The sequence below is a fragment of the Nipponia nippon genome, unplaced genomic scaffold (genome assembly GCF_047370975.1).
Source record: "Nipponia nippon isolate SJK-2023a ecotype South Korea unplaced genomic scaffold, ASM4737097v1 scaffold_12, whole genome shotgun sequence".
Classification (NCBI taxonomy): Eukaryota; Metazoa; Chordata; class Aves; order Pelecaniformes; family Threskiornithidae; genus Nipponia; species Nipponia nippon.
In genome coordinates, this window is record NW_028262313.1 from 17,494,417 (window position 1) to 17,782,774 (window position 288,358).

Genomic DNA, 288,358 nt, shown 5'->3' on the forward strand with positions numbered 1-288,358 from the left:
GACATTTCTTGGTGGAAGGTGAACAACGGAAAATACCGAGCACAATTATTAGTTTGCATTTCACATACAATTATTCCTCCATATTAACACAGTCGTGACTATTTGAGAAAACAAATCGTTAAGCTTGTACATGTGAAGATGCACAGGACATATTTTAAATTCAGTTTCCATGAGCTCTTTTGAATTGAGTTCAAATATTATTCAAGTTAGACTCATCTTATTGGCAACAGAAACAATGCCACGTGACTTATTATTTTACATTTCTGTATCTAATCAGTGCAGCTGGAAAAGTGAATATTGAATTAACAATTGATCATTAATTCATGACAAATGGTGCTGAATAAATCCACAGAGAAAACAACTGTGAACACTCACTCTTCTGGCAAGTGAACACTCACTCTTCTATCCATCAGCCGATAGGGCCAAAATCTGCCTCATAAATTTCAGACTATATATTCAGCTCTAAGTTGCAGATTAATACTGCCAAAGTGGAATTTCATTTTGACATTTCATTTTCAGTGGGATGGACTGAGAAACTGTTTTGTAGGTTCCAGAACACAGATCTCAAGAGATCTTTTAAACATGGAGTACCTGATGCTACACAAGGAAACAAAATTTCTTTTCAGTTCACTTAATTCCATCAGCTTTGATTAACATTTCAGGATATTGCTCTTTCCTGTCTGAAGAGGCACAGTTTAGTACTGCTGTACATGTGCTAAGCTGTCCTGCTGAAACCCACTCCTGCCTGCCACTGTGATGGCTGAGATGGCAGCCACCCCTAAACACTCAACCCCACCCCTCTAACAGTCGTTATTTTGCCTTCAATTTGCAAGTTTAAATTAAATTACAATTTAAAATGCTTTTGCTAATTGAACTTATTTTAATAAAACTCATTAGAAAACAAAGAGTAGAGAAGAGAAATCAGAGGGGGCAACACAATAGCAATAGGGAGCTGAGGGCTGACACTGGGTGCTAACTTCTTTAGCTAGAAAAGCTGCAGCTGGGAGAGAACATTGAAGTCAACCTTTAATGTTATAGCTATAACACTTATTTTGGTATAAGATGGCCCTTTTCTAGTTAGGTCACATTTATTCCTGATTAAAAGCATCCACATGGGAAATTATACACAGGACTGTAACAGTAAAGCTGTACCAATACAGCTATATTGATAAATCACTTCATTTAGACAAGCTGTACATTTTTTTCTCCATATATAATTCTGCTAAAATCAATGTATTATCAAATTTACTTCAGGGGAGAGTTACCTCTCCCCTGAAGAGACTAATTGGCAATTGAAGAGACTGTCTAAGCTAAAACACTACAAGCATGGTACACTTTGCCAAAAAGGAGGCGTCTAGGGAACTTTTCCTCCGAAGTAGTTCTGAAACAGCACATCCTATTGCTACAATACAGAGAGAGCCTGGGGAAGGAAAAAAGTGAACACACAGTTGTACACACAGACACAAAAAGATATCTGGAATCCATCATTCTCCTCCTAATTGACAGCTAGTTAAAGCCAAATGCTCTCTGATCCAGTTACATTTGTAGTTTTTGGATGTCTTTATTGGCAGAAGACCTACAAACACCAGCCGGTCATAATTAGAAGCATGTGAACTGGATGAAATTCAGTTTGCCATTAACTTTCAGACACTTGCATTCAGCTAGCATAATGGCTTAGTGACTTAATCATGTATCCCACAGCATGGAGCTGTGGAATTACAGCCTTTCTTAAACCAGCGGAGCATTCTACACTAAATAGAGATGCAAGTGTCTGGGCTTTGGTCTGGCCTCAAGGCAAAAAACAAAGCAAAGATACTGGAACTTTCTCAAACCTATACTAGTAAACCATAAAAACCCCAAGTGGAGGAATGTTTTTGTTTGGTGAAATCTGTAACTCAGATACCCAATAAACATTAGCTCAGAGGATATACGTGAATTAGGTCAAACTGGCAAAAATGATGTCAAGCCACAAGATCATGAGAGAGTACAGAGTTTTGCAACTGGCTCAACCTGTTTGCTCAGTCTTTGGCTAATAGGTAACATGAGCCTCCCTTATGTTGCTCATCATCACAGAAACCACCATTGCTCTTCCTGTCAACTCAGACTGTAACGAAGTACAATACTGCCCTTGAGGATGTTATTTTCCTGGTGTATCGCCCATGGAGACAATAGCTATTTACCCATCCTCTGCCTCTCCCTGTTCTATGAGAGAGAGTCTGAAACTTCTGCATCTTGAGGAAAACTGGCTCCTCTACTAGAGGACAAAAGGAATACATCTCCTGTGTATAAATGCATTGTACCCTTACAAATTACAGCAGCTAACTTTACTGGGCTTTTTTTTTTTTTTTTAAATACAAGTTGAGCAAAGAATTCTGAGCATTAATCCAGCATTCGTTTAAAAAAAAAAATAAAGAAAAAAATATTTCAGAGTGAGCTGCATTTCAAGGCTCCTAGGCACAGGCAGCATCCCATTGTTGTGGCAGCTTCACCCCTCCCCTGCCAATGGCACTTCTGCACAGTTGACCACAGCTTTCAAACAACTGATGCAAAGCTGACCGTTGCAGATTCTATCCTTGAGTTTATACATGAGCTGTTGGGAGCATTTTAATTCAAATAGTCTTATTTCCTTTCAGAAATAAAAAAGAGAAACACAATACAACTGCAGCTAAGCTGGCTGCACTCATCAAAGCCACCTACCATTTATTCTGAATAGAACAGTCTTCAAACCAAATCTTGCTCTCATGTACACACTGAAAAAGCTTTACTGAAATGGTAAATGGGGGCATTGGTGCAAAACTCCAAAAGAAGTTAGACGCTGATACTCACTTAGGTAAGAACTGCACAGGCATATCTGGAAGTAAGAACCCAACCGCTAAAAAAAGATTACAAGCCCCTACAAAAGACATTACAGAACACTACTTGTATTAGCAATCGGTGTTGCACTAACTGTTGAAAATCAGGAAATCATGCTACCTCTATACCCTGCCACTGGCACAAGTGAAAACTCACAAGCATAGACAGGCATAATATATGACTTGCTAAGAAAAAAAAAGATTATTACTTATTAATTGTTTAACAGTAGCTTTTATGTTAATTGTTACGACTGAGTAATAAATAATTATTCTTATTACTACATCTTGATAAAGCTGAAAACAAGCCACGCAGACTTAAAACATGGAATTTCACAATTCTAATGCAGTTTAAGGATTCTGAAAAAAAATGGGACATACATATTCCAGAATATGACTGTATTTCTCCCAAGTAGGATTACCATTTTGCTCCATCTACAGTAAGAGTCTCACTGACTTCAGCAGGAGAACGGCACAAACGTTGACTGCTTCTGAAAAGTCAATGCTTTTTATTTACAGAGTTTTCTGCACCGGGTACCTAGGAGATTTGCACATGAAGGGAAGCAGCATGTGCCTGCTTTTCTATCCTATATTGAAGGAAAACACCCGAGTTCACTCCCGTAGAAGGGCAAGTAAGGGAAATTAAACCAAGTAAGACAGAAACCAAAACCAGTGGCTTCAAAAACCAGACTTACTAAGGGGTTAAGCATAGTGATGTTCTCACTATACAAGGTATCATTGTGTACAGCTGTAGCTACATTAGCAACCAGCACAATGCAATAGTGATGGATCTGTAAAGTAGGACAGGTAATGATGTGCACCTGACAGTTGCACTTCACACCTTTTGAGTCTGATCAAATGGACCAAGCACCCACTCACAGCTGGAACACTTCCAGTGCATTTCTGGGTTGTCTTACACACCCTGGGCTCAGCCTTCTCCAAGAGCAAATAGTATTTTCTCTCCTGGACTTGTGCTAGTGGCTTACCTGCCCCCAAGTTCCAGAAAGCTGCCCAGAGAAATCAGGGTGTAATTACCAATAGCAGTTTGTGTTTAGATTTGTAGAAATACATAAATAACACGTATCTGCTTACAGTAGAACAACTCAAGAGACATGAAGGAAGAGTATTATACAAGTATGCAGACTTTTCAGGTAGAAGTTTATACTGTATTAAGTTTAGTGAACATTAACAGATTATAAAGAGGCCCAGATGAGTGAATGCTGTGAAGAACCACACAAATACCAGCAGCAATGTCATATAATTTACTGTTGCCTGACCTCAAGAACTAACCCTATTTGCTTGTAGGAATGTTAGGTTATAATGCTCCACAAAGTGCTGGAGAGGGACACATTTTATATTCAACCTGTCTGATTCACAATAACAGATTATATATTCTGCTTTCTGTGAGAAATGAGAACATATTATGATGAAAGTTAGCTGATTCCACCACTATATTCAGGAAAAAAAATACTTTAAAGAAGCACAGAAGCAACCAAGACAAATCACATGGAGGCATCATGATCTAATGAGCAGGGCACTGGCATGTTCCTGGAGATCTGAATTCTTTTCTCGATTAAACAGTAGGAGTGGACTGTTTTGCAAATATTTAATTTTCAAGCTTCTAATTACAGTGGCTGAGTTTTTCCTCCTGAGAAAACAGGTGTTGACACAAGATCTGACAGATCCTAGCAACTGGCATTTGCTGGTCCCTTTCTCAGTTTTACAAACATACGTGGAAAAAAGGAAAAAAGGAAAAAGCATGATCTAACCTAAGAGACAAATATTTGGGCTGTGCATCAAGAATTTTTTTGATCTGTGTTTGCATGGTGAGCTGTTCATAATCTGGCTCAGTTCTTCCAGAGATGGAAGTTTCAGCATGCCCCATTTTGAAATGGCATTATCCTGGCTGAGAGAACCTTCACACATGGGTCAGTTAATAGGAAGTAATTAAATACATCCACAATGAAATCCTTTCAGTGAGTGGGATTTAATCTTGTCATCTTCCCTAGACACATCAAAAAGGGAAATAAAAGGCATAGAAGAAAATATAAAGAGGATATTTGTTGTACTTCAAAAAAAACCCTGAAAACCTGTGATGCTTCCAGTTCAGATTTAAACTACAAATGTGAGTAAAGTCAAATTTACAGTTTAAAGTATATCCTAGTTCATTTGCATGCTCTAACACTGATAAAATTTTAATGCATTTGATGGAAGCAGGATAACCAGGAAAAATGCTACCTATTGTACATTGTTTTGCTGCACTGCCTACAAGTAGCTAATTACAGCCTCCCTGCCTTCACTCTAAAATCTCTTGCTTTTGTGGTTTTTATTCATTGTCCTTAATGTTGTTTCAATGTAGGGGTTTGTCTGAATTACCATTTTATTGTAGTATTAAACTTGAGTTGAGACACATTAATAGCACTGTGTTATCACATGTCAGTCAGTTCAGTCATTAATATATGTAACCACTGTATTTAGTTTATTTCTGTGTCATGTCCCCATGTCCCCATCCCATCTCCCCCTCCCTCCCCCCCAAAAATATTATTTGCTTATCCACTGGAACTGCTGTAGTCTATCAGCTAAATAGATGCATTCTTTTGTTTGAGTACTAATTTGGAAATGCCCAGTACTTACCCATTGTAGTAGCCTATTGTTTATATTCCTACTGAGATGTTTTTGAAAGAGCATTTTTGGCACAAAGCACTAAAAGCTCTATGGGCTGGCTACTGTATGCACACACTAAATCCATCCTTTGTTCATGCTTCTGCTGCAATGACATAAAAATCAGCTAAGTATATTTTATGCTACTAATACACTCAACGACGGATGAACCTTCCTTGCCTCACTTTTTTTCCAATGTTCAAATATTATTATCCATTACCCCTCCATTCCCCTCATTACATCAAGAAGACTCTATTAATATAATCTAGATGCTTTGATATCCTCATCAAATGAAAGATGATAGTTCTTGACATCAGTGTCTCACGTCTGCATCACACAATCTTAAACAGAGGTAAGCCCACCCAGCCAGTGTACTCTGCAACTGAAAGCTGACCAGCTCAGATGGAGGCCATGCTGTCCCACAAGTATATCGCTTCAGGGATCTGAGCTTATATCCTTGTAGATATTTCTTGAAACTAGCTATTTCAGAGCTATCTGAAGGAGTTCAAAATGGCACTGAGCCATATGGCATATGTATTAAAGAAGGGGTTTTTTTCATCTTGTTCAAACCTATTCTCTTTTATATTGAATTCCTTGCTATGTAAATAAGAAATCAGTTCAAGGTCTGTTAGATTATTTGTTACTTCCACATCATTCAAAAGCATGCCAAACTCAGAGATGAATTCAGCCAGAAGGGACTTTTGAAAACGTCTGGCCTGACCTCTCATGTAACACAGAATCCAAAATACAAGGGCACAGAAGTTAATGTCTTTACAACAGGGATGGATCCAGATGATTCGGCCTGAACTGCACGAAATGCATCCATTTTTAGCACTGCCAAGTGATGTAAGTCACACAGAACTATTCAGGTCCCTGTGGTGCATTAACAGGGTTGATCTTTCCAGGTTTTACAGAATCTAAGCCTTCACAGAACAACATGCTACATCATGTGTTTTGTTTGCTTTTCTATGCATTTCAGGTTGTTAAATTTTGTCTAGCCCACCATCTTCAGTAATGCAGAATATTTCAGTCCTAAATTTACCAAAATGTGCACAATAGGGTGCAGAACGTTGGAGAGACCAAGGCTTGAGCCTGCGCAGTAGAAATGGTCCCAACAGATGGAATATACCCACGTTGCAGAAAAAGACAAAAATCCCCACAAGGTCCAATAATCAGAAAATAGTGGAAGAAAATGGATTCCAATCCAAATCTGGTAGTCAGTCTGCACTAAGCATATGAATATGATATAAAAAGAGAACCTGCTCAGGAACATGCTCGCGATGTCCAGCCACTGGTCTATCTTCTTCATATCCCATCTCCACCTCTTTTTCTTATCCACTTCCATACAACAGCCGTGTGGTTTCTCAGCCTCTTAAATTAAATGAATGATAAACTGAATGTAAACTTCCCCTCCAATCCCAGGAACATTTCTAACCCATTTAAAAACTCTGCTCAGTATTTCTGTATCCCTTGAAGCTCCGACACCAGAACAAGGCACAAAAATTCTAGTGACAATCTTGGTAAAGCCGTACCCAGAAGCAAGATCACTTTCTCACTAACATTTTAAACACTTTCTACATTTATCTAAAAGATCTTGTTTCCTTTCAGCCACAGCACTGTACTGAGAGCTCATGTTTAGGGGCTTTCTTACAGCAGCCCCCTTGAAGCTCACCTCAGTATGTTCGAAAAATTCAGGTCCATGGAGTCTGTGCTTATTGCTCCCACGCAGGTTACTTTGCATTAGTTTTATCAAGGACAGCCCGTTGCAATTGTGATCAACGGACTAACAAACTGATAACTCAATAAAAACAACTTGTCTTCTCTTTTATTACTACTCCACTGATATTTGCAAAGCCTGCAAGCTTTGTAAAAAAATTACATTGACAATTAAAATCACTGATAATAATATTAAATGTTAGACCACAACTCAGTCTCTTACTGGCCCTACAAAGAGTACTGCTCACTGATCTCTCTTCACAACTATCTTTTGAAATCTACCAATGACTCAGTTTTTAAAAGACACCCAGCTAAATCCAAGCTTTTAAATCAAAATGTCATGCAGTATTAAGTTCTGAAGTTCAAGCACACAATGTCAATTAATTTGTCTTTAGCAACCTGCCCATAATCCACTAAAAAAAAAAAAAAAAAAAAAAAGAAAAATCCTAAGTGTCTGTCTGACAAGGTCTGTATTTCCAAATAACTATGCTAGTATTAATTAAATTTTTAGCTGCCAAGCCTTGCTGATGAAGTCCTGAATCAAGTGTTTTGTTATTTTACATAGAATCAATATCAGGCCAATTTGCCTGTAGCTTCCTGGTCATTCTTTACCTCTTTTAAGCAAGAAACAATATACACATTTTCTCAAATCTGTGACATTTCTCTGGTTTCCAACATTGTTTACCTAGTCATTCGGAAAGGTTCTTATCTTTTTAAAATGATTCTAGGATATGAAATTTGTCACATTTTGCCCACATTCTCCTTTTTTAGATATGGCACACCTTCTATTTCAGCTACAGCCACAATATACAGAATGGATAACTCCATCTGCTTCATCCCAAATACTGAGCAGATATGTCAAGTGAACATCTCACTTTTTTGGTTCTTCGTTGGTTATGATATTCCAGCAATCACCCTTATTTCAAACCGTATCATTTAATGAAGGGCTGGTTAGCTATTTCATTACTTTCTAGCAGCGAATACTATCTCACAACAGATGAGATGGAATCAAAGCTGGTACCACCAAGTCTATGGTGAAAAAAATACCACAAAGATTAATTCAATTTTGGAGCTAAAACACAGCAACCACACTAGATTTCTGCTTTCAGTGGAATCCCCCCTCTCAAGGAGGGAAGCACACTGACTATCTGAGACCTGCCAAGATCATCTCAGCTCACCTGTGAAAAAGTCAGGTTTGTGACAGGCAGGAGTGAACAGATAATCAATAAGAAAGCAGACACTGTTCAGGGAGGGAGGCTATTTGCCCTGACAACAGACTGAAGGAGAAAGACAGACAACTGGTGTCTAGAGACAGAGAAGAGCAAAAGAATTATACCTTTACTAACGTGGTAATAATGAGTTTATATGAATTAAGGAAATACAAACTTTTCAGATGCCTGAAACAACTAAATCTAGGAATATTTTAAAACCTAACGGGCATGGATAGTACAACAGGATAAAGAGTCCCCTTTGTAACCAAGCTCTGCACCACTTAAAAATGCACAAACAACGTCAGACTGCATGGAGGAAACAAAAATGCTCTTGGTCTCTCCAGAGAGGTTGTTCATGTTCTGGCACACACCTAAAAGGAAAGAACTACCCTCACAGTCACCTTGACACAGAATTTCTGTCTCTCAAGTTCATACTACTGTCCCTTTTTCTAATCAATCTCTCTGCAGAGTAGGAAAAATATCTGAGCTTTGCTGGTTGGTTTCTCTGGGAGAATGAAGTTCATGACACAGAGGCTGCAAATACTCTTGTACACAAAAGTCCCCCAAACAGTCCCATCTTCTGGGATTTTCAGCTCACAGTCAGCTCTCACTTCCCGAGGAGCAACTCCACACCCAGGACAGAGCTTAATTTGAGTTGGGGCAGACTCTTTTGCCTAACTCCTTTTATCCAGAATCTTGTATAGCCAAAAGTTAATGGATTCTTTCTAGCAGGACTAAAAATTTACCAGTACACCAATAAGAAGAAACTAAAAAGGTCTGTGCATCAGCACTGCTTGGCAACACCTTCTGTATCACACGTATGAGACTGTCAGTACTTCACTACTCCACATCACTCAGGCAAGCTCTTTGTACCATAGGGCTGAGCTCTTTCATCACAGACCCATCTAGAGGAAAGGTTTTATCAGAGGGGTCTAAGTAACAGCTGATGTTAATGATTTTTAAATAAAACAAAAATAGAAAGTTTTGACTATTTTGTGTTGGTATATTTTCAATGGCCACTGCTGTTTTGTAAAACTAATAAAATATAAAACCAACAAAAAATCCAGAATCAGAATTACAAAATTTAAAAAGTCAAAATTAAGCTAATTTTTATCCCAGAAATTAAAATTTCTGAGGAATCCCAACAATATAGTCCACTGCTTGAAAATGGAAATGTTTCTGAACTATCAAAAACCCCACAATACACAAACCCTGAATTTCAGCCAGCTTCAGTAAACAGTTTATCAACACTCATTACTCACAGTCAGTGTACCACTGCACGCAGCCTTAACATATGCTGCCTGACACCCAGCCTCCCAGGAAAAAGAGCGACTGCGCTAAAGATCTGGTTACTTAAGCTTGAGAGCTAAGAGACATAAAGGAGATGAATCTGTAATTATAGCCCAGTTACTACGCAAATACTTCAGCACACTATCTTGGTAAGAAATCTAGGTCTTCCCTTTCAGAACAGTTTCATTATTAGAAACGATTATTGCCTTTATTCCACCACTGTGATATTTCATGCATCTTATATAGCACAGATAAGGAGCAAACAAGAACAAACAGCTTTTACCTCTGCAATCCTCACTGGCAGCATCAAAATCACAGCCCTGAAAGGACCAGAGATGAGAAATACCCAGGGATTTTAAATCTGTGGTTAGCAGAAAGCCTGAATAATAAGTTGCATCTCATATCTTAAGACTGCAGGTACTTTTAACGAGTTCATGAGGTTGTAGGCAGCTGAACCCGTACAAGTCAGACACACCGTGATTCCTTGTGTCATGCAGGTGGTGGAGTCTATAACGGATCGTTAACATGTTGTCCTGGCTGTGAACAGGCTTTTTTTTTTAAGTCTGTTTTCTTCTGCTGGTGTTCTTGACTGTGTTTGTGTGATAGAATTAAGACAGGAATTTCACTGAGGAGTACATATTAAAAAGGGTGGTACTGTATGAAGACTGCTCGCAGTTCTACCCCCAGTAGGCACGGCAGTAGGGAGCAGGCAGCTAGTGTCGCCAGGAATGCACTGATACAGACTCTGCTGTTCTACACGATTATTGCTGACAGGCACCAAGGCTGACACTGGATGTGCTAGGACAAATGCTATGCGGACACAACTAGGGTAAGCATACTGTACTGGATAAGCACATCAGACCTAGCTACGCATAGCATGGTTTTATCTGTACCGTAGGCAAGCTGCTTTAAAGCAGCTTGGCTGAAACATAATTCAGAAAGGAGAAAAATCCACAGGCAAAGACTTGCCATTGAAAATGTCCTGCACCTTAGCCACAACTTCATTATCTCACATTCACTGGACTACTTCAAACATCCAACATGTTATTCACAGCCACACAGTTTTCACAGAATCAGCAGAGGAAGGAAAAAAGATGCTTAAAAAGAACTTTCTGCTCAAAGAAGTGAAAAAGCAAGCTGTCCTGTGTACTTCATCTAGTCCCTCACATTTATTAAGGGTAAAATAATTTCTCTCTCCTCACATAAATGGAGCAGATACAGTATCTCTCCCCAGACCACCAGAAGCCGCAAGGGCAGGCTAGATTAGGCTTACAGGACTGATGCAACCTTGTGTGAGGCATTACTTCATGAAGTGCTGAGTTAGCAACATGTTCTTTGCAAAATATTTCATTTGCGTCTTCTGTCGTGCAAACAAATGCAGTAATTGTGGGAAGATCTGTTTTGATTTTTCTGTGCTGCTGCCTCATCTTTAGATGTAAGCACCGTGTCAGGCAATTCACAAATGACACCTCATCCTGCAAACGAACATTATGGTTGATCATTAAAGATTGCTATAATATTTGCAAAAAGGATAATACAGACCTGGACAAAACATGAATAATATCTGATACATGGCAACAGATGTTTTTATGGAGTGCTGGATAAATTCACTGTAATTTTTTGCATTTCCCTGCTTGCTATCTTTTCTCATTTGAAGGACAGATCTGTATTAGTTTCCAAAGAGAGAGCATATTGTTCCACATGTTCTACAGCTCCTGAATCACACTAATTTGTATTACTACATTTTTAATTTAATGATTGATATGTTGGCTTTGCAAACTGACTGTCAGAATAATTCATATAGTATTAAAAAACCCAAGCGTACAGTAGTTTTATTAATGCACCCTTAAAGAATAATGAAACCTTCAGCCTCGCTCTAATGAATTCTGGTGAAACACTTATGAATGATACTATTCATATATGCCTGTCCCTCAGGTGGGGAGGAGGGTGAGGGAAGGAACAAGGAACAAAACCAGCAAAAATTTCTAGTGATAAAATGGAAACGTTTTCTGAAATAACCTTCAGATATTAAGTCCTGGTAGGAGAAATGGCAGCTTCAAACATCCACTTATTTATTCCCCTGCACCGCAGGATTATGAAGGATTGTTTCTTGTTTTGTTTCATTTAAAAACCCCGGCACAGCTGTTCCAGGGTCTCTAACAGTACCAAGGCAAGATCTATATACCTAAGGTCAAGTCCTGAAGCCCTAAATCAGCTTTTCAATGGATGTTTTTCTTCAGGGGCAAATACTGTTCTCAGCCCATATCCATGGCTCCAGAGACTCATCAGCACACTATGAATGTGATGCATGTGAGTACAGGAAGGTTTGAAGCCCTGTGTACAAGAAAAGTACACACAATCCACGTGTAGGACTTGTTTTCAGATAGTCTAGCTATGTATGACCAAGAGAGGGAAGGAATCAGATTAACTGCCAGCCATTGCGAGGCTCCTTTTTATATTTCTGCCTAAGGATACTGTAGTACAACTTCTGATATTGCACCGCAAAATATCAGTACATTGTGACTGAAGCACTTTCCCCCAAATATCTGAAGTTTAATAACTTTCACTAAGTCCGAGACAGAGTTACAAAGCACATACCTAGATTCCTACCTGCTGTTAGCATGTCAGGAAGTATTATGCAGAAAGTGGAATGCAGTTATAGCGTCCAGGCTAGTTGAAGGACAGACTCAATCAATAAAGTTACAAGAACAGATGGATGACAATACCCCTTCTGAGAATACTTTGCTTCCGGCAACCTGCATAGGAATTCAGAATAAAATCAAAACTCCACAACAGACACTTAAAGTGAGAAGTGTTGTGTTTCAAAAACACCCAACCCAAACAAAACAAAACAAGATGAAAAACCCAACCTCCAAGAAGTTACACTGAACTAGTAGAGAGCAGATCTGTAAATCCTGTTTGATGACCGTAGGAAAGGAAGGATTCAGCCAGTAGCTTTGAGAAGGGCTGACTTCTTGCAACGTGTCTAGGCCCCATCCTGTTCATGATGGTGTGCAACACAACCTTCAGTACCAAAGCACCATGGCCTCTTCCCTTTCTTTCATAACATTTTATCTTCCTCTCGGGGTAAGAGGAGGCAGAGTTTCATTCCCTTTGGAAGACAGTGAAGAAGAATGTAAGAATGAGGAACTGGACTTTGGTTACCTGTCACATCCTAGTCTCCAGAAACTCACTCCTTCGGGGACCTTTGGATTTCTGAGATGGACAGCACATTAAGACCCAGAAGTGAAAATTGCCTGAAGATTGTTGGGGCTCCTGCATAGAAAACTCTCCTGCATAGAAAACAGAAGCTGACAGCACTGGAAGGGAGCTGTAATAAAGCTGATGAGGCTCTGAGGAAATGTCCAAGCCAGGAGTAACAAATTAGTTGACTGGCCATGCAAGCAGGACAAGATTTCCCCCACCCAGATTATGCTTTACAAACATGGTGGGTGTATTGTGTTTTAAATTTTATTGTTTAGGCTCCTCACATGTTCAATATTCTTTCACTCAGTTGTTGACAAGAAGGCAACTGTGCAAGCCTGAAGGTCTCAGTCCACAAAGGACAAGGCAATGAAAACAAAAATCTCTTTCTCAGGAACATCCTGAGATGAGATGAAACTTCCAGACCTGGTTCCAACCCTGATGTTTTTCTCTCCAAAAAGAAACTGGATGGTGGAGTATACAAGGGTTACGCTGGGTTACACCAGAGCAACCCAGCACAAAGGGTAGCTGATTGACTTCCCAGAAGACAACTGATACAACTTTTTCTGTGCCTGCAGTGGATATGTAAGGGATATGCTACTGCCCTGATCAATACAGGCTATGCCATCAGAGACAATCTGACCACTCAACTTTGCCAGAGTTTACACAGTTATGTTTAAAACAACATAAAACTACCCAGATGTTCCAAAAACCACATTCTAAAAAGAAAAGAGATAAATGGAAGGAAGCATAAATCACAGAGGCTGCGTGCTGCAGAACACATCCCTTTGGTGGCCAACAGTCTAGTTCAGGCATGTTGTTGCGAGGGTTGGAAAATTGCAGTGCACTTCCATACTTCATTTGTGTGGCACATACATGGAGGATGGTAGCACCCACTGCTTGGGTGAAAACATCTTTGGTTTCAATTCAGCTGTATTGTACATCTAAAGTAGGAACAATCACTGGCAGCAGCTGAAATCTTGTTTACTAGCTGGCTCTAGTCAGTAAATGCTAGCTTCTGACCAATATGCTGTCTGATGCCATGCAGGTCATTTTACTTTCCTCTTTTATAATAGGCACAAAACATAAGGGATATCTTACACAACTTAATTATGTAAGATGTACAAGGAACAGAATTAAGGAAATAACTGAATGTTTGCCCCATGAGAAATTCTAGCATTTCAGTACTTGACTACTTTTCACCATCAATGTTCTGAAACATAGTATTTAGAGAAGGTGAAACATTAAAATTTCAATATTTTAGGTAAAAAAGTGGTGCAATCTTGAAGCAAAATACTTTGTACTGAATCAGTTCAACATTAAGCCACCTTCTCCCCTGCAGTACACTGCCTTGCAGAAATTGTTCACTGAACTTCTTGATGTCCATATTCTTCATGGGACAAGCCCACTGCTTAGATCACCCCTCTTGAAATAGTGTTTCCACCCAACATCTGGACCCCACCATGCCACTCTATGGAGCAACACTGTGCTGCACCATGGAAACGGGGGCAGGAAGCACACCTCCTAGCAGAGTACAGTCACTAACTACAGCTCCTCTGAATCAGAATGCCACAATAAAGAAAACTAAATATGTTATGACAGTTCATTTAACCAAAATATTGCATGCAATTCAGACACAACAGGTCCAACAGCCAGATCTACTTGTGTTGTTAACCTTTCAAATCACTTACCTGTGAAAACTCCATCTCTCTCTCTAAATTAACAACCATCTTGGAAACTAAAACCTGTCTGAATCCTTTACTGATGAGTAAAGGATGTTGTTTTCATTCTGCAGCTCCTGACTATCAGAGTAAAGCCAAATTTGCATTTGCAAATAGTGGTGAATTGCTACTGATTCCAGCACTTGGACCTAAAAAAGGAAAAGTGTTTTCAAAGAAATCAGGAGAGAACAGAATAGGTCCTGGGAGTACATTTTAACAGTAACAAAGTTCAGTGCAATTGACTGAAGTCCAGCAGAGTTTTCCCAAACACTAAGTAATTTCTACAATATTTCAGCTGCAGACGAGGAATAAGAAAAATCTCTCAGAAAAAGATGCCCTTAAAGGCAACTTAAACCTTTACTCAATTTTTATGTCAGCCGTGTGCCAGGATGGTTTCTCATCTAGTTTTGTCTGCTTTCTTCCAGTTGGTAAAATAAAATTTTACCAGGAAAAACATATTTCTCTGCCCTTAAGAGTACATGAGTACACAACACAGAAACAGATCATGAATACTGTTATAAGGGTATGCCAGCCAAAGCTAAAGACCTGAAATGGGAACCATATCCAGCAAAGTGCCATGCTCCTCATAATATTAATGGCACATGAGGACACAGATGATTTTTGCAAATTGTCTAGAAAAATCCCAGCAATTACAAAAAAAGATCACTTGCTGCCCTTTTGGGGTGGCGGAGCAGGGGGGTTGGAGGAACAACGAGGAATGGCTCAGGTTTTCTTGTAATTGTCCTGACATACTCCATCAATATAAAAACACTTGGGTCGTGTGTGACACAGTACTGCCAGATAAGAGACGTGTTTACTGGCTCTTACAAAATTTTTGTGACGTTACTAGTAAGAATTATTCAAGACTGTAATCCTGATCTATAAGACAAAGCCCAGTGCAGTCAAAACAAAACAGCAACAAAACCCCCTCTGCAATGAAGCTGACAAGCAAGCCAAAGCCAGCGGCTCAGAAGTCCCGGTACACAGTCCCTCGTATACATGACAGGAAGGGGATGACGGGAGGCCACAGAAAGTGCAAGGAGATACCAGCTACTGCACTTGTCTCGGAAGCATCTTATTAAGTGTAACCAAACCAACGGCTAGAAGTCCTTTCCAGATCTCACGTGTTTCTCTTCTGACTGCTATGAAATAGGTTCTATTTTAGTATAGTAAAGCAACAAGCTGTACTGAGTCAATGCCATACAGAAACTTTAGAACAGAGCCATGGTATGCTACAGGTACATTTTTCTCAGACCTTGCCAACACATCTGATGCATTCTGCATCCTCCACAGAAAATCAGATGTCACTTACTTTTCTCAATCTCTCATAGAGTATCTGCATCGTGCCACAAAATTTCCAGTGGAAAAGAAAGTAAAGCCAGTAAAAAAAAATCCGGCTTATCTTGAAAAAAGATTATCAGATATTGGTAAGAAATAAAGTAAACAGTCCCGCTTTTAACTCTTGTTGGTATTTACTAGTTCAGGAACTGGAAAAAAATCCTGAAAGATATGTTTATGTGCAACCATGAACAAGTACTAACTGTACAGCAGAACTCAGAATCATTTTAGAAACTACCTCAGTTGCTCATCAGAATATTTTTAGCAGCAAACCTTCTTAGTATATAAAAAAGAAACCCTTTCCAATGCTAGTAGCCCTATCATTTCCTGATTTAGACCACCTGAACAAAATAGGTTGCTTACCCATGTCTCGGGTATAAAGTGGTTACTGGCAGAAGCTTTCCCACTGCCATGCCTAGCCCTGTTCATAAGGATATTCTCTGAAGGTGAGCAACGAGTTTATTCTTCATGATCTATGCAATTGCTTCTTTATCACTGTCAAACAGCATTAGTCAATTTGTGGTTTTGTGGCAGGGGCACTTTTCTATTAGAAAGAATTAGATGAACCACTTCCTGCACCTCCGGCTGAATAATTGTAAAATAATGACAGTTTCTGAGAACATGAGGATGATTTAAAATGGTATTTTAGAGGTTCCAAATTTTACAAACAGGCCATAGTGAATGCCATACAATGTTTCGGTCCTCACCCAAAACATGAACGTATTGGCTTCATCTAGGTAGATACTAGCAGCCCCATACATTCACTTGAACCCTGCTGAAGAGCAGTATATATTCTCATTTTCTGTTTGTTGATACCCATTTTACACTGTAAGTTTACAACAAAAGAGGAAGGAGATTCACGCTATTTTCGTAGAAACACAGGACTTCTGAGCTATAAAAAACTGCCCCTGCCCCCAGACTTTCAGAAGGTACACAGTTTGAATCCATTAAATAATCTAGACCAGTTACTACCCTATTAGAACTCTGTTCATTAAAGTGATTTTCAGCAAATGCCTTTTGGTAATCCAGCAGTGCCAAACAAAAAACTAATTAACATTTTAAAAAACTAACCAATACGAAAGAGAACAAAAAAATGTTTCTAGAAAATTTCATTCTAACTCCACTTATCTATTCACTGAAAAAGTGACAAGTGTCACCACATCACAGCATCTATAATGTGTGTACTGTATCTTTACACAACAACTCTTGTCTTTAACCAGAAAAAGAACAAAGGAAGAAAAGATAAATGTAATATTAGTGCTGGATTTATGTGCTGCAGTAGAAATAAGATGAATATACAACTATCAGGCTTGTCAAAGACATATTTGGGTAGTGGCAAACACTCACATTTCAGAAAATGGGCTACAGTCTCTTGTCTGTCAGATGAAGTGCAGATACAAGTTCAACATTAAAACAAAAAAAGACAAATCCAAGATGAAAGTAAAAATGTGAAAAAAAAATCCAAAAACTCCAAACACTTTCAGGGAAATTCATCGCTTTCTAAACAGAACAATCAGCTCCAAGCACCACTGTCTATTTTGCAGCACATTCAGACAGATCTAGTCTAGCAGTAGCACACTACAAATACTTCCAGAGCTTCACTAGCCCCATGCTTCTCAGTTTGGGTTTTTGGGGGTTTTTTTTTGAACACGGAAGTTTAAGGTTGATTCAGTTCTTCTCTGCAAAACCTTTTATTTGCGAAGGTTGTATAGTTGGATTTACAGTGGCTGGTTATTGCAAGGAGAAGGAGAGGGAGGGGGGTGTAATCCTACAAGCCTAGGAAAATTGCAAGAATAAATCATGATGGAGACTTTTTCTTTTATTACATTTACTTTTAGAAAAACAGTATAAATAAAAGACTGCAAACAAGAATGAACCAGAAACCAGGAAACAGGAATAATCCTTTCTTCTATTCCTTTCTTATTCCTTCTAAAGCTTTTTCTGTCTTTACTCTAGAAACACAGCACTCTAAAAATCTATTAATATTCCTCATTTTCCCTAGCTAACTGTCATTATTACGGAAAGTGAGAAATGGCTGTCAAGCTCAAACGCAAAACCAAGCACATTCTAAATCCCCTGCAGCCACACTTGTTCCATATAAGGACATTGCTGCTATTATGGCAGTGAGCAGAGTAAATAATTTAAAAAAATAATTAAAAATGTTAATAATTAACAATCCCAAAGCAACCTGTTTTTTTTCCCACACAGTTTGTTCTCCAAACGGAAGCAGGGATCTTTTATTCCACACAGTGCTTAACAATGCCCAGGTCACAGGAGACTAGGAATTTTAGATCACATACAATGTACTATATTAGTGGGGGAACACGTTTAAACAAGACAAAAATCTATACCCAGATGGAAAGATCAGCATGGATTCATCAAAATGGAAGGTTGTACTCTGAGAGACTTCTATGTGCTTCCATCCTAAGCACTCAGAGGACAAAGCACAATCTGTCAGTGTTCAAGAACTTCACCCTTCTTGGCTCCAGAGAGCAACCAGGAGAGAAGAAATATGAATGTCTTCTCACGAGAAGCAGACTTAAATACAGTCTGGAATTAGTTCATTAGTTTATATTCCAACCGTAGGGTCAGACTTTAATGACGAGGCCAATATAAGCCAATAACTTCCAGTCATAATCACAAATTCAGTGCTGTGCAGACATGGCTAGAAATAAAACAGGCTATTTCACTACTCCCAGCTTTCCGGGAAATCTACTTTTAATCTGTCCAGCTGAAAGACATTTCAAGACATTTAGGGCTGATAATTCTTAGTGTAGCTCAGATTTAGGTCTGGTCAGGTTTTAAAGTGCTCTGAACACTCAACTGAGGCTGGACTTCCAATAATACCACTGTTTCAGCTCCTTGACAGTTTTTCCGAATGGACTGGCACCCAAAATGCAGAACACTTCTGAAAATCTGGTCCTTCTTCTCTGCCCATCATGCTGAAGTTAAACCTTCTACCCAAAGACCTTGGAAGAAACCCCTTTACACTTCACCTTTCCCTATGTTCTTACTCAAGGCAGGACCTCCACTGTCTTTGCTGGGAACTGGCTTTTCTAAACATCATGATTGTGACCAGACTATTGAGTCAGCCTGCGATAATTGTTTTAATGACAATTAAAAAGCCTTATTTTTGATCATTTAAAAGTACATTAAAATTCAGCCCTAAGGCAATGAACAACTGGCAAAAGAGTAGCAGTCCCAATGAGATCTAGGATTTCCTTGTCTCTTGTCTTTTTTTTTTTTTTCTTTCTTCTTCCAAGTAACCTCAGAGAAGCACGGTTTGTGAGGAGAGGTAATGTACTTCATTAAACCAAACGATGCAGCTGGGAGAAGCAGGCAAGCTTTCAGACATACAGTTCGGGTCAAATATCATCATAAAATAAAGTAAATAAAATAAAATAATTTTCAAAATATTGCAGAAGTGTACTTATCTCCAAAGACAGCAAATGTGCTTTTGAGCTTTACCACTACTTATTAAAGCCTTAACATTTTGGTTTGGGAATGGACACAAGCTCTGCACAGCACTGGAGCAGGGGACTTCACTTTTACTAGTTTACATATTAGAAAGACCATAGACTCTAAAAAAAAAATCCCTGGTCTGTGCAGCAAATGCCCAATGCAAATATTTTCCCCGCCAGTGTTTCAAAATATTTTCTTGGAAGTCATTGAATTCCTCCCAGGATGTTTTAATTTTAATTTTTCTTAATGCATAAAGAAACCATACGTGGAAACATCTTCTCCAGACTCATGCCTCAGCCTTTCATTATTGTCATCATCTTTCCAGTCACTTTAGGAAGATCCTTGTGAAAATCCTACATCAGACCTTACTTCTGCACTTGTTACTATTCTTTGTCATTCTGGACCTACTTCTGGTCTGTTAAGTCACTTGATTGTGAACAGAACCACTTGCCGTCTTGGTCAGTAAGAGCAAGGGGAGGAAGGCTCTGCTCACCTCCCGCATGAGACCCCTCATGGGAGCTTCACTCCTCAGCAGGGAAGCGGCTGCTCTGCCCCAGCACCTGCAGGCTGAGCCCCAGCAAGAGCTCAGACCCAGCAAAATGCAGCAGTCGAAGTACTGGGACATGGGAGAGGCTTGATGTTGAGCCAAGCCTCAGAGGTGGAGGAAAGCCTCCCCTCTCCCAGGGAGCCACGAGCCTGTGCCTGTGGCACTCAGCAGGACAGGGAAAGTTGCCGGACTAGAAAGCAAGCCTGGAGGACATCCTGTCTTGAGAGATATGGAGTATGTTTGCTTTTTAGCTTTTCATTTCATTCATTCATTTTCATTCTCACAAAATCTGTGTTTTCTCCTTCTAGAGAGTTGCTTTATTAGTCTGTGTTATAATGAAACATAGCTGAAGAAATTACAAGTCTTTGGTCTCTTTTTGGCATATTCACTCTGAAAAAGGAGAAGAGAAGTTCAAGTGATCGTTTGAAGGACATGAGGTCTAATCACACTTTCCGTCTTCCCCCCAGGTTTCACCACACTTTGAGGGTATTTTGGAAGGCAGAAAGTGTGTCTGACTGTGCTTTGTGATTTTGGGTGCAGCATTTCAACAGCTATTGCCACTTTTCTTAGAGAGAGAACAAAGATGCTACTAAATTCTGATTTTCTCAACTCCCTGAGGCTCTGTTATGAAGTATTTAGTAAGCGATAGCGATCTCATTTGTGACATTCTTTTTTCTAAGTTAGTACTGATAATCCCACATGGTGTTAAAAGCGGCTCTGACATACCAAAGGCTCTGTCTTTTAGGCAAAATACAAAAATTACACCCTTTTGCTCTCAGGAATTACAAGTTCCTACACAACCCAGTTGTTAAGGTTGGTGTCCTGACCAAATTCCAGCCTAAGCACTGTGATCCTTTCTCCTCATTCCTCCCTGAGTCTTCCTTCTTCTACGCAAGGGAAGATTAGGCAGTAAAAACCCAACTCACAAGTGCACCCTGTCCCAAAGGTATGGGACACTGGGCTCAGGGACCCCCATGATATTTACACCATGCCAAATCCAGGAAAATAAAAGCTGTGACCTACACAAATCATTAAATCCTTATTTGGAAGCATTATAGGACTAAAAATACCATATATATGGTACAATGAAGTATAAATACATAACTCCACTGAATATAAAATATATAAAATGTATATGAACATTGTAGTTCACGATTAAATAAGACCCATGACTGATTTCAAGTACATCTGCACACACAACAGCTGTGGTTTTGCAGGCCGGCTAGACTTGTGTACATGTAAATAAATAGTTTTTGTGTATTTGTTAACATTCACACAGCAGACAAATGGATGGCTTCTAAGTAACTGAAAAGACATAGTATTCTTCAAAAAGTTACACTTAATATTTTAACCTCAAAAACCAAACAGCTCAAAAAAATAGCTAGCACACAGAATTAAAGAAATGTTAAAAATTATTGTCAAGAACTTAAAAAACAAACTGACCAAACATTTGAAATTTCGCAGTTCTAAGAGGTGATTTTAGGTACTACCACTTTTATGGCTTTAATATTAATTACTGAATCAACATAAATTTAAAAATAGCACTCATGGTAGCCTAGTGACCTTGTACTGCACTGTAGCAAAGAACTATGAAGAGAATCCTATTGCTCTGTTTTTAAAAATAACAGTCAGCAAAACTGCCCAAGAGATAACATCAACCAACCAAAAATCACATCCTGGGAATAATCACGAGCACCTGAAATCTCCAGTGATTTATGTGCTCAGGTATGTTTTAATCTGGACCACAGTGCAAAGCACTGCAATCTTCGCATAAACACACAGAAACAAACAAGAAAACCCAACAAAAGCCCAGACAAACCTGTCTTCCCCAAACCTTTGCATATTGGGGGGTGAAGGGAAAGGGAGTAGAGCGCAATTCCTACATATACTGGATGTGCACCATTGAAGCTCTAGGCGAGAAACATGTATCTTCCTGCAGCGAATCACCAGAAAGCTTGCAGCATAGCCAGCTGAGTCATGAATACGTTTAAGCCCATTTTTTTGCCTTGCTGAGCCCTCTGAAGCCAAGAGGCTGAAACTACTTGTGAGCAGTCAGTAACCTGAAAAAGGAGTCCCCATGTAACAGTGGCTTCAGATGTCGAAGGTGGCAGCAGTGTGACAACATACACCAATATACTCATTCAGTTAGCATTAGGCTTAGTGTAAACCTTTGATAAATGTATAACAGCTGATGAAAGCAATTTGTGTGCACCCTGGTAACACAGTCACTTTAATCCAGCATAAATGCGTGGTTGCCAACAGCAGTGCCAAATTGCTCAGCCCCGCTGGCTGTCCTGTGCCAGCAAGAGCACTCTGGTTTAATGTGGTAACCTGGATTAGACAATGGAACTAGCTGAAAACAACTCTCCTCTTTCTTTTGTTGGGTCTGGTTTTCGCCAGATCAGTTGACCGAAGGCAGCTCACCCCACAGATATACAGATGTTAATGCCAGGACAAGGCAAGCGGCAGGATGAGGGGTAGCCACACCACCAGCCCTTGAGGAAGCAGCTCAGGCTTCTGCCACTGACTGCAGATTCACAGAAACCTAAGAGACAGAGCTGCTGTTTGCTGAATTCACACAGCAGTCACTTTGTATGTGATTTGTGCTTTTCTGCAAGCTCTTCAAGATTTGCTTTAGTCTTCTCTCAACATTGGCTCAGTAACTAGTCAAAAGAAACCACTGTCTGATCACCCACTGGCACATCTGTAATAGCGGTGCATCTGACTGATACAGGTTTGCCAGGGTGGCCTCAGTCTTAATTTGAGGAACTGAGGAGCATCCTCTTTACTGCAGAATTCTTTTATTCCTCCTTGAGCGTATGAGTTAGTATTTTTGTACAACTGAATTGTATCCTAACTTTATTACCCTACATCTCAAAGTCATTAAATTCTTCTCATATAACACACTAATCTTCCTTTTTACTGACTATGCCACCTAAACTTGTGTAAAAGACAAATTTCATTAGCACACTTTTGATTTTTCATAAAGTTCCCTAGTGAAAATGTTAAATATGATCAGGCCCAAGCCCAAGCAAGCAGAATTTCAGATGCAACTTCCCCCGTGGTTTTGGATATGAAACCTGAGACTAAGCCAAAGCTAACGTAGTAAACCAAAGGTAATCTATTCAAATAACCTGTGCAATGCCCTGTACACCTAGGGCACCAAAATTTAAGGCAGGAAATAGCAAAAACATGGGTTTGTTCCATGTACTAATTTGCAGTTGCTGTTGTGGGTTTTTCCCCCCCCCGGTAAATAAGTATAGGCTCCAACAAGTTGATAGGCCTTTTCTCATATTTAGAGCATTCATCTAGAGACTGACTGTAGAGATTTGTCTATCAATCGTTCACACTTGGTGCTGCCCTGAACTGATCACCCCTTTAATTAACCATGTTAAACTAGCTCCCTGAAGCTTATGATGCTTCTGTCACTCGCCTGTGGGTTTCCTCTTCACTACAAGCCCGAGTGCTTCCATTAAGTTTACAGTGAGAAGAAACCAATAGAGGAAATGATGAAGGATATCCCTGGGCTCCATTTGAAAGAACTGTTAAAGAAAGGCTTCACAGCAAAAGAGAATTTAATAAAATAGCACTTTTTTTTCTTTGATGCCTAGGGAAAAGAAAACAGAAAGAATATATTTTTGCTGTATTTAAAACGTCTTTTGTAAGAGCAAAACAAAAATTACCAAGCAATAGCAGACCACCACAGAGGACACAGTGTATTCACCAGTTGTAATATTGTAGTCCCCTGACCTGGTGTATCCATGGTTTCATCTTTGAAAACGTGAATATTAACTGCATTTGGGAAGAAGTTGGAAACAAAGAAAGGTTTACTTGGATTGTAAATAGATGGACTGTATCCTTATAGAATCTTCTGAAAAGTCTCACCTAAATATTAAGAATCCAGTGGCCACCTTAGAGATCTACAAAAGTTTGTCAGGTCAATATTTGTGGCATCACCATTATCTCCTTTAATGAGTATTGTAAATGATGAAGTGTCAAACAATTAACACATTTCTCCTAGTCTTGCACTTAGGATAACACATATTTCCCAAGAGTGGGAAAGAATTTATTTGGCTTGCTTTCAATTTGTGCAACAAGGGTACAAATCTAGCCTCAAGAGCAGCAAGTCTGGTATATCATTACCACTTTCTGCAGGTATACATTTAAAAGTTAGGAAGGCTTCTGCCTGAGCTCACAAAATTAATAATGATGAAGCAAATATGACTGTTGGCAAATATGCATTTTGCAAAATGAGTTAAGTATTTTAGCACCTTGAAAAAGTAATGGCAATGATTTGAAAATATGCTTCCTCCTTGCCTTCCTCTGAACAAGGACAAAAATCACAAACCTTAATAGCTCTAGGTGAATTTATATATTTTTCAGTGGTTAATTCTATATGCAGCCATCATCTTTTTTGGCCGAACATTTTTTTTTTTTTTTTTACCATCTATGATACAGAATAAGTAATATGTGGGTGATTTAGAGCTAGAACAGATAGATACAAGCAAGGACCTCTGCAAATTCAGTGAAACCAGTTTACTGGAGCCATGTTCCCGTTCTGTGTGTACAACTCCTCTGGGCAAATCAGCGAGTAATTCAGCTCCCTCTAATAAAGTCTCCATTTGTGCAACAAACACAACCTGAAGCAAATTGCAACATCCTAGTTTCTCTCATTGAAAAAAAGAGAGTTTGGCCTGCCAGCAAATGCAAACTTGAATGCAATGTGCCAGATCTGAACAGCTGTATATATCCCACTTCTCCTGAGGCTCCATCACATGCTTCATGCCAGTCACCATAATTAGTGAGAGTTAGAAGGAAAACTCACAGTACAGTTAGGAAATGTACAGCATTATACATAAATAAAAGATTACTGCTCCCCAGCGCAGTCTCTTCTAATTCCTGTTTTTTTCTCCCCACAGACCAATAGCAGTGTTGAATTCTGATGAAGCAAAGTGTGGTTCAACCTCAGGCATTCTGTGAGGCAGAGAGCAATTAATTGGTGTTAAGGCAATACATAACAACACATACTTTTCTGGCAGGGAAATTGCCAACTAAAGAGTTAACTTTGGCATTACCAACAAACTTTAACGACAGACTTAAAACCTTACTTTATTTATCTTTCCCCAATGTGAAGTAACTGCTGCCCAATTCATCTAAGCATTTAAATATGGTTTTAACTCTAATCTGCCCATACAGTCTAAGGAAGTTGAAATAATGTGCCTAGTATTAAATACATTCTTAAATATTCGCTGAATAGAGCTTGGATGAATTACAGGCTGGGTGATAAGTCTTGATAGGAGAAAATACAGTAAAATTTTAATCCTTGGCTCTCCAGACTACAGAATGAAACAGGAGCAGTTGCATTGCAGTGCCCCCTGTAAGAACAAATGAACTCTAACACAGTTGCTAATTTGTCTTTTGTTTCCTGGAAACCCAGACAGACCCAGAAAAGGGAAACAATAAAGGGGAGATACGGATCCAAATTCTACCCTTCCTCACATCCCAGAGCCACCACTCACAGAAGGATTCTTCTGTTTTACCTTTGAAGAAATCATTATTTTTATTATGCTTCCTTATGCAGATGGCAGGATTGGCATACTTAGCAAAGAATGAAGGACGTTTAACATTTTTCTGGTTTTATTTTCAAAGGATGCATGGTCGACAGAACATATGAGGCACAGTAAGATGGACAGCGTGCCTAGATCTTTCAAGTTTACAACTGTCAAAATTGTTAAACTATGCTATTTTTAGCGAAATTACAATTTGGAACTGGCATGTTGATTCCACACAGCTGGAGCCTGCTTCAATGCCAGTGAACATACTTTGATTTATTGCTCTTTTATTCAGGTCAGGAACCATAACCTCAGGAGCAGTCAATTCATTGGTCTTAGTGCTCTAGAGAAGACGTGAATGTGGCCTTCAGAATTAAAACTGTTTATGCTATGAAGGAGAAGACAATCTTCAAAGTGCTGAAACAAGTTTTCTCTAATTAGCTATAACCAAATTTGACTGCAACCTACTGAAACAGACAACAGGGTAGGAAAATAGAATTGTTCAACATGTTTAAGGGAAATGAAATCTGGAAATTGGGAATAAGGTTGAGTGTAAAAAAAGAAAAAACCTCAAAGAGAAACATTAAAGAAAAAAATTAAAAGCTGAAAGATGATTAATTTTAAGCACAAATTACTCCTTGGATAAATGGGGAATGGCAGAATTTTGAGATGGTGCCAGTGGAAACATCCTAAACTTCTTGAAATTGAAATAGAAAACAGTAAGCTTCTGACAACAGTTAATTTCTCTCGTCCATACACACTCAGTTCAAATGTTACTTGCGCATTCTCTATGCTTTGATTAATAATGTACCAGTACCTGAAGTACAAGCAGCAGCATCCGTACGCAAAGAAAAAAAAAACAAACCAAACCCACCCTGTAGAGTTGAGGGAGGTACTAAGTAGTCCACTGGAGAACAGAAATGGTTCTCTAAATGCCCTTTCTCAAAATTAAAGTAAGGAAATTGGGAGTCACAGAAGGAAAATTAGTAATACAAGCAACCATTGGTTGTAACAAAACCAACACAATTAATTCAAGTCTTCCTGATGACCTGTGTAATAACAGGTGGCATTTACTGCAGTGCGCCAAGTAAAAGAATTGTCTTGATTAGTGCTGCTAGGAGAGAATGAAAAGAAACTTGGTCTTTGTGGCAACCTGACAATTCACTAACAATTCCCCTCAGACTGATGGTGGCTAAGTTTGAAAAACCTAATGTTATGACAGGTGTCAAAGAGAAGCGTATAAAAAAAAAAAAGACAATTTTAAAACCAAATCCATGAAAATGTAATAAACCTTTAAACCTGGCACCATTCCTTTAAAGCGAAAACAATTAAGCACCATTTTAAGCAAAGTAGCTAAGGGGAACAACAGAAATCAAACATTTTTATTTCCAGATTAAGTAACATTAAGAGAAGAAAAACACAAAACACAAAGAATAAAAAGGATCGGTTCTGCATTGCTAAACCATAAGGGACAAAAAACAGTGTTGGCATAACATTTTTCATTAACTACAGCAAAAGCAAAATGTACATATCAGTGTTACACATCCTTTTCTTGCCTAAGGCTCTGATTAAGTTCCCCAAACTTCCTTTGCTCTACAGCTTTTAATGCACCACCACATATTTTTCTGCTATCATTGAACATGTCAGAGAAATATCTCTGCAGCACACTAAATCTAGGTTAAGAATCACGGAGACAAAGAATTCTTTGTTCTTACTTGGGATATTAAAATGGCCATGGTAAGGGATTATTTTCTAGTCAACTACATCCATATCTGTGAAATAACAATTTTGGTTTTGTTACAGCATCAGCCACAAGTACTCAGGTGACTCAGAGTAATTATTATTTGATTGATAATGGCCACTGGAGAATTTCTGTTGCATAAGAAACTATCCCGATATGAATCTGATACAATTGGCATGGTCTCCTCCCATATAAACTCCTTTCATTTTCTGGTGTATACCATATGTGGTTAAGGAAATACAGCAGAGGAAAATGTGGCCTGTGGGATTTTACAGAAGCACATAAGAAAGAATAGTTCCTTAATTTTTCATCTCACTGCATCTCCAAACTGTAAAATGTTTCCTTGACAGAATTCCCTTTCCTTTACAAAAGGCCATAACACTTACAATCCATAATAACTGCTGTATTGTAAATCAGTCTTTCCAAAGACAGGAAAATACTACTCCTGACACAGACATCCAGACTGTTAAGGGCTGAATAGTTACTGGTACACATATCTGGATAACAATGTACATACATTCAGGTGTTTATAACTTCTCCTTGAGTAGTTCTAAAAAACACTTTTCCCTCCATTTTGTTAAGGGTCCAGGCAGAAGAAGAGAAATATGTGTAATAGCATGCATTATAGTGTACACAGAAATAATATAGTGCATACAGATAATACAGGTGTAATAAGTGAAGAAAAATTGTTAACAAACTTTCCTTTGCAAGTATGATTTCCATTGTGCAACACACAATTAGAATTGTGTCTACTCCAACTCTCTCCAACCTCATGAATTTTTGGGAAGTGGGATAATATTTCAATATCAATAAAACAAGACCAGCTGTTAAACTAGTATAGGAAACATCTTTGGCCACTAGCAAGTGAAATTTTCCCTACGGCATAAAGGAATTTTTATCAGTTTCAGAATGATGTTATGTGCACCTGACTCGCACACATAGTCCCTTCACAAAGACGCATGCTCCCTAACAGAGGGACAAATTGCATCTAAAGCTTTCTGATCCTCCTCCACAGGATATTACAGAACAGCTGCAAAATTGGGATTTCTCGTGTCCACATACAGACGGCCATGTTGGAGGAGAGAGAGCACGTGGATTTCTCCTATCCTCCATTGCGTATTCCGGGAGGTTGCCTGCGGTACTCTGACAGCCGCAGTTCTACCAGCCCCTAGGTGGGCATTTGGTGAATGATTCACGCCTAAAGGTGAAACTGATGGAAAAATAGGGGTGATTTGCATTTCTCACCACACCAAAGCTGGGGGGGGGGAGGGGAAGACGAGCATCAACTACTGAATGCTGGAATCTGCTAACCGCACTTCAAATTGTACCTTTTAACTGACATTTCTGCAAACACTTCAGTAAGCCAATTGTATAAGGCAGGTGAGAAAATTTAGAATTATTTTAGGCTTTTGTGGCAAAGTTTGTTCTGAAGGCATTGGATGTACATTGGTATGGAGATCAAGAATACTGAGCCATACACTTCATTCTATATTTCAAACCTTGACTGACTTTTTCAGGCACCATTAAAATCTCATTTATGCACTGAATTTAGCATGAAGCAAATGTACAGTTTGCGTACACTGTCAAGCTTAGTGCCACTAAGATAATGTCTTAAGATAGAAGCCCACAGACACGTGGTCTTGTCACACCTACCAGGAAAAAAAAAAAAAAAAAATTGTTTGTTCCAGTGAACAGAAGTTCCACTGTGCCCCTCCCCGCAGAATCAAAGGATAAAGTACGATGGCATTTATGCATTTATAATGACTAAAAAGTAATACAGATATCTCTCATTATTTAGGAGTGTCACAGTGAATTTTATACTATTAAATATATCATCCTCAAAAGAATAGCCTGAGGTTTAGGCAACCCAATTAGTATTTGAGTGTGTGCCTAAGCAATTCACGTATAGTCCAAGTTAATGCGTGGTCCAAGTAACGCATGGTCCAATATAACTGTTTTGACATCTAGGCCAGAACTCCAGAACTAAACATTTACATTGCATTACTGATGTCAGGTCCCCACCAGGCCTTCTGGAATCTGCAAAGTATTATGTTGTTTTCTTTTTCTCCCTTATTTTATTTTTCTACACATCTCTGTGTTGCCAAAATCTGCCTGGAAACAGAATACAGGGAACTAATGTAACAGGGAAAGTCAGTGTTTCAGAACAATTTAGAAGTCAAAACTATTAATATAACAGGGTTTTTGAGGAGGTCAACATCAGGAGACTTTCAGCAAACTTCTGAACACTAAGGAGGTTCAGTCTGGCTTAGAAGGGTAAGTCAAAACAAAATACAAAAACTTTTGTTGCACATATATCACAATTACTGTTAACATACTGCATTTGATTTAATTCCAGTTTCACATTTCCACTGACAGTCCCCATAAAATCAGTGAAAATTCAGTTACTGGATTTCTCATGCCAATCTCCCAAGTGTGGAGAAACTTTTAGACTCTGTCTAGAAAAAGATCATTCAATATTCCCAGTAAAACATCTCATGCAGAAGCCAGTAAATAAAACAGTTTCTCCTGTCTAATTCTAATGCAGTATATAATGTGTGAAATCTTTCCTTGGCAGGGAAGCTGGAGGAAACAGGGGGTTGTTTTCTGTCTTTCTTGCTCTGTCTCCTTCCTTTGGTAATTTCTCAATTGTGTATGGTCCCAGAAACACCAAAAATTACTCAAGTCTCTTACTTGATAAAAAAGTCAGTCCTTTATCTATCTTTATCTCCTAGAGCAAGAAATTAAAAGCCAGTTATTTTTCTTTACACATCACAAAGGATTGTCTAGCTTGAACTATTATACTTCACAAAAATATTTTCAGTCATCTTCTGTCAGTGAAAATAGATCATTATTACTATTGCTAAAAATTTTGTGACGTTAGCAATTGGAAGCTGCTGACAAGGGCAAGGAACCCAGTAGAGCAGTCTATCACAAGGCATTACGTGACATCAGCATGGTGTGAGGGTGGAAACAGCAAATATAATCTTCAACAAATATCCTCATTTATAATATCTGGAAACTGGATGTAGTTCTCATCACTTGTGTTCCAGAAAGATTAATTTGCCGTGGAATAGGCATGGTGCAAGACTACTGGGATGGTGAGAAGAACGGGGAGGCTATCTGAGCCTGATGTTGTTTAGCTTTCCAAAATGAAAGCTGCAAACTGTTACGATTGCTATCCATAAATATACCCAGAGAACATATATTCAAGCTGAAAAATAACATTGATAGAGGCATAAGCAAACATAAAGTGGCCATGATTAAGTTGCAGCTGAAAAATCACATGAAGGATTACTGCCTGTGGTGTAATGGGATTCTAAAACTCTTGCCTCCCATTAACAATTGGACAAAATGTTTGACTTATTTGAGGAGGGAACTTCATCAATTTATGTCATGACTTTACATCATGACTCCAGAAGTCTGGAGTAATGATTGATGTGACTTTGTGATGGCATCTTCTATCTGGTCCAAGACACAGCTGTTTGTGCAGGTCTACCCTGATGCCAGACCAACCATTTCATGTTCTCAGTTCCAGAAAAAATTTTCTTTACAAAGCATATATACTTTTCTTTTTAACTGAGTTAACTTAAGGCACTACAGGGACAGGTTTAACATTACAGGGAGCAATGTATGGTGAATTCCACCTTAGGCTGGAAATCCAAAACTGCTGGAAGAAAAATATCCTTTTCAGACTCAAGCCTTGCAAAACATCCAAAGTTTTTCTCTCTTCATTTCCAGATGTCTCCTTTCCATCTTGATTCGCTTTTAACTAGCTTTAATATCACAGTCACAGACAGTTTGTGTGTCTACACCACACTGGCAGACATTATATTCTCAATATTTTATTACAGCTATTAAAAGCCATCACAGGATTGGTTTGTTTCTAAGTTTCCATCATTTCCTATTTTAATTATGAATTGTTTAGCTGAACAAAGCCATATTAAATGAAAAGCACAGTGCAGAAGTAGAGAAAGAACTTTACAATCATAGTTGACAGCTTAGCTATTTATGCTGTAAATGCATCATAAATAATTTCTGAGGTCTTCATACATTTCTGTACATGGTCTGTAGCAGACTCATAAATAGATTGATAGACCTTTATTAACCAGTGATATCCAAACCTTGAAGAAAGCAATGCCACAGCCTTCTCTCAAAAGTGCAACGCTAGTTATACTCTCTGCAGACCAGCTCTTCACAAGCAGACACAATGAATATAGGAAACAGTTTCAAAATGAGAAATATCAGATTGATTTTTTCACTAAGGTTCTCAAACACATGAGAAGAATCAAATTTCCAGAGACCTTCAACACAGCCAAAAGCACACAAAATTTCAGCTTTCCTAGGACTCTCTCCTGTTGCTATTCCATCTAGCTTCCATTTACCCATCTTTTCCACCCTGCTACTGACCTTGTGTCCATTCCTTCCTTGCTGTACTACTTTTCCTGTCTTTGTTATCAACTTTTGCTAATGAGCCCTCTTTTCCTTTTGTTGTGCTGACCCCTAGCCCTTAGAAATCCTTTAGCTTTTCTCCAGGTCCTCACCTCTTATTCTAACACCTTGCTTTCCCTCTCCTCCAACCTATGCCTGCATCTATTCCTCTTTTCATTTGCGTCAGGCTGCTTTTCCGTCAGACCCTGGTCCTGTGCCTCCTGATCTCAACCGTTTTGGCCTGCTAATTGTTCTCCTACCTACAGTATAGTTACACAGCTTCTTCATCCTCTAGCACTCAGGATATACAGGGTTTTGGTTTCCTTCTGGTGACGCGCAACTTCTAACAACCTGAAGGACTAAGTACATGAAACTCCTCCTCAACTCCTTCGCATCTGCAATGGAACATACTTAATTCCTCTGCAAAGATGGTATACACTGAGCTATATTTCCCTATATGATAAAGGGACAACACTTTTTCATTAAAAAGTTACTGTAAAAGATAATATGTTCTGCTTAGAAAAGTTTTTCTAGAGATTTCTTTTTCTACTATTCCAGCAGCAAAAAAGAGAATAAGAAGAAAATAAAGGAACAATAAAAATTTGCTAAGAACATTGGAATTTACAAACGTAGGTATTTCTACAAAAACAGAGTAATTTACTAACATAAAACAATGTACAAGGCTTAGAAGTGACAGACATTTATGGAAGAAAAAAATCCATCAAGAGTTATAAATACAAACATACTACCTGCCAACCCAAAAAATTAAAAAAAAAAAAAAAATCACAGATACACAAACTGCAAAGTACTTTCTCATCAAGTTCTTCTGTAGGTGTCTGTTATTTGACAACTGCTGGATACTGAACAATGCAGACCTTTGGTCTGACCCTGTACGGCTGTTCTTACACAGCTCTGTTACTTCATCCACCTTGCCTTCCACTCTGCACCTTCCCCTCCTGCATATTCCTGTCCCACAAGCCAGCCTGCAGTCTCTGAAATATTCCCGTACATTCCTAGAGCAGGGACCTGCAAACTGGGTACATCAGATAACTTAGATTCATTAAGGTCTGCCTCAATTTTTTTAATTACTCCTGACAGACAACCCAGCCTAAAGAGTTACCTGGACAGCTCCACCACAACACAGTAACAACAAACATTGAACACAAAAGGTAAAAAACAGTTTTTATTTAAAGTCTCAAAATATTCAGTACTTTCCAGGCCAAGTTTTTATTCAATTGCTCAGAAATGATAATTTAATTCTGCTGCTGAATCCTCACTGCCCCCCTCTGTACATAATATGCCTAACTGTACTGCTTAGCAACACACACTCGTGTATTGTTAGATTGGGCTGGGAGCTCGACCACAGGCTCTCTAGGCAGAGAAGTGATGATAGCTTCATGCAGCATAAGATTTCTCAGCTATGTCCCCTCTGCACAGAGACTGAGAAAACTCAAGTATGTTCACTTCATATCCTAGGGTTAAAGCAGGGGAGACTACCAACACATTCAGCAATATAGTCCTCTTTAGCAAAAACGTTGCTGAGGATGCAGACTCTGTAAGGCAACTTTGTGAATCCTTCAACGACACCTCTTCAGTACTATCTTATACAGTCTTTGAAAGGTGAAGTATGCGAAAGAGGTGAACCTTGGCATATACAGTACCTAATTTTGTTCTGGCCCCTGAGAACTTGAGTAATTATAAAATATTCAGCTTCTGCTTCTACCTGGCAAAAGACACGCAAGATGAAACAACCAGCATTTACACACACTTAAGGTTTTCAAAGTGCTTTACAAATAGTAACGAACTGCCACGTTGCAAGTGAAAATGTATAGGAACCCAAAATAAGTAGATCAGTAAACATGAAAAATGTGTCCTGCTTTGAATCTTTTCTTTAAAAGCTACAAGAGGTGGAAGGGGTTAGCAAGTAAATGAACAGTGGAGGAGACACAAAGAAATTCAGAGGTAATAAAGGTGATCTGGTCCAATGTAGTGGAGGATCTAACTGGTGTTAACCAGAAAAGGAAAAAAAAAAAAAAGTATATTAAAACAAGGATCCTGGGCAAATGATCCTCTCAAATGAGGACAGCTTCACAGAGAACATGAATCAGAGATAATCGTAACTTGACAGAATAGCAATAGTTACGTGTTTCACAAGTATTAAAAGATACAAAATGGTTGTAGAGTAGCCTTATGTAATAATTACGTGAAGAAATAGGAAAAGAACAGGAAAGATGGTGTAGAACATTTTGTGATCAAAATCACTTTAGAAAAACATAATAAAAGAATACTAAAGTCCATTAAAGACATCCACAATCAGACTTGGGTTCAGCTAATGATCTTAATGTTCTTGTAAAGGTAAATTCTGTCAAAAATATTTATATAAACTTCACAGAAAAAGAAAGAAAATGGTAGTAGGGAAATGTCACCTGGGGGTGATTACTGTGTTTCTGGGACTCCGCAGAAATAAGAACTAGGAATCTTCAGCCATTCTCCCTGTACAATCTCATCACAGAATATCTTTGAGATATTCTTTTTGACAGCCATATTATTAAAATAATGATATAGGAGACTTACAATAACATCTCATTATTTGGAAACATAGAGGAAAAAATTTGGATCTAATGTCCAATCACGGAAAGATCACAAGCCTGTAATATAATACAGCTATGACAGGTTAAATCAGGAAAGGTATTTAAACAGTACCAGTGAGGCCTCATCTGGAATAATGTATACAATTCCACCCAAGGAAAATAAATTCAATATGCATTAGTATTATGTTTGAGGGAATTAAAACTTATTTTAAAGAAGAAACTCTTGGTTTGCATAACCTCACAAAATGAAATTTGAGAAGGATTTTATCTATTTTCCACTCTTTCTTCTCATAGAACTAACCAGCAGCAAGGGAGAAGAACCATTTTACATAAAGGTTGATGCTGGCACAAGAACAAACAAGATAAATTGGCCATAAACACATGTAGGTTAGAAACTACAGTATAACTGTCTAGTAAGCAAGGGGAAAAAAAGGGAATAGAAACAGCAAGTGCAAAAACCCCACAACTAGTTAGGACAATCAATAAACAAAAATGATTATATAAACCTGGCTGCATGAGGCTGGATTCGATGATGGACAAGGTTTCTGCTTGTCTATATGCCTGTTTCCCCAATTATATCAGTCAGACTTTCTCTAACTCAGGTCTCTGCTTCCGTGGATCAGATGGAGCAAGAAGTGCCTGCAGTGTTAGAGGAAGCCAAGGAACCACATATGCCTACCCTGCAAGAGAGTCTTACTTATTCGCACTGTCAGAAGGATCCATTGTGAATTACCGAGTCATGTGAATTAGGGATTGAAAAACCAGGCTTGCCAGATGTGCTTTTTTCACATATTTTGACAATTATAGTTCAGCTTAATCATTTATGATAATACTTCATAATGTTCTAACAAATGCTCTGGAGTATACTTTGTAAAAAGTAATGAAGTCTTAAGTAACAAGGCAATTCACTCAGCTTTTAAATCTTTGCTGAGAAGCAGGAGGAAACAGCCAGTGTTTTGTGCAGATTATGGAGAATTATTGTAGTAAAATTAGGAACACTTACATTATTGCTTCCCCATCAGTTTCTTAAGCATTAACTACTGTAAGATCACCATGGTTATACAGCAACAAGACACCCACAAATAAGATCAAATAAGACCATAGTTTCACCACTTTAAAGGAAGTGATACTATTAAATAGTAACATGGGGTTATACAAAAGAAACCATAGGAAAGAAAAGGACTAATAATTTCTGTGTCTACGTTCAATTCAGTACCCTAATTCTCATAGAAAGTCAGCTGTCAAGTCCTACGTAACTTAACCTTCTACTCCCTTGCTTATCTTGGCTTTGCTCAGCAATTCAGCTAGCTGCAAACTATCACAAAAATGCTTCTTTCACTTTAAAAAACAATTAAAAAAATCATTCTGATAGAAATTTTCCATCTGACTCCTTTATCACAACTTCTGGACAGGATTGGATAAGCACCAAGACTAGTCATGTGATCTGGCAGAGCTCATTTACAGAATACACAGAAGTGATATAAGCAGTTAAGCATCTTGTGTCAGTAACACTGACACTATGTCAGTTTTGGAAAACGTCAACAATTGAACAGTGCCTGTACTTAATTTCAAGGAAATTAAGGAAGCCTGTGGCATTCACAGAAATTTGCTATTTCCAAACTTCCTTGTTTTGCTGATTGGCAGCAGTTGCCATTATAACATAAGGTGGAAAATAGGAACAACTTGCACAGATCTATCATATGTTTCACATTCTGTGAGTGTTTAGGTGGGAAAGAGTTATTGTTCCAAAGCTCAAAAAGAGGTAACAGAGTATTCACTGCAGATGCAAGTCTGAGGCACTCTCCATTTCATAAAATCAGAATCCTTCCAAATGTTGTGCCAATGGAGACAGTAAACTGACAAGAAATGTAGATCAATGTTCTTTAAACATTTCAGCTTTTCTGATAAGCAAACATTTCAGTCTATGTAATATTGTCAAACTACAGCTGCAAAGAATTTTGAAGAGGCTCCTATGTACGCTTTAAATATTCCTATTCCTTTCTACCAGAAAATGTTCTCAAGAGAGCATAACGCCAACACAATCCTGTTCACATTGCAGTCAGTTCCCTGTATTGATTGTGGCAGAGGGAACGGGCAAAACCTCAACAAAAGCTTGGAATTTGATGTCATTGCCTGACTAAGGTACTTCACAAGTTGAACCAGTGCAAATGGTAAGATAATTTGCCCCTAGATTTGTGCATGGAAAACATAACTGACATTTCAGAGAGAGACGATTTGGCAAAGCAGGCAGAAGGCTACAGGCATTACACTGCCATTAAATTAGCATTTAATCTTTCCTTCACAAGATGCAGCATTTTCCTGAGAAATGTGATCTTTGCAAGATACCAGACTCTGGGATCTGTGAAATAATCAAAAAGCTGATTTCCTGGCACAGAAAAAATCTTCCCATGAAATAAGACTTTTTGAATGACATATGGAGAAATTACAGGAAGGGAGTGAGAACTTCTTGGTTGATGGGAGGAAAAATTATAAAGAGCTCACACTAAGAGGCAAAAAGAATTTTTAATATTAAGATTTTGTATACATATGAAGGGATCTATATAAAATTTAGATTCCATCATTAAAATTGAGTCCAAAAAGTCCCGGGAAATAAACAGAGTAATGCACCTAAGTCCCAATGGCCTCAGGAAACTTTGTCTTGTGTCATGATAGAGGAATAGCAATTTGCACACTTAGGTCCATGTTCTGCATGCGCAGACTAACACACACAAATTTAAAAGGCAGGAAGCAACTCTGCAAATGAGTTGTATTTTCTAGTGTTCTTTCCACATGAACCAGAAAGTTCTCGAATTGTTCTCCTTCCATTGCTCACAGTTAGGAAAACAAGAAAATAGTCTGTAAAAATAAATGATGATTCAGTATCCACTCTAAATTATTTTCTTTGTACATTTTCCCTTTCTTTTTACTTTCGTTATCAAATCCTAGAATAAAGTACAAAAAGTCTGTCTTAGGCCAGTATGGAAACATTCAAGCTGGCACTTCTGGATGCAACAGCAATGACTATTTGCTTTCCAATGTACACTATTTAATAGATCTGTTTTGATGATAAAAAAAATCTGTATGCTTGCGAGACAACAAGTAGGGGTGTTCTCCAGATGGCAGAGACTTCCTATACTTAGGAGATCAAACAGAAAAAAAAACAAGTAACAAGAACATTATTAAACTTGTCACAAGCCAGAAAACAGTAACATGGCTTGCTAATCACTTTGCAATGCCTATCAATATTTTAGCTATGGCTTTCCCGAATAAAAAATTAACCCAGATAGTTCACCGTTACTCTTTACAATAGCCAAGATTCATCATATAAAGTAAAGGCAGGAATAAGAGTAGCAACTAGAAAACTGAATTTTCATGTCATATTTCAAAGAGATTGAGCTCTGCAGGTTTCACGAAGACTTCAAGGGAATTTGAGTTACAGTATTTGAGCTCATTACAAGAGCTCAAAATCGAAGAAGATCAGAAACGCCAAGAAAAAACAAAAGGTACGTCTAGCATTTTCCAGAATATCAACTTGTGTCTATGATTTTACATCAACATATAAAATGATAGTAACAACGGAGTCAAACACCTTTGCATCAAGTTGGTTCTAAAAAGTGACATTAAAATATTGCATATTTGTGTGCTTTTATAAAAGCATAGAGCCTCCATATCGATAGAAAAGCTCAGCTATGCAGCCTTTCAACCTTACGGAACAACAAATTTAACACCACTGCTTTAAAGGAACCTGATGTCTATAAATTTCAAAGAATTTTTAATGTCATTATTTTAATGACCTTTCTCCTGACCATCTTGTCCCTTTTGATACACTGCATGGCCGTTTTGCACTTCCCCTTCTCTTTTGCTTTTCTCTCTGACTGTCGCTTTTAAAGGCAACCCCAGTTTGCCTCTCATCCTTCAGCTGCTCTGCACTATAGGAGCACCAAAGATGGGTGGCTGCTGGTGCAAACTTCCAGTCTCAATCTTACAATTGAGAAAATAGATACCTATAGAAAAGCTATGAAGAAGATACTAGCTCAATACATTAACATGCTAACACTTCATGTGTATGCTTGTTTAACATTATTTACCACTGAACAGTAACATTTCAGAGGCATGTACAATGAACATAGACATATGACTAAATCAATGCCAAAGGCTCATTAACGCAAAGGACCATTTTGTAATTTGACTGCTATGGTCTATTGACCCCTTGTTGTGTAACAGAGTTCCTGGTACAACTTTATGCTCTAGTACAGCCACAGGTTGCCATGGAAAGCAGTGGAGGAAGGCAGCATGTATACCAAGGTGTAAAATGATACAGGCTTATCCAATAGTTCAACATGAGAAAAAAGGCCTCTGAGGTCTTATCTTGTATTGATTCAGCTCTTCATACAGCAGTTAAAGCAAAAATCTCTCTTCCTCTCTGGACAAAAATAAAATGAATAAAAATCAAGCAATCTTACAGCATAGAGATTTTTTTTGTTCAAGACAGTATTTACTTCTCTACAGGATTAAGCAGGCACCTATTCTCAAGGAGCAGAGAAGATAACCTGGATTAAGTTTGTTGCTTCTCCTAGTGAGAAATAACTTGTTTGCCAAATACTTTTGAAGTAACTGAGCCATCCAGAAAGTCTACTTGAATTTGGAAAGTAGAGAAAAGTGGTAGTAAACAAAAAGGCTTAGAAAACAAACATACCATCAAGAAAAATAATGTACTGAATGGCTATATGGCAAATACTTATTCGTATATATCTATCTGACTTCCTCCGCAAAAACACACTAGGGGCCCATAGATGGGTAGAAGGAAAAACAACATCTGGCAGAACAATAAGAGATACCGAAGGAAGCATATATAATAGAGTTATAAACACTTAGCAAGATATTGACAACTGCTTTCTTGAAACTTAGCTCCTAGATTGGCAATGTGAAAGATTTCAAGCAACGTGAAATCCATGCGTTTTGTTGCTCTGATTCAGACATTATTGGGAACTGGCTATCCATGATATTACAATTCCTTACATTCATCTAAGGATGTTCTTTAGTAAATGTTTGAGTGTCTAACACCTGCAAAAAACATAGTAACTCCCAGTTAGGAACAGAAGGTTTTTACCCAAGCTGGTGAAGGAGGAAACGAAGACATACCTACACTCCGATATTAGGGTGACAACACAGAGAGTGAACAAACTTTTTCACCAGGCCAGTCCAGAACAGACAAGCTGTAAGCAAACCAATTTGCGGTTATGCAAGCAAACCTACTGACGTGATAACATAGAAGAAAGAAATCAAACCCTTCAGAAAACATTTAAGTTGGTGGAAGCACTGAAGGACCTGTGTGCTCCGCAGATGGCATCCAGAACTGGCTAAAAAGAGGCGTGATCTATTGTTTGTTCAATACCTGTCCTGTATACTCTGAAGATCTGTTTCATAAAAGCAAGCTCCAATGAAAGCTGACAGTCTGGTATAAAAGACAAATTCAAAAGTCTGTCTCTGCAAGAAGATTATTATCTTATGAGAATATTCTAGTGAGGCACAGGTAGAGATCTTTGAGATATGGATAGGATGAAGTGGCCACAGAAGATGTGTCATATTCTCCAGGAAGGCAGCTCATGTCCACAATCAGAAGCCTGCAAATTTCTAGCAACATGTTCACTTCAGTAAATCACAAAAGGAAGAAATATATAAATACTGAAAAACATTGTCTTGCATTTCTTCTTTGATGCAAAGATGAAAACAACAACTATTAAACCTACACATTTGTTCTTCTCTTGTCTATAATGTTCAGAAAGGTGACAACATTTAGGTAATGGGAAGTACCCAATAGTAACAGTAACTGACCCCCTCCCTCCCTGACAGATGGACAAATCTGTGTTACCAGAAATGCTTTGTTCTTCCAATGAAAAGGCAAACTAGACACAGCAGCAGACAACATGGTAATAGCATGAGCAGCACTCTAACTTCCTCACTGCTGAGCATTCTTGGGAAACTATTTATTAGTTAGAAAGTTTAAATAGGCACCTTCCACTGGTTTCTTTATGAAACTGCTATTCATCTCAATTAAGTGGAACTCCACAGAATGGCTGTAGGGAGTTCAGAATAACACCTACTTTTTCAGAAGAATCTTTCTTATTTCACTGCTTTCTCTTCTTTTGTTAATTGCCTAATTCCACCTTTTCCTGACTGCACACCCCTTGGGAGGTAAAGACCACTTAGCTGTTTATTCACACAAGTAAAGGGGCTTTGAAAAAAAGATTGTGTTCTCATTTTCAGACATCTGACAAATGAGACCAATTCATTAGTAATTAAAAAGTATAGCTTTCTAATAGCTCATTTTATTGGCATACTAGAAGGCAGAGGGAAGAAAACAGAAACGCTTTGGAGAATGAGGTTGTCAAACATGCATATGTTTGCTCACATGAGAAAGGTGAAATTCTCACATGGTTCATCCTTCCCATTTCTCTGTCCTGCCAGCTTCATCTGTAATGACTGATTAAACCTCCCAAAGCACTCTCATGGGACTATCAGTTCATGTCTGATGATAGTCAGAAGGATAATTCAGTCTGCATCTGCTACCATTTCTGAAAAGTCAGAGTACCTGGGAGTTTATCATCTAAACATTACCCTTGTAGCTATAAAGAGAGATATAGGTGCAGGTGTCATGGTTTAACCCTAGCCAGTAACTAAGCACCACACAGCCGCTCGCTCACTCCCCCCACCCCAGTGGGATGGGGGAGAGAATTGCAAGGGTGAAAGTCAGAAAACTCGTGGGTTGAGATAAGAACAGTTTAATAATTGAAGTAAAATGAAATAGAATGGTAGTAGTAGTAATAATAATAATATACAAAGCAAGTGATACACTACACAATTGGCTCACCACCCACCAACCAATGCCCAGCACGTCCCCGAGCAGCGATTGCTGCCCCCCGGCCAACTGTCCCCAGTTTATATACTGAGCATGATGCCACATGGTATGGAATAGCCCTTTGGCAGTCTGGGCCAGCTGTCCTGGCTGTGCTCCCTCCCAGCTTCTTGTGCGCCACGCAGAGCATGGGAAGCTGAAAAGTCCTTGACTGGTGTAAGCACTGCTTAGCAACAACTAAAACATCAGTGTGTTATCAACATTATTCTCATACTAAACCCAAAACACAGCACTATACCAGCTACTAGGAAGAAAAATCAATGCTATCCCAGCTGAAACCAGGACAGCAGGTTACATTGTTGGTACCAGTTTTTGGATAGGAAACTAGCACTCACCTGTTTTAATAGAGTACTTGCATTCTAACTTTTAATGTAAAGACCTATCTCAAAACTACACCTATACAAGAAAAAAAAAAATTGTTGCAGGATGCTCTGCCCTACTGACTTTCAGTATAACCTGTCACAGCCCATGAAATAATAGCAATACTTTTAAAGCCCCAGCTTCTGGAGTTGGGTTGTTTTAGGTTTTGGGGTTTATTTTTGGTATTGGGTTTTTTTTGTTGTTTTTGTTTGTTTGGTTGGTTGGTTTTTTTAAGTAATCACTTCTTTCACAGCTGTAAAAGAAAGTTAGAAAAGTTTTAACTCTACAACAAGTAACATGCTTACAAACTTGAAACAGATTTCTGTAAAAAAATAACACATTGATCTTATTATTATTTGCAGTTGGTAACTCTGCATTTCATTTGATTTGGATTTAAAATAGCTGACTTCGCCTTCAGTCCTTTCTCTCATGTTCAGGATTTTCCTATCTCAGAATGTACTGCAATGTTGTTTAATTTGGATTTCCCATGCTGGATTTGCATTCCCACTAATACTGTGCTTTCAACTTTCCTTTTTAATGTAGCATTTTTGTATTTACTGACGGAAGCAAGAATTAACTTATGCCAGTTCTTCCAAGGAAGAAAGGGTCAATCAGAAAAGTTTCAGTCTTAACTGGAAATAGAGGTGCTGTATTAGGCCACAGTCAAAAAGAATTCCTTTCGGGTAGTACTATTTAAAACTTATCCAAAAAAAGTATTTTGATGTAAACAATTTCCAACCTTCTGAGTATACCACGCAGAAGTTTTTGTTCATTAACAACATTCTTAGTTACCTATCTAAAGATTTCCAATAACTGATTCCTAGTTTATTAACGTCTTGCAAAGATTCAGGCTTCTGATTTAGTAATTAAATTTCTTTTTCCTCCCAGAATACTTTCTGCTGTTTTAATGCAATAAATACTATCTCCAAATATTTAAATAAATAAATAATGCATAGAGAATGTTAAGCTGCATATTTTCACCCACCCTTTCAGATAAAGTGCTCAGAACTGGGCATGTGCCCAGATGACTGAGAGGCATTCAGCCAACCCAGCAGTGTCCCTTGCCTTTTACCTCTTACTCACATCACATGATTTGCTCTGCTCCTTTTGAGCTACCCTGGGACTTTGGTGACCACAATGGCTTTGGGTTCTCTCACCCAGAGACCTATTCAATCACTCAGTCAATAACACAGCTGATTAAGAGCAATGGCCTTTTTATAATCTTCATCTCTACAACTTCATACTCCTGCAAAATAGACCAGAACACAAGGAGGTATTTCATCAACTTCAAAAGCACGAGTCACTTTAAGGTTCATTAAAAACATATATTCTGCTGTGCTTTAAGTGTAAAACCTCTGACTCTAAAGTGTATCAACAAGATGAAAGCCAGCAAAAACTATACATCCAAGTTTGTTGGGTTTTCCAGGTTTAGGACCAACTTTACTGGCATGTAAATGCCTAACACAATGCAGTTTGTAATATTTTCCGATAGTCCTCCTTAAAAAAGAGACATCTAAAAACCTCTAAGAAACGGTGAAGCTGGCACAGTAAATAGTAGTATGAGGTACACAGAGTCAGTTTGAATGTTTGCCCCCTGTTTCAGTTGGAAGATTCATCCATCATCGAAGCCTTTCCTCCCTCTGCCCTACAAAAAGTTTCTAAGTACTGCTTGGGCCTCTCACAATTATGACATTTTATAGCTTGTAAAAACTTTGTCTGCTTAGGAAGGGCTAATTAACCCCATTTTGTTAAAGTTGTGCACAGACTTGGCTGTACTCAGATTTGGGAAACACTTTGATGACTATTCAGCTACAGGTCACCTTGTTAAAAATACCTAATTTTCTCAAAAATGTAGATATGCCAGTCAATGGGATAAAATACATTTAAGCTTGAATACTTATTGTGATGTGAGTTCATAAAAATGGTTAAATATATCCACATCATTACAGTGCTCAGTTCAACCGCAAGCAAGGTAAGTTCCAGCAATAGCTTAGAAAGACCCCATTGAACATGAATGAGTAATTTAAAAAGCATGAAGCATTTAATCACAAGCACCAACTGGAAACATGTTTACATCATAATATTGAGTCTGGATGGGATTATTATTGATAATTTTGCCAGTAGTACACAAACAGAATACCTTTTGATTATGGTGTTAAGTTCATTATTAACCATGCAAATCTAAACTCAACAAAAAACTTTTTTTAAATTATTAATTAGTAAATGACACCATAAGTGGCTTTGTATTGAGTATACACCCCTAGAATCAATGAAGCTGTTTTACATGAAAGAAACTGTTGTATTATCTTAAACACTTGAATAGTGTCAGAAGACTTGCATCAACATTAATCCCAGGCAGAAAACATATTCAAAAATGCAGCTCTCATTGGGTACAAAACCCATTAATATTTTGCAAGAAATATTATTTGCTGAGACAAGCATCCAAGATCACCAGTTTTTAGTCTTTGTTGAATTCTTCTCAGCTATAATTAACTCGGTAGTGAACTTGGGCACCTCTAGGACAGAGCTCTGTGAACTCTGTGCTTCAACCTTGAGTGCAAGCGCTGGCTGGGCAAAGAGGATATTATCACATTAAGTCTGAAAACATCAATTATTGGGGATTGATCCTGAAATTGGCTAAATTTCTTAAGGAGATGGACAGAATGGGGTCAGTTGATGCTGCTTATTTGTGTATGACAGGCATATCAAGCACTGAAGACACTATGACAATCCAACACTGATCAATTCTGCAATAAACTGCTGTTTTACTGGGCTTGGAGACTTGAAAATTTAAGAGGAATGAAACATTGACCAGCAATCACATTCCCCCAAAACAACTGGCTTCAAACATTGTTTAAGTACAGAATCATTAAAAAGGGCTGTACTGTGTTAGAAACAGCAGTGGTTTTGCTTCTCTGAGTCAGATGATGATCTGTGTGTCAAGACAAGTTGAGAGGAATTTGTATTGTAAAGTCACTTCCTCCAGTATAGTCTGGAACATCTTAAAAGCAAATCATGTTCTGACTCAGCATCTAAGCCATTTCCTAAAAAACACATCAAACTGGATGAAGTATCACTGTTGCCATATGTTCCCTCCTTTTCTTATCAGGCCCAGAAAAGCAAAAACACATCAGTAACATGGGAGCCATCCTACACAGGTGCAAAATAGAAACATGGTTATGAAATAACCATCAGGCCCGCATCAGTTGTGGCAACCCTTATGAAAATAAAATGCATGTGAAAGACTCTGCAAAACAAGAGATGGAGCCTTGCAGTAGAGTCAGGGGCCGAAATCAGAATCTGAATGCAATGTCAGAGAACCACAATCTACCCCAACATTACTTAAAATGCCTTAAACTATAAACAAAACCTAGTTCTCAGAGAGGTTTTACTCTTCCTATTATGAATTCCATCAAAGGAAATTAAAAGCTTCCAAATGCTTTTTCCATATTCCGAAGAAATATTTAATTGTTGATAGGAGGAAGTAGTTTTGCATTGAAATAATAGCTGACATAAAATAATTCAAGTCAGAAATGGCAACAGGATCTTCCTGGGGAAAAGTCTGTACCTTTGGAGTATACTTCCCTTCAGCACAACAAAAGCCCAGATGTGGGACCTTCAAATACAACATATTATCTCAGGGCAAATGGCAAATTTATTCATAGATTATCTGTTTTTTTGTTAACTGAATACAAAACTACTTCTCCACTTTGACCTCAGATTTCTTGTGTTTACTGCATATTCTTCTGGCTGTTGTTTTGAATATTTTTATTACTCTGAGTAATTGCATGCTGACATTTTTCATAATCACTAGTTGCACTAGATGACTCTCGTGATCAGAAACAAAGTGTTCGGGAGGGATTAAATGAATGGAACTGTCCTCAGAATCAATAACTATGCTGAAGTCTTCCTACATACAGATAAATCTTTTTTTGTGCACAAAATAACTTATCTACTATTTTCATCTTCATTGTTGATGCAGGAGCTTTGATAAATATGAAAACGTTGCAACTTTTTTGGTCTTTCTGGAATTTAGCATTATGTCAGCTTTCTTATTGTCTCTAATATACAACAGTTTGAACTGGCACGTAAAATTATTCATTAGTGTTGGTTCCAACCCTATGGATGGAAACTTATAAAATAATTAATGGAATTAAATAAAAACAGTATACAGAAAAAAATTAAAAGGACAACAAAACCAATTTTTTGGGGGTTTGGTGGTTTTGAAACAATTCATAATTCAATTAGTATAGATCACAACTTTGTTGATTTGCTAAAGAGAGCTCTCCAGGACATAAAAATATTTATACCATGACTGGAACAGCAAATAAAATCCACAAACAAAAATCATTTAAATTATAACTGAAAATTTATTAACCTTTAAAGTATAAATTGGAAATGTCAGGAGAAGAATCCCTTAAAGAAACATTTCCAGTCAAAACAAAAACTACAACCCAACCAACCTGAGCTTTCTGTTATTAAAATGCCCCAATTACAACTTCTTATTCTCAAGTATTTTTGCTGTGCATACTACAGAGTAAATGTCCTGCTTTTATAATTCTGACTCCTGATGCCCCTAGTTCAGTTCCAAAACTCAGCTGGACATTCATGGCCACAGGAAACTGTTGAAATTGTTTTTTCGTTTTTCCCTGATTTCTAATAGAGGGGTCCAAGATTAACCACAAATGCCGCTGCCTTTCAATACAGCGGCCACTCCACAGCAATACACCACTAGGGAGGGAAATGCAGAGTCCTGTCTTCAAATAAAGTGTGCAGGCATGGAAATGGGACTGGCTTGTTCATTCCCACAACTTTACAACATAAATGAAGAAACAATTAGAAATACTAAGTATTTTATCATGTGTTCAGTGTTCTTTCTGATCTAAGTGACTACAAACTGATGGACATCCCAGACATTTCTTAAAGGGACCTAGAGTAACTAAAGACAACAAAGAATAAAGGTCTTTGTTTTACGTGTCCTCCTTAACATGAGCTATTGTAGCAGCACTGCAGTCTCCAGAGCAAGTACCAATTCAAAAGAACATGGGTCACCTGCTGAGTTACTAAGACCTCTTCCAGCTACAACAGGATTGAATTTGAAGGTTTTCACAAACATGTGGGCTCTACGAAAGTTGTGTTAAGGTGGGAGAGGGAACTGCTGCCGTAGTCCATTAGTCCTACACTGGAGGAAGTACAAATATAGCAAGTACTGAGAATAATATCTTGAAATAGCACTGCAAAGAACAAGGTGTTACCTTACTGACATTAGTCCTGCAGCTTGCTAGTGGTTGATTAATGTAAGTGTGCTTGGTTTCATAGAACACAAAGGAGTAATTTCATACAGAGCTCTCCTCGTTGACTCAGAAGATACCTCAAAGTTGTTTCTGCTGCTTTAATGGAAAAACATAGCAAAACCCTTATAAAAAATAGTGTCTGATCTCCAGGCATTTTTATAAACCAGCTTAAACCAGAAACTACAGAGATGCAACCTATCACATCCAGCCTAACACTGGAGCGAGGCTTTGACCATGCTGATGTCTACATAAACTTGAATAGGAAGATTAGGGCTTAGGTTAGGTAATACGCAGCTTAGTCTTTGTTGTATTTATTTCTTCGTAGACAATGCCCTGTACTGAGAAATAAATAATACTTCTGTTTTGCACACGTTTCTCTGTTTTATATTGATCACAAATTGTGAAGAAATGTCTGCTGAAGAGGAGAAAAGTTAACTGGACCTGAAGAGAACCTGTTGCAACAGAGCAGAGCAACAAGGAACCAGCCTTTGTGATAAATCATGAGATCCCACCTTGAAAGAAGAAATACCAACTCAATACAAACTGCGCATGCAAAGACACTAAGCAATGGGTCAAAGGAACACCTTAACCTAAATGAGCATATCTGAGTGGAACAGAAAAGCAACACTGAGACCAAATTCCATATACACTGCATAGCATAACTATTTTCAAAGCCAGCATCCTGGGGAGAAGTAATCTCCATTAACTCCAACAACAAAAGTGCCTTAGCATCAAAAGGTGAACGTAGTCACTGGCTTTTGATCAGCACAAGCTAATGAGAGCTAAAGAAAAGTTAATTTTGACACATACTGTTAAAAGTTTTATCACATTACAGAGTTAATTCTTTCTAAAGAAAGAGATGTGACCTTTCTTGTTCTTTCAGAGGAGTATTCTAGTCCCTGTATGTTTGTGGCAAATTATGTCCTCTTACACTCTTGTATGAAATATTAAATTAAGGGTCTTGCAAACAAATTATAAGGAATCATGTTCTTATTTATCAAAGTCTTAACAATTCGAAGCTGCCTGTATCATTAACTTATTCAAATTCAACAGTAACTGGGAAGCAAAATTTACAGTGCTGCAAAATAGGTTAAGGTCTACAGAATTACACAGTTGGTACTGAGGGCCCAAGGTCCACAATATACATATTGCTGAGAGCAGAGCTATTTAGCGCTAGGAGTGGTATGGTTCCAGGGACAATACTCGCATTAACAGGTAGATGCTCTCCTGGAGTGCATCTACTCATCTGAAAAAAATCCAGTTAGCATGCTCCAAGACTGCTTCATGATGCATATGAAAGCATGATTACCTGGAGGCAATCAGGACATTTACTTCAAATATACACTCCTGATCCAAATCAAAATGCTAATGTAAACTCACTCATTGTACCGTACAGAACTATAAACATCCACAAAATTCACTAGCTGTAGCATCAATGATCTGCAATTAAAAAATGAGAACAGCAAAATCATTTTCTCCCATGTATTTATGTGCAAGTTTCACTGTACCACAGAACCTAACCTTATCACAAAAGGTCTAGATATTTCATCATGGTATATTTAGTGACACGAACAAAATATAAACATGAAATTTAATATTATATAAATTAAATGATAATGACATGCTCCTCCTCAGTAGTCTGATCTGAATTTGGAAGAAGCTTAAGCTCCTATTAACTACAAAATTAAATGATCAGTTTCAAGATGTGTTCAGCAGCTAACAGCTTCCGTTTGGATAGCAAAATACCTGCCACAAATAAATAAGTGTACAATTTCCAGAGTTCCCAATATACTGAGCTCTTCTAGAAATCTGCCTCTGATTTCAATTACAATGTTCTTTTGACACATTTAGCTTCAGCCATTCAACCTAACTATGACTTCTGCAGAGGTCTAGGAATTACACCAGTTATCTAGTGCAATAATGAAAATAGAAATTAAGTAAAAAAACTTTCAGAGTTAGGTAGAGACAGACTGGAACTTATAAGCAAATGATTAGAAATGATTAAACAATGAAGCTTAGCTTTAAATGGTGTGAAATTACTTCAGTACCAGTGGAACTTCATTACTTTTTCTGTTTGCGTATAATGGATTTTTTGGAGTGTAATTTCTCTCTTGAAAAGCTCCAAGATATTAAAATATGTTTGATTAACTAGTCAAGAAGCAGAGTAAGCAACGGCCATTTTTATATACTAGTATCCAAATAACTCAGGAGAATAACTGAATACAATGAAAACTAAACAGAGACAGAAATACATTGTAAATATTACAGTAGATGCTTCCGCCAAAATATTGTCAACTAGTACAGATTTCACAGTGGCATAATTATAGTAGATGACAAAATTATTATAAATTAACAGTTTGTAGTACAAAGTCATACATTATATATTTTTACCAGGTAGCTACACAAGCATATGAAATGAAGAACTGTGAAATAGTGTAAAAGTGATTAAATCGATCTAAACTTTGTATACAATACACACAAATTACAGGCTCATTTTTCACAAGGTTTAAACTCAATGCATCTGTTATTAAGCAAGATCGTTGGAATTGGGGAGAAAAGTCTTGAGGCCTAATATTCCATTTCCATTTAAAATAAATCTATGGATATAAATTTGAATCCCAGGCAAAAGAATTTTGAATCAAAAGTTTAAAAAGCAGTAAGAGTGAAGGATGACTTCATAAACGACAAGACCCTCTGATATGCTGCAAAGAGCTTCTAAACTCTCTCTCATATGTCACCTAGCACTAGTAAAGGTTACAAAGATCAATATATTTTTGATATGACAGGAATTGGTATCTTTCAACTGCACGAGTCTTGCATTTTCTTTTTAGTATTTCTAACAGAAAATAAAGTGCAATGTTGATCAAAATAAGCAGAAACTAATAGCCCTTTAATAAAACATGAAAAATGTTTAGCTGAAACTTAGAGTAAATTGTATGGACTCTTTTGACATAGGACAGGATTCCTTCATCGTTACCTGGATACCTGTCTCTGAATCTCAATATCATTTTAATCACATGATTCCATCACAAGTATAACCTCAACAAATTTTCATAAAAGTAATTATTTACTGTTTCAGTTTTATATGATAACCCCCACTTTTCCTCAATTATGAGGGCCTGACATCTAATTCGGACTATGGATCTTCTCTATTTCGTAAGTGCAGACATAAATGCTATACTAGATTTTCTGTCAATGCGATGAATTGTATCTTATCTGTATCTGTGTGAGTGTGAATATTTATTTTTAGGCTGTCTGAAACATATTATTGTTTAATACATTTAGCAAATATTTTTCATTGACTTTATAGACAGATTAGTTCACTGCTGTTAAATTCCTTGTAAACAGTAGTTCCCATTCTGTGTTTTATTTATTTAGAGAGACATGCCAATATCCTACTGCAGAAAGTCATATAGTGACCGTAAGCAACAGCCCTATTTTCCATTTTACATATTGGGGAAGTAAGACTTATTTACTGTAGGTTAACATATATATGTAACATACGTATGTATACACATGACAAGTATATTTGCATACATCTGTGACTCTCGGAGATTAAATTGACCTTAGCTTTAGCAACCATTTTTAAACTCGGTTTTCCATATTTGTTGTCACTTCTGCAAACCATGGCAGGACCAGATGATGCTTTAGAGATGCATTAAGAACTCCGTGTTTCAAGCATCGAACCTTTGTCCAGCAGAGGTACGTTTAGGAATGGACTGGGCTGTATTTCTCCTTTGTCTGAGCTGACAGTGTCTTGTAAGAAAGATTTTACACCAAGAAAGACACTGCTTTCCTTTAGAGTATCTCTGCATTTTGGCAATGCTTGATAACATATTTTGGCTCAAGCTAAGAAACAACAAAAACACTTGTTCATTTTACAGTTTAAGTCTATTCTCTACTCGAAATATTCACCATTTCTGAAGTCAACCTCATTTCTAAAGATAACTTTGCTTTGACTGAATTCAGTTACAGTGAATAAAATCCAGTCTCTGATTAGTCTATTAAAGATATTATTAATATAACTGATTTATTACATATAAATACATCTGTTATATATCAGCCAGTGACTTCATCTAACAGAAGTTATCTTGCAAAGAAAATGTGCTTTCCCCGAGGAGCACTCTTGCACAGCCACAGTAGTTGTTAAATTTAGGAAACAAATGTGTCTGTGACTTGCCATTTCCTTCCTGCTTCAATCTGGTTTATTAAGGATTAAAGCTGGTCTTGTATGTTATAGTATATATGCACGGCAAGAACTGCACAGAGCTCGCGATATACCATATCTGTAAAAGCATATACCTGTAAAAACCAACAGCAGGACATATCCCATGCACACTGTGAACCATAGGAATCTGATCAAAGACTAAAAAAAAAAAAAACTCATCAGCATCAAGAGTTAAATGCAGACTACTCAAAGTTTTGAAGTGCTGCAATCACCTGTTGTGTATTTTGTCACCCATGCCCAAGAAGGTTTTGCTTCAATTCGGCTAAACATCAAGTCTATTCTTGCAGAGAATAGATAAATGAACAATAACAGTAGATGATGTATATCAAGTCAGACAACCAGCGAAAACAGAGTTAACAGGCCAGCTATATCCTGGCTCCTGTCATAAGACATAACTCCAGTTTACAGAACGTTTTACCATAATCCTATTCCACTGATAAACAACCATAGTCAATTAATCTAAAGAAACATGATGGATAGAATACTGATTTCATCTATAAGAAAGGAAAACTGCTAGCTCATTTTCATGGAACATTACATTCTATTCTTTTTTGTTTGATTGGTTGGTTTTGGGTTTGTTTTTTTTTTTTTTTTTTTTGTGGTGAAGAATTAGTGGCACAAAACAGTTTAGAGAACTGAAGATCAGATTACACAGCTCCTACTACACAAAAATATTCATGCAGACAAGTCTCTGAAGATTTATGTCCACCTACAATCATAATTTACAGAACACAAGTACAGAAAAAACATCAGAAAAACATTTTCCATTTCAACTCAAACTTCCTTTTTTTTTTTTTTAAGGTGCTTGCATTTCTCTAGATCATCCTTTCCAGTCAAATAGTAACTTAAAAATCGTATGCTTAAAAAAAAAAAAAAAAATCTAAAAGTTTTACACCTCTATTTTACCAAATAGTTCTACAAAAGATCTTTGGCAGAGTACATACAAAAGTACTCAGCTATCTGTGTTTTAATCCTTTCAAAAGGTACTCATGCTGAAATACCAAGATAAGAGTTCCTTCTAATTGAGGATCTATGTAAGCTGGCCTCTATTGTGACCATTTAAAAACCACCTGAAGTTCAGGGTTGTTATTGCTCCATTCCAGCTCTTGCCCATCTCTAATATTGGGGAGACCAGACAAACTTTCATCTCAAGGAAAATCTCCTACGAGCAGGCTTTAGTAAGCAAATCCAGTCTCCAGGCCCTGTGATTTACTCTGCCTGCAGAGCTTAGTACTCTTGGAACTGGCATCATAACCACTTGTCAGTTAATTTCCCTGAACGGAGTAGGATAATTTACACCTGTGAAATGTCAAGAAGAAAGAGGAGGGGAAAAACACCCAACACTAAAACAAAGGATAGTTTTTGTGTGGTAGTTCTAATACTGGCAGGTAAAGTACAGCTAGCAATCCTATGAACTGATTGTCAAAAACAAAAATATGAGAAACTGAAATTGAAGGGATACTAAGAAGTTCTCCGGTCTGTGAAAAAACTTAGCTACCATTTTCTTTTTCTGACATTTTCTTAGTATTTGATTTATTTTCTAATGACAGTGTAATGCACATTGACACCTTTTCATTTCCACATCATCAAAATTTCTCTAAAGGCTTACACTGAAATCTCACTGCTATAATCACAGTGGTACCAAATTAGCATCCTAATGAATTCTCCATGGATTTGTGCCCTCGTGTATTTTCCCCATTCTAATCTCCTATCATAATAGCACCATAACTGGGTCCCTACAGATTCCTACCAAAATCATTATGAAAGAGTTAGCATCATAGACACACTACATTAAACTGAACAGAAAGTAAGAAACATTGTAAAAGAACAGATTCTGAAAAGTAATTACTAGATACAGTTATGATATCTGTTTTGGTTTTTTTTTTTTTTCTCCCCATAATTTTCCCAAAGGAGTCAGTGTCAGTGAAAAAAGCTAGCTGCCAGCCCCCAAAAAATTCTTAATATGGAAAATATTCAACTAGGAAATTTTCAAGCCAGGCAGCACAAAAACATGTTAGCTGTTAACTAGACCAAGGTTAACTAGACCAAGGTCAAGTAAGTGAACAACTGGAACTTAGAGCACAACCTTATGAACATATACACACTAGTATACATTTACACATGAGCAACCACTGTGTAATGGGTTTCAGGATGAAACTGACACAGAGGAACAGAATCAGTGCTATGAGCAGCACAGAGTTGTAAAACACATGCTTATAATAAGCATGTTTATTGTATGGCAGTTTAGACACAAATGACAAAAGGAAAAAATAAAACATTAATTTCTCCTTTTATAGAGCTCTTGTCTAATAAGAGGCACCAAAATATTTGGTGTCTGTATCAGAGGCACTGAATCCCAGTACCTAATCAGTTCCTCAAAGAGCAACTGCAAACAGCAGAAGTCTAAAAAGTCTCACCCTTCATTAGGGTGTCTAACTCAACAGTGGTGTTCTTTCAAACCTAAACAAACTTACCTGTTTTTCCAAATTATACACAATATTTGGGGTTAGGGGAGAAATCTGTGTTTCAACTAGTATTTATTAAAAGGGGAAAAGACACTTTTACAATTAGAACTGTCCATTTCTTTTGTGGTTCATGATGACTAAATTACTGATGTCCGTAACGTGCTAGGACATAAGCTGCGGTATTGAACAAGATGCATGTAGAACTCTGCAATGGCAAGAGACTGACAAGTCTCTAAAACTCCATTTTACTGTAAAACTTTTTTTTAGTGCTGGTAAAGACACACATACCAGGATGAACTGTATTCTAAATTATTTTTCTTTTAATGTAAAAGGACACTCAACAATGCAGCTCAGTCAGGTCTGCCCAAAATAACACATGCACTGAACATCAGGTGCAGAAATGGAATTGCAGAACTCATGACTTCCAATAAGGAGTGCACAACAGATTTTACCATGAAATGTAAATTATTGGAGATAAGATTCATTCTGTCTCTGGGGAAAAAAAAATATGCTTTTTGTGGTCCTCAGTTGTGATTCCCATTTGAAATAACTGTATGCATTTTTACCTCCCAGTAGCGGTATGTCACATAGAGCACTGAAGAGAAGCTGTACGTCTTTCCTGTAGTATAGCAAAAATATGGAGAGAAATCCCAGGGGAACAGCTGAAGTAATTTTCATGGGGAAGTGGGAAGACCAATAAGATGCAGTCCCATTAATTCCTATGAACATCCTACATCTCCATCTCACTTCTATCTGAATTGGCAGTGGATTAATTTCTGAGGTCTATCATCTTTTTACAATCTGAAGGAAAAAAAAAATGACAAAACTTTGACGGTACTTATATTAGGAACAGAACAGAGTATAATAATTAAAAATAGATGACAAACTTGGGCATGACAGAGTGTTACTCAAAGAAAGGTTTAGTCACTAAAAAAAATTAGCTTATTAAATTTCTCAAGTACCACGAGTTGCAGTAGTAATGGATAGCATTAATGACAGCTTGCCATAAGACAGAACACTCTGACAGTCTTTTTGCCATAAAGACTCTCGTATAAAAGGATTTTACAAATACTTTTCAAATATATCTGTGTTGAGGGCTTAGCTAGCAAGTTAAGAATAGATGGAGATGAAAGTGGTGTACAGCTTACATCTGGAGAATACAGTCGTACAACAGCTAACACTGGAAGGATGAAAGGATGAAGTAAATTCAGCCAGTTGACAGTGTTCAGCCTTCCTTTTGTAGGTACAACGTGAAGTACTCGGGCTAGAACGCAGAATTACTCTTCACATAATCAGGCAGGAGACTGATCTTGAAGGTCTGAAGAACAATGGTGTTCAGAGTAATGATGCAAAATCAAGGCTGTTGTCTGAACTGACTTGAAACATCTTCAGGCATCCTGATCAAAAAAGGATATTGAGCTTCCTCAAACTTTCTTCTGGTTTTATTGCTTTCACGTGGTTGACCTAAATTAATTTCATTAACTACACTTTTTTTTATTATAACCTACAATGCCTTGAAAAATGGTCAGTAAAATTAAAGGTATTTAGACATTGAGCATTTCTGGTATTTTTCTTTGTTAAAAATACACTTTAAAAATATTCTCCTTTTAGCTTCCAAACTCTAAAATACAATATAGGTAAGCTAAGCTTTCTAAGCTTTTGCATTTCTCATATTCAAAAAAAGTTATAGAACTTTCAAAGATCTCTGGCTGAACACAGAATTGATCTACAGCTATTTCTGTCCACTTTGCCATGAGATAGCACTTAAGATTCTCTTATGTGAAAATACTCCATAAATAACAGTGGCATGGTTATACAAGAAACCTTGAAGTAAAATGATCTCCAAGTGCAATAAAATCTTTGGAGATATGTTCACTTTCTCCTCCAAAACAGCTTCATCTCATCAACAGAAAAAAATGTTTTGCTGCAGATATTGTCAAGTTATAAATTTAAAGCAATCTTGATAAACAGGTTAATAGCTTAATTTCAGTTTTGTAAAAACAGAAATTTACAAAGTGTGATTGAATGATGATCTGAAGTTATTTTTCTGATTTTTTTGTTACCATGTTGGGGACTCAATTCGCACAGTCTTACAGTAGTTATTTTTATCTTAGCCTTATCATGACAAGAACAACAAAACATAAAAAGAAACATCCCTCATAATGACAAAGGAGGAGGATACATATGGGCCACTGAAGCCTAGTTAGAAACCCAATTGACAACTCATTTGTCAGTGCACTGGCAATAAATTGACCAAGTTAGTGTTGTTGTTCACCTTATACAAAGAAAACAAACCTAATTGATAGGAAAAAAAAAACCCACCACTTTTAAAAATACTACAACCATTGAACACCTGAACTGTTATTAGTAGTCTAGCAAAGGTATGAAGAAAAAAAAAAATCTGCCACTGTCTTGCCGGTGTTCCCTTGAAGGCAGAAATTACCATCATGTTCTTGTAATACTCAGTGAAAGCATTCCCTCTGAAAGAATGTGATAACTATTTGTAGCTACAGAACACTGTCTGCTTCAATTCTAATTTAGTGTGTGGCTCACCTAGCCTCCACATCATTAGTACTTACATAGATAACATTCCATATAAAAAGCTAACTGGTTCTTCAAAAAGACAACAAGGAAATTGCTGTGTAAGTGTCAGCTGAAGAGAAAGGCAATAGTGTGCTATTCTCAGAGATTTTCACCAGTGCACATAGCACAGGAGGTGAAGGCACTTTTTCTGGGGCTCTTATCTTACCTACATGCTTCACACACTTAAATGACATATGCTAGAGAGTCAGCAATGTATGAATTTTCCTGGCAACTCGAAACGGAAACAAACTGCGTAGCCTTGACATTACTTCATGCTGTGCTGCCCGAGATACAAACTCAATTAACTTTTCACAAAGTTCAATAGAGATTCTTAGGGGTTGCTATGATCACTAGGATCAAGATGCTCCTCCGTCTTCTGTGGAAGCACAGCAACGTATCACCACAGCACAATCTACAAACAACTAAATGGGCTATAGAGACATTTTAAAATAACATATGCCACAGCTCTAAGAAGAGTCTATTTCAACAATATCAGGAAGCTGTAAAACATTTTGCAAATCTTTCTTATCATTTAAACATTTATATATAGCTCCTGCTATTGCCTTTTAAATATTCCTCTTAAATTCTATCATGTAAAAATTATGAACCTAGGAACACATTTTAAGAAAATATAGTAGCATGTACCTAAGCAGGCAAAGAAAAAAACACAGCATCAAGCCATTTGTGAATAAAAAGAGTTATTGAATGGAGTTTTATGTCCTGAAACATGAAGACCTGTTAGCTTTTTACACTTCCAGAATATGGTAATATTTTATGCGCTGTTAAGATGTAGCATATGAATAAGAAACAGCACCTCTTCTACTTTGATAAGCATTCCTCCACACAAAAGCTCACAAACGTTTCCCTCATATCTATCCAGGAATCATTATTTTAAAAAGTAATAATAATAAATTGGCACTCTCCCCTCAAAATATTTTTAAAGGAAAAAAAATGTATAAAGCAGTATCTTTTGCAGACCATAGCAGTTTTACTGAATCGCAAATACTCATTCTTATGCACTGATATGCAGAAGATATTACTGACAATTCCCAGAGATTTCCCTTTTTCATAAACAGACTGTTGATGGCTGATGCATAATCCATCCGAGCTGTGCAATAAAAGGAAAAATATCACAAAATGTACACAGGGCAGCCCAAAACCTAGGTGCCAAAACTGCTACAGATAGTAGACAATACATTTTCTTGACTACACACAATTCTCATAGTCAGTGGCATTATTTGTGAAGAAATGTAAACTCTTACACCTCGTCAGTAGATTTCTGTGTTTTCAGAGACTTCTCAAGCATTACTGTAAAGAGCATTTAACTTAATTTAATACAGTATTAAAACTAAAAAACCTATACTGGTATGATACTGACAAAATTCTTACGTTTTAGTTCCTTGCAGCACATGGGATAACACCCAAAAAAATACGTCTGTATATGATAAATCTACTGAACTCCTGCCTAGACAGTCCAAGTCAAAACACACCAAATCCTATGGAACATGAATGTAACAGCAAATCATCAAATGGGATGATGCTTTTTGGCCCCAAGTAGTATTTGTAGAGAAGTTCTTCATATAAATATTTTATTTTACTGTCTATACACACAGCTTCTAGCATACTGGTTGTCTTAATGTCAACTTAGGCCTCTAGGTGCTTTTGTAATACAAATCACAGATGTAATGAGAGCTGGAGAAGTATTTATTATGAATAATTTGTGGTAAGTTTTAGGATTTGTTTTGAAACCAACTGTTCACAAAGACTTGCAATTCGGAACAGTTTGACAAATGGCTAAATAATATCAGTGAATAAATCACTAGACATTATTCCAGTGTAAGCCTGCAGCCAAAGCTGTCCCTGAGTGCTCCTGCAGTCAACGAGGCTGGCTACGCTCGCTGGAAAGCTGGAGCAGTGCACTGAAGCCCAGGCAAACCCCAGAAGCTCTTTGAGGCCTTTTCCCTACCTTGCTCTCTTTCACAAAAGGCAAGCCTCCATTCGGGTACTCAGCGCATCGCCAGTTCTGACAAGGGCTGCAGGTGGGTATCATGTGGCATTAATTTTTTTTCCACAAAGACTGAAAACATTTCTAGGGCTGCTGAGAGCAAGGGTCTGGCAAAGCAAAGACGAGAAAGAGCAGAGCTGCAGCCAGCGTGCTGGCAGAGAGCACCGAGCAGCTGGCACAGCCACGCGGGCATTCTGTCGCGAGTATGGGGAGCAAGAACCACTGACACTGAACCCAGTTAGGCAGGGACTGGCGGGAACAGCTAGAAGTGAACAGATCCAGTAGGAGCAGTTGGTAACAAAGACAAGCAGGGACACCTGCTCCTGGCCACTAAAGTTGTGAAGATCAGCAATGTAGATGACCAACTCTAACAAGACTTAATTATGTAACGGAAGAACCACGGCTAAGGGGGCTTTGCTTAGGGCCCAGGAAACTCAGTGCCCAGTTTAGCAGCAATAATTGATGCACTTGGGCAGCCCTTGGCTGACTCGGCAAGACCCTCTTCCCCAGCAGCTCTTGTGTTTTCCCAGATGTTTTGAGGAAGAGGATAAGAAGAGCGAGGAAAAGGAAAGTTCAGGAAAGCCAGCCAGAAAACTATCTCAGAAAAATGAGTTTTCTGTATTTTTATGTTGTTAGAGGTGATGGTTGCTGTAGGATTGGGACATCTGCCACAAGATCCTCATTCTCCGGACTTCCTAATTCCATCTTCAGCAACAGTAACAGGGGTAGCAGTTATCTGTGTTGGCAGGAAGGCTTTAGGCTAGTCTGGCTCCTTGTTCTGAGGCACCAGGAAACCTGACAGCCTATTTCCTTGCACCCTGTTGTGTGACAGTGACATATACCTACCTGCTTAAACTTCGAGTTGACACTCGTTGGTTTCCTGTAACCATGAACAACAAATTCTGGGTGGGATCCAATAACTGAGCATAACAATTAGCCCATCTTAGTAATTCCATTCTTAATGGTAGGAAAAGGATTTAGTTGGGATGATAGCCAATTTGGAGAGTGGTTGGGGTAGAGAACAGGAGGTGAGGAAAGTAATTCTACCTGCTTTTGGTGCAACAGATTTTTCAAACTGATCTGTTACCACACTTACTTTCTCCTCCTTTCCCCCCCTTTTTGTTTCCTTAAAAAAACTCCTTTCTTCTCTCTTCCACCATGTGTGTATAATATAAAAGCAACCCTTTAATGTGACAGTCCTTCAAATCTTTCAAACCAAAACCAGTGAAAGTGTTAAAAGGTGTTAAGGGTTCATTCACCTTTAACTTCATGAGTCAAGAAGCTTAATTATTACAGGTAATATGACTCTTGGTCTAAACTTACTTCTGCTTTATATTCCCGTTACTATATTTTCGATACAAGTCCTTTATGATGACATTCAGATATCTTGCTGCCTTTTGCTCCTTAAATACAAAATATAATCCTTGTTTGTGACACACCAACTAATATTGTGCAGCTGTAATTATACGAGTGGGAGGTGATTAGGATGTCACTAACACAATTTTATCCGTTCAAGTGAAGCGTAAACAAAGAAAAATGATAGAACACAGATAGGAAACTGCTATAATTTTTGTATTTTACAAACTTTTCATTATATATTTGTTATTTCTTTTTGGTTACAATTTTAAAAGAAGTGTGAGAACATTACTATCCACAGGCTTACTGCGATATGAAACTTTCCTCTGTGAAATTTGTTGCTATGCCACAGTAACTGAACTATGCTGAAATGTCAGCAACATATTGCCATTATTAATAAAATGTCTGAATTGAATCAGATTTGCAACTGGAAAAGAAAGAACGCCTATTTCCAGCCTTGGAACATTCGCTATGCTGTCACTGCTGCTAATGCTGTCTATGTCCCCTTTATTAAAACAAAATTTGTTTGTTTGTTTAATGGACATATGGGAATTTAATTATAACAAAGTAGATACACAAAAAAAAATTGCAAAGCATTAAATATACAGTAAGAAGTATACTCAGCCTCAGCTTTTACAGTTCTGCATACAATGACATCAGATAAATTTGTATCCCGTTTCTAAACTCAGACATATGCACCACAATTTCTTCTAATCAAGATATATAAAGGTTACAACCATCTACTTCCCAGACTGCCTTCCTAAGTTACAAGACAAACTGAAGTTTTGAATTTTCATTGCATTTAAGAGGTTGATTTATTGATATTTGCAAAAAAAAAAACCAAACAAACCACAAAACACAAAAAACAAAGGTCAAATCTATAGCTAAAAACAGTTGTAGCAGTGTTTTGTGGTGGGTAGACATGGTAAGTGAAAAAACGACTGATAAGGTCATAAAGTTCAGTACTTGAATATGTTTGTTTCACCTATATTCTTGAAAAGGCTATAATCTTTGTCATCCTATGTAAATGGCATAGCAGTGCTCTTAAACTTACTAAGATCCAATACAGAAAACCAAAAGAAAGTAAAGAAAGAAGTTTTCAACAAAAATAAAAAGATTAAAATGAAAACCCTTCTCTGAAGCCACAGTTAAAAGGAGTATAAATTGATGTAGATCATTAACCGGGGGTCATGCAGCATCAGCTTTCTTAATAAAAGTCGCAATTAAAAGGATAGAAAAATGTCACAAGAAAGGCTACCTGTATTCTTCCCTTTGAAATCTGTTTCCATGATTTTTTTTTTTTTTTTTAAGAATAATTACATAATGGGACCATATGCTGTATGGAATGCAATTGGATCTTGAACTTGCTTTGGATTTCTGATTGCTGGCATAGTTAATACTGGCAGCCTCAATGATTAAAATATTCTTCAGTGAGACATACACACAAATGCGTACTTTTTTTTAAGTAACACATTTTGTTTCTAATTATTTGCCTTATGTCGGTTGATAATTTAGGATATACATAGGACACATTTCCCAATTAATCTCTCAAAACCCTGAAGCAAGAATTTCTTTTGTATATAAACAGCTGGCATTTTCCGATACATAAGTCCAGAGCTGGAGTTCCAAAACCCTCCAAGATACCTTGAAAACAGTTTTTGTAATACTGCAAACCAGAAAATGCTGTTATTAAAAAAATCAAATAATTTCCAGCCTAAATAATGCAATTTTAGATTAATGAAAGCAACAGGCCAACAGAGAATGAACACTTGCTTCTCAAGAAGAGTGCAGTGTGTGCTTTTATGGTATCAGAACACAGATGCTAGAGTGCTTTACAAACTAGGAAGATTTCCAGCTAAAACATGGGCACAATACACAATGGTCAGTGATAACTTTTTAAAAGCCCTAAGTAGTCACACCTCTAAAAAGTTGTTACTTTTGGTATTTGCTGTTAAAACTGATGAACAGGGATGACAACAACGATAGCATATGAATAGGCTTTATACAGCCTTCTCTAAGTAAAACTCAGCCAATTTCCTTGTCTGTAAATAGCACTTTTTGTAAGATCTAGTTAGGTTTTGCCTGGCAAGTGTCAATCTAATGAAGTCAAGCTGAAAATGGTTCTTATCAGCTTCATAATAGAATTTCTAGTCATGACCAGAAAGATGCACAGACATGGTCACTTACTCCAGATCAGCCTAAAATACTGACTTTCAAATTTTGCCTCTCTTTATTCCAGGCCAACGCCATGATTCTCAATTTTCTACGTCTCCCTTCAGTAGCATAAAGCTACCGGCTGTTTTGAAGATGGTTTCTCAACCTTTCCTGCTGGAACTCGACTACTTCCCACAAGTAAACCACAGAGTAGAATGAGGCACACCTGTACAAACCATGTGGTTAGTGCTTGTCATGGGATATGGAACATAGCAAATCCAGGATATGATGAGAGCATCCTAATTCTCTAGGTCACTATGCTGAGCTATTTTGAGTCTTGCTTTTATCATTACAATGCTGATATTTTTCCCCTTTTGACAGGCAGAAGAATAGTTGTGAAAAGACATTTACACAGCCATGATTCCATGAGACAACATTTCCCTGCCTTAATTTACACCTCAGAATCTAAATTTGAGATTCAAATACACTACATGTGCCTCAGCAACTTCAAATGCAATCCATCCTATGGGGGGAGTTACAAGCTCCTAAATTTCAGGAGACAGAAAATTATGTTTTATCACAGATTAGTTGCTAGTTTCCCATCTCCTGTTTTAAAGTCTGGCAATCTGCCTGGGGTTTTTTTAATTAATTTATTCTGTTGCTATGGTGACAGTTCATCTGTGTCAATCAGCAGCAAAAGGCCAAGGCACACCTCTCTGTAAACAATTACAGAAAGGCAGTATTCTGTAGACACAACAATTAAAAAATTGCATTAGTTTTGAGGAAATTGATATATACCCTCACAGTAAGAAGTCCAAATCATGTTTATCTCCCTACAACATTTATTTTTGTCATTAGAGTGCATGGGGGTAAAAAAATGCAATCACCTGAACCAAGCATTTGGATGAACGTGCTACCCAAAGCCTGGGGAGAGGAGGCTGCTGCGGTGAAGATGGGACAAAACAGATAAAATTTTAAATTACTTTTTCTCCACTCATATCCCATTTTAGTAGGTATGTAACAGTGGAATGCCTGTGACTTTAATAAAATAGTAGGATGGGTATTAAATTGAGAAAACTGTGCATTCGATTTAGAAATGTTTTCATACTGTATACTAAATGCCTCCATTCATAAAGTGGCTTCAGAGTAAGCCTGAATTGAAAACGCCGTGCTTGCCCCCAGAAAACGTGGCAGCCCCACTAAGGGCAGAGCTTTGGCTAGAAGTTTATATTGTTATGGTGCAGACTCAAATCTCTCTGTCCTGCCCGACACTTCACTTCATTATACTGCTATCCATTCTTTTGACTTCATTATTTTAGATCAGGAGAAGGCATACACAAGACCATTTAACTTGGCCAACAGCTTTCAATGCTTCAGCAGATGCTCCCTACCGGATCACTTATTTTTAGTGTTTACCATTAAATGTAATCTAGAAAAGTACTGAATAAAAGTTTAATACTTTTTTTGTATTTCAACACTCTTTGGAGTTTTGCACTTCTCTCATGATCTTAGATTTCATGTATTTTTCTTTATAATTATACATTTTACCATGCTTATTCTTGCAAATATTTTGAAGAAATCATCTATTGTTTGAACTAGTCTTTATGCTCACCAGTTAATATTTTCATTTGCTTTATTAATTCAATTTAATTAAACTTAGTTACAACATCACTGCTGCTAACAATTTCTTAAATGTTTCAAATTTCTCTATTAAATGATTCGCTATATGGTACATAGATACTTAAATTCCTTAGGGCATTTTAATATTCCCTCAACATCAGCTGCTTCACAACCAAACTTTTGTTTCTTTACTTATTCTTAAAGTATATGTTCAGATAATGCTGTGATCATTAGTTCCTACATGCTCTTTTTTTTATTAATTAGACTTGTCGTCTTCACAGGATTGGCTCCCAAATAGCCTTTGACTACATGGATTGTTCCACAAATTGTCTCACTAAGCAATGCAGTATTATCGTCAAAAAATATACTTTGTATAATATAGTTATCACAATCAAAATCTCAAGAATTAAAATCCTCCATGATCAAAGTTCTGGCTCTCTTGCAGACTTTTTTCTTCTAAATCAGCAATACATTTTATTATCTGCTTTTTTTAACTGCCCTCAAGGGTTATAATAACTGGATTACTTTATTGTCCATATCTGTTAAAGCCTTCTGATGTATCAGCCAACATACATACTTATGACTCTGCAACAGCCCAACACCATCTCACGTCAATAGAATCAAAACATTCCTTTGCTTTTTCTTGTTCATCCTACAGTAAATTTTGTGGTTTTCAATGTTAAATTGTCAGTGATTTTCCTTCCTGGAGAAGCTCTGATTTCTGTTTAGTAGACTGCATTGGGTATGGTCCTGACATTTATTCTAGAGAAAAAGAGTGTGGTGGTTTTTCTTTTCACATTTTCATTATTTCTTATAGGTTAAGCATTAATGGGGCCTACAGCTGGACTTTTTCTTCATTTTTCCCCCTTTTTCTTCCTATCTAGTCTAGCAGTGCGTGCTGCATAATTTAAGTCAACTTGTTTTCTCCATACAGGATGCCTGTGTGGCTTTGAACAGTAGTTTTACCAGTGTCACTGTTCCACATGCATGCAAAATCACTCAAAAACCTGACTGTACACCTGTATTACCAGCAGTTCCTATCACAGAAGGATCATCCTTATACTGTGTCACCAGAGAAAGAACTAAAGATAGAGACAGAAATGAAGATGATATTGCTGAGGAGGTAAAAAAGCACTGCTGGGCAACTCTGTTAACAACTACATATATCTGAGTCAGATGGAGGGAAATAAAAGGGCCGCAACTGTTACGGGATATACATCCAAGGAACAACGGCCCTTTTATTACACTACATAGTGAATAAAGGATTTACTATGTCATGAGTTGATGGAGACACAAGACAAATGTCGATATTTCCACCTGATATTTTAGTTCCCAACACACACAAAACAAATTATCTTAGAACAGTGAATATACCACAGCTCCAGATGTTAGAGGTCTACATTTCTTGGTTTTAATCACAAAATGTGTGTCCGTTAAAGTCTTCTTTGAGGTAAGGAAAATCCCTTGGTGCTTCTGATAGCATCCCTCCACTCAGCGAACAGTTACTTTTGAACAATTATAACACAGCATGTATAAGGTGCCAACCAGTCAGTTGCGCATTGTCCCCACTAAATCCTGTTTATGATTCATCTTCATCAATAACATCAACATACTAGCAAAGACAAATTCCATTCTAAGTACTTTGGATTACTATAAAGCAGCATACTGCTGCAATATGCTTCAATTGTAAGGAGACAAGAACTTCTGTACCCAAAGTACACTAATTTTTTAAAATATGCCTGAGGGATGGCAGGATTTGGGTTTGTTTTGTTTTGAAAAACAGCTATGCTGGAAAATCCAAGACCAAAAGCTTGAAGATGAATATCCAGAGACTACATCACCTATATTACAGTGGAAGAAACCAAGCAAGGACAGCAGATAGTGCCTTTCTGTTGACTCACAGTGTGAAGAATCAACTTTTTCATCTTATCTGCTATGAAATTAATCAGATTTTCACATTACAGTAGTACAAAGAGCTACCACCTGTGTAATTTCCTGAACTCACTATTTTCTTTTGTCTGGCACCTTCTGTGCTGCCCAGTGTCATTCCCATTTTGTTCATAGGCTTTGACAGTGTGAGTGCATTTTCTCTCCAAAGCAGACAACCCTCAGCTGTGGCTTTCCACATTGTGAAGCTGACACCACACAAATCAAGATGTGCCTTAAACTTGTCCTTGAAGCGTTTCGCTTGTGTACTGACCTCTCAGCTATTCACTACAATTTTATAACAAACAAAAAAGGGGGAACTTCTAGCACTTTTCCAGTATATACATCCCATAACTGAACCAAAACATATGAATCTACAGGAGGACCACTACAATACTATTTAATTGCACCCTCAGAATTCAGCTTTTGAAATCTTTTTCCACAAATATTCACGTATGTAAGGATAGCAAATATGGAAATAGCTGAGACCTTGATGCAATAACTATATATTTGTCAAAATTTTGCAACTGCATGAAGCAGCAGTAACAACAGATGGCTTTGTAAAAATTTACTTCTGTTTGAAGTTCATTGATTCTCATTCTAGACACTTTTATTTTGCCAGACAGTAGTTTTTGAGTGGTTTTACTATTGATCATCATGTTCTGATGCAGCAGGCTGCTGAGGAAAAAGTTAAACTAACTAGAACTAATGAGCAGTAAAACTTGCTAGCACAGGTACAGCAGTGGTCAAGTGGCGGCAAGCACAGGACATGAAGAAGAATGTGTCCAGTATCTCAGACTGATTTTTTTTTTTAAATGTTTAGAAAGATCCATTCAGGTTCATTATCCAGACAATATTACATTAAATGGATAAAAAGATAGATTTTAACACAATATTAAAATGCATATATATTATATGAATTAATTCAGGAGAGAACAAAATAAGAAATGAAAATTGTGCAAAAGAGCCCCATTGTAACTTGATATACTTTTCTTCTCTTCATCAACAGTAAATGTAATACCCTCCTCCTTTAGACAAAATTAGCAATGCCTGTATTAACTTAGCCTTTTACAACCAATTGAATGCACTGATGACTGTTTCCATATACTTCCAATCTGTGTGAAACTGTTCCCAAATTGAAGCTCATTTTCCTTTTTTTTTGTACTTTACTCCCTAGTTCTTCAACATTTCATGTGTTTGTCAAATGCTTTTTGGATCTTATCATTTCCTTCCTTTCCAATGAAAATGTAATTAATTCCTGAAGGACTCAATTAAGATTTTGAGCGAAAATCATGCTGCAGGAGTGGGACAAGAAGGGCTGGTGTAATGCCCAACTAGCAATGATTAGCAATGTTACTGTTGCATCTCTGAAACCACAAATCATCCCAATCCCTGCAGAGAAGAACGAGTATTTTAAAAGTCTATTATCCATTTATTACAATGCATGCAATAAAATACTTTTGCTGAGTAGATATAAACAAAGCCTTGTTATGATGCCTCTGTGCTGTTTTGAGAGCATACTACTGCCACATAGTTGCCTTGTGACCTCAATGAATAAGATTGCCTTGGTATAACCAAATTTGTACTGGAACACGCTTAACATTAGCACAGCTATAACTTGGCTTGACTTTTTCACTTACTGACATCCTTAAACGTCCTGGGTGTCATAACATGCAAGCGTTACAAAGCAAAAACATCCACTTATGTAGGTGACTGCATACCAACTTTACTTATTACCACTTCAGGTGAACACCAGAAATTGCATTTTCAATAGCATCATTTGTAGTTTGCCCCTCTGCTTAGGCTACCAACTAACTACCTTTTTTGTTTTTTTCACAGATTAGGTAATTTTAAAAGATATTTATCTAGAAAGACTGGAAGGTTCCTTACATCAGGCCATAGAGCGCCACAGTTAGTAACTTACTTTTTCCCATTGCACAGTAATGAAACTTACAGAAATCTATCAAAATACATAGGTAAATAAATATGACTAAGTATTACAACATTAATATTACACAGATGTACATTTTGAGACTTTATAGCATCAAAATATTGGAAGAGACAATATCCATCTTCTGAGAATGAGCTAATAAGCAGCAGAGTGCTGTTAGAAGCATTCCTAGGATTTTTTTTTTCCTGTAGATTTTAAGGAAAGCAATGGTGTCAAAGAGAGCTTGAGCTTCTGAAGAGCTTGAGAAGTGCAAAATAAGAAGAATATAAAATGGAAAGAAAAAAATATTTTACTTTTTGAAAGCTGAGGAAAAGCCTGAATACACAAGTCTAATGAAAGCAGATAAAATCTTACAGACCAATGTAGAAATATTTGAGAACTAGATCCAAGATGAAATCCTCAGGCTACATGGGCTCCCATACGATCTGGGTAAGAAAGAGCTGGTTAATTTTCTTGAAAATTGGATTGCAAAAGCTTAACAGCTCGCAGTTGAAGATGACCCACTTTGTGTTGAAAAGGCATACAGAAAACATTTAAGAAAAGAAAAGAAAAAAAAGAAACAAAAAGAAATCCTCAGTAGGAGGCAGCATTATGCTTGGCCTCTCAGATCAGAGATATAAGGGAAGGATCCTCCTGAAGGCAGCATATAGGGATAGTAAACTAATCTAACATACTTCATGTTTTCTTTTTTTTTTTCTTCTGTCTCAAGTGTTATCACTACATCAAATAAAAGATTCAAATTAGCCCTGCCGAAGAAGACAAGTGAGGTGGTCATTTCTGCTTCTATTTCAACAGGGAACAGGTTTCACATTTCATTTCCAAAAAAAGATTGGGAAGGACAGGATATGCATACCTGTTATAGCATTCTCTGTTGTTTCAAAGACATGCATTCCACACATTCAGAGCTCTACAGCTTTGAAAAAATCCCTATAGCCAAACAGAAAAGCATAACCTAATAGATCATAGTATTAATGAGACTTCACAATTGAGTTTTAAATCTTTTTTGGAAGAACATTCCATGTACAGCACCACAGGAGACTTTGACAAAAAAAATTCCAGTTAGCTCCAGGTTTTGATCGTTACCACTGAATATCAAATGGTACCAAATAACAAGCAACAAACATTTCATTTCCAAACTGCTTATGACCACAAATGGACTGATTTCTACAAATTTTGCACTTGTTCAGCACCTCTGAAAGCAAGATCTGAGATATCAAGTCACCCGTAAGAAAACTAAAATTAGTGAATCACTTTGACCTTTCTTTCATTATAGGATGCTGTTCAGCAGCTCACAGTCTGGGTTTTTTTTCCCTCCTCTTTTTAATTCAAAATTCCATAACAGTCCTGTCAAATCCTATAAAACCCCCAAACCTACAAACTTTCAACAGCTTTATCAAAAAAGCTCTCCCACATTTAACACCTACTGGAATGATCCAAACAAACCTTTGGATAACAGCATGTTAAATTAAAATGCCATACAGACATAGTATTATTACCTGACTTTCTACTGCTGCTAGGAAACACCAAAAGACAGAACTGTAACTTTTTAAACATAACGGTAGGAATTTCATACTTCAAGCGTTACTAATTTTATTACTTGTTTCCACTTATATAAATGAACACGGGATTATACAAGATCCCATTTACGTTACATGTCATAGTTGAACAGCTGCCTCAAAACCTTAATTAAAAGCATTCCAAATATTGTTAGTTTTCAAGCTTTCCAAGAACATTTTATTTACCTATAGTTTGTTGATCTGCTCTAGCTGCCATTCTTGATCATGATTTGTAGATAATTTTTCTCCCAAATACCAAGATGTTCCATTCCTTCCTTCAGATATTTATTGACATTGTCTATTTAAATCACTATTTATCTCATGTATTCAGCTGTAAGATATATAATGGACCTACAGCTGAAACAGTCAATGCTCAAATTTCTTTGAAAGTCCTGTACAAATATACAGTCTGATTTACTGCATTTAGATCTTTATTTAAATGAAACATGTTTCTTACTGAGGTTCTGTGAATGTAATGAAGGAAAAAAAGAAGCTAGTTCAGTTTTGCATACATAATTAGAAAGCTACCTAAACACATTTTTTAAAGATTTGCAGAATTATTTCGGGGTGGTTTTTTTGTTTCTTTTTTAAACACTTTTAAAGATTTTTGAAATGGTTAGTTGGAGAACATTGGCCTGCATTCAAAAATATAAAGTGGAGTGCATAATCTAAGGAACATAACCTTTGTGGTAATTATTTGATTTTTTTTTTTTTAGATTGCCAAATCAAGCGTGTTTTAAACTAGTCTCTTGTAGTAAAAAAATTCTACTTCAGCAAATAATTTTTCAGGTGATTTGCTTGCAGCAAAACAAAATACTCAGCTAAAAAGCTGACAGAAAATATAATGTGTTATTTCCTTTTTTTTTTTTTTTGAAATGGCTATTCTTATGGTTAGAAACTAGTGATTTCTTTATCCGCGACTGAAAAACCATGATGGTGTTATGCTTCTTCCTGTTAAGATAATTCTGCATCAGGAACCTTCTGTAATATTTCTACTTAATTGCATAATTATCAGCATTAGCATCCTAGACTTCTACCTAATTATTTTCTTCTACTTCTAGATTACCGTTCCCACTCCACAAACAAGCAAGAACCTTGACTCCATCTACAGTGTATTAGAGATAAAGAATTCAATACCTTTTAAAACTGAGTAAAACATTCATTCACTTCTCGGCTGCCTCAGTTCTTGAAAGTGCAACATACTCTGTGATACAAATTTCAGTCTAGTTCACTAAGAACTCGTCACTCTTCATGTCTACTTTTCATATTATGAGATTTTCTTTTCTAAACATTTGACTGCATTAATTTCTGGATCATGTTTGGGTCTCAACTATAGGGTTACATATCTTTTTGTCCCTACCTCAATTTCTGCTCAGATATAAGTATATTCTGCTGTACCAACACCTTCACAATTCTCTCTGAACTCCACTAGCAAAGTTGTTCTTCCTTTCCACCCTCTTTCATAAAGTGTACTTTTGGTTCCAGGCATTTAAAACTAGTTCCTTCAGTTCAATTTAAGCCATCTCACTCACTCTTCAAGTTGTTTTTTGGTCCTTTCCACAGAAACAGAAAAATAGTTCTGAACTGTATGGCTTCAAGAAGTCCTGTCTGTTGACATACTGAGACTATAATCACATGGATTTTGGCCTGGGAGGAGGGGAACAACAGATTTAAGAAGGCAGGCAGATGTCTGATACGTGCTCTTAGTCTAGTGATCCCCTGGACTAGGGGATGGGCTGCCTGGGGAGCAGCATGTATAGGCAGTTTTATAACAAAGCAGACAGCTGTTCTTGTTGTTCCTTTGATATGTTATCAACCAAGACACAGAGCACTATTAGAGAGAAAACTGGAGGCACTTTTATGGCTCCTGGTATGCCATTTCCTTCTTCCCATCTCCACACGATTCACCTCAACATCAGCATTTGTCCTCTCACAACACTATGTTTACTACTGAAGCATCTCAGATATTCCTGAAATGATACAATATGTGCATTTTAAACAAACAAAAACTAAAAAACAAACAAACCCCAAAGCAAATAAGGCCTGTAGTTCTAAGCACTCACCAGCAACACAACTAAGAAAAATTGTTGGTACTCTGTGCAACACACACACACATGCTCCAATTTCACTTTGTTTCCTTTCAATGATTGCTGTACATATTTTAAGCCATGCTATTTGGACACAAAAAATAGACAATAATGAATTACCTAAAAGTGAATTTTTGAAAAATACAAAGGGGGTTTTTTTGTAAGTTTCTGCTTAAACTCTAAGACTAGTATGATGAAGGAGCATCAACAACCCAGAGTTACCCACTGTCCTACACCACAAAGGACAAACCGAGACACATTGTGAAAACCGGAAGTACCACACTGACACAACGGGAAAAATTTTCCATAGAATTTAAAACATTATTTTCTCATTAAAGTAAAAATACAAGAATATAATTTCACAAGAAGAGTACAGAGCCTTCTAAGCAGTGGAACATAAGGCAAAAATTGAATCCAAAACAGCAAAATAAGCTCATTAGCATTAATTTATGTCCTTCAAGTCTTACCTTCTCTTCCTATATCTTGATTGTGAAGCTACATCAGTGCCCTTTATACCTGGACTGGAAAAGAGGGGAGAGCAATGCTTAGTACAAACAAACTATTACAATTGATAAATAAGAGCTGTCAGCAACAGCTTCATTTCAATTTAACAGTTAAACATTTCAATTCTGTATCAGTAACACAACTAAAATTTAACTCTAAGGGGAAAATTATTTTTCTACCTATATAGCGTAGGAGAAAAAGGTGTTAAACTCATTCTGGTATATTAAAACTATTGTTATAACAGTTTCGTGTTTCATATATTTTCAAAATTTCAAAGTTGACAAGACTTTTCCCAAACAGAAAAGGATGACTCCTGTGCCTATATACAACAAAGCAGCCAAGGTTTCACTTCAAATAAGACAATGGTGTTTGTAAGGACAATGCAGAAAAGGTCAGGACAAAAAAACCCGTCACAGTACTTCATTTCTTGTGCAATCATTTGCATCCAAACAAAATGAACATAAGCTCCTATCAAGACAAGAGGGATCAACTTTAAACAAATACTGTTAGGCACAACTTGCACCTACTTTGCAAACTGAGGAAGCCACACTACATTACAGGGAAGTCAAGTTAACGTATTAAGCACAATGAATAATTATCTTATTAATAAACATGCTTAAGCCTATCAGGACCATCAAAATATAACAATTTCCAGATCATCTAGAAAGCTTCCTCCTTTGTCTACAAACCATTCCACTACTGCATCAACAATAAACACAAACTACTGCTATTTCTATTCATGCTAAATTAAAATTCACCTGAAAACATGCATCTATCAATTCAGAGGATTATTCAAATAAAAGCATAAAAAAAAATATAAGTAGCATAAGAAGTGAAATCCAGAGCTTAATAATTACAGATACAGCTCACTTTATTTTGACCAATCAGCTCTTAATAGTTTAGCCTAGTAAGACAAAAGTCAATTAGTACTTCTTTAATAGACTAATCATTTTGCATTTAATTGTCATATCAATAATACTGGCATATCCCTACAGCAAAGTCAATAGTTATTACATCAACTAATTAAAATCTGAGTTAAAAAGTAACTCACTGAGTGCTCTATTCAGAAAACGCAAATTCTTAGAACTAAAAAAACCTCTTCATGGCAGGGGGGTAGGGGAGGTTCATTTTCTTCTGTGACTCAACCAAAAATGTTGTGTGGCTCTCTCATACTATTAGAAGTGGCTTTTTGATTGGCATAATGAGAAGAACAGAAAAACAGATGGGACTCCTCTGAAGTTGCACAAGATTCCCACTGGACAATATAAAATGCTGACAGATAACAAAAGAATTCCACATTTGTTATTCACTGCAGATTAAAATTTAAACATCATCTGAGCAAGCCAAGCATTTGAACAAATTTTCTTAGCTTGGCGTTACAAAATACAATAAACTGAAACAGGAATTAATTGTTTAAGACCACGGGTCTATTAATGACGCCAGGAAAAATATCCCTGTATACCATAATAAGACTAGAAATGCTACAAAGTTGCTATACATTCTTCTGCTTTTCATGAATTTGGAACAGCTTTTGTAGGAGCATTGCTCTTAAGACAGTCTGGGGAATTATGTGTAAGAGTATTACATGTATTACTTGCTGAAAAGAGTAGTCAAAGCAGACACAAAGAAAGATCAAATATTGTACCATGTTGGACTCTTTTAGAATGACACTATTGAACAAGTTGTTTTATGTATTAAAAAAAAAAAAAACCCACAAACAAAAAAACGCAAACAAACTAGGAGAGTATGGAGTTTGATATGAATGTTGGTCAAAATTGCTGCTGTTTTTTTTGTTTCTGTTTTCCTAGCAGAGAAATAAAAAGAAATAAGATCTAGGACATCTAAAACCCAATGATTTATGGTTGAACTCAAAATCTATTGTAAAACTGAAAAAGGAGAAGAGACAAAACAGATAGAAACCTTATTTTTAAAAAGAGGGAAAACAAACTAATCAAAGTATATTTAAATGAATCTACAAAAAACAAAAAGTGGGAGAGGAAAAAGCCACAAACATTGTAACAAGAGGAACAATGCCATGAGATAATTTTAGAGATGGATGATCAACGATGTTTCTCAGAACACAGTAGTTTGTGGAGATTAAAGGACATTTTGAAGTGCCTGAGCTAAATAAGCCTGTATTTCAGGCTGAATAACATCCCAGATAACAGCAGAAAAGCAGACATTCTTCTCTGACTGCAACTGTCATCCAAAAAATAGACAATATTTTCACAGGTCCATTTATAATTAAATTATATAAATAATTGTATTGTGAGATCATATACACTGTCCACAGATTCATTCACTGTGTATTCATAGCAAATATACCTCAAGCTGCAATTCTAGCCTGATCAGTATTTAAATAAATATTTCTATAATTAGTTAGGAGTTAAAACACAAAATTGACCTTGAATAACATAAACCAGCCTCTAAATACAGTTTGCACATAGGAGAAAAAAACAATACCATTAGCACACACCTTCAAACATGAATATTCTATGTGAAATATTTTTATATACAGTTTAACACCGATATTTAACATTAAATACAATTCTATTGTATTTATAGAATATAATTCTGGTCTGATAAAACCAACTAGATAAAAGTAAAACAAAACCATTGAGAAGTTGAGATGAAGGGGGGGCAGAAGAACAAAAACACGTCATAAATGTCAGATCCTTAATGCTCTACATTACCACTAAGTGTTATATCATCTCTAACGGTGAAGAAGAGAGATGTGCAAACGAGCAAGTTCAAACTTGCAAAAAGGATTGCTTTGAATAGAATATCCATATTCCTAGTCCTTCAGCTTCAGGAATATAAATCTCTAACAATTTTTAACAGGATTTTTCTAAATGACGTTGATGGCGTTACGGTCTTCATGTTTACGTATATATACGTGTGTTCAAACACACACACACACGTAAGAAGTACTGATAAGTCCTGGTTTTATGGTTTACCATAACAATAAGTGGAGAGAAAAACAATATTTGTGCTCACTAGGAAAAAAATATCTTCAATGTTTCTCATGCAAAAGCTACCATTTTTCTTCTTGCAAGGTATCATATTGTTTTTATGGTTAGAAGAGCTAAAAATGAAGCCTAAAAAATTACATTATTGCAGCCCTGGAACAGATTGCTTACAGAAGGTGTGAAGTTACTATCATTAGAGATCTTTTAGGATAAGTTCTGCCAGCATCTACTTGTGCTTGGATTCCATCTTGCATCAGGAGACAGACCAGACAGTCTCCCGAGGTCCCTTCCAATGCAATCTTTCTGTAGATCCACTTTTCTTGTTCATACTATGAATGCATAAGAGAAATCAGAGAAAGTGCAATGGGATTTTTATTAATAGCAGATAATACTTATGAAAATAGAATGTAGAAGGCCTATCATTCTGTGATTTGACTACTAAACCACATTATTTCAAAGCATGTAACCTCTTCCCTCATGACCTAGTAATGTATTCAGAAAAAACTGCAAGAGCCAGAGATTTATTCCACTTCCCAGACATGTGGTTTGTTGTATGAACCAACTAATGCACAATATATATTAGAATTAAACCCTGTCCACCTCTCCTGAAACTACTTCAGGAAATTCATATCAAATCTGTCTGCTGCAGTTAGTTTTTATGACAGAACTATTACAGAGAAATAAACAGTGTCACTGGTGAAAGGAATGTCAAGCTGCTTTGAATTGGCTAAACAGCATCTGATGTCCTCAAGGATTATAGTGCATTATGACCCTGCCCTGCCAATCTGTTTAGCTTCTGACGCTTCACCATATGGGGTCAGAGCAGTGATTTCTCATATAATGCTAAATGACCTAGAAAAGCCTGTAGCATTTACATTGCAAACACTTGCTAACATTGCAAAGACTTAAGCACAGATGAAAAAGCTTTAACATATGTATTTTGATAGAGTCTTGTTATATCACTAAATTTGACTATCCTTCTTCCTTAGTGGCTAGGATAATGAAATAAACACCCACCTATGTGAGTTTCACATCTTTTTACTTCTTTTTCTTTTCACTTCTTTTAACCGACCTCTGTTAGGAAATGCATGCAATGTTTCTGATATCACCTTAAGACTTGGACAGTGTCATTTTTCACTGATCATGGCATTTCATGGAAAATATCATGGCTTGGTAGGCCAGCAATGCTCTTGGGGAAAACAAAGATGAGGTGATAAAAGAAGAAACGCCTGTTCAAGTTTAAGAAAAGCACTCCGAGCAAATAGCACAGTGAAATGGTCATTAAAAGTAAATAAAAATAATCTTCTGATGAGATGTAGTTTAGCCAAGCAAACAGCAAGGTACTTATTCCAAGTCAACAAATTGTTCTTTTTTTTTGCACAAACTCTGCTGTTACAACACTGCAACAATTATATCTCTGAAGACAGAAAAAAGTATGCTAAGTTGAGCAAAAGAGAAAAAAGCTTCCATCAAGTTTGCTGTATGAGCAGATGCAAAGCAATTGGAACAATATAGGAGCAAAGATGATCTCAATAAAGATGTATTCATGCATTCTTTAAACATTCAAAACTCATGGTTTCAATGGGAGTACTGGTCTAAAAATATTCAGGCTGCAGAACCATACATAAACAACGAACAGAAGGAGCTTTGAAAGTTAGAAGGTTTTATCAAGATTTTATTTCCTTTTTTTCATAAGATAAATTGGTCTGTTTTCATGACTAACATTCATAAACGTGTATGCTAAACCAACAGAAACAATACAATCAAACATTACATTCCTTACAAACAAATGACGATGTTACTACTACAAAACACTATAAACCTCCACATAAAAAACTCTTTTAGAATATACGTATGATTTCATCTGGAAGACTAACATTAACATGAGAGCTACGGATAATGAGAAAGCATAGAAGAGAAATGGGAGGGGAAAAGCAATGTAGGCTGTGGTGGGTTGACCCTGGCTGGACACCGGGTGCCCACCAAGCTGCTCATCACTCCCTCTCCTCAGCTGGACAGGGGAGAGAAAATATAACAAAAGACTCATGAGTTGAGGTAAGGACAGGGAAAGAATATTCACCAATTACCATCACAGGCAAAACAGACTCAACTTGGGGAAATCAGCTTAATTTATTAACAATCAAATCAGAGGAGGGTAACGGGAAATAAAACCAAATCTTAAAAACCCCTTCCCCCCACCCCTCCCTTCTTCCCAGGCTCAACTTCACTCCCGATTTCTCTACCTCCTCCCCCACCAGCGGCGCAGGGGGACAGGGAATGGGGGTTGCGGTCAGTTCGCCACACGTTGTCTCTGCCGCTCTTTCCTCCTGACGGGGAGGACTCCTCACACTCTTCCCCTGCTCCAGCAAGGGGTCCCTCCCACGGGAGACAGTCCTCCACGAACTTCTCCAACATAAGTCCTTCCCATGGGCTACAGTTCTTCACGAACTGCTTCAGCATGGGTCCCTTCCCTGGGGTGCAGTCCTTCAGGAACAGACTGCTCCAGCTTGGGTCCCCCACAGGGTCACAAGTCCTGTCAGCAAACCTGCTCCAGTGTGGGCTCCTCTCTCCACGGGTCCACAGGTCCTCCCAGAAGCCTGCTCCAGCGCTGGCTTCCCACGGTGTCACAGCCTCCTTTGGGCATCCACTTGCTCTGACATGGGGTCCTCCACAGGCTGCAGGTGGATATCTGCTCCACCATTAACCTCCATGGGCTGCAGGGGGACAGCCTACCTCACCATGGTCTTCAGCACGGACTGCAGGGGAATCTCTGCTCTGGTGCCTGGAGCACCTCCTCCCTCTCCTTCTTCACTGATCTTGCTGTCTGCAGAGTTGTTCCTCTCACATAATCTCATTCCTCTCTCTGGCTGCAATTGCAAAAGTTTCTCCCCCCCCCCGCCCCCCCCCTTCTTAAATATTTAATCCCAGAGGTGCTACCACCATCACAGATGGGCTTGGCCTTGGCCAGCAGTGGGTCCATCTTGGAGCTGGCTGGTATTGACTCTATCGGACACAAGGGAAGCTTCTAGTAGCTTCTCACAGAAGCCACCCCTGTAGCCCCCTGCACTACCAAACCCTTGCCACGCAAACCCAATACACAGGGGAAGGGGTAACAGATCAATAGGTTAACCATCTTCAGTAGTTATTTCCCAGCGCAACATGCTAGAACATCTTAAATTAGCAGAAATGGCTCAAAGGATACAAAGGGTTATGTACTAAGCATCCAAAAAAGCAATTCTGATGTGTTTACAGGACTGTCAGAGGGAGCAATGTCAAATAATAAAGTGGATATGATTTGATTTTATAGACAATTATGGGTGAACGTTGAGTGCTGTGTTCAGGAGCAGAGACCCAACCTCCATTATTGTTAATGGGAGCACTGACTCCAGCTACAATTGTAACTGTGCTAGGACTGTAATTGTTTGGCCTCCAAATACCAAAGTGCTGCTAAAACAAAAAATGTATTGAGGACTTCTCAGATGTGGAAGCACTAGAAAGGCTACACCAGATGACTAAGACACTTCAGCAGGGAAAGAAATTCTCAGTTCCTATTAGAGTATTTCTTATTTGAGGATTATTCCTCTTGCTAAGCAACAATTACCTGCTTCTCTTTGTTCTCACTCTTACATTTTCCCTGCCCCTCCTACATCAAAAATTGTAATAAAATTGAATTTATTTCCCAGTTTATAAACTTGCTCTACCGGACATTCACTGAGCCTCACCATCAAACCATTACTTATCATCCATGAGTTTCCTTTCCTACTTTTTTTTTTGCTTAAGGGAAAAATTGACTAGAAAACAGGAATTCAATTTAATGAGAAACAAAGAGCCTGATAGCTTAGAAATGTTTTGCAAAACAGGCACCACTCTTACATCCCACACAAACAGACAGTAAGTCTTGTAGATAGGGCTCTCGCCTGCAATATGGCAGACTCATGTTCATATCACTGTTCTTCCCAATTAACACACAAAGAACGTAAGAACAGCCATACTGACCTATTTAGCTCACTGTTGCCTCACTGACAATGTTATATATTAGATGCCTTCACCTATAATACAACAAGCTGCAGCTCAGGAGCTTCTTAAATATTTCTGTATTTAGCAGACCATAATGATTTGTTTTTCTTCTAAGAATTAGTCCAGTTCTCTCTGAACCTATCTAAACTCTTCACATCTAGAGCATCCCATGGCAAGGAGTTCCAAAGCTTTTACTGAAAAAGCCACCCAGCTGTATGCCTCAGGTCCACTCTCCAGCTCATTATTTTCAATGTAGGGCCAAATATCTCAAGCTGACTATTTGACTTAGCGGCAGTGCGCCTTAAGCCCCAAGCTAAAGGCCTCTTATTCTCTTTAGGAGGCATTCTACTTAGTGTAATTACTAACACTTTCCCTAAGGCAGACCATGAAAGACTAGCTTTGGTTCAGTGATTAAAGCACTTACCAAGGATCTGGAAGATCCTCGGAAGTGGCATTTTTCCAATAGAAAATATGTTTCATTGAACAATTTGCGTCCGGCTATGTTAAAGAGCAAACTTGCTTTCCAGCAGCTGGGAAAGAGTAATGACCTTGCCCTCATCTTGAGGAAAATTCCACCTTTAAATTCCACCTCCATTAGAAACTGTACATACTGCCCCTGCTAATGGGAAATAAAAAGACAAACCACAGAGGCCAGAAGTTACAAAATATTCCTGTGTTTGAAAGTGTGAAAGAGACAGATGTTTCTTAATCCTCATGTTCTCAAAACAGACTAAATACTGAATGGACTGAACCAACACACAGCTGGAAACTTGCTACAAGAACAGAAGATAGATAACAACATTTATAGTATCATCAATAAGTCCAACCAAAACAGTAAAATCAGCAATATACTCCTTGCTGTTTGGTTCCTTTGAAGCAATGGGACAGGCCTATCAGGCAATGCTTGCAATTCTTAAAAGGTTTAAATCAGTTGTTAGCTCAGCAGTTGATCCCTCTTTGAGAAAAAAAATTACCTAATACAATTCAGAGTTTACTGCTCAGGGAACACGATGAAAACAGTGATATAAAAGTCTTCTGCCCATTTGAGCTTTCAATGCAATATTAACAGTGGAGTAAGGGAGACCTACAGACTCCAAGACCAGTTGGTAAAGAATAAATGAGAAAGGCATTCACAATACTGTCACAAAAACTCCTTAGCTCTGTTTTTCTTTTTACTCCAAATACAACAGTGTTAAATATCTACTCATCATTCATTTAACACTGATAAACAGAAAAAAATTAAATCCTGGACTATTACATTCTAGACCAAAAGGGAACAGACGGACAAGTATATTTTCCTAACACTCACTTGTTCTGTTGATGAGACAAACATTTCCCTATGAACAAGTCTTCCTGTAGTACAAGCATCAATGTTTTTTTTTTTTTGGGGGGGGGGGATAAAATAAAACTTCATACAGAGCCACTTTTGTATTAACTAAAAATTTTTTTAGTGTAATGAAGAATTCTACTAGCCAAAGACACATTTATAAACAATATCTTGCCTTCCTTACTTCACATAACAACGCTGTACGCTAGAAAAGCAACTCACAGAAGTTCAAAATACTCAGTTGCATTCCCAAATATTCAATATACAAATTCCGCTTGAATATAAGCTTGCACCATGAAAAACGGTCAAAATTTTAAGTGAGGTCATAGAATCATAAAGGTTGGAGAAGACCCTTAATATCATCGAGTCCAACCGTTAACCTATCACTGCCAAGTCCACCACTAAACCATGTCCTCAAGCACCATGTCTACTTGTCTTTTAAATACCTCCAGGGATGGAGACTCAACCACTTCCCTGGGCAGCCTGTGCCAGGGCCTGACTACTCTTTCGGTGAAGAAGTTTTTCCTAATATCCAACCTAAATTTCCCCTGGCGCAGCTTGAGGCCGTTTCCTCTCATCCTGTCACTTGTTACTAGGGAGAAGAGACTGACCCCCACCTGGCTACAACCTCCTTTCAGGGAGTTGTAGAGAGCAGCATGGTCTCCCCTCAGCCTCTTCTCCAGACTAAACAACCCCAGCTCCCTCAGCTGCTCCTCACAAGACTTGTGCTCCAGACCCTTCACCAACTTCATTGCCCTTCTTTGGACACGCTCCAGCACCTCGATGTCCTCCTTGTAGTGAGGGGCCCAAAACTGAACACAGTACTCGAAGTGCGGCCTCACCAGGTCAGTTCAGGTGACAAGAAAACACACACATGTACACAATATCCATCCAGTTTTGTTTATGTTTTATGCATTTGAATATACAAATGCACATACAAAACCACAATTTTTGCGAGTCTAATTTGTTTAGTCCTATAATTCCAGAAAAATATCAGCAAGCATAAATTGCATTTAAAATAGCAATATTCACTGAAAGCATACATAAACAAGTCAGCACCCATTATAATGACAGGAGCTCAAACTGGTCGGAGCTTTGACAAAAATCTGTCTAGACCTGTTCTTGAAAACAAGCACATCTAAAAAGATCAGAATGGCTTTTAAGCTCAAATGCCAGTTTTTTTGAAAATACACAACAGAACAAGTAATTTGGGGTATGGAAAGAATTGAGAATGACTGAGAGAGATCAGAAATAAAGAAGGTTTGTAAACAAATGTCTTCCTATTTTATCCTTGCAGGGTTTCCCCTTACTCTCAAGGCTTGATCTCAATCAAGCTATTCTTCAGGGCTTCTTAGGCTGCAGTAAACTGCAACATACACTTTGTTGTATTTCCAGGTAAAACGTTTCATGTGCTTCCTCAGAAGTCTCAGTCCCTGCTGCACTGCAGGTTTCCTGCATGCTCACTTCTATTTTCTTCTTACCCCAGACTGCACACCAGGAGTTTATTTCTTCTTGAATATGTCCATGAGAAGGAGCAATCTAGTGCCAGGCGGCTCCATCTGACCCTAAGTCAGGACAGGACAAACAAGAGTTTTCTCTCTGCCCAGCCACAGCCTTTTAAAGAATGCTAGAACATGCAAAGTAATAAAACAGACTCTGTCCATAATAATTGTACCACATACCTCTTCTATTAGTAATTCAGCTGGCAGGTTTTGACAGCAAAATAATATCATAGGATTATAGGATCTAGTTTTAAAGGTAAGAGTGTTCTAGAAACTGATGCTTAGACAAGTCAGGAGAAGTTTTCAGATTACACAGTTGAACAGAAGGCCAGAGTAGGTGCCAAAAGGCAGAACTTAAAAATTGGACAAAAACAGTATTAAGTACAATATCCATATTTTATGAACAAATCAATAGGACAGTTGTGCAGTTAGGTGAGACATCAACTTTGAGTTTCTTTCTATCTCTGATGAGTTGTTTTGAAAGCTTCTTAATACAGGTTAATTCTATAAAAATAAATAAATAAAAACAACCCAAAACAAAACTCAAAAAACCCCCACCCAAGCAAAACCTTCCATTCAGAATTCTAGAATTATAGTATAGTAACCATTCTTCCCCACTGTTGCTTACTTAAAATAATTATTCTTCTGCAAAATACAGTTCACATGCACAGAAATAGGCAATATAAATTGCGGATCAAGTTATCCAGTATGTAATGGTATTCCTTCCACTTAAAAAGGGCCATCTGATCTATTTACACTACATTTTTTACTACAGCATAGATCACATAAACCCACTGGACATTCTTATACCTTTGCCTCTAACAGTGAGGCACTTCTGTAAACAAAAGTTGGCTTTAGCCCAGGACAAGCCTCCACAGACCTGACAAGCCCAATTTTCCTAGGACTATCCCGCATTCCAGGAGGGTAACAGAGAGCCACATCCATTACAGAAAGAACAGCAAACAAACTACCACGTAACAACAAACATGAGCAATAAACCTGACAGGACGTGAAACTTTTCCTTTAGCAAAAGAAAGCAGAATGCATTTCATCCTCTAGTTACTCTTTACTGATGACAACGGTAGACCATAATATTGCTATCTGGAAACACAATTTGAGATCAGCTTGAGAAAGTCATCCAACTCCACCTGGCCCAGTTGACATGCATTTAAATTATATCCACTTAAGATGTTCTCAAGGAGCACTAGCTTCACGGAACAGATTTTGCTATAATCTTGAGATTCCTTCCTTTTCCTGAATCGCATACAAGCTGAAACAGTTAGAATCGTACAATGGGCAAGCCTGTTCAAATACATTTAATTTTTTTTTTCATCTACTGATAGGAGCAAGTTAGTAACTGTCTTGATCATTATTTTTATTTTCTGTCTTGTTACTTGTTTCGTCTCTTTCCCTTCCCTCCCATCTTAGAATTTTCCACTGATTTTATTTGCCTGAAGTTTGCACAGGCTATGGGAAGTGCACCAGCAATAGAATATTTACACACTACATTTGCTTTTTCAAGCTCTCACACTGTTAATGATAGAAGAATCTTACCTCAAACTTTTTTTAGCATACTGCTTAGAAACATTTTGAGGAGCTAGAAGCAAAACCACATTGCAACAAAATTATGTTCCAAAAGACTGTAACTTTGAGTTAAATAGTGAAGATGTTTTGTTAATATTGGTAAACATAATCTGACCCTGCTAGAGGTCACAGAGATGGCTACGAATAGGACAAGTCATTTCAGATAGCAAATGAAAACTTCAGAGTAGGCATGTTGGCAATTTGAACTCAAAATTCCACGTACTCTGGCTTGTTTTAAGGTCACCAGAAATGCTCACCGCAATCCTAGCTGGGGCTGGCTGACAGGAAAGGCAGCAAAGTTAATCACAGAGTGTAGAAGACACAGCCATTTTGAATCAACTGCACTAATCTGCCGTCATGTCTTGGGGCTTGATAGTTGGAAGTTCTGAAGGTATTCCTTTAAAAACTAACGGCGTGCTTTAAAAATTATAGCGCCTTAGGTATTTGGTCCTTTAGGCCTGGTTTGTCATGATGCCCAGTCTTTCCAAGGATATTCTCAGCTTTCACAGACCCGCTTTTGCTGGGAGGAGCAGGCCTTCAAATGCCGCTCCAAGTTGTTTCCCTTGTCCATAGGAATTACCGTATCAATGGTTAAAATTTTGACGTGATTTTCTTAAATCTCTCCCGGAAAATATATTTTATTTTATTCCCTCACTACTTTAATGTTTATCTTTGTCCCTTACTTTTTTTCAGCACTATACTGGGTGTCTGTGCCCGGTGTTGGCAGCAGGGGGCTGCAGAGGCTGCTGTGAGGTGAGGCTGGGGCTGCCCTGAGCTGGTTCCTGCCAGTTCCCGCCAGTTCTGGCTGGTTCGAGGTGGTTCCCCAACAGCCCCACTGCAGGGCACAGCCGAGCCCAGCAGCAACACTGGTGGTGCCTCTGGGAAAGCGTGTTGGAGACAGGGAAAAACGCTGCCCGGCAGGGAGGAGTGAGGGGAAACGTGTGAGAAACAGCCCTGGGAGCACCAGGGCCAGTGAAGGAGGAGGGGAGGAGGTGCTCCAGGCCGCTGAGCGGGGATTCCCCTGCAGCCCATGGGGAGACCACGGGGGAGCAGGCGGGTATTTCCTGAGGGAACTATGGACTGTGGAGGAGCCCAGGTAGGAGCAGGTTCTCCTAACAGGACCTGCGGCTCGTGAAGGACCCACGCAGGAGCAGGATTATGCTGAAGGACTGCAGTCTGTAGGGTCTGCAACCCCCCATTTCCTAGAGCCCCAGCCAAGGTCAACCCACCACAAGAAGCTACACTCCAGAGAATTACATGCTTTGTTTCTTCTGTCTGCTGTAGTCCAGTGAGAAAAGGCAGCGAATTAAATTGTAGATGGTCATATCAGCGTGTCAGTAGTGCATTATGAAATGAGGTCTCTTTTTCTTCATAGGCCAATGGAGACAAGGCTTTTTACAGGTTTTACAAAATACACAAAGAGCATTCGTACTGCGGCTGCTCTACAAGACAATGGGAAATTTGCACCATATTCATCACTATGTCATAACTATAATATCCATCGAGTGATCTAGCACTCGAAGTTCTAGAAGTTCTAGCACTTCTATTCGTGAGTGCCTTGGTGTTATTCTTTGACACCCAAGAAAAATGCAAGAACGCACTTTAATCCCTTTTTTGTTCTTCAAAGACCTGTCCAACAAGAGGGCTGAATCACACATTTTCATCTCAGTATGTTCAGTTTCTCCATTTTCTAACCAGAAGTTCTGTTCTATTTTGTTGGAAATATGTTTTCATTTTCCTGGAATTTTCAGACATTAAGCAAACAGTAGTTCTAAAGGAAAACTCAAACATATGGAAGTCCCAAGCCAGCAGTTACAAAGGTGTATGTAAGACTAAGCACATGAACACTATGTCTGCTTATGTCCTGCATTTGATGTGTGTGCACTTCAGGGATTTTTGCCCTCCTAGCTATTGTCCAGGGAGTCCTGATAAGGATATACAAGCTCTGTCCTCACTGAAGAAGATAAATATGAACAAGAGCAAAAAGGAATTGAACCAGAATCCTCAAGTACTTCTGGGACTTCCTGACCCAAGCATGAAATAACCTGACAACTAAAAGAGTTGTGCTCCTGATGTTGATATTAACCTCTAAAGTTCAAAAGAAAGAGGGCATTTCAGTGCAAGACTCTGATGCAGATTTAAGCTTTTGACAACACAGTACATAATCAGGGTCGTCTTATCTGAAATGAAACCAATTCTAAGAGGATGATTAAGTATCTGGAGACTGACCTGCTCTGCAGGTGCATCTTTTCAGAATGAGTATTGTCCTGCTCTGTTTACAAGGACAGGGTGCCTTAAAGAGGAAGCCCCTCAGCTCATCCAACTTGGTAACAGTCTCCATTCTTATGTGCACCATTAGCCCTTTATATTATGAAGGCCACCTTGTGAAAAGCTAGCTAGGATAAAGAAAGTATTTTTGAGGTCGGTTTTGGAGTCTGGCACCAATCAGACTATTAGAGTTTTGATGCCAATGTCTGTTACAATACCCAATATTGATACTCTTTCCTTGGACTTCCTTACATTTATGAGCTTTTAAGTTCCTATTCTATAAGCAAACTGCATGATTGGTGATGGTGGGGTTTTATCTGTTATCTCATTCCTAATTCTGTTCTGTTCCATTATTTTATTCTTTTTTACCCTGTTATGCAATTCCTGTTCAAATGGGACCTAACACAGAAGGACCATGGTCTATCACCGACATTCTTAATGCCAGGAAAACACCAACAGCAAAAACTGAACAGCAACTCATCTCCCAGACAGGTGCAAGATGATGCTTTCAAATCACAAATAAGAAGGGTATGCTTTCTCTCTTCAATCAATATTTGTATTTCATGAAGAGCAGCTATTTAATACTTTACCTTTTTTTTTTCAGTGAAAGAAAGATAGAGACAGAGAAGACATAAAAATTATGGATAAGTAGTTTAATGTCTCAGCAAAATATGCCGATTATGATTCTTGGCCTGGTAACTTGGACAGTGAATACTAATGAATCTGGAATCCTTATTTGCAGATTCCAGCTTAATCAATTTTTCTCTAAAGATAAATAAAATTAGAAGTACTATTTCTAAACCTATGAGAAAGTTGCCACCATGGGAGAAATCTCCTGGGAAGCTGACTTTTGCATGTGATTTGATATGCAATTGTGAAAAGATGCGCAAAGATTTTTCCAGTTATTCTTTACGCTGAAGCTTGAGTATATCTGTAACTTAAAGGTCTGGTATATTTTAAGGTAAGCTCTTCAGATTGTTGAGGGTTTTTTGTTGGTGGGTGTTTTTTTTTTTTTTAATTGGTTGTGGGTTTTTTTTGGTTTTGTTTGTCTCATTTGGGCTTTTTTTTTTGGGGGGTGGGGGTGGGTGGATGTTTACAATGTGGTAAATAGTTTGTACAAATTATTTTGCTAGCCTAGATAATAATTGAAGAAATCCATTCCCCTGTGGCAAACATGTCAACTTCAGAATTATTATAATTTATCATCTAGCAGCATTTTAGAAAGTGGGTTTTAATATTCAAATGTCTGATATGTGAACATTTGTGCATCTACTTCTAAGACTTAGAAGTTATATTCCACTCTAATTTATGACTGACACAAGGAAACTGTTTCTCCAAAATTAGAACAAGCATTCTAGAAAAATATGAACTGACTGAAAACTAACTCAACAGCTGCAATGAACTGACTAGACAATATGGATTCTTATATTTCCAGAGCACTTTCGAGACACTAACATCAGGGGAAAGTGATAGTAGACCTGAAAGTAAACATGACTTATGAAAATCAATAGATTAATATTTTTATTGAAACCAGTAGTTTCTAATCTAAAAAGAGAAAAATAAAAAGTCTGAGAATCTAAGAACTTTCATTTGAATTCATGGTTTCATTTTGATAATCATCTTTAAACATCAGAATTGGGCCCTCTAAACAAAACTCAAGAAGGCACATAGGGTACTTTCGGATATAATTTAAACCTGCTAGAAATAACTGACAATTTTACAGCTCAGGAAAAAACAGACAGCAACAATGAAATTTACTGAGAGATTGTTTCTATTCGGCATAAAAATGCACTAAAGAAATTGCATATAATTGAGAAGATTTGATGTAAATTCAGAAGTTACGCTTGTTTTGAAAGAGGATTTGGAGTATTTTCTCACTTTCTATATGGATAGGCAGAAATGGCAAAGTTTAGACCTTCCAGCAGCTTATTATTTTACACTATATAGAAACAATTCAGCCAACAAGTCCTTCAGAAAGCTAAAGACTGCCAAAATGGGAACCTGGGAAATACCTCAGCACTTAATAGCAGAGTAAGTGTAAGGCCCCATAAGAAATTTCAAATTAGCTGTAAATGGAGTTAAACACATCTGAATCACTTGTTAGCAGTTTGACATAAGATTCCTTCCCTTTCTAATAAGCTCTTATCAATTAATGTTTATTATTTTACTTCTTGTTATCAATCATTTGTCACAATTGCAAGCTCCAACAGAAATTTATCATTCAACACCACCTAAAAGCACTTTAATGGGGAGTGCAAGCAATCCAGATTTCTCTGGCCCATTTGTACAGTACAGGCCTGCTGTGCTCTGTCTAGGGCACAAAGAGTGCTTGTCTGGAAGCATCTGGAGAAATAGAACATTAATGTTTACTGAGTGTAATTACCAGTTGTGCATAGTTCAACAGAACTCATCTTCTCTTGACTTTCGAAGTAGGTATCACATCACCAGCACAAACTGTTGTTAGCTAATTATTCAAAAGAACGTGCTGTAAAAGCAGCTGCCATTTTTGAGCAGCATAGCGTGCAGTTTTATAACCGATTCTCTCTGGTACAGGTACCATTACCCCACTTGGGTTTAAGTCTGCAGTGGGTGCAGACACTGACTTTAGAACACAATAATAAACACGTCACCCTCCAGGCATGTTATCACAATTTCTAAAATCAGGTACTGGATATAACAGACAATACTTCTGTGACTTTGAGGATGGTTTAATCTTATCCTTTCAAAAAAAGCAAGGCCAATTGTGTGGAAATAGCATGCAAGGACTCTAAAGAGAGTAGTAGATATGACAAGTTGTAAGAGCAAAACTTTTCTAATAACATGAGAGATGAAAAGAACATTAAGAAAAAAAAATCAGTGCATTCCTTTGATTTTAAAAACAAACAAGAGTTTCATTTTGTAACAATTATAGAGATTCACCGCTATAGCACCAAGCCTGCTCCTCATATACTCCCCATACATACGCACACAACTTATGCCAGAGAAATGAACCATTACTTCTTGACTTTTGGCTTCACCCCAAATTGCCTTCATTTGGCCCTGTTTGCTTACAGTAAGACTAGCGAGTAGTCCATCTGCACACATAGATACCATAAAACATTTAACAGAGCCAAAAATTCACTTACAATCAATTAGCATACTTTCCATGGGAAAAACAAATCCTTTTTCAAATAGCAAAGTTTTCTCAACATTCAGATGATTTAGCTTAATTTGTTTTGAACCAATGATTAGCTAAGGTTTTTTTCTAAATCCTTCTTCCACCCATGATGACTTCAATAAAATTCAAAGTTGTGCAGATATTTTCCAGAAATATCTAGTGGAACTGTATTAAAATAGGTGCAGATAACATTATACTTTATCGGCAGGCTACCAGGAAGAAAAAATTATAGCCAGAACATTGTTATCATCTCAACTACTGTGAATATAACTGGTCTAAAGTCAAACGACCTTCACATATGTCCTCTTCATCAATCCGAAACACTACATTATTCTGTGTAACAACATCTGCTTGATACCTGGCCTGGACCTCTGAGCTCAGGTTGACAGGGAAAACCTATTCCCATCACCTCAAATCCATATTCATAGCTCAAAATACTGTCAAGTCCTCCCGTCGGATCTAATCCTTCAGTGGATTCCAGAAATACAAGAATTTTAAAAATGGACCTCTTCTTAGGGAAGAACATGCTACATGTGCAGGTTCTATACTGGAGACCTACCTACTGCCTCCTGATTTTTCTCTGCTTATGTGCTGCATGCTGTGCAAAAGTTTCCCTGTGCTTATTTTTCAAGTGGCTTCTTAGAGCAGAGTAGATATTCCCTTGAGTGTATTTTCTTTCTTTACCATCACTCTTTTCTATACAAACAACAGATTGCTCTGCTGCTGCCCTTTACATTTAGAGAAGAAAAATCCCACACCACAGATGTCTGGTGACGGGAGGAGGGTTGCTTCTTCCACAAACTTACTGGAGAGTCAGATAACTCCAGTCTTTCTCATTGTCCCTCTTCAGAGGATACAGGCCTTGAATTTTCCTCTTATCCTGATGATGGTTCTCAGGCTATAATTTACAGACCATTGTTAGAATGCAAGATAGTCCTAAACACTCCTGAGCTAGTCTGCAAATTTTCCTATACTATTTTTAATAACAATACAGTGATAATATTGCATAATTGTCTAGAAAGATTGAGAATTACTGGGGTTGAGCTTCCCAGGGAATTGTACCAGTTGCTTAGGAAAATGATGATAGACTAATAAGAGTAGTTTCAGTGCATACGCCACAAATTGCATTGTCTAGACTTAGTTTCATTATTCATTTTTTGTTAAAATATCTACTGTTTAAGAGAAGCAGAATTGTCATCTAAGCAAGTAAAATTAAGAGTAAGGTCACTTACATCCCTCACAAGAACATGAAGAATGAAATGCTCAGAGATTTAGTAAAGCTGAACCATAAGAGAACTTCTAATAAGGCTATGGAAGCCATATACTATCTAAAACTCTCTAACTTCTACTGCCATTTCAAAATGGTAACAAAGAAGGAAAAAAGAAAAATCCTTAGAAGAAGCACCTAAAAAAGTTTGTTCACACAGGAAACTTCCACCATTGTAGGCTGGAGCAAAAAATTAAAATGTTATAGTTATGCTACTTCCACAGTGACATAAAATAAACTGGAAAATAAATTACTTCATAAATGTCAGTACTGCTGATTAGACTGGTTCAGGATGTGTGTACACATACATAGTACCCTAAATAAAAGTATCCTCAAGGAGCAGCTTAAGCATACTAATACATAACAGAAGATGCAGACACACAAGTGTCTACAACGAAATAAAATTAGTAAAGGGAATGATGAGGAGGAATCTGTTTTTATTACTGAGATGATAAACATTTTTTCAGTGTTACTCAACAAGCATGGATAAATAGACAGTAGTTCTGCACAACACAATGAGCCACACCATTGAGCAACCAACTAAAAAAAAAAAAAAAAAAGGCACACATTCCCAGAATTTAGTTGGGTACTTCCCCCCACCACCACAATCTGATGTGTTTTTCTGTTCAGTTTTTGAAAAGTTTTCAGGAGCAACTTTTCTGTCCTAAGTAAACCTCTCTCTTGCTTCCTCCCACAACCCTCCTCAACAGAATTTAATAATAATAATAACAAACAACAACAACAACAACAATAATAATAATTAGAAGTATTATAATAGTAACATAATAATAATAGGCAATAAAAACAAGAAAGAAAATGAGGTCGATCTTTTAAAATATTCTGCATTATTTCCACAATTTCTATTTAAATCAAATAAAATTAGATCCTGGATTACAAATATTTTTAATTTTACATTTCCAAAATAAGTTCTTTCAACCATTTCAAGGCTGGGTGTTTTTTTGTTTGTTTGTTTCTGGATTTACAACTATGCTAAAAATCAATAATTTCCTAAAGATTTTGGTAAAACTAAAAACAAATACCCTCCCCCCTCCCCCAAATCTGTTGCATGGAGAGTCATAAGGGTTTAAAGATGTAATAAAGCAACAGATAGAAAATAATCTGATGACTAGCAGTAGAGGAAAGGGGCAGCACAGAAATGAAATTGTCACTATTAAAAATAATAATACATATATCCGAGAACTAGAATGTAGTTCAATTACATGGGCCGATAGTTATGCGTATAGAGAAGTCTAGAGGCTCATGAGAAATTAGGTGGGATTAAACAACCTAGGTATAATGCTGTAACATATGGTGACATATGTCACCATATCAATGATCTGATTGAATTTCAAAGATCCATTAACTGGCAAAAAATCAACATTAAAATTACCTCCACTAACAGAAATCTAGAAATCTGCAAAACACACATGGCTTTTCCTGTGGCTTCTCTTCAGATTTAAAACAATCTCTCTCGAATTCACTTTTGATGCTGTGTCTGTTGAGCAAATATTTCTTATTTCTTTCCTATAACAATTCTGAACAACTTCTGAAAGGATACATCCTCTACAGAAAAGTAGTTTTTGACACATCATAGAAAAAAGGATATATACTTGCATACCTCTATTCACCTCAACCCTCTTTTGGGGTTCAGGAGAAAGCACATTATGTGAGAAATATAAACTATCAGGTTTTTGTCGGTTGACATAGGACTTCTATGACTTTTGCCCAGTAGTCCATCCAAAAGCATTTTATACAGACAGAGCTCAAGGCTTAGTTCAAAGAGGCTATATAAACAAAAACACCTTCTGTCACAGGAGCATCTGTTACTAAAGATGAAATCTGAGATTTGCAGAGAACGCTAATAGTATGATATGTGTTTGTTTCAAACATATGCAAAGGGACATTTTTAGCTGCAGATTCCTCAGAATCATGTTAACCATAACTTAATTGTCGGGGTTTTTTGTCTGAACCACGCTAGTCCTCCCCACACTAGAACTCCCAGTCATCTTTCTCCCCATCTGAGTTAACCTGCTGTAAAAGTTCACTCCTCCTAAATGTGCAGATTAAAATTCAGTGTAACAAATACAGGCCACAGAGAAGAAATCCGCAAGAAGTGACAGAATAGCCTGGAGAGCCAGCTGCCTCTTGAAAATCCCAGAATTGAGAAGAATTCTCTCAAGCTGCAGAATTTCTCACTGATGTCAGTTTTTCTGTCCCTCCAAAGTCCAAAGATTACATGTTTTCAGGGTGAGATACGAAGCAGACATTCTCCTACTTGTCAAGTCACCTTCCAGACAACATAGTTGTCTGTGTGCAGAGGCACTAGCATCTTGAGAAGGAAGGATGACTCAGATCTACAGATATCATTAACCAGTGTCCAGCAAACAAGAAAAGTCAAGCAAACAAAAACCTATCCCACAGTCTTGAACAACATTTTTTTTTTCTGGCGTATTCTCCTTTAAATTCTTTGAATTTGTTTCTATCATAATCTATTCTTTAAGAACACATTTTGATATTTGCCGATGTGCAGAGATGCACAGTTTAGTAGTCAAGAAAAATGCAAGATTGACTGTTCTGGAGATATAACTTCTCCAGCCACAAAATAGATGGTAAAAATGTCAGAAGGATGAATCTCCTGATTATTTTGCCAGAGAACATTAAAGCTGTTCCAATATAAGATCCTCGAGCAGTGAAAACAAGCCATATTTCAGTTGCTAATACTATTTAGTTATTAGTTTCCCCTCAAAGACAAAAATGTAAAAACATTAATTTATGCCAAACATAACAATTCTACTTTGTGACCTGAAACTTTAAGACCGAAGAAAACATCAGTTGACACCATCTATGAAACACGGATGGCTTCGGCCATCTTAAACACATACACCCAGAGCCAAGTCCTTTAGCGTCTAATAATCTTATGTGAGTCCTCTTAATTTAATATACCTTCATGTGATTTAAATCAGTTTCTCAGAAAAATAATTTCTCTTTGCTTACTTCCCCTTCCCACTCCCCCTCCCCCCATGTTTTTACATGTGATTCCAGCTTTATGGAGGAAGATGACTGAATAACTTAACATACATATTGCTGTGCATTGCAGGACATCAAGCATCCCTTTGTTACAAAAATACTACATGTGTCTTGCCCAGATTTTTTTTACCCTAAAATACCTCATAAACAGTTAATCCAATAAAATAGTAGTGCAATACTGAAAGATTTGATTGTTTCCAGAAGTTTCAACTATTTCACTGCCAATATATTTCTGCTTTGGTTCATCAAAAGTACTGAGTAGCCTGCCAGAGACAGCTGTGAATTTGACAGGAAGGAGATGCTCCAGGAAGACTGTTTCAAATCCCCAAAAGAAGGGAGTAAGCAGTTTCATTTTGGAGTTATTTTCCTCCGGTTCTAAAACTAGTCTTCCTGTTTTTCAGAGAATTTTTCATAATGCCTTTCCTTCTCTAGAAGAAGTCAATGGCTTAGTCGATTTCCAATTTCAACACCCTTAACAGCCATTGACTTTTTTCAAAAACAAAAGCTTATTTAAACCTCTGGCTATGATTTCTCAAACTACTAAAACCGTGGTCAGCAGCCCACACCACAAAAATAGCTTTTCTGCTTCCTTACCCTCTAACCACTTGGTGATCACAAGTCTGCCGACCTTGCTATCTTCCTTTGCCTCTCTGTTCTCAGAGAAATGTTGGGTCAGGAAGTTAAAAAAATATAAGAATTTTCTTTTTTATCATCAGTCATTGTATACCTCTGGGATTTAAGGGACGTTAGCTACAAGCCATACTTTCACTACAGAGAAAGAGAGAAGGCAAACGTCAGAAATAGATGAAGTGACAGAATAAAAGCCAGTAAAGTGCTTTGATGACAAAGGTTATGCAAGCGTGAAGGAACACTCTTACACTCCTCATCAGTAGGGAGGAAGGGACTTTGAAGCACAATTTAATGGCCAAAGAGAAGTCATGAACTGACCGAAAGTTTCAGTTTGGGCACGAAGTACAACAGTGACAGAATACACAATGCTACCATATATCACACCCTGGACAATTCTGGCATGCATAAAAAAAGAACCTGATAAAGCAGCAGACCTCTTAAAACATGCAATTTTCATGCCCCAACCACAGACATGCAGCTATTCAGCACTGACTGAATACCCTAGAACCTTTTTCTCCAGAGAAGGCAGGCTCTGCTGTGCGTTTTACAGATTCATAAGCAAGAACAAATCCAGCACTGAAAAGCAGACAATACATGCCAGATTAGCAGAATCAGGAAAAAAAAAAAACACGAATATCAAATATATCAAAAATTGATACTAGGATATTTTTTAAATCACTTAAAATTAACAAGGCATTCTTTATCCTGCAGTCTCTCTCTAGAGATAAATTTTAAAAATGGAGAGCATGCTGAATACTGTAAATTAAATTAAAATTAGGTATCTTACTCTACGTATTCTTCAAAATATTCACTTGGAAAAACGTGTTTCTTGTTAAAACCAAAGTTATACAGGTCTGTTTTCTTTAGAATATGCCATTAGGCCACTGCTCGCTATCTCATGTTTTCCTTCGGGGACAGCATATTCTCTACTCCTGTATCATAGACATTTAGCAGCGCATATGAGACTCGTATGACGGCTCCCCCACCTCATGTGCTGCAAGAGCCCTTTTCCTGATCCAGAGCTCCACGTGCAAGATGCAGGCAGAAGAAAACCCAAAGAAAGCTTGTAGTCCCCAGACACATCCTTACCCCCCTCTGTTTCATCCATGTGTAATCCTGTCTGCCTGATACCATACGGACTAGAGAAAGCCTCCAGAATAAAACCCTAAAGCTGTCAGCAAGACTTGTTCCATCAGTCTCTGTACCACCCCTTAAGCAGTGAGGTTGTCAGAAACTGCTAATGAAATCCTTTCCCCCATTTAATGAACATGGTAAACACTAGATGGAAAATATCACATGGAAGCCACTAAATCAAACACAATTTGCTTACTTAGCAACAGCATGGCAATGAAAAGTTTTGAATACATAAACTTGTATATAAATATAAATAATAGGAGAAAAAGAACCTTTAAATCGTCCATAAAGTTCAATGTCAGCTCCTGTTTTCCAGACCCTGATTTATAAATCTAATATTTAAATTTCAAGCACACACCTTCCACAGAAAGGAAACAGATCATGTGAAAGAAAAAAAACAGAACAAAAAAAACCCCAAGCCACAAAACCCCAACCAAAAAAACTCAAAACCAAAACAGGTTGTTAAAGCAATTTTGGTCTCCCATATTTTTGTTTCCTTTAACTTTATGGTTGCAGTAGATTTTTAGGTCATGTTTCTAGATATAAGGGGCTCTCTGGATAAAAATCACTTTTATTCATAAACAAAATTACATAAAAATCAAATGCAGATTATATCAACTTCTCTCCCAAATTATCCCATAAAATAATTTTGATAGATTTTTATAAATTTTTAAGTAATGTTTACTTCTGAAATGTAGCAATGGCTTATGATGTTTCTTTGATCTATACTGAATTTTATCTATTTTTATTGTACTATAGAACGCACCTGGTTCATATATTGACATCTTCTGATGTGCTGAAGTCTTCATATAATTTTTGTTATGATTCATACTTAAAAAAATGGATAAACAAACATATGGAGAATATTTATATACCCGTGTGCAGCAGATCACAGGTAAATTCAGTCAGTAGTTCATAAATAATAGAGAACAGAATTCTGATTGAAAACAACTTTTCCTGTGACTGCATGCATCTAAAACTAACATTACTTACACCAGTAACCTGTGTTCTCAGGGAGATACAGTCTGTATGTAAATTCTCCTATAGACATACTCATTCCCTAGCACATGTGACTTCAAAGTTTTGCATGCATACAAGATACACTTTGCTCCCTTCCTTCTACTCAGCACAGAAAATGTAAAAGGGACCACATCCACTGGCATTTCCATTTCTCCCTGAAAGAGGCAGGGAAACAACTAAGTGTCAGCTATAGGTCTCAGAGGATAGGAGCGACAGATAAGCAGGACTTCTTTTTTCCAGGTAGAGTCCAGGTCTATGCTCTCACACTGTGACATGCACAGTTGCTCTTCACAGTGTACATACACAGCCCCATTCCTGCAGAGAAGATAAATCTTGCCCAAAATTCAACAGCACTTTAAAGGTGACCAGTCCTTCACAGATCACTGGACCTAAGCCAGAAAAGCATCCAGGTGAGCTTCTCATCTCCCAAAGGAAGCATCTGTTGCAAAGAGTTTTGTTGGCAGAGGTGATTAAAAAGATCTCTGCCAATGTCTGCTCAGTTGAGTCACCAGGGAAACGAACCCTTGATAGCTGCAATCATCTCAGAAACAAAACAGAACTCTTGCACTGAACCTATTTGAAGCTTGAAGGAATGATGATAATAGCAGTTCTCAAACAAGTGGCCATCACCAGGGCTGTAACAAACACCTGGAACATGGGTGAGAAAATGAGCTAGGAATCTCAGAAGTAGCACAAGGACAGAAAGCAGCCCTCTGAGAAAGCTTGTAAGATTCAAAGAGAAAAGGAAACAGCATCAACAGCATCACGCAGCAAGAAAACTCAAGAAGCTGGGCAGAACTGAAATGGTGGCAGATGTGTTCCCCCTTTCATGGCACACAGGGTAAGGGAGGGAAAGGAAGACTTTCCAGTCTCCCAAAAGAGCACGCACATGTATCCACTGGGAGAATGCACAGACTTTGAAAGAGAAGAGTTTGTGACATAGTGGTTAAAAGATCAACATAGAACTATTACTTAATTATGTTAGCATATGCACTTATACAAAATTCTGTACGTCATATATAACATATTTACATGTGCTAAAAATAATTTAAAGCATTGAAATCTTGAATCATGTGCCATACTAAATTTTGATGCAGCTTAATAACAGAGCTGATAGCAAAGACTTGTTCATACCTTTATGTAGTATCTTTTAAAGTAAACAAAAAAAGAACATAGTAAAGTTCCACAGGTTTTATCATCATTTTTATGACCTGATCTTATTTTCAATTATGTTACCAAAATCTGTTGCTTCTCCTCCCCCCTTTCTTGGTTAAATAATCAGTTACCATGGAAACAAATATATTTCTGGTATGGACACCAATTTGTGACATCAACATTAATGTGAAATGTCTCCTCTTTCTGTAGATACATGAGGACAGCAGTGACCATGAAATATACTTCATGTTATAAACAGCTTCACATTGTTTGTGATGACAAAGAATATTAGCTTTGGATAACATTGCAAAGCTGTGCAAATAAAATAAGAAAAATAAATTACAATTATTCCTCTTATTTTAATGGAAATGGGCTTAGATTACATTGAGCAAGTATTTAATCTTCCTCAATTTACAGCTATTTTAACAAACTAATCACTTTTGAAAAATGAATCACAATCAAATCTACAAAAGAGGAATCAGGTATCTGTTGGACCTCCAATGACAACAAGGTACGTGGCTTTTTCATTTCAGCTACTTCATAAAACCTGTCTGGCTGGTGAAAAGAAGTTGTCTATAATTCCACCTCAGGAGACTTTGTTTTAAGTGAGTAATCAGAGCTCTTTCATCAACTCCTCTCACTTGAAGACATAAATGGCCCTCAGAAATATGGGGCGCAGAAGCACTCATGTCAACGTTTACCCTCACAGGTATTCCTATGCAAATAAATGCATACTACTAGATGTATGAGAGTTAGTCCCATGAGTAAGAATGTGCAAGCGTACCCCTTAATTAGAACATAGCTTCCTGTCATTTAAAAACTATTTCATATGCAGATACAGTAAGAGACATCTAAATGAAAAGGAACGTCAAAGTATGAAACTATGACTGAAAACCGACATGGCTTTAAGGCTGTAAATACTACCCTGTGTTTTCAGAATCATAATAGCGTAAATACGGTACTTAATTATTATTTTTTTTTGTCAAGGGAAAGGAAAGACATAATGATTGGGAAGGTATAAAAGAATATAGCAAAGAAGAATCATGTTTTGGATTAATTTTGCATAAGTTCTCTTTAAAATTTTTAAAGACTCACGATTTGGCGTAGTTTTCTCAAGCTTAACCATTTCTATCTTCCAAATATGATGCTTTACATTAGCTTGAATTACCAATTCATTTAGAGTATCTTCCCTGTAACCTATGTAAATGAATAAACTGGGAAAAGAAGAGTAGAAAGAAAAAGGAAGCCAATGAGAAATTTTTAAAAAAGCACAAGTTCTACTGTTTAGTCAACATATTTCTTCAGAAGCTAAGAAAGTGAATTTCTCTAAAGGAACTAGAGACAGCAAAAACGTTGTATATAACCCATAGTGATGCAAGAACAAGATAAGCGTGTGCCTGGATTGGAGATCCCAAATAAATTCTCATATGATTTTTTTTTTTTTAAATAATGGTTTTAAAATAGCTTAGTCACTCAAAAACACTTTTGTGTTAGCTTGATTAAAATCTACGGAAAAATTAAATATATTTCTTTTCAGACATTTTCAATTATGGCTACAGCAAGTTTCCCATAAATATGTTCCTTTAAATTCTATGTTTGTTCTATGCCATCATGTAAATCCCAACATATTAGACACCCTCAGCTGCCAATACCCGTAAGCTCATTAATGAAGAGGATCATGGATGACACACACTTCAGTAAGTCCTCGTTTTCCCCCTTTGCTACTATTGCCAATAGTTAAAAATCTGCCTTCCCTTCCACTCTAGGCATTAAGTATGCATTATACAATTCATCCAAATATTCACACCTATCTATCTATACCATGCTTCACTGAACCTTATTATAAGAACCCCCAGCCTTCCATGAAAGAGTAAAGCAACATTCACCCACACTTAGTTATCTCTGCCATTTCCTTTCTGAAAGAGAGACAGTATCATAAACTGGATAACGAACTATTAAGACAGCTCAAGCACCCCTGCCACTGCATTAGAAAGAAGATACCTGGAAGTTGCATAAGGCAGAGTGGAAAGAAGGCGCCAGCCTGCCAGCACGACAGTAAGAGACAGGCAAAGAGAAACATTAATACACAGCAGATCAACAGCTGGACTTCACCTTAACCAGCAGGAAGAAATCCTCTAACACAGGCTATCACACAAGAGTTGGGAAATGTAAATTGTTTTCTTTACATCGTTTGAGTAATTATCCAAAATGTGTGGCCTTATGCAAATTAAAAGAAAACAGAAATTAAAACTAATTGTTTTGCTAAAGTATTGGACACAGTAAAACCTTTAACTATCTATCCAGACAAATCCATAATGAAACTTTCAGATCAAAACTGATTTTTGCAGCACTACGTTATACGGGTTCTAACTCTTTCAGTAATCAACCAACAATTAAGAAAGAAGATTAAATGCGTAAGCTAGTACATACTAGCAATGACAGGACTACTCATGTGGTATATGGTTGCAAAAATGCAAGCACTTAAACAACAGCAGCTCAATAAGTTTTTGTTCTTCAACACAAAGTTACCAATGTTCAGCTGAAGCCCATTTTACTTTTGCATATGATCTTCACCCTGAAATGTGACCATCGCATTTCAGCAGGGTGATTATTTCAACTGCTCTCTCAATCCTTTGGTTACATTCACAGAGTAACTACATTCAAACTGTGACCAGGGTGAACTTGTTAATGGGATAATAATATCACAAGTGAGTACTTATGCATGCCCTGATGTCTACCTCAGACCTGCAACCTAATAGAGTAAAGGTTTTTAGAGATACTACAGAAATATCTTTATTCACCAGAAACTGTCTCTAGATGTTGTTAGAAGGGCATTTTAGATTTTTTTGCCTGCTTTTCTAAGACAAGACAGCTGACACAATCACACTGTGAAGTGCAAATTGGCAGCTTAAGCACCCATGACACTGTTGGATGTCAGTCATACTTGATAACTTTTGAGCTGATTGACCAATTATAACCAATATGACAAAAGCACCGCAGCTTCACAGACCATTAAATTCCTGATTGGGGATGTGGGGGGAAAGGGACAGGGAATTAGCAAAGCGATAGAGATATAATATCAAAATTAGTGCTCCTTGTCACAGGAAAGGTTTCCATGTCAGCCCAATAGTTCCCTCTTCAACTAATCAACATTTAATTAACTGGAATTAATTATGGTGTTTGTTATCTATCATTCAGCTAGAACATGGGAAGGGTTTGAGAATGCTGTGGAAGAAGTGGCAATTGGAGGTGGGAGGAAATGCATGAGCCTGAGAAAATAAGGAATATGGTGCTGAAGTGCAAGAGACTAACATAAAAACCGCAGGAAGCCCAAGTCCATTAGTTCTCCTTAGGCGCAAATCAATTTTGTAATCATCTGCCCGCCAAGCACTCCAAGATGTTTCACAGCTAGTTTCTTCTCATAGAGAAAATCCTCTATGGAACCCTATTAAAAGCAGCATTTTTAAAACTAAGTCACGGGATAAAAATATGCTGATAAAAGATGCAGACATGTGCCGTCATTATCTGTCACATGCCTATCTCATTGTTTCAGAATTCCCTCACTCATCGCTTAATACCACGCTCTGCTAATCATCATCAGTCTCATAGAGTGACCAAGTTCAATGGGCAGCAAAACAATTTTTCCTCTCAAGAACTAATGTAACAAAGAGAAGATAGGTGCAAGGACTTATGAAATATACAGATTTGTACAAAGAGAAAGACTATATAGATTATGAAGGACAGAAGGCAGGAGCAGAACCATCAGGCTCAGCAGTCGGAGTAGATGCTGGTATTTCAGAGGCTGAAAAGCCACTTCACCTACAAGACTGAATGCCTGATCATTACTCCTCCCTCCTCCCCCCCCCCCCCCCGCCTTTGTTTATTGTCAATTAATTTGTATTCCTTTGAGGGAGGCAATGATGATAACAATGAAAATGTAACTATTCAGGAAGAATGCTCATGCTAATGGATTAGCCTTTCATTGATGAATTGGCTGAGATATTTTGGAAAAATGGTTCATTCCAAAAGAGCCGGACTCTGCCTTGGCCCACTGGGGATGCCATTCACAGGACCCTGTGGATGGGCAGAGTGATACTGAAGTTTTATAGGGAATAGTCTCTGGAAGCTGAAGTCCTAAGAAAAGACTAGTATGATAAGTGATGATAGGATGATCGGATAATATAGAAGCTGAGGAAGGTGGAATAATACTGAACATGATAATGCTGATGTTCCTGAGAAAAAGAGACACTGGCCAGTGACTGGGCATATGAATGGTGCCTCTGCACTTGCTTATTCTCAGCTCTTCTCTCTGCCCACCAGCAGCCATGCAGCTGCACTGTATGAAGGGTACAAGACAGCCCTTCCAATGCTACTCCCCCTGCCGCCCCCCCAAAAGAAAACCCCACCACCAACAACAAAAAAAACAGGTGGAAAGGTGTGAACAGACCTCTCAGCATGCGCTCAGGACTCTACACTGATCTAAATATCTCTATGTGGGAGCTCCTTTATATGCCTCCCTTGCCACTTGCTCTCTAAAAATTCTCAGGTATTCCACAACCGGCATTTACATCACAGCGATGATATACCCCACAAGGCCTTCATTTCCATTTTGGATTAAGCTAGTTTATAAGGAGCTCAGTGGGGCAAATTTCCTTGGCAGAAATTTAGGTGAAGTTCAATTCTACCAAGAGAGTGCTCAGTACTTGCATGTGAAATATTTATACATGGATGAGGCATATATTTTGACACAAAGAGAACCAGACACAGGCAAATATCTATGATCTGCCATCTTAAGTGGAGGAATAATAATTCCATTTCCTTTTGGACTATAGTCTGTTTGACAGCTCAAGCCTAGAATCCACAACACACTGACACTAAGCCAAACTGTCACTCTGACATTTCTGTGTCTGAGAAATCCTGAATCTCGCAGGTAAACTGTGAAAGCTGAGAAGCAGGGAGTGAAAGTGTGAGGCTCATAACTACGACAGTAGACAAACTCTAAAGAGTCACTTTGTATGACCTCTGCTTTCTTATAACTGAGGGCAGCATAAAGCTGGGAAAATAGGAAGGAATAAAAATCCACAGAACTTTCTGCAGACAGAAGAAACATATGCTCTACATAGTAAAAAAAAAAAAAAAATTACTCATATGTGGTAGACTAGATGAGACAGACATTATTTAAAGTGAAATATACCCTTTAAATGTAGATAAAGAATGCAAGAAATACATTTATGTTGTCATTTTTATACACTGTTGAGCAGGCAAGAAGGAACATATTACAAGTCTGAATTTTCTCAGCTGATTTTTCTTTTGTACTGGTAGGGAAGGAGAATGTATGGGGGCTTTCTTATGGTGAAAAGAAGAACCAAGACCTACTGACCTCTATAATTACAATTTATTGATTTAAGTGAGGTGCTTATATCCTGGCAGCACATTTAATGTTGGTAACGTTTACATAATCAGATATATCTCTTTAAGATGACACTCACACTCTCAATATTCCTCGTTTCTCAAAAAGAAAGAAAAAAAGCCCTTTTAGTTTAATGTACACACTAGGAAAATTTTAGCACTTCAAAGGAGCTAACAAATGCAGCTCAAGAACACTACAGCCTAGAAGACAAATCACATGCCCTCTCAGAGCCCAAGTAAAGCTGAGGTTCCTCAGACAAAACAGAAGCACAAAAGCACATCTTATCTGTAGTGACTCTTTATCACCTCATTTATACAAAACCTTCCAGACACAAAATAGCTTCCACTAAAAAGGAGAAGGGCTCAAAATATTTACTGGAAGCATTAAGGACCAGCACTTCAGGAGACGTATTTTGTCAAGTCAATTAATCCACTACAAGAACAAGTAAAATTGTCGGGAAAACAGAGCAAGTCAGTGACTGGATTAAATGTTTATTTTAAGCTATTTATAAGCATAAATTTGTGCATTATATAAAACCAGAGAATATGCCCAAAGGCATCAGTTAATATTTCATGAAACACACCAGCATTTTGTACCGTATAGGACCGTTCACCTAAGAATATCCAGATGATGTTCACAAAGAAAGGAAAAGGTTTATTATCCTTTTATTAAATATAGAGAAATTAGGCATAAAACCACAAAAAGTCTTGCAACAGAACAGTGAAAGAATTAGGAACAGATTTCTACCTTGAATTTTTGAGCTGCTATTCTTAAAATATGGTGATTTTTCCTAAAAACCTTTGAAGAAAACTCTGACACAGCTATACCCGGTTTAAACAAACAAGGCAGTCTGATAGGAGTATATCACTTCCTAAAACTGTATTTTCTAGATTGGAATTCATAATCTCTTTTACTCCAAAAGGACATGAGGCAACAAGCAAAAATTAAGACACAAGTTCCATCTGAACACAAGAAAATACTTCCCCCCCCCCCCCTCCCATGTAAGGGTGGTCAAACACTGGAACAGGTTTCCCAGAGATATATTCAAAACCCTACTGGGCAGTCACAGGCAACGTACCCTACCTGACTCTGCCTGAGCAGGGGAGTTAGACATGATGATCTGAAGAGGTCTCTTCCAACCTTAGTGACTCTGAAACTTGTGATGAAGCAGACATCAGTCATCCATTTACCATCTCTGATATTTTTCGGCCTTGACCAATATATGGTATATAGAATATGATTAATATAATATAATATCATTAATAAAAACTGAATGCAGTTTCCTCAAAATTCCGAAGTGCCAAATCTTTCCAAAGTTGAATTCACTTAAACAAACAAAAACCCACCCCCATCCCAAGCTGCACGCAATTGTTTCAAGTTCTTAATATTCTTCAATAATGTATGCTTCTCAGTATTCTGAAATTCACTCTGGGTCTCCGAGTTTTACCCCAAATCTGCAGAGAAATTTAGGTGCAATTTTGTAATCATATTTTGCAAAGTACAGACTTTTCATTTGCATAATCTTGTCCAAGTAATCTGCTACCTCCTACTAAAGATTTTGTATGCAGTGTTTGTACCCAAGTTGGCTTTCCACAATACAATCACCCAACCTTGAATTTTAAAACCAGTTTATTCATGTAAGCAGTCTTACAATACACATTTTACAGGGGAGAGCTGTCAGGCATGGAGGAGCTGAGTAACAAGCTAAATCAGCAGTACAAATAGGAGCAGTAGAACTACCTGCTTCAACAGTTTGAATAATTGCATGATGGATGAGGAATGGAAGAGGTGTATTTTCCTTAAGCAACGATGGAAGGTATCAGAACAGACCGAAAAATGAAATTCTCTACTGATCAGCAGAACTAGTCCAATTTCAGGATCCTCATGCCGCTATTCCTTTACCCTTCAACATAACCTAAAGACCATCTGCAAAGCAGAGGAGAAAATGCATAGAAAAGTTCCAGGCTCATTAAATTCTTGGCCAGAATGGACAGAAATACCTGCGGGTGAGTACTACTGGAAGAAGAACTTGAACTAGTGACCTCACATGAGCAGACGTATACTGCACCAATTCCCAGAGTTAGAATTTACAACATGACCCAACCTGTTATTTCAGCAGCAGCAACCAAGAACCTTAACTGGCAAACAAATACATGTATTTTAATACTCACAAGATATCTCAGACTGTTCAACATATCTATGATCAAATATATAAAACAAAATATATAACTATGCTTGCAAGATCAGCATCTAAGTGACTAAACTCAGTATTTAATTTAAATCAACTTCAAGGAATGAAGGTCACAACAAAGGTTAGCAAAAGTTTGTTAATGTTTTCTAGAGCTGAGTGTTGTGTGAAGAGACTCTGCTAGGCTGCCAAGTTGTAGAGCAAATTTGGATTATTAGGAGTTGATAAAGAGTGACATTTTGTGTTCAGGAAGCATATGACAGAAACTGCCATGCACCTTGTCACACTGCAGAGACTACAACTGCTGATAATGCTGAAAAAAATGATATTGAATCTGTTCCCAGACACATATGCACAAAAAAAAAATCCATAGTAATGTCTTCAAATCAACAGGTTATTATAAAAAGAACTATGTATTAGTGGCCTCAAAATTTTAATATTTCTATATTTTATTCACCAAAAGTAAAATAGAACCTGCTCACATGCTATGCCCTTCTTCACTTTGCTTGGAAATACTATACCAAATTCTTTTTTAGCTCTCATGGAAACAAGCTCTGTATCTTGAAATGACATTTGGCACTAGACAGAAATGCATGCATTGAATAGAATATATACATGATTATACAAGTAATATTTGCAACTATTTCTGTTTATAGCTGGCTATACACAAACAAACAGTCCAGTGCTCTGAAACATGACACCATACAGAAAACACAGACACACAATAGCTCAGAAAGTATACAGTTTGTATTTCAGCCTCTTATTTTTATTATAGCTCAACGCAATTGAGAATTTACTATATTACAACACAAAAATTGGATTCCAAGTAATTTTTAAACCAAGCCAGATAACTGGAGTATAGCAGGATAGTTCTGAGTTTCAAGTTAGAGTATTCACCTAACATCTCATATGCATTGGATTTGTTTTACCACGGGTTGCTCATGTAAAACTTCAGTAGGACTATCCTGAGAACACAAATGTATTACTGAAAAAATAACTTAGAAGCTGTGATCCACCTTTACATTGTGGAGCCTGTCTATAACTGGACACTTCAGAAAGACCAGGCCCATATGACCAGTGAGTCAATCTTCACAATTCACCTAAACTTCCAGATGGAAGACAGACTCGAGGAAAACTTAAGTCTTCTGTAGGCAAGTAACAGTAACTCTACATCATGCACCTTTGTCAAGACCAGCTGAAATCTAGGTCGTCCATTTATCGGGACTACAAAGCATTTAGCTGATTAGAAGCATACTGGATTCTCCCCTACGTGACCTATTTTATGAGTTTCCACCAGTACCGAGCAAGCTTCTAAATTAAGAAGTAATCTTAATGCTGCCTTTCAAGCTCTTATTAGTGTGCTAGATTTATTCCTACACAAAATCTTTCTTTAATATATGGTTTAGTATATGCTGCTATGAAAAGATTTTTAAAGAATCCAATGAATCTTTTACAACAGACTATGCAACTTCAATCAGCTCATATTAAAACATGATTGTTGTAAGTACAAAATGAATTAATATGGTAAAGTTCTGTGTACTACATTAAGTTAAAGAATATTTGGCAGATTTGTATTTATAGCAGAATTACACAGACATAAATTCGTTGGACAATAAAACGTCTACACATTCAGTACACTGCAACTCTATTCCATTTATGTAATGATTTGTAGTTTCTAAAAGTTGTTAGGCATTCTAAAAGCCAAAGTATGAATGGGATTACAATCTATCCTAAAATTTACTGCATTCAGTAAAGTAGCAGAGCACTCAGGCTTTGAAATCATGTACTGCAAAGGCTGTTTATTCCGCACATAAAGTCTTTCAGGATATTGTGTGGACGAAGATATAAAGGCTGCAGTGGAACAGACTGCTAAACAGCTCAAATATTAATTTATTAGCTTCCAAAGTTGTGTTCAGAGAGTGTACAGAATGAAATAAAATAAATGAAGGATTGATTAATAAAAGAGTACAAGAATCTGGCATAACTAGTTGGCTGTTCTGCAGTTTAGAGTTTGAGTATTCCAAGGCTGTGAGTTATGTGAATGGAAGATGAATGTGAACAAATGGATTTATAAAGTAGATTTTTTAATACATATCATTAAGGCTATTTCATTTCTCTACACTTATATACACAAAGAGGGTAAAAGCAAGTAGAAGAGTTTTAAGGAGAAGATATTGGAACAAGAAAGGGAACAGGAAAAGCAGCTTTGTAAAAGATTATTTCCCCTCCATTAACCTGCCTAAATACCACGGATTTCCTCCCCTCTCCAAATTTAATGATGATCAAGAAGCCATATTCTTGCTTCCACCTACTGCTTCTTCCATATATTCCTTGCATCATGAGCAGAGGGAGAAGAGTACAAGCTTTGTACTCATGCTGGTGTACCTCCCCCAAATATCTGAGAATCTAAGTCCTGAAAACCAAATATCCATTTCTAAAACAACTACGATAAAAGTTCTTCTAAAAGGCAGCAGAGTTAAATTTTATCTATTGAGGCAGAAGCATCCATAAAGCTTTGTATTTATGACTTTTAACATTGTTCTAACACCTGAACAGCTGGGGGGCTTTTGTTGTCAGATTTTGTTTTGGTTTTGTAGAGGTTACATAACAGGCTTGAATACTAACTACAAAGTAATACTACAAAATAGCAACCTTAACATCCTTTTAATTATGTAAACATTTGAAGAAATACGCATTACAAGTAGACACATTTACAATAGTTTCTTCTATCCTGAAAACTCCCATAGCAAATGATCTTAGGTATGGTATCGTTTCTACGTAGGTGTTCTGTATTTGAAGCTGGAAGGTGAGGAGGAGGAAGTAGAGGTGTGTTCTGCCTCAGCTTAACTCCAATTACAAAGAAACCTGATCCCATAACTTTTCAGCAAGCAGATCTCTAAGAAATTAGACTAAAAAGCAAAAGCAGAGAGGCAAGGGACTTGCCCAAAGGAACAGAACTCTAGATCTAGGGTGAAATAACCTAAAACTCAAGTCCTGTATTTTAGCTACAAGAACATTTTTCTCTCTGAAAATTAATGATGATTAGTTCTAAATGAAGCATAGTCTTCATTGGGTGATTTTCTGTACCCTGCAGCTATGAACACTAATGAGACAGCCAATTAATATTAAGAATGCTGCTGGCTTCTGTAATATGGGCATCTGTGTGTCAGGAACTGAACTGACAGGCCAAATCATATTATGTGTTTCACTGAAAAAAAAAAAAAATCAAAAGAAATCTTTGCGCAAACGTCTGGTTGGAATCTGTGATCTGGCCCATAAACATCTTCAGACCTCTCTAGAATCAAAATAATAAAATTTTAGTGCTTTGCAATGGCAACACCTCAATCCTTTAATAAAAAGCTACTTCACAACATGAATTGTATATTGGAGATGTACTTCCAGTTTAATGAAATGAGTCCATAATATATCTACTATGTAACTGAACCAACAAGCCTGCATATTCAGAGGCACTGGCTGCATAGCTAAGACCCTTAGTAATCCCCTACCTCTGATGATATGATCTCTTTTAAAAAAAAAAAAAAAAATACTATCTCTAACAGTAATTCCTGTGCAGTTGATACCTTCTGGGCCAAAGGAAGATTGTACAGCATCTGTTCCTTCTGTGCATACACTAAAGAAAACGCAGGAGCTGAAGACCACAAACTTTCAAATTGCAGGTGTGAAGAGTATCTGGGAATAGGCACTGTGACTGTCTCCAGAATTGAGGCACAAATGTCTTGAATTATGCGCACCGAGATTCCTGTACTGGACATGTCAACTACAGGAGTTTTTTTTGCAACTATGCTATATTGCAAATTATAAGATTCGCCATATCAAGGCACCGACAGTTTTCTTTTTCTTGCAGGAAACTGGGCCAAGGTACTGTATCAAGACAGTCTGTTGAGTCACAGAATACTTCTATATGCCAAAGCATCAGAAGTAAAAAGACAGGAAATCTTTAGCTGCTAGAGATATTTTTGGTTTGGGTTTTTTTTTTTTTTACAGCAACAGAAGACCAACTCCCAACGCTACAAAGAAACCAACTTCAAGCAGAAGACTGCAAAAGAAGTGCTATCAAAAGCCAGTTTGATGGGAGAGGCTTCTTGTTTCTTACTAATATGCAGCTACACTCCAGACAAAAGCAACATAGATGCTCAGAGCAGTCATATTCACCGAAATTTGTCTAAAAGTAATAATTATTTGCCAGCATACTGTTCCTTCTTAGAAGTATACAGAAGCCATGAAAATGTCTGTCTGGATACAATATGGGAAGTTTCCAACAAGAAAAGCCAGGCTGTACCAAACACATGCCATGTGCAATGATAAGGACTGACCAATTCCTGTGGATAGCCTGTATAAATTATGAGCACAACAGTCAGTTACACACCTTCTAGAACAAGCAACCATTAATGAATTGCACTAGAAATATTGTACCATAATTGACAAATCAGATCTCTTCATCAAGTATTTAGAAACTGCCATAAAAAAAAAAAAACTAGAGCAAAGTCTGTAATTTATGTCTTTTAAAATTATATCAAGTTATTATCATGGTGTATTAGGAGTAAAGAAATTTAATAATGATCCAAAAGTTCAATATTTGCCAAGGACTGTATCAAGAAATCCAAATAATAAAGTATTTTTCTAACAAGATTTCTGGATGATCTGCAGAGAAAACTTGTGTGAAAACTGCATGCTCAGTTGCCCGGATCATTCTAAACTACATGTCAACTTTCACTGTAACAACAAAAAAAGAAATCCAGTGAATATGGTTCCCTTAGCAACCAGTAAAATATTATCTACGTCATTCATATTAACATTATTTACAGTACCCTCTAAGAGATACCAGTTCATAAAAAGCATACACATTCCTCATTACACAACTTGTTACCTTTGAAAATTCAGTGATGCTTTTAGTTTAAGCCCTAACATTTCCATTTACTACTGTCCTGCAAAAACTATATCCTGCCATTTTGTGCCAAACTTAATCTCCTTTTTGTTTCCGAGTGCAGTTCTTTTTCACAATGACTATCAACTCAGTTCAAAGGTATGTTTGACATGAATGAATCTCCTTTTTCCATTCTGAACATGCTCTGCATGGAGATGTATTGCCCTCGTTCCACTGAAAGCATAGGTAATTTCAGGTGGACATCTGTTTGTAATATTTCTTTACAAACTAATCTTAGTAACATGCTCCAAGGCATGGTCCCAAGGGATTTGTGGTATTACGTCTGCTGTGCATTTGCAACTGCGGGCATCCAGTTCAGTGGGAGAGACATTTCACCAGTATCCTGTTGACATCAGAGACATTAAGAAGCAGTAATGACTTACCACCATTTATAAATGAGGCCATCTAGAAGAGACTTATGTTTCCCATTTGTGGTTTTAGACATCTATAGCACAATTCCCTCAATATTGAAAATAATGAATTTTATTCCCTACACAAGTTATTTACAGTAGTGAAGAAAGACTTGTCAATTTCCACAAACATACAAAGAAAAATGTATGAAAACCAATACTTAGGATGAAGTATCACCAATACATTACATATTGTTAAACAATGTTAACAACTGTTTACAGCTGTACATTTAGAGCAAGAAATGTTGGAAAGTTTTGAGTTCAGAGAAAAAACATCCACTGAAATGTCACTTAAAAGAAACAAGTAATTCCCTCCCCCTAATAACCAGAATATTAGATCAAGTAATGTTTCTATCACTTCAAATGCCCCATTCTTATGGTACCAGAGCCATGATTCACAGCACAGAGATATTTCTGCTTGACTTCTGATAATTTCAGAAACGGACATGTAGGAAAATATGCAAAGGAAGAACTGAAGAAACCTTTTTCTAATTTCCAGAATTAAAAGATGCACTGACATCTGGAGGAAAGTTCAAGCGTTGAAATGAAGTTCTCAATTTTCCAAACACTTTTGCCTATCACTTCCTATCGTACACATAATGTTTGAATGAAATGTAAAAATACAACTTAAGCAACGTGAGCCTATAGTGATTATATGCATTATTACAAGCTGCGTAGACATCACAAATAAAGCATATTGATTCCATTAGTTATCGACAGAACATTGCTAACATAAGGGTTATAAGCACTGAACTTAGTGCGGAAAAATATCATGTTAATCACATGTTCTTATTCAACAGTTAAAATCAGAATCAGGATGACACTAAGATCTAAAACCCCTACATATAGAACAATTAACCAAAGCTTGAGCTAATATATTGTGAGATTCTCTTACCAAGGGTAATTTCAGATGCATATGTGGTTTTATAAATAGGATAATAAACTAAGGAAATTTAAAAAATAGCATAGTTCTTCAAACATCTTTTACATGAAAAGTGCTGTTTTCTTAATGATTAAAATTTTATTTATAACCAATACAAGATACTTGTGTGATTACATCTGCTGCTTAGCTTCTCTTCACTGTTGAGGATAAAAATTGCTCTCCTTCATGCACTTTGAAAATATGAGTTTAAAGAGAGAGGAGGAGACTAAAAAGTGTTCAACAGCAGATACGTAGGCGTTTGCTGAAACTGGGCCAAGACATACGAGTTTTCTGATCAAAGAGGATAAAACTGAGTTTGGGGGGAAAGAATTGCTGTTAATGAGACTAACAAAAAGTGACACTAGGAAGAATCAATAGCCCAGGGCACCAGCTTATCAGACCCAGAACAACTAGAGTGAAAATCAGCTCCCCTTTGCTAAGGCTTTATTCCGATTGCATGTGAAGATCATTCACTTTCACTGCTCTCCAGATCAGCTCCAGGAAACCAAGTCATTTTATTCTCATAAAAAAGCAAATTGGAAACCAGCTTTCTTCTACTTCATGTACCAGCTAGATGTCCGTTCCAGCTACAGCACAGTACACTAAACAAACACAGCTTTTCTGGCAGAAAACTCCAGATCAATAATGCCCAGTGAGGGCTGCCTTGTAGGCAAAGCAAGAGCACATTTCTTATGAGAGGCATCATTAGGACTAACTCATTCACCTCACTAGAAAAGAGCGCCGGAGACAGGTCAGATTTCCTCATGAAACCTCTCTTCAAAAGGTATTCATTATTTTCTCCTTTAACTCTATTTTAAAGAAAGAGCCAAAATAATCTTCACATTCACAGTAACTTTTTAAAAAATGGGCAAATGACATAGGAACACAAGTCCCATATTTTCAACAGCTCTTTAAAATACTTGGCATCTCAAAATAGGCAGAGTTCTCAGTGGTTTCAACCAGTTATTTCAAAGTCACTGGAAATTAAATAGTTAAGCACGTCTTAAAGCAAAACAAAACAGAAAACAACAAGAAAAAACATTGCTAGATACCTCTGCGTCTGTTTGTAACTCAATGACATTATGAAGTAGAGTCCAAGTTTCTCTGATTTTATGAAATCTGGCTTAATATTTTTCTAACAGCCCTAGGTTACCTATATGCTTTTACACACAGTCTTTTTCTACAACAGCATTTCCTTCTCCAACAAAGATGCTGATTTTACACCTGACAGTGCATTTAAAATAATTCAGTAAAAGAAGAACCAGAAGGGAGTCTGTTTAGGTCCTGTTCCAATTTGGTTCCCTTCACTGGTGCTTAACACATCCAGTTGTGGGTTTTTTGGTGGTCTGGGACGACTTTTCTTTTTTTTTTTTTTTGACACATTTGTTAAACACATCCCTCTCATCACCATATAGATCAGGGGATATCTCATGACCCCTAAATTCCTACCAATCCTAATGCTATAAAAAATGTTGCAACATGCACCTCAGTACAATTCTTAAGGAGGTGACAGGAAAAGCAAAGAGAGATAGAAAAGATGTAAACTTAAAGTTTTTTACTGCATTTTTTTACTGTATTAAATACAAATAGTGTTGTGACATTGCCCGAGTGTCCTCTCTCCTTTAAAAAAAAAAAAAATTAAATTCAAAGCAAAAAAAAAAAATCAGTTGAACTTGAAAGGTTATACAGAGGAAATTTCAATATCCCTTCCCCCTATGCAGAACAAATGAATGAATAAATATATTTAAAGATTAAATAACTTATAAACTTAGTATCTCAGTTTTTTTTAAGTTATTTTTTGTTACTTTGGGGAGCAAAAGATTGATTTGTGTTTTCTAGGTAACCTCTAAACTGTTTAAAGCTCAGATGGATTAGCAGCAGTGCAAATAGTTGTCTCTACCAAACAATCCCAATCTTGTGTTTCTACTTGGACTTTTCACCTAGACCAACCTTGTATGTGTAGGGATTCACTTACACTTGCACTACGTGGATAAACCTGTAGCTCTTTTAGCTTCTGTCTTTAGCCTTGTCCTTCAAATACAAGTTAAAGGGGTAGATTTACAATGTGAAAAACAAGGTGCTTGAACACTAACAGCTTTGGTGGAGCAGACCCAGAAGGCTTGCAATAATTCTGCACATGCTTTTATACAGTTATTGGATATCCTTTCTTGAGAGGAATGCTTGACAAGGGACATAGCATGTGTTTCCACTCCCTTCAGGAATTTGATATAAGGTTTGCTAGAAACCACAGCAAAGGCAATATGAGTCTATTTATCAACTGTACAGTGTTCTTATTTCAAGCAAGCAGCTAGGTGATCCTTTATATAGTATGACCACTCCATGCCACTCTCAGGCATCTTTTAATAGGCAATAGTAACATTATACATGAATCAAAAGTTAACAGAAGATAATAATATTGACATAAACGTGCAGAATTCACCTACAATAGGAATAAAAAAGTCCACCCTTTATGTGCTTCGTTCCAACCTGGTCTTAACAGAAGGTTAGTTACAAAATCACTTGGGTCACAAAAAAGACATGACTAAATACCAACTATCCATGGCTAAGTATCCCAAAGTATATATCAACCTTAAGCATTTATACCCCAAATATAAATTAAAACCTAACACTTCACAGCTTAAATGACCTCTAAATACCAAATCTATGCCAGAGAATGAGTACATGCTGTATTATAACTCAGTAAGCATGTGTCTTTCAAGTCCTGGGTATGTCAGATATCAAAGTAACAGCAGATCACAGCATGGACATAACAATACTTAAACTGACGCATACCACATGCACATACTCCTTTCCTGTAGGCTTTCAATATTTTCACATCTTCTGAAGCAGAGATTCGTGGATGTGGTTCTGTATAAACAACTACTACTAAAACCACAGGGAAACCACCGAACAAGACTTGGAACATAGAAACCACAGGCAGAAACCAAGCTACATCCCCAGACTTGTACGAGGAGCATATTATTTTCTGCCATGTATCAAGTGAATTCTACTTCTTGAATCTATACAAGCTTGATGCCTGTTGCACTAATCCTTCTCTGATTCATGTACATTATGTTCATTAGTTATGAACAACCTGAATCCACCGCGTCTTTGGTTTGCTTCATTTGTCTGTACCAACACGGAATCAATATTGGCCATTTACTGGAAAAGAAACATACATAGGACATGGATTCGCTAGCATTCATCGATCCTCTTTCTTGAGGTCCAGCTGACTTACATAACTTCGAGGAAAACAGATTGACAAAACAGAACAAAACCGCAAAATAATCACCATGACATAGCCTTATTTTTAAGCATTAACTTCTCATAACTCTATGCATTATGGTAAACATTAATCTTGTTCTCTGAAAGCTACTTTTAGGAAACACATTTACGTTCAGGCTGAAATTCTTTATGACCTTAAGCATGCTGCAATTGAAAAAATTAATTAAAGCAAAAAAGTGGAGTCTCAGAAATACTACATCAGCCTCTGTAATGACAGCAAAATGGTTCAAAGATTTTGCAAGCTGTATCTGATCCAGTTTGAATTTATTGCAGAATCTTACAGGCAAGAGACTAAGCCACTTTAGAACATAGAATTAAATGGTTTGGTTTTATTTAATATCCACATGATGCTACTTTGAAAAGAAATCCTTTATTCTATTGCTGCTAGAACAAGAGAAATGCAGATTTTTCTCTACTGGCTGTCAAGTGAAGTCCCTTTTCTTTTTTCTTATGTACATGTGCTGTGTGAAATTCAGCAATTTCATTTCACAGGGTGTCTTTGGCATTAGCCACAGTGTAATGTAACTGGAAATACTGAAGTTCATCTGATTTCACACCTAACCCATGCAGCCCCACAAATTACACATTACTTCAATAAAAAGAAACATAAATTGTCTAAGTTTTTTCTGGAAACAAAGCTCATACTCCTTTGAGTTTTCCAATCAAGACAAGCTTGCCAATGAACACAACACGTGCTTATGCTTTGTAATAAAACATCCACATAGAACCACAAGATTTTTATGTGGTTTGATAGATTTTCTGGGTCAAGTTTCTTTTTTTCCCCTCAGAAAACACTGTATAATTATGACATTTAAAAATCATACTTCATGCACGTTTTCTGTCTCAATACTGTGGAAAAGTAACAAAGACTTTCAAAAGTGGAACAAGATTTTCCATCCTTCAACCATGTGCATATTTCTGGCCACCTTAATTTCTTCAATCAAATGTAAAGAAACATATTTAGAGGAGACTATAAAAGAGTAGTTACTAAAGAACAGTGGCTTTTAAAGTTTTCACAATTTCATCTAGAGCACCACTGCACTCTGGATTTTATATTAACATTTCTGGATTCAAATTCTGGATTTAGCCTCATGCTCATACCATCCTGCTGCCATTAATCCTAAAATATTCCCACCTGTTTTTGATCACTTTCCAGTCTTCTTCAGCTCTAATTATACATTTATTGCCCCTACTTTTGAAGTCCTTTTGCTCCATGCCTCATCCAAAAATGCAGTGGTTCAATCTTTGTGCAAGGTGCTACAGAGTATGCAGCAGAAGGAGCATAGAAGCTGAAAGCTCATCCCAGCTAGCAAGCAAATAACTCATCCTTGCTCAGCTGTTTGTGGTGTCTGAGTACCAGCTCTTACCTTCAAGCATGTGCTAAACAGAGAAATGGCCCTCAAATCATTCCCATTTATTTCAGGGGAAAAATGCTCTGCATAGTCTGGGAACATAAAACCAGAGCGCTGATTTGAAAAAAAACCAGAGGTTATGGCAGAAAGCAGGAATGAGGCAACTGTACACTGCTCATCTTTTGTTCATTAAGGACTATACTACAGCATATTTCTAGAAACACAAGAGAAGCAGTGTAATGAATTCTCTATCACAGTACTTTCAGTTGCTGAAGGATCTTCAGAAAGTAGTTCTGGGGGAGCAGGGGGGTGAGGGGAGGGAAGCCGCAAAACACATATACCAGTCATCACTGGTAGGAATAAAAGATAAGAAGATCTAGGGACATAAGAACGTATTAATCTCATAGGACCAAATTTCTATCCCAAGAAAAATTATCTGTAGGGGAACTCTGAAAGATATTCACTGCATATATCTTTAATTACAAGTCGACATATATTTTATCCTTTAGCCACAATTTATCTTCCTTTTATCAACTTTGTTTTGAAACAATATGCTTTCCCACTTCCATCTAGAATCCACACCATTAGATATCCAGCACTGCCATACCATTTTTCTGCAACTCCCTTTTCCCCTTAACAATCAATCAACACTAGCAAACACACAGAGAGATACAGCATGAAGTACGGTTCAACTATTGCCATTTCAGATGTGAAAAGACAGAATTTTCAGGAAGAAAGAATAATACATTAGTAGGTAGGAATAAAAAAAGAGAGAAGGAGGGGTATCTATTCTCTACATCTCCCTTTTAAGATGCACGTATTATGTTCCTCATTTGTTTCAGCCTTCACTTCTGGGTGCAAGGGAGAGCAGCTTCACTTTATCACCCACAGGTATTTAATATCAACAAGCTTTCTGTTTCACCACCTTCTTGATACCTGCTTCCAGCCAATATTTTCACTAGCAGCCTGTTCAGTGGCAAAATGATAGGGACAAGAACACCAACATTAATGTCACCGAACAGATCATGACATTCCTGCCATATCCTGAAGCATAAAAAACTCTCAGCATCCAGGAATTATGGATGCAGGCAGTGGTTAACCAGCAGACACTCCCTCTTTTATAACAAAAAGTAAAAGAGAACCTTCCTGAAAAGCTGATTCTTTATCTGTATCAATATTTTTTCTTATAAATCACAGAAAGAGAGACACTTCACAGGAATAGAAAATAGCCTTGTAGATAAACATCCAATGTCACTTTGAGACTTGCAGCTCTGCATTTCATGTAAATAAATTTTAGTTTTCTCAATTTGGAATCAACTATTTAAACTGATATTGAAGCACATTGATGAATTTAATTAGACAGTCTACTGCCTGAAGTTATTAGGAGCACATATGCTCATGCCCTAGGTGACATATTCACTGTTTTTATTATTATTGTATGATAATTTCCATATCTTTTTTTGTAAGAAACTCTCCCTGGACTAAGTAATTGGTAGTTGTTCATGCATGTTTTAATAGTCTTCAAAAAAAAGGTTTCCCAACAAATGCTAGCTAATAGGAAAGACTACTTGAACTGCATTTATTCCTATGGCAGATTTCCCTAGTTGGCCAATTAATTACAAGGTATGAGATTCTTCTTAAAGTCACTTGAAAAAAGAAAAAAAAAAACCAACACATAACCTAAGAAGGACAGTTACGGTTCATTGTTCCTATCTTGAACTGATTCTGCTAATGTACACAGAACTGCTAAAAACGTTATATCTGATATTTCTAGTACAAGGCTTTAAGTCATCACAACTAGCAAATAAGGCTACATTTCTACACACTAATTTTCCACTCATTCAACTAGCACAGATCACTTAATTAAAAGTGATGGCACAAAAGGTTTATATACTATGCCTACTTGTAACTATGTAAAAAGTATACTGCTCTACATGTGCTGTACTCAGAGAAACCAAAATTACTGAGGAAGTTATTAACCAGCATGACAAATAAAATGTCATTGTAAGGAACTGGTACAATTCTTTCAACAAAAAAGTGACTGTGGTGCAAACATAAAGCTTATATGGGAACAAAAGACAGCACTTTACTCAACCTTTATCACTGAAGTCGTGTATTCTGCAATGCTAATTTCTGTAAATTTGCAGCTTGTCACGCTGACTTTGGCACATAGATATAACAAAAATCACGGCAACAAATCAGTTTCAACAAGAACCTTTATAATTGACAAGTTAGACTTGCACATTGAGAAAAGCAAGATGGCATGCAAGCTACCTGAATTACAGGGCTGAACATTCAATTAATCCTTTATTCTCTCCAGGTGTAGCAAAAGGTCTTCCTAACAGTATGAAAACTTTTGAAATATTGATATTTCTTCAGATACAAACATGCTGTAGACCCACTAGCTGTCTGCCTGTAAAGTTCAGGCATTACAGTGGTACAAGACATGACAAGTACAATAAAGATCCTCTCTTTATGCAGAGCAGTACTGGGATCTACATTCTTGACTTCTACTTCTACCACTATGACCATCCCATAACTTTTAAATAGCTGCAGCTACGAGGGTCACAGTGAGGAATAAAGCATTAGAAACAGTGCTCAACAATGCAACAACCATTAGAGGCTTGCATTTGGTTGGATTAGCTAAAATTTTAATGCATATGGAAAACTAAAGTTCAGACCTGTAGAACTGTAATGAAAATGCTGGTAGTTACACTTCTAGACGCAACCTCAACCACCAAAGAGGCGATAATATGACATTTCACTTAGGCATGATTTTGCTCTACTTGTGAATACTATTTCTTTTTGCCTACACGTGCTCTTTGTAGAGCTTTCTAGCACTCCTCAAGGAGAGAGGACTACTTCTAAAAAGAGAAAAGTAATATATTCAAATTTAAGGGTGTGAAAAAGATATCACCAGATTAATACAAACAAACGGATCACAAACTAGCAAACTAAGACAGAAAAATTCACTGGTGGAACCTCACTTGCATTGTCATAATTTCATCAGCACTAACAATTGATAAACGACTGTTTTAAAACAGCACTAATAGCAGGGGGAAGAAAAAGCAAATGGTATAGAGCATTTTTGGATTGCATTGGTATAGGATACTGCCTGATCAAACACAGCAATTGGAGAAGTTATCTAGCAGGAATTCACAGTATATACATGTGAAACACAGGCTCTGGACTAAGTGTTCTGTCCTAACCTACTGCTTCTCATTTAAGTGTCTGTAAAAAAAACAATACCCAGAGGTTAAGTTAACAAGCTATTTCCAGAAACTCAACAAGCTAAAACATCAAGAATGACCGAACAGAAGCTGAGAATAGGGAATTAATTGCCTGTTTGAATATGGCAGTGAATCGAGCTCACTGAAATAGGCAACTTTCTAAGCATGACTGCTCTCTTTCTTAATTGTCATTGTTTTTTCCGTGCCGTCTTTGTGGTAAAATTCTTAAGTACTTTGGTTTTTTTGTTTTCTGGTACAAAAAGGTGTGGCTGCACTTATCTTATGTCTCTATCCTGTTTTATCAATCTATTCTGTCCCCAGATTTTTAGCAGCATATTTCCTCCTGCTCAGTATAGAAGCTAGAGGAATAAATGGAGAAGAGTGTTAGTTTGTTATTCCTTTTTTGTTTTGTTTTGTTTTGTTTATATTTCTTCGGTAGCAACAAACCAACACTCAGGAAAATTATTACAGAAAACATCCCAGAAACAAATTAGAATTTAAATGAGGTTGACATTGTCAATAAGCTTAAACAAATTACATCAGTTATTCTTAGAAAAACAGTCCTTTCCAACGGACAACACATCAGTATAATGAAGAATATGCACAGCATGTTGCTGAAGACTGTTTCCTTGTACACCGAAATCATATATCAGAGATATTAGAGTCATTATGAAGTTTTTTTATCAAAAACTAAAAATCAATAATCTGTGACCACTCAAGCTTGCTGTAATGCGAGTCATACAGTATTTCAGAGACAAAAGAAAAATCTATAGTAAACATTTCAGTAGTATATTTTGGGAGGAGAAAAGGATAGAAGTGATAGCTGCAGTAGTTTGCAACTCTAAACCACAAAGTGATGCACAGTCTGCTAATAAAGTTACCAAAAAATTGTCCTTGGTGCCTGAGAAACTATGCTGGCCTACAAATATGTAGAATAACGAGAGAAACTAGGTCCTTTCTGTATGCAATCATCAGTGCTATGGGTCTTTTCCTCCCTAGATGTTTAAAGGGGCTATCCCATATCAAACAGGATTAACTGTGATCTGAATGGTATGTTCTTGATTTTCTATGCCAGCAGCATTCAGATCTGTTCAGATCTATTGCCTAATGCATAACTGCTCACTACAAACCATCAAACTCATTTCATTTGTGGCAAAAGCTGCAATTGGACCTTGTCTCCCTGAGACTACAATGCCTATGTGTTAATCTAACGTATATTTCTTTCCAATACAACTTGTATATCATTAAAGCAACTCTCCTTCCACTGCAACAGTGGTTGTTGGGGTTTTGGTTTGGTTTGGTTTGTTTGTTTGTTTTTTTTGGCTTTTCCTGTTGGCAAGCAAAGCCTATGTTATTCACTTACGTAACATATAATAGCAGGATAATTTTCTCTATTTGCAGAAACATTAAATATCCACAAACAGTGTTCAAACATGTATAGGTATAGCCAATAGTGCAGTAATGTAAAATTTTGAATAAGGTAGGATATTTAAAATTTCCTGATACAGAAAGGATCAAGCCCCAATTCCATGTTTTGAAACATGGAGGACATGCATGACTGGCAGAGACAGACATATCATTACAAAGGGATGGTGCATTCCACCTGCTGATCTAGATTCCTAATGACATCCGATGCCTTTTTATTCTCTACCAAGGAACAAAGTCCTCCTTTGAATTTTTTTTCTGAGAGGAATCATTTACTCCATCAGTAAGTTTTTCTAGGAAAAGCTGAGTGTAAGAGAGTGAAAAAAATCATTAAGCAACTCATTAATTTTGAAAATTTAAGACTGTTCTCAGAACAATACACTACGTATAGGAATTCTCATGACTATCATAAACATCCATCTTAGAATGCCACTTACTAGAACTATTAAATCACAATGTAAGCTCTCATCAAAAGAAACAAAACCAAAACAGTTTCCAGACCAAGTGTTGTTTGGAGTTCAGTGTAAAGTAACAGCAGCTGGAAACCAATTACACTTTCATGACTAAGTGCCAAACTTGCATTTTGGAATGGCATTGTTCTTAATATTTCACACAGGTTCTTATTCAACCTTTTTTAAAATCTGTATTTTTCTGTTAAGAGTTCTGAGACCATAATTTCACTTATGGAGAGAAAAGGACAAAAAGATTCAGAAGTGTCTAGCAGCAACATGTTGCACTGAGACTCGAAGATGGGCTGCCTGACATAAGCAAGCTTCTGAACTACGATAGAACACCACAACAACATCTATTCCATCCTGCTGAATGAAGTGGCACAGCATCACTCATGCCCGTTCTTAAGCAGAGGCGTTGATGCTCAACACCTTACAAGGTACTCTGTGAGCACAAACCAGTAAATTTAGTGTGTGGGAGTCTCAGCAAAAGGAGACTTCCAGGTTAAAAAAAAATTAAAAAAAAATCTGGCAGCTAAGAGCACTTTTTAAGCTTTAACAAGCATGTTAATGACCCAAACCAAAAAGAAGAAACCCATAACCCTAGACACTCATTAATTCTGTACAAAATATATTGGCCAGAAATCATTAATGTTGCGAGAAGCTTCAGTAGCTGTAGTGGTTTTAATCAACTCTCAAATCTTCTGTAATTATACACTTATGGCACAGGTTATTTTATTTATTTGGATTTCAACTCCATAACAGAAGTACCCATCTCAGATACTGGATTATTAATAGAACTAAAAATGATTACAGACCTGATACATTACTTGATTTACAAGGTAAGCATAATTTCTTATGAATATGAAGTCTAGTTTTATGCATCTGTAATACACAGTTTTTCTGCTTCCACAGTACAGCCACTCAAGCACACTGACAAAAACATCCAAAAATCAGAAGACAGTATACAATTAATCCAGCTGCTCTAAATTTTGTAAGTTTTAGTGACACCAAACGCAACAGACTTGAAGAAATGAAAATATTATTTAATATACAGTTTAAAAGATACCTTTTTACTACCCATAATAGTGTTGATCTTTTGGAAATTAGAGGGACTAGCAGACTTCAGAGCAAAAACCCAACACTGTTGAAAGCATGAGGGGTATAAAGAACAGTTAACCAGCCAACTAGCTTCTTTCATTTGTGGATGTGTGAAAATCATTCAGTCTCTTCAGAAGGAGAAAAAGAAAATGAAGCCAAAGGAACTCTCCTTCAATTGTGCGAAGCCCACATAGGAGTCAGACACAAATAGTGCCTGTGCTTAGGCAACAGCTTTTTAGCCAAAAAAAAAAAAAAATTCTAACTCTTCATACCAATCTGCTAAATATGCCTGCCCAAGGCACATATATTACACTCACCCAAAACATGATTGTCTGCACTGGAGAATTGTCATACACCTACATTTTCTTCATAAAGCTTTCTAGTGAGAGCGTTCTACAAAGTCTGGTTAGCAGGGCTTTGCCTACTTGCTAAAACAACACCTCATAAACTCCATACATATTAACTAGTTGGTAGACATAAAAGCAGTTTTCATAGCTACATGCACAAATTCTAAGTGTGAAAGCTCTTAATTTCTTAGTCAACTGTATTAGCCACATCTATTGTCTGTTTGTCTGTTAGCTGTGTAGCTGGCATATCGTGAAGAAGGCATTAGCATTTTTTGTGCCATAGACAAGGTGAACGTCAAAAGTCTGACATGACATTCTAAAGACTTTGAAAATGGAGAAAAGAATTCAACTTCATACCTTCACATCTCAGCAACAGAAAAGCAGAGTTTCTCAGCAAGCACCAAGCAAGGCAAGGAGGACTGACAGTTTGGATTTACAGTTTTACATAAACAAATGATGGCAGAAAGAAAGAATATTGCAAATGGCAGTTCATTATGGATACTCCAATTTTTTTTCTTGTCGTTATCCTCTCCACAAGAGTTTGAGAACGGATCCAAATGTGACCCAAAATTAGAAGAATTTGGAGAGATATATTTTTATAACTGCATAAAAAAACACAGGTAGGCAAAAGCATGTTGCAGAGTTTATGACTGAATAGCAGAAGTTAAAAAAGGAAGACATGAAAATGTCCCAAAATTAGACTCTGGGTGTCAAACCAGTTCTATAGTCTCATGAACTTGTAGAGCTCATAAGGAGTCGGTAAGGTTTAAAAATAAGTATGAGAAATCTTTGCCTATACATTTTAAATTTGGATTTTTGATTTTTAAATTTGTCTGAACATTCCAATTCACAACTGTTTATTTGAAACAAGAATGTTTTCCTAGAGATTTGCCTAACCCACTCCCTTCCCCTTTTCCACTACTGGCCATGCAGATCCAATAAAGCTCTAGGAGCTAAAGAAAGACTCTGGCCTGAATACCACACTAACAGAGTTGTTAGGCAAAAATCAAATTGCAGAACAAAATCAATGCAACTCTCTTAGTCCTTGGTGCAAATTCAGAAGTTTAACCAAGGACAGATTTGACTGGCAGGATCTTTCTTTCTGGCAATGATACACAGAAGCTGAAAAGAATATAGCTCAGTTTCCTGATCTTAACACAAGCTTTCTAGAGATGTTAACCTAAAAAAAAAAAAAGCAAACAAAAAAAAACCTCAAAAAACCAACAACAAAACCAAAGCTTCTTTATAACTGTGAAGTAAACTGAATTTTCTCTGAAGTCACTGAGACAACATGAGATCTTGAAGGATGGTAGCTTCTACTTCACAATTTTAAACACGGAACTCACTAAAAAAAAAAGCATGTTTTAAAAGTAAAATGTTACTATTAACATGCAAATCCTCAGCTTCAGAATTCCCAGGAAAGTAATGAAAACTCCCTTCTAATCATGCACAGCAACCCCAATTCATGGCAAGTCAAGTGAATCTCATTATCACATCTTTTGCGCACTACAGATGAGGTTCCACTTCATAGCAGTAAACAGGAACCAGTAAGCCCCTTCACAGGAGGCATCAATTTTGACAAATGATGACTGACAGCTATAGTTCTTGTCCAAACAATGAACAAGCTATTTGGGGATTCTTGGAAAAGAATGGCTCTTTAAGTGAAAAGAAGATGGCCTCTTGTGTGAGACTTCTATCTTTCCATGATCCTTCTTGTAGCACCTTATGTGACAAACTGGGATCATGGATTTTTTAAATTACTGATCCTAAGAAAGTCTTCAGGAAAATAACATAATGAAATTTAAATTCATTTGATACAGTAAATACATGCTTTGGGGAAATACCAGTCATTTTTGTTGTTTTTTTCCTCTAGGATCAGTGCTAAATATTAGCTTTAAGAGAGACAGAAAAAAACCCAAGACATAACTAGAATTTTCTTGGATAGCATTTCCCTAAGGAAAAAGTCAAGGTCTTTCATAATTGCTGTAATTGTTTTTGATGTTGGGTAAGCTAAGTGATAAAAATGGGACACAAAAATGTTACATTTCAATATAAAAAAAATTCTCAGTATATGCCCTCCAGGAACACATCTCTGTTTATAGTTCAATCAATTAATCTTTTAAAAAGTGCTTACTTATTGTTACCTTTAAAGTAAGCATTTTCATCTAATGAGATTAACAAAGCTGAAGCAGCACCCGGGCTGCAAAATGCTGGCTGTATGTCAGATCTTCACCCACAGAAGGAAAAGAAGCTGGTCCCAAAGCACTGGTATAACTGGTATGGTATATGTGATTATATCCCACTTTTGAAATCTGCCTTTGACTTCAGGTATGAGAATTTGGCCCAGAGAAAACAGAAGGATAGCCAGAGCATGAAGGAAGGAATCATCCTAGAAATGCTTAGGCGCAAGATGGAAACAGTGACTGACGTACAGGGAAGCCGAGGGCAAAGACCAGCTCTCCTCTGCTTCTGGAAATCACTGCAGCACTCGCATACAAAATGTGCTGGCTGTCAGCCTCTCCCTGTGCCAGGGCTCCCCCAACGCCTTTGCCAGACTGCTGTGGCTGAGCCAGAGGAAAGCTGCCACACTGAGATACTGACTGAAAACCAAGAAAAAGATCGTTAAAAAAAGTTATTATTTTCTGTAGTGCCAAGTGTTTTGTAAATATTGTAAATATTTTTAATTTCTAAAAGCATATTGCCAAAGACCAGGTGAACCAGCTGTACAAGGCAGGATGCAACTACATGCAATGAAAACAGTCTTCTAAGAAATACTTGCACTTTTGAGTATTTGGATGACATTTGATATTTCCTTCTAGAAAATATCCTGATGTATGCAAGATTTTTCTTCTGTGTCCAACAGTCTTTGCCTCAGAGGGCAAATAGGGGGTAAATACAACACAAGATGGAGAACGTGCAGCAATAAAAACTAAAACATAACCCTTAAAAGTAATACAAAGTTTGGAAGAAGTGACCAAGCTGACAAAATAAACATATTTTGCAGCAAACCAATTCGCAACTGGGTCACAAGGATTGACTAGATCTAGGCACAATCATTGGGCAGCTGATTGTGATCACAAGCAGGGCTCACGTAATTTACAGTCAGCACGTTAACTTGCGTTGTATGGTTCTTTCTTCACAGAGACAACCTCTTTCCTCCCTTCTTTCCAACAATTACAATCCTTCCCTTCCTCTCAACTCCAGAATACGGCTTGTCCATTAAAATACCTGGACAGCTTGCCAGCAAGCAAGTACGGAGAGATGCAACTTTTACCGAGTGAAATAAAGAGTTTTCCCTTTATTTCATCCAACAAACTGCTAGGAAGAAACTTCTTTGTGTCTCTGCTGGGAAGTGCCTGCTGGGACCTCACTCTGTGCGGAAATCCCCAGCTCCCAAGCATAAGCCTCCAACTATGACACAACCTCAGGCTTTATGGAGGCCACTACCTAAGGATAAACTGAATACACTTAGCTCAGCTGTTAAATTTTACACTAGAACTCATCTGCAAGTTAAAATGTTGTAACAGTAACTAGCCACCATCAGAAGCAAAAGGCAGGACCTCTGAACTGTTTATTTAACATTTCCAACAGCATTAATCTAGGAAAGCAATACAAGCTCCATCGTATGAGCGCTTTCTCAGTCTCTGCCATTTGTTTTCACCGAATGACCTGCTGTACAATATTGGTGCCTTGTTTCTTCCACTACATTTCCTTTTCTTGGCATGCTGTCCCAGCACATACCAGGCTGTCAGCTCTGACATGCTAACTTTTTATAATAAGAGGAAAGGCGGTGAATAGGTTTCATTGCAGACACACGCACACAGGAATAACCAGCAAACCCTCTGTACCCTTAGAACTTTCGAGTGCTGCTATCAAATCAAACACAGAGAACAGAACTATTTGAGAACAGGTGATGTTACTGTCTTTTTCAGGAGACAGCCTCTTGACCCACTGAGGCTTATGTGTTCCAAGAAACTCAAACACTGTGAGACAAGAGAAGTTTTAACTCCTTAGTGCATCACTTGAGGAGAGCAGGGACATTGCGGAAAGCAGGCTGCTGAACCCCCAGGCTTGGTGCTCAGCAACCGGCCCATGCCTTCCTAAAAATACAGAACTAAAGAAACACAAAACCCCAACCATTTAAAGAAGCAGCATAAGGGACAAAGGCAGTGAACGTGATTGAAAGAACACCTGGATGATTCAGTTTGCCGCTCATTAGTAAAAGAGCTTGGGTGAAGAAAAAAACAGAACAAATCCACAGACTTTTGTATGTGAAAAAAAAAATCAATTTCATTTCCAGGATATTTTATGGCTCTGGGACTGTGAATGTTGAACATAAATGTTGCTACAAATTGAACATTCAAAATTTCAGTATAACTTTAGATATAAAAATTGATGTGTCAGTATACAATTCTAACTTCAGAATTCTGAAATGCAAGAATAAAGGGAAAAATCCTGGCAAAATTTTATTTAAGTGTGAAAGTTTTGTATCTCCAATATTTTTCCTTTCACTGTAAATATATGCTTCAGTTGCACAGAGCCTAACAATCCGCAGAGCACCTGATTTCAGAATCTGTATTTCAGCTCCCAGTTCAGACAGACGTTAAACTCAAGTCAGCACACATTATTCAGGATTCGAAAGAGAACGTGCTGGTCAGCTGCCACTCAGCAGCATCTGACAGCACCGCTACTGCCCATGCAGGATTTGCTTCATGTGACTTCTCTTCTAACCTTCTTTCTGACTTTGAGAGTGAAGCTCTCTTCCTTTCAAAGCTTGGTACTCTCAGCCTAGGTGACTTCAATTTCCACTTTAATGAACATCTTTCCAGTGCTTCTCATTAACCTTCCTTTTCACTCTCCAGTTCTGGACTGTCTTTCACAGTCACTGGCTTGTTGATTCAGGGCCTGACCTGGTAAACTTGTATGCTCATGAATAATTTCACTCCTGGGAATAGCCAGGCTGACTTTTTTACAATTTCTCCTAGAAGTTAAATTACTTACATGGAGATGGTGAACAGGATGGGGGGTTTTGTTTGCTCATTTTTTTCCTTTCTGACCTTTCAAATCTTGGTTCTGGTATCTTCAGGATTACTGATGTCTTCTATTATTTTATTTTAGGCTTTCAGGCTTATTCATTAGAGCACAGTGAATAATTTATAAAGCATAATTGGAAAATATTGGAGGTATGTACATGTTATATTGCAGTTAAGTACATACCTATGATTATACAGATATCATAGATTCTCTGAATGCTTTTTATTCCATTTGCTGAATTTTAAATATTTTAAAGGAAAACTGAATTGTTCTCAAGCCCATGAAATGTAATATTCAAATTTCCAGTGGTGTTACACAAAATAAGTCATGCGCCGCATGACTTGTGCATACCTTCTACGCAATAAGTACATGCGTGAATGGAACATACCCGTTAACACTTACACATTTGCATTCAATCCCTATGAACATTCACCCTAGTTAAGCTCAGTGTTTTGACTGTTTGTAAAATCAAACAACGGGAGAAATGGAGTGAAACCAAGAAGATTTATTTAGAAACCTGAATACTAATTTGCAGACATATTTTTGCAGTATTTAGCCAGCTTTAGTTTTGTGTTAGTCTCCTTACATTTCTGTCATAAGCAACTTTATCTTATCTTCTTTGAATTAATATTTCCTAGTTTGGTAATTCTTTATGCTTTTCCACCTCTTTAATCACATTTCCCTAATGTCCCTATGTTCAACCATGCACTTTCACTCATTTTACCCCCACAATCTATAGTATGTTCTTTCTGTTATATTTCCCTCTCTCCATCTTTATAACCTACTAATTCTTGTACTTTTTAACTTACTTTTCATTCTTGGTCCACCACATTTTCCCTTTCCTAAGTTCTAAGTTGCTTCCCCCCACCCCCTGGGTATCTGGACTTTGAGCTCTATGAAATATAAAAAACCCAGTGTCATAACTGGTAAAGTGATCCTTTAGCCCATATTCTCATTGATTTTAATGTTAGAACTAACCCTGAATTTTAAAAAATACTTTAAATGTGGATTTCAGGGCAACCCCCTAAGAATATCTTCATGGAAGTACACATTCCTGCAGAAGTATTTATTATGAACAATATGCATATACATGCAACATTTTTATAACATGTAGTTTTATATGTACAGATTGGAGAGACTGAAAACATAAAATACTAAAATTTGATTCTAGCGAAATTAAGAAGTTAGAAAGCTATCCACATGCCAAGAATTAAATAGCATCTCAACACCTGAAAATTATGATAGCAAAACCAGCATTCTATGTTGGAAGCTGAACAGAGTGGATTATCTCTACTGTTTGACAAGGTGGTTGACAGTAATAACTACAGTAATAACTACACTAACATCCCAGAACATCCTTGATCTCATCACTTCACCTCTTTGATTTTACAATGACTGTACCTTCAAAATTAAACATTGCTCTCATCATTGATGCTGTCTAATGTGAAGACAATGCACTGCATTAATCGGAGAGCAGCAATTCAGTGCTGTTCCCCTGCCTCAGAAGGTGCTGGTTAGGGAGCTTTCAATAGAGAACAAATCAGAATCAAACAGCATCAGATATATCGCAACCAGTCAACTCAATCACATAAAGAGATACTTATGCATTATTCATTCTATGAAATCTGGAAATTTTTCCAGGGAATATGCCACAGACTAGAGATAGGGTTTATCAACTGTTTTAAATCAGCATGTTTTATCTAATACAATAACAATTTATTTACTGAAGATGTTTATACCATCAGAGCTTTTCCAGGCTTAATTGATTCTTTTCATCAAGATCCTCTGCACTGGGAAAACCAACTCACAAAGAAATTTGAAAAGAGACTACGCTGAATATCTACAAAATGATTTAGATAGTAATGGGGTAAAGTTATGGTTCTGTTAGCATTTCAATTACCAGATTCTCCTTCTTTGGAGCTATTCCATGAGGCCATACTCATTTAACCGATGACAAAAATAGTTTTTCATTTTAGAAAACAGTTTCTATGGACTTAAATAATCATTAATCACCAAAGTTACAGTTAGGCAAGTCAGTTTGTAAATATACCACTTGCATTGACAAAAGTCTTCACACAAAAGTTTTCATTTTATGTTAGCTTTTAACTACTAGTGTATCAAGAATGATACAAGTATAGACCAAGCACAATTCAGTTCAGTATTTTTCCCCTAAGCCTGCAATCAGCCACTTCAGTGAGGTGAGTTTTACCACAGTAAGAAAACAGTAGGTCAGAATTTATCCTTGCAGATCAGTAAGGTTAAGTATTGCCAAGCCCAAACTTCAAAAATCATGAGACGGACACCTAAAATTAAGAAATTATCCTAAAAACAAGATTAATAATAAAACAGTCAATGAGCCAATTCATCACTTGATGCTCAGCCTTAAATTTCTTGATTCCAGGAGCTGGTGTTTTAAGACATAAAAGCATTAACTCATGGGAGATAAAAGATACTGCACAATTTAAATGAACAGAACTAAGCTAGTCAGAAAAGCTGGAGTCACCAGTCTGCCAGCAGTAACTCTGGCTGCATTAGTAGGAAGCCAGATCCTTGTGACAGTCTAAGGCCAGGGAAATCAGGAGGAGATAATTAGCACTCCTTTTAATTGTAACAGAAGCTAATAACAAGAGAGAAACACTGACAGACTACATTCTGTTCTGATTGAAAAGAATAATTGCAGAATAAGGTTTTATACACAAAAGCAAGGACACTTAATTACTTATCTTCAGATGGCTAAGTGCCTAGCAGCAGCGTAAAGAATTCTGTTGTAGATGATGTTTGGATAAATCACAGTGAATAGGAAAGTCAGCACAAACTCCCCTAACATATTGCAGCTGTTTAACTGAATAAAAGCTAGCAGATGTTGCTGCAGCAGGTAAAGAACTTCTACCTTTAAAGACAGCCTATGTGATTAGAGAATATCTTTTCATTTATGTATGAAAAGTCTGTATGTAAAAAGTTTCACTTCCATGTAAAATCCTAGCTAGAAAAATTAGCCTCTCTGGTAAAGAGATTTTTTTTCTTCTTTTTTAAAGGATTACCAACAGATTCTGGTGTAATGTAAAGGGTATTTGCGATGTATTTCTAACAAAATTATTTTAAATCCCTTTGACACAGAATGCGATTCCTGCTAAGCACTGGCCAGAGTACAGCTGCATGATGAAGCAGCAGGGTGGCAGAGTATTAAGGTATTCAGAAAGCAGCGTTGTGCCATCACCTGTTGCTGGATCCTAGCTCTCCATGCCATGCTCTTTGTTTTCTGAATGCAGCTAACATCTCTGCATACGCATTCTTGTCCGCAGGTTTTTCACCTCAACCAAAGGAGCTTTTTTGTTTATTTTGTTGGAGTTTTTTGGGGTGTGTGTTTGTTTGCTTGTTTTGTTTTGAATCCAAAAGCCCTTTTCTCTGGGAAGGTAAATGTTCTTAAGTTCCAAATACCCCAAGCTACTGTTTTCTGAGGCCACTTTTTCTAAGGCATAGTTTCACAGCTTCTGAACCCATCCCTGAACTAATCTGTCTGCAACTAGCACCATATCCAGGCAATAATTGCATGTCCTACTAAGTCCCACTACTCCCAAAGGACTTGTCTTTTAAGGCGAAATAACTTGGAGAAGGGACAATATGCAAAATGACAGCAGATTAAAGAAAGATGGAAATTAAAAGTTTAAAAAGCATGAGAAAGCAATTAACCAAGGAACAAAATGATGTTTCTAAGCATATAGAAGCTCAGAGTCTGTGACAGAATCAAAGTCTCCTGGAAAAAAATGAAAATAAAAAAGCAACTAGGGAAACTACTTAAAAATTTAAAACTTTAATCTTTTTTGTAAAGAGCGCAAGATAAGTGCTATTCCAGCTCCCAATCCACGGTACAGGGACAGAGACAGAAGTATTAAAAGAAGCAATGCCAGAACAAAGTCGTGCAAGAATCATCAGCAAGGCTCCAGAGCCAGACTTGGACCCCTTCAACAGTGGTTTGCCCATTTCATTCAGGATCCAAGTAAATTGTCAAGATACTAATAAAATATTCAAATGAACTCTGAGAACTGCAATTTAATAGCTCCCTGCTCTGAAATGAAAAACAGATCAATAGATAGATCTCAACCTTTATTTAGTCTTAAGTCTTTCTACATATTTTACATGGAGGAAAGAAGTAGCAATTCTTCTCTAGATTGAGAGAATTTTTCTCCTCTACTCACACAAGTTTTTTTCTTCTGAAACAGCACGAAGATAGCGTCTGACATACTCCTTTCAAAAAAACTGTATCAAAGTCCATCACAAAAGTTTGCTAAGGAAAATAGAGTTACAGATGAGACGTAAGACATCTCTGCTCACAGAAAGTGCAGAGAATAGAGTGGAGAAAGGGCTTTTTAGGAAGCAGTAAATAAAGTGACTAGATGTTTAAGTGGTAAAAAAATTGCACTAAAATAAAATATAGTTGAGGAAATTTGAAGGGACCTATAGAAGACAGTTGATCAAGTACCATGACACAAGTGGATATGCAACATTCACAGACGCAAAGTAATGCAGAAATTTTACCTACTTGCATATAATGCCAGATTCTCAACCAACAATAACTTAGAAAAATGACCTGGACATTGCTGTGGAAAGTCAGTAAGACCATTTACTTCTCCTACAATACTGGATAAAAACCAAAAGAGAATTAAAAATGAGATTATAAACATCTGGAGGAAACGTAACCATGATATAAGCGAACAGTACAGCCTCCTCTGCAATAACCCATGTTCTTTTCACCCCGTTTTAAAGTGACAGCAGAAAGAGAAGCTCCTAAATGGTACGAACTGCCCCAGATAAATAAAATACAAAGTTTTTTCCCCTGAGACTTTAGTCAATCTCCAGTTGAATGAAAGATTATCATCAAGCATTGTGTTATATCTAATGTATGTGCTAAAATGAAGCAATGCATGGCTCAGCAAATTAAGATCTTGATTGTTGTCTGGGCTCAGTGGCTTTGAACAAGTTACTTAACCTTTCCTTACCCCAATTTCCTAGCCTTTTTAAGAAGGTGAAGCACTTTTTTGTTCAAAAACCTCAGGTAAAACGCAAGATGTTGTGATCATTATTAAAAAATTAATAAGCATTTAATTGGGCTAATTCTAAAAGTTATTTCTAAATCCTTAATTCAGTGTAGATGAAAACATCCTTTGTAACCAGACAACCATCTGAGTAGAAACCAATATAAATCAGCAAAAGCTATTCCAGTAACAGAAACTGTAGCTACATCATTAAGAACGATTTTAAATGCTTACGGCTTTCGTAATCACTTGTATTTTATTTTCAAACTTTTTTTATTAGAACATCGACTAGTCATTATCCTAGCACAGCTAAAGTGGGACAGAATCAATGCCCTGTAGACTGTCTCCTCTGCTGTTTGTGATAAACACCGTCTAACAAGTTAGAAAAAAATCCATTTTGATACCGCTTACCAATTAGACCTGTTAAATGTTTTTTGAATGACTAAATTTAGTTTGTTTTTACACCTAGATATGTTGCTAAGCTAATTTTTTTAATGGAAGAGTATTGTCCCATTTCTAGTCATTTTCTTACAAAATTTCAAACTAAGCAAATCAAATTGTAATTGTTTTCTTAGGATTCAATGCAAGTTATTATGTACTTAGTAACTTTCAGAATTCTAGTCACTCATTTTCACAGCAGCACCTGACCTAGATGCACACTTCTGGAATCATGTCATTAATACCATGCTATGAAACAGCCCTTTTTACATGTGCTCAATACAAAGCATACCAAAATCAAACAAGCAAATGTCAGCACGTAACACTAATGCCAGCCCCATTTAATCATATCACAAAATGCAATTTTCATAGAATCAGAATGGCTTGGGTTGGAAGGGACCTTTAAAGGTCATCTAGTCCACCCCACCCCCCCACACACCATGGGTGGGGTCATCTTTCACTAGATCAGATTGATGAAAGCCCCATCCAGCCCGACCTTGAACACTTCCAAAGATGGGGCATCCACAACTTCTCTGGACAACCTGTTCCAGTGTCTCGCCATGCTCATTATAAAAAAATTTCTTCCTCATGTCCAATGTAAACCAACCCTCTCTCAGTTTAAAACCATTGCCCCTCGTCCTGTCACTACAGGCCCTGGTAAGAAGTCTTTCTCCATCTTTCTTATAAGCCCCACTTACAAAGTGAAACGCTGCAATAAGTTCTCTACAGAGCCTCCTCTTCTCCAAGTTGAATGCAAAGAAGTTTTCTTCCCATTCATTTTGGAAGGATCCACATTACTGAAATGTACTGATCAGTGGAGCTTCCACACAGGCCACAGACACAGACACCTCAGCCACATGTAAATTCTCTGTAAATCTTTTCAAAGTCCCTCTTATTCTAGACTTGACTGGTAAATTCCAATAGTGCTGTAACTGTAAAATATCCAAGTCAAAACAAAGTCTACCTCAGATCACCTAAAGCATTGATTCTGAAATACTTTATTCTCATTAAAGACCATCTTCCACATATAATTAAAGTATCTAATATATTTTTTCCTTCTGCACTAGTGAACTTGGGAAATGTTCATTCATCTTTTTGTTCAAGCTGACCTCTGTCCTTCCTTCTCTTACCCTTTTAGCCTACCTTCATGTTGTATTATCCGTCTGCATTAAGCTTATAACTCTTTGAATTTTCATATTCACTTAATCATCAATGTAACTTGCCTCTAAGTGATGCATACTTCAGTTTCATTAAACTTTATTTTCACATCTTAAGAGTCTGGGTCACCAATTGAAATGAATATTAAAAAATGTAAGCAAGCATATAAAGATCTAGCTAATGGACCTGTCACAAAGAAACAAGAATAAACCAACCAAGTCGAGTATTCTCAAAATTCTCTATTCTCTGGGGGTTATTAACAGATTGTCTTAAAGAATGAACTGAAGATGCTGTTTTATTAACAAAACCAAACTTCTGCGAAAGAAGTTATTAGATTCAGATAAGCAGTCTACCGGGACTATTCATGTCTGTTCAGTGTACTCAGAGTGTTTAAAACCTTAAGTTTTTCCACGCCATCTAAATTACTGTTTCACTCACTGCCATTGCACCAGTTTACACTGAACACATCCTACCTTTTGCACCAAATTTTCACTTTTGTTTCTGCTAGCAATCTTCCCGAATTATTATCTAAGGTATTATTAATGGTTAGGATCCAAGAAATATTGTTTTGGAAAACTGAAACCTGTTATAGCTAGATGATCAAATTCTTCTGATCGAGTAGAGGGTAAGGATGTGCTGCACCCATTCCAAGTTAGTGCTGAGTCTCTTAAAGAAAAATTTTAAATTGGGTAAAATTTTAAACCGTGGAGTATGACATAGTTAGAAGAGAGAATATATCGTTTGGGTACAAGAAGGATTTATATGCAGCCTTACATTTAGCATGGACAGAAATTATCTTGTTTTACATGAAATGATTATTAAAGTTACACCAAAAAATTTACTTGGAGAGGATAGAGAACCTGAATTCGTCGCCCTTTATATCAGCCGCTCAGGAATGAACTACATTAAATCAAACCAAAGGTATTCTTCCCCAGATACTTAAGATAAAGAACCATACAGGCTTAATGTTCAGAAATGGCTCTTGAAATAATTTTCCATAGCAACTAATGGCTATTTTTGCTATAAATAATTGCTTTCTACTGCTCCTATACACTTTTCCTTTGATTCTTTCATATTACTTCAAAGCAGTAAAAAATCCAAATAAAGATTTTTGTAGCCACTGATGACTATAAGATTCTTTGCAATACGTTTCAAAAAAAAAAAAAAGAGGACAAAAATTTCTGGGCAAAACACAGAGAAGACCCTATTCTTGAAACAAGAGCAATAAGAGAAACTTTAACAGATATCCCAGAGCTATGTAGACCATGGGAGCATGCATTTGCAGTCCAAACATTACTAGTCCACAGGAATAAAATTGAATTCCTAGTATGAAGTCAAAACAACTTTATCAGAGTAGCATTTCTTAAACAGTTAACAGTGACACTGTTCAGGTCAAATAAGTTATGAAGTACTAGATAGCAGCTATCAGTAACATTTTTGTTTCTTCATTATGGAAGAATGGGATGAAGCTCTAATTACTGCATACAAATGTTTACATTAGTGTGAAAACTGCTAACTACCTTTAATTGCTAGCAGGAATTCATATGCTTTAGGGTAAAATGAGTAAGTATAAACACCTGTAGCCAATAAATACTTTAGCTGTCATTCTCACACCTAGAGAAGTTGAACTGCTGCTGACTCAGCATGAGCAAAAACAAAAGTGCCCTTCCAAAAGGTTTCAGAAAGCACAGTTTTAGAGACTACATATGACAAAGTACAAAAAAATCCATGGGATGGGTTATTCCGTGTGTTATTTGCATTTTGAAACATCAGTAACATCTAATATGAAGAAGAAAATTTCCAAACCCAGCATGATGATGATATTTCAACAGCTAAGCCTCTAAATTAACTTGTAATGGAAGTGCTCCTGGCACCAGAAACAAGCCACATTGTGGTACTTAAACTTCCAAGACCTGTCTGCTAAACTATGCCCCAAAACTGCACCACACTGCAGTATATAATTTTTTGTTTTCTAAATCTATTTAGGAATCTGCATGAATCTCGGTCCCCAAAAAAGTCCTAGGAGAAAAGATATGAGTACACAAAAAAAAAAAAATCTCATATTATTCCAGAGCCGTTGGTTGTCTTAACTTTTTGAAGAACACGTATAATTCTGAGATCCTTTGTCACTAAAGAAACAACACCCTGAAGGAAGTGGTTTGTCTTTCTTTCAGGAACAAATTAGGTCAAACCAATGAAGTAGACAGTGAAGCAGCCTGAGTTGGATCTTTAATTAGCGAACGGTTTATAGAATTAGCTCTGGGTTTTGTTTTTGCTTTTTCCCAGTTCCTTGGTTTATGGAAATCTGTGTTCACATGAGAATAAGATTACCAGTGAACCATTTGTGTACCAGTGATTACACTGATTGCCTATGACATCCATATGATGGAAATACTACCAATCTTGGGAGAGTCTAAATGCACCACAATGATTTCCAGTTTAGTGACCATTTGTAGCGAAAGCAAGTAAATTTAACATTCAGGACTATTCCCCTTCTTCTACAATGGTCATTTTAATAATGAGTAGCCAATTCACTGTACAAAATGGATAGTGAGTATATGAAAACCAGCTAGCTACTGAAGTCAGTCAGCCTCATCAACCAGACAGTGTTGATGTCTTACCTCATGTTCAACTGGAACATTTTTAAAGTCCTTTTTTATGGATATAAATTTCCAGGCAGTTTTCACTCAGCCCATTTGTTAATACTGACCATAAATTTAGTTTGGTGCCCTTAATTTGCTACATTTTGTATTCTTTAGAAGTATTCCGCACTGCAGAATTTACTGCTCAACCAAAGACCTTCAATTTCTGCTACTCAGATGAGCTCTGGCTGTACTGCTGATTAAACATATTGCTAATGTTTCAGCTGACATGTTTTCCTGGGCTATGGAGGTATGCACGCCCGTGTCTCAGTGGTGATGATTTGTGAATACTTATGAACTGATACACATGCGCAGTATTGAAAAAAATTGTTAAAATGTAAATTATGAAGCATCAGTAACAATAGCTTGACAGTATTGTGACATTAAAGAGAGGCAAAACTATGCAGGACAAGAATGTTCACCTCTGAAATGAAAAATTTTGAAAAAGATGAAAATTGTATGTACTGATAAAGGCTAGGGAAGAAAGCAGGAAAAAATAAAGGGTAGGGAAAAACAAAACCAAAATGAAGCTAATAAACATGATACTAATAAAAACATAATACAAAATTATAAAGACTGATAAGGAGATTCAAAGCAATTAGAACAAACACACAGTCAGACTATTAAGCAAGTGCAGAGAAAAAAATCCAAATAGATTTGCTAAGGCAACACAGTCAGTATAAGGACTAAATAAAAAAATGTTAAAAAAATTAGGACTAAAGCGTGAACAGATGATCAATAACCAGAAAGTTCTTATTGAAAAGAAACCCAAGAATACTTTGAGGAAGACCCCTCACATGGCTAGGAAAGGAGAAGGGGTCAGTAGCAATACATGAAGTTGATACACTGCATGGCTGAGTATCCACAAATGGAAGATCCCGGTTTAGATATTTCTGCAGATGAACATGAAATGGTAAACAAAACAATCATGATCATGCCAGAGTAGGCATCTACACTACAACTCTGGAATTATTTCACTCTGGGTAAAAAAAAACAGCGAAAAAACAAAACTCAAAAAAAACCCCACACAGATAAAAGAAATACATCCTAAAACCTTTGACAGAAGTTCCAACAGAAATTCCAATCAGAGATTTTAGCTCTAAAGACTGAAATACCCCTTTCTTTCAGAGGTGGTTGGCATATGATGAACAACAGAATAGAAACATTCTTGTGCCACCACTTACAACCATTAGATAACGTATCTTAAATCTCCAGGGTTAGCAGGTTGTCTTGAGCCCTATGTTAACAGAAGGAGTATTTTATTCTTGAAGACACTTGCTATTTCTGGAAGTTAAACAAGATACTCCAATAAAGTAGAAAAGATCATGAAGGAAAGTCAATATTCCATTTCTCTCTCTGTACTGATTTTTAAGATACATATTGAAATAATAAATAGACAATTAAATTACATCATTTTTGGACAGACATTCATATTCCAGCTGGATCAGGAAGAATGTTGGATTTTGATTAGATTTTATTTTGTTAACTGTACTTGCCATTTGGCACAATTTGTACATGTTTAATGTCAGGAACAACACTGAAATGACCAAATTCGAGAGCAGGCTGAAGTCACCTTTCCTTATAGAATCTTTCAATTTTTACACAAAGATTTTTGGAAGCTCTTACATTATTTTCTTTTTCTACTTATGTTATCTTGAAGAGTCAATAAAACCTCTGCTTAAAAAGATAACTCATCTTGTGCTCCCCATTCACTCAGCTCTGCAGGGCTTCACAGCAGGTTTTTCTTTTCTTCTTTTTTTAAACTATGTATATTGAATTCCTTTGCAGAAGCTGCTCAAAGGTTTTAGCAATTATAATTTATCCATAAAAACTGAATAGGGTCATAACTTCCACTGCCATCAATGTGATATCTCTGTGAATGGATTTGGTTTTAGAGATACTCCTGGTGGCAGTAAGGAAAAAAAGAAAAATTCTATAGCCAGAACATTTCAAACAGAACTTTTAAATTATTTTTCCAAAAGTGTGCAAGTTTCTTGAAGGCGTTCAACATTTTTCTGCAAACAAACTTTAGTCCTCCACTCAGTTAAATCAACCCATCTATATTCCTGGTTTTGGCAAGCTCTCCCTTCTGGTTAAACCATTACCTACTAAGGACAACAGAAATCCATAAATTTAAATTAAAACTGTTTAGAAATCGGTTAGCATTCTACAACATAAAATTAAGCGTAAAGATGAAATGCAAAGCCTCCAAAAAAAAAATATAACTCAAGCAGGGACGTGTCTTCTTATATTTTATAGTGAAACAAGTTCTTTTAGGGTTTGTTTATTCTCTTTCAGTACATCATAATGAAACAACTTTCTTCCAAGTTTGTTTCTTGTCAGTGCTAACAAAAAACCCTGATATGCTATGGAGTCTATAGAGATTAGAGATGAACACAACCACTACACAACCCAGTATTCCTGAATGTCAGGGAGGTCTCAATGTAGACTGGATTTTTGGTCTGCCTTGCTCTGTAACAAGCCAACAAAACACTGGATTCTAGCTAGGAATATTTGTTGTTGAGGAGACACCTCAGGGTCACGGCGTACACTTTTCTTTCTCCTGTAACAGAGGAATATATAACAGTAAAAAATATCCTCATATAGGGCTTAGGTAGGTATGTACATTCACTAAACACCTCCGTTAAAAAGGCAAGTGTGAAGGTACCCCTGTATCAATGTAAACTGTGACTTTCTAGAAAATATAATCCAACTGACAAAACACTTATTCAGATCTGCTAACAAGATTAAAAAGATCCATCATAAGATTCATCATGCAGCAAAACTCTGAAATACGTTGTATCCTAATTGCATGTTTGTGAGGAAATTCATATTGTGTTTTATAGTACAATTTTATGCATCATCAATTAGCAGTTGGACCAGATTAAAACTCTGAACCCTTGAAAGCTTCAAGCCCAAAGTAAATGTAGGCTATATTCATTTCAAGAGCAAATTGACAAGCAACACTGAGACTGTTACATATTCTGGAATATCTTTTTCATGTTGCTTACACACACACACAAACCCCAAACAAACAAATAAGAGAACCCACACAATTAGAACAACCTAAGCCAAAACAAAACATCTCTCATCCAAAGTACAGAGAACCTGAACCATATGTTCTAGAATAAATGACATTTCAATTAGAACTTTGGATTATTCATATTTTTATCCCCTAGGCTCTTCTTATACCAATCCTCACCAGAGCTACATCAAACTCTTACTACATGTGCAAATTTACTGTATCAAAATCTTTATAGTCCTGTTCTGAAGATCCACAGGATACAGATGAGCATTAGATTTTGCTTTGTAACGTGACCTTGGTTTCTCTGTCATGCCTGAATATTTGTAACAGAACTGACTGAGGGAATTAAAGGGAAGACAAGAATGAAACACCACAGAGACAGAAAGAAAGCACAAATTGATAGCAGGTTTAGTCTGAGATAGCTTTTGCAAATTAAATTAATACAGTTTAACTATACTTACATGGCAATAACTATGTACTCTTTAATATTTATTCATTGTGTATGGTTTGCTCTCCCATAAAACATTCAAGGACAGAACACAATGACTTGGTCTTGTGATCTGAGACAAATTCAGGATTGACACCTCCTCTCAAAATCTAGAAACAGCAAGAACAACAAAAAAATCACTCTACCATTTAAAGAAAATTAATATGTACACTCACATTTTCTTCATTTCACCTTAGCAAGGGTAGCAAAATAATCTCATACATCAGGAAATACTGCATGACATTAGCAGCTATCAGAGGTATTAGCAAAACTGCAGCTTAGTTTTCTTTGAACTGACCAATGCATCTGTTTTTTGAATAAGAACAAGAGGGGAAAAAAAATGCAAAGCCCATTCCATCTGTAGCTTGGCCTCCAGTATTTTCTTTCACCTTTTCATCATGTTTATCAAATGTCTTTTTTTTTTTTTCCTTTGTAAACCTGCATGAGAACAACTTGATGTTGGTACTGTACTTTATTCACATGAAAATGTCAAGCCAAGTAAGGAAGCAACAAAAAAAACAAGGAAGAAATATGATGAGAATTTATAATATGATCTTAGTAGGCATCTTGCTTCTCTGATGTTCACTGTTGTCTGCAAAAGTACAGAGCCAGATTAATGAAAGGCATGAGAAGACAACATTTTTCATGCATACAGTTTTAACCAATAAAAGCGCTCATATAGTACCTACTCTCAGTACTCAACAAAATATTTCTAGTGTTCATTTCTATATTGATAAAATAGCGAGTGTAGCTTTTTAGCATCTTTTGATATTATTTAAGTTAATATTTTCCCTGCATGTGTTTTTACTTAGTAGTCACAGGGTCTGGTTCTGTATGTGGATGTAACAGCACTAACATAAAGTGACAGAGATACTTGCATCATAGAATGTGGGGGGACAAGAATGCTATTACAATTGTAAATTGCAATCCCAATCTCTGCAACAACCCACAGGGTTACTAAGCAATTATAAAAAAAGCTCAGGCTAGCCTTTAGTGCCGTTCTCGCCTGTGGCAGGAACTGAATCAGTCCCTAAAAAAGCAAAGCATAATAGCAATCCAATGCAGGGATGTTCATAGTGCTATACTACCTCTCATTTATCTCAGTCTGTGCCATTCTGTATCCAGTATTCCATTCACATTTGTGACTCAGTGTTGGGACAGCGCATCACTAACTGTGTTTTCTTACAGCAGGTAGCATACTACTTTTGCATATGATTTCTGTTTGACAGATATCGTTTGGGACTATTGATGTTAAGCAGGCTTTAGCTGCTTGTATTGCAACACTACTGATTTATCTTTCCCACTGTAGATAACAAGCTGCTCTGTTTAGGAGTATGTTCTGTCCTCCTGACATGGACAATTGAAACATGAGATAACAGAGCAAAAGCTTGGACTCACAATGTGCTGTGAAGTGACGCTAGTTCACAAAGCACTGGAGCTACTGGGTCCTGCCACTGCATGTTCTTCTACAAATATGTGCGAGTTGTTGTTTGGGTGGTTCCCCCCCCCAGTATAATCTGTTCTTTATTTGCTCTTAGGTTCTTCCCTGTTGAGAACCACTGTTTGGCACGTTTGAAAGGACCTAAGGCAGACAGACAACTTTCTCCCAGATTCCATGAACATCAGTGTGCCTCAGCAGCAGCAGCCTCTCAGGCCTCATGCAGAAGATGCAAGATAGAGCAGAACAGGAGGAGATATGGAAAGCAAAGTGTTTAATACCTCTAACAGGCACATAAATGACAAAAAATGTTTCTCTATTCACCGGAGTAGCATATTCCAAGGAACACTCACAATGAAGAAGCTCTTGGAGACTGAAGAGCAGAAAGTAAGCATTTTTTTCCCCTCTGTAGTCAAATAATCACATTTATCTCTAGTATTTCCTTAATTGTACGTATGGAAGAACACCCTGTATCTTAAGCCTCTCAGATATTCCCCTCTCCTTCTCCAGTATACTTTTTGTCATTTGCAATAGTACATCCAAAAAAAGCCCAAGTTTGCTTCTCTCAACTCCAGTAAGAAAAGTTCAACAGGATGTTTTACCCTTTGTTTTTTCGAACCTGAAGACTGCAGTTGGATCACGTTCTCAAGCTTTCTTTGAAAATACCATATCCAGAAACATTTATTATGCATAAGCTGAAATTCTTTTATTAATTACCTTTATTACCTTCTTTTATTCTTTATTCTTTATTACCTTTTTTATTCTTTTATTAATTACCTTTTATTAATTACCTATTAATTACTCAGTGCTTCTAAAAAAATAGAAAAAACCCCACAAGAAACGTAATGTAGCATCAAAGTGACTAGTACTTCCCTCATTCTAATTGGGCCATGTTTCAGTCAGCCTCAGCCAGTTTACTCCTACCTATCTGCTGCAAACTAAAACACTCAACATGGCGTTTCCACACAATTTAGCCATGACTATTATCTCCATTTTCGTTTTTACTTGCACTCATTTTTCTCTCTTTCTTACCTGGTTCCTTCTACCCAACATTTTTGTCTTCTCTATTTCTTCCTGTTCTTCTAAAGGCATATTCCATTAGTCCTATTAGTCACTGTCCCCTCTCCACTTTAAATTCAAAGAATCCCATTGCAGCTGTAAAATCTCTACATTAATCTGTACAGCACAAGGCAGGCAAATTCTTCTCTCCCACTAACACAATCCATTACTTACAAACTATTTTTGAGATGGAGAGGTGAGAGCATGAAAATTCAATTCTGACATCTGTGTGCTTTACTGTATCTTACCACTTCACTTTTGATTGCCAGCAGTATTAATTTGATTGCGCTTCATTGAAAGACTTTCTTTTACATTGATATGAGTTACTTGATGGGTTAAAGAACAAGAGGGAATTTCTTCCCTCCCACCTTCCCCCCCCTTACTGTATAACGCAAAGCATTGTGTATATTTATAATTGTTTCTGTTTAATAACAATATTTCTACATCTTGGCCTCAAGATGGAAGCCAGAGGTTTGTGGGCGTGTAATATTTGGAAACAACTTTGTTTGATGGCTTCATTCTCATTAGATCAAAATTAAACTTACAGTATATTTTATTTATTCAACCCTTCATAATTCTGGACAATTTTACAGATCTTCCCAAGTGGCAGCGGAAAATTTGTCCTAAGAAGCACCATTAAAAGGGCCAAAAAAGCCATCTAGAGCTGCAGTCTAAAACTCCTCTAAAAAGAAAGAAAATAATGACCCACTTGGAAAGTATCCCTAGTACAATTCATCAAACACTGGTTGAAGATAATAGCATATGCATAGAATCTCAAATAGGAGACAGTATGGATCTGCTGTATAAGTTAGCTACATTCCTTTCAAAACCTGTTTCACGGGCACAGGCAGTAATCAAATAAAAATTGATATTTGTTTATTCATGGATGAAAACCAGAGCAGGGATTGCAAACGTGATCTTTAGGACCAGTTGACCAAAAGCACTAACATTTTTTGCAATGCTGTTAATTATATTTCATTCATTGTGCATAAATACACACGTGTTTGCATGTATATTTTGTAATGGATAAAACAACATTAAAACACAATGAACTCCAAAGCTCTGTTTACAGCATACTCTCATCCTTCTTTTATGGTTAAGGGGTACTCCCATGAAAGATGACATTGATTTCAGTAAAAGCAAGATAAGGGCATACATGAAAATACACATTTTCCTTTCCTTTAAGTTCTACAAAAGCTTGCTGAGCATCTTTAAAAAGGACAGTGAAGGCATCTTTCAAAGTTCAAATACTTATGGAAAGCATTAGCTGAAATATTTGCTTAACAATCCAAAACCTGATCTCTCTCATATTCTGCCATCAAAACAAACAAACAAACAACCCACACACAAAAAAGCCAGCAGCAAAAAAACCCGCTATAACCCAAAATAAGCAAAAAAAAAAAGTTTAGAAATTACCTATTAAAAAAATCCTGAGAACAGAATAGATTTGGTGTAACGAGAAATGGAAATGCCTTTTACATATTCTCTACTCTAGGGTGCAACTTTGGCAGGAAAAACGCTAAGCTTCTTCAAGCGCGGCTAATAGGAAAGAATTGTGGTTGACAATCAAAAAGTGGTAAGACAGTAGGGGTAAGCTAGATTCAGGTCTTCGTGTTTATATCTCCATTTTGGGCAAGCAGTAATTACTTGATTCTTCGTGTCAAAGTCTAGCTTTCTGAGTGCCCATGCTGTTGTCCAGCAGCTTTGTCACTGAAATACTTTTCACATGTAGTAAATGGCATGTCATGAATCTTTCAACTTCCCTAATTTTAGCCAGAGAAGCACTTACTTTCACTCTATTTCAAACTGTGTAAATATGTTTATACTTTTTTATCAAAAAGAATAGGAAACATTTCCTTTTTCACTGTTACCTAAGAAACCACATGTATCTGGGCACATGACGAGCATGCTGCTTTTTAATGGATAACTTTATGTTCTGTTGATACTATGATCTAATTCAGAAGGCATTTTGAGACTGAAAGACTTTTACCTTGCTGAAAGTAAAATACAAAAATCACCACAGATGTTACTTATCATTGAGAGCTAGAGATACAACGTAGTGCAGTAGTTTATGCCTTTATCTACTCTACTACTAAAATGGGAACGGGCACATACAGTATCGAGTTGCATTTTCTTCTGTATAATGTGCAGAGCTATAAGAATCACTGATTTCATTTGCCACTCAGATTGGTTTGCTATTTACCAATTTTTTTTTTCTCCTTACGTATGCAGAGAACTGTATTGGGAAATTTTTTTTTCAGTTACTAAAATTTTCACGTACCTTGGTACCAGTTATTCAGCTATCAGAATCATATATTTATTCCCTCCCCTCCTGCCCCCCTCAAGAGGTCTTTGGAACCAGTTAGGCAGCAGGTAAAAACTACTGATTTATGAATCAGACATGCAGTACAAAACCAACGCATCAATCTAGTGAAGGCACTGCTAAAGAATTCAGGTAGTCAAAGCAGTTCTACAGATATTCTCCAGTAATGAACACTTTCATAGACACTACATTGACTCTTGAGTACATAAAGTAAATAATGGTTAATTTTGTAACAAATATCCACTTGAATAGGCAGTTCCTGCTGCTGGCTAAAATCTTTTCAATGCATAGGCAAAATTGAGTTTTGCTGCTCCAAAAATATGGGACTGAGGCTTAGCTAGGGAAGGGCAGCTCCTGTTATAGGCAGGGATGCGAGAGAATGGGTGAGACTGGGAGAGAGAACGTCAGAGTCCGACTTGTTCTTACCATCACCAAGGTAAGCAGAGGGTTTAAGCATAGCTACTGCTCCTCAGAGAGACAGCCATCCCAGCACTGGAAAAAGGCTGCTCTCCTATATGTTGACCTTTCCCTCTGCAGCAGCAGCATCCAGCTCTCTAGAGCTCTAATGCAGCCAAATTAGTCAGAAAAAAACATTCTGTTGCCCTAGGCAACTGCATGCCTGTCTTTTTTTTGTAAACATGAAACTTTCTGTAATGCTCTTTTCTGCTTGTGCATATTACAAAGTGCAGATAGATTCTTGAAATCCCACCATTAAACAGTATTTCTCACTAGCGTCTACTTAACATGAAGTTTACAACCATGTACAAGACCCTGTTGTGCTCACAGACATAAAAATTAATTTCTACAGACCCTTATCTGTAGAACCTGCAATCACATTTTTGGAAACTTTCCAATCTCTGCTCATAATTAAAGTTTATACTCCATTCTTCTACTCATCCAGTATTGAATATTTAGATGTTAATAATGTTATATTTTTTTTATAATGTTTTTAGTTCTGACACCCCCCCACCCTGATCATCTGCAAATAAGTCATGGGAAGAAAAAGTATTATTTTCCCTTCAAGCAAGCATTTCAAGCTGAGCTGTCACATAATAAAATATTTCATCATATTAAGAACATAACTTTCAATGTATATCCTCACTTCCAAAATTTCTGAATATATGTATGTTGAAATTGAGCAAGTGTGACATAGTTCTTGGTTCCCTTGGGAACAATATTCAGAGCTCATTTGAGTTGTGACCTGCTTATGCTGCCAGGGAGTATTAGTATTTTTGTTGGATCTTTAGAATAGAGATATGGAGTGAAGGACAAAGGCAAAAAATAAGACTCTAACTTCACAGTTGAAAAACAGATGAGATACTGCTCTATTTCAGAAGACAGTGTTGGCTTTTTATAGGATCTGCCCCATTTTGTAAGCTCTATTGGAGAGAATACTCTTTTTTCATAGTAAAATATTTTACATGAACTATGTATGGAGAAACCTCCAGCTGTCCACAGCACAGCTTATGGTCTGAGATGTCTAAATATGTTTCAATAAAAAAATAAGAATGCAAATTAACTTCAGAAATGATTTTGCAAAATGGATGGAGGTTCAAGATGGAATATATTCACAAATCCTATAATACTGCCTTTTGTCTCCTGATGCCATCACCTGACATAGATTAGAGTTATGAAGATTATCCATGACATTAAATGGTTCAGTTACCGTCTCTGCTTACAACACAGGACTACATACAATTTAACCCATGACTTGGGCCCTATGAGTTACATTACTATAAATAGTGTTTATATACCCTTTCTTCATCTAAATCTGACTTCTAAACTTTACTTCTAACACGTTATCCTTTCAGTTCATTGATAAACACAAAATCCATCCTCCTACACATAGTTCATATGTATATACATATGTATATTAGTATATCCAGTCCTTTCTTTACACTTCATAGAAGGAATGGCATGCACAGCTGTGGGGTGCATCCGCAACTGGCTCTTCATTACAACATACATCTTGCGTCAATATTCTATCTTGATACCCCACTGATGAGCATAGTGCTTGTGACAGCTGATCTTAACTGTTTGTGTGCATCCATCTATTATTAAGGCACATACGTGGTTTCAATTACTGTCATTTGATGTAGTCACTCCCTAAAGTATTTATAGCTACAAAACATTTCTGAAGTAAGTGACTATTTTACAAGAGGGAAAGTTGAAATGGCATTTTTGTTATGCAAGTGCTTACAAGACCTCTTAATAGCAGACAAGTTGGGCTTGGAAAGGTTTGACACCATGCTTGACTGACACTGTAAGCATCCTACCTATCATGCACATGGTCACAGGATCACTGAAATACATAGCAGGGAATTAAAAGGTAATAATTCAAGTCCAAAATTTCTGCTTCTAGGATCTCCTTTACACCATAAATGCAACACATGTAGACATTATACAGTTTCATCCATGAGATAATTTACAAAAGAAGAAGACATTTTGTTTATGAGCTGCAGCTTACTGAAGCCTTCTTCAGTTATGATCCATTTCTGGATCCAACAACAAAAAGAAGCTGACAGGTAAAAAAAAAACCAACAAAAAAAACCCCAAAAAACCAAACCAAACTGTTTAGAGACACTGGTTAGATACAAAGGAGGTTTCCTCCAGAGCTGATAATCAATACATTTCTGTTAACATAGCTTAATTTTTAATACTGCATTGAATCATCTTGAGCTTATTAAACTACCTCATGTTACAAGTTTGAGACAGTTGTATTCAAACATGAAAATGAGTTAAGGATAAAAAAAAATCCTGTTCCTAAGGAGAACTGCAGATATGAATGTGTTATTAATTTTCAAAACATCTTTAAGTTTGCCTTTCCTTGTCTCTTTTTTTTTTTTTCTTCCTTAAAAGGCAGCACTGAACTTGTTCCTCCTGAATAGGGATAATTTATGATTGTTTTGTTTAATTTTATTGTTTTGGTTCCTTAACTTTTCCTTTGCAATGCCTTTTCTGCATCAGGACAAAAATCTCTTTAAAGCTCAACCTGCTAAATTAATAAACTGTGTTTTCAGTTTTAGTTCTGTGTTAAATGGAGCTGCATAAAATTGTTATTTCCATAAAACAGCAGCAGATGCAATATGTTCAAAATTATTATTCCCTTTTAATTTTATAAACATACAGAAAGTTTGCATTATAGCCTATCCTTAAGCACATTCCTGCTCTAAATTAAAGATATGCCAAATCGGCTCCAAACACATTTTGTAGTCAAGAAACAACGAGAGGTGGTACACTGCGAGATGATAGCAGCAAGACATTAAGGCAGAGTTGCAAGCATTGGACAGTGAGATATAATCCTCAGCCCTTGGAGAAGGTATAAGCAAGCCAGATTTACCTACCCATGACATAACATTTTCCCACATTCACAGAAACTAAGGAAGACTGCTCAGAGAAACAGTGTGATGAAGAATGGGGTAATGCACGATGTCATAGGCATTCATGGAAGAGCAGAAGGAACGGACAGATGACAACGGAGAGGGGCTTGAACTGAGCATAATATAGCAACTAAAATATTTTACAATATTAGTATAGAAAACTTCTTTAGAGATTGTAACTTGTTGCTTATGTGTCTTTAAAAAAAAAAAAAAAAAAAAAAAAGAAAAACCCCCAAACACCAAAACAACTATCTACAAAGGTCAGGCTTGTAGGAAATCTAATGCAGGGCTTCAAGTCATTACAAATCAAATGGCAATCTCTTTGGAAAAATCAGATGTCTTAAAGGTAGCTGCGCTGTGAGGACTTAAAAAGTACAGAAGTCATAAACCTGCAGTCTTTTCTTTTAATGCCAACTTAGAGTTTCTTGTAAGGTATGGGGCATTTAAAAAAGAAAGTAAACAAAGAAAAATACCACAAACTGGTGCTCTTCCCTACATGGGTATGTAGCATCTTGAATTATGATGTTAAGACATTCTAAAGGTTTCTAGTACTTTTGTGCCAGTGAGGGCACATACTGTCTTTGCACCTATTAGTTCTTTTTAGTACAGAATTAGATACAATGAGGTTTTGTAAGTGCGGCATTTACCTAGATATACACAGAATATTTACATGTCCTATTTCATGGAAGGGAGGGGGTTAATGAAAGAGTCAACCTCAGGCTGAAAAACATCAGCCTGATAAGCATGTGGAATACTTCTATTCTGCCTTTTTTTTTTTTTTTTTTTTTTAAAGTGAAAATACTGACAACTCTGTGGAGGACCTGTTTACAGGTACAAGGTGGAAAAGAAATTCCCCATTAAAACTGGACTGGACTTCTAAAAATAATGAGATATTCAAAAATATTACACATATGCAGTTAATAAAAATATCCACAATTTCTTTGGCATGCAGTAACCAGGGTAATAGCTCATTAAAATATCACAAAATAAATAAGCTACAAATAAGAACCTTATCTCCTTCCAGTTAGTTACACACAGAGTTTTTTCACCTGACTGAAAAGCTATTGGATTTTTTTGTTTCAATGGAGAAATGCATTTCATTCCCCAAACATTTTTAACCAAATTGTTGCATACCAGCACATCAAAGCATTCAAAGAGTACTCAGCTATTCATGCAGCTATTTGCAACTAAACTGGCAGAATAAGAAAAAGAAAATACCAAGGAATTCAAAGGAAATGCATTTAAGGTAGCTTCCAAGACATAGCATTCTTTTTTGTAGCAATGTAACAGTAGCAAAATAGTAAGTTATACGGATATAGTTCTTTAATGCAGAGTAAAACATTTTACAAATCTGGAAAGAAATAGTTACAGATCTCTATATTTTTGGGCAAATAACTGGTGCCATAACCACATTTTAATCAAGGTTTTACACAATATGGATAGAGTCTGCAGAGGTATTCCACAGATAAGACAAGAAAAAAGAAAATTATAATTTCACTCCCCAATGTTATCCTCTGGGACCAGAATGAAGGGTCTCAAAGGCTCAGAAAATATATAAGATGCCAGGGTACAAGATAAACTGGAACTGACTCTTAAAGAGGATTGTGTGTCAAAGAATGAAGACTTCTGAGTTTTTATTAGTAGTAATAACAAAGTTTCTGCATGATAGACAATTCTGTCAAAAGTCCATAAAAAATTCCAGGGTAAGTTATCTGCTGATCAGTAGAAACCTGAGTAAACTAACACAGACGCAAAGCAACAAGCCTCTAAAAATATACAGAATCAGATTTCAAAAGGAAGAAAAATCCAGCAAAATTATCAAAAGGTAACAACAGAATATACACACTTTTATGCTTTCAAAATAATTTCCTATCTATATATAGCATCATTTATATGTGTTTTTCAAAAGAGCCATTAACTAACCTAATTGGGTTTAACTTAGCATTACAAAAGCGTTCAAAATTCATGTAGTGTTTCATAGATTTGACAACTACTAAAAATTGATCCAAGCTTCAATCAAAGTAGCAGGAGATTCTACACTGACCTCAATTAGCTTTCGATCAAGCCTTAAGAGAATTAACAATCCTCTAAACAGTCGTCATTCATGGGTACATGCATAGAGAGCACAAAGCGTTAGCGCCTTTAGAACGAGCAAAGTTATTCTAATTGAACAGAAGACCAGTCACATCAATTTTTTTAAACAATTATTTCATTAAAAGTCTGCTAAGTCAGGCTTGCCCTATTGCTGATCTAAACCTCAAGGTAACCTTAAAAAAATTAAATGCAGAGAAAAAGACAGAAGTTTCAAATTCAACAAAAGGTTTTGAATCAGACACCTTCATAACTGAGGGGCTGGGTAGCTGGCGGCTTAGAGTAATTTTTGCCCTAGAAAAGTTCATTTGAAGAACAACAGTGAGTCATCAATGATTAAGAACAAACAAGTACACTTTGCTACTTCTTCAAACCATCTCCATACTAATAATCTGCATAGTCTTGTGGCCCTACTTCTCAATGTGGGCAGAAAGAGAGGTAATGCAGAAATTGAGAGGGAGTGGGGGGAGATATTTATTATAACCCACTCCAAAAAAAAAAAAGAAGATACAACTTGATTTCATGCACAGCTTAAAAGAGAAACACCACCCACATTAAGCCTTGATACACACCTCTTCAATAGCAAATAAAAACCTATTTAATCGCTAGGCATTCTCTCTATATACAAGATGACAGTTGATTAAGACTGTATTACAGAGTTCGAAAATTCAGGTTGAGTAACCATGGTCAACTGTCAAAAGTAGTAATGAAAGCAAAGATATCACTATAATCAAAAGGAACAGGGAAATGAAGAAAACAATGCTAATTATCTGTGATTAGTTTCTCCTTTCAAGAAAAAAAAATGCTGACTTGCTGAGGTAGTTAGAAGGAGCAGCACGTGATTCTAGCACTTTATATGAACTATATTATCCAAAGTTCAAGCAAGTTACATGGTAAATGAGATAAAATTTCCTGCTGAATCAGATATAGAAGATATAGACAAACAATAATTTCACTGATGTTGGCCTTATGTACCATTCAAAAGATGCCAGCTCAAAATAGTACCTTGCCATCTTTTTGACCCTCTAGGCTCTTGAAAAATCTTTTTAAAGGAAACAAGAATTCCTTTTTCCATGGATATGCCCTTAACTTCCTCTTGCCCTAATTCTTCCTGAGTAGTGAAAGTGCTATAACCCCTCAAATACTTCACACTGCCATCTAAACAGATCACTTGTAATATGCCAGACCTAAGTTCTTAGAATCTCTGATGAGACCTCCATAAGTTTACAAGTTAAAACAGTTATGAAGAAATTGTTCCACTCACATTTCAAAGTACATTTCAAACACTTTTTTTTTTTTTTTTTTTAAGAGACACACCACAGGAAGAATGTAATGAGAACTTCCTTTATTCGTGAAGAAAACTAAAGGAGGAAAAAAGTCACATTAGAAAATATATCCAGTTCAGATGAACACATTAAGCACCTTTTGGCACATACTGAGAAATTTCAGGGAGGAGGGGGGAAACGAGAGACAACAAAACTTCAACATATATATAGTACTAAATAACTAAGCAATGTAAAGCTTTAACAACCCTATTAAAAACATGCCTGGTGGAAAGTGAGGTGTATACAGCAATGTGAATTACAATGTGGGCATTTGTAATTCAGTCTAACAGGAGTGAATAGAATACTAACTACAGTGAAAGGAGAACACACAGCTACCCGAGTAGATGTGTACAGTCATTTCCCATCATTTTTGGCCTGTGTTAAATTTCAGTCAAGTCAGAACAAACGCCTATACTCAGCAATGGAAACACTGTTTTCTGACAATTATGTTGGACAAAATATTAAAATATGCTAAGTAGTTTGTAGGGAAAGAGGTAGGATGATCTAATATACCACACCTTCTAAAACACCATTTGAGGTATTTTAACCAGCCCCCTGAGCTACCAATTCTCACCACATTAAATATTTCAACCACAAGCTATTCCTCCCTTATTTACACCACAAGGAACCCCAAGTATTAAAAACCTTCTAATATTTAACAGAGGCTGAGGCTTGCATCAGTTTGAAGGTAAACACTAGGCAGCAATGTCATTGGTAACTGATTAGATTTAATCATCTTATACTGAAACCATCATATTTTAGTTTGAGGGAAGAAAAAGCTCCAAATCTAGACTGAACTCCAAAGTACATGTACATTAATCATAGCTTATTTTTTAAATTTCTTTTGAATAAACAAAGGTTTTAATTATACAGGTCCCTGTTTGTTCTGTTTGTTTCCTAATTAGAGAAAAATGGCAAGTCTCCCAATTTAAGCTCTTTCCCTCTGAAGAATTTAACAATACATTTGGACAGGCACATATATTTATTTGGAGACTACACAATGAATAAAATCCCATTTGCACTTAACAGAGCAAAGTTTGCCAGAATTCAGTATGTGAGCCAAGGCTCCACGCTCTGCTAATGGCAAAAATGGCTGTCCCTGCAGTCAAGTACTGGATTATGTACTTTCCTCTTGGCAAGTATAAGCCTGGAAACACCCACAACACCTGTTGTTTATTATAAATGGCTGTATTGAAAATAGACATGTTCCTACTGTGAAGAAAGAAAAAAAAAAGAGAAAGAAAGGTGTGCGTGGGGAAATTATGGACAGAGATGCTAACTGTGAACTCCTAACTGATCCTGCTGAAAATACTTAACTGCAAAGTGCATTTATATAATAACTTTCACCTAAAAACCTCAAAACACAAAAGCTTTCTGTAAAGATAGTTAAAGATTATTGTTAAGACAGGTTATCAAGCAAAACAAGATGAGGAAACTTATGGAGGTCAGGAACAAAGCCAAGAAATTTCAATTCTACTGACAAGGCAAATGACCAGAATTCTGTACTCAGTTAAATCTGGACTAACACATGTTGTTCAGTGAAAATTCTCTCAATGTATTTAACCATTGTATAACTAAAGTCAGTACTCTTTTCTGTAAGTTGTAATTACTTTCCAGATCCTACTTGCATGAGAATATTGAAATGCTACCAAGTAACAAGGATATGGAATGTAAGCATCTTAAATGATTATTTACTCAGAAGGAGAAGAAAAAGAAAAAAAAAAAAAAAGAAGAAAAATCACTGAAAGTCTCCTACAGCTTTTACCAGTAAGTACAATGAGATCCGAGTCCTATGGCCTCTTCCTACTCCCATTTGTTTAGACCGAGTCATTTTCCTGAATGATCCCCCTACTCTATCCTCTTCCCTGAGGAAGCCATCTCCAAGTTTTTTCTTGAGAAATTCTTTCTGCAGCCAATATCAGCAACTGCATTGTTTTTCCTTTGTCCTCAGTGTTTGAGGGGATAATGGAATTATGCTGGCTTGAATCTTACCTGTGTTAATTCCTGCCAGTAGGATACTGTGATCAGATCTCAGGTCCTGATCTGGCTCACTCCTTTTAATGAAATAGGTCAGTGAGGATACCTTTCAACAAGTCTATTCACATAAAAAATAATAGCAATGACAATTATACTGAAGATCAGATGCCAGTTATTTCTTTTACCTTGCAAACCGCCATGGCAGTATGTGGTTCCTGTCAACAAACTGAGTACCTCACAGTAACACAACCTACTCTCTCAGGATCTTTGTGATTAAACAATGTTTTGTTACCATCCTCTTTTAATTGTGGGAAATGAAGGCACAGAGAAAGCATCCATAGGAAATCTACAAAGATCCAGACATTAAAAGTAGACCTCCAAAGCCTATCAAATATCCAATTTGTAAGATTACTCTCTCTCTTTTGGCAAATGACCTCAGTAAAAGGAACTTTACTGTTTTTATTAAAAGGGTCTTTACATACATACTTAATGTATTAGAAAGATCTTATTCATTTGTACTCAGCCTAGGACAGTGTCTGTCAAGTTCAGCCCCCTGCTTAACAACCTGGACTCCTACTTCAGTACTTTTGTTTTCCAGTCAGCTTTTCTATTGTTCTTCCAAATTAAACCATGTTTCTCCCACTTCTCATACCCTACGACCAACCATCACAATGGACTATTCACCCTCCAATACATCTTTAATACTTCCTGTCTCCTACAGTGCACTCAATGTATTTTCCCTATTTAAAACTGCATTTGCATTTCTCTTAACCCATCATAAAAGGAAGCAAACCTATTTTATGAGTACTTTTGTATAACTTGGCTTTGAGTCTGGCTTCCACACCTATCAACTGAAAAGCAGACCTGCTCAAAGCTGTCAACAGAACAGAGTCAAGCTGAGCTGTGCCGTGATTTATGCAGGTAGGGCCAGACCTGTCAGTTCCACTGATGACAGCGGGGAGGAACGAAGGGCAGAATTCTTACTGCTGAAATTCTGGATTCACTACATCACAAATCCAGTGCCGATTCCAAAATGACAGAATGCAGTATGTAATTCAAAAAACACATTTCCCTAGCACAATAGTAGGATAAATAAATTGGGAGACAATCTATATTGATATTGGAAGCCTGAGAGCAGACTGCTTATTTTTCCCCCATTTAGATTCCAGACTGAGCAGCTAAAATATTTTGGTTAAACAGAGGCACACATAAAAAAAAAGTTTGATTTATGATTTAAAGAGAGATCACATGTATTCTAATATTATTATTTATTATCATTTCTCTCAACTCTCTTAGAATCTAATACCTTCAAAACACAAACATGCACCTTGACAAAGGTACCTGCTACCACCTCAAGCAGGATTTATGTGGATGAAGTTGTACTTAGGTTATGAAATGATTGCTTTGCTACCAATTTCCCAGCATTACCAAAGTCATCTGATGAAAATCAGTATCTAAGTATTACAGTGGTCCATATTCCAGCTCCTGTCATAACTGATAAATCATGTCATTTGGGGAGGGGAATAAAAAGTGTTCTCTTCAGCTGCCAAAATTAAACATACTAAAGGTAGCGTTTTGCCTTGGTGATGCATTTCTACTTATTCTCACAATTACCACATACATTAGCAAAGTAGATCCATATGTTATGCTTTCAGGCACCTCTGAAACTGAAGAAAATCTATCATTCAATGTAATCAGGAAATTTATAAATGCAACCAGTATTCCAACTGTAAGAAACACCTGCACATGTTGATAATCACTCTGTTTGAATTGGCACTTTTTTGTGGAAGACTTGCAAGACATCTATGTAGAACCAAGCTAACCAAAAAGGTTTCATTGATCTGTCTTCGGTAGGAAGAACACTTTACTGGCATTATGGAGATGCATTGACAGTGCTAGCTTTTTCACTGATTTGTCTTAATTTGAATTTTTGATATTTTTTTAAAGGTTGTACTGAAGCTGTAAAGTTTTGGAATAGAAGACTGACTGACCATATTACAGCACTGTGCCTAGCATAGCTGAATTATAATCTTGCTCGGGGACTCCGAATGTTGCTGTAATAGCTACTTGCTGACACTACTAGACTACTATCTTAGAAGACACTCAACTTTTAGCTTTAGTAGGTATCATTCCTGTATGCTGCAGGTTATAATGCTTACAAATAGTACGTTTGGCACTCTCAAGTTTGCAAGCAAGATATCTATAGCAGCTACTTGAAGAACTGCCAGAATCAGCTTAATATAAACTGGCCTTAATACAAGGGAAATGATTGGTATTAATTTGTTTGGGAAAACACAGGGAAGATTCTTTAACATAATAAGTTTCCTTAACATGATCTGTTCTGAAGCTTCCTTTTCTCAGTTCATAAGTGAAATAACTCATGCACACAAGAATCACAGACAATTAAGAAGAGAACTAGAATGACTGGTTTCAAGTTTCCCAAACCAAGAGGAAGGAAAAAAATTCCACCATCATCTGTCTTCTTCCTTATCAAGGGATCACATCCATGGCAGTTTCTTTGTTAGCATTTTGCTTCCAGCTACTTGTTAGATTCCTCCCTCATCCTAGTACACACACCCCCTGCTATCAGACTATAACTACAAAATGAAAACTCACTGTAGAAAAAAAGGGCATCTAATTGCTTCCTTTCTTGGAGGTGCACCATTCAGTTCTCTTGTACAACTGATACAGTCTGACATGAGCATTGTAATTCAATGCATCAACTAGAAAATGTATAAAGACAGCTTTTCTGAAAAAGTAACCACATTCTTTTTTAGAATACAAGGAGGGAATAGTAAGTAAATCTAATGTATGCGTTATCTTTATCTTGACAGGAAGAATATATAAAATGTACAACAAGCAATATTGTGTATATCATTACACACAAAAATTTAAGTACCTATAAATGCAGACAATTGTCTGATATCCTGTCAAAGTAACAAACCTGGATCTTAGTAATAGACAATATGTGGTGGAGTTGCTTTTTATTTTTTAAATTAATGATGTGGAGATTATGCAGAAAAACACTTTTTCCCTGGCTTTTATACACCTAGTAAATATGTATTTCTTATAACGTTTGCTGAAGATTATACTTTCCTATGAGCAATTCCTTTTTAATCCATTTACTCTACATATTGAATAACATCAAACCTAAAGGAAGGCTTTCTATCACTAACATACAAACAAAAGCATTAAGTTGGCTTGAGACATTCAGGTTTTTTTCCTCATTTTATCCCTAATCTCCCTTCTTCAGGGATTTCTGAACTATATTGACATCAGTAAAATACCAGTGCATGCCATTCCGGACTGTTTTGCTAACCAAAAGTCTAAAAATTCCAAAGCAAATAAGTAACAATCTCTGAGACAGAAAGACATGACTCTTTTTTCCTAGTAGAAGACTAAGTGGTTAACAATTTTTTTTCTGGACATGTTTAGCGACATGTTTATGAAAATTAGATATGAAAAGATAGGCACCTAAATCCCCATTTGAAGTACTACAATTCTCAGTTCTCAAGAAGAGTCACTGGATGTTCTGCTTTGTTGAAAAACAGCCCACTAAAAGTAAAATCAGGGTGGGGTTTTTTTTATCTTTTTTAGATTATATATATATAAATTATATTCAGTCATTTTTTAGGATGCAACTACAGGATGCTTCCTATTTATCCATCACTCAAAGCAGTTCATAGGAGTACTTCATATTTTTCAGATGAAGCTGAAAGAGTTAGCAAATGTGTCTGCATGGACAAGCTGATACTCCGTTTTACATATACCTGACCTCCTAAAAACTAGGTAAAACCAATCTTTTGTATTTCTTTACTTTGTTCCGAAATACGCATCAGGCCATGAATCTGCAAGCAAACGGTCAACCACTATTCCTCAGCTAACACAGAAAGTCCTCAGCATTTCACTTTATTGCAAATTATAATGATATGGAAAGGGCAAGTGCCTACAGTCATTACTCAGCCTGATAAAAGAAATCAAACCTCAGTACAATTGAATGACAACACACTCCAGTTCATTTCTTCCTTGGAATCCATTAACCTCTTTCATATGAGAGCTCTAACAGGTTTTTTTTTTTGATCTAAATACAAGGTTCTTTTATTATCAGTTACTCTATCACATGCTGCTCTAAAAATGTACTCTGCACACAGCCTGTAGTTAGAGGGCTCACAAATTAAATGGCTATCTTGTCTAGTGGCGATAAAATATCACTATGGAAAATAAAGAGGTCATCAGCGATAGAAATATAAAATTCAACAAGATATCTGTCCACTGTAATAGATAAAGACTTAAAAGCCATACATGACAGGAAAAAAAAAAACCATCAACTCTCACTGATAACTGAAAGCTGTGTTTTACTACCTTTGCAGCCCTTCAGTAGCATCTTACTCTGCAAGAAATCCAATTGAAATGAGTAGAGAAAGGTACCGTGCAGTGCAAGTAAGGGTCAGAGAAGACTGAAAAGAAACAAATACTGAGCTGGAAAAAACACAACATTGGGTTATGTCCATCTGTATTGACATACCACACATCTACTCTAACTAGAGAAAATACAATCCCCATAATTTCAGCTGTTGAAATTAGTGATGTCTTAAATTACTTTTCCTACATAATTTATTATGAATATTAAGCATCTCTCTATTCCTCCCTTTTCTTCACCCTTCACACAATGAATACGTTTTTATTTGCCCCTCCATTATTCTAAAACCAATGTGAGAAAAGTCTACCGAAAAGTATGCAAATAACTGCACAGCTATGCTTATTTATTAATAAAAATTAAGGAATGGCAAAATGATACAGTGAACACATGATGTTTTAATAGAGTAGCCTTAGGCAGCAGTAGTACATGAATAGTGTACACTTCTTTTAGTCAAGCAATTTATAATACATTGCACAGGCCCTTACGGGATCTCAGAGCAGCTTTTTACAGTCAATTCAGGGAAAGAAAATACACATGCTTTTTGCAGATGCCTGTAACACTCCTCTGAGTCCTAAAGTGGCAAGTTCTCTGTTTATCCCCCCAAAACAAGATTAAAAAACCAAAACAAAACAAAAAACAGAACAGCAACTGAAACCTTGTGATCTTGTTATCCTCACTTTTACTCCCCACTCACCTGCCACCCACACAGCCTTCAAACCACAGTTGCAAAGCCTGTTTTCCTGGCTGGTGAGTGCAGCCATACAAGCCCCCAAGAGCTCCAAGGCAGAGAACCATGTGGTTTAACCTTCCCTGTTCCCTTGTGCTAGGAAATGAAGGTAAGGATTACTCATGCTGCTTAGTCTCACGGGCGCTGTTTATTTTTGTTCTGAATTTTTCTTCATTACATTTGTTCAATGGGTAAGCATGGGAAACAACGCGCAAGGAATAATTGGAATTTAAGAGTTTTGAGTTAAAATTGGGGATGAAGGACTGAACACTATATTGACAAAAAAAAAAAATCTATTCTTACCTCCAATAGATCCATTTCTTTAAACCAATAACAGCTCACCTCAAAGCTACACTGATTTTATGCCTCTCACTATTTCGAATAGTTTCAGCATATTCATCTTCTCGGGGCCAGGTCTCCCTTTCGGAGAGCTCCAGCCCCACCCCAGCAGCACGCTGGACAGCTATTCCCACTGCTTCCCTCCTTCCCTTCCTTTCCCGAATCAAACCACAACCCACAGCCCGTTAGGGCTCTGTCCGATCCAGTAAACTAAAAAGGACTTAGTGCAGGTACAAGCACTGTCCCACAGCCATTTATACTGTCTAATCATTCAGCTGCACTTCTGCCAAGTAGCTTGCACTTATGTCACTACTTATGTGAAACAGTACAACAACTGGGAACGGTTCAAGGAACGGCAGAGGCAGGAACTGTGTCCAGCTGGAAATATGGACAAGACCACACTGTTGTGGAGCATTTAGCTTTACAGAACTGAGTTGTTCCATGGCACTCACCCTCGAGGCTAGGGAATGAGTGCTGCCTTTTTTTTATTTACAAACATAGATGCAGCCTGATGGTCTCTGAACAGTAAATAGGCTTATAACAACAAGATTATCTGGAGTTATGAATGGCTACCTCCATTTATTTTAAAGGACTTAAGACATGCAGGAATCATCAGATGCACAAAGGACTTGAAGTTACAAGCTTGCATTTCAAAGAGATCGTTGCTTAAAATCCACAGTGTACAGATTGACAACAGCCTAAATACTTGATTTTGCACTAGTTAAAAAAAATGCTTGTCTCTAGTAGAAATACAAACACTAAAACAGCTACCAACCACTGAATGTATATATGCTATCACACATGATTTTTCAAACAGAAGTTACAGAATTGAAGTTTCTTAGACATTATACAGTCCCAAATGAAACAAATAGTATTTAATAAATTTAATTTTCAGGATAACTGGTTTTGTAACTTTGCCTAGATTATTTTTTTAAACAACAAAGCTGTGAAAAAGAATAAAATAAAAATCAAGGCTTAATTTGATCATTTCTCCAAATTTCACTTGACTCTGAGCATGCTAAAAAGGAAAGAACAAAGATACAAATCCTGATACTGTTTCTTTGTAAAACACAAACAAAAATATTTTGTATGAATAATTTAGCTAAAATAGTCTTGATCTATTCTAAAACAAGAAACCCTATGATACTTTTCTTTTTAATGGTATTTGGCAATTAAAATTACTCTTCCCCAAAGCCCTAACGATTTCTTTGTTTCTCCTATGCAGGTGAAATTTCCATAAGGAAAATAGTTAATCACAAAATTCAAGATGATCTGTCTTATATTCCAGAGACACTGATAAATTTTTTTCATTAAAGAATTCAACACTTTCTACATCCAGAAGCTGTATTTCACACATCAGTTTTTAATCATAATTTATGCACAGACTTTGCCTATTGCAATAACTGCCTACTAGAAACAAATAAAAAAGCCTCGCAATTTCACCATTGTGGAAACATATGCTTGATTTAAATACTATAACCCACACATTCTCATACCTGTAGCAGTCATAACATGACTGATGTCCTTTGGTCTGTTTATTTGAATAAATGGAATATAAAAGTCATTTGTATCCTTGCATTTAAAGTAGTCCTTTGCAAATACAAGTTCAAATAAGAGAGTATAGAGCTTCAGATTCAAATAATTTACATAGGAACAGCAATATTGTACTAGTGTACCTTAGCTGTGTTAAGATAACAAAACTCCATACCTGTGTGGTTGAACAACGTTAACAGCTTTAAGCCCTGAAAAATATAATTCCAGCCTCCTTAAAGGAAAAAAAAAAATATATATATATATTACTAGAAGAGAGAATAAGCAAGCTAATTGAGCTTTAAGATATCATACTCTATGGAATATATTGTCAATCTTATTCAAGTGTGACAATAGTACCCTACTTGTCTCTAAATTATAGCTATGCGTTTGCCATCACTGCCTTCTCTGTTGCCTCCTTGATTCACAAACTGAGCTCCTAATTTCTTCTATATATCACACGCAGTGAGACTATTCTCAGCTTATAGTACAGACAGGAATTGGAAAATTAGGAGATTCCTTGAAACAACCACCTAGGGGACATACAAGAAACACTCACAAACCATTTCCAGGACCTAACTTGACCAAGTCAGACTTTTTTTTCCTTCAATCCTATACCATGTGTCAATCACAAAAAAAATGAACAAGTACTCATGCATGAATTCTTTGCAGAAGCAGTATCTTTTAAGTCACTGGTGCCACATCCACATTTAGCTCGAACTTCTCTAAAGCAATAGAAACTTCTATCAGCTAAAGACACAAAATCCTGGGAATGTCCACAAGCAAGGAAGTCAGCAGGTAAATGAAGAATACTGCACAGATTTACCTCCATCCCATACCTTCTAACTACTGTAAAAAGAAAATTTGTGTACAACATTTCTTTTAAAAGATCCTGAAGCTGTCTAGCATCTTAAGATCCACTGCCAAATTGTTCTAACAACAATAGGACTCTCCCTTCATTAAAGTAAACTGGTATTTCACCAGGTTAAAGAAAAGTAACAGGTTAACACACAAATAAATGAACGTTCAAAAAGGATGAAAAATTATGAAATGCTGTTATATTTTAATGAGCTCATCAATGCACATATAGTATGTGCAGAAAACAGATTCAAGTTTGTCCTTTAGATATTTTTTTCTAATTTTAACTGACATATGCTAGTATGCCCCCCAAATCTTACTGTTTTTAATGAAAGCAGATTTCACTTTATGAATATATTTCTGGAATCAGAAAAGTATAAAACATCAAAGATCTAACACGTCTGTCAAAAGATGATGCAGAAATTCTTATTACAATGCATTGGCCTGTTTAGTTCAGTTATAATGAGATGAGGCTTTCATCATTTCCCTTTTGGAAGCAGTTTCATCATTTGCTGAAATTCACTCAAGGTGTTTTTGGTCCTAAAATACATTATTAAGTCTTCTTTTCTTCACTTTTTCCTTGCTGCTCTTGGGATTTATATTTTATATTACTGAAAACAACCTCTGTCCTTCCTGGGTGTTTGCACCACTCAATCACTTGCATATGGTTATTGACTGGACTTCTTAGAGCAAGTGTCTCAGCTACTGTAACTACCTATGGAAAAGTTTAGACTGAAGCCTCCTAAGTATCTTACCCATTCAGATTATATTTGCTCTTTCAGTGAGAAGGGAAGCCAAATATCCCTTTTATAGGTTTTTAGCATGCTATCTCCAAATGAAGCCATTTGGTTAAGTATGGCAATATTAATACTTATATTGCAACATTTACCTTGAAGAGATTTTCAATAATGAAAACTTGTCTGTTACGGTCTACCATTTTGATAGTACTACCTATTGTGAAATCTACTGTTCTGAACAGCAGCGTTTAAAGGCTGCGAACTTCAGTGTAAAATATTTAACAGAAAAGGGGCACATCCACTGGTTCATAGACTCCACAGCAGACATACTTTAGCATTCCTAGGATTCACTTTCATATGCAATATCTCAGAAAAAGCTTTGCCAGTCTTACAAGGCTGTCTTCCATATAACCTGTCTGCACCCCTTTGCAAGGCTGAGTTCAGTTCTGCCCTTGAAGCATGGTTTTAATATTGTTACCAAGATGTACAAAATTCTTTCTTATCCTGTATTTCTCTTAACACAGAGTTTCTGTAGACAATCTTCAGTCAGTACTGCTGCCATGATATCTTTTGCTTTCTAATTACATTCTTCAGCAACACAAGAGAATACAGCCCCACAGATGAGTCACAGCTGTGCTTATTGTGGTACCAACAGCTATCTTACAAGGCTATCATCAGTTGACACAGATACGAATCTAACAGGATATTGGCAATGTGACCTGCAGATATATTGAGCTTTGACTTCTGAAGAAGCAGCAACATACAAAAAAGTACTAGTGATAAAAAAAAAAATTTATGGACCCAGTGTGCCTAAAGCCTTTCTGAGACTATTGCCTTGCTGATGCCCTTGAATCTTTCCATGCTTCCCTAGGCCTTAATGGAGAAGAGTCTTGACCCAGAAGGATGAAAAGTGCTACAGTGGAAGTTTTCCATTCTCTACTTACTATAGTTAGTGCCTAAATGAGAGTCGCACTTGGAAGAACATCAAATTCCCACCATACTACAGTCATGTCATGGATCTTGCTTAATACACTGCTTTCCTAGTAAAAGCATCTTTATGTCACTTACCGAAATTACACTTTTTAACCAAATACTCTAATTACTCCTAGCTAGATGCCAGTAATGTCAGAAATAGAGTTAACCCAAACCTTGACTGATATAAAGAACTAACCATTCATTTTATCAGGGACATTTAACAGTTCTCACATACAATCCTCTTTTTTTCTTTTTTTTTCTTTTTTTTTTTTTCCCTTTTTCCCTTTTTAAATCAGTGTCTGCAGCTCATTGAGAGAAAAGCCTGATTCCTATTCAAGAAAACAAGCTCTTTTTATTACTATAACTACTTTTGTTGATCTGCAGGCTACTGGTGTAACCCAAGTCATCAGAAGTAATCAGAATAAATCAAATGGAAAATTTACTGCTATACAAAGAAAATAGCTTTGTATACAATTTTCCACATTTCCCAAAACAATGCAAAGCAAAATGAGTATCAAGTCCAGTAGAGTTCACTGATTTTGCAGATAAGAAAACCTAATGCACTAACAGAAGCAACAGTGGCCCAGACACTGAAGGTATTAACAACTTCTAAGAAGCATCGACAGCTTCTACTCATCGCCTGAGCATAAGACTTTATTGTGCTACTTAAAACAATACTACCTTGGAACTGTTCTATAACAATGATTATTAGGAAGTCTCAGTACAGAGCTTGAAGGTGACCATCTTTCAGTCCACAGGCAAGAGAACAAAGTCATACTGGCACACACAGGAAACGTAACTGTAGGAAGTCCTTGGTATTCTCCCACGTTCCAAAGAATTTGTAACAGTTCCAATTGAATATCTCTGCCCTTCGTACGTACAACTTATTGTATACTCCTTGGAGTATTGAACTGTGCTTTTTTGGGACTCTGAAAGCACCTCTCAAGCTTTGGCAAGTACTGTGATAAATTATAACTGGCCTGAGAATCTTTAAAATGAACATTTTTTGGCTGTCCCCATCCACATTAAGTAACTGCAGTCTATCATGTCTATTTCATAGCATCTAAGCACCATGTACAAGTGAATAATTAGCTTTGGCAGGAATAGCCAGATTTATGTTAGGAAAAATTTAACTCCTAGAAAGCTCAGCAACTCAAGAGATGGATTTCTCTCTTCATGCAACACTAATCTCAGTTCATATTTCCCATGTAGTTAAGACAAATTGGTAAAAATGGACATGATTTAATTAAAATCTGAAGCCTTCACAGTACTTGTGTCCTAAATGAAATTTCTAATGAAAATGAAAAAGACTACTTCTAAAGATTGCAAGCACTAGCTTTTATTTTTAAATTAATAAATAACCTATTCATAGAGTCTTCCTCGTAGCAATAGAGGTAGATAGGAATCAAAACTTTTAGGATCCTCCTCCCCATACAGATGGCATGCTAGCAGAGTATTACTCTATAGCTGTACAAAATTCACACCATATAAAAGCACTGAATGAAGGATAACGGTCATTCCATGCTTCCTGAAGTAGCTGCCCAACACAGTGAGAAGAGATAGCCCAATGCATGGCATGCTCTCTTGTCAATATTTTAATGTAACAAATGACCAATATCCCAACAACGGGTGTTAGTATTTGTCCTGTGAAAATTAAGAATGTTGAAACATTTAGTTTCCTGTCTGTCTCCTACCCTGAGGAATACTGAATAAAAATCAGAAGGCTAAAAATACTTTTTTTCCATGTTAATTACTGTTGCATTTCAGATGTGAAATTAAATTTCTTTTAGCACACAAATATAAGCAGGTGATTTCTGGTTTGTTGTTTTTGCTCGTACAGACATAAAATCAAATACCTTAGGGTATGGCTTTATGAGCAGCATATTTTTAAATTTTTTCTTTGGTATGGATTTGCTCCTTGACTTTGTAAAGGATCAGTTAAAAACTGCACTCCCAGGACTTTTGCAGAACACAACACTGTGCACGTTTACACAGAGAGCATCTAAGAGAGGAACGCCTCCCTCTGCCAACATGACCACTCTGGGGTTTATATCCAGGTTCAAACGATATCTCCTATAGGGAAATGTGTAGGCCATCCGAGTTAAAGTATGAAGTGGAAATAAAGAGAAAGAGAAGCCCCAGCATAGCAAATCTTTTATCATAAATCACCAGCTACAGTAAGAATGCAATATGAAGTCTCCTTTTATTAAAAGTCTCAGCATTCACAACTTCATGACTCCAGTAAAGTGTGTTTGTAAGGAAAGGACATTACAAAAAGGCCACCAGCTAGTACCTAAGTATGCACACAAAGATTGTTTCAGAGTGCAACATCAAACCTGTACAGAACTGATGGACAAATAAGAAAATTAAGCTAAAATATAAAGCCAGCAGCTACGTTACCTCTCTCTCACTCACCTTCATATACATAGACCAGAAGAATGTTGTACTTAAAAAATACCTACTGGTTTCTATTTCCAGAAACTGTCAAGCAGGAGTTTCCAAAGGTACTTTCATTTGTTCTATCTCAGCTCCAGTTATCTGTGGGCCACAACTGCATCCCTGTTCTAGGGCCTTCCTATTAGGCCATCCATATACTCTCACATGCTAGCAGATACCCCTCTGTGATATTCCCCCTGAAAGGTTGTTTGCCCATGCCAACAGCCCCATATGCCTGTTGATTCCTCCTTTCAGTCATAACCTCTCCTTTTTCCTTCTCTTCCCCTGTGAGATCATTTGTCCGCATTCTCCTCCACTATGAACAACAGTATCTGCGTCCTCCTTATACCGTTCCCCTCTTGCAAATAGGTTTTTGTTTCCAATCTTCCTCTACTCAATTTCATTCAAATATACTATTTTCTCATCTTCCAGAGTCCCTCTCTACCAACTAATCTAGCACACCCTGTGCCTATCAATCCCTACTTCCATGTAAAATTTGATCTTTACGTGTAACTTCTTTTCCTACTCTTCCTACTTGTCATAGAAGCAAGACCCTCAAATGAAGTTCAAAATAGACAGGCAAGTTCAAAATAGCTAAAATATTTGATCCTTCACACAGCTTTTAGTTAAAGCGTAGAATACTTCAGCACACAATTTTGTAGCTGCTGTAAAGTTTACATGGGCTCAACTGCCTGTGCCTTCCATAAGTTTTCCATTAAGCGCTATTAAATACAAATGCAAAACCTCCAGCTCAGGAAATCCTGAAGCCAAAAGTTACCAAAAGCAAAAAGTATTTTGGGGAAGTATTGTTGCTGTCTATCTCGTCCTTACATTTCTCTTTTGGTATCCAGTGCTGGCCACTTTGGAAGAGAGCGCACACTACTAAATATAGGTTTGGTCTGATCCAATATATACACACATTCTTATATTAAGTTTTGTGCCCGGATGAAATGTCAGTTAAGCAGTCATGCTCTCTCTGTCCATCTGTCTGCCCGACAGTATTTTGTATCCCAATAAAATTTTAGAATCAGCAAATTAATTTCGACAAAATTTTCAGAGATTATTTTATTCTTATAGCTATTGTGACAACGTGGCTGCTGGGTACAAGAGACCCAACATCCACTGGTGCAGTAAAAGCACACACTGCATTTGTCAGCAGCAGGCTGCCCAACCAGCATGCTTACACACAGCTCCAACTAGCAGTTGCCAGTGGTACTATCCCTTGTGAGAGGAGGATAGCACAGGAAGGCGGAGCAGGACCACTGAAGTTACTCCATTATCATGTTGTGGGTAGAAACTATGAAAAAGGAGATACATTTAAAAAAAAAAAAAAAAAAGGAAAAATCAATTGTAACCATGCCTCCACATAAACAATTCATTTCCAGGTCAGTCCTGGTGGTTGCCTGTTAAACTCTATTACTACATGAGAAGACAGGGGTATTGTTCTGAGGGAAATTGAAATTACACCAACTACATCCTGCCCTCCATGTTCAGGTGCTGAGCTTGAGGGATGAAACAGCATAAACATGCCCTCTGTAGGCAATACAAAGTGGAAGTCTCTTCACCTGTGACTGTTAGGACACATGTACACCAAAAGTATGAATGGATATGGAAGCATGCTCTCCAAGATAAGATGAAAAGTAGCATTAAACACACTGAAACAGCCTCCTATGAAGATGGTTTCTTCCTAAAATCAGTCATTGTCAAGACAGAGCAACTTGAACAGTAATATTTTTAACACAGCTTCATTAAGACCTTACACATGTGCAAGCTTCTGACTTAGAATTAGTCTGAAGAGCCAAAGATCTGAAAGGCTAGACATGTTTTGTTTTGGGTTTGTTTTTTTTAAGGGGGGCAGGGAATAACTTTGGCAAAACAATCTGTACCTGGATGGTTTCCTTTGATACCATTACTGGAAAGGGATAAAAGCTACATTAATGCTTTAAAATATCTATATTCCTTTCTAGCAGCCCAACTAAAGATCCATTTCAGAGTTCCTAAGGCATTTATTATTAGAACTAAATGCAAACTAAGAAAAAATAATTTGCTTTTTTCAGCTAGCCTCCTTCCAAAACACAAACGAAACAAAAACCATCAAGAATGGCAATCCTGTTGCAACAGAAAGTGACAGACTTTCAACAGGGCCTTGATTCAAAGTGTGTAAAAGAAGATTCCATAGCTTAAGTTTGAATTGCCATTAACAATAAAGCAAAAGTATTTTAACTAAAGTCTTCCCTCTGTTTTTGATACTGTTGTGTATTATAAGGTAGAAAGCCAATGGAGTAAACCATTCTTTATTTAATGATGAAGCTGTACTTTATATGCAAAAGCACACTTCTGCTTTTTGCAGCCCACCAATAACAAACAGAGAAAACATGCATTGTCTTCATTTGAATTAAAAATAAATGTTGAAATTGTTCACAGAGTTACTATGAATTTGAAGTTTTTTTCAGATCATTGTAAATGCAAATCTGGCTTCTAGAATGGAAAAGAAAAAAAAAAGATTTTTATTAGAATTAAATTTTTGTAGTAAAAAAAAAAACAAAACAAAACTTAAAACCAACTTCCAGATATAGATGGACAAGTGACAGTTTCAGGTGATAAACTGGGGGGATTTAACAACATATAGGTAGCCAAGGAGAAGGAGTTACATGGATGAAAAAAAAATTGGAGAGGGCAGAGGCATTAGCTCCCCAGCCTGACAGAGCTGCAAAATATCAAGTTGTATTTCTCAGCAGATTTTCCAGCTCTCTTTTTTTAAACTAAATTTCTCTTTTTATAGGAATTTCCTGCTGTCAAATTATACAGACCCTAGACCACCTTCTTGGTTCCAGTAAAACTCACATTCGATAACTGCTTCAGTCTTTCTACATGCTGCATATGGAGCCTGTGCATCTAATTAAGGACAATTAGCTCAGTCACTTGATATTACGACACCCAGAAGTGTTAAACTGCTTGACCTTAGTCCCTAGCAAAGGCTCCTGATTCTGGGGCTAGTTACCCTACTAAATGCAGCTGGAGTTGATTAATGCCAAACATAGTTCAGATTGAGCTACAAAATTCCTTCCTTTTTATTTTCCCTTCTCCCTTTCACCCTCCTCTATGCACACCTGCTACAATCATTGCTCTGTGGTCACCCTTTCACCTCTTAAAATTCTTCTCTTCCCTCACAACCTACCTCTGAGAAGGTCTCCCTACTCCAGCCCCATAAAGTCCCCATCTATAAACTACTTCTGTACTACACCCAAGCTTTCTTCCTCTCACCTGAAGATTCCCTTCTGCCTTTAATAATACCTTTTAAGCTTTTTCTCACTCCTATGCCCACAAATGAAGGCCTTTTTTAATATCTTGCCTATTATTCTCTATCCACTGAGAAATGAACACATTTTAGCAAATCAAGAATGCATGAAAAATTCATTCCTGTATTTGTACAAGTCTTTTAAGGCACAATTATGAATCCTTGATTTGCCATATTTTAGAAACTGTCCAATTAATAGCAGAAATCCTAATTTGTAAAAAGCAAATTGACCTACTGTACTGTTCAAGATGGTATCTTTATTTAGAATGAGTTTAGAGAGGAATCCAGAAGGATGTTTAAAAAATAGACAATATACCATTGGGAGATGTTTTATTCATAGAGCCAATGTGAGAAAAGGATTGAAAACATTGAAGATGACTTAATTATAATCTTGAAATTAATGAAACAATTATGTCTATTTCTCTAGCCAATGTATGAACACTTAACATAGTCTGGGTCACAACTGGGCTACAGATTTTGGGGAAAGAATTCGAAGCAATGAGATTTCAGATCTATTCCATTTTTTTCCTGGATTTATCCGGTTTGTTTGTTTGTTTAAAGCAAAACTATAAATTAGTAGAAAAAATTGTAATTTTTTTTAATATTAATTCCCTGCAATTCTGGAACAGGCTATGTTGTTTGACCTTTAGGCAACAGTACAGAAATTCAACAGAACATAGAACTCTGGAAGCGCATTTTCCACATGAAATTAAGGACTTAACAATGAAGGGCATTTTACCCACCCCAGAGCAGGTACGTAGAGAGTGAGTAGGAAGCACAAACAAACCCCTCCTCCATCTTGTTCCTTCTTGTGAAGCACAGGTGACAGTACAAATACAAACAGAAGATAAAGCAACTATGACCTGGCATAGGAAGTAGTATTTAATATATAGGAGTGGCCAGAGTTGAACCAGTTCAGAGGCCTACTAGTAAGCGTGGTCAAAGGCTGTGACCCAGCAATACCTATAAAAGATATCACGAAAGGCAATTCTAAGCACTCTTCTTAATACCTTTGGAAACATTTGGTAAGAACTCTAGAGTTGCAATTGCCCTGAAAGCTACAAGAAATCTGGAATTAATACCTTCTGCTTTTTTAATTACAAACAAGGATATAGTGAGGTGATATAGTTCAACTGGAGCTAGTATGTTCTTCATATCACTCCTAGATACAAAAACAGTGTAAAATGATTGATCAGGACACATTAAAAAATTATATATGTAATACAGTTGCATTTTATGTTTCCTTCGTTCATTTTCTACTTATTTGCTTCTGAATGCTACACTGATGAAAATGAACTACTGACTTAAATTAAGTCAAAGTTTTTAGCAGTCACAGTATGGCCAAAACTACGGAGCCTGCAGCTTTTAACAGGCAACAGGCTGCATGTTAAGTTGACACAGTCTCCAGTTTTGTCTGGTCTTTCTTGGACTGCCTGAAAAAAAATTGGTTTTGCCTGTTAAACTACAGCAGTTGTCTCATGACCACTGCCTAATTTGTTTTAGGCTTTTGTGGTGTTACATCTATTGTTATATACATACATATATATTTCTGTAGCTATTGGAGAGTAATAACAAATAATTATTCTGTGCAGAAGGAACTATCTATGATCCTAGTACAATAATGCAATGTAAAGGAAAACAGCCATAAGATAGTAGCAGAGGCCCTAAAAGTGTAGGCACAAGGTAATAACAGATGTCAGACTAAGCAAGCACCGGTCAATTATTGGTCAAGTGCAATGCAACCTTAGGAACTAGGTAAGTCTAGTTTTGGGATTAAAGTGAAAAAAGATCAACTATTCAATATGTGTAAAACACATATGTAATAAATCCAGATGTGACAGATTTGCAGACCAACGACACAAGGACACAGCATAAAACACACTTAAGCATGTAAACAGCGATCACACAAAACTGACTCCCAGAGTAGACCCAGAAGCGAGAAGCCATCAACATCACACTGCTCCTGGCAAGGAGTAGAGAGCAACCCCCACTATCAACATTCTCCTTCACACGAAGGACTGGGACACTGACAAATTCTTGTAACTGAGGTTACGTAGTCATACTGTTGGGCTGCTGGTGCAGACAATTTTTATTCCTGTGTAGTTCACATACCTCAGAGGTTAACACCCTCTCTAGCAAAACCACATATGATTATGCTGCTTCTGTTCATGTGCAAGGAAAGAAAGAAAAAAGAAAAAGAAAAAACAATCAAGTATCCATTTAAAATTTGAACATCTAACATGAGCCACAAGTGAAATGCAGAAATTTTATGTTTTCTTCACAAAGAGATCAAAAAGTAAAAATTTATAGTATGTTTTTAAAGCAAAGAATGTAAGAAACTAGTTGTCTACTGACTTACACTGTATATTGGACATTTGGGATTTTTTATTACAGTTTTGGCCTAAGCTAACTGACCTGGGAACAACTAATTAATTCTTCCATGCCTTAGTTTGCCCATCTAAAAGAAACATACTCACACCTGAAGAGCCTTGGGAGGCGACTTTGATATTTTTTAATAGAAGTGCAAATTCATATTGCAGGTTTACAAATTGCAATGCATTTCAAACAACTGGAATTTAAATAAGCCTTCTTTGCTTGTCTGGGGAGAATTCTGGGGACTTCCTGTTCTCAAAACTACATTTTCAAGTTTAAAGAATATCACTTCAGCAACTATTCCCATTATAATATGAAAAGTCTTGTTTTTATTGTTTGTAAAGAAGTAATTTCTTTATTAAAGGAAAAAATCACTCTCTTATTACGCTGCTTGAGGCATGTGATAACATGTGAGTTTTGTCTTTCTTTTATTCATGTTCGGATTTACAACTGAGCAAGATACAGCTCAATGTTTTTAAAAAATAACGGTATCATATAGGAAACGACTTCAGCAATTCTGAAGATGATTCTTCACTTATTACTTTGTGGGGGGAAACAAACAAAAACCACAACACACCAGCTGGGCTAAAATCTCTTCAGCTTTTACTCTGACCCAGATGTAATTTATTTTTAAATGGGGTGGAAAAAGCCCACACAATTGTTGGAGTTAGGTAACTATTAAAAACATAAGTAAATACAATGTTTCAGCTATTAAAACTTTCTCAGATGCATTCTCCAAATTAATATGCCTTAAAAGGATGTTTGAAATAGCAACACACACCTGGCATAGTGAAAAGAAATGCTTTTTAAACAGAAATGTAATGATGTGGAAATAAAATGTAAGGTCAGTGCAATATTTTGTATTGAATCACTTCCGTGAGAAGATGATATTGAGACTGTTTTGGGTGCCCTGGTCCTCATCACAAATCTGTTCTTTGTTAACTAGCGCAGGAAAAACAAGTAGGGAAAGTCCATCTTGCCAAGAGGAAAGAAAAAAATGCAAAATAAAGGGAATTAGTGGTCTTTCTCTTATGGCACAGCTGAAAAAAAAATTCTCAGCTGCCTGGCAAACACTGGACTTCATCGCAATTAAATTGTCTCGCCTGTCCTGAAAAAGAACATATAAGGACACATTGCACCATGCACATTGCATTTATCACAGAATACTATGGGCCTGGCAGTTACTGTAGGGCAGCAAATGCACAGTAAACTGTTACCTTTACTGAAATATGTACCACAAAGGTACTGGTTAGCCTGGTTTCTGTTCATAGGTTTCTGATGTAGACAAAGCAGACACTTGGTATCATAGTCATGATGTACCTGGAGAACAACTTACAAGGAAACTAGTCCTGCTCCTTAAAATACCTCCTACCAGTCTAGCAAGATTTGCCCCACATAGCTAGATTAGGTACACTAGTTACCTCTGCTAAACAATTAAATAGCGAGTACGCTATTCATGCAGTACCAATATGACTTCTCTGTTTACTAATCCTGTGTCCTACTTCATTTCCTTCACTCACCCACCGTGTCAGTAGAAAATATGCAGGTCAGAGGAGTTAAGAAAACCTGAATTTATACATGTCCATTTTAAAAAGTCTATTAGTTTTAAAAGGTATTATCATCCCATCACCTTCATCCAACCCGCAAATTCTTTCGTTCCATGAACGCTCATATACAAACATGCTGAACAAAATCTCAGATGGTGTTTCAAAAAAATGTGAATGGGTGATACTGCACTGTTAAGGCGGCTGCTGGTAAAGGCACAGCTGTACAGGGATGACCGGCAGGAAAATGAGGCATTTAGAATTAGGGAGACAAGTTTTGTCAGTTTTGGCATGTAATAATTTTCACTAAAAATATTTTTTAAAATCAATGTCATCTTTCATATTTAATGATGTTCCTCACAAACCCAGAACAGTGGAGCATTGCAGTGGGGGTCTGGATTTTTCAAAAGAACTAGTTGAAGTTAATGCCATTTTAACTGAGTTTTGGAGCAAAGTTTTATCATAAAGCTAATTACAGCGAGCTGAGAATGCCTCCAGTTTAAAAGTTACTTAATCCCTCATGGTAGAGCTGTGGGTGACTTTCTTACCCTCTTTCTAAAGTGCAAGCTGTTAAAAACGTTAATTGTCTGAATTCACAAAATTCTCCCTTCAAAGAGAAGTAAAACTGTTTTGAAAGGCAGCTTTTGAATACGATCTTGATTCTAAAGCAGCCTATTTAGAGAAAATGGGATCCATAAATGTCAACACCACCTGTAGTCTGCCTGAAAACGTGCCTGCTTTCTGACAACAGCATTGATAAGCCACAGGCGCACTAGAACAAACAGCCCTAACTTTATCTGTTAGATAAAAGTTGAAGGAGGTGGTGGTTACTAGGAAATTTTCTGTCCCTAATTTGTTTCAACAGAAATCTTCAAATACAAGTATAAGCATCAAGCAATACTAAACAAAATTCAGTAGATTAGCATTTTTCCCTAAGAATCCAGGAAAGTTCCGAGAAGCCTTCTTGCATTCGGTGATAATCTCTGTAAAACCGTGCAAACATGCAACATTAAAGGCAAATTGTCTTCTGAGTGCACCTTGACCACGAGAAAAAGCTGTATGACATAGTACGTGGAAGTGACATTCTGGCAATGCAAAACCCAATTTTCTGTCTTCTACTTATAGAAAGGACATGACAGAAACAACCTTTAGGCAGGCAGAACACCTTAACAGAGGTTATGAAATAAATGCATTTAGATAATATTTTACATGAAACTATTGGATATAAGTTATGGTTATTCCAATTATGAAGAATTACCATTTTGGTATTGTGATAAGCACAGCTAAAAAGAACAAAGGAGGAATAGCTATAGCTAGTAAGTTTTTTGTCTGCTAGAGATTTCCTGGGGGAATTTTTAATAATGGATGTCATTTTTCTGCAGAAGTTTCTGTCAATAAGTCATGAGGAAGCAAAACAGTGGCTTAAACTCAAAAAGAAAATAAACACTTTAAAAAAAAAAAGCCCATAAAGTTGTAAAAACTTTTGTGGTCATTTTTGCAATGAAAGGTAATCATAACAATACAAAGGGATCAAAACATGATGTTCTAATGAACCTTTTTCTATTGTTTGTTTCTTATTTTGATTGCCAGGTTATTTGTACGCAGAGGAAAAGAAACAGGAAAGAGAAATGAAACCTGAACTCAAGTAGCATCACAGTCCTCTATGAAATATCCATTACTACTTGAACAGGACAATTTCCATGTTGTTTGTTTAAAAATCTTTTGAGGGGAATTAAAAAAAGACAAGTAAACACACAAATCACAGGAGTTACCATGCAAAAAGTAAGGTCAATGCCTCATCTAGATCACTATCCTACTAATAATGTGGCCAGGACTTCTGAATATGCAAACCATATTGTAGCAGATTATTACAGTGATTACAAACACACCTGGACATACAGCAGAGAACATACAAAAGGTCTTAACATCAGTAACCACCCTTACGATCTCCAACTGGAGATTTGCTGAAAGGTCATTTTGTTTCGTTTCGTGTTTTCCCCCACCCCTCCTCTACAAAAGTCAATATATCTCAACCATGCAAAGTCTGGATCATTCACGCAGGTCTTTTCTTCAGACTCTATTAATTCCTCTGTGGTTGCAAGAGCTGAGTGAAAAAAGATCTAACATACAATTTAATACTTCCCCACACCAGTTCAAGATCGTTTCCCACAGTATGTTAAGTGTACTGTCCAATTCAGCTTCAAATAAAATCTAAGCCACAGGACTTCAAAACCACTTCAGACAGATTATTGCAAAGTCTAATATGTTTTATTGGTTCTAAGTAAAAGGCTTTCTTTCATTAGCTTAATTTAATTCCCTTAGTGAGCTGCTATTCTTTTGAATCTACCAAAATATTCCAATTACTCCATAGCAGTTATAAAAGAGCCTTTGAATACTTGTTGATATTTCCTTTCAGTTAGCCAGCCTTTTAGAAATCTAGGCCAAACTCTCTATTACTGTAAATCAACATAGCAAAATTGAAACTAATTACAGCAAGCATGAATCTGGCATACTACAAGAATCCAGGTGGAGGCAGGATTAAAAAGATGGACAAAACAGAATACACATGCATTATGTTTCACCTGTTCATTTTGCCATCAAACGATGAAAATTCAGTTCTATTTGAAAAGCTAATAACACTTTGTATTCCCCAAAAATAATGTGGGGAGTGTTTGCAAGTTCATTTTGGTTGTCCACATTCCTGTTTGGATTTTTTTTTTTTCCTTTCTCAATGCAACTAAAGTGGTGGCTGCCTAAGTTTCAAACAAGTACTAGAAGGTTAACTGTTCCTGAATGTTAGACAGAGCTTTCTTAACCTGCTTTCACTAATGTCACAGATAAGATAAACTTATGTGAAGAGGTTATTTCTGTCGGTTCTCATTTTCTCTTTCAATTAGCAGAGATGCCTGCACTTCACATGCATGAACTGAGCTACTTTTATTCTTTTTACCTAATAAAAGAATTGTAACATTCTCTGGAGCCTTGAAATATGCATGAAATCAGACATTACTTTGACATGAGTGAAATTCTATTAGTTTGGGGTTTTTTTTCCCCTAAATGCTTCTGTGATTTTTTTTTTTAATCATCTCATCACATATACTCATTAGCAATATTGATTTAACCACAAATGAAACCAAACTCTTAAATAGCTACTGAACAAGTAGAGCAGAGGCAATAGGAGCAAAGACTTTTCCTGTCCCCAACGGCCCTACTTATATTCCTCGATACATGTTGAAAAATCATATCATTTGTAGACACAGTTGAAAAAGTCAGCCTGTATCATTTGCTCCAAGACTATTATAAAGGACACAAAACAATGGCAATTAAAATGGGAATCCTTGATTTTGATATAAAAAAAGAGGACATCTGCCAGAAATGTTATATATTCCAACTCCAGCTTCATAGACCTATATTTCAACTAATAATCCAGAATCAAAGCTGTGTTAATACAGTACAACCTGAATCCTAGTGTAATAATTACTCCATCAAGTTCTACAGAAATGTGAAAATCATACTAGTATTGATACATTTTTTGCAAGTTTTCTGTATAATTGTACTGTAGAACCCCTGAATAAAATTGAACAAGATAGGTCACAAAAAATATAATCAATTTTTCCATTGAACTGGTTTCTTTCCCTTCTAACTTGGACTTTACATAATATCAATTTCTTCCCTTCTTCTGACATCCCCTATTAGCTGAAAGTCAGTTAAAAAGCAAAAGGAAGAAATAACTTCTCAATGCCATCTTCTTTAGCTGAAAGGTCTTGCCAGGACATAGATAAGGATTGCCTTCCTCAGCATGAAGAGCAGACAGATGTTTAACACTGAGATTTTTCTATGTAGACAGAGTCTGGCTCAGAACTGAGACTGTGACATTGCTTCAGCTGCCAGTAGCTCAGAATGGGGGACCCCAACTCTCATGTCAGAATGACCTGTACAGTTTTTCAATTGTGTTACAATTTTCCATGGTTTTGACACCAAAATGTGTTCATAATAGCAAGATCACATATTTGAGTTTATTAATTCTTCGATCAAATAATTGACTGTCTTGCACTTCAATATTTTATAAAGACTTGAGTGAAAGCTTATTAATTCTTGCGGTACAATGTCAGTTACGGAAAGTTGATTTGCAGAACGTTCTTTCAAAAAAACACACTGCAGCCTAAGAAAATCTGTAACTAATGAAGAAATCCTTAAATACATCTGGTCAAACTAAGAACTACCTTTGGTGGTAAACTCTCATAGACAATGCAAAATAGATATGACTTATCTCACTGAGGAACACTCCCAAAGCACCAAAGACTGACAGCATGGCCAACTTTTTTTTTAAATGGTAAGAGACAAACAAGAAAGATTACCTTTAGTAATCTTCTAGTAGTTAAAAACATTCTTCCACTTAGTCATATATTTATATGAAACTTAGGGTAGAAACAAGGCCTCTCAAAATTCTAGATAAGAATATCTCATGAGAATTAACATATTTCCAGCTTCCATCTGTGAGGTCATTAAAGCTCCAATCTGTTCAAAACCAGAAAGTCAGGCCCAAGTGGAAGTGTCTCAATCTGTTTTTCATACATCTTAGTTACCCAGATTTCTAATTTAATAACAGTTTTGGTCAGCTATAAATTCTACGTTCTATAATTGTCAGACTACTTGCTAGCATAATGAACCAAGATACAGGTTTCAAATCCTTGTTGCTATAAATTATTCAAAAAGTGGATATTTGCTCAAGTCCACTTCCGTTTAGAAAAAAATAAATTGTGAAGGTCCCCAAAGGGCAGAGATGAAATTCCAAAGTATGATGCAGAATACCAGTCTGGGTCTAGGAACCAGAACATTCCTGTTAACACAGTGTCAGACTTGGTCTGGTAAGCTCTGTCTTGCTGACACTGCCCTGCTACTTGCATTTCCAGAGCCTGCAGGCACAGGGTTCTTCACACTCACTTGTCACTGCCTGGTGTAAATGGGCTTTGAGTTGCTTCTAACTTACCCCGTTAAAGAGGACAAAGTCTGCTTGTTTAAGAGAAGGTTTGGGCTAATTTTTGTCCCTCAAAGCTGTTTCTCTCCCCCCATTCTCCCAAAGCTTCAATCTCCTCCTCTACAACTTTTTGGAAAAAATAAACTTAACTGGATTTCTTATAGAAATGTCAAAGGAAAGGTTAAACTGCTCCTGTCGCATTCATCAGAATTATTTTCTTCCTCTTTTCATACTTTTTCTTTCTGTGGTACAAAATAAAGTAGCAGATTATTTGAAATAGCACTAAATGAGAAATACAGGAGTTACGTTTTTGTCCTGGTTTCAGCTGGGATAGAGTTTATTTTCTTCCTAGTAGCTGGTATAGTGCTGTGTTTTGGATTTAGTATGAGAATAATGTTGACAACACACTGATGTTTTCTTTACTGCTGAGCAGTGCTTACACAGAGTCAAGGCCTTTTCCTGCTTCTACCCCACCAGCGAGGAGGCTGAGGGTGCACAAGAAGTTGGGAGGGGGCACAGCCAGGACAGCTGACCCCAACTGACCAAAGGGCTATTCCATACCACTTATTTTACATATTGTTTTATCATTATTATTATTTCCCTTCCTTTTCTGTCCTATTAAACTATCTTTATCTCAACCCATGAATCTTCTCCCCCCCCCCCCCCCCCCCAATTCTCTCCTCCATCCCACTGACAGAGGGAGTGAGCGAATGGCCATGTGGTGTTTCACTGCTTGCCGGGTTAAACCACAACAATTTTCAACCAAAGAAATCTGCAGTTAGATCATGTACAAAAACTCCTAACAGTTGACACTAGACTTTTTTCCTTAGATATCTGATTTCTGACATTCAAGAATGTGACCTTCAAAATTAATTTCCTTTTGAGTCCGATTTTTTTCTGTTCCTTCTTGTTTAACAGTTATTAAGTATCTCATAAGCACACACTGTACATCAAAGTAGAGGACTATCATAACATAAACCTTACTTTATTTTCCTCCATTTGTTCTACCTCAAGTCTTCATCTCATCTGATCCATCTGCTTTGAGATGATGTTTAAATAAAATTCTTTCAAGTTAATAAAATTTTCCCATATTTATTTATTTATTTAAAACCAGCACATGTTATCTCTCAAACTCTGTCTGCTTGCTGTACCTTCTATGATTTCACAGCAGCTGACCAGAGTTGAATTTGGCATACCCAAGCTTTTAAAGCAATACTCACCATGCCTCATTCCACTTAACTGCACCTAATGTGTGGAAGGAAGAGCTGTAGAGTTTAGGAGCAAGGGAATGGCATCTTTTCTGCTATTACTAATTTTAGGTAGGTTTGAAGTGGGTTTTTTGTGGTTTTTTTTTGGTTTTGTGGGTTTTTTTTGTTTGGTTGGTTTTTTGACATGCTGAATCAAGAAGACATAAAGCAGGCTCATGAATTATAGCAACTTACTATCATGAAACTGGACAAATATTCATCGAAAGAGTGGTTCTCTACATGAAAAGCAGATTAATACCTCTGCAAACATAAACACAAAAGACACTTAGGTGTCAGTAAGTGCCTTTAACTGCCCACTTTCCATTAGGAGAATTTAACTATTTCCAGTTTCCATCTGGAATGTAATTACAATTACAATACTAGAGGCAAGCAAGAGAGATGAAAAATGTAAGCAGCCAAATCTAGCTTTTGAGTTTCCTAAGTTGTCAAGAATTCAAATCCAAACTTATGATTTAATGACATAGGCTATGTCTAAAATATACATATTATAGCCAATGGATAATAAAAATGAATAGGTCTAGTTTCAAGTACCTTTGAAAATTAGGATATTAAAGGAAGTTAAGCATCTAAGTTCCCGTGTCTGCACAATGGGGAGTGGTTTGCATTTTAGATTTTCTTATTTTTCTACCACAGATATGATTCACCTATAAGCTGTATGAAAGAAGCAGGTACATGATTTCAGAACTGTTACCTGAACATACACTCTGCCACTACCTACCTCAGGAGATACATGCTTCTCTCCTAAATTTAGCCATCCAGATATTATGGTATCATTTTTAGCTAAGCTTTGTTCACAGGAATCCTGGTGGTTATACCTACAGGAACAGTAGCTGGCATACACTTTTTATTTGCACCTAGAAAGAACTAATGACAAACCTCTTAATTTATACACCTAAAACCCCTGAGTATCTTTCATTGTAAATGTACAACATTCTCCATTATCTTTGCTTCTTTCAAAGTGTAGTAAATCCACCACATATCCGTTTTATTTATATGAGCTGGATAAAAATGAAAAACTAGGAAATATAACAAAGAAAATGTAGCTATATTAAATACAAAAGTTACTAGCCCTTAACATACAACATTTAGCCTTAAGAGGGATGACAGTAGGCACTAAGTCCTAACCCATTCCTATCTTCTTTCCTTCTCTATGACACTTCATCCTTTACCTCAAAAGCTTTCTACCACTGCTTGCAAAGCTCAGTAATTGTATAACAAGAACATGTCTGTAAGAAGGCAGAACTTTGGGACTCCTTTCTTTTCCCAAAGAGAAGTGAAATCAGTCATGGTACTTCACTGCTGTTTATGGTCTCTGGAAACAAATTCAGGTTTCTTTTCTGCAGGAAAAAGAGGAGGGAATCTTCTGCTGAGACTCATTGTGTCTTGGAAAAGCAGCCTTAAGAGAAGTCAAATTCTAAACTCAATATTCCACTCAAAAAGCTGATGCAGCTACTGATTCTCTAAATTGCCACAAAACTAGAACGTCCATGGCTCTCAGGAGTGAGTACAAAGAACACAGTGAGCCTAATCCTCAAGAGCTGACCTATTCTCCTTACCTATACGTAAATCTCGCCTATATCCAATGCCACCAGGGAAACAAATCTAGCTCTTTGCAGAATTATTTCCAAGGAATTACAGACAAAACAGGAGGAAGAGGCTTCCCATCAGCAATCATAAAAAACAACTCCATTTTAATTCTTGAAAGCAGAGGCAAACTGGCTCTTGATTAAACCCATGCAGCAGAAGGGTGTCACTGGTACAAACAGAAGACTATAGTACCATTTCAGTAACCCATGATAGCATGGTTTACTCTTTCCACTCCTTTCTAAAAGAAAGAAGTCTGGGATAAGGCAGAAAAGCAGGATGGTGTTTTAAGAGAACTTTCAGAAAGAGAAGAACCTCAATAATTTTGTTGTGATGGGGCTAAGCACCACAAAAACTAGTTTTACCAGAGAGTAAATTAGGAAAAAAGTTATTGAGGGCCAGATTCTTCTATTCCCATCAATGTTATTTTTATTACCTGCATTGCGGTAACGCCCATGGGTATCAGTAAGACTAAGACCATGTTGTAGTAGCCACTGTTAAATATTTATGGGCACTACCGAAGGATTAAGACACTTGAAAAATTAAAATAACTTACCTACTCCTAGGTGCAATCTTTGAAAGCAGAATTATCAACATAAAAGCACTTTCAGCTACTTGAGTAACACACAGAGATGTGAAAAGTACTGTAACCCAAATGAAAGATGTGTTGCTTGTCAGTACCATTGGCTTTTTTCTTTTTAATCCCTACAACATTGCCTACCTCTATCTAGGAAATAGAAGAGAAAGGTGCAAGCTAAGGGGCTAAGAGACTCTTCATGTTGCCTTCCCACTCATAATCTTAAAGATGACTGTCAAAAGATTTTTAATTTCCTGTGCTACGGAGATCAGGTTAATCTTCAGTGATAGGTGTTAACAAAATCCTATAAGCACAGCTAAGTTCTACGCACTGAAACTTAAAACCATTGACATCCATCATTAGTAATTATTCTTATGCCCAAATAAACCTTTTTATATGACAATCACTACATATGTTAACTGTAATTCTGAAGTGCATGTGTTACTACTGAATTAAAAGTGTTAAGTACTTACAGTTTGTTCTGGACAGGTAGAGAGCCTTGTGGTTTTAGAAACTTCTGGGCTTTTCCAGAATCTAAATCTGACAGTAGTGTGCAAGAATTCTTGAAGTGAAAGCCACTCATACCAAAATCCCTAAAAATTATTAGTATGATAGCTGATCAGATCCAATGAATGCTTTGCATCTCTTTATACCTAGACAACATTCACTCTTGAATCTATTTTCACTTGTACAGAATAAAGTAGCACCACAGAGTCCACCAAAGCCTCCAGGCCTACTACTCACAACCATTAAAAGAGCCGGATTTCAAAGATGATAGCTAAAAGTTTACGTCATATTAAGTATTACTAATAGGTGTATTTTCCAGCCTGTATATTATCTGCTTGTGATACTCTAGTACCTGAAAACATTCACTCTTGAGCTGTTTGCTGATTTAATTTTCTATTTGAACACATACAATGAAGTCCGCCCTTTGTCCTGATTTGTTGCTTCAGATCCACATAGTAAGTTTTCTGTGAACAGTCCCCAAGTCAAAAATTACCTGTACAATCTAGTCAGGAAAGAGTACTCGGTAACTAAACACAAGAAAGTCATGCACCATGTATAGATAACCACAGAATTGTTAGAACTGTTCTTCTGTCTCTAATGGTCAGTATTTCAAATATTCCTCTCAGACACATCACAAAACAAAATTCTGCAAAACCCTGAACAGAAGGGTATCAAGGACCACAAAGTCAATTTCTAGCTCAGCATTTTAATAGTCTCATTATTATACTAGGTTTGACACATGGATTCAAATGGTGTGTCTGTATCAGCATTCTAGGGCTTTAGAAAAAAATCTCACATTTGTAGCCTCCTTTTGTACACTGGTTGGCATTGCAGAGTGATCTAAGAGTGCCCGAGCTGAATTCCTTTCAGATGTATCTAATCCAGAAGATGAACTCCAAGATCATATTTAATGCTATCAAACCACTAACAGACACTCAATTCACAAACTGAAGCCTCTGAACTGTGCAGAGCGTGGACATCAGGTTCTTAGCACCATCATTTTTGACACTATAAATCCTCTTCTACTGTGCTGCATTAATTTGAAAGCTTTAATGTCAGCTATGATATCAATGTTTGAAATACATAAATGTTTCTATGCTGTCATTCATAATGACATAATGCTGAGCAATGTTTGGGCCTTTGTGCAAGTTCTCAAGTGAACTGCTTTCAATTACAGAAGAGATGACTTTCCCACAAAGTCAACATTCAATGGGAGACACATTTCTTTTAATAGTGCATGCAATTTTTTGGCCAAGGAGCACTTGCTTCTAATCCAGGGCTTGCTTTTCTTGCTGCCTTTTTGTGGTACCTGCTACCTTTCTACAGTTTTAATTTCCCTCTTAACTACAAACGTCTGAAGCATCAGCAGCAAGAGTAACTCAAACAGCAGGGAACAGAGGCCAGCCACCCTAGTGAGCATGAATGTTAAGGAAGCTGACACAAAAAACCTGAACAAAATACTTTTCCATTTTCTGCATCTTAACAACGTAAAAAAAAAAGTCTTATAAGTACATATCCAGTACGCTCTGATTTTTATCCACTGTTTCTACATTCAGCAATCAGCGTAGGTACTGTTATATCATTTTGTACCACTACTGACTTTTTTTCCCATGCGTACTGTCTTTGTTAAAACTGCTTCTGTAATAGCATAACTTCTGGTGTTGAAACTAGGTCCACAGTACAATCTGGCTAGCTTAATTTGTCATCACACATGCTCAAATTGACAACATTCAACAATCACAAAAAGCAATGGTTTCAGTATGGAAATCCTGGTAACTGATATATCCTGTACTCCTGTACAACTGTTTCTGCCATGGCACTCTGATAAACCATACAGTGCTACACTGCAATGTTGAAGCACTGTAATGGCAGCAGGAAAGAGATTAGATATGTAGATTATTAAAGGAATAGATTATGTCTAGAATCTTCCATCTCTCTGTGGGAAGAATTCAAGCTCACAATGGTTTTTTTGGCTCAGTTTGAGGTTTAATGTTTTCATGGTAGTCTTTCTGTTCCATTCCTCTGCAAAACAAGTTAACAGAGAGTGGGGAAAATTATTTATTAGACTGCTGGGGGGAGGTTGATTTTCTCTTAGAGTATTTATCACATTCTTTCAAGTCTCTGTGGTTCAACATATTTAGCTACATCAAAGCCAAAGCATGCACTTTTGAGTTCCTCATTTACTGCTAAAATCCACATTCTTGGATGCCGAAATGTTTACTACACTTTCTCCAAGCTTAGGAGTTAGTGGTCTTCTAGCTGTATCAGTACCAAAACTATTTCAGATGATTGCAGTCTGCAAGAATATTTTCTAAAAATATTTATTAAGAGAAGAACAGGTTCGTTGTTTACAATGAGAAGTGTAAATTAAGGCTAAATGTTTACAGGAAAGCTCTTTTTATTCCTTCTACCCCTGCAGCCATATTCTCAGTCATACGTCAGCTCTGAAAACTTGAATTTAAAACATGAAATAAAATTGGTGTCATCTGCCATCACAGTAAAACACCAGGGTTCACATTGTGCTTTGAAGACAATGGAAATTTTCTCTTCCAGGTGTCAAGGTTACCTCACACTACGCTTCTAAACTAGCAAATTGTACCCCAGATGCCCATGTCTCTACTCTCAGCTCATCTCAAACATCTGAGATATATCACCAGATGTCAAGCTGAGAGACACCTAACAGCAGCAAAATATTGCTCACCATGCTGAGTGTATAACAGACCTGCTGTAAATTTTTCCACTTCTGTTGATTACTCATTAGTACTTCAGCTGGTTAGAGAAAGCATGGGAGAGAGCTGCAAGCTGAACCCTGTTTCTCAGGGTTGCTGTACTCAGGGTTGATAGACACATTTACAAAAGGCTTCATGGCAACTTGTTCCCTATGCATGAAGGAAATAAAACAATGGATGAAGCAGAACATAAGAATTTCAGAGAAAGGTTTTCACCTTGAAAACAGATACTTACTATGATTCCTCCCACTCATAATCTAGAATCAGTCTCTTACCAGGTATCTGAAAGTATTACATCACTGTAGTATAGTAACTTTCATTTAAGAGTATTGAAAGGTTTTCCGCACCACCCAGAAATAAGGAAATCAAAAATGACTTCACATTACACACCATCTTGTTGGGGGGGGTGGGGGGGGGTGGGGGAAGAGATAGCAAAAAGCCTACTTTCAGACTACATAAAAGCAGAGTAAGCAGACAGCAACCTTCCCAACTTCCTGTTTCCACAAAGTCCAAAAAGTCCAAGCCATAAATTACTGCGTCTGGCAATAACAGCACAAAACACTCAAATGTGAAGTATTTGACAGCTTGAGATACACGTTTGACCAAATTAACAGTCAGCATCTTCAAGCCACTGTTAAATTGCAAGGTTTGTCCTCTTGCTGAGTATTGGTCCCTCTGTGCTGACTCGTTACTATCACCAGAAATCTCTTTCCTTTTTCAAAGACATGCTGATTACACACAAGCTTGATATTGAGGAAGCTAAACAAGCAGCTTGCTGCACTAATTTGTGTGCAGCTATCACGTTTACCTCGCAGTTTCTGAAAAGCCAGAATACTTTCCACATATACGCTAGAAAAGTAATTCAATAGACTTCAATCCTTTTTACAAATTAGCCTTCAACCGGCAATTTTCACTGCAAAACTATTATAACAATTTGCTTTTCTGTAGAAAACCGATTCAGTTCAAGCAATAGCTATTCAACAGAATTTTCCAAGATAAGTACACAGATTTGTCAGTTTGCATGTTCAGAAAGGTCTTTATAGACTATTAATATATTTCCTACTCTATGTATGGATTGTATGCTACTTTGGTATATTATGGTCCATCAAAATCTCACCAAAAAAGAAAAAAAAAAACCAAACACAACCAAAAATCACTTGCTTCATTCATCTAATCAAGAACCCCCACCACCCCATCACCCCCCACCCAAAAAACCCACCATAGCATTGAGGAATGGAGGAAATTTTCAGTCCTTAAATAAGCAGCCACCACTCATTGAGAAGCAGGTAGACAGAACTTCCTCTAAAAATAACACTGCTTACAGAACAGATAGCAGGATTAATCCCCAGTCATCAAGTACAATAAAAGCCTTGAATGTTTTTGCTATGAGCAAGAGGACAAACCAGTCTTCTCACCCAGAAACATGCCAACAATCCAACATGATGTAGTCACAAAGGCAAAAGAAATTCTTGCCAAAAAGGTTATTGTTTCAACATTTAATATATGATAGAAAAATATACCTAAACCAATATGCTTTACACCATGTAATAATGAAAATTGCTCTTGTGGAGCCCAACAAAAAAGCAGCTATAAACCTGTACAAAAATCACAGTTTACTAAAGATGCACATGAAGAGTTAAACTAGAAAGCAATAGTGTTCTTCTAGTCCATTTAGAGCAGCTATGGACGGTTAATGACAACTAAATATCTTTATTGGATGCTTTGTTTAGGACTGTCAAATAGAAGACAATCTGAGGAAAAAAATCAAGTTCGTAGTAGTTTTCATTCAGAATACATTAATCAAATTTATGCTACAAGGTAGAAGACCTACATACCTTTTTCTTATATTTTTGTGGTTGCTGTATAACTTTGGTCTACTTGTTAAAAGAAAATAGTTAGAATAACTTAGGGGCATTAAACTTTTTGGTTCTCCTTTTATAAAAAACTTCTCATCTATCATGAGAATTCCACTTACATTCTCCTAATGTGCCTGAAACTTGTTGGTTTGGTTTTTTTTAGATGGTTCTTATTCCAGAGGTCTTTCGACTTGTTCTGGCAATTTGCAAATGCTGCCAATCCCTAGCAACAACCTGCATGTTTTAAAGCTGTGTATTTCTTTTATCATCAAGTTACATTACAGAAATTCAGTCCCATTCAAAGAATGTGTTTAACACCTTTCAAAGGTACACGCTAACAGCGGTGTATCTATGATTTTTTAAAATTTTTTTTAGGTTTTAGCTGGTTAGAAAGAGTACATGAAGCATTACATAATTTGAAAAAGGCCATTCCTCTGTGACTTTATTCAAGAGTAGAAATAAAGAAACTTGCAGAGTATTACACTACCCATACTTAGTAACAAGTATTACACTAATTACTATACAGTTTTCTGAAAAAAAAAAATTCTAGTGAATTAAAATACAGAAGGGTGAAGTAATATGATCTACAGCTCTAACTTCAAGAAATACAATTATCTAAATATTTGTTAAGTAAGAAGCTGTTAAAAAAAAACAGTTCCCAAGAGTTTCAGTTAAAAAAATTCTATGATTTCAAAATTAGATGTGTTCCATTAGTGGTTGCACAAAACTCCCACAGCCTTTGGCTCTGCACATTTTACTGAAATGTATAATAGAACAAATTGTGGAGCACCCTGTTAAGAGCCAATAGTGGTAGAAGCTGTATTAAAAAAATAGACTAAGAAAGAGATTATTATATAAGGGCTAGACATAAGAGGAAGGGAAAGAACAAAGAAAATAATAAAAAAAATTGCAAAGCTTCTGAAGGAATATGATTTCGTCCCAAAGGCCTTCTTACATATTGAAGGGCTGGTTTTGGGTGGAGAGGGGCAGGGTTTGGTTTGGGGTTTTGGGGGTTGTCTTCGGTTGGTTGGTTAGTTTTTGTTCTTCCGAACCACAGAAGTAACCACAAATCAATGCAATGGAGAACTAAAAATAACTAGAAATAGTGATACCAATTCCCTTAAGTTGCAAGGCATTTTTCCTCATAAACATCTCAAGTGGAATAGATATTTGCAACAAGAGATTAGTAAAAGCCATGCAAAACTATCAATTTTCTCTTCACCAAGTCTGAGTGTTTGCAGATAGGTAAGCTTCAGGGATTCATCTCACTCTCACTACCTGATCAAAACTGTACAATACACAATTACCGTGTGGGGTGGCATGAATCCAACCATGCTGAGAATGAAGGCTGCAGCATGTGGCTACACAATGCAACCTTTTTACCTGACCATCTCCCATCCCAACATGCACTATATGGGTAGAGCTAGTGGAGGAGTCGCTGCTAATATGTGGGGTCCTAAACCTGAACTTTAAAGGCCATTTGCCATGGAGATATAAATAAATAAAATGCACCAACAGGTAAATGCCCTCCTCCTGCCACCTTCTCAAAACTCTGCTTCATGAACTTCCAGAGATAGTTTTTGCTATTACTGCATAGTAACAGAGAGAGAAGGATAAGGATGATTTCAACTTTGTAAAACTGGTATTGATTTGACATGAAAGAGAATAGTGAATAAATGGCTCCAAACAGACGATAGCCACATAACTTATTATTTAAAGGTGCAAAGCTCTCCCATTTGTAGTACTTCGCTTTCTTTCAATTACTTAGAAGACTGATAATCTACGCTGTGCATGGCAAGGGTTAAAACACATTCTGGAGATACTATGGATACTTTAAGTCCAGATGTTAAGAATGATGGATGTGCAAGTCAAAACTCAATCACATTCACTAGTGAGAACTACTTGATGATATGGAGATCAGAATGAACAGTAAATCCTGAACACAGACAAAGGTGTAATGGTTCTAATGTATCAATTAAAGACTGTGGCAATTGCTCCAGATAGTATTTCTGAAAATAGACTATCTCAAAAGAAATGAGAATTCCTTAATCACTGTAATGGCAATAGTGCATTAGGTTCTGAAAAAAAAAAAAAAAAAAAAAAAACGTGTTTGTCATCATTGAATAAACTTTTGTGGACAATAAAAACTTGAATTTAGCAGAACGTAATGGAAAATACCTAAATGAGAGCACATGTAGTCCATCAAGAATGCCCCATTTAAGGTGGACAAGCTAAGCATAGACCATGGTGTGACAGTGTCATTAATTGCTACAAAAGCAAACGAATTAGAAAACAGTAAATTCACAAAGTCTGAGGTTCCTGTTGCAGAACTTTTTAACTAACAGTTCTTAAGTGTAAGAAGCCATCATAAATATTACTGATACAGTAATATCAGTCAGTTGTATGATTGGTTACAAAACTTGCGTTTGGGAAACAGGAACATACATGACCCAAAAAAATTTCCTCATGTATAACTAACAAAAATACATAAAAAGGATGTAATAAGAATTCTCTTGTGAATCATGCGCAATACTGTCTTAAATTCGTGCTGCCAGGCAATACAATCATGTGATTCAAACGCTGTCTCTTTTATAGTCACTATGTATTTCTGTGCATTTCAAAGTATGCTGCATTGAGAGGAGACAGCCCTTGAAGTAAGAACCAGCAGAGTCCTGTTGGAAGCCATAACAATCAAACCTACCATACTGCCAAGCTCAGACTGTACTATAATTATAAATAATTCCTCAAATATGGGATCGCTTTATATAAAAAGTGACAAAACAGAGGCTGGAGACCCCTTCATGGAGCTCAAAGCAAGACAACACCCACCGTCAAAGGAAGAACAGCTCTCACTTAAACTTACAAACTGCAAAAGCCTATAAAAGCCTTCAAAGTTCTCTACTCTGTTTTTTTCCCAATCCTAACCTCTACTCTATAACCTCTGATTGGACATAGGAGGGAGGATTCCTCCATGGAGCTCAGAGAATGCTGACACCCATGCCCGAAGGGACAGCAGCCCTTGTCCTTACTTCTGGAGTACCACAGCCTGCAGAAGACCCCAAAGGTCTCCACTCTGGACTGTCCCCATCCCTAAACTTCCAATATATAACTGCAGCCCAATCTTAAATTGTATAGAATAAAATTATTAAGTACTGAACTGAAAAAAGGGCAAGTGGCACCTCTCTCCATCTTTAAAAAGTGAATGTTTTCCTTTTCAAGACTCTCATCCTCTAATTTAACACTCAGATTTTTGAGATAGCTGCCCACTTAATAGATATATTCAGCTGAATTTAAAGAAATACATATTCTTTTAAAAATAATTATTAGTTCCTTTTTTGAGCTGACACTTTTTCTTTGTCTGGAACTATATTTATTGGTTTTTAGCTTTCTGAAATTAGCCAGCTAATATTTGGCAAGAATAAGTGAAAAATCTTTAACTAGTGCAATAGATTTTAGCAATCTTGCTACTTTTATAGAAATAGACATTGATTTTTCATGAAAGCAAGTACTGCTGAAAAGGAATATTAAAACAGTTCAAGTAGTGCAGGAAAAATATGCAACACTAAAAGAGAATGAAGATTATACTATAGTTGATCAAAATTGTGCAGAAGCTTAGATACACAGCATGCAATAACTTCCATTTAAAGTGAATTGCCTAAAACAAGGCAAACTTGTCATAATAGTCTAAAGGTCTTCTGAAGAAGAAGAGATATACTGAAAGAAAGGCTTTTGCATATCTCTATAGATAATAACAGACCTTTCTCTTACATAGAAAGTGCTGAATGTATAATTAAACACTAAACAGTCCTACAGACATTGTTATATTCAGAACTGTTCCATAGAGAAAAATCATCTCTTTCACAGGTCTGACAATGGTAAACTCAAATTTTATACAAGAGCTCAACATCTATGTCAATCAAAAAGACTGATTTGTAAGATACACACATTTATCAGTCTAAGTAAAACTGATCGTGCTCCTGTTTAGTGTACTTAGTATCACTTGCCCACATGATCTGCCACAATTCTATCTTTGTAAATAAAGGCACATATTAAATGTATTACATTATCTACAAGAATCACAAAAATACCAAGAAATCCCTTATCTCCTTCACATGGCCATTTTAGTCAAATTAGAAAGAATCAAATCCAGTAGAAAAGCTTAGGAAAAAAGAACAATCAACACTTTCAGATCTTATTTTTAAAAGTTAATGGCTTTGTTTAAAGAGATTTGAGTCAGAGCCACAATTTAGGGCCATGAAGATGATTAAAGGATTGAAGCACCTGTCTTATGAGGAGAGGCTGTAAGGGCTGGGACAGTTCAGCTTTAAGTCAAGTCTCAGGGGAATCTTGTCAATGTGTATAAATACCTAGTGTGAGGATGTAGGAAGTTGGAGCCTGACTCTTCTCAGTGGTATCCAGTCAGAGGACAAGAGGCAATAGGCAAAGATTGAAATACAAGAAATTCAATTTACACTTAAGGAAGAAAAAAAACCCAACAAACTACCAAAACCCAAAATCAGCACCACAGAAACATGCCACCACTTTTTTTTTTTTTTTTTTTAAGTGAGGTTGGAATGGGCTGTATAGTTTCCATCTTTGGAGATATTCAAAACCTGACCGGACAATGTCCTGAGCAACCTGTTCCAGTTGACTCTGCTTTGAGCAGAGGTCAGACTAGATGCTCTTCAGAGGTCCCTTCTCACATCAGTGATTCTGTGAAATCCCTGCCCATAAATTATCAACAGGTTGATGTCACTGAAGAGTTGCTGCCGGAATTCCTTGATTTGTTGATCTTGATTAAAAATTAATGCAGAATTTCTGAGTTCTTTCAGAAAAACAAACCAGTTTAAGTTGGGTTAGCACTCCCAATTAATCTAACATGGCATCTCAGTCTGAGCTACAGCCTTGATTTTTGTCCAAGAAATGTCAGAATCAAGGAGTCATAAGATGTATAATGTTTTTTATTGCTAGTTTATACTTATTCTTGGAATTAGATATTAGCCCTTTTCACTTCCAGATTTTTTAAGTTATTTATTTGTTTACACATGAGTAATTTAATTTGTAAGAACAGGAATACAAGGTCAAACCAAAGATTCATCTAGTTCAATACTCTGTCTCCCAGTAGCAACCAACAGCAGATGACTGAATAAGCTTGCAAGAACATTACAAGTATATAAGGATAGAGTGTACACAGTGTTCTGTGGGAATGTTCTACAATCCAAAGACTCATGAGTCAAGAATTTCTTGAAAAGTAATTTCTTTGCGTACAATACACCTTAATAATTTGAATCTGCCACCTACTTGTCCAATTGCTTTTGAACCCACACAAATTTTAGTATCTACATACATTGCATTGGATCAATGACTTCCACAGCTTAACTTCATGCTGTGTGAGGAACAGTTTTCTTTAATCATACCGAGCCAACCACTTGCTGAGTTTGATAGCCCTTAATTCTCATACTGGAAGACAAAACCACCTCCTCTTCTCTTTTCCCATGTCATTCATATTTCCTCTCTGTTATCTCTTTTCCAGCCTAAAAGCTCCTAGCATAACTGAGTTGCTATTCTTAAAAACAAAGTTCCATTCTGCTGATTACCCTTCAGCATTCTTCTCTAGTTCTATTACATCCTAAGACAAGAAAAATCAAACCAACAGACAATGCAAGATGCTCTCACAGTATGGATTTAGAGAGATACATAATGGTGTTCTTTATTTTCCAGTCTCAATTCATCGCCTAATAAATCTTAATGTTGTCTGCCTTTCTGGATTTTTTTAACCACTGTTCTCAATAATTTCAATAAGCCATGAGAAATGCCAAGATCGCGTTTCATAACCTATCATTTTATTTGTAAAGCTAGGGCTGCCCAGGATACATAGAAAGAATATGGTAGAAGCTGTGATGTTTTACTTAGCCATGTAATTTTAGCATCATTGTCTATCAGACTTCAAATGTGCTTTGCAGGTGCATTTGCCAGCATTTCACAGTAAATACATTCATCATACTTTTTCTTACTGGAAGAGTAATTCTCTTCTGAATGAAATACAAGGCTAACAAAAGCAGTTATTCTTTACTCATGGTTTCACATCTGGGTGAAAATGTCTCTCAAGCCAATATAGCTAATACTAACATCTGCACATAATTTGAGAGGCAAACTGAAGTCAGTATGAGTTACTACCAGGGGCTGTACTACAGCATCCCCTTTATGGTATCAAATAGTTCCCTGTAATCCATGGCCCAATTCCATAAAACACATTTAGTTTTTGACTGCATGGCAAGTTAATTAATCTTGAAAAAAAGTCATTAATAAAATATTGAAAATAACCTATAGGTCTTCTAAATTCAATAGTTTGCAGTTTTGGACAGTCCTGAAGCATGTTTTTGTAATATTGTAAAGTGAGGAACTTTATGACCAATGTGCAGAACAGAGGCATCCAGTACATATAAAGATGTACACACCAAAAATTTGTTGTTCTTACGAGTTTGTGTTTTGTTTTTTTTTTTTAAATCATAGAAATTAAGTTTTCTACCAGAAAAATAAGCTCAATTCAAAATTCAAAGTTACAGTGTAACAGTATTTGGAGTTTCTAGTCAAACTTGTTCTTCTATTCTAGTATGAAAATTTTCTTTTTTATATTTCAAAATCTGTACACCGTGCCTAATAATAGCGTTACAATTCACATTTCTTTACCATTTTACTTTTCTGGGCTAAGGCCTGCACCCTATCAGCATCCCTGCTGGATTTGTTTTGCTCTTGAATGATTTCAGCTCTATATCTTATGCTTCCTTTTTTTTTCCTAAAAAAACCTCAAACACATTTAAACCCCTTTGCCAGAGTAGCTCAAGCCCTCATTACTGTACCACAGATCTTCATCAAAAGCTTATCTTTTTGAGCCAAATTATCGCAAATTTTTTATCCATTCCTTGTCATAAACATACCCAAGGAACAATATTCACTCAGAATTAACCAAAAGCAATTCAACCTGACAGTCTGGTATTAATTCCAGTCCTGAGGACTTGCAGATTCCAAAAGTAAGTCTTATAAAAACTTTTCATTTTTGATAAATTTACGTTAAGGTTGAAGCTAAAGTATAGACACTCATCCCTTCAGATATCATTCTATATATTTTAGGCCTACAGACTTGCATGATGCAGCAGTCAATCCAACTCTTCAGACCTACTCTCCAAAATACTGATCTTCCTTCCAACTCTAGGTTTAACCATGTAGCAAGAAAGCTACGCTTGCTTTCATCAGTCCCAGCCAATATCTTAACCTTTGGTCTGTGAAGAAAAAACAAAAGGGGGGGGGGGGGGGGAAGGCAAACTGTGCTCTCATGACCACAGATCTGATGACACTCTTAAGAAAAGGTCCACAAAGTAGACTGCAAACTGGTACTAAGACCAGTTGCCTTTGGTTTGTTTGGGATAAACAGAGGTGATTAGCCTAAAGGCAGAGCTCAAGGTAAGAGATTTTACTGCTGGAACCAGGAAACATACTAAGCTCTACAGCCAGCTTTAATCTTGACAGGTTATCTATGACTGGTTTAATTGTAGTCAATAACATGAACTATATTTTAGAAACAGTATTATTTAACTGTACACTAATATTTAAAATATAAATTAGACATACAACATATTTATGGCCAATGACAGTGTACCAAACCCAGTAGAAGCCAGTGCCAAATTTGACTGGCATCAGTTAACAATTCCCTGCTTTTTAGACAAAAAAACCCAATCAAATGCAAATGCTTTATTTTATTTTCACCCCATAAGTGAACACAATCACAACTCTGGAATTCCCAGAAATATGCAGAACACATTTAGGCAGCTCCTGAGTAGAAATGACACCATATTACTAAGCAGTTCACATTTTTATGTATTCGTTAGGGAATTTTCTGTACAGGCTTCTTTTACAAGAGTGGCAGCTCCAGTCTTTTGTTTTGTCTCTAACAACCTGCCAGGATAACTAAACCCACAACTCAGCATGTCGCAGTGACTACAGTATCTTCTGGACAGACATCAGAAGACTAGCATGGCAGCAACTCATGCCTCTAACGAAGAGGAGAAAATCTCCAGCACCAGATGTCCAGTTAATCCAGCCTCAAAGGCAAACACACACACACACCCCCACCCCCCAAAAAAAAAAAAAAAAGAGAGACTGAGGAACAGATACATCTATTCTATTTGACCTGACCAAATGCCAAGTGCTAAATCCTCAAGAACAGAAAAAAGCAAAAAGAAACAAAGTATTTGAATATTTCAGCCTTCATTTCAACCCTCACAGAAGTAACCCACAGCTCATTACAAAGATGTCCACGCAGCAACGTGATTTTATTGTAAATCTGCATTGTTATTTCACCACGTTCACAAGCATCCCTCCCAATATAAGTTACACACTGTCCAAATAGATCACCTGCATAAATTACAAAGTTTAACCTCTGAATCAGTTTAGACACTGGAACCTCCCTTTAGCAGTGTAAGCATAAATTTCTATTGGTTGAGATGCAAAAGTATCAAATCTTCTCAGCTGGTCAGAGCTCTAGTCTATGCCTAGGCACAAGAAAATTCTTAAACCACGGGTTCCTCCCATGCAAGGCTCATTTTCTCAAATATTCTCAGAAAATAAGAATTTGGCTGAACAAATGGAGTTTTGTATAATCAGTGCAAGAGGAAGGAAACATTTGGGAACTGTCTGGCTAGCATGTGTCTCTGTCTGTCCAACAGCCCAGTTGAAGATATTCACCCAGGAAAGAGGATATCTATTTTCAGTTCCTCTCTCCAACTCATTTGAGCACATGTTTTGATTCAGTTCTTTCATGCTTAGGTCATTTTCCAAGAATAAGTCCACTGGATTTTCAAGTCTTGAACAGTCTTGTTTAAACAGTTTTGTTCTGTGTAATTACCCATAGTCTTTATTTAAGAGCTTGCCCAGCTGACCCTCAGAGCTTCTCCTTGGTGCTTCATAGTGTCTACTTCAGGTAGCTCCTACTCAGACTATTGGCTTCTGCAAATTCCACACCTAGAACGCAACACTTACTAAATATTTTATGGCAATACTGTTTCTTAATTCAAGACTATGTATTCTTCTAGCATTAGCTAATAGCACTGGAACTAGGAATCAGGCAGATTTGTCAGTTCACTGCATAAAACAAGCACAATGCAATTCACCTTTCCATGTCTGAAAGAGAAACCTGCAGCTGAATTGTTAGGAGCTTGCCCTTCATCTGGTACAAAAAGATAATTAAGATACATAGCTTTAAGTAGGTCCTTTACAACATGGACAAATTTTAAAGCCAGAAGAACTTGGCCTTGTTATAGAGTCTGAACTAGGTATTGCGAGATTGAACAGAACACCGAAGAACCTTTTTTGTGCATTTGGATTTTTTTTTTTTTTTTAAAAAAAAGGACACAAAGACTAAAGCCACTAAAAAGTTTCAGTAATTGGATATTGACCAAAGCTCTCATCCATGGTAATGAGAAAGTCTGTAAGGTTATCCTATTCCTCTATATACTACTGCCCAAAGTAATCTGAAAAAGATGTAATGCATACGCTCAATAAAGGTTACAGAGGAACAGATACTGATGGAAATGGAAGGCCTATACAGGATAATCTTCTACTGTTTGACATTCAGTCCAGGACCTACAGTCAAAAAGCAAGCATAAATAAATTGATTTTAAGCTCCTTTTGCATCATCTTAAATTCTGGGATCCAAACATCCAACCACAAACTACAGGACTTAAATGAACGTATGTCTATACAAAGCTGTTATGGTTCACAGTTTCTTTCTGAAGATAGGTGTATTAGCTTGAATAGAACAGTAAGCTAACAGCTCCTGGACCAAGACTAGGTGTCTTTATGTAGCGCACTCTTTCTAGGCTGCACAGGGCATTGCAGACTACTCTAGGAACTGCAGTGCTACTTAAAACCAAGGCAAGTAATAAGCATCCTCAATACGCTCCTAATGACTTTCCTCTGTAACACACATGAGGAAGTTCTGGTGTCCTCAAAGACATAATGAATGTTTTCTTCAAGACAGGAAAAGAGGATTGCAGATTTTACACTTTGAATAGAAAGTAAGGTATAATTCTTTTTTCCAAACTAGTATCATGTGGCAGGTGATATTTGGCAAAAAGTTTTCAAAGCCAACAAACACCTTATTTCAGTATTTCCAGTAAAGCATCATTATTTCTACTGTTCTCCAGGGTAAGCCGCACTTAAACTTTGTCCATTTAATATAATAGTCAGAAGAAGAATCAGAAATCAAATAGATTCTTGTCTGTATGAATTGCTCAACAGCATTAAAGTAACAGCAAAAAGTTTGAGTGCTTTGATGGCAAAATGCCATATTTTTCAAACCAGCATTTCCTAAAGGCTCTATTAAGCGATAACTGATTGTTCGGTGTTCTGAACTTCTTTAAAAAGTCTTTCATCCATTATTTCACAAACATAGTAAAAGTCAGAAAAGTATATTGGAAATAGTTGCAGAGTCAGATCATCTGCATATACAATACATTCCCATGATCTTCTCAATGATAACAGCACAGAAGGAAAAATACTGTAACGTGGAGCAAATCCTTACTCTCATCAAGAAGAAAAGTTGAGAACAGTGGAAAAGCAATTCTGATTTCAAGAACTATACACTAACTGCACCTAAAATAAAAGATAAACTAAATTTCCATTACAGCAAGACATACCCTCTAAAGTTCCATGGGTCAGCATTTATGATGCAGGCACTAGTATATTTAAAAATCTTTTAGGCCACAGTCATAACAAAGAAATTGTGTTTGCTTTCTTTCAGTCTTGAAGAGGTCTTTTTGGAGATCAAATGATACATAGTTAACTAATTTTGATAATAAGCTCTGTTTAATATTTTGCCAATTTAAACAGCACATTTTCCAAAAGAAAAAGAATTTAGAGATTTTTACATAGACAGTTATAAAAAAGCAACAAAAAAATTAATGCTTTGATTATTAAAAAAGAGGGAAGATATTAAAGGTTTAGAGTTTCTTGGGGGGGGGGGCATATGGTTTTTAAATATGGCCTTAATTTGAGGGAGATAGTTGGTCTTAAATATAAAGATTTCCCTCATCTTTTAATGCAGCCATTTGACTTTTTTTTGTTGCATGCTTGTCAGAAATTCCTGCTGTTTGCCCATTTGAAATACTGCAAGTTTCAACTGCATCCTTACATATAGATTATCTTGAGGCTTTCTAATTAAAGGTCTCGATTCAGTAGAGTACTTAAGCCACCAAATGATCATATTATTAGATTTAACCCCTCCCATGAGGTGCATCTTCTAGCTACAAAATAGAAAATTTAACAAAATTTATTATTTGATAGTCATTACTCCAACATATTTTACAGTAGTTTAAGACTGCTTCTATTTGGTCAATTAATATGGGAAAAAAGTCTTCATATTAACCCCTTCATTAGTGCACACCTGTGTGCACTATAATGTTAAGGGACTGCCATTTCATTCAAAGATACGGAACTGAACATATGAACTACTTTCATACAAAAATATTACAAATTAGTTGAGGACGGCAAACAGTTCATATTGCATATAGTCATGTATGTAGCATGTTATGTTTCACGAGCAAAAGAAAAAATCCAACCAAAAGTCTTTACACATACAATACACAGAAGGGATGACTATTGCTCCAGCAGGCATGAAACACAGCTTCCTACAAATCTATACCAAATGTATATCCTGGGAAACATTTCTATTTCAAGAGATTGGCATACAAAGCTGCTGCTTCTTTTATTTTCTTTTTAAAATGACAATTGTGCTATTTAATGCTTTTACAGTCTTGTAGTTCTGCTGATGTCATCAACCTAATCAGTCATAGAACTATTCACTAGGAAATCTACCATCATGGTAATGTCAAAATGAGCTACATTCATTCAGGTAGTGTGATCTAAATATCAAACTATGGCAAATTAAATACTTACTGTAACAAAGTTAAAGTAAACAGACATACAATTATTTTTTCCCCGCAATGGCTATGTCATTTATAAAACTGAGCAAATGAAACACTACCTTTATTATGGCAATGAGATTTAGACAACTGGGATAAGTCTAGTCCAATACAGCATATCATATTTTCTTGTATAACATACATTGAAGGACGTTATGTACATACCCACGGTATTGAAGGGATATATAGGTGATCATATGTATCCCTGTCAAACATATGTGAGTTTAAATTGAGCACAAAATAAAACAAATTTCCACAGAAATTTTACACTGAAAACCCAGAAGTCAGACTGCTAGACATCCATGTGTTTATTAACATTTTTATTGCAGAGGAAGAGGCGAACACAACAGGGGACAGGACAGACAAGCGACACGGATGGGACAATAGAGAAAATGCGTAAGCAGGAACTCCCCTGTAATATAATGCTATAAAACCATATAAAAGGAAAATGTTTAGAAGAGCTTGATGAAAATAAAATTCTCTCTTTGTAGCTGTCCTAGCAACAAACTGCTTCAAAATATACTCCAAGGTTTTTACACAAGAATCATCAATGACAGTTTACAACAGTTTCAAAATATAGAAAGTTAACATTTTGACAAAACCTGGGCAGGTGATTTTCATGCCAAGGGGAAATTAGGATGGGAAACATTTAAACAGAATGCAAACCAATTATACAGCACATATATAAAGACATTTAGCTGCTTTTGAATATACTCGTGCTTTTCTCCAACATAACAGTTGTCCTTTATGGGACTGCCGATAACAGCATTGCTTCAGCAGGAGCCAGGAACCTGCAGGTGAACAGTGACAGAAGACAAGAGCCAGTTCCCCAGGTTCCCTTTTGGCCAACAGCACCAGGACCTAAGAGCTTGCTCTTGGATCTGCCAATCTGCAAGTGCTGATCAGACTCAGGATTCATCTTTTGCATCTGCCACACACACTGTGAAATGCCTTATGGAGTAGAACAGGAACCCCCACTTTTCACGTATGAAGGGTTTGTTATGTTTACACTTGGGTTTTGCTGTAGCCTTCAAACATAAAAGGCTGTGGTGAAGAGGAAGGGACTAATCTGTTCTATAAACCCAGATTTGGGAGGACACAACATAATGAACTCAAATGGCAGTAAGGAAAATTCAAGTTAATATTAGAAAAAATTGTCTATAGTAAAGACAAAGTTCTCTAATAGGCTGCCTGCGGAGAACAAACGTTCAAAATCGACATCTAAAAACAGGTTAGAAAAATGCCTGTGAAGGATGACAGTTACAGTTGATTCTTGTCTGGGGTAGGAGCCATTTAGTCCAATGATCCTTTAAAAGGGGAAGGAAAAAAAAGTTCCATATAAATCCCTGAAAACTTAAAATCACCTTTACATAAAAACTTTATTACCATCTAATGAATGGTAATATTTTCCAATTTTTTTTTTAATGCAATCTAAATGCCAGTTATATTTATGCCCATTTGTTTGTGGTCTCAGGGAAGATATCTAGTTGAAAGCTAGTACAGCCAAAAATACTTTGTCCTCTACCACCGTGTGGGGCCAGTGCTTAGGAAAGGGCGAGAACACGCGGCAAAAGCTGGGACCACGGCATCCCATATCTCCCTTAGCTTTACTGATCATGGAATGGCACCATAAATTGTAGATATGAAAATTCTTATAGTATACTGCAAAAACCCATTTAAATCCAAAAGTGATTTTTAGTTCCCTGTTAATTTCAGACATTTACCAATCAAGGCAGGATGTGTTAATCAGTATGTTTTCAAAATATTAGTAAACACAGTTCAATCTTTCTCCAAAAAGAGATAATAAAAAAGAAATACACCTTTGCCAACACAGAAAAATAACCACAGAAGATATGGTATGGAGAGTCTGGCAATAGCTAGAATAATATTCTTATACCGACAATGTTATAACTCAGAAAAGATGCTTATAATTTTATTTTTTTAATAGCATAAAAAATGCAGTTCAAGAACATACAGTGACCAAAAGCCCTTTTAAAAACATTCATTAGCACCTGGCATATATTCATTAAGAAGTAAAAACGCTACTGAATGCATAGTTTTATATTAGCTTTGTGTGTTTTCAGGAGTAAAAAACAAAAAAAAAAACCTAACCCGAATTTCATTTCCACTCAAAAAAATAAATAGTCTACTATGAATGTGAAAGGAGAAAATTCTTCACATAAAATAGTGTTACAGTCTCAGCTAACATAAATCCAACAGATGAGTTATACCACTAACAGAAATTAAGGGTCCAATCTAGTATCTTAGAAAAAATAAATTCATAGCAAAAGAGGTCTTTCTGAACCCAGTCTCGAGCAAAGAATCACATTGCTTTATAATCAGTTTTGCATTTCAGTATTGTATAAATCAGGTGTATTTAACAAATATATCCCTGAGTGTGTTCTCATACTATCACTACCAGAGTCAAAATTTTCACATGCAAGGATTATTAACAGAAACCTTCATCTACAGAATACCTTATAACAAACTGCTTACTGAAGAAAGTCCAGCAAGTTCACTAGTGAGAAAAATAGTGGAGAGATATGTCCTGTTTTTCATTTTAATCTTGATTCATTTTGAAGAGTTCTGAAAACTCCATGCATTTGCAAAAAAAGATAAAATTACTATAAATTACAGTGGAAGATTAGTTTTGCTTTCTGATGCCAAAGCCTATTGGCTTTGGCAAGGTATGCCATATTTGCATATGCTGAACACTGTTTCAGTCATCTTTTACCATCAAATACTGTAGAGTATTGAAAAGAATTATTTTATGATGGCATCCAAAAAGTTATTTTATGATGGAATCCACAGGAACTATGCCAACCCATTTTTTTGACAAAGAAAATCTATTGATATTAAATGCACACTACTAGATTAGACCAAAACTACCACCCACATTCTGGGCCAATTCTTAATTTGTTCTCTGCTGGAGTCTTCATCTAAAGCTATTTGTCTGATATAACTGGACGCCTTTCAAATTTCTTCTTGCATCTTTTTAAACATGTGATGTTTGCCTGCATGCTTGTTCAGTAAGTATAATGACCATGTAGCTGGCTCTTGTATACTTTAAAGTCTGCTTTTGCTTTCCAAAACAATTTGCAACTTTTGTCTCTATTGAAAGTTTTTAGGAAATGAACATTCCACTACATAAGATCAATTATCATTAATTTTGTTCTCTTTTGCATTTGATTATTTTAATTTTTATTATCTTCAAAAAAACAGAAGATACAACTTCACACACATTCCCATTCTGAAATGTCCATTTTTTTCCTCCAGCAATGCTACTTTCAGTTAACAAGTGTAAATGAGATGAGCACACAAAGAATTGAGAAAAGTTGCTGCTGTGCTTAAGATATGTGAAAACTTTATAAAAGGCAATAAAGGTCCTGCCAAAGCAAAAGTATGAAAATCTGATAAATTCCTTTGCAATAAGTGAGAAAACTATCATATATATGTGTGAGTATATATATATATATATATGCACAAAGATCTTGCCTGTAGTTGCTTATTTCCATTGTTAATTACAAAACTTACTGTGGAAAGCAAGGAATGGTATCTAGCTCATAAAGATACTTAGTAACTGTTAAGTATTTAGCAAAGAACTCATCTCATTTTAAAATACATATTTCTATCATAGTTGTGTTATTTTGCTGCATTATATTTACTATGCAGAATTTTCTCCACAAGGGATCAGAGATATATATCAAAGCAAAATGATAACTGATCTATGTTATGACAGAGGTCCAAGATACATTATGAAAAAACCATTAGACCCTTTCAGTTCCAGGGGAAAATGACAACAATCAATTAAAAAAAAAAATCAAGAAAGATTACATCTAATCAAAGAAAGTAAATTCTAGTAGAAAGTCAACAGCCGATTCAAACCTGTTCACAGGTATTGTATTTTTGCTTTCTATAAACGTATAATCTCAATGCACCTCAAAACAAAAATAAAGCCACATATCCAGATATTTGTTATAAGCTCATTTATAACATGGTCATTAACGGTTGGATCAAACCTCAGTGAAACTTAAGGCCTCTGCAAGCACACAATACGATCTGGTGTAAGAACAGAATGATCATAAACTGCAGGATTTTAGCTATATGCTCTTCAGCCACTTCTATGAACCTGCACTGAAGATTTTCAAGATTTATTAACAACTAAACCGCATTATAAAATTCAACAGCCAGCTCACCACTGTTCAGTAGAGGAGTAACATTCATATTCCCTTTTTGAAACTATGGTAGGTCACCAACATAAAACAAAGTCAAAGCTAAGGCCACTGAAAAATATTAATTAACTATGATTCAGGAAGGTAACACACAGTTGTAAGTAGATTAATCTAAAATAGCTAAAACATTATTATCCTCAGCTGTCCACACTGTCCGTCTTCAAGCTTAGTGCTACTCCATCAGGGACAACTGAGGAACAAGGAGTGTAAACCGTAACAATTTAGTTGTTAATCTAGCATATAATTATGAACTGAAGTTGGCAGTAGTTTGCATTAACATACATAAACTGTGCCAAATTCAGCTGTTCCTGCTGTCTACAGTAGCATCTGAATTTACCCGTTTCTTCTCTCAGGTTGATAACCTTCCTGTTCTGGACTTTTTCTTTTCCTGATTATCCAACAGGTTATCCAGTAGTTTAATCAAAGTGTAAAGCATACATAAGAAGTGTTTCATTTTGTATCTTTTTGACATTAATATTTGTCTATTGGCGTTATTTTGTTGAAACAGGAATAAGTGAAACATTTGCCAAGATTCAACGTTCTGTAAATCATGGAAGAATACGATACCAAGGAGGATTCAAAATTATTTTTTGATTTGTTAGGGTACAAAAATGTTAGAAAATCCTGTGACATTTTTGCAAACATCTTTCAAATACTAGAGGCCAGACTTACATAAAAAGTCAATTCATTACTTACATTTTGCTAGTCTTTGTCCATGAACTGAAAAAATGGTTTATCACAATTCCATCCCCATCTTTACTATTGCAGTCCTTACCCTCTAACAGCAATCCCCAATAAAGGAACAGGTGGGATCATGATTAGACTTGAAAAGCAGCACCTGTAAAGAATGAATATCTGCTGCTGCTCTAGAGAGTCCACAATTTCAATTTAAACTCAGCAATTTGGAAATAAATCCATTTTTTGTTTTTCATTGGAATCAAACTAGCAACAAAGGAAGACAGCTCCTGTAAGACAGTCCCTGGAGTTCCTCTATATCTTCATAATCATGCTGACAATTTTTAATCATTCCCCTCATTCCACTGTCCTGTGTGACTATCACTCATCTTTTATTTCTATCCCAGAGAAAAACCTACCACCCCTCAATTATTCAATTATAAGCTAAGCCACTCAAAAGTATTAGAAAAAAATTATTACAGAATATCTCAACACTCTCCGTAGTTTATTTCACAGTAGCAGCAGCAAAACTTCTAGGCTCGAGAATATAAACAAAAAAGGTAAAAATTATCTTGCAACAACTCAGAAAAATATTAATCCTTTCTAATTTGACTGGCTTTAGCTGAAGTCAATCCATGCTTTCTAAACAACTGAAATGCTCTTTTTGTTAACTATTATTTATTAGATAGATTTTTTGTTTCCGAACCTTTTCCTCATCAGAAAAGGCTCCTATTTTAGAACTGTGTTCAGACGACTATTCATTCATCTGGTTCTTTAAAGCAGTTGGCTTATTTCTTGAGGAAGACACTTAACAGGCTAGTAGACATTTTGAGACTAGGAGCTGTAGCATTTCACTTTGGTTCAGTATTATTACCTTCTCTAGCAATTTCATGAAGCCACTAGGATAGATGATAGACACTGTCCTACTTTTATGTTATTCTTTTATTTTACACCTTGCAGTTAAGTTCTGGATTCACGCCTTTTAACTAATTCCTCCTTCACACAGGTCTAAGAGACAACAAAGTACACCTCAGTTAACACTGTACCAAGTAAAATCCATTTCTTTTCAAAATAGCTCTTTAGAGAAGTTTTGAATAAGGAAACAAACATTGCAGCATCTCTCAAATGCCAAGAGACAGTACAAACTGCAGAAAAAAAATACAGAACCAGAGGCCTCCAAAAACACACAAGCCTATTAGGTAACTGTACCAAAAGTGTAGCATGCCATACCTTGTTAATCTTAATGCTCAGAGGCCAAGGTTGTGAGGGTGCAGAAGGGCAGACTGCTTTCTAAGGATGGGGAGCCAAGTGCGATAACATGGCTGGCAGCCGCCAGCCAGAGCCCTGTCGCACAGTACCTTTGCTTGCAGGGAGCAGAGCAGAGATGACAGCAGGTTTAACCACGAGCTCAGATCCTCTAACAAGTTCTTGGCGATGAGGCAGTGCCCCAGTCAAGCCAGGAAGTCAGTCCATGAGCTGGGGTCTGACCCAAGAGTGCCCACAGCTGGGCCAGGGTGGGGATGCCCCAGCTGAGGCAGGTTAGGGCAATTAAGGCCTACCAGGGCAATCAAAGCCTAACAAGGGCTCCCTTATTTCCTGAAGGTATACGCATAGGAGCACGTCACAAATCAAAACCCAATTTTAATTTCATTTTAAGGTGAACTGGCAATTAATACATAATCTATATAAAGTCTCCTCATAAAATACAATCACGTAACTGGCAATCTGCTCCAGCTGAAGTTTTTCATTTGTTTCCATCTGCAGCACACAAAGAAAACGATTGCAGTAACCCACTCTGGGAAGGACAAGATTAGAGATCAAAATACACAATCTTTTTCTAAAGCAGATAAAAGAAAAATAATATTCTGTGGTCATGTCACAGCACTGAAAGCCAGGTGAAGATAAGCAGTACTAAGAAATTACAAAGTGAGCCAGAAAATAGAAGCTGGAAAAGGGATAAATATTAGCCCCAGTATTAAATTAATTGACTATTCCCCCAACCCACAAATAATATCTAGCTTGCACAGAATCAATTTACTTTCCTTCAAAGACCAATCTCAGCCAAATTTCTTAATAAAAAAAAAAACAAACCACAAGAGAAGGAGAAGAGGAAAATCAATAAAACCAAAATGAGCCTACTTAAAAACAAGCAGTATGAAATATTTTTTTCCTTGAATAATTCAAAATTGGAACTCCCTGCTTTAAAACTTAAGTGAAACCAAGAAATAAGGACAGTTCAAAAAATAATTCGACATTTTAAAGAATGAGACTATCTATCTCCATAATTACATCATGTTTTTCCTCTATCTTAAAAAGGAGTGAAGCTTGTATTACAAGGTATAGGTCAACAACTAATGAACAAGATGAAGGATAAATGTTTTTAGAGAGACTCAGGCAGCCATTTGCAAAAGGAGCAAAAGAGAAATTGCAAGCCTCTTAACCTTTGCTGTTTTAGCTCAGAATTAATCTGGTAGGAGATAAGAGGCCTATAATCCTTTTATGGGTTTTATCAGAAATAATAAGCCAACAAATTTATAAAATGCATATCCAAACCACTGTATACTAAGCTTATTAAAGATGAAACAATAAAAGGAAAGATCATAACTGAAATATCCTGTAGCAGATGCTTAGAGAAAGAATATAAGAAACAGGGCAAGTAAAGAACAACCCTTTCCGTGTTCTTCCCTACCAGATACAATCCCTAGTTTTCACAACTCCTGTGCTAGAAGTTGCATTTGGAAAATTATTTTCAGCTTCTCCCAGTGGACCTATCTTCCATAAGGGCTACATATAATCCTTTTTTGAACCCATTTATAATTTGGCTTCTGCAATGCCCAGTGCAGAGACTTCCATAATTTATTTACACACTGTATGAAAAAAAAGATTTGTTTTTCCTTAATCTTCCACATGACAAATTTATTGAGGTAGAGATTAGCTCTTAAACAGAACATAGTTTAAATGGCACAAGTGCTCAGGATGAGAATACTTAGGAATAATCAATACTACCTATGCCAAAAGAATAATTGAATTGCAGTAGTTTGCCTAAAGACAAAGACAAAGAGATGAGACAACATTATAGCATTCATCAAGAAAATAAAAGGCTGTTGAAAAGAGGAATGGAATGATCTGTTCTCCATGTCCACAGTGAATAAGCAATAGCTTTATACTGTAGTAAGGAAGCTCAAATCTGGATGTTAGGGGACAAAAACCTATCCTAATAGCAAGGCTAATCAAAAGGACTGCTTGGGATAGTGCATAGTTTCTGTAATAGAAAACTGGATGAGAAACTCTCTGAAATGACATGGATTTGTTAATCTAGTTTTAGCAAAGAGAAGTGCATTAAATGACTTCTTGATGTCCCTTCCACTGTCGTACCATACAATCAGAAAGAAAGGAAGTCAACAGACATCTTAGTTCAGTGGTTTATTTCATTCCCTCCATTAGTCTTGTGTTCAGTTTCTGACTTTATTTATATTACTAGAAAATACTCGATTTTCTCTCCCACTCAGAAGAAAATACACAGCATTGTGATTACCTGAAATATAACAGAGTAACTAGATAGTGAAGGTGCACAGAATATATGATGGTGTTTACACTCAGTCATGTGACCACATCTGAGTTGCTCTTGCATTGGACAATTCCCAGGCACTGCAATAGCATCTGCTAGAAACCAGCTTTCTGTACTCTCTAAATTCAAAACACGGGTTAGAGAACAATAATCTAGCTTTTTGACAGATATTGTGTCTTTGCCTTCTGGACATCGTACTGGTCATGATAAAAACTATAGTTCACAGTGGGAGAAAAAAATCATGTAAAACTAAAGACCATCTAAAGACCATCTAATGCTTTTTTACATTAAGTTCAAGGAGTGGAAATGACTGGAACCGTGTATGTTTAGCACAATATGCAGTAAGAATGTAGCTTTTGGGTTTTAGCCTTTCTAGCCACATATATTGAAGAGAATAAGACAATTCCGTATAAAACAGAATTCAACTTAAATGGATACATATAGATAAAGTTATTTGCTCACAGTAGAAGAATGGCTTTAATCCAAATAGGTTGGTTTGGTTTTCATTTCTGCCTATATTTCAGGTCAAGGTACCTCAGAGGCCAAAATTCTTCACAGAGTTAGTTAACTGTAAATATATTAGCTTATCCTGTTGGTATAAATCAGGGATATAATGAAACATCAGCTACTATGTAAAGTGTTTGGCAGGAGAGTTCGTCTCATATTTACATGCAAACATCATCTTTGTGTGTGCTGATATACAATTGCACAAAGAATATTATTGACTTTATCACTGCAAAGCTACAGATAGAAGTATGCAGCAAATCTCATAATTTTGAAAATAAATGCTTTATATATTTTCCAAACTGTTAGTTTTTTTCCCAAATCTTCCAAACTTGGAAAATACATAAAACATTTATTATGAGAATCTTGTAAGAATTAGAATACAAGCCAAAAGACATATAATAATCTCATTCATAAACCTTTAAAGACTATATTCTGAAAACAGTTTTTCTTATCTTGCCACTGAAGAAAAGAGAAGGAGTACTGGAGGAAACACAGAAAACATTAAGCGTTCTTCTAATTTTAGCCCCATTTTTTGAAAATAAATGCTTTTGACTGGCTCTTATACAAAGACACTAGTCTTTATGATACTAAACTCATGTTGTATATCTGGCTATCCATTATAAAACAAACATTATTGCTCTCCTGTTTGGAATATTTAAAGAAGACAACACAGAATGTCCATATGAGATTTGTTCTTCAAAGGAATAAATGAGCAACCTGAGTAATTGTGCACAAACAGAAATAAGAGTCTGTAATCCACATTTTATTACACCGTGAGCTTCAAGACTATAACATTTTAATAACAAACAGGTTAGAATAATAACACCTTTGGTACTGGAACTTCAGCAAACTCTTTTATGTTAACTACCACCTATTATTACCCTGTTACTGAGGTAAGACATAGTTCAAAGTAGACTTGAAGGCACTGAAAGGCATTGGAGTTTGGACAAATTATATTCACAGCTACATGGAGATAATGTCAGGGTCATGAATTCCATCCTGGCAGCACAGATTATCTGGAAGGATGAATCTGGAATGAGAAGTAATTCTGCCATAAAAGCTAACCAGAGCACATGGTTTATACAGAGGCCCTAAGATAGTCTATCAATGACTGCGTCTATTTTCACGTACAGGGATCCACTCTCGAGAATACCATTGTTATCAACCATTGGTTTACATATGCTAAATTATTCTTATTTCTTCTTATATACCCTAAATTATTCTTATTTATGCTTCAGGATCCCCAGAACTAATCACAGTATCTGGTCATGGCCATATTAAGTATTATGAGGCACCAGGCACACAGGCTCTGTGTTTAAGCAGCTCCATATAGTCCACCTCGCAGCAGTGTCACACTCTAGTGGGCAAGTGAATGGCTTAAGTTATATTTGAATCTGTCTGAACTGGTCCCACAACAGGCAGTCAGTTGCCCTGGAAATACATTATGGCTCAGTGACAAAGCACATCTGACTGGCACAGAAAGAGGGAGGAATCAGTTTTAAAAGTACATCAAGAAAGCCCTAGCTTGCAATCAGAAGAGGTAAACTGGAACTTGAAAAGGAAATTCAGGCCAGTTCCCAAAGCTTCTTTATATTGCCTATGACAAAAGCAGTCCCACCTTCTCCCATCGTTAGCTCTCTCTTCTAGTAGCTGTGCTGCCACCTTCCTTGTGCCAGCAAAAGTATTTATGGGACGATTCCCACTCCTCCCCCCAATGACTTGCATCAGGGAACAAATCAAGTTTAAAGGCAGCCCAACAAAACCCACCCCTGGCCTTCCCTCTTCTCCCCATAAAAGCAGAGGCTGATTTAGTTCAGACAAAGTCCAGACTGGTTCTTCAGCACTACAACATTTGTGCTACCACAACAGGGAGACACAGAATTGGAAACGAGTGGCTGAGAGCAGGGAAGGACTGCTTCCTTCAGCAGCAGCCGTGTGGCAGTACCTGGGACATCATAGTCTTGTGGACAGGCTTTACTGATAAAAACCTCACAACTCCACTGCCAGCAAATATACCTTGTAGAAAGTTAAATCATGTAAACGAGAAATCATCATTCTGTACAGAAATAAAACAAAAAACCTTTGTACTTTTGCAAAGGTTCTGCAAAAATAGCAACTCTGAGGCAATTAATATCCATTCACTTTTCCAACGGCCTTAATATCTCCTTGTCTACAGCTATATGTTTATTCATTATATGTTACTTGGTTTGTTATTTTCCTTTATTCCATTTCCTATTTCAGCCTCCTCATTAATTTTTATGCACTTTTGTTTTAATTTGTATACTTTTCATCACTTCAATTTCCTAATATTTCAGCAGTTCAATTAGCTACTTCCATATCTTAATCACACTGAGACTCCTTATTCAGCTATAAATATAATTTTATTACCGCTGTTCTAATGACTAACTGTTATAATAACTATTTTATATAAAATAATTTCTCTTAAAACTTTCCCCATTTCCTTCAGTTGTCTGTAATTCATTCTATCTCTCATCATACTTTTTATTTTGTTCAGTAGGTCTTCTATCATCCTAAAATGTTTCCTGTACTAAAAACTAATTACCTGGGGAGAGGGTAAACTTTCACTTTGTTTCACCACAAACATAAAGATCAAACATTGAAACATTTCCTCCACATTTATCAGACTCTCCTAAAGTTGCTAAATGCAACCCGAAATTGAAGACAGATGCTACCTCCACATTAAAAGGCATACTCTTTCAATAAACATGAAAGTACAGCCCAGATAGACATTATGAATTTAGCACACAGCTCTGTTGTTGTGAATATCAACATCACCAATAAAAAACGTGTGTTAGTAATACATAAAACCATTACTTATGAACTGAGAAACCAGCACTATTCTAATCTTGAATTTCTGTAATAGCATATACTTGCAGTGAAATAGTTAATATTCACTTCCAGCTTCTAAAATCTCTATAATTTCAGGCAGGTCATTAACTTATGTAAGACCTGAGATGCTGATGCTTCCAACTATCAAATAAACCAGAATGAAAGTCTCCAAGTCAAAATGGATTGATCTGGTTCTGCTCAAACTATTATTTTTGTGTTCCAACTATTCACATTCTGTGAGCTACAAGATTTATCTGTGGTATAAAGGTACAGATGAGAGCAAGGTCTTCTGTAAGAAAAGCATACACGAATGCTTATGTCATGCTATACTGTATATAGAACTTTGATGCAATATGAAGCCAAATAGTGTTTTAGGACATTCTCATGATTCAAAATTAACCTTATTTTTTAAAAATTTCTCTTCAACTGCTTCACTTTTTAAATTTAATTTGTTTTTATGAAGAAAGAATTAAAAGCATTAAAGAAAGTATGAAGTTATGAATTTTTAATAGTCTGCATCTAAGCAGTGAAATTTACTTATAAAGCCCCACCATACTGAACTTCTTACAAAGAGGGTTAGGACTTTTTTGTGGGTTTTTTTTAGCTTGCTTCCTTCATTTCACAGTCCACTGGTTCTCTCTGGTGAGGTGGGCTGTAGTGGTACAGTATCACACTTTTACCAGTTTATGCTCTGCAACAAACTTAACCTAAGCTCTTCTGACTCTGCACTATTACAACCTACCACTAAGCTGTCTCTACTTGTAAAAACAAATCTTCCTTTACAAATACTTTTTTATTTCCTCTTATTATTTTGCTGGCTTTCACTTAAAGAATTCACAGAATACTGATATTCAGTAAGGATGTATTAGATATACCTATTTTTGTAGGGGGAAATATCTTTATGCTTCTTGGTACCCAAAATGGAGACCTAAATCATGTTACTATATAATACATTGCATTAATTTAAGACAAGCCAGGTGGACATTAGACTTACCATTTGATTTTATACTCAAAAGCATAAAATCTTTATAAACCAGATCTAATTGTAGTAATATCACTGTCAATTTCTACCAGCTGAACATGTGATTGTGTTTTACAAAATCTAAATTCAGTTGCTGACCCCAAAGAATACCAGAAAAATGGTTTTGTCAAGTGTATATGTTTCCTACAATCACATCTAGTTATTCATATCACAGATTTAAGATATGAATCAATAATGTAATGTTTTATATTTGATAATTTGTATAATAGATCACCTGCAGTTCTAGTAGCTTTGGAACAGTTACCTTTCAGTGGTAAATAAAGTAACTTTGTCAGCTGCTGAGATAGTTTGATTTAATTTCACAGAAATACACAAGCTCATGCTTGTTTACAGTATATTAATTGACGTATCTAATTACTACTGATGTCTACTTTTAAAAATCCTTTTCTACTTTCTACTGAAATATACCATTAAATATTTTAATTTAGAAATGAATAGTATACATGGTTTGCTACCGACTACCAAAAGATTTAGCACTGATGCCAAGATATAATACCTAGAAGTTGCTCAAATCTGTTTTTCTAAAACACTTTACTATTGTTCAGAAATGATAGTTATGCATTATTTTACAAATTCTTTCTTCACTTTGGCCTTCTTTTCCCCCGTCAGAAAGAAGTCTCCATCTCCTTTATTGGCTTTCAGGCTCAAGAAATAACCCAACATTTATTCAGTAGGAGCTCCTTTTATAATCTATGTAGTAGCCCAAAGTTAATTTTCTCCTCAAGTAACAGAAGCTGAACTTCAAACAGCTATTAACCTCTTAGAAGAAACAGAGGTGGAGAACATGTTTAACCAGTCTTACTAACCTTACCATCAAGGCAATCGTAAGTACTAATGTCCTAAACAATACGAAAGAAAATGAATTTTTTATCCAACATGAGAATGTTTTCAGCAGAAATTCCAGAAGCAACTACTATTTATACAATCAACGTGTGGTACTTCTGTCAAACTTATACATTTAACTGTCTTAAATACCAGGACTGCAAAACAGTCAAATCTCACAGACGTTACTATATATGTATCATTTTAAGTTCTCAAACCAGTATAATTCCTACCCCCAAAAAAACCCAAAACCAAAATAAAACAACCCTAATGAACCAAAAATTTCAGTCATGATCTTTAGACAGATTAAGGTCCAGCTCTGAGAAGTTGTTTTTTTTCCAATGCCCTACACCTTTTCTGAAATGCTATATATCATATTCATCACCAAGAAGCCCCCCAAAAATGAGTAAGTATACTGAAAATCAGTAACTTGCTGTCTCTCGGCCTTATTAGGAAACTTTACTGCCTTAACCTAACCTATTATCAGTACAATAACATTTTCCTTGATTTGATACCGTCCATTACTCTTGTATGTTTGGATAGGTCCATTTTTTTAAACAATACACAGTTCATTTTCTTCTTACTATCATTACTCTTCATGTGTTCTCTAGAGACTCATGGATATTTTTCTCATGTTTCAAATTCAAGTGGCTGGCAAGATGCTGTCAAAACCTGGATGTTTCAGTATTGTCTCAAAACTTTTTGAGACATAAAAATATCGTTTCTTCAAGCTATCTTGAACTGTGAAATATTACAAGACAAAATTTAAAATGTCTTGAGTGAAATGTTTGTTCTGTTCATCAATGCTTCTCTGTTTTAGTATGGTCTCTTCTATTTAAGAGTACAAAAGGTAAAATAGATGTCAGTTGAGAAGGACAGAAACCTCTAACAGAAGGTCAATAAAACCAAAGGATAGTAGAATATATAAAAATTTCACATTAGGTCACCCAATACAGCACCTGACCCAAGAGTCACCCAAATCTGTGCTCCAGTCGGCGTGTTTCCCTGTCATAAAGTGGGACTCACACTTTCCATATGACACTTCCAAGGTACAGCACTGATGCGGATAACTATTCATCCAACCATTTTTCGTTTCCATTAGTAGACTGATATTGATGTGTCAATCTCACTGACCCCGAGCTGGCTATCTGCAGAAATTCACATGCAGTAGGTCCACCACAGCCCAGATACATTGGACTCCTTGTACAAGAGCTGTGCAGTAACTCTTTCTGTGCACAGCAGTCATTTCTTTGAAGTTTCTGAAGTTCTAAATCTCTCCAAGAACAGCAGCTTTTGCACTGACTAGGATATCACAAGAAACACACACATTCTAAATGCTAGGATAAAAGACTATGTCCAGAAAAATGTGGATGTATGAAAGACCTAGGCGCAACTGTGAAAAAAAACTAAATAAACAACTCCAGAATGGCTAACTAATATGTTGTATTTCTTTTCTTCTTTTCCTGTAAGCTGTGAAAGTATTTATCCTCCAAATCCATCCCACTATGGACTTTCAACAGACATTCTAACAGTACTCATCAAAAACTTACTACTGATCGCTGTTTTCCCCATAAGAAATGAGTGTCTGTGCTTGTATTTTGTTCCCATTTCATGATTATAACTATGCAATAATTGGTTATACTTCACATCATACAAAAGATAGAAGAATTATAATTATTTTAAAAATGGAGTTAAAAGACACACTCCTCCCCTGCTTACAGAGTACCTTTGTCTCTCTGTACACCACCTTCCTCAGAGGATAATAAGATTTAGGAGTTGAAAGTATGCTTGTAATCTTAGGTCAACAGGAGTACAATATAAAACTGAAACAATGGAAATATATTACTATTGATTTAGGAATGAAACACTAACAATGCTGAGATATTTACTGAGAAAGGCAGTGAGCTGTTAGAAGGAATGAAAATAGATACAAGTTTGTTTCTCAACTTTCTCTGTTTCTAAAGGGAATGAACTTTATCTGTATCCTAAATCTGCTTCTCTATCAAACCCAAAGTATTTCACACATTTAGAATAATAAAAATTACAATAAAGATCATTCTACTCACAAAGTAGAACCTACAAAGCCATGGGAAGATATTTGTCCTATTCACAGAGTCCTTCAAGACTCTTCCCAAAGTCAACTCTTCAAGTCATACCATTAACCTTCTTTTCTATTACTCTTGCCATGGATTCCCCAAACAATATCCACTGTTTTAAGATAGCAAGCTTCTTGTGGCATGTTCTTCTAGGGGACTAAAGTTCTTTATCATCAGACTGTACTGCTGTGGAGCCTTGGAGGAGCTACCACGGGCTTGGGTGCCAGGCTCCAGACTGTAGGAATGATGCCTATTTGCAGTAAACAATCATAACAAATGATAGCAACAGAAAATAATCACAACAAACTTGTTACAGCAGTATCTTATTTCCAACTGCAAGGAGTCATTTCCTCCATGAGATTGTCTTCCAGTGTTTACAAGATAACAAAAAATAACTGTTCAGTGCTGGTTAGGTGGAAAGAAAAAGGTTATAGAAATTTCTAGGCCAAGCCTAGGTAAATATGACCCTTGTATTTCCACTACAGACATCTAGACACTTCCAGCTGTTGAAATTATTGCTAAATATATTTACAGTCTTTGTACAATAAAAAGCTTTATTACTTTTACTACAGGCAGAAGAAAAAAGCTTTAAATCTTTAGTTCTGAAGCAATATCTCCTGTCTTAAAAGCAATGAAGCCTTTCAAGGGAAAAAAAACCAGCACACTCTAAAAAAGGTGGTTTATGATGTTGTATCTTTGTTGCAATTTTGGTTCATATATTTTTATTAAGTGTAACCTTTATATGTAAATGGAATGATTATCTAACACAAAGTACTGTTTTCATAAAGTAAGAATAGGTTTTATGTCCTGAAAGATAAAGCAGCATAAACCAGTCAGGCAGCTCAGCATGTATTTGATGGCTGTGAAATGAACTATTTGATTTCCTGTTACAGCCTTAACACTCTGCACTGTACCATAGCCACCAAACCCATGCGATTAGGCAACTAACCTTTCATCAGGGAGTCAAGTAATAGAAAGCAAGTTCTGCATTCCTAATAGGTAAAATACCTCATTTAAAAAATCTAAGCTTGGAAATAACCCTTACATCATGAAATTTAGAGAGAGAAATGAAGATCATATTCTGAAAACCCAGAGAGAGATGAATGTACTTAGCACAAACGGAAGGCTTCTAGACCAAATGTGCTTAGTTTGTATGTAAAATATTTTTTTTTTTCTCTCCCTCCCCTTCAAGTACAGCAGGCCACATCCAGGAATAGAAAGGAAACTTTACACCTGCTTCCCACATCACTGGGCCGTGAGGCGGAACACAGAACTCTGCTCCTTGGCTGACAGACAGATCTAAGGATGCATCACAATCTTTCATGAATCAGGACATGAGATTTCCGCAATGGCAATGTGTCTGACAATGCCAGTGTTGATTCAAAGAAGGGCTTTACAGAATCAAGGGAAATAAAGGGAGTCAGATTTTATATTTTAATTTTGTGTACAGCTCTAAAGCTATGAAGATGACAACTGAAGCTTTTACTGAAGTATCACTTCAATCATTGAATCAACAGGTAGCATGAAAGTATTTTGAAGGAGAGGGGAGGACGATTTTTAAGATCCATTTTTCTAATAGTTCTCATAACAAAACAAAGCATGGCAAGCATGGCATAAGCCTTCCTCACTTAAACTTGAAAGCACGATAGATGCCACCAAATAATACTGTATGTCTGTCCTTTTCTGGACAAAAAACTGATCAATACTGGATTTACTGAGAGATGTATAGAAAACGATAAAATCACCTGACAAATCTAAAAAACTTGCATATCTTTATTTTTCACTAAAAAACCTCTTTGGATCAGGCACATACAGAAGGATAAAGTCTAATTCATTATGGTATCACATGGAAAGCTCATGGAAGTGACTCATTTTAACAGGAGTGAAAGTTGTTAAGAGCCAAAGAATTCAGTCTACTCCAATCCCAGCTGGCAAATTAAAACCGACACTGAACACCTTTTTGGGTAAGCAGCTGTCGTAACAACTTTTATTAATAAATTGACGAATAAAATTGTTTTGCTCCTAAGCAAGGTTTTTTATTCCTGAATCAACAACTCAAAAAAAGTGATTTTTTTTTTCCACAGAAAGTCTAGCTATTTGTTATATAAATCTGAATCCTCACAATTCATCTATTTGTTATCTCTTTATTGTCTTGTTAAGCAGGTGTACAGTACTGAGCACAATGACTCCTCATTAGATCCTGTAAATGCTACAACAACAGAAAAATAAAACTGCCACACAGTTTAAAAACAATCTACAGTTCAGTCCTTGCATTTTTTCTGTTTTTACATTTTGTGGTCTTGGGCATTCCTTTAATTTATCATCATGAGAGAATCTGTCAATAGAGAGAGTTATGAAAACAAGATAGGATTGGAGAAAAAAATATATATAGATTTTTTACCTTGGGTGATTAAATTCTCACTGACATTAACATATGACAACCTGTTAGAAAGATTTGTAAGTCTTTACAGTTTTATAAATAGCTTTATCTCTTCATTCCACATGAGGAAAAAGAGAAGTATTATTTATTGTACCTTTCTACCACCACAGCATGGAATATTTCAAAGACTTATTTTAAGTTTTGTGGAAGTCTCTTGATATTAAAGGACTGCAGATACAAGATGATGAAACCTTCTTTATATCTTCTGCCCCCCTGCTGTACATGTTGTTACACACTGTTTTGTAAAAGAACTAGCTCTAATCCACACAAAGGAATGCTTTCCTTTTATTGTCATGCAGTTGTAAAGCTAAAGCAAGCCATCATAATTTCATTAAATCATGCTGAATTACTTAGAAATGCTGAGAATGACTTGTAATATGTAATGTTTGCTCTACAAACAAACTGAATATTTATAATATTTAGTTTATACCATGTTATTTATTCTTTAAAAATGACATATTTGGTTTTGTTTTCTTAGTAGAGCATAAGGCAAATTATATTAATTAGGCTATTTACATGATTTCCTAACTTGGAGCAGTGAAAGTTGCCTTTAGCTAGCAAATAATTGGAATTACAATTGCTGGAGATATCACAAGTTTTTTAATTATATCAAGCTCCATCAAGCTCTGATAGGACATTAATAGTTACTTCCCTTCACTGCCAGAGTTTTTTCTCCCCACTAAGCCATTCCAGTGTACTCAAAGCCATAAAACAGAAATATATGACAAGAAACAGTAATCTTCCAATTTTATTCCCCAGACTTCAGGTTTACCGGTATATCCCTTTGGGAACATAATGACAGAGCTTGTCTTTCATAAGGACATTGGAAAAAGATTGTAGTCTAAAAGTTACTCTAAGATTTTGAATAAGCAACCAATTTTGTTAGAAATAAAAGTGAAGTATGAAAAATACAGAAAAGCTAATGTAGCACAAATGTATTTTAGCACTGTAGAACATTCTTGTCAACATGCATATTGTTTTTTCTTCACTTTTGGAAATAATAGGGGAGGAAGAATCTCATTAATTCAACATTTCATTTCTAAAACACAACAGTTTCTATGACAAGAAGAGAATTGTAAACTATCTCTGACACGGTGGGTGCAATCTAGGCTTATATCAGGCTTGATTTTAATTCAGTAAAAGGCATTACATACTTTTAATAAAGCTGTGAATACCCTTTCTTTTTTCCAGCAGTGTTACTCCAAGAACTTCAGACAAAAGGCTTAAGAACACTATAAAGTGCTTCAGAGGCAAAAACCAAACCTGGTTCCAAATGATTACCATAATGAAAGAAAGGGATACACAGACATTACTCATTCAAGCAAAATGCTCCATGATCTGAAAAGATTCACCTTTGTCTACCTACTTTAAGCATTTAGCTATTTCTACAGCAGATAGTAAGTGCATACAAAATTTAAGTGAAAAATAAGTATCTTACCCCACTGGACAGAAGAGGCAGAGCAGGACGTCAGTGTCACCATCCTTTCACTTATTGGAAAATGCCATAGGCTAAACACCTGTAGACTGCTGAAATATTTATCCATGTGGGCAGTTTTTAGGATTTTTTGCCTGTTTCTCATTGTTGGATTTTTTTCAAGTAATTCCAGCTCCTGAAATGACACAAACATGTAAGAGTTTCAGTTCGGCTGGAAGTGTATTTTGCTGAATTTTTTAGATTAAGTTTCTAGACAGCTCTAATAGCTGTGACAAAAATTGTAAAATGTAAGAGTTAAACACTAATCTGTAAGAGTTAAACACCAATGATCAAATACGAACACTTGAAAGTATTTCTTGTTTTAGAACATCATAATCCTGATTCCTTTAAAGAGTTGCAAATAGAAATGTCCCTTCCTAAAGCGTTATCTGCTAATTATCTGCTAATACATCTGCATCATCAAAAAATCCACAATTCATGACCTTCAGTGTTCATCATCTCCAATTTTATATTCCCGCCATCCATATATCCCATCAGAACCTTATTTTCTCACTTAAAACATCACACAATGCCCTACCTAGCCCCTATGGTTTGCACTGATCATAGATGAGGAGAGAGCATAGAAGAAATAATTGTGTTTTTTTAAAAAAGAGGTGCAGGGGCAGATATGTGGGTTAATTTTTGGTCAAAATGTTGGCTCTAGCAACACCAGAAAACAACATCCACTGTTGGACCTGAATGTCTATGAACAATCTTTTAAAACCACTAGATTATGATGAATACAGAGAAATACACTTATGCAGTTAGTACTGAATATTCAAAAGTTTTCTATTTCTCAGATGCCAGGAAGCTGTTTAAAGCCTGGCATTGGGCTGGACTAACTATTTCAGAAAATCCATGAAACACAAGAAAAATTGAGCAAAACTCCAGTAAACATTTTAAAGACTTCTGTTTGGTGAACTGAAAATTCAGTTAACCTTTCAGGAGTTACTGTGCCAAATTTGGAGATTAAATTCAATTATAGGGAGAAATAGGCATTTTTATTTCTGCTTCAAGTGCAAGTTCCAACACATTGTTGAAGATGAAGCTGTTTCCAAAGCCTCCATTATGGTTTTCAGGAGAAAATTAACTGCTGAAGTTTTCAGTATTTGTTGCCCGTTAATAATGTGAGTAGCTCATAAGGAGTTAACAAAACAGGGACCTACCTATGAGGTAGGTCAGCAATTAAGATAAGATACAAACCCAGGCATGTGAATGCACAGGAGCAAAACTCATTTTAGCCCTCTGAGCCCACAGTAAATCCATACCTGTCCATTTAGATACAATAATTCCCTTCTAAAGAGCAGAACTTCATTTTGAACAATATACTATAAAAATCTGAATGTTCTAAATAGACACTGTTCATGACTTCTCTTCCTTCTGCTGCAGTAACATCGATGTTCTTTTTTTGTCTTCGTCCTTTGACTTGCCTATTCTGTATCTGTCACTAACACCACATTAAGGAAAAGCTCTGCAAAGCAGTACAGAAACTAAAAGGAAGTTGTGGAAGACAAATGACAACATAATCTTAAACTAAAAAAAACACTGCTAAGGATGAGTGGAAATGGGCAATTCAGATTCTACTGCCCAAACAGTACAATGTGACAGATCTTTGAGACAGGTGACTTAGAGACATCGGTGTTCAAATGAGACACAGTTAAACATATATGCATGTGTATCTGTATGGCCGTAGCTCCAGCCAGCAGAATGAAGCACAGAGACATTGCCCGTGACAGACTCCAGACCCCAGCCACTGCTACTGTAAGACCATCCCTGGTGTGCTGTGAGTCCCTTCTCAACTTCTTATTGCCCAAAGTGCTAGGGGGGCAAAGCTGGTGAAAATATTTGCACTCATTTAGCCTCTCAAGTTTAATGCCTTTCACAGCACTTTGGGAGATGAAATAACTTGCCACAGGAGATCTGTCAAACCTCAGCCTTACGGTTGCTCCTCTCATTAACACCCCCCCAACATTCACTGGTGCCTCACTTCAAAGATTATTTAAGGCACACTGGCAACATATGCATGAGAGGAAGTTATTTTCTCTGGCTTACAAACGGGGGAGCTTACATACAAAAAGGCTGTAGCTTAAAATTTTAAAACACCTGTTGTCAGTGACTCATCTGGGTGCACTTTACACAGACTCCACACAAGCGTGCCGTGGTGACCAAGCTCCATGTCACCAGGCACCGCACTGCCTGCGCCTTGCTCGGCGCTGCCTGCACCCAGGCAGCACCCACCACAGGCATCAAAGGGGCTTTGAGTCTCACAGGCTGTATTTTACTGATACAGACATTCAAGCAGGGTGGCCCAATGAATAAAGCGAAGACCTACTAGATGAAACAAATGTAAAAGAGCTGAGCAGACACTGACCTCTGCCCCTCTGCCGGCACCAGGGGCTCCGGCCTTTCTCTCACCCAGCAGCCTTCAGTGGCTGCTGTGCCACAAAATCTGCCGGGCAGCCTCCCCCAGCTGCCCTGGGCACTCTCCTCCTTCCCACTACCCCTGAGGCTAGGCCCCGGCCACCAGCCAGCCCCTCTTCTTCAGGGCAGCGGCCCCTGCCCTGCCCCTGCCTGCAGGCGCTGCCTTCCAGAAGCTTCCAGCACCCATGGCAGGGAGCGGGGCCAACGCTGCCTCGGCCCTCAGGGCTGCAACAGTCAAGGGAGCCGGCCCACAGAAAGCAGCCGTCCCTCACGGTCATGGCAGCTTCTTCGCTGAGGGCAGGAGTGCTTCTCGCAGCTCTTGGTGCAGGGATTTGTGTTTAACCACGGAGCAGAAGTCGGGGATAGGAGTCGCATGGAGGTGGAGTCAGAGAGGTCTCAATTATCCTGATTTTGCCCTCAAAGTGATGGATATCAAAGGAAAGTCTTCACTTTCCTGTGGCAATTTGAAGATTTGTGCCTTTACTCTGAGCTCGAAGGGGGGAAAATGGGAATAAACTCTTGACCATTTGACTCCAGAAGGTCAATCAGTGGAGAGAGGAGACTTTTAACTCCAGGCAATTTGCTGTAGACACCAGCCATTTCTTATCATATTGAGTTAATCAGCAATTTCTTTGTTTTTAAGGATTACAGACACTGATTAAAACAAAGCTCTGCTCTTTTTCTGACAGTCTCGCTGCACAGCCATGAAAGCGTTACCACAGGAGTATTTTTGTGAAACAGCATCTTTCCACGAGTGCAACCTCATTTAAATATCAAGGGAAAAGCCCCAAATGTGTGCCCAGCTTTTCACAACATGCATGGAAGCATCTAATGCAGGGTATTTTAAAAGGGCTGAGCAAAGAAAAATGAGGCCTGCTTTCCTTGTTTCCAGCTCAAAACAGGATTATACAGTACTGCTTATGTCTTAATCAAGAGATTTTTTTTAAAGATATTTGAAATTATTGTATTATTTTATATTCTTCCCACTGGGAAATCAAAACTGACAATGATACACTTGTTCACCTATCTACACGTTTCATCCTCATTAGGTGAACTAAGCTGTATTCTATGCATTAGTCTTGCTGAAATTAGACTTTTGGGGAGCTCTGACCTTTGTTTCTCTTATCATTGGGAAGAAAATCAATGTGTTTTCTGCCTTCATGCAGGCATGCTTACATGCAAAGAAGTTAAGCACTGGGTATTCTGATGTAGTCATTCCACTATGAGATGAAAGACTTTTAAATTCAAGATACTACTAATTTTGATTAAAAAAAATATAAGTAAATAGATAAAGAAAAAAAAATTCAATAAACAATATACCTATTACAGGATCCCAGTGACCTAAACTCATAAAAGTTACCAAAAAACTCAGCATTTTTGTAAGTGTGACATTTCAGTTTGACAACTTTATCCTGAATAAGTTGACTTACAGTATGAAAAATTTTGAGCAACAGAGCAGTAAACATTTTGGACCCATTTCAATAAAAACACCATAAACAAACTAGAGGCAGAACTGAGCCCCAGATAAGGAGATCACCAAGAACTGTATTTGAATGATGCTAGCAAGAATAAGAAAGTGTTTCAGTAGGGGCATCTGTAAAAGAACAGCTTAGTAGCCAGTATATTGGCTAGACTTTAGGAGGAAAAAATTCAGTGTACCTGGAACCTTCCTGCTTTTACTAAAGAGTCTATATGCAACATGAAATAAGTCACCAAGTTCCTCTGTGTCCCAGGCCACATCTGGAAAACAAACACAGTACTTTACTACCACAACAAGAGGTTCTTAGGAAGGGCAGGGGTATTAAACGAATGGGGACAGATTTAGGAAGACAGAAGAATAAGGAATGGACATGCCAAAAGAGAAAAAGGCCAAACTCCAACTAGATGTCTTAAGCACAACAATTTATAATATGAGTAAGCAATAAAACAGAGGGGGAAGGAATATATTAATAGGGAGAGAAAGTTTATTTTGACGGGCATGTTCTTCTTGCTGTGAGAAGAAATAATCTGATTTGGTGAGAACTAGTCCTGCTATACTGTATTTTTTGCCCCTACTGTCAGGCTGATACTCCTTCACTGATATAATTAAAGAAGTGTCATAGAACCTACTTGCTTTCATACTGGGAGTAAGAAAGAACTGCTGATACAAGCTAACAGCTGGAAATATGTAAAATAAACTTAAGCTTAGCTACCGAAATCACAGATCCTTTTAAAGAAAAAAAAGCTGTCTGTAAATCAAAATTTAAACCCACATTACCATATAGCCCTAAACTAAAAGTTAGGAGGAATAATCAAGGCTGTATGTTATTTTAGGAAGGTAATGGATTAGAAAGATTCATTGTTTTAAATCAGTCATCAGCTAAAGGAGTGGCAATTCTTTAATAATGCCAGCATTGGTTTTGTAAGTGAATAGACCAGCAAAAAGCTGGCTGGGTGCACTAGTAATCTTCAAAGCTTGATTGCTTTTTCTGATAGCTTTAGAAAATTAGTGGATGAAAGCATGTGCAATATATCTGGTCTGAGTAAAACACTTGATGTAGTGTCTTACAAAATCTTTACTTGCAAAATTAATTCAAATTGGCTTGGACATGGAGTACTGTCGCTTGGATTTAAAAATGACTGGCTGAGTGCAAATAAAGGGTAATGAAAAATGGCAGTGTATCAAGTTGGTGGGAGGTGTCTGGTGGAGCTCTGCAGGGATCACTGTTTGGTCCTGTTTATTTAACATCTTCATTAACAATCTGGAAGAGGGAGTGAAACAGCATGTTAATTAAACTGACACATAATAATAAATCAGGAATTGCTTCTAATGCCAGCAGTAATACTTTATAAAAACACAGCATACTACCAAGGTTTCAAGAAAGGTTAAAAGTGTCAGTAACAAAGACTTAGCTGAGATGTTATAATTGCGTTCTACCTTTTAAATAAAATAGTCCAAAAGATACACTAAGTGGGAGTCAGAAGCCTACTAGCAATCTACTAATTTAGAGCATGATTGCACAGCATATATAAACTAAAGCACATTCTTTTTCCCCTAACATTCGGTGTGCGTTAGTGTCCTGGTTTCGGCTGGGATAGAGTTAATTTTCTTCCTAGTAGCTGGCATAGTGCTGTGTTTTGGATTTAGTATGAGAATAATGTTGATAACACACTGATGTTGTTGCTGAGTAGTGCTCACACCAGTCGAGGACTTTTCAGCTTCCCATGCTCTGCCAGGTGCACAAGAAGCTGGGAGAGGGCACAGCCAGGACAGCTGGCCCAGACTGGCCAGAGGGCTATTCCATACCGTATGACATCATGTCCAGTATGTAAACTGGGGGAAAGCTGGCTGGCATGCTCGGGAACTTGTTGGGCATCAGTCGGCAGGTGGTGAGCAATTGCATTGTGCATCACTTGGTTTTGGACATTCTTTTATCATTATCATTATTATTATTTCCCTTCCTTTTCTGTCCTATTAAACTGTCTTTCTCTCAACCCACAAATCTTTTTTTTTTTTTCTTCCCCCTGATTCTCTCCTCCCTCCCACTGGCTGTGTGGTGTTTAGTTGCCTGCTGGGTTAAACCACAACAATTAGATTCAGTGTTAAAGATTGAATCGGTTCAGTTCACTACTCTGATAGAGAACTAGTATTTGGGGAGAGGGTTGTGAAATCAGTTTTCAGTTTTTTCTACATGTGATTGCTAAATATAATGTAAAGGAGGAAACAGAGGGACAAGAGGAATCGGTGATAGGACTGCATCTTTTAGTATCACTACAGTTAAATTGGATTAGATATAACATAAACCACCCCTTTAAGTATAGTTTTATAGTTTCATATGGCAACCAAAATTCAGCATTTTAGAGTACTGTTTCCACAATGGAAAGATAGTAGTCTACTGTTACAACATGCTGGATTTACTTTAATTATAAGTAATTCTAAAAAACTCAAACAGATAAGTAAACATGAAGTTGTTCACTGAACAGTGATGAAGATTGACCAAAGACTACAATGAGTCACAGAAAAGAATATAGGCTGGAATGCCAGTAGTCAGTCAGACACCTATTTCTGTTTTACAAATATACGTAATATAAAGACAGACCTTAAATAATGGTGGTGGTATCTCTCTGGTTTGAATGATTTACAGCAGCTTTTCTAGGCTGGCTCTTGGGCTGCGGTACTGCACTGAATCATAAATGCAGACTCATTTTTAAAGGAGAGTTTGATGTTACTTCCTAAAAGGTAAGAAAACGGAAGAGAGCTTTTAAGGTCTCCTTTACCATACCCAGTTTAAATTGTCTTGGGAACTCGTGAAGTCCCCAGAAAACACAAGAGTAGTTCAAAGCTGTGAGAGTCTCACAGTCGTAAAGCAACTTCCTACATTAGCAGGAAAGGATTGTAAAACAATTAAGAAAGTAAAGTAAAGCTTTGCAGTCCCCACACTAAATGCTATGTCTTCTTGGCTTGCTGTTGTGCTTTCGGAGGGCAAAGCCCTAGAGTCAGACAGGAATAGATAGACAAGCAACTCCATCTGTCCAATGGAACTCCGCTCCAGAATGGAGCTCTGGTAGATTCCTTGTCTTCATTGAATTGAATCTGTCATGCTTTCTGTCTAAAATAAACATAAACCTATTAGGAGAACCAGATAACAGGACACACTGTTTCGATGTCACTTCACTAGGTAGGTAACTTTCTATTAATGAACTAGACACTGACCCATCATTCAGAGGTGTAAAATATGAATCGTCTGAAGCCAGTAGTTACACTGATGTAAATGAGAACAAAGAAACCCAATTTTTTTGCCAATATATAATAAAATATGATGTATATATAAAAGCTTTCAATGCACTTTAGCTGCAGTAGAGAGAGATTCTCTTGGCAGCTGCTATGTAATACCCCTAAGCCTCTCTTGCAAGGGTATGGTGAAAAACCACAAAAACATTAAAGGTTGTTTAGGTGTCAACTATTGTATTACACTTTTCCCAACTAATTTATTCTCCGTGGTCTTGACCTGAATGCTAGTATCCATTAATGGCACTAGTTTTGTTTAGTTTTATTTTTAAACCTCTCTTTTTAAGGATTTCTTTTTCCTTGCTGTTTGTTTTTGTTGGTTTGGTTTTTTGGTTTTTTTTTAGCTCCAGTAATTTGTGAAGCAGCTGCATTGGTCATGAACTACTTGCATTTTATTATACCTACAATGATTTTTAAACAGAAAGAATCTGCTCATGGGAACGCTAATCCTTCCATTATAGAAATAATTAAGCTCTTTTATTTGCAAGATGAAAATCTTTAGGGAACATATGAAAACTAGCAAAGAGCAATTTTTTTTTTTAAAGAGGAAAAATGATGATATAAACAGACCTGCTAGTGTCTATTAAACTGTGGCATATGGAAAGGCATACAAACACTTACATAAATCTTTCTCAGTAGCTCTTCCATTTGGCTCAGGAAAAAAGCAAATACTACAGAACTTTCTTTACAAAAATATGATGGCAAGCTCTCACAAGACCTTTTCTAAGTCTTCAATATTAATATGCTTCTGTTCTTTTATGGTACATATTAACCTAAATATTGTCATTCTATCTTTCTATTCTATAATTATCTATAGACTGTACTTGTTTACAAAACACACTCTTCCCCAGTTAAACAAAGCTACTTGCATTAGGTTTTTATTTACTTTCTTTAGTTTTTGTTGTAATGGTGCATTTTATATGTAGCAACTTATGTTACTAAGCCTCCTATATTATTTGGTTCTATATACTGCACTACATTTACACCTATAGGATCTAGACATTACCACTCAAATGTTTTTGAAAACTTACTGACATAAAAGTGCTGCCCAATCAGCAGATTTTGGCTCATAAGAGATAGAGAAATATGGGAATATTCCTTGACTGGTCATGCCTGGTGAGGATGCCACAGGGGGAAGGGAACAGCTGAGGTTCCTGAGTTGTGAGGGACGAGTATTTAGAGGACAAAAACCAGAAAACCATGAGAAAGCAGACTTCGGGGGTTTTTTGTGCTCACCAGACAAGTTGCTTTATGTGTGTCTGATTGGAGGCAGGTGGCAGTGTGCTGGTTTTATGTCACACCTGATGCAGCCCTGCTTTCCTGAAGAAGGCTAAATGCTTGCCTGCCGATGGGAAGTAGTGAATGAATTCCTTGTTTTGTTTTGCTTGCATATGCGGGTTTTGCTTTACCTATTAAATGGTCTTTATCTCAACCCACGAGTTTTCTCACTTTTACCCTTCTGATTCTCTCCTCCATCACACTCTGGAGGAGTCAGTGAGCGGCTGGGTGGTGCTTAGCTGCCTACCGGGGTTAAACGACAACAGGCAGGAAGGGAAGGAAAGGCTTGTTGGTTACCTAAATGGAGAGAAAAAATGAAGCAAGTCCAGGAAAGAGGAACAGGGAAGAGGAGAAGATGTCATTGATTAATAATATCATGACAAAAAGCTTTGACAAGATCCCTCACTAAAGGCTTCTAAATAAATTCAGTTGCTTGGGGGCCTAGGTCAGTTTTTACAGTGCAGAAGGGTTGTTCAGAGGGATCTGTACTGGATCCTACATTCAGAAATGAACTGGAAATAAAACGTTACTAAGTTCCAAAGTTTTCTGTTGTTTCTAATCTATTGATGTTAATAAAAATGAGATTTTATTGCAAGTTTGAGAAAGTGGCAATAAAATGGCAGATAAAATATGATGCTGATAGACATAAAAACAATGCACAATAAGAAAGAAATTCTCAATCTGCGTCTACAGTGTTGGGCTCTGACCAAGCTGTTACCACTTAGATATATGTTGCTGGAATTATGATAGATAATTCTGCAAAAACATCAGCTCAGTAGCAAGCACAAAGCAATTGAACGTTAACTGTTGTTGGGAAATGAATAGAGAACAAAACTGAAAACATTGTTTCAGCACAGAAATCCATTATATGCTTTTGAATCCTTAGTGCATTACAGGTCATTCATATAATAAAAATAAAACAGTAAAAGTAGTAGTAGTATAGAAAAGTAAAAATATGTGGAATACAGCTAAACTGACTAGGGTTTTTTTTTGGTGAGCAAAAAGACCACTAGGTTTTTATCAAGGCCTATAAAAGTCATGAGTGGCATGGAGTCAGTGAACAGGGAGTTACATTTCACCATCTTTTGGAATACAAGAATTAGAGGGCACCAACAAAACTAGCAACTGATGGGTTCAAAACAAGCAAAAAGAGGAAATTCTTAATATAGCACATAGCTCTTAATATAACACATAGTTTAACAATGAAACTTGTTCCTTCTAGATTCAGTGAATGCTAAGACAATGGGAGTATACTACTGATTAGAAGAGCATGTCAAATGAAAATCTACCAGCACTGTGAAACAGAGACCTTCCTTTGATAAAGACTGCTAGAAGGTGGTAGAGTGCCACAGTATACCACGTTGCTAGTAAATATATTTCTCCATATACTTGCTATTGGCCACTGGTTGGGGGCTAAACAGGCCTTTGTTCTCAGCTAGATACTGGGTTAGATAGCCCTTGTTCTTTTATTTCTGTTGTTTCTAATCTTACAGAAGATGGAGAGAGAATTTGCCTCTTTTGGGTTTGGATTTTTTTTTTTATAAATAGAATGTGATGTTAAATTCTTGTAATGAAATATTAATATTATATAGGGGTTTTTTTATATTTCCTTGTTATGTGCATACTTCACTAGTGAAGTATTTTAAACTGTTAAACACTTAAAATGCAAAAAGGAAAAAAAAATCTACTCAGTAAACAAGTACATCAGCGCTGGAAACTTTATGACAGTATTTTCTGGCAGCGCAGCTGATATTTTTTTCCTGTCCTGGTTAAAAAACATAAAGAGGCAAAGATTACTTAAAATAATATAAGTTCTTAAGAAAGCTCTACTTAATTTTGGGTTTACCTTTTTTCTGAATTAGAGCAATGGCAGAGTTCCAGATGTGAGGTTGCTGATCATGGCAGTTAATACACAATTCCGCTGTTATTCTCTTAAGAGTTTGTTTGTATTCTAACCTACAGAGCATTCAACATCTCATTTAACACATGCTTTTTAAATATAATTATTTTTTCTATGTATAAGTCAGACTTGTATTCAAATGTTGATTTGGTTGTTGGAAATCCAGTTAAACTTCAGCTTCCAACTGAGTTATGAACTGGGGAAAAATAGGATATGATTCTACAAATACTGACCTAACAGCTTTTAATCCTTCCACAGGAAGGATTCACCAGTTCTGCATTGCAGAGAATCAAGGCCTCCAGTCAACCTTAGGGATACAGGAATCTCAATCCCTCACCCAGTGCATGCAGAACAAGGATAAATTGTTTTTAATAAAGACTAAGAGCCTAGAAGAAACCTGAGGTTCACCACATGCAAGAGAATAGGGCCAGAAGTACTAAGAATCTGAAGTCACAGGTCCGCTATCCCATCTAAGGCAGATGTGCCTTCATCTGCGTAACAATAGAGCTGGTGTGGCTTTTGAGGTTTCCCTCTCCTTAGAGGTGTTTTTGTGGTTAGTTGGTTGGGCTATTTTTTTGGGTTTTTTTGGTTTTTTTTTTAATGACCATCATCATATGGATAATGAGCATCCTGATGAGCATATGGATGGTCTACAGCAAACCTGAAGTTATATCTAAAATGAATCTGTGGTGTGAAACTTAGAGGTAATTCCTCTTATAGCATACAACTATTTGTGATACTTGTCAGTTTGGGGAGAAGAGTTTTCTACAGTAAATGATAAGCAATCAGACAAGATCAATGCTTTTGTTGAGGAGTCACTTGCAGCAAGCTTTTCTGCGCTTTAACTGACTTCCAAGACACAAAGATGATTGTATCAGACTTAAAATCCAGATGAGACTTTCAAAGGGACAGCCATAGAAATGATAGCAGCTACTCTGTTGATTTCCATCATGAGCTAAACACTGTCTTGACTGTTATACAGAGTACTTCCTCAACCCTGACATAACTCAAGAAGAAGAAATAAAAAATCCTAGAACTCTTTCTATTCTTCTAATATTCAGTGATAGCCCTGTAGACATCCTAAGCAGTTCTCGAGAAGGATTTGCTGAGGAAATGACTGAATTCTAATACAGTCAGCATATGAGACAGGCTTTTACAAAACATCATTATCTTACCTGCCAGAATATTTAAACAATTCATGGCACGCTAATGCAATTTGTGCTGCTATATTCGGTGTTATCATATGTCGATCTGTGAAAGCAGCTACTGGTGATACCTGCAATGCCTTGGAGCAAATGTGCCTGAATGTGGAGCTTCCAAGGTACCATAAGAAGAAACTTCTATGTTTAATCTGATTAAAATATGTTCTAATAAACAGTGAATTCGAAGAAACTGACATAAAAAGATAGTCTAGTGTAAAACCAAAACCCATTAGCTTTAGGCAAAATTCAATATCAAGCAGTACCCAACAGGCAAGGGGTTGGCAATCTTAAATTTGCTGGATTAGCCTTTTTCTTAGAGTACCGCACTTCCTTTGAATACTCAGCCAAATATATATCTGACAGGCAAGAAGACACCTCTTCCAAATCCTTATGGACAATGCATACTTCAAAACCCTGTAGCTTTGTATTCTCCTGAAAGGACAATCTTAATTTTTCTGTAGCTCTTTTTTTTGTGGGGTGCAGATTCCCAAAGAAAAGCTGAATGCATCCTTCCTTCCTCACACCTAAAGAAAGATGGATTTGATTGAGAGGTTCAGGTGTTCAATTTATAGTGTCTATACATGCTACTCATCGGATGTACTAATGTCTGGCTTGTTGAAGTAATTGCTAGAAACAGTCAAAGTTTTATATAACCAAAACCTATTTTTAAAAAAGCCTATTGAAAAAAACTATTAAAAAAAAGTGTAAAGCTGAATAGAATGTCTCTCTGAATATTTACCTTTCCTTCCTTTCAGTCTCTGAAGCTGCACTTGAAATGTAGCAGTCATTTTGTATTCCTGCTGCTGAGGTCAGGCAGATTCTCCATGAAATTCGATATGATGCAAAACCAATTAGTAAGAGTGGCATATTATTTTTGTAATCACTAATACAGGCTACAACTGACTGTCAGATATGAAAGAGGATAGTAAGTTGTAGAGATAGATATATACAGTGGCTAAACAGGAAATAATGTAGTTGTATAAGAATTGAATTTGGTGCCTAGACTTTCTGGAATCACAGGCTCTAAAGCAGATATAATCCACTCACCCTTTTATCTGCCTGAATTTAATAGACTAAGTTTAGTATTATGCAGTTTACTGTGATACAAAATCATACCAGTGAGCTTTAAAAAAACCCCACAGGTATGCCACATGGATATCACAAGATCCTACTTGGTATATCCATTTGGTATTGAATATTTTACCATAATTTTTTTCTGCATTTCAAGGAATACTGCATGTTGTACCCGTTGCCAGTGTTGTGATGCTTATTTTCTCCTTAATTTCCAGTGTGTGTGGCACAAGCAAGTTGCTGCCATCCTTGCCATCCCATGTCATTCTTCTCGTACAGCCAACAAGAAGTTCCATGTGTCTTTCCTTTACATATTCTTAAAAATACATTTCTCTTCATGAGCATCCTTCAATCTTCCATCTTCATCTCCAAAAGCACGCTACTGGGTCCATTCTTAATATCTGTCCCAAATAATTTTTGGTAATTTGATCAAGGATGCTAGTTGATTTGAGAAAAATTTTATCCAAAGACTATAGCAGAAAAAAAAATCACTGTAATTGTGTCCAAATGCTGTGATAAAATCAGGTGCAGATAATGAAATACACAATACTGAAACTATTAGAAAAGTCTGCGCTGTTGTGACTTTCTATGTGAGGATCATTACGTGTGTCACATGAATGAATCCTCAAGTTTCTTTCCTGATTCTTAAAGAAAACTTGAGTTCTAAAGATTTTATAGGTATCTGCAGATTTTAAACACATGCCAATGTTTTCTTTCTGTTAGACAGCATTACATAAAGAAAAAGTAACTATTATTTAACCAGAAATAGAGGTGAAATTTTTGAATTGGACATAATATTGTGACAAGCATGTATTTCACCTTATTATGCACCACCCTTCTTGGTAAGCATTCATGAAATGTTAGTCAACAGAAATTAAATAGAGTTTCATCATATCATGAAGTGAAGTAAGATCTTTGTCAGGTAAACAGGTCATCACTGCATCTATTCTGCCTGGAGTGTTTTGCAGGGGAAAGTCTAAATACAGGATTTGGAAATGTCATAATTACAGGAGGAAGAGGTAAATAGAACGATGCACAGGGAGACCTTGCATGTCTGTTAAATAACTGCTGTTTATTTCTTTGTCTGTGTTACTGGTTAAGTAGCATCTGCTAAATGTGAAATTGAGAACTTGGGGCATAGTAATTAAAATTCTAAATGAAATGTGCACACACAAAGCAGTGCTTTATATTATGCTGCCTGTAGGCATGTAGACATGAACAGGAAGGAAAAAGGTGAGTTGATTTGGAATTCCCTGTCACTATGAAAAAAACTAGTTTGTTGCTGCGTAGGTGTTGCCTAATTGGGATTTTACTAGCTTCAAAACTTTGTAGAAAACCAAGAAGTTCCAGTAATGAACTAACATCCAGATGAGCCATTATACTTCTGCACTGAGAACCAGCACTCTCACTTAACTAGTCTTACCACACCCATGTAAACAGAAGACATAAATCTTTGATTTGAGGGCAAGAATAGGCATAAATCATTCTGGTCTAAGTGAATCAACTTTTGGGGGTTTTGTTGGTGTTCTTAGAAAAGAAAACATAACTGTTACATAGTTGCTGAAATACTGCTGGTAATGTGGGAATTTGCCTTAGTAAATAAACCTTGAGAAGTAGGCCTGCCATTAGATTTATTTATTTTAGGGTTTTGTTTTTGTTTTTTATATGGCAGCAGTGTAATATTTGTTGTCAGTTAAGCAGCTTCCCTCAGGAGAAGTCCACAGTCAGCAAAGCAATGAAGCACTTGTGTGCAGCTCTGAGTCAGACAGCAAGACCCAGACAGCAGACACACACATTCCCCGGTTGCTTGGTATCAGACAGTTCTATGCATTGCCAATGGCAATGCTTCCACCCACTGTGAATCAGCTGTTAGAAGTCCCTATGTTTCCCTCGTGCTGGAGGTAACTTTGGCACTCCAGTAGGTCTCTAAATCACTGTGTTGGCATCAAGGGCCCAGATTTTAAGCACTGTGCTCCCCCAAGATGGAGATGCCACAACAGTCTCTCCAGTACTGGGCTTTGTGACATAAGATTTCTTAAACGTTGTGAAAATCTGCAATGTCCTTAGAATTCACAAGAGAAAGTGAACGTAGAGTCCAACTCTTCCCATGTGCAGGGTCTAAATGGAAAGGAGAAGACAGAACTTAGACATAAAGAGCACACCGAGCATTGCTGTGGTCACGGTGGAATTTGTTATTCTCTGTACTTAATATGGTTTCAATGAAGAAAATGTCCCTGCCTAGATAGGATAAATATGTTGACTGCCATACAGAATCCATCTAGCACAGTGAAGTCAACAATATATACTCCATGAATGTTAATACTGAAAACACCCATACACAACAAGAACAGAGTGGCAGAGTGCTTCTCTGTGTAATCAGACCTCAGTATAGACCATTATGCAACAAAGACATCACAGAACTAACTATTTACCCTAGGACTGTTGTTTTTATTCTTACCATGTTACATGTTGGTTTTTGGTTTTGTTTTTTTTTTTTCACTTCTATGTCTCCTGTGCCTTTATGTAATAGATAATTACTTAAAAGCACCTTATATTCTTAAGTCTGAATAGAAAAAAAATAAGCAGTATAAAAGTGTACCATTGCCTCAAGTTTTTGTTCTCTTATAATTTGTTTGAATTGCCCCTGTGCTTTCCCACTTTTCAGAATTTATGGACTTGGCCTCACTGACTAGCTTTAAAGAATTTAGTACTTTATACGTTAATGTCCCTACATAAAAGAGATATGAAAGAAAATGATCTGCCAAAAATCAATATATATTCCATATATTAAATATCTAGAAAGATATTGAAAGTGGTATTGAATGGGGAAGTTACTTAAAAATGAAAAAAAACTTCTATAATAGCCAAGTACTAAATGAGCAAGGAGAAACTTAAACCTACATTAAGACTCACAGACAAAAGACAATGGGAGAGAAGCTTGAACTGTACTTGGTCAAATTACACATGTTGGATAAAAAAATCCTTTTATGGCTACCTTTGAGAACAGAAAATATCAGTAATACTAAAATACAATAAAATATTTCTAACTGTCCTGTCCCGGTTTCAGCTGGGATAGAGTTAATTTTCTTCCTAGTAGCTGGCATAGCGCTGTGTTTTGGATTTAGTATGAGAATAACGTTGATAGCACCCTGATGTTTTAGTTGTTTGTAAGTAGTGCTCACACCAGTCAAGGACTTTTCAGCTTCCCGTGCTCTGTCCGGTGCACAAGAAGCTGGGAGAGGGCACAGCCAGGACAGCTGGCCCAGACTGGCCAGAGGGCTATTCCATACCGTGTGGTCTCATGCCCAGCATAGAAACTGGGGGGAGCTGGCCAGGGGGCAGCAATTGCTGCTCAGGGACCGGCTGGGCATCAGTCGGCAGGTGGTGAGGAATTGCATTGTGCATCACTTGGTTTTGTATATTCTTTTTTAATTATTATTATTATTATTACTATTACTATTATTATTATTATTATTATTATTATTATTATTATTATTATTATTATTATTATTATTATTATTTTCCCTTACTTTTCTGTCCTATTAAACTGTCTTTATCTCAACCCATGTATCTTCCTTCCCCCCCCCAATTCTTTCCCCCATCCCACTGGGGAGGGGAGTGAGCAAATGGCTGTATGGTGTTTCGCTGCGTGCTGGGTTAAACCACAACATGTCCCCAAATTTTTTCTGAAGATCTCATCTCTGAAACTCATATCCTGCTGTAATATCTGAGTATTTAATTAGAAATTGTACTCTTAACATGGAATAAGGTACTATACTCTCAGTTGGACCTTTTAATAGGTAAAATGGGAGGATAAAACCATTTAGAATTATGAATCAGGTGTAAGAACAATGACAGAAATTAAAGTAAAAGAATTTTCATTAGAAGAGGGTTGAGTAATAAGTAGTATGAGGTTTTACCCCAACTAGCCTAGAGCCACCCAGTGTACAACAGTGTCTTTCCTACTCCAGAAAGTTTTTATTATGTTCCTTGCTTATAAATGTCAGATTAGCATGCATATCCTAACATTTAGATGAGCAATGCAATTTATCTTTTAACTTTTGTGCCCTGGAAACTCCCAAGATAATCTTTTTAAATTAATTGCAAGAATGAGAAGTTATTTCAGGAAACACACAGAAGACAGTATTTCCACACCACTTTGTGAAAGAAAGGTATTAAGGCACTTTCACAGTTCTAATCCATTGGTAAAATATTTAACCATATAAATAGTTAGAATTTTATAGAATAAAGATGCAGGTTCCTACTACAACTGTCTTCTCAAGAAAACCAGAAACTAAGTGGAATTCCTCTGTAATACAGCTGCTCTGAGAATTTGTGGAATCTGTCTGTGCAACCTTAAAAATTTTTGTCTTGCCATAAAAAGGTCTATCAGTATAACAATTTTAAGGATTATATATTGCTGTCATGGGCTTGTCTGAAAATTCTGGCATTGCTTCTTTTAGCTAAATACCTGTGTTGGAGTTACAATAGAAGTTCAGCCCAACTCTTGAATTTTTAAATGGTTGAGAGGTACTCTTACAAAAATGCATCTCTGACTGCCTTGCCTGCTCAGTAATTTGTGAGCTTCAGTTATTATTTTGGACTAAGAAATATTGTAGGCTACTTGGAAAAATTAATAATTTGATAAATAAGGAAGAGACAAACACACTTGCTAACCTTGATAAACATGAATAGTAAGAAAAATATTAGCAAATGAGAGCACAGGATTTTTTTCCCCTCTTGAAATTAGAAATTCAAATCTTTTTCTGGAAAAATTGTACATTTTGATTGATGATAATGCTTTTTCAACATAATTATGGCACACCCTCTTAAATAGCAATTAAACAATAAAAATCAGATTTAAAAGCAGATTCAAAGTGTGATTTAAATTGTTTTTAAGGGGAATTGCTAAGCTATTCAATTTCTGAGTCTGCATAAATTGTTGGTTTGTAATTGCAATCTCATTTACCTTTTTCTTACCTGAATGATAGACTGAAATATCTTTTAAATGTACTTAGCTGCCTTTTTATCAAAGTATGTGGAAAGTCGCTGTATTCATTCTCTGATATAACTCAAAATAGGAAGCTAAATTTTCAAAAATGATAGGTCTGATTCTTATTTTCTTTTTCCCCTCAAGCTTATTTTAATCAGTTTTAATATATTTGATTGATAGTATATCTGAGAATATAAAATAATATTAAGAAGGAAGTCAGTCTCTCAGTTTTTTTAAATAAGGAAATTTGTCTTCTGTAGGAGTAGCGAATATTTTAATTCTTATCAAGGAAATGACTTGGAGTGAAAAAAAAGCCAGGTAACTAAAAGCCTGAGGTTCAACAAAATTACTATGTTTGAAACATCCCCCAGATCAGAAAACTTTACTTTAATGCTATGATTATGGATTTAATGAAAAAAACATAATTAAACATATAGCTGAGTGTAATGTAGGAATCACACAGAGTTTCTGACTTAGCATTCCAGAGAACCAGAGAGATGCAAAGACTAGAGATACTACTCTTATTTATTCTAAAAATCTTTGGCAGTGAGAAAGGGCCACTTTTCTGTTTTCACCTGTGGACTAGAAGGCTGGTTCATTTTGTATGAGGGGATAAAGTTAGAGTTGAGTACGTGAAAATGTAACATTCACAAAATTTTTATTTGATAAACTCCTTAGTTTATCTTTCTATGGCAGAACGATAAGAAAAATTAACATAGTCCAGCAGAGTGCAGGTCAATGAATTCATTCTTGCAATAGGAAAATAAAAGAGAGTTTGTTCATAAAGTATATGCCTTCCCCAAGGCAAGTGGTAAGAATAGTAATAATAAATTCTTTGGTCTGTGAATTTCATTAGAAAAAGAAGGTTGCATTTATCTGAAGAGTACCTAGGGAAAAAGAAAGCATGAGGACTTTTATATTCATAGCAAATGAACAGGCGGACATCATGGCCAGAATAATAATATGCAAGAATAACTTGGACTTAAGATGAAGAACTTCCAGAAAGAAAGTTAATATTTGTATTAATAATGGAACAGTAAATTCAATTTCAGGGATTCTGAAGTAGCAATGAATTTAATGCTAAATTTAATAAGAGCAATATGCAAGAAAGAGGAAAAAATACAACTACAAATGGAAATATTAAAAACATTTTAGCCGCACAGTTCAAATTGGCAGACATTAGGTCACAGAGAAAAAGAAAGAGTCTATCCAATGAAAACATGTCTGCAGAAGTATGGGAATTCAGGTTCTTGTGACTTTCCGAACAAAAAACCTGTCTAGATATTCCCAACAGGAATACTTTCATGTCCTTCTATAGGAAGCTGTATTTGTAAATGCTAATTTTGAACAACTGGTTTGAACTGATCTTATTAAAATGACCAGGTTTTTAAAATAATAAAAAAATATATATTGAACATGAAAATAATTTTTGATCATTCAAAAATCTATTTATTAATATGCATTTAAAGTATTGCTACTGATATAGTCAGCAGTATCGATGTTCCATGACACATAATCTGTATCAGTGCACTAGATATGATACTTGTTGCTTAGAATGCTGAGTGCCACCCTACCAGACATGCATCCTTCTAAAGATGCATGTGAACTAACTTAGCTGCCCCGTGTAGCTCACATAGTAGCACCTCAAAGCATTAGTGGACTGCCTTATCCACAGTGCAAGTTTTGAGGATATGATACGGGGAAGATGCAAATTAAGCTTTTTAAAGTTTGCCTATTGTATGCAGCTGATCAATAATTTGTCTCGAAACTTTTTATATACTAGGCAAGTTTGAGCTCAGTTACAGACTCGTACACAAAGCTTCTGTGATATGTTCTATACCCTGTCTAAGTGTAGCTTGGCTATACAAGTAACGGAGGTTTTTTGTCCTAGATAGGTTCGTTTGTATAGTTCCCAACATGCAGCAGTAAAACGTTCAATAAAAGTTACTCTGGTCCTAAACATAGCAATGGAAGCTTATTATGTCTTATTGTTTATAAAAAAGAAAAAAAAAAAAGATAAATTAGTGTTATTTAGTGTACATTATGTTTACTGTGTTGCAACATTACCAGTATAATAACATTTTTGTGTTTAACAACTGAGAAAACCTGGTGACTGACACCTTAAAAGCTTGGAAAAGGTTCATTGTAGAAAATGGATTCATTTATATGACCTATAAGTTAAAAAAATTGTTGCTCTAACAATGCTCTTGTAATATCATCCTATAACACACATCACTGCTAAGTCATTACCATGCTTATATATTTTAAAGGCTTACAGTAATTCAATGAATTCAACCATAATATTAATGTAATTTATCAAGTGATTAAATTATATCTTAACAATTGGCTGTAAATGAAATATATTTTTTTCCTTGCACCAAAGTACATTTTACAGACTCTTGTTTAGAATATCCATACTCTAACCTGGTCTCAGGCCCATACTCAATCAAAATGTATTAATATAATCAAGGGGATTCTATTCAACTACCAAAATCTCATGATAAAAACGGAAACCGTAGACACAGTTATTTCTCCATAGTGAAACTTGAAAGATATTGACAAACGCTAGCTGAATTTGCATCCAGATACTCAGTTCTAAAAAGTATTAGAATTGTTTGGTCAAGGAATATAAATAGTATTATACTATTTATGTGACCAAAGAACAATAAGCAAAATCTCAATTCTATAGTTGAATCTCAATTTTATAGTAGAATGTATCTGTTTTCTATTCCACTTTTATCAAAATGGATCTGATTATTTACAAACATTATATAATTCCAATTTCATTTTCTAATTTTTTCCCTTACAGTAAAATTCTTCTTTAACATTACTTCAAGAAATAAGCACAAAGAAGAAGGGTGAGTAAATTCTATTTTTGTTACCAGAAGCTTTCTGGAAGAGTTTGATTTCAACAAACCAGGCTTTAGCATTTTGCACTGCATGTTCCCTCAGCAGTGCACCAGTAACGGAAGACATTTGCATTCCACCTGAAGGAAGAAGTTAGCACTTGAACTATCTTCAAAATATCTCTGAAATGCCTGCTATCCAAGAGGCAAAGTATATTCTAGGGTATGTGATGACATCTCCGGATCTAAAGTAATAGGAAAAAAAAAGAGCCAAAACAAATATATATTTTCTCATGTCCCTTGCTACATCCATTACTCCATAGGCAGAAATTCTGATTATTCTCTTATTCTGTACAGTCTTACTGACCCGCAAAAGCTTCATAGCCTATTAGTAGGTTCAGTGTTACTCAAGCATCTAAACTTTTACATATGTCAAATGCTGTGGAAAGACAGATGTGAAAATGTCTCTCTCTCGCTAAGGCAAACTTTGACATAACTTTTAAAGTAAATTGAAGCTACTACTGTCTTTTTACTACTTAGTCTGCTTAACCATATAAAGCAAACCAAGCTTGTCTTTAAACTACTTATTAGAAGAAAAGTGGTCTGAGGTATTAGGAAACAGAAGGGACCCTTTTATCTGCAAATATGTTATAAGAGAAAAAACAAAAGGGAAGGTCTGATTTGGCTTTACAGCTCTGATATTTTAAAAGGCTCTAGTTTTCATGTCTGGGAAGCACTTCCTTATCCTTTATTTGTGTTCATGCTATTAGAAGCTGATGCTGTCTAGGTCTTCATTTTCCAATTGGCCTCTCTTTTGACTCTGTCTTAAGGGCAGGGGGAAGCAAGGAGGTTATACTAAACTTCTTTAAACTTCCTTGTTATACTAGTCATTACTGTATCTTACTCGGTGATTCTGTTTTAAATGGAGCTTTCTAGCAAGGAGATTAATAGTACACGGTACTATATATAGTGCACTATAGTAGTACAGCAAACAATCTAATTGAAGTCAAACAAACAAAACACAAAGAAGGGTCAGAATCATTCAATTTCCAGTATATCAATCCTTTGTTGCTGTTTGAGAAATAAGACAATCCCAAGCCACAGCCTTCACAACAAAAACAATCCAAATCCTCAAAACCAAAGACAATTAATGACAGAAAACATTAGAAGAAGAATATAGTGTGATCCTTGTCTATATGAATACGAGGCTTCCTTTTTCTAAATATATGAAATTAGGATTTGAAATCCCACAAAATTGTAGAGATTGCGAAAAATAAATCCATTCAGTGAGATGTTTTTGTACATTTTGGTCAATTAGGTTTTGTCAGTACCAAAAAAAAATCAACATAAAAATAGAACTTTTGAAGCTGGAAAGATTTCAGAGCAGTATGTGTTGACTTACCAACTGCTTCTGTTATACAGCCAAACTTGACTGGGATCCACATTCTCTAAAGGAAGTTCTGAAAAAGGCAGCATAAGTTTAATGGTTTTCCTGTTTTTTCCCTCCTCTCACACACAAAGGAGGAAGATCAAATAATACATTTTAATAAGGACTGGAGTACCTCTTGATATAAGTTTATAACTTACAGCAATTGAAATAGTTCTGAGTAAAGGTATGCAGCGTTGCCTGATGGAAAATAGTGACAAAATTCCACTGCTCAGTTGACCTTTGTACTGCAGAAGATCTTCTCTAGATTTTCTTGTGTAGAAGATACACCTAAACTAATAGAATTGGGAGGACTTCTCATATGTAATGTTTTGACCCGACCTTGCAAAGCAGTTCAAGAAGCTAGCATATCTCTCTTCCTTAACTTTTGTATCATTAAAAAAAAAAACAAAATCAAATAAAACACCACAAACAAACCCAAAAATCTTAAGCCACTATTTGGTATTTGCAACTGTGTTATGTTGGGGAATTTCTGAGATGATACAGACAATGTAATGCAAATAATGACATGAAGGTGCACTAACATTTCAGCTGACATTTTCATGCATGATTTATACTTTGCCCACTAGTCAAATGATGGATCAGTCAAACTATCCTAGCCTGAGGCACAAAAAAGTAGAAAAGGTGTATATTCTCTGGCTTAGAGCTTTCCCTGGGGTGAATGAAAGTATTTTCTACATTCTTAACAAAAAGGGAAAAAAAAAAAAAAGGAGCTTATATAAAGACAGAATTTAAAAAAAAAAAATCAGTTGAAAGAGAAACTTTTTAATTTATGTAAATATTTTTGTAAACTTAGTGAAAGAATCATATTTAAAATAAAGGCACTAGAACTCAGAATTGAGGTAAACAGTTTTACCTCTAAACATGAACACTAGTCGGTTATGGTAGGATTGTTTAAATAGCATGTTTCTGATCTTGTTTGATTATTTTACAGGCTGTAAGGTATTGATTTGAAAATGGTAGAAAAAATAGCTTGTATTTGGTAGGGAAATATAGTGATTGAAGTCTGGCACCAAAAAACCTCAGTGTGACATGTTTAAGTTATGAAAAATAAAAAGGACTTTAAAAAAAAATAGGATGTAGAGGGAAAGATGGGAAAAGTCATATTAACACAAAACTTTCTTCTATTCCCTCTGGGAATAAAGTTTTCTAAACTTACATACTGCAAAACAGAAATCATGCCAAGTAAGGTCATTTACTTGGGTTAGAGGAGACAAATAGTTTTCATCTTAACAAGCATGCACATGTACTCCTATTTGCTGAATATCAAAGCACCCAGGAGAGAATGTCAGGAAGGGACAAAGATGATTGTCTCCCTTAAGAGTGCCTATAGTGAAAAGCCGTGCAAATTTCCGGTAAAAAGAAAAACTCTTTTGACTTGGTGAGGCTTCTAACAACATGCATCCAATCCAAAACTCAGACTTATTAAATCAAGAGAGTGGAAAATATTCACATCTATTGCTAGAAGGAATACTGTGAAGAGCTGTTCTGCACATCCAATGACTATCAAAGGCCCATGGAGAACAATTGATTGAACCAGAAACTTTTCCCCACTTAGATCAAAGCTAAAATCAGCAGCTAAAAAAAATAATAAAACAAACAAACAAAAACCCTAATGGAATGCACAACATACCAACAGAACTGCTAAAAGCATCAAATAAAAAAATCAATCCATTATCCACACAATCTCTAAGAGTCTGAATCCACAAAGCAAAGCATTAATATCATGCACTTTTTGGTGCAAAGATATGTTATGCTCTTCTGCTATAAAAGGCTTCTATGACATCTGCATAGGGGAGAATTCTGCAGTTCTGTCAAAAGCATGCATTGAAGTTAGAGTTTGCGTCTTATGAGCAAACAGGGAAAAGATCTTCATTACCAGTTGAGTTCATTTAGATTCATTTTTTATGTGAAGTAACTTTAATTAGAAAGAGTTTTCTTTAATGAATTTAAAGATCGACTATGCAGGAGCGAGATTGTTTTGGACTTATATCAAATGCAGATTTAGCTGCTTCCTCATATCTTTGGGGATTCTGAAATTTTAAACCAGTCTGAAATTTCTTTAGAAGTCTTTAAGTGTATTTTGGTAACATTATTAATAGAGTGTCTCTAATTACTGGGTGCTTTCAGTATAATTATGGAAATGTTCCTGGTACACAGTATTAATTTCTTCCAGTACTTATAAGTTTGTGCACTGATGTATAACACATTCTAATGCTATCCACAAATGCAACCAGAAGTGGGCAGAAAACATGTATGTTTTAGAGAGACAAAGAAGATGAGTGAAGAGGTTTAACTGCATGCTTTCTCCAGCTTAAGAAAACATCCAGTCTATGCAATCGCTGTGTTTATTTGCACAGTAGTCTCCATTAAACATTCCTAACCTTCCCAGTATCTGCTGTTGGAAGATGTGGCAAAGGTTCATCTATATTTAATGATAAGTAGAATCTAGCAGTAGTACAATACTGTACTAGATCCTGTAGAAATTTGGGAAATATGCTTTTATCAATTATGAATTTGATACAAATATAAATACCTGGTTTTAGGGTAGGCTTTCCCTCTAGCTCTTATCTAAAGCTTTTTCATTTCTTATTCCCAGAGGCAAAATAACATACCTGTGACACTTGGCATGTTTCTGAAAAAGCCACCATCAAATTACCTAAAGAAGTTGTTTACTTACGTCCCGAGTTTCAGCACTGAAAAAATTGTCAAGCTTGTGATTGTTTATTCTGTTTTAGGAAGAGAAGATTGAGTGGAAATGCACACCAGCCTTAATGAATAACTCAAATAAGACATCTGTCGTAAGCATCATGGGAGTTTTTACCCTTTCCATGCACAAAAGGAAAAAAATGGTTTTTTTATTTCAGATTAGAAAGAAAATAGAGAGGAGTAAGCACATTTCTATCAAAGGAAGCCATGTATTAGTCTCTATTACAACCACCAGAAATTGACTCTTGACCCTAATTTCTAGAGAAAGTAGAAAAAAGAAAGAAAGAAAAAAAAAAGAGGAAAAAAAATACTTTCTATTTCTCTGTATTTACATAGATAGATATGTCACCAATGAAGATTTTTAAATCCATAGTAAGCAACTGGGTAGAAAACAATGATCACTGGAATATCAACCATTCACTTGGATTGTGCAGATCCTAATATTCCAAACCAGTTGAGCAATTCTGCACATGCACTCATACTTGTTTATATTTGAGCAAACATGCAAGTACATGACTTCTGAGTCATACTAAATGTGAGACTATGACAGAATGATTTCATGAAGCGTTTTAAGGAAGAACCTGACTTTTCAGTAAGATGTATGACTACATTATTGCTCTCAAGATTATTATTAGATCTAAGCAAATACAACAAAAGAAGTTCTGCAATCAATTCTCTCCAGCAGTATTTACACAATTATAATGCTCAGTTTTCTTAAATATTTGGCTGAGCAACTTTTATAGAACAGTCACACGCTTAGAAATGACTGCATTACCATGACTTCGTAAGTTATCACCTATCAAACAAGATGCATTAATAAAGTATATAGATACTGAATAACAATTTCCAATCAAAATCCATTGATTTGAACCATCTTCATGGTGACTTAAACTAAGCATTTTACTTTGCAACCATAGGCAATGCAGTCTATTACAGTTACTATGGATAATCATTCACTAAAGTACAGGAACGTGGTAGCTTTACATTGCATGCTGATATGCCTGCTAGAATGAAATCATGTTGGAATATTAACATAGGGGGTTTTTATATAAAAGCTGGAAGTATTGCACAAGATATAGCTAGAGAAATAATACAAAAAGGAATGACTGGGAGCTGAGTCTGATGGACTCTTATTTCACCCTGTATACTGATATAATTGGTAAATAAACTATTCAGCTGGCACCTGAGAGCCTCTGCCCCATCAAAACATTCTAAGAAGGTTTTGTGCACTCAGTTAACATGCCTTTCTAATCAGCAGGGAGGTGGGGGGATAGATCAGACTGTTACAACTAATACTCTTTAGGCCGAATCTATACTATGGGGCAGAGCTCCTCCACTGTGCGCAGCAGAGCCTTAGTCCCTCAGTGCTCCCTGTCTGTGTGAAAACTCTAGGTCAGGAAGAGACTCATGTCCACCGTTCTGGCAGGCGAGCAGGAGGGAGCGGGGAAGTGCTCCAGCAGGTCCCCTGATGGGAATGACCAAAGGGCTGGGCATTGTGCGTGTTCACTGCAAGTGGACACTGATAGAATAAACACCCTCAAACCAGAACAGAGTGGCAATGCAGGCTGCCATAATAGCAGCTGAGAATTCTGAAAATAATAATAATAATAATTATTATTATTTTTCATAAACTCCAGAAAAGTAATTGATTTAATTAAAAAAAATATTTTGAAGATTTTTGTCAACTCTGCTTCACATGGTTTTATTGTTTTGAACTCTGATTTGCAGAGCTGACTTTTTTTTTTGTCCATATGTAGAGGCACAGCAGTACAGATTCCCCTCTGTTCTGAAAACAATCTGACATTTTACAGAACCACTTTTAGCCCAACCTCCAAATCAATTGTTATGATCTATAAAAACAAGAATACTTCCTTATCTTTGGAAGAGTTTAATTAGTAGGAAATGTTACATTTTAAAAAGATAATATATAATTAATAACTGCAGCAAAGGTGGACAAAGAAGAAAGAGACAGTAGTCTTTGTACGTCCTTAAAAGCATTTAGCACGCTATTTATCTAAAATTAACGATCAAATTGTGTAGAAATAAGTGGGAGAAAAGCTGAAATGATAGCGCTGACTGTATTTTTATTCTCTCATTCTCTCAATGAAAGATTGTTTCACTGGCTGTCTATGGCTTCTTGCTGTGTCTGAATTATTTTTGTCAATTAAGAGCTACTCTGTCATACCTAAGAAATAAGTTTGTCAGGAATTCTTTTCTTGCCATTCCTAAGTATGTTGACAAAGAACAAATTATTAATACATAAAAGATTTATAAATTTGAGATATCCTGTCCAGGGAAAGTATTTAGAGGGAAAAAAGCATGGAAGATGGATTGTTTTCCCTTTAATGAACATTTCAAAAGTTCAAAGATTCCAGAAAAGATTCTGTAGAACTACAAGATGCCTTTTGGGCTACCAACAAATGACAGAGACATATTCACAGTGAGGACAAGAAAACAAATATTATGTTGACTTCTCAGCCTTACTGTGACACATCCCTTGTATATAATTGTGGGACTACTTCATCAACAATTCTCTAATTTTTTAAGTAATTTGCTAGCAGAATAAATATGCAAGCAGAGTTTCTTCAGACTGTTTTGAACAAAGACCCTGAAGGTGTTTGTTCTCTGTATGAATTGACAGAATATAACCCAGAAAACAGAAATCAAACAGAAAAATTATGGTTAGGTCTGGCATTTGAAGTGGCATATTGGTTGTGCAGGCTTGAAAAGATCTCACTGTTGATCTAAGGATGATATAAGCTATGGGTAGATATAAGATACATATCATCTTGAAAGGAAGCCAAGTTGTACCTATATTACTTACAACTGAGTGAGGAATTTATGGAATTCCCCAAACGGCCAGTGGTTTTGGTTTTTTTTTTTTCATTATAAGACATGTGTGGACACTTCTGTATTAGGTATAGTGAAGATGTCAGCTTAGGAGTAGTATTCAGACTCTTAAAGACTGTCAATAGATAGTAGCTGGTGACTTTATTCCAAAGATATATTTGTTGGTAAGATGATTGATATAGATTTCAGAGTTTTCAGTGATAGGCTGAAAAACTGTAGCAATTTTATTTGTATTTTTGTTTCTTTGTTTTAAATAGAAGGTTTCATTGCCTCAGCCTGTCAACGAGGCAAGAAAAGTCATTTTAAAAAACCTCGGGGGAATGTTTAGAAAATTTACAACACAGTCAGCCTGAAATCATGCAATTAATTTGCTTCTGGTTCTTTATACATGCAAAGTCGAAGGCAAATGTAGCAAAACTTTGTGATTTGATAAGTTTGAAAACAAAAATTATTTGGATAATTTGTTGCCAGTTCTGATTAAGTCTGACTATTGCACTTTCAGGATGAAGACTAAAGATTTAAGAGAGGCATAAACACACAACTCTCACAACTCCATTAAAAAAAACAAAAACAAACAAACAAACAAAAAAATTCCAACCACCAGCTTTCACTCCACTCACAAAATTTACTGTTATCGATAACGTCAGCCTTTACGCTCCATTAGTATACTGCTTAAAGAGATTTATTTATTCTATAGAATGTTTAATATTTTGATCTAGATTTAGCAATTTAAGTTTCTCTCTAGTTTTTACAGACTGTGTCATAGCAAATGGACAAGTATGAAAACCCTAACACTCTCTCCAAGCATGTCTCTGCAATGGTGAGGACAAAATCAGTGCCAAAGACTGGGATCAAATGAAGCAGTAGTTTCTTGGTTAAGACTTCATCTCAGCCTCTCTCAGCACATGAGAATGGTGACACTGGCTGTAGTTCCCTATGATGTAAACAGGAGGAGGTAATGACAATCTATTTTAAGCATCACAATATTTTTTCACACCTTTTACAGACATTTGGGTTACTGGAAACTTAGTGTTCTTGGAGAATTCAGATTTTCCATTTCAGCAAACAAACAAAGCTACCACTTGAATTTAAGTCACAAGTAATATGAATTCAGTATTGTACCCTGAATTTTTCACAGAAGTGGCATTTTCAGATGTGGAAGTTGTTCATACTCCATTTCAGCAATACTGTGTTTATGGAAGGTTTGCTTTACTTATAATGAACTTACATGTTTTAAGATAAAAGTATGTTAACTCCCAGATTTTATTATTGAGAAAAATTTAAACTAAAATCTACTTTGGAATAATTAATGTAATCATTTAATGGCTAAATCCTACTGGTTTAACCTGAATAATTATTAGTCATTTAGTTTATGTACGGTTCTTTGAAAACACTTCTCAATAAGAGAATTCTAGAGAGAAGCTGGGGAGAGTTCGTTCTCTTTTTGAAATGTAACATTTTGTGCATATCTGATTTTGTTTCTATGTCTCCACTTTTGTATCATCTCACCTGCTTACTTTTATTTCTTTCATTTTATTTGCACCCTACCTTCCACATTCCTTTTTTCTTAAGTTTCCTAGGCTTTGCCCCAGCCCTTCCTTCACAGGTTTCATAAGAGTTCAACTGCAGGACAAAGCTGTACCATTCCTTAGTGCCTCCGTTAGCAGCAACATGCCCAGAGTGATAAGAAGATAGCAAAAAGTAGTTTCTTCAGGCTAAGCCAATCATTGTCAGAAGCATTTTGGCCTAAAGATCTATCATAATTTATCTACATTCTAATTCTAACCTATTATTAATAAATCATATTAATTTTTACAGCAAGGTCATTTTCACAGAAGCATTTCCCAACTCACATGAAACATGGCACTGTGATTCTCAGTCAGTACCACTATCTCTACATATATGAATTGTTGAATAAATCTCTTGGACTTTGGAAAGCTGCTTCCTCCCCTCACGCACAAACAAAGAAAATACTTTCAATACAGACAAAACAAGACAATGAAGTAAAAAAACAAAGAACAAACCACCCTCCAAGGATCTGATCAAGAACAAAGTGAGGTTAAGAGAATTTAAACTATTAACCTTTTCTTTCTGAAAGATTAATTTTTGAACTTGTTTTCTTAAAAGAGCCAGAAACATTGGTATTCCAGAGGCATCAAATCCAAGTAAGTATTTGGCGAGGCAAAGTGGAAATACTGTAATATATGTTAAAAAATTAAAAAGTGTTTATTATTTTTATATATGTATATATGAATATATAACTATGGGGGGAAAGTGGGGAACTTGAGGGGGGAAAGGGGGGGGGGGGGAGAGAGAGAGAGAGAGAGAGAGAGAGAGAGAGAGAGAGAGCGCGTGCACATAGGTAAATAATGGATTGACCAAAATCAGATTTAGCAAACAACAGTATTTTCCTTTTTCCCTGCTTCTTTGGTATTTTATTTAGTCCTTTATTTTAATTTCATTTGTTAGCCTAAAACTTCAGCAACATATCACCACATATAAGACAGAGGTCTGCTACTTTGGCCAATGCTGGATACCACAAGGACGTTTAAACCGCCAGTTCCAAACCCACATAAGCTTCATTCGAGCCATGATTTACTCTACCTGACATTCTTATGTTGATATACTGTTGATGCAATCCATAAATGCAATGCTAAATTTCATTTTTTTGAGTCTCCCTGTTCAGCTCAGTTCGTGAACAGCTCCAGTGTTCAACTTGCTGTATTTATATAAGATTTGATGCAGAGGAGGGAAACACTTTCATCTTTCAGGAAATACTATCAAAGTTTGCTGTGCTATAAATAAAAGATGGAAGATAAGAACATTAACTAGAGTTGCAAATTCCTTCTTGATACATCCCTCAAGACAGTTAATTTTACTTTGTCACCAAGCTAAATGAGTTCAAAACCTTAATCTAGTAGTTAAAAAAGCAGAATTATAAAAATGGATTTAGAATTCCAATTCAGTAACAAAATGTATGCAGAGTCAAACCTAAGATTTTAGCTAAAAGTCTTTGTTTTGTCTGCTTAGTCTTCTTTTCCCAGATTTTCTTATTTCTAGCCTTACTACAGCACCAGTATCTATTCAGCAGTTAATATTGATTTGAAAATTTCCTCAAAGATGCAACAAACTTTAATTGATTATTTAAAAGCAGATTCAGGTACTCAGAAGAAAGGTGTTACAGGAGACAAAAGCACATGAGAAATCCAACTTCCTTATGGTTTCATCAAACCGTTCAGGAAACGCACAGGTCTGATGTTTTCTTTAATTAACTTCAGTGAACTCAGTGGAGTTACAGAAGTAGAGATTTTTATCCCCCTTTGTCTAAGTGTCACTTCTTCGGTACTAACAGAGTACACTCACTTTTTAAGCCTAGTAACCTAAGTAAAATCTTTCACCAAAACTAAAAATTCCTAAAAAATGGAAATAAGTTCCTGTTGCTAGTGGGACCTGCACTTTTTCCCTTCATGTATGTCCTCTGAACGGAAAGCTTTAATAGAAATAGGTATTACTGAAATGAAACAGCCTTAGAATATCATTTTATACAGTTTATCTTTCCCATTACCTCCTTACTGTTGTAAAACTATCTGCAAATTCTCACAGGGGGTTTTTTTCACCTCAAATATTTTATCTGCTTTTGAATGGCAGCTGGGCCAAAAGCAGATCTGTTCAAGGTCTCAGTTGAGCATCTCCTCCCAGACTCTTAATTTAAATTTACTTTTTTTCACATTAAAATCCATATGATGTGGGTCACAGGAATGTTACAGAATGCTTCTACACACACAAAAGTATTTATGAGATCAGAATGTTTACTGCTCACCTTTTCGATGGAGTTATGAGAACTGTGTTCAGCAGGAATCCCATTGTTAAAGACGTGGTTGTACAAAAACACCTTTAGAGTTCTCCAATTGCAAAACAACTTTCAAAATACATCAGCAAAAATAGTCCCATTGGGAACACTGTTCTGATGGAGGATTGGCCAAACAATACAATGCTACCTTTTTCTTTTTTTCCCCTACACTCTTCCTGAACATGACTATGGGAATCTGCCTGATACTCATTCTACTTCTGTTTTTACACAGTTTATATAGAAAGAGAAGTAAAGATCTGGCATTCAGTTAAAATTCTACAATTAGAAGAAAGACAAAAATCACTTCTTGCTTTGCTCAATAGATTTTTATAGTATGCACACTACAGGAATAATGACATTAAAGCTTGCCTATATTGCCCAGCATTCCTCATTATAAAATCCTTCATAGTAGGGGTTTTTTTTGCCCACTTAAACTGAAATATTCAGTGGCAGTTTTCCACTTTGAGTTTGAGGGGAAATGTCTAGTCAAAGCAGTTAGTCTGTTACAGAATGAGTCTATTTCAATATTATTCCTGAATTAAAGAAACAAACAAACAACAACAACAAAACAACAACAACAACAAAAACTAAAAAAGAAACAAACAAACAAAACCCAACCAGAACCCCAAACTTCCTTCAGACTTCTTTTTAAGAATCTGTAGTTTGCTCATGCTTTGACAACAGATTTGTCTAGTACTGTCTTCACATCAATCCTGTCCTTTACATCATGTAGTGGAAATAATGGAAATCAACCAAAAAATGGACCAAGTTATAAATATTGTGAAAATGATTGGTTGTATTAATTCAGGAGAGTTTTGACAGACCTTTGCAATTAACAAGGAACAGACACCACACATGTAATTTCATTGAAGATGCGATTTTTGCTGGGCATTGTAGAGCCCAGAACTGCGTGGTAACTTCCCCTATATGCTAAAGACTTGTCCAGGTTGATGGTGCAACTAGTGACTGTAAACTTTCTCATTTATGTTCTCAACATTGCCCCACTGTTTGTCAGGGGTCATAAATAAGGAAGCTGCCTAATTTAAATGCTAAGTGAATGGAAAACAGAATAAGTAGATGGGAACAGTGTTCCTAGGGAGCTGGTAGGATCTCCAAGATGAAAAGAACACTCAGAAGAAAGAATGTTAGGAGATGCAGGTTGGGAGAATACATTATTTCTCAACTGCAATATTTGTCCAGTCTCAGAAATGTATGCCATTCTCCACTGGCAAAGCATATTCTTTTAGGATTGATCTAAATTGGGAATCACAACCTCCTATTCATAAAATCATAGAATCATTAAGGTTGGAAAAGACCCTTAAGATCATCGAGTCCAACCGTTAACCTATCACTGCCAAGTCCACCACTAAACCATGTCCTCAAGCACCACGTCTACCCATCTTTTACCTCCAGGGATGGAGACTCAACCCCTTCCCTGGGCAGCATGTGCCAGTGCCTGACAGCCCTTTCGGTGAAGAAGTTTTTCCTGATATCCAACTTAAACCTCCCCTGGCGCAGCTTGAGGCCGTTTCCTCTTGTTCCTATTGTAGATCATTTGCTCTGTTTAAGTGGCTGATGTGATTTATGCAGTTTCATAATTGCTCATAACTTACATAATGCCAATCTGAAAAAAACACATACACATAGATGGTATTAAAAATATTAAGTTTTCAAAACAGTTCTTTGGAACTGAAAAGTATTAAATTACAGCATCATATGCTTTTCTCCCCTCCCTCTTTGTATGAGTACTGTCTCCTTTTGTCATATATTCCATAAGGTAGACCTGCTCTAGGCAAGAATTACTTGTGCATTTTGTGTCTAAGATTTCCATTTCATTTATAGAACAAGTTGGAAGACAAACAGTAAGTGATGTAGGGTATTGGGGGGGGGAAAAACAACCACATGATTACAGCACTTGAGAATGGCTCAAACTGGATTCCGTGAGACTTACTTTAAGTAAAATTCTTCATAGGAAATCAGTAGCTCTCTGGTGTTGTTTTTTTCCCCAGGCTCTTGACTTTGTATTTTTGGTTTCTGTGAAAACTCAGAGCATTGATTTAAATACATAAAATCCAAGCTTCCTGAAATTAGCAAAACCTTTTGACCCCAATGTCTTTGTTTTTTACTTTCTTATCTGTGAAATGGAAATAGTACCCTTCCATACCACAGGAGCATTATGAAAGCACATAAATCAAATTAATCTTTGAAAAACACCTATACATTGTATTGTGGAGAACTATATAACAGGCAATGAAGTGATTAACAGTTCTTTCCTCAGATCAAAGTCCTAGTGGTATCCAGTAAGCCAATCCAATGAAGGTGCCAACAATTAACAATAAGGATTAAATGAAATATTGAACCTCTGTTCATTGGCTGAATTAAATTATCTTGGTGTACAAAACAAAGCACAGAGTTTATGTTAAAAATAGCGTGAGTTTGTGTAATTGCACTGTAGCAGAACCCACCCGCACAAGGAAGCTCAAACAAGGTTGTACTGGCAACATTAATTTTGCTATGTAATAACTTTTACGTGCTTGCCTTTGCCACCTTTAATTATATATTGCAATTTTTTTCTGGGCATATTTAATCCGAAATTACAATTACCTTCAGTAATCGCTCACCATTTTTTCTGGAATTTAAGCAGTGCTCAGTTGCTATTCAACAACGGTGATCTCAAATTTGTTTCATTTGTGTTCGCTCTCAGAACAAAACCAGCAGTATACAATTCTGGCTTAATTACCTAAAAGGCATTTGCACTGCAAATAGTTTCCTCTCTCCTCACATTTTTCTTCTGGTGGCACTGGACACGTGCACAGAGCAGTAGAAACAATTGATTAACGTGGCGATAGCTTCTAACGAGATATAATCAGGCAGAGGCACTGTAACAATGAGATACTGCCTTCCACCCAACAAACCCAATTTCATGCTGCACAAGAACAGGGAGCATGAAATAAAGCTGGGCATTTCTTTGGAAAATATGTAGTCCTGTATATTGCTGATAGAACAAGAGTGTTCTGTATCTGAACAGTAATGTTCTCATGAACATGCACATAACATTCTCACACAAAAGAACAGCACATGTTTCTAAATAAGCAAATCAAGTTCATGATGCATAACACCATTTAAATACTCACTATACCCTAGTTGTCCTGAATTTATTTGGGAAACTCAGATCATCTGTCACCTCACACTTACAGAGCACAATTTATTTTCCACAAAATTAAAGTAGGAAGGGAAAGAAAATGTGTCATTATGTTTCCAGTCCTTTAGTACCAGAACTACCTCAGTCTACTTCAGTGATTCTGAACTATTGAATAGATTTTATCAGCAGTACACGATGATGGAGTCCTATAGATCTGGTTTTCTGTATACCTCTCTGTAAAAATGCATCAATCGTATCGGCTTTAACCCTCAGCCTGCCTGCATCCTGTGCTAAGGAAGGGGAGATTTATAGGAATAATGTAGAAGAGACACTGAGCCAGCTGAGCATTTTGGGACTTCACAGTGTTGGACAGTTTGGAGTAGTTTTGTGTGCCTATTTGTTTTCCTCAGCATTTCAGTTAAAAAGTTTATCCTTAGACAAAATAAAATATGGATATAATTTTATTTTCTCTGAAAAGCAGAGAGATTTTAATCATAACATTATATAACGTTATGAAAGCATGGGAGTGATCTTTATTAATGTCCTAAAGTGCAGTCCATTCTTATTTAGCACATCACAGGGAAATTTTGCCACGTAGCATGTAACTTGCTGAGGAATAAAACCTTCCTTGATGTTACCACATCTATTCCATACAGTGTTCTGATAACATTTTTTCTCTAATTCATACAAATTATAAACTATCCACGCTAACTGAAACTGTATTTCACAATACCATAAATAGAGAAAGTGGTGGATGGTTTGATTAAGAGGCATTCAAATAGCTGTAGTCGTGATACTGAAGAAGATGGTTCGATGCACAGATCATGGGTACCAACAATATCAAATGCAGTAGGAGGCATGTGCTAGAGGCAAAACAAGCTGTTAAGTAGGAGACATTCCTGTTACCATGAGCATGTCCAAACATAGAAGCAGAGGGGTAGATCGTGTGTGACAAAAAAGAAAGCACAGATAAGATAGGGCAGCACTGTGGAAACTTTTGGAATACAAGGGATCTGTACAGGAGAAACCGGCTTCATACAAACCCAAATAGAGCAAAGCTTCTGGCATTTTAAACTTGAGACCAAGATGGAGGTAGCAATTGCACAGAGACCAGAAGATACACGAAAATGGACTGTTGCATATACCAGGCCACTAGAAAATTCTCATCTAGTTCATGAGGAACTGCTGGTGTAAATTTGGAACAATTTCAGTATAGTAGCAAAGTTGGAATTTGATCCTGCTTAGTCAGTAAGGCAATTTAAATATCCACCAATAAAGCAATAGGAGTAGAAATAAAATAGATTATAAAACTGGAAGGAAATGTCACATTAAAAAATAAAAAATCCCAATAATATCCTTGGGAGGGGTGCTATTTAAGTTACAGGGAACAGATGTATCCATAAAGGGGTTTTGTTTTGGTTTGGTTTTTTAATTATAAAGCATATAATTGCATGTTTCAGAAACTCCAAGAATAATTATTGCCATTTCACATCTTTGATACTTGCTGTTTTTTCAGTAGCTGAAATTTACTTATGTGCAAATTTTGGTTCACAGTAATCCTTATATCAACTTACCAATTTACTAATCTACTGTTGACCAAGAACCAGATGTTCCTACTTCGAATTATTCTGGACCCAACTCTCTCTGCTTCACCAAACAATTTAGTGTTTTATGCTCTGATGTATTTTGTTCTTTGATTAACATTAGGGCTTGGGGTATAGCTATAGCCAAGGAGTATAATAGTGAGAAAGATCAGAGCTTAACTGCAAAACTGAGAAATGCTAAAAACAGTTCTGTAATCTCACAGAAAGCTTTATAACATATGGCTTTCCTCACATGCTATGACAAGAGACACTGAGTCAACAGATATTGGCCTCTCCCTCTGCAACAGCAATTCTTTACCGTGAATAAGTCTAGTGTAAAAGTCTCTTCTCACCAGCAATTACATGCCATGCTTTTATTGACATCTCCTCCTCATCCTGGAAGTGGATGGAGTCACTCAGACTTCTTAGGGCTTTTGAACAGATAACAGGGGCCAAATTAGATATACACGTACGACTGCTTATGGTTTAATCCATCCATGGATAATTTGTGGACTTTCTATGAAAGGGAAGAGCCAGGGCTTGACAGCAGAAGGTGAGCTCTCATATAGACCTGAAAGAGACTAAAGGTGAAGCTAACAGCAACTACAATAGTGATTCATAGTCATAATATGGAAGGACAAAAGAAGATTAAGTTCTGCAGAACAAAATTGATGGATCTTAGATCTATAAAATGAAGAAATCCATATATACAATTTGAAGGTGGTTTGCTGTCACATACTTTAAGTAGTGTGGCTCGATGGTGCAAATTAGTTAAGTTAAAATCCGTGTCCTGAAAATGTCAGATTATATACACTATATACTCAGCAAATCTTGTCACTGTCTACTTTTCCTCCATCTGATGTAAAGCCTTAAAAATATGTATATGCTAAAATGCACAGACATCTTTTAAAGCCTACACAGAATTTTGCTGCCAAACAAGGGTCATAGAGTCTGGAAGGAAAACTTTGGCAGGTTTTCTTAATCTGTTTTGCTCTGTCTGTATCTACCAAATTCATTCACAAAGAAAGGACTAACATAGTATGTCTGAGTAACCCTTACTCTAAACATCTCCCCCGGAAAGAGATGCCTCAGAACTCCTTTTGAAATAGCAGGTTTAAGACACTTCATTTGGTTCTTTTTACAAATGATATGAGAACACAAGACAAACTATTTCTAATAAATATTATTCTGAAGAGATATTAAATATAATGAGCTGTTTATGAATTATTGTTTTTTTATCTCCCAGCTAATTTGAAATGTAGTGATTCTTTTCTACTTTCTTGTGAACAGCAGCAAAGAAAAGGAAAGACAAGCAACTAATACTCTGAGCAGGAAAACTCACAAAACTTGGCCTTTTGTGAGTCTACGTATCATGCTTGATTTATTAAGTTCCTTTACATCTCTACAACTCATCCCTTTACAATTCCTCAGTCTCCAGCTGCCTCATACTCTCTCTCTTTTTCCAAAACTCTCATCCCATTCCATGTATATTAACAATTTCTTTCTGGCCCACTGAGTGGCATATGCTATGTTTTAGTTTGCAGCTTGACGTACATTGTTAGCTGGTTGCTCCTTCTTGATTATTGGAGAAGCATTACCCTTAAATTAATTCTAATTCTCCAGTAATGTAAATCTACTTAGGCATATATTAAAATAGAATGAAAAGGAAGACATTTCTTGGTATGTGTTTTCCTGTATCCTTTTTTTTTTTTTTCATGATTCTCCACACTTCAAAATTGCTAAATAGAAAGTAACCTCCCCCCCACCCTTCCATCTAAAGGCTTCTTTCAAGCAAGTATTTGAATTTAACCTCAAATCCCTTCCACTGAGATACACTCTTGAGTCACACAAGTAGGGCTCAAGTATATGCTGAAAGGTAAGTGAAATGTGTTGCTCTTTAAGTTAGGATGACACTGTCAGTGCCTCCATGAGTTGATACTTTGGTCAGATAGTAAGAAATCTTGAAGCCTAGTAGAAGAAAAAATCATTCCTGAAATAAAAGTAGCGAGAGGTATTTGAAGTCTGCTGAAAATTTCCCATTGACTTCTATGTAGTTCAAGGTTTACAAATTCACATTGAGATGGTTTTTTTGGAGAGAATTATAGAGATAATATATTTTTCTTCTTGCTTATATTCTTGATAAGGTTTTTCAACTGAAGTTACAATCAAATCCAATAGACTAGCTAGCTTATAAAAGGCACTTATTTGATACATTCTCAGAACTATGAATTCTGACTGAATACCAGATGCTAAATCAGTAAAAATGCCTCTTTAATGATTGCCAATTGAACAAGAGATCTCTTCAAAGTGGTTTGAATCTCATCTGCAGACTGGCTGCTCATTCTGTTTGATACTAGCACTGTATTAGTAAAATTCACAGCAGTTTTCTATTTACTAAAATTCTAGCAGCGTTATATTGCTAGCTCCTGAACTCTATCAGCATTAACACCCACTTGTGCTATTAAACTTTAAGGATAGAACCATTATCTTGCTTTAAAGTCACTGAAAATTAAATAATACACAAACAAACAACATGTCATTTGAATACTGAAATAACATCTTAATATTTTCTTGCTGATGTGCAGAGCTAGCAGAACTTTGTTTTGGGTAAAAGCATTTTGGTATATTCAGGGAACACTGAAGAAGATGAACTAATTATCTTACAAGTGCTGTGGCACTGACTGAGGGCAACAGCAAAGTTTGGCAGGACAGAGAGGTGGAAATCTAATTTTTCCCAAATCTGCGACACACAAACTTTCCCATTCTACACAAGGGTGGTAAGCAGCTCAACAATGAGACGCAAGGCAGTCTCACCAGATTTGTGAGGTAAATCCATTACTCAGTCTTACCACTAGATTCAGACCATATGGCCATTAGTGCATAACCTAAACTAAGAAGCCAGCAACAGGCTGGAAATCTCACAGGCAGTCAGTATCAGAAGATGTCTCTTTCCTTTTTTGTTTCCCATGCCTACCTCATCTGCCCAGAGGTATTATAGCAGAACTAGTTGCATATGTGTACTCCAAAAATAAGTTTTGAAAGAGGCTTACTGCAGATAAACCAAAAAAGTAGCAAGGCCTCCTGTCCCTTACATCTGTTATCAATAAGTGTAAGAAAGACTCATCTACAGATCAATAAATGCTTTAAAAAAAAATAAGGTTCCAAAATGCTTATATGAAGACAGTTTTAGCACACATTTTATAAATGGGAAAACTGTAAGACATCATCTAACAACAGACATTATAAAATATATGCAATTATTGTTGAACATTTACCCTAAAGTGACTTTTCTAAAGCCATACAGTAAGTGAGAACTAAGAATAAAAAGAAACAGGAAATCCATCAGGCCAAAATAATCACATCAAAGAAAAATTTTAATATTACCCCCCAAAAATTGTAGGTTCTGACAAAAATACTTGGGAAGCATCAAACAAAAATAATTAATTTTGGTTCAAAAAGAAGTTTACTGGGAAAAAAAGAGAAAAAAAAAGTTTTAGAAATGCTCAAGCATCCAAATGATCTTCTTTTTTTTTTTTCCTCTTTTTTTTATTTTTTATATTAGAAAATTTAGGAAGTATTCTTCATTTTCTCTAACTGGTAGTGCCCACCAAAATAACTAGTAAGTGATATTTTAAAATTGTATAAACTAAATTTCAAAATTTGTGGTGGGAAGACATATACAGCATATTGCTGTGGAATTTAACTGTCATCTGTGAACAAATATTCAGCAAGTCATTTCTAAGTTATTTCCATCTACTCTGGAGAACTATGTCATAAGCTATCATTACCCATTTTACCATACTTAAGTGATAATGCCACAGTTCTCCATATCTGAAACTCACTTTCAAACTGCTCACTTCGAAGTAATGGAAGAGGAAAAAGAGCAATGTATTTTCTTTACCTGAACTGGCCAGAGGCACAGTGGGAAGTAGGCTTCATCCCCTCACAAGACTAGGTGCAGCTTTTATACACGTGGCTTACACAAAGAACTGTAGTATTCTATGATAGTCAGCACATGAAATTTTTTGTCCGTGAACTACAAAACAGTACCTGTACATCAATAGCTCACCATTAGCAACAGACACAACTGCTTAATCTTACCTTGAAATGAGGATATTTCGTTTTGGAGTCTCTGTAACTTGTGAAAGTCTTTATACTCAGCCTTTTAAGTAAATAAAAAAATAAAGACGCAGTAACAGAAAAATACCCTGAAAATATCTTTCGGTGCTTTGGTAATAACAGGTCTACAGTGAATTAACTGCATTTGTTCTATGTATTTAGCAGCTTCTAATTCAATCTATTTCAGTTTTCTCTGTTCTCTAAATGCAGATTGCTGGGTGGTGTAAAAGGGAGTTAATTAGCTATAAATACCAAACAGCACCCAAATAAAAAGGATCATTATGAACATACAGTGAACAGCTGTGCCATTTGATAAATTGGTTTTGTTTCTAACAGTGCTTCTATCCAAACATTTTCTAGATTGGAGAAGGCTTTTCTCTTTACAATACTGTCTTCCATGAAAACCAAATCTGTTCTATACATGCAAGGCCATGAAAGGCCAAAGAGGAAATTAGCTATATTTTTCTAAAGCAAGAATAAAGTTTGTATTAGATTGCATTAAAAATAATTTATTCACTAACAACAGCAAAAGTAGTACTATAATTAAAAGGGTTAGTGTAGGAAGTGATCATTAGATTGTGATAGGGACTAAAAATGTTGCCAGATGCCTTTTTACTTATTATTATCACAATTTTTAAAATATGACTTTATTTACCTCACTCATTAAATTTAGAGCTATTGAAAAATTTTAGATCAATGACTGCAGAGTATAAGACTATCATACTTCCTCTGTTGAAATGTTGTAATCTTGAATTGGAAGAGACTGTATGAAAAAGCAAATCTTCAGAATTAAGTTTTTCAGGAATATCACATACCAGTCTATCTTCTATTTTCAGAAGTGATTGATCATGTAGAAATCTGATGCTAACCTGAAATTAATAAAATACGAACTGTTCTATCAATAAAAAGTGAGAGCTTAAATCAACATAAAAGAACGTATCGGAGCTTTAATTTCCTATGCTCACTGATATCCTTGACTCCTAAAAGTTTCATCATGGATGTCTTACTAATGAGATCTAGCTTGCACTGCTGAAATTGCACCTCAAATCCAGTCATTACATAAGAAATGAAATAAACAGATTTCCAAATACACTGGAGTCATAGATCCAATTAACTGCCAGATGTTCTGAGTCATAATCACTCTGCCCATTTCAAATCCACCACCAATATCAAAACTTATTAAAGATTAGTTTCAATCCTATTTGATAAACTGCTTGAAGACTGGCTTTTTGTGGTTTAGGCATAAAACTATCTGGAATTGAATGGAATATTGCAGATTATCTCACCAAATAGGGACCAGATTTTCAAGTCTTTCAGCTACAGCTACTGGCCTGAACTATGAAACTGAGATGTCATATAGCCAAATTTCTATGACATGCAGTCACAATGTTTTCTGTCTTTGGTGCCAAATTGACTTTGTGCATCAGCAGAGTGAATTCTGGATAAAGGGTTGGTAACTTAATTTAAAGCTATAATTTCAGCACAGAATATAGTGATTTACCTGTATTATTCTGTTAATATGAGCAATTTGTTCATACTCACAGTGCAATCAACACATATCCATAATCATTGATATGCTAGGCAACACTTCTCTAATTTACAGAAAAAAAAAAAAAGAGATCCAGCAAGACTGTGATAGAAAGTTAAAACAAAATAAAAAGTCATCATATTCACTTGGACTTCAGATGTCATAACAGATCCTAAATTTGGGACTTATTCATATGGAAGTTTTCTATGTCTTTTGTACCAGACTGAGCATTTTCAAGTTATGGGAATTATTTTCAGACAAGGAAAGCCCTTGTTGCTGGATTTTTCTTAGCAAAACTTTGTATCAGACTTTTTAAAGTATCCTTAAGTTATATAATTACAAATGTACAAAATATAACCTCTTATACATTCTCCCTCTGGTATTTGTAGTAAGCATATATGTGAATATGATGACAGAATTTCAATGTAATAGAGATCTCACTTATTAGTAAAATGCATGAAGTATAAAGGAATTGTCATCTGCCTGTTTTAAAGGACACTTTTGACAATTTTTTCATTGACAGAGAAAAGATTTCATCATTCCATTAGTATTCACAGGATTTATCCAAACAATTCTCCCATGTGAGACAGAAGGAATCTACCCTTGAGAAAAGATATGGTAAAGGTTAATATCATCCATATGTGGGATTTTACTGTAATGCCCTTACAAAAACAAACTGTGGAGGTCAAACCAACCAACCAGGAACTGCAAAAACAATACCTTGATTTTTCCCTTCTAGCTATTTTCTTTCCTACAAAAAATTGCCATTCAGGTACTGGGGGAAAAAAAAAGAAAAAAAAAAAAAAAAACAAACCAAACATTTCAAGGAAGCATGTCAAACTTCAAACCCCCCAAACTGTAATACTGTAAAGGAAGACAAACACAGTGCAGCAATCCAGAGGATATTTTTAAGATGCTCTTTTGCCAATGATGCCCTCAAGATTCTCATAATGAAGACATTAATGTTAATCAACATTAACACTTTTCTAGAGGTCCCAACATGTACAAAATGCCTATGGAACCGAATAAACTATGATTACACTTATTAGTGAAATAATTTCAGATACAACTGAAAATATTGGTTGTGGTTTTAGAAGTGTGCTGTGAAGTTATCCCTTTCTTATACTGGTATTTGATTTTTGAAACCTAGCAGAGGAAAAAAAGAGATCTCTAATAAATGACCTTTCTCTTTCAAATGATCTGCAAAGCCTGAACCTGAAAATATTCAGGACACAGTATGAGGTGCACCTTTTAATTCAGATGTTTAATTACTCATTATATTATTACTCAATTTTCAGAATTGTAGACATGAAATGGAATCCTAAAAATTTTTAATCAAGCTGTAGCTCTTTGACTGATTTATGTATTATTGCACCACTAATGACAGGTCCAGGACTTAGAACTTTGCTGTCAATTTGATATGGAATGAGAATTGAATTTCAGCCTTTGAACCAAGCTGCATTGTATGCGCAGTGTTGACAGGGAACGTATGTAGATAGGACATAAGGAGTCACAAGGAACAACTGCCAAGTAGGTGGATATATTTTACTTTCTTGACCCCCAACTGCACTTTATTCTTTGGTATTTTGATAGCACAGTAAATTAGGCAGAAACTAAGCAAGAGAAAGTTTCGCCCCAGGCAAAACCAATCGGAAAGGTCAGAATACAAAGGAAAAACCAAAATTTTTCAGCCTTCCTAATCATAATTGTTAGAGGACCGAGGGACAACAAAGGGAAAAAGAAAACACGTCTGCTGATGAGGCACAGCATAAGAAAGCATAATGTTTTCTACATGACACTGATAGCAATGACATGAGCATTTACAACAAGTTTTCAGTCCAACCCACCCTCCTGCAAATAGTGTTATATCAAAGGTAATTCTTTATCTACTGGCATTTCAGTAGAAATATAAACCAATATATTTTAAATTGTAAAACTTAATGAGTACCAGCCATTTAGAATAGTTATCTTTAGTTAATTCTGAAAGAAAAACAGCACAGCCCCTGTGACCTTACTTATATCCCCTTTTTAAAATAAGAATAAGACTTTGTTGCTCAAAACAGTGGCTGGTTTGGGGATGAAGTGGGCATCTAAATGTCATGAATACACGGCTTCATGGGAGAATGAACTTGCAAATTAGTCTCAGCTTTTAGAAGTTAATTCCTCTTTCTTCATCTTCTAGATCCAAGACTATTAAACTCTGTAACATGCTACTTTTGCTACTTGTTATTTCAGTTACTTGAGCATGGCGTGAAATAAAAAGTTGTAAAGGAGCAGCATTACTACACCACAAAGTAATTTTTACTGAAATATGTATTTCTTAAGGCGTTCAGTGTCTTTCAGATTGTTTTTTGAAATTAAATTAAGAAAGATATTCAGTGCCTGGGAAAATGCTGGGGTTTGTGTTTACAAATAAAACCACAGTAAAAGTAATAGAGTGCGTGTTTGAAATAACAACAAAAAATGTACCATTGTGCTATCTGAAAGATCTTGATTCTGAACAGATAGGGAGACCAGTGAAAAACTTACACAAAAAGAACAAAGTCCTCAAAGAGAAACAAACATAAAGAACATGAACATCTGAAAATTCATGTTCATTCCGCAGCCTTTTCAGTACAAAAAGTAAGACAGAGTTTTATGGCGTTGCTTACTATCCTTTCTTCTTCCCAGTCTCTTTGTCTTTTTTTCTGGCTAGTTCAGTGATTAATTTGAATCCATTAGCTCATTATATGTTTTATGTTGCACCAACCATTTGCAAACTCTGCACAATCATGCTATGTTCTGTATCATTATAAAAATGTCTATACCATTATCAGTAAATTAACGGGAAATGGTATGTAAAGTATATAATAGATAAAGATGCATTTAGAAAATAAAGCAAGTACAAAAGTAGATTATTTGTATTTTATTGTATTTATTGTATTTGATTATTTGTATTTTATTGTATTTATTGTAGTTTATTATTTTATTAAAAGTAGATATTTGCTTACAAATTCCACCTCAAAGTGGAAGGTCCATCTTTCTATGAAAGTAAAGATAGATATATATCCTGTAAATGTGTAAATGTTCAGACATTACAGTAGTAAATGCATCAAGAAAAAAAACAAGGAAAATATAATTGATGTTGCCACTATTTGCCAGTTTGTACAGAGAGAGAATTTGGAGAATAATTTTTAGAAGTCTATTCCATTTACATTATTGTTCATTATTAGCAACTAAGAATGTTACATACAGTCTTTTCATTGACACAGATCAATGTTTTATTTAGTATTTTTTGTCATAATCATGTGCTACTTGTCTGATTTTCCAAATGTAAATTTAATAATGTGTCTAAATTTATTTCAACTAATATCTCTTTTCAAGTCTCCAGGCAGCATTGCAATTACAAAAATTAATGTAGTTAAATTAAATTTCACTATTATTAAAATAATCATTTCCACAAGAAACAAAAGATCTTGTCATTTGTCATCATGGACTCTGCAGCACATGCTTAGGCTGTACAGGTTCCAAATATATTTTTTTTCTTAAGTGACTGGACCACTGTACAGGCCAGGTACACAGATTCCATTACTTGGCTGGGACTGTGCTAAATATGTGTGTATCAGATGAAATGCAAATATATAGCTATTTTCAACATGGTATCTACAAAGTCACAGAAATGAGTTGTTGACACTTGCAGAGTACACACTGTTATCGAGCTCTGAAGCAGCGGAACAAGAGTGTTCCTGACTTGACAGAAGGAAAAACTGTTTCAGCGTGAGGACAGTCAAGCATTGGATCACGTTGCAGTGCAGTCCCCTTCCTGGCAGATTTTCAGGATGTGGCTTGGTAAAGCCCTAAGGAACCTAGTCTGATCTCATAGCTGATGCTGCTTTGAGCAGGAGGCAGGTCTCTTTGATTAGAGACCTCCTGAGATACCTTTCTACCCAGATTGTCCTGTGATTTTATGTCAAATGTGATTAAGATAGGTATCCTGGAAAATAATGCATATATTAAATTCTTGCATTCAGCAAATAAAAGTGATGTCTGAAGATGCAAGGAGAAATGGGAAAACCAGAAGGATTGAAATATAGACAATTTTTAAGTAGGGAAAACCCAAGACTGAAGCATGTAAGAATTATTAGATGACAGAAACTTAAATCTTTCACATCTCTGTATAAAACTCTGTATACATTTTATAAGTCTGACATTTACAAAGTGATAAAAACTGGAGGCAGTCTAAACTAAATTTATTCCTGCTAGGGGATTACATAAAGAAATGACAGATTCTGCCCCTCCCCACCCCCCCACCCCCCAAAAGGTAGATCTACTGGGTATGTATTTTTTCTACAGAAGAACTGAGGATGGGTTACATTGGCAATACAGGATTAGGTTGCAAAAATGAATGAACAAGTAGGTTCCTTTCTATTACTGGAATGATATAATGCTAGCCACTTTTAATATCACTCAGCAGCTCTGTGAAACAAAATGGATATAAATTTACAACATGACAGAAATTTACCTATTGATGGCAACGTGTATTCCTTTCTTTTGGGACTGTCACAAGAATGAGAAAAATTCAGATGTGTCTCAAAAGCCATTTAAGAGAAAATTTTCAAGTCCTTTTGGAAATGTAAACTATCTTTGAAATGCAATGTAATCTATTAGAAACGCATCTCTTCTTATGATAAAACAAATAAGGGGTGAATACAGGTTATCACATGAAGAGATGCTTTTATAGCCCTCTGAGCATGTGAGTAGTTTCTGCTGCAAATAGTTCCATTACCTCAATATATATGGATTACTAATGAACGAATAGTGCTGTACAAAATTAGATCTTATATAGTTTAAGAACTTCATTTGAATAATGATATATCAAGTGGGATGAACTGATCTCTCTATAAAATAACTGCCTATTTAATTAGCTGTGTTCTGAACATTTGGTGTACTTGTATTTTAGTTAAGATAATATACTGTGTAGAATCAAAATTATCTTTGTTTTAAATAACACACATGGACTAGAACATTCGTTGCTTATCTGTGGATCAGAGAGATATTTAGTAAACGAGTTCCTATGAAGTAAAGGCAAGAACTGACACTATTTCTTTCTTCCTTACTAACCTAATTCAAGAATATACCCAACATAATTCAGCACGCTGGGAAGAATCAGTGCAAGAGTTAGGGGATGCAGGACAAATAAGTTTGTCTACATAGCACTGACATCCTTATAGTCCTCTAGGATTAAGACAAGGCCAGAGTCCTGTATCTCTGTGAAATATAATTTTCCTCTACTACTAACACAATTTCTAAAATATTTCCAATCCAACCTACACTATACAAACCCCATGCACAATGTGGGACAATTATATGTATATCTAACTTTTAAAAGAACCAACGTTTCTTTTGGGGAATTATAAGACTTGTTCAAACTTTTTTTTTTTTTCAGGGGGTTCCTTCTGGCTTTTTTTTTTTTTAATATTAGTGCTAGTTTTACTAAAATAATTCTTCTCTGGCATTTTAATGAAAACCTTAAAGCTGGTGCTTGAGTAGTTTTGTGTTCCATGTAGAATATTCTGCAATTATTTAAAAAGAAATTTACAGTTTAAGAGAGAAATCTTATATATGTCAATGGCTCATAAAATAATGCTTTTAAGAAAAATTGGAAACCCACAGAACAAAAATAAGAGCATCCTCAAGTGAAATGAAAAAGCAATAAATTAAAACCTTTTTACAAGTCATTCTATTCATATTTTATTTCTTATTCAGTAAATCACCAAGTCATGGATTTTCACCTGTAAAATACTGCTGCAGGAAATTGCTCAATATGAATTATAAAGCGAACAGTTTAGTTAATTAAAAGTTTGACTAAGTAACAAGTTACTTAGACAACTAAATCCCAATTTCAAAATAATTTATCCACTTAGCCTGTCTCATGAAAAATTAATGGAAAAAAGACTCATGTAGACTTTAAATCACTTTTGCAAATATGGTTTGGTTCAGTTTAAATGTGTTTTTTAAGATTATGTCACCATATTCTGAACTGTTCCATGGCTAACGTCAAGGACAGCATGTGGCAACAGACAGCCTAATGACAGTAATTAATATTGGTGTATTGAGAATCTTGTTAAACCACAGCAGTACAGTCCCTCCATTTCTTGAATTATCTATATCATATAAAGTCTGAAAAAACAGTTTTTCTCCATCACAAAGAAAGAGTCACTTATTAGTGCAACGGTTATATAAAGCTTACTTATTAGAAAAATGGAAAAGTGTAAAGAAGTCTTTGCATTCAGATTTAAACATACTGTATGATAAAAAATAAATATTTTATTCTACCTCTTCCCTCTGGCAGAGATTTTGTATTGTATATAGTAAACTTTTGTATAGATTTCATGCTTAGTAATTTTGTAATATATGGACAGCCAACTTTTAGACAAAAAAAAATGGTGGGAAATCAAAACTTATAATTATAGACAGCAACTTAAACTGTTCAATAAACCAGAAAATCAGCGAGCAACAAAGGTCAAAGTTCACCTCAGAACCAAACTGTTTGTCTGAGATGTTGTAATGCTGGGGGTCTGATCAGTCAATGAATCTATATCTGCTCTACTGCTCCACTATAAGAAAGAAATTCTAAAAGTAGTCTAGAAATACAGATAATTATTTGCATTTTAGATACTTATCTAAGAATTGATAACCATACCTTAGTAAATAGAAAAGCAACTACCTTTGCAATTTTTAAGGAAAGTAAAATACAACTTCACTTCGAAACATCTATCTAATCTATAATTAATATTTTAGTTATAAATATCTGTCCTATAAAATAGAAAAGTGACCCACAAAAAAGATGTCTCCTCCCAAAAGCTTGTCTCTTTTTCAATCGCTATCAGATGATCAAATAAGACATATTACCTCTCCTTACAAATCTCGTCTCATCTATTTTTAAAGCTCTAGCCTGCCTTCAATTTAGAGCTTCTATATGTCTTAGAAGATGTCATCAAATAAATACTCATTTTAGTTCTCTACCATATCAATCAATTCACTGTTTTGATTAAAGCAACATTTGGCACATTTATGTTAATGATAAACCCTTTTTTCCCCAGACACTACTTACTGCTGCTTGCCACGAGAAGGGAAGGAGGATCACAGTTGGTAGCTCTGGGGAAGGGCTTGGGAAGGCAGAGGTCTAGTGAAGCTGGCTACCTGTCAGAGTAAGTGCAAGCCAGGATGAGTAGGGTGGCAGAGAGCATGACACAAAACCATTACAATACCGTAAGAATGTAAGCATGTCCATATCCCATGAATTTGCTATCAATCACACATGTTTAGAACCATGGTGCTACTGTCTCATTAAAACAGTGCCATCCGTTCTTCAAGAGGGCTTTTTGTTGCTGTTGCTATGGTCTACATTAGATTCACTCTGGACAGATTTTTTTTTGCTTGGCAAATTCTGTTAACTCTGGGACTTTCACTTGCATCTTGTAAGGATTCAGTCCCAGTGTGACAGAAATGTCAGAGGATTCTATGAGCCCTCCAGTAGCCCTCTCCCCTGTAGCTGTCCCAGCCTTAGGCTCATCAGCTTTTATTAAGTTTTTCACTTGTCTCCCTATCTGTTTGTATCCTAAGTAAGTGAGAATATGTATCTTCCAGTTCATTTTTATGCAATATATGACACACTCAAATTTTTGTAAAAAGAAGCATAATTGGCTTACTTCCCTTGATTTAACTGAAGACTGCAAAACAGTGCTTGGAGCCAGCTTCTTCCTTCTGGAAGGCATCCACTGCTTAGAATGAAATGCTGTGCAAGCCTTCACCAGTTGTTCTTCACACTTCCTGAAAGCTTCACTCTTCTATTTCTCACTCAAAGTATTTCTTAGTTTGTTATTCTGACAATGTGTGATGTTTCAGTTGGATTGCAGAATTATTCTGAAATAAAAAAGGTCCCAAACAGGAAGGCTCACTATTTCAGAATTACTACATAGCAGGAACAGGGACAAAGAGAGCAAATATTATTTAAAAACTGTAAGTGCTTATATTTGTATATGAGTATTTGTAAAATAGATATGAAGCCGAAAAAATTGTCATCTATACAGAACAATCTATACAGATTGAAACAAATTGGTTTTCTAAAATTAACTTTTCAAGAACTTTCATTATAACCTTACTGACTAAGTGTAGGGATTTTCTGAAATGTTAATAGGAAGGGTACTTGAAATTTGAATTACATTATTACAAAAACAGAAGGCAAAAACAGAAGCCAGAAAAATAGTGTAGAAAGATGAAAAAGACATAAAATTAAGCCAGAGGAAATAGCGAAACACTATAAACAATCTATAAAAATATGCAACGTATGTGTTTAATTCCTCCAGTAGGAGGAAGAATTTTTTTTTTGTGACATTCAGTGAAATCTAACATTTTCTTATGCAAAAAAAAAAAAAAAAAATGCTTAAACTGTTGAGTCATTCCATATCTGGGCAATGGTCCCATAAAAAAGAAATTATCTTTATGGTGTCTCTGTTTAACTCCTTTGTAACAACCTGGACTCTACCAGGATTCATAAAGGAGAGCTGTAAAATGAGGAAAAATGCAGCACGAATTAGCCTGCAAAACGAGAATTTACAGTAGTACGCATGACCTGGCGGCTGTGGTGTGAACGTACAGCTTACCTAACAGAGCCAACCTCAGAGAGTTTTGCATGCACCCAAAGATTAAATACAAAGAAGAAAATATCTATAAAATTTCCATGGAAATTTTAGGGTTTGTTTCTGGTTTTTTTTTTTTTTAATTAAAAATGTAAAATGAGTATAAAGAAAATACTTCAGCATAGGAAGTCTTTCACAGCAGGAAACACTTCTTATTTTGCAGGTCAACCTTAAAAACATGAAGAGTTCAATCATACTGAAACAGAACAGGAAAAACAATCACAGCAGATCTGCATTAACATTAAACAATACAAGATAAAATAAAAAACCCTCATAATGTCTCTCAAAAGAGTGACTCACTCCACCCTTTATGATGTCCTCTGTGCCAAGGCCACAAATACAATGAGACTCATATTCCATCCTTTGATTGTCTCCTGATCATTTAAAAGCTTGTTAATCTTATTATTTGTGAGAAAACAAACATCTACAATAGCTGGGTCTTTGCTTAAAAACTGTTTGATTTTCCTTGACCTAAGCTTAAGTTAATAAAGGTCTGCAAGGAATCATCAAAACAAGTTTCTGTGAATACTGGCATAAATTGGAATGAACTCTCCTTGTTTCAGGAATGTCCTAGATATAATAAAAGCATTTGTGCTACAATTGCATTGCACAAGAACATACATAATATCTCAGCCATATCTAACCAGTTAACCTTTATTTTTAACAGATGAAAGGCATTGGCATAAAAGCTGAATTTCTGCCACAGTTTTGTCTTTTAAAACATTCTGAAACTACAGGAAAGCACAGCAGAAAGTCCCTATCATCTCTCAGTCCCTAGAGATTACTATTGAGAAGAACAGCATTCTACACTCTGTGTTAGTTTTTCACTGTATTCTCTGATACGAATAGAAGTAAAACATGCATTTAAGTAGCTGATTAAAAGACATGATTACAAACAAGACATATTCTCCTTCGCCAAATTAGGCTCCAAACATAAATGTTAAAAAATATAGAGTCAGAAATAACTGAATATCCAAATGTACTACTAAAGTGATACAATTAATTAATATTACTTGTACAAAGCTATTTATTAAAATGTATTTATTTAAAATATTTAATCAGGAAATTACCATCAAGGTTAAGAGAATTACACTTAGCCTACAGCAACAACATGCTAACATTTCCAGCATCTAAAGGCTAATAATTTACATTAGGGATAAAACTAAGCACAGTGGATATTAGCGAGCAAGGAGCAACGTAGAAGTCACTGAAAAGGAAGAGTTTATTATGGATGTTAGGAGGAGAACTTTCTCATATGTGAAGAAAATAATGCAAAGGAAGAGTATACTTCATATCAGGGAGCAAAGGCACTATCGGGAAATGTCTCCAAAGCAATAGTTAAATACATGAAGATACAATGCAAAGCCTTCTGGCAAGTGCCAAATGGCACTGATGAGGAAGGTGAGACAGAATGCAATATTTTAACTAGGCATCTTGAACTTAATGAAGACTTCTATCTTGAAAAAGATAATGTCATCAATGAAGCCTTTTTCCTCAGGGCACATTCGTGTCCCCTCTGTGACACCCTACTGGCAAATCTCAGCATGCAAAGAAACACAGCAAGTCATTGGCAAACCAATAGAAAGGTTGGCAAGAGTTGGCAAGCCCTCCTAAAAGGTAAGTAATGTTCAGCCTGGCGTTTGCCTCAGTGCCTAGAGGATAAAGGCATGAGTTTCTGGGTCCTCTTCTGCAGTCTAGAGAAAGACTTCATACTCACACAGGTTAGGTACATCACGGTCGTTATGTTCCTGAATAACACAGCTTTTTGTTGTAATCATTTGCTTACTTATCAGTTTTGAGTAGATGAGAAAAAATTTAGTATAGGTATTCTTATATCAAGAGAAAAAAAAAATCAATATCCTTTTGCAAATTATTTCTTTTCAGACAAATCTTGCTTGCAATTGTCTGTACCTGGCCTTACAGGCATATCCTATATTACCCAGGAATTCCCTTCTAAGCTTTTTCATATGTTGTTCAACACTGTCACTGCTTACTCTGTAAATGACATTCTTCCCTTTCAAGTCACCATTAGGCCATTAAGAATAGGTACGTAAAGTATGTACTGTGCTATTAGACAAAACATGTTTTAAATAAAAGCAGGGGTAGGTTCTCATCAATATCCCAATATTCACCTTGCTTTTCTAGCTGATATCCTGTTGAACAATAACATTCTGCAATTTCAACTATATAGAATAGACTATGCTCTCTAGAAGTATAAAGGAGTGTACTGTCAGTGACTGCTGTTTTACATCATCTGCAATATCATTCAGTGACAATTCCTTCACATTGATATGAAAAAAGTTTCTATGGGCTAGCCATGCAAGGAAATAAATATATAAATGTAAACAAATTTTTTTTCAGAAATTTACAAAATATCAGCTTTGGCTCAGGAAATGCCTGACTAACTGATTACTGGGTGCTTGGAGAGTATTTACAGGGACCCCCGCTGGCTTGGTCCTGTACCCAGTTCCCCATGGATTCGTTACTGTCCACTGTAGTCTGCAGCCAGAGAGGGAGTGCTTATGGAGATAGACTTTCGGTCTGACACAGTATGGCTACTTTTCTGTTCAAATGTTAACAAACCCAGTAATGAGCAGTAGGATGAAAGCGATAAGGACAGTAAAGTAGTGAAACTCCCTTTGAAAGTGATAACTGGAATTACTATGCAGGAACTAAGATGATCATACTTTGTACAAAAATGTAAAACCATAATAAATTTTTAAGTCTTTGGTAAGAAATAGCTCAAATTCAATTGTATTTTCATACAATTCATATTTTGAAGTAATATTTTTTCAGACTGGAAATTTTAGACCATGAGGAGAGGGTGAAACTCGTACACAGGGGAAGAGAAAAAGGAATACATTTAGCATGTATTACCAAATGCAAGAATGTGATTGTAGATAACTGGTAATGAAGGAGTCTGAAGTCCTGTGAACAAAGTATTACTGTAAAAGGTCCATCAGTAAATTTGGACACACATAAGTAAAGCTTGAAACTGTTTCTGTTCGTTTGGCTACAGTCTCTTAGAACTGCAAGTATTTTGAAATCATGGCAAATTCAGAGTTCTCACTGAAGTCAGTAGGAGTGTTACAGTGGCTTAGAAACAAAGGATCAGCCTCCCTCTTCTCCAAACGCTTTTGCAAAACATACAAAATGCAATTCCACTAGAATATTCTCTATAAATACTTTCATTTTCATGCAAGCCAATAAATGTTTCTGATCCAAATATATTACGACGCCAGTCTCTAAGGTTTGCACTTTACTTTTCAACTAACATACAAATTTACAATTTTCTGAATACAGTTTACAGTTTACAATCACAGTTTACGAAAGGGTTAACCTCTTGACGTTATTCAATTACAAATTCAAGTACACCATGTTCAGTAACTTTTCCACTGCATGTCACATACTTCACATATAGTAAAAGTGAGATTCACAATGTACTTTTCTACTTTTTTCATTGTTGACATATACGGAATAATCCACTTTCTCACAGATTGCCCATGTAGAACTCACAGAATAAGAAAGATGGAAACCTGTACTCTTCCTCTATTGTTTTTATTTAAAAAATCCTTTCAAAATAAGACAATAAATTTTACTTATCTCTCTGTTGAGAAGATTTCTTCTTCACAGAATCACAGAATGGTTGGGGTTGGAAGGGACCTCTGGAGATCATCTAGTCATAACCCCCTGCTGACACAGGTTCACCTACAGCAGGTTGCACAGGATCGTGTCCAGGTGGGTTTTGAATATCTCCAGAGAAGAAGACTCCGCAAGCTCTCTGGGCAGCCTGTTCTAGTGCTCTGTCACCCTCAAAGTAAAGAAGTTTTTTCTCATATTCAGATGGAACTTCCTGTGTTTCAGTTTGTGCCCATTGCCCCTTGTCCTGTCACTGGACACCACAGGAAAGAGTCTGGCCCCATCCTCCTATCACCCGCCCTTAAGATATTTGTAAGTATAAGTGTTCTTCATCAAAGTATGTAACTATGTAACTGCTATTTGGCACAGTTTCTCGTAACCTAAATAATGACCCAACTCATTTCACCACTACCCCCCTAGGGCATGATGAACACACAACACTTTTTTTAACACAGCAGACAAATCCCAATTTAAACATAGATATATATATATTATTAAGTAGCACTTGTATTGCCTATCATTTTCTGAGTGTGGTTCCAAATGATATAAATCACTTATTTTAACAGTATTTTTTTTCTGCCAATTCTGTTTCCCCTGCCTGTGTTCATGTAATCATAACACAATAGTGTATTCAGATAGCTTAAAAAGTCCATATTTCAGCTCCTACAACAGGTAACACTAATTATGAAAAGAATGGCTTTGGCACCTGCATTTAACACATTTCTAAGCATAAAACTTAATTATCCTGTATGGGGATACTTGGCATTTATTAATAAAAGCAATATAATTTATATACATCTTTATGGACATGTTTCAGTCTAGCTTTAAGAAAATTTTACCTATTTCAATCTTGTAAATTCTGCTTTATCTCACAATGTCACCCAGAAGAATTGAGAGGGTACTAAGAAATGGAGTAGGGAGCTTATAAGAACAAATTGCATTTCTAATTTAAAACTGGAATCAAAACCATTATTCAGTGCTGTATTATTTTATTCGTTTGGAGAAGGGCAAAACCTTTCATGTTCTAAGTTATGTATAGTTTTCTACCTCCTCTCCTTACTGACAAATAGATTAGTTGAGGCAATTTCTCTCCATTAAAGGTTTTGCACTTGACACTGTAATGTAGCCACTGTTCAAATTACCCTTTAGGGGAGCACTTTTTAATTCAAGGTAACAGAAGAATTTGCATTTGTCACTTCAGTTGAACATAGTTCTTCTTCCTCCCTTCCTATGTCCCATGTAACTCTGATTTCAGCTCAGTCAAGAAAACAAAACATTGTTATGGATTTTTTCTGTTAGTAAACTAAACTACAAATTCGTGCAAAATTTTTACAAGAGCTTTGTAGGTAGAAATAAAAACTAAACACAAGAAACTTATTTTGAGGTCTGATTAAGGAAGCATCAAATTATATCAGCTGTAATGACAGAGTAGGGGGCATGAAATGTGTACAGAGCATGAAACAGAGATGGACAGGAGACTAACCAATACAATGATAAGAAAGTTGTTTTTTTCTTAAGAGCTGCCCAACTGCAGATTGGCATCTGTAAATGCCAGACCCATAATATATTATATAATACACGGTGAGCTTGAAAAGAATTACCCTTAGAATTATATTTAAAAAAAAAAAGGGTTTTAAAATAAAAACATAAAGAAGACAGAATTAATGTCATTAATATAAAGAGATATCCTAAAAATAAATATATTCTTCATGTAGGTATTAACACCAAGACTGCTATTCTCCCTCGTGGCATATTGGATGACCTAACTGTGCCAACCCCAGGCAACTGACCCAGTTGTTTGCCTCTAAAAAAAGATTCTTATTAAGACTTGACTATGAAAGCATGACTTAGCTTCTAAAGATTAGCTGCCAAAACCTTATTTCTCTGAATTTGTTTTCTCTCAATTCTGACTCAAAGTAGTCATTTCCTTTCTGTTTGCTAACAGCCAGAGAAAGCCAAATTTTAGTTAGTAGCAGCTGGAGAGAGGTATTTGACCTGGTACTTCCTGCTGGGAGCAAATAGTGGATTGACCATGCTGAAAAACGTTGTGGTTTTCCTTTAAGGTACACTTTTCAAGGATTCTTTAAAAATAAACAAACAAACAAAAATAAAACATATGATACTCTCACGAAAACTATAGCCCACAAAGTAGAAACAAAATAATGATTTTATGGGTAATGAATTCCATTATTAGTGGTTAGATACATGGAAACAAGCATTTTCCTACAGAAATCTTGTCTTAATAGAGACTTCAAAAAGGAGTATCATCCCAGGCCAATGAAATACATATAATGATTGCACAGTAAATCTACAACATTGTACCTGCTGTACAATAGCTAGTTTGGCAATCAGGCTGCTAATTTCAGATACTTTGGATAATCCACAGATTTCCTTTCCTTGCTCAACAACTAACTTAGGTTCAGATGCTGAAAATATATGGGTAAATAATTCTCAATTATTTCAATACAAATTTGGCATTAACGATCTAGATCTTCATCTTTTTATGGCTCACATTCTCTATGAAGTAGGGATAACATCTTTTTCTTGCTTCCTGTGTATGACATAATTATACATAATAATATGTATGAATGAATGCATTTATGACTATAAATAACCCCATCCTTGGAAACAGAGGTCATAGAAGTACCTAGGATCAGCAGTTTCTCACTATAGACCACAGTACAGCTATGTAGAATATGCTTTCTTGATTGCAATTCAGAAGACATACCTCGTCCCAAAAGAACTGACTAAACATTTTCCCGTTTCTTCATAAAAAGAGATATCCAAAGATGAGATCAGAGATTCTCTCCAGTTTCTTTCTCTTTCAAAAGGCAGTCCAAGTTAAGAAAATGAATAATGCTTTTATGTATCAATCTGAAATACCAACCCCTTTGTCCACAAAGCTGGTTCCTATTTCCTTCTCTGCCAGAAGAATCTTATTCCACTTGACATAGGGGTATATATTCAATAACAATGTCAAGGTTGAATTCTACCTTTGCATTAAATTAGTTTTTTGAGATTTTTGTTAAAATAAATCACTGGATGAATTCACCACATAGTGCAATAAGCAGGATTATGTCTTTTGTCTCTCATACAAAACTGATTACTATGTTGATTTGTAAGAAATAATAAAGAAAACAAGTTTTGCGCACCCTAAAATTACTTGTGTGGGAGTGCAATTATTATACAAGGTATCACATATTGTTTACCAGTGCTATTGTGAGACTAGTAAGAACAGGTATAAAGGGAACTGTAGAATTCAAAAAGATGCAAATATATTATAGTAATTTCATCTATATGCCAGAAAGAAAACACAATGTTTAAAACACTTGAAGCTTTTCTGGTACGTACAAGAACCTGGGACGTGAACAAGAAAATATCTTAGAAAAAAGTTGGATACTCAATTATTACAGGTACTTTCTGTAATTTCATTTAAAGGTCAAATGTAAGATATGAAATGTACACCGGCTTATTGGATGAGTGCTTTCTATACCATATCTCTTTTTTCCTTTCCTAACCCTCTTAGTTATTTCATAACTACATCAATAGTTGGAAAAATACATTTCTGGAAAAAAAAAACAGATTTTTAAGCAAAATGAATTTTTCTTTTATAAAATGTCAGAAGACAAAATTAAATTCTGGTATCACAGCTGAAAGAGTGGCACTCATTTCTCATAAAACATAGCAATAAGCATCTACAAAGAGCATTTAACTACTAATTTATTAAAAAATCAGAAATGAACAGCAAACTGTTGAATCTTAAGTGGAATTAGATTCCTAAGTTTAAATTAATTTTAAAATTGTACAAAACATTATTATGTGAGTAAAGCATAAGCAGCTTGTGAGGAAGATTCTGGAACAAATACATTGCAGTAAGTCTTTCCAAAATAACATGAATTAAACTTGGCCTAGAAGCAAGAATAATGAAAATTTGAGCTGAAAAAATATTAGATAAATTAAAGATTTACTTGCTAGTTAATTAGGTTTTGGAACAGTTTCATTACACTATTAACTCTCATGGATTTTGATGATACAGAAGTTCAAAGAATGTTAGAAACCAAGAGACATTGAGAAGAGATACTGAGAAAATCTACTAGAAATTCATAGGATATCAGAATGTAATTGGCGTTTATTCTATGCTGGTAAATCAAGTTTTTCTAAATTTTTCTCATATATAACATCCCATCTTCTAATCATACTAGTAGCTCTTCTTTGCACCTATTCTAGCTTGAAGTAATTTCTTTTAAAAGCTTATGATCAGAATGGTAAATAGAAGTTCAATTGAGTTCATCCTAATGTACATATAAATAAAGAATGTATAGTGTCAGTATTATCCTAATCTCCAACCACATCACAATATTTAATGCTGAGTTGGAAAATATTGACTCTTTTACAACGATGGCACAGCAAGGTCAAATGGCAGATCAGATAAAGGGCATTAAGCATTGAAATTTTTCAGTACATTACATCACATCACAGATTTTCAGTGCAATGCCTACTCTTTGGAGTGGAGTCCTGAACACTGGCTGAAATGTGTACGTTCCCTTTACAGGACACAAACACCACCTCAGAGCAGGATTTAAAAAACCGCACAGTATGGTACTGTCTAGACCTACCCATTGGATCAGTCCTGAGGACAGGAGGAGTCTCAGATCCTGTCCCAGGTCATCTGTTATCACTGCAGAATTCTATTCAGAAGCCTCTTTAAAGACAGAGTATAGGTTTGGAGAAATGAACTAATAGGACACAGATTCAAGAAAAGACAAGGGAAAATGGCAGTAGTAGCAGTGTAGTTATGGGGGTTAGAGACAGTTTTAAAGACTCAAAGGCCTAATTTTGAGCTCTGCCTTACTGAAAAAGGTCCAGACTTTTAATTCCCATCTCTCAAGTGAGGCCACTGTCTTCCTCTCACTGACATAGGGCAAATGTAAGATATATTTAGGCAAAAAAATAACAGCAGGGAAATTTAAACTCTGTACACTATGAACCCTATATTTAATTCTTTGCTCCCAAGACTTGGATCTCTGAAATCCCAAGGTACAGTCTAAACACTGTATTTCATTCTCTTCTGTTGGGAATTTCAGCTACAAACTATGTAGAACTTGGTGGGAGTCTTGAGCCAGGAAGATTGGGTTGGATTCTTACGTATAAATAGGGTGGCATCAGAAATAAGTAAGAAATTTAGGGGATTTTCAACTGTTTTGAGACAACGTAGTTCACTTTAGTCAATGAAACTTTAAATATTTTGCACCAATAGAGGAAGTAGCCTTTTTTTCTTAATAATATAAATGTAAACTGAACATTACAGGTGCCTTGATCTTCTGAAATAAGACTTTCATTCTCAAGAAGAAGAGCAAGACAGCAGAATTCCAGTAAGCTATTGGTGATAACATCTTTCATAAAAATGCACTTCTAGCAGGAAAACAATTCATTGTCCTGTACACAAAAATAGTGGCATACGTAGTCACTGAAAATAGTCCAAAGGTCAGCTAGATCCTCAATGTTAAGAGACACCCATGTTGTTATGGGATAACTGTGATCTTTCAGTATGGAACATTACTTCAGCCTTGGTCCTGAATCTCTTTCAGTTTAATTTATCCCATTGTGAAAATAAAATTGTTATATCAATAGCAATAAGCTACAAGTCTTGTTAATGATGACAGCCAAAAAGACATCAAGCCATAAATAGTCAAAACAGCAAAACATTTTAGGAACAATAAAGGAAACAAAAAGAAACCCAGAAGCTGAGGTTTTTCCCAGAATTGACTAAGAATCTCAAGGCAATAGACAGTAGTGCCATGCACTAGATGGTTGATGTTATTGCTTTTGAACTGGTAGTATTAAGGTAACATTTCATTTTTTCCAACAGACTGCAGTGGGTATTTTTTCCCCATTTGTCTCATTAACTTTTCAAGGTCTTTGATTTTTATGCACGTAGAATGAAATCCTTGTGTGGAGTTCAGGTAGGAGCTGATAAAGCAGTATCAATGAGAAAAAATAGTCTCCTTTAAAGGTACTGTCCCTTATACAAAAATATGCATGGAGAATTGCACAAGATATTAAAGAGCTGTTTTCAGCAAGCTGTCCTACAGACTGCAGCCATTACTTGCAGACTTCACAGACTGTATTTGCAATACATGGATCTGACCACACAACAGGAAAGGCTAAAGTCTGTGCTACCTTATTTTAAGCAAATTCAATAAAGTGAAATATTACTATTAAACACTAACAGGTAACTCATGAGTCAATTACAAAAGAAACACTTCCAATGAAATTTAATTTATAAAGATTTCGGGGAAACAAATAAGATCATTTCCAAGTGGTAAACTTCACTACTGTTATATTCTTTTGCTAATTGCTTTTGCTTTGTTTTAAATTATATTGATTTTTCAAATTCAGTTAGTATCCACAGCAAGGTGTGAACTCAGACAGCCTTGTTATAACTGTTTCTCTGCTCCAACAACAATATTTCTACATTTTTATTTTAAGAATGCTACTGAGATAAATTACTGGATTATTTAACTGAAAGGCTGCTGATTAAAGTGATATTCTTTCCCCCAAGAAGAAACTGTACTCAGTGGCACAATGAAGTGGAGTAACTTGAAGGAATTAGGCCTATTTATATCAACTGAGAATCTGTATTTCTGTAAAGCAAAGCAAAATTTTCCCTCTGGGATTTATCTTTATTGATAATTCAAAGTTATATGTAAAATCTATGATATAAGAGAAACATTCCCTAGGATTTTTTTCCTTGAAAAGACCTCTGTATTCCAAACAGTAGTTCCTTCTGCTCAAAGACTCTTCTCCTTACGCCCATTCAGGTTAAAGCCAACAAACCACACTTAGCACGATCAACCTCAGAAAATAAATTTAGCATATCTGTGCATTAATGGTATGGATCAGTAGAAGCGGCATATTATAAATCCAAAAAGAAAATAGAAAAAAAAGCTTAAATACCATTAAAATCCATAATGTCTTTCATTTACGAGCCATTTATCAGAAACAGTAGATATTATAACCCACGTGTGAAATTCTATATGGGAAATTTTACAACACTGTGTACACAACTTTAGAAAAGTAACTTTAAAAAAAATTAAATTTATGCTTGAACTAGAATTTAAACAGGCTTCATAACAATTTTCTAAATTATTATCCAGCACAGCACAGCAGTAATATTCCTCCGTTTAACAAAAGAAAAACAGAGTCTTTAATATGGTCTGGGAATACCAGCTAAAGAACAGAACGCTGTCAACACTCTTAATCACAGTTTGGAATCAGACTATGGCAAAAGAACCCCATTTCTGCAATCACTAACACTTCTTTGCCTCTTCTTCAAATACAGAAGCCACTTGGTCTTTCTTGAAGAGAGAACTGAAAGGGCTGCAGCACTAGAAGGTACAGCCAATGGCCAAAATAAAGAAGTAGGTCATAAGCTATAGTGGAATCCTTTTCCAACAGATATTCTTCATAGCACCCCTTAGAAGTCAAGTAATCAGCATATGTCTTGTGGCATACAGATGCACATGCAGTAAATGACCTTTGTTTTAATGTCTGTATCTGTTAGCTAGGCATGCAAAATATTTTAGCTGTCAAGAAAGACAGGAGAAATACCAACAAAAATTTTGTTCTGTAGCCATTCTTTAGGCTCTTAGTTATGAAATTAATTATCACTGTTTAATCTGAAAAGTTTTAGTGCTCTGTATTTGTAAGCAAGTTAAATTAATTTGGAGATGCAGAAAGATTATTAACAGGCATTGAATTCTTCTATTTAAAAGCATGGCACCTGTGAGAGCAAATTTTCAACTGTTATATACAATGAGCAGTCTTGAGTGGTATCAGGTAATTCAGACTTCAATCAAAAATATCAAAACCCTCTGCTGAAAAGAACAATTTTTAGCTGTAATAGTGATGATGGGAGACCACAGCTCATGGTTTTAAGATGTCTTAAACCGCAATCTAACACAAGCCTTGCAGCAGTTCAGCAGCAACCATGTTCTACTAGACTTCCAGTTTTACCACATCAAATCCATTCAGACCCCAAATGAACAAGTATTCCTTCAACCTTACTTTATAAATACAGTAAAGTACAGTACACTGTACTTTAATGATCTCCCCTAAAAAAACAGTTTGATACACTAATTTGTATTCTAATACCTACTGTCAGATGGTGTTCTCAGATATTGAGCAGTGACTTCTGAAACATGCATTCAAGAGTAACACTCAAATAAGTAAACAATCCGTTCTTTCATATCCAGACATTTTATCATGTAAAGAAGAGAAGGATATTTTCACCAAAATAAGCTGCAATTGACATGCAGAACACATGAGAACAAATGTGTACTGATATGACATTTTGCTGAGGCCAAGGCAAAAGAGAATGAGTTCCTCCAGTCAAACTGCACTTCTTGATTTATCTAGAAACCTTTGGCCTGGAACTTGAGAAGAAGATGGAGCAATTTTGATTCTGATAACATTCTTCCTGTGACCTATGTCTTCTGCTAACTAATTACAGCAACCTTGACAAATATGAGTTAAGCAATGTTGCCATGCCAACCTATGTCCTTCTCTTTTAAAATATTCTACTGATACCAGAGACATTGAGCTTGGAATATACTTCCCACCAGTCAAACTACCGTAGGGTTTGTTTTGACCTCAAAATTATGTTAAATGATATGGATTTCACTTCATATGTTCAAGTATAAATATTAATAATAAGTGTATTACTACTTCTCATACAATTTTTTCTGAGGCAGAATAGCATGAAATAGCAAATTATGTGATCAACATTGCTGATATTCAGTAATAAAACAACCATTTGTGTTTACTGATATTTCAATGGGAAAAAATTCATTTTTCTTGTCAAAACATATCAATACTAAATAAGTGGTACACCAGGAGTTTGTATTCAGATGATATTTACCCAGATGAAAAATGAACAAAAAATGGAAAACACGTGTGAAGTTTACAATAGTTGCTTTAAATTTCTGGATTAAATCTTGCCAGTATAGCCTTGTAGCCCAGTGAATACAATATTGCCATTCCTTGTGACATGCCACTAGCTCTGTGTTAAGCTAACAACTCAGGCCTTGGGACTTGTCCGGCTTTTTCTGGACTTGTCTGGGCCTGCATGGAGACTTGTTTTAGCATGTTTATCTGTGGAAAAACAACTATGAAAAACGTGACTTTTACCTACTTTGGTTTAGCTTTTGCTTAGCTTTATATTATTGCATGGTTTAATGCTTATTGTGACATATATATATATATTTCTGAAACAAATATCTAGTAATAATGAACAATTACTCTGTGCAGACTAAACTATCTATGACCCTAGAACAAAATGCCACAAACAGGAGAACAGGCATGGGATGACAGCAGTAGCCTTGAAAGTACAATCACAGGATGGTTCTAGAGACTTCAGGGCTATAAGCAACTCAATTGACTCAATGGTCAATTAATGATCATAAAAAAATGGAACTGGACAAAAACAGTTTTAGAAATAAGAAAGAGAAAAAAGCAAGTGTCCAATATACATAAAACAAACCATATGTAGTAAATTTGGATGTGACATGGAATTCCATACCAATGCCGAAATAACAAAATATAGAGCACATTAGTAAGTTTAGTAAAATGACCCCATGCAGAACCCACAGTAACAAGGAAGAAAGCATCAACTTCATAGTTCTCCCAGCAAAGGTCACAGGATGCTAACAATTTTCTGTACCCTGTGCCCACTCCACAAATGAAGCCATTGACCTTCAATTAGGCTAACAATAAAATTTTGGCTTTGCACATAAAGTGTGTTTCCTTTTTCCCATTACAAGATTCTGCATGTGAAATTGATGGCGAATTCATGCAACAGATTCCATAACTTGGATGCAACAAATAAAATGCACCAGCAAAGGCTATTGATTATTTAAAAAACCTCTTGGATAAGCAGAAACTTCAAACACATGTTTTATACCGTATGTAGTATAATGCAGGCCTAAGCCTCATTTCTAGTCCTTTCCTGTTTTTTTTTTTTTATAAAATATTAACACTGTAGAATTAATTACTGTAGAATTACAGTAGAATAACCTGCATGAGCTGTTGTTTTGGAAAAGCATTACTGCCTGCAGCTGCATTAGCAGTGCTCTAACCAGCATTCCCAATAATAAAAAGATACAGGAGAAATTTGAAAAGAGTGTTTCTACAGACTAAAAATAGATCATTCTGGATTAGGTATTCACCTATACATGAAATAAATCAGTCTGATTTTCAGGCAAGCTTTAAGGGAAATAAGATTAACATAATGTGAAAATAATTCATTTATTCACAAGAAGACACAATTATCATACAATCAGCATTCAAGAATCCAAATAAATCAGCATCTTCATATTTATATTTAAACAAAGAAATCCATCTGCCAATGATAGAAGATTCAAATTCAATTAATTTATTATAGAAGAAAAGATATCATTCTGACGATTTGAAAATCAGGTACAAGGAAAGCAACAGAACTAATAATGACTCTAATGCATGCTTTGATTGCTTTAGATAGAAATTGCATTATATAAGCCAAAGAAAACTAAATGGCAAGCTGTTCTACACACTGTGGACCCACGGACAGCTTGCTTTCCTATAGATTTCTGTCTTGTGGTAAGATTTTTTGATCTTTAATAAGTTCTAAATAAACATTTTCTGCATTGTTGTAGCATAGCAGTACAGGAGTTGGAGCACTGTAGGTTCATAGCAGCCTTCTCCCATGTAGATTCTCGGTGCTGTACAAACCTAGCTGTTACTACAGATTTTCTGTAGCCTACATGACTAATAGGATCTCTCTTCTCTACCTAACTGCCAGTTTTCACTAAACCTGTAGGAATCCAATGTATTTAAGACTGTCGACACTCCTGAGATAGTCATCTGTGGACTAAAATGTGAGGGATAGTTGCAGAAACACATACATGTACAAATAAAATGATCACTCAAACGTAATTTCTTTAGAATAATGAAGGTAAAATATGTAAAATGTTACAGGTTTTGGCTCCTTTGGTTACATTTGGTAAAAGTGAATATGAGTGAAAAATATTTGGTAAAATTTTCATTCATTTCAGAGAGAAAAAACTGGACAAAAACTACAGAGACTGTAATGAAATCTCTGTGAATGCAAACAGACAAATGAGCTACAATATAACCAAGGCAATCTGCAAACAGAACTCAGCATTATGTACAGGAAAGAAACCTGTTTGATTCCTAAAGAACTTTGATAGCAGATGAGTTTCCCAATATGGAGCTGAAGGAGCTGGATCGTATTCATCCTATAACTTGGGAAAAAATTGTGATTTTCATAAATGCAAATAATTGTATTAATCACATTTCTTAGCTGTTGGGAAATATAAGTGTGTACTTAGTTGAAATTGAGTCAATTTACAACCAACAGCCCACCAAAGCAATTTACATGGGCCACCATATTTTCCATGACAGTCCTTCAGACAAGGCCATGAATGTGTTGTCACATGATTGGGACATAGCGAGATTGTTCACATTTAGGCGCTGTCTTATCAGACGGTGGAGAAACCATTCCTCCTGCCCTGCCCCAAAGGCCTCAGGTGACTCCATAATAGGTAATGCCTTGCTGTGACCAGAAGCTTTGAGATTTGTATTATGAGTAGCATTTTGTGTTCACAACAAACTGACAACTTAGATACACACAAGAAAACTGTACTGTTTTTGACTACTTTTCAAGAAAGTATAAATCTACCTCTCCCCTACAGCAGGGGTACAGTTTCATTGGTGTTTTATACTGAAATAACTGTAGAGTATACTCGTATAAACATCTACAACAATGCAACTAACTTCAGTATAAGGAAGCACTGAGACGCATTAGCTTTGTTCTCATTCTGTAGCAATATTACAAAAAATAATATTTGAAAGGGAAGAAACTGGGGAGGAAGAGAGAGTCTGAATATTTAATACACCAGTTTCATCATGAAATAAAATGGCAGGTAAACTGATACAGTAATCCTGAAACCAGTCTAAAGAAGTAATCACAGCTGAATCTCCAATGGTCTGTTTTTAAAGTGGTAATAATATTCTCTGGGAATGAATACACTAGACAAATATTTCCAGAGTGAATGTCAGAATGTTTACCATATATTCTCACCAAAAAGCTTGTGTTTTTTAATGTAGAAAAACATTCAAATATATTCCCATATATTATAACCGATACGACTGCAGTGAGAAGTATATATTCCTAGGTATCTCCCAGTATCATTCCATTTCAATAAAAGGCTACATCTAGATATGTTCCATAAAACTGGAGTTCTCAGAGGAATAAGCACATTAAACTAAGAAAGTTCAGATTAGGACAAAGATATTTTACGTATTTTAAAGCCCTGGGAGGGTTTGAAATGCCTAGTTCATGCCTGATGTATTTTCATGATGAGTTTGATTCAAAGTGTTCATATTTCCATAATGTAAAATACCTCTGGTTTCCATAATGTAAAATACCTCCGGTTTCCATAATGTAAAATACCAGCTAAATTCAATGAGAGAGTCTATTATAATTTCTGCTTTGCTAGATAATACCAAAGAAGTGGCCTACAGGATAAAACCCTTTGCAACTTCATCATTTGACTGGGGTAAGTAAAAGAAAAGGTAAGCTTCAGGCTTCAATAAAAACTTGAATGGCTTTTCTGAGGCAAACAAAAAAGAATTTAACGAAAGATGAAAAATTATGAACACAGTTTCTAAAAAAATCCAAAAGACTGCTCTTTGTGGAGATAATAAAAAATGTCAGTAAAAGGCAATAATACAAAACAAAGCAGTTACTTCAGTATCACTGTGCACTGTCCTGAGAAGCACCTATCGACTGAAACCAATCACTGCCTTAGGAAATAATGCATCTAAATGTTGACCATGGCCAACAGTCAAGAGAGGCATTTTTGCATATATTTTCTTAATCAGTAGCTGGTAAGTTTTATGTTTAATACATAAATAACCAATAGATTCTTGTGGTTACCACTGGATATTTCATGACAGTTCTGAAAATGTTTGATTTTAGATAAATATCAAGTAAAATAAAATGAATAGTTTTATAAATCTGGAAACTCTACAAATACAATTTCACATAACCAAATTCTTCAGAACACTTAGAGTATGTTGGAATAAGACATAAGGGAAGAATCCAGCCAGGCTATTATTTCCTTTCCTCTGTGAAGCCTGGGAATGGATCACTTCTTCATCTTCCACACTGCTGTTGAAGTCATCTGTAGGAGAAAGCTCTTATCTTGAGTATTTAAGTGCTAAAGCTTTCCAGTCAAAATCAAAGCATGAAGTTCATACAGCAAACTAACTGGCAGAAAATATTCATTACAATCCAAGCTATTACAATTATAGTCAGACAAAAACTATTGCTTACAAAAGTAGTTGCCTTCTTTACTCCTTTCCATCTCTAAATTCTTATAGTTTATTTTCAGTTGTGTGATCTAGTTTGAGACTATTCAATACAACGACATGATACAGGGAAACATGGGTGAGGATTTAAGATTTTTAGAGGAATCTGTGTATATTTAATATGCAGAATGAATACAATATTGTGTACATTTTTCTCATCTACCATCACCTCCTCATGCAACTCAAGTGCTCTTGCCCTCAGAAAAGCAACCAGTTACATTGCTCAGTGTGCTGATAGATAGTGGCTACTCTTTTGTAATGTAACACAATTGATTTTTGAAAGAATTCTAGAGCCTGAGGTCAGCCGCACTGCAGTTTCAGCTTTTTTTTTGGCTTTGTTTTTTTCTGATGCTGACATTTAATAGAGAACATGTGCTCTGAGCATGGAAATTTCAGAAGAATCTGCAGTAGAGAAATCTGCATGGATTTCCCTGATATATTTCCTAAACACATACTAGATTTCAGTGCATATTTTAATTTACAAAGCTTTATGGAATAAGAAGTTGATACTATTTCAATTTGCCATTTCAAACAATAATTAGATTTCAACATTAAGCAACTAAAATTTTCCCAAAAAATATGTTTGGAAAGTATTAATCAAAGTTGCTCATTTCCTCATAGGCTTTGCCATTTCCAGTGTACTAGACTCTCAGAAAAAAAAAAAACACAACAACAACAAAAAAAACTATTTGGAAATGTTTAGCCAGTTTCAGTAACATGCTACAAACCCAGGAAGAGATGCAGAGTCGCACACTGGCACATGCATCTGAAGACTCATTCTAAAAAATAAGCTGTCTAGACACTTTCCAACTGACCACATTGCAGAGCACGGAGCAGATGGAAGAAGATGATGGTGAACATCTACCTCTATCCCACATTGTTTCACCTAATCCTGATATAAGGCTTTGGAGTTAATATTTACAATTTCAAAATTGAAAATTCAGTTTAAAAAAAAAATCAATTTGTACTACAAGCCTATTTGTGTTTCTCAGTGGCACTAGACTCAAACAGTGAGAAGAGCTGGGCCATGACTGACATATGTATTAATGGCCTACTCTGACAACAGATAACTGGAAACTGTCATGATACAGTTACTTCATAACTAAGTTTCAACTCGCTTTCTTAATTAACTGAATTTACCTGGTATGCAAGCAGTCTCAAGTCTTGGGTATGTCTTTATGATCCAAAGTGCAAAATTCTGCCATTGTCTCACAACAATTCCTGTCAATGAAATTTAATGATTATCAATATCTTTCAGCTGATCTGGAAGTCCACAGGACCATTCAGAGAGAGAGCTTCAGGTCATTTTGGTTCTAACAATATACTTAAAACTCGTAGACACTGGATATTTATGATTTCTTGAAATCCAGATAAAGACATCAGAAGAGCGATAGTTTGAGGTCTTGAGGTTTTACAGTCATCCAAGTATGTATTTTTACCTGTATTAAGCTTTTCCTCAAAGAAACTGCTCTTTAGTAATGGTAAGTAGTGATTTCCTCTTTATATTTCTAAGATACAGATATTAGCCTACCTTACTCTACATGGCTGACTTTCTTCTCTGTTTTCATCCATAAGGATGTCTTCACCAAATGGGAAGAAGTATCTCTTTATTCTTTTCCCATTTGTGAATTTTAAAAAATATATGTAGCTATTTGATTTTTTTTTATTTCCCAGTTAGTATACTTCCCATTTCATGCACATAGACTTTTCACCACTCTACAAATAAAGAGTTTACAGTATGGTTTTATGAATTACATGATCATATATATGTAATGTACAATATTACATTATGAATTATGGCCAGTACAATCTCTACATCATTGAACTAACTGGATTAACATCCCCAACAATTATATATCATATTTGTTAGACGCACTTCTCACCATCTATGAAAATTGCATGTCGACCAGTTACAACAATTACAAAGTGAAACAATGTGTTACGCTATCACAAACCTACCAGTCAGAGTGTTTGAGAAGAATATAAGATCAACTTAATCCAATTTAAAAAAAGAAAAAAAGAGTTAAGTTAGTTAGATGAGTCCTCCATGGGCTTTTCGCTGACTGAGCTAGACTTTTTCTTAGCTTTCAGTAGTACCAATCACCAGTATCAAGTTAAAAACTTGAGCATGTATTTGCAAGACAGGGGCCTAAGGAAGCACATCTAGTAGTCAAACCAGACAAGTTATTCCCTTTTTTGTTTTTTAAATTGAAATATTAATGCTTATTTTTAGTAAGTATTTTAATTTCTGCATCACTGCATAGCAATGGGAGCTTAAAATATTTGTTGTTACAAAAATAAAATAGAAATTATGATAATTACTGTAGTTTGTCATAGTGTTCTCTATAAAATAATTAGCATTTTTTGTCTTTAAGAGTCTGATATTTCTGACAGTAGCTTTCATGACATCTGTGTATTTCTTTGGGACTGATGTGTGTTTTGAATATTATTAAAATACTTATTAATCAATCTGAAATGCTGAACTAATTCCAGTTAGTGCAAGACAGATTACAAAAGCATTTTGCAGGCAACTGGGAGACAACTCTGCGCATGCATTTTTTTCAGCCAGCTGAGTCTGACACCAGGGTATTTCATTTGATCCTCCTGAGAGAAAAAGACCCAGCTGTGCTTCTCATATAGCACTTTCTGCCAGATGATCCAAAAGAGTGGCAATTCCAGAGAGACTGGATGCTTGCCTTTTCCTTGACTGTGAAGTGTTAAAGTTATACCATGTCTATTCCAGCACAAGGTGTATCTTGTTATTGCCACTTATTCATTATTTATTATTTATTATTAAGAAACAATTGTAACATAGTTAGGAAAGCAGTTATTAGAGAGTCAGAAAATTCCCATAATTTAGTTTGGTTTTCTCGGCTTTTCTTTAGTCTAAATGGTAATTAGAAATGTGCACGAGAAAGACGCAGATAGTTCAACTGGCTTCACCATCACACTACTGCTGAACAAAAGACATAGACTCCATCCTTCCTCCATCTCCCTATTAAAAAAAAAAAATTAAAACCACCAGACAAAAAGAACATACGTTCCTTATTAATCATGACAATATCCATCTGAATTTGCAGTCTTCGTCTGGTGTCCTAAAAACAGGCAAGCTTGAGTCCATTCTTTTCAAAAGTTAAACCTATTTGAAACTAATATTGTGCAGCTAAGCCAGAGGGGCAAAAGATATTTGGATAAAACCAAATTAGGAATAATCCTCGTCAAATGAGGATTGTAAAAGAAAAGAAATTAATTCAACTCAAACTTTCCATCTGAACCTAAATGAAAAAAATGCCTTTTGAGCACCTGTTAAAAAAGAAAACAAGGGACTAGTTTCGTAAAACTGTTACTGATGACATGTCTTTTTTATCAGCTTATTCCTTAGAGCTATTTCCCAGACAGTAAGAGACTCAGCCTCAGTTCAGACCTCTGCCTGCACAGGTCTGAGCTCACATTTACTATTTCTGGAGAAAGTGCCCTAGGTGGACTACTGAGGCATGCTTTTCTTATTATCTTATACAGTTATTCTACCCTGCATAAATCTTTAAGACTTAGAGAAGAGACTGATAGCTACATGTCCCATTTTCCCAGGTGAGTGTTCAACCTACCAAGTTAGTGACTTATTCCTTTTCTGGC

At 36.4% G+C, this 288,358-nt stretch overlaps 1 long non-coding RNA gene across 1 annotated transcript; it reads right to left on the bottom strand.

Annotated features, from left to right (window-relative positions):
- Positions 1-53,872: 53,872 nt before the first annotated feature.
- On the bottom strand, positions 53,873-203,901 carry LOC148056732 (uncharacterized). The gene is made up of 4 exons (XR_015702612.1): positions 203,699-203,901; positions 71,280-71,333; positions 54,723-54,971; positions 53,873-54,375 (listed from the first exon to the last, which is right to left on the bottom strand). It is a non-coding gene; the product is annotated as an uncharacterized LOC148056732 (long non-coding RNA).
- Positions 203,902-288,358: the final 84,457 nt, after the last annotated feature.